This window comes from Rhinopithecus roxellana, chromosome 11 (assembly GCF_007565055.1).
Source record: "Rhinopithecus roxellana isolate Shanxi Qingling chromosome 11, ASM756505v1, whole genome shotgun sequence".
In the NCBI taxonomy this organism is placed as follows: domain Eukaryota; kingdom Metazoa; phylum Chordata; class Mammalia; order Primates; family Cercopithecidae; genus Rhinopithecus; species Rhinopithecus roxellana.
In genome coordinates this window covers 24,651,826-24,940,183 of record NC_044559.1, presented here as the reverse complement: position 1 = coordinate 24,940,183, position 288,358 = coordinate 24,651,826, and the positions used below count along the sequence as shown (strand labels likewise).

Sequence of the window (288,358 nt, the reverse complement as noted above, 5' to 3'; positions counted from 1 at the left end):
AAAAGGATACTTGCTTGGAAGAAAGCTACAGACTGATTTCCTGCTGGTTCAATCTTACCCATTGCTAAAACCAGAAATCTCTACACTATCCTCAAAAACATGCATCTTTTTATTCTTGACTGTCAATTTTACTTGCAAAATGCCTGTCATGTCTGTGCCCACATATCCTTTTTTGCTGCCACTATTTATTTCAAACCTTTGTCATCTCTTACATGGACTCTTGCAGAAAACATCTGATGTTAGCTATACCTTCCTTTAATTCATGTGCTGTGCTTAACCATAGCTTGTGTCAGATCACAGCCCCAAGGAACACCTTCAATGCTTTGCCCAGAGGATCAAGTGTTAAGTGTCTTAGCATGATTTTCAAGGCCTTGAGCAATCTGAGACCAGTGTACTTTGCTGACTTTTCCTCCTGGGAGGCCCTGATGACCTTATGTCCTGGTCACACTTGATATTGCACCAATTCCTTCCTATGTCATGTACATTCATGCTTCTGTGACTTTGTTCAACCTGTTTCCTCCACCCAGATTATTGTTCTCATTCTCCTTGCCTGGTGGAAGGCCATTCATCCTTTAAGACCCAGCCAGGTGGAATGGAACTTGCACAAGCTCCCTTATCTAACATGGTAGACACCAGCAATCAGCTGATTAATCAAAAGAGTCAGTCAGTCAGTTAAAGAAGGAAATAAAAAAATAAATAAAACCAACAGAGTAAAACGTTCTCACTTAAAACATAAGAACATTCATTTATTGACCCTTTGGTGGAAGACTTTTTGAGTGTGGTTTCTCTGATTGAAGTTCTTCAGACTTTCTTCATAGAGTTCTGTCAGAATGTTTATTTCCTTTTCTAGTTTGGGTTTCTTATAAAGGAGTGAGAATTTAAGGGTGCTTGAAAAACAATCTAATTGCAGAGTTTTAGGCTTTTATGATTTCACCCCCCATCTTTTACAATGGTGTCATTTACCTCTAGTTAAACAGCATTAAAAAATCAATTTTGCGCACCGATGGTAATGTACTTAATACCCTGAACTGCATACTTAAACATGGTTAAGATGGTGTCTTAGTCAGCTCTGACTGCCATAACAAAATAGCACAGACTGGGTGGCCTAAACAACAGACATTTATTTTCTCACAGTTCTGGAGGCTAGAAGTGACACATTGAGGTGCCGGTCAAGTCAATTTCAGGTGAGGCCTCTCTTTTCGGCTTGCAGATAGTGCCTTCTTTCTGTTCTCACATGGCAGGGTGGAGTTGGGGAGTGCTCTCAGATGTCACTTCTCATAAGGACACTAATCCTATTGGATCAGGGCCCCACCCTTAGGACCTCATTGAACCTTAATTACTTCCGCAGAGGTCCCAGCTTCAAATACAGCCGCCCTGGGGGTTAGGCTTCTATACAGGGATTTTGGAAAGACACAAACATTCAGCCCATAACAGATGGTAAATTTTATGTTATATGTATTTTACCATCATTCAAAAAAAAAAAAAGAAGCTGCCAATTGCCAATTGTTTTCTGAAATTATATATATATATGTGTCTGTGTGTGTGTGTGTGTGTATATATATTATAAATATATAATAATTATATATATATATTATATATATATATAATTATATATATATACACACACACACATATCACTTTGCCTAACTGGGTCATTTCAAAGCACTCAGCTTAGTTTTTATGGAAACAACTCTCTTTTGTGTTCATGTTTCATACATCATGGAATGTTTTGCTAAAATAGCCTCCATAGGTTTGAGAACCACTGTCATTGACTCTGGTAGAGATAGCACCCCAGTGTGTGCCTCTGAAGATAAACTTCCTGGCAGTGAACTGCCAGTATGCTCCAGGCACGACTGAGTCTATTTTACAGAGTCCATGGAGAGCTGTCATTACTCTGTGAGTCTGTGAAGTGGAGGCCACTTGACAGTTTCTGCTGGGATGCTTCTGATGCCCTCAGCATGTGCATGATCCACAAATAGCTTGCTGTCAGTGTTTTCCCAATGAGGGATGACTTTGCATTGCATCTCATGTGTGTGTGCTTGACATCCTTAAGATACAGTGAAGTTTTGGAAGAAAGTCTAATTTTAAAAGTTGGGTTAGATTTTGGCTATAATGATGTTATACAACAAATGACTGAAATCTCAGTGACTTTGTAACAGTAGTCATTTATTTCACACTCATCGGTCAGCTGGTCATTATTTGGCTGACCATGGCACCAGAACAAAGCCAAAAGGGTGTTCTCCAGGGGTGCTCTTTTTAGGCCACAGTGGGAGCCCAGCCAATGCCCTCCTTCAGTGATTGGTAAAAATTTCTCCCCGAGATCCCATGCTGTTCTATCCTGAACAGCTTTGGATGTTTATTTTCTGATTCTATCTCTATTTTCTCTCTTCTGTTGACACGTTCCTAACTTGAAGACATTACAGCCCTGGCAGGGGAGAACAAACATTTCCCGTTCCACTCTCCTAGGTTCAATGACTTGAGCCCAAGAATCAAACTGATAAAAGGCAGATTAACAAGAGGAAGAAAAAAACAATTTAAATTATGTATGTATGTACAAGAACTTACAAGGAAAAACATGGCTCAAGGAGGCAGCCAGTTGATTGAGGCTTATGTATTATCTTAGACTAAACACAGTAAAAAGGGGTCTTGGGCTTCTGAGTGGGGAGGCAAGTTATGAGAAGGGGAGGGGAGGAGACATAGGGGCAAATAAGTTTGTCTTTTTAGGCAGGTAAGTCTCTCAGGTGATGAGAGTGGAGAGTAACTCTCTTGCTGGTATGGGGACACCTTTACAAGTGGAAATTTCCATTATAAATGTAAATTTCCTTTACAGGAGGGGAAATTTATATACTCCAGTTTTAGGGAGTAAGGGAAGAAGTAAAGACCTTGTCCTGCAATCAACATGATTGTTTTAGCTCAAAACAATCCATATGCCTGTTAAAGCAAACTAAATATGGCCTGAGAAGGACTCCATATTTCTATATTTGAGTCCTCATGGATGAACTGCAACCTAGCTTAACATCCCTCAGAAAAAATGGAAAACCTAGCTTAATAGTATGCACCTGTAACAATGGCTGAGTGTTGGCCAATCCCAGTGGTCATGCTTCAACCACTCATAGACTGCTGAATGTTCAAACTGTGTTCAAACAAGGCAAACGCCGAGCCCTAACCACTCTCACTGATTCTGTGCCTCACTTCTGATTCCTGTATATCACTTTACTTCTTTCATCTATAAATTTGTTTTGACCATGAGGCACCCCTGGAGTCTCTATGAATCTGCTGTAATTCTGGGGGCTGCCCAATTCGTGAATCGTTTGTGAATCATTCATTCCTCAGTTGAACTCCTTTAAATTTAATTCTACTGAAGTTTTTCTTTTATCATGCCAATGAGGCCTAATTTCCCATGGCATTTCTGGTGCCCTTCTCCCTCTGCATAAGGTGCAATGTGGTGTGCACAAGGTTGATTTAATTCTTTCTTTCTTGAGTACTATCTCTGCCAGTGCATCATGAGCTTCTGATATGTATAGCACAGAGTGTGGGGTTGCTTATCAGTCTCTGCAGTGATGCACCAAAAAAGACCCATCTCATAGAAAAATGAAAGTTAAATGAGAGAGAAATAATTCTTTAATACCCTCCTACAACCTGTCTAAAATGAACACCTCCCTTTTCATACATGTGGCTAAATGGAAATGCCTTAGGAGAGGTTACACACTGATTTAAATTCACCCTAGAATATAAATGGTATCTTTTAGATTTTAGTTTTGATCAGTGTGTTAGTGCATTCTCACATTGCTATAAAGAAATAGCTGGGACCACATAATTCATAAGAAAAGGAATTTAATTGGCTCATGGTTCTGCAGGCTAGGCTTCCTGTATAATCTGCACCAGCACCAGCATCTGCTCAGCTTCTGGGGAGGCCTCAGGAAGCTACAATCATGGCAGAAGGCAAAGGGAAACAGGCACATTACATGGAGAAAGCAGGAGCAAGATGGAGGGGAAGGCACCATACACTTTTAACAACCAGATCTTTCGAGAACTCACTACCATGAGAACAGCACCAAGAGGATGGTACTAGATTATTCGTGAGAAATCCGTTCCCATGATCCAATCACCTCCCACCAGGCCCCACCTTCACATTGGGGATTACATTTTGACATGATATTTGGTGGGGGACAACATCTAAACTCTCTCAATCAGTAACTACAAATGGGAGAATGAGGTGTTAGGACACTCAAAGATGAATTAACTTGTTAGAAGTGGCACACTGGCCACTGAGCTTTTACTATGTGCAAGGATGGTACGGGGGTCCTGTAAGAGAAGGTGGGCCATAAGGGAGAAGAGAGGGGTGCAGGATTGAGCAGCTGTGGCTCCTAAATTGTCATCATCATTTTCATAGCTATGGTAATCACCAACCCTGTTGAATAAAAGCCATCTTGTCCAAGAGGTATATAGTCCAAGCAATTCAAAGACCCTGAGACAGTCCTGTCACTGAAACCCAGATTTTTTTCAGGTGGTCCTGAAAATGCTCATCGCTCTAGACCTTTGCTGTTTTCAAGTCTTGGGTACATAGCGACCCCGTATCCACAGTAGGTATAGCTGGTTTCTTTGTGTTTTGCCATTTTATTCTGTATTGTGTAGTATGTATGACCAGACATTAGTACTAGACGAAAGAAGCTTTAGAGATGTTGAACGCTTCCCTTTACAGTTGAAAAAGGTCAAGCTAGGGAGTTAAGCAATTTGTCCCAAATACCCCAACCAGTTAATGGCTGTGGAAGAATGAGAATTACTGCCTGTCTTACTAACACCTCTTTCTAAGGAAACTGGCTTATCTGCAGGTAGCCATCTTGGGAAACTCGTGACCCCAATTCCCTGTGACAGTCCATTGAACCAGCATGTCATCTGACCCATGTACAGTCGATCTTTTGATTTATTCACAACCTTTGACACAGGACCTTGGCCAATCAGATTCCCCCCCTTAGAAATGTGAACCAAGAAACGGAAGCTGAAATTGCTAATGTCATAATACGGAGGGCATTTGCATGGCTATGGTGAAGCATGCAGTTGAGACTGGGAGGGAGCCTGAATTGTAAAAGAGAGAGTAAAGGGAACAGGGCACACTCAGCAAGCAAAAGTCCTAGAAGGAGCAACCACATGGCCCACGTGAGAGAGGAATTAGCCTGGGCTTCTGTCAGAGGCGTTCGAAACAGAGCGACTTCATCTTGAGTGAGGGCTAGGAAAATGGGGCTGAGACTTGCTGGGCTGCACTCCCAGAAAGTTAGGTATTCTTGGCCTCTAGATGTTTATGGTTAAGGGAACAGATGGATAATATTTACTAAATAGACCTAGACTTAGGAGTTTCCTTATATCCCGATATCTTGAGAACAGAAGCATTCCTAATTTTGCCTTAAAGATGATAATATTGATTCTTGCAAAATACAATAATTAAGAAAATTAATCCTTTATCACAAATCCTTGTAGCAGAACACATCTCCCCGTAATCTATTTTTTATCCTATATATAAAAAATATTGTACCTAGGGTGAACACATTCTTCCTCTTGCTTCCAGGAACACCGTACTCTGCCTATGGATGAGCTATTCTTTCACCACTTCACTTTCTTAATAAACTTGCTTTAACTTTACAGATTTGCCCTGAATTCTTTCTTGTGCGAGATCAAGAACCCTCTCTTGGGGTCTGGATCAGGACCCCTTTTCCTGTAACCCTTCCATGGTTCCTGGGGCTGCTCTGATTCCAGCTCCAGTTCCAGCAAAAGCCCATTTGCACCCAGCCACCCCCCTTCTTAAATGAAAGATAATTTTGACATCTATTTCTTGCTACCAGCAGATGCTGACCGGGACATGACAGAGCCAGGACTAGCTGCTAGGTCTCCTGGCTCCCAGCTTATGTTCTTTTCCACTATACTTTACTGTGTCCTGCATGCCTCCTAGAGTTTTTTAAAGCCTGTTGAGGGCCAGGAATAGTTTATTTAACTTGGAATGCCTTTAACTTCCTGGACTTTACTCCATAAAAATTGATTGACCTGAATTTAATTATCGGTAATTCCAAAATCATGAGTACTGTCCTTTCTGAATTTATTTTTCTAGAATATAAGCTTTTTTCCTTGCTAGAAGTACCAACACTTTACAATATTTTCAAGTGAACAATTTATGCTGTAGAAGAAATTGTTGGCTGTAGGGTAGGTGCCCCTGGCCAAAGGAAGAGCACTTTTTTTCTGGCTGTGCTCAGCCATCCTGGGCTGTGAATGATGGGAGAGTTGCTCTGCTCTGAATCACAAATTCAGGGCTTTCCTTGATGCAGTTCTCAACTCACAGGCTTCTTCATCTTGCAGATAACTACAACTATCTACCTGTGAGAGTTTCGGGGAAAGTTCATGAAAGTTGTGATGCTTACAGTTTTATAATTCAGCAAATCATTTTGCTGAAAGAGACTTCTTCAGGAGATAAATTATCTCGTTATTGTACTGTCTCAGTTATTTATTGCTGTATAATAAATCGTCCCAAAGCTTAGTGGCTTAAAACAACTCTTTATTACCTAACACAAGTCTATGGCTGGCTGTGTTCAGCTGGGATGTTCTTCTGCTCCACATGGGCTCGCCTGCACTGGAACATCCAGCAAGGCTCACTCACATGGCTTCTTAGTGGCTGTCAGCCGAGAACCATACAGTTGTGCCAAATGTCTTAGTTCTCATCCACAGTGCATCTCTGGGGGCTTCTCACAGTGTATTCACTGGGTCCCTCCAGGGAGTGTTCTAAGAGACAGAAGCCTCAGATCTCTTAAAGCCCAACTTTGCGGGTGACACGGCATCAATGGCTGCCATAGTCTACTGATCAAAAGAAGTCACAGGCCAGCCCAGATTTAAGGGAATGGGAGACAGACCGTAACTCCGAGTGGAAGAAGTGGTAACACTGCCATTTTTAACCAGCCATAGTTCTTGATGACAATTTCCTAATGGAAAAGACCTTTCTTCCGCAGGACTCTAGAATAGCGTTTATCGGGTGTTCATGTGCAAAGAATCATCCCGCGATCTTGTTAAAATGTAGGTTCTGATTCAGTAGGTCTGGCGTGAGGCTTGAGAACCTGCGTTTCTAACAAGCTCCCAGGAATGTAGCAGGCACCTACAGAGCAGTTAAAAGAGATTTCTCCCACCCCTTCCTTCTGCTCTAGAAAAATGCTCCAAATACTGAAAACATCTGGAGAGAAGCAGAAGAAGATGGTAGAAGCTGAGGCCCCACAGTGGAGCAATTTTGATTTCTATTGATTTTACAAAGACACTACCCCATAGAAATGGCAAAATCAATGTTGGCAACTTACGTGGATAAAATGTAACTGTCAGGTGGAAAATAAAACCTGGGCAAACACTAAGTGTGTCCCCTGAACCGTCTTAAACGTGGTTTGTGTATACCTGACATTGGCAAACTTTTAACAGTGAGCCTTATGGTCTTCACCAATTTCAAGTGCTCCATTCCCCAACCCTACCCCACTTCTTCAAGTCAGTTCAGTAAATAGTTACTGATCCCTTATTCAGAAGAAAGCACTGTATTGGACACTGTAGGTGCAGAGAGAAGACAGCCCAGCATTCTTTCTCTACAGAACATTATACTTTGGCAGGGAGACCAGTGACATACATAAGTCCCCATCAGTTCATTAAGTGTTTATTATTGCAACAAAACCCGTATGACTTTTGAGGAATTCAATGACGGGTAGGATCAGGGAATGGGAGTTGTGAAAGTTCTTTCTTTCTTTATATATTTATTTATTTAGAGATAGGGTTTTGCCCTGTACCCCCCAGGCTGGAGTGCAGTGGTGTGATCATAGCTCACTGCAGCCTCGACTTCCCAGGCTCAAGCAATCTTTCCAATTCTGCCTCCTGAGTAGCTGGGCCTACAAGCCTGTGCCACCATACCCAGCTAATTTTTAAATGTTCTGTAGAGCTGGGGTCTTGCTATGTTGCCCAGCTGCCCTTCTGGGCTCAAGTGATCTTCCTGCCTTGGGCTCTCAAAGTACTGGCGTTAGAGGCATGAGTCACTGCACCTGGCCAAAATATTTTTTATTTTTTAATTGATGCGTAATAGAGGTATATAGTTTTGGGGTACATGTGACAATTTAATACATTCATATGATTTGTAAAGATCAAATCAGTGTACTCGAGATATCCATCACCTTAGATATTTGTCTTTTATGTTAGAAACATTTGAATTCTTCTCTTCTATTTGAAACACACAACAGATTGTTACAAACTGTAGTCATCCTACCGACCTAACACTAGGTCTTTTTTCTCTTAACAAGCTGTATATTTGTACCCATTAATCATCTTTTCTTCACCCCCTTTTCCCCCTACCCTTCCTTAGCTGGGTAACCACCAATCTACTTTGTATCTTCATGAGATCACCTTTATAGCTCCCACTTATGAATGAAAACATGCAGTATTAGAAGGGCTATTTTAGAAGAGGTTTAGAGGCTGTGTAGGAGTTTTCCAGGAGAAGGAGGAGGATGGAAGAAGGAAATTACAGTAGGCAGAGAAAACTTGAGTGAGAAAGTAAAAGCCTGGGTCAGGAGGACAATGAATGGCCCAGGAGGGTAGGCCACGTGCTGGGGCTGGTGGGAGATGCGTGTGGAAACTGCAGTGCTTTGCAGGCCAGGCTAAGGAGTTTTGCCTTCATCTGGAAGATGATGGGAGAACTATCAAAGGGGTCAGAGAAAGGATGCTGCCAGTCTCCGCTGCCCCACTGAGTTAAGCAGCCTAGTTCATGCTGTTCATGCTGATAGCCATGCTTGCTCCCCCTCTCACAGCTCCTCTCCCACTGCTGCCCCCATCTATCTACTGAAGACCTCAGGTATTAGTCCATTCTCACACTGCTATAAAGATACTACCTGAGACTTGGTAATTAATAAACAAAAGAGGTTAAATTGACTCACAGTTCTATATAGCTAGGGAGTCCTCAGGAAACTTACAATTATGGCAGAAGGTGAAGGGGAAGCAAGGCATGCCTTACATGGCAGCGGGAGAGAGATAGAGTGAAGGGGGAACTGCCAAACACTTTTAAACTATCAGCTCTTGTGAAAACTCACTCACTATCTAGAACAGCATGGGTGAAACAATCCCCAAGATACAATCACCTCCTACCATGTCTCTCCTTCAATACCAGGGGATTAAAATTCGAGATAAGATTTGGGTGGAACAAAGAGCCAAACCATATCACCTTGCTAGTCTTTAGATACCAATTTACCTTCCCCAGGCAGCACAGCAAATGTAGTGCTTTCCTCCTCTGAATCCATAGAGTTTTTTTTTTTTTTTAATTTGAAACTTCTATGGCTTTACTTATGTTATTCTTTCTAGATTTTTTGTTCCTCTTTTGCTACCTGGTAGAAGGCTACTTGACTTGAAATGTGCCACCAAGATACCATCTCTTATGTAAAGCCTCATCCCACCACCTAAAAGCAGAAAAATGTGCTCTCTGTTACAGCAGTTCACGCTAATGTTGCAGACAGATGTGTGCTGGTAAAAAACCACCATCTCAAAAAAGAAACAAAGAAAAAGCCAACCCAACCCAACCCAAACGAACACCACCAAAATCCTGATTTGTGGTGTTTGCCAATTTCTGTAGTATAAATACTCCCACCACGGCTGATTTCAAGCTACCAACTTGAGATTTCTGAACTTGAAGCTGGGAAGAAATATATAATGTCAGTTCTCAAGAGTTGATACAGGGCAGGCATGGTGGTACACACCTGTAGTTCCAGCTACTTGGGAGGCTGAGGTGGGAGAATCACTTGAGCTTGAGAGTAAGCCATTATTTCACCACTGCATTCCATCCTGGGGGAAAAAAAGAGTAGGTACAAGCTGGCTCTAGCACATCACTGGACTTTATAGACCTGGCCTCACTGTAGTTCAATGTTCACATAGACAACAAGCATTTAGGAGAGAGAGACAGTGGGCCTGTCTCATTCATCTTTGTTGACTAGTGCATGTTCCAGTGTCTGGCATATAGCAAACACTCAATGTATATTTCTTCCCCAGATATTTATTATTTGAATGACTGGGTGGTTACCATGTGTATTAGTCCATTTTCATGCTGCTTATAACGACATACCTGAGACTGGGAAGAAAAAGGTTCAATAGCTCCACATGGCTGGGGAGTCCTCACAATCATGGTGGAAAGCAAGGAGGAGCAAGTCACGTCTTACATGGATGGCAGCAGGCAAAGAGAGAGAACTTGTGCAGGGAAGCTCCTCCTTATAACTCTATCAGATCTCATGAGACTTACTCACTATCATGAGAACAGCATGAGAAAGACCTGCCCCCATGACTCAATAATCTCTCACCAGGCCCCTCTCACAACATGTGAGAATTCAAGATAAGATTTGGGTGGGGATACAGCCAAACCATATCATTCTGCCCCTAGCCCCTCCCAAATTTCATATCCTCACATTTCAAAACCAATCCTGCCTTCCCAACAGTCCCCCAAAGCCTTAACTCATGTCAGTATTAACTCAAAAGTCCACAGTTGAAAATTTCATCTGAGACAAGGCAAGTTCTTCTGCATATGAGCCTGTAAAATCAAAAGCAAGTTAGTAACTTCCTAGATAAAATGGGGGTATAGGCACTGGGTAAATACTGCCATTCCAAATGGGAGAAATTGGCCAGAATAAAGGGGCTACAGGCCCCATGCAAGTTCGAAACCCAGCGGGGCAGTCAATTCTTAAAACTCCAATGACTCCATGTCTCACATCCAGGTCATGTTGATGCAAAAAGTGGGCTCCCATGGTCTTGGGCAGCTCCACCTCTGTAGCTTTGCAGAGTACAGCCTCCCTCCTGGTTGCTCTCATGGGCTGGTGTTGAGTGTCTGTGACTTTTCAAGGCACATAGTGCAAGCTGTTGGTGGATCTACCATTCTGGGGTCTGGAGGACAGTTGCCTTCTTCTCACAGCTCCACTTGGGAGTGCCCCAATAGGGACTCTGTGTGGGGACTCTGACCCCACATTTCCCTTCTGCACTCCCGTAGCAGAGGTTTTCAATGAGGGTCCCACCCCTGCAGCAAACTTCTGCTTGGGCATCCAGGCATTTCCATACATCCTGTGAAATCTAGGTAGAGTCAAGCCCCAATTCTTGACTTCTGTGCACCTGCAGGCTCAACACCACATGGAAGCTGCCAAGGGTTGGGACTTCCACCCTCTGTCTGAAGCAACAGCCTGAGCTGTATCTCGGCCCCTCTTAGTTATGGGTGGAGTGTCTGGGACACAGGGCACCAAGTTCCTAGACTGGGCATAGCAGAGGGACCCTGGGCCTGGCCCACAAAACCATTTTTTCCTCTTAAACCTCTAGGTCTGTGATGGGAGGGGCTGCCACAAAGGTCTCTGATATGCCCTGGAGACATTTTCCCCATGGTCCTGGTGATTAACATTCAAATCTTCATTACTTATGCAAATTTCTGCAGGCAGCTTTAATATCTCCTCAGAGAATGGGATTTTCTTTTCTATCACATTGTCAGGCTGCAAATTTTACAAACTTTTATGCTCTGTTTCCCTTTTAAAACTGAATGCCTTTAACAGCACCCAAGGCACCTCTTCTATGCTTTGCTGCCTAGAAATAGAAATCTTCCACCAGATACCTTAAATCATCTCTCTCAAATTCGAAGCTCCACAAATATCTAGGGCTGGGGCAAAATGCTGCCAGGCTCTTTGCTAAAACATAACAAGTTACCTTTGTTCCAGTTCCCAACAAGTTCTTCATTTCCATCTGAGACCACATCAGCCTGGATTTCATTGTCCATATCATTTTCAGCATTTTGGTCAAAGCCATTCAACAAGTCTCTAGGAAGTTCCAAACTGTCCCACATTTTCTTGTCTTCCTCTGAGTCCTCCCAACTGTTCCAACCTCTGCCTGTTACTCAGTTCCACATTTTCATGTATCTTTTCAGCAGCGCCCTACCCTACTGGCACCAATTTACTGTATTAGTCTGTTTTCATGCTACTGATAAAACCATACCTGAGACGGGGGAAAAAAAGAGGTTTAATGGACTTATAGTTCCACATGGCTGGAGAGACCTCACAATCATGGCAAAAGGCAAGGAGGAGCAAGTTGTATCTTACATGGATGGTGGCAGGCAAAGAGAGAGAGCTTGTGCAGGAACATACCTCTTTATAAAACCATCAGATCTCATGAGACTTATTCACCATCACAGGAACAGCACAGGAAAGACCCGCCCCCATGACTCAGTTACCTCCCACCAGGTCCCTCCCACAATAGGTGGGAATTCATGATGAGATTTGGGTGGGGACACAGCCAAACCATGTCACCATGTCTCTCCATGTACTGACTTGATGGACAGCTCTTTGGAGGTGGATAACTGTGACTGTCCTATAAATCATAAAGCAGAGAGAGCACCCCAGAGAAAGCCACATTACCCCATTAGATGCTGGACAAGTGTTAAATACATGGCTGCCTTCATTGTGGAAACAGGGCAGGGATCTGAGGACTTCTATATCAAGACCCTTCCACTCCTCCACTAGTTTGCTTCTCTGAGTCTACTGTTGACATTCATCTAAAATGCAACTCCAACAGAAACTGTGGGACAGGGATGTCCTATTCACCTGGAGAAAGGCTATTCAAGGCAACACAATGGCCATGTGCAGCCAAAAAGTCAGGTGTCTAGAAACATATTAGGCCAGAATTAAACTGTAGCTCTCTGCATAGTTTATGAGACGCTTCTCTGAAGTGCAGCTGAAAACGATGGGCGTGTGTGTTTTAAATCTGAAGGCCCTTGGGAATGGCACGTGCACAAATGTCAGTGTTCGTGGGCATGAAAGGGAAGGAAACCAGACATGGGACTGGTGGAGAAGACTTAACAGCTGCAGCTGGTGTGCTCTTGCCTTGTCTTTGATTCCTTCGATTCCTGTTTGGCTTTGGTCCCATGTTGTGGGCTGTGACTAAGGTTTCATGTCTTTGGGGGCTAAGTAGACTTCGAAACAAGAAATGCCACTCACTGTGCAGATGGCTTTGTCCAAAGTGCCACCAAAGAAGACAGGTTGGCATCACGCTGGTACTTTTCTGCTTTTACTTAAATAGGAGAGGATTTGGTCAAACTTGGTCCTTGGGACAAGGAGCTGTTTTGGACAAATGGTTTACGGAAGGTGAGGCTGGCCATTTTAAGAAGGGAGGTGAGAAGTGAGAGACCTGGAATCTGGTTCTTGTAATTGATCATCTTGCAACATGGACTTGACTGTCGTGGAAATGGTCTATACCTCAGTTTCCTTTTTACCGCAAGCCTCTTCCCTCCATCTCTGTTGACACAGTTCCCTCCTCTTGCTCCAGCCTCTGCTTATTTCAGGAGCTCAGTTTTCTCAAGATGGCGCCGTGAAACTTGCTTGCCACAGAATGCTTCCCTGGATGCTGTATCAATAAACTACGTGTTAGTACTGACACTCAAAGTATCCCAGCAGAGGCACTCTCCCAGGTGCAACAAGATGAAACAGTCAGTTTCGGGGTCTCTTACCATATCCCTAAATAAACCCAGGTGTGGAAGGGAAATATTTTGAGATGACTGCCTGGAACTCTGTACTCCTTTTCCATATAATGAGTATATTATTCTGCAACGTCTCTCTATTGCTCAAAAACACTTATATTTCCTCTCTTGAAAACTTGACAGTGTCAGGACTGGGAAGCTGAAATTTTAGCTCAGAAGGCCACAAGTAGAACAAAGTTTCTAAAAATGTGCTGTGTTATATAATCCAGGAGGAGGCAATGGAAAAGTACCAGCTGGTGTGGGACTGGAGGCTTTCCTGCCTCTGACTCACTCAGGCAAAAGGTCTTGAATTAAGATGCATCTCAGAAAAGCCAAACAAAACCCATTCATTCTCCAAGGCTTCACATTCGTTGTGGGTGTCAAAATGTAACCATGGGACTGAGACTGCCTGGGCACAGTTGGGAAAGTTCACAAAGTTTGTTCTTGTGCCCCTCGAGGCCAGCTTCCAGGGCCTCCCCACTCCCTTCCAGATGCCCGATGCCATCCTGCTGTATCTATGGCACCACAGACAGCCCTATCAGGAAGATGGCCCAAATGGCTTTCCCTGTCAAAACTTGACTTCTTTGTCCTGTGGCCTTAGGCCTTGCTCTGAGTTGCAAAAGTGTTGTCCTTAATTAAACTGTTAGACGGATCCTTGCTGTGGTATTGGCTAACTGAATAGAGCACCTTTGAAAGAATAACGTAATAGGCCAACCACGGTGGCTCATGCCTATAGTCCTGGCACCTTGGGAGGCTGACGGGGGAGGCTTGCTTGAGCCCAAGAGTTTAAGACTAGCCTAGGTAACATAACAAGCCCTGGTCTCTACAAAAAATTTAAAAATTAGTCAGGCATGGTGGTGTCTGCCTATGGTCCTAGCTACTTGGGAGGCAGAGATGGGAGGTCTAAGGGGGTTAAGGCTACAGTGAGCTGTGTTTGCACCACTGCACTCCAGCCTGGGTGACAGAGTGAGACCCTGCCTCAGAAACAAAGCAAAACAAAAACAAAACATAATGTCTTCACTCAAAAGAGAGCATGGCTGCTTGTGCAGTGACAAAAGGGGCTGGTATATCAGGAATGATGACCTTGGCCTAGGAAGATGTTTGTGACCGGTGGAGCCTTTGGATTTGGAGTCCCTCAAATCACACTAGAATCTGGCTGCCTTCTCCACGAAGAGATTTCTCTGTGGAAGGTCCAGGCATCTGTATTTTGCAACTCCCCAGAAGGTTTCGAGGCCTGTGGGAAATGATGGGGAACTGTAGCATGTCTATGCCATGATATCAGAAGAATAACAGTCAGCGGCCAGGCAGCATTAAGGCTTTATGGACTTGCAGACTGTTACTCATTCCTAGACTTTTTCTCTTTCTTTCTTTCCTTCTTTCCTTCCTTCCCTCCTTCCCTCTTTCCCTCTTTCCCTCCTTCTTTCTCTCTTTCTCCCTTTCTCCCTTTCTTTCCTTTCTTTTGACACAGTTGATATCTGTACGCCCCACATCACATGAAGTTAGTATCTGAGCAGGGACTAGGAGAAGCCAACAATCCTGACTTCTGGTCTACCTCTTCCCCCAGTACCCACAGCCTCCCTAATATCCAAATCCTCATGTAACTTGATGCAATGAAACATATCTAACACGGCGAAACCCCGTCTCTACTAAAAAATACAAAAACTAGCCGGGCGAGGTGGCGGGCGCCTGTAGTCCCAGCTACTTGGGAGGCTGAGGCAGGAGAATGGCATAAACCCGGGAGGCGGAGCTTGCAGTGAGCTGAGATCTGGCCACTGCGCTCCAGCCTGGGCGACATAGCGAGACTCCGTCTCAAAAAAAAAAAAAAAAAAAAAGAAACATATCAAACTTTACACAGCATTGCCCAGGCTGTGCACGTTGGGGTATTTCAAAGCAAAAAGCATTACGAAGTCTTTGTGAACTTCCCCCAACAAGAATGTAAAGACTTTGGGAACAGGCCAGGAACCATCTGCCTTGGCATACCATGGTGCTGTGGCCATCGCAGTCATATTTTCCTGATCAAATCTTGGGGCATGCAGTCTGAGGACGCTTTGCCTCTGAATGGAGCACACAGTTTTTGGATAGGGAAATGTTGGCCTTCAGATGTTTGAAGGCTATGGTGTTGGGGGGCGGGTGCCGTAATAGGATAACTTAAGTCTGAATGTGTGAAGTGATATTTCAACTAGAGCTGATTTTGGAAGTGATCGTAGCTGGCACTGGGAGACGAGGAGGCATGATGAGGGTGAGAATAATTCAGTGTGAGGTTTCAAGAGTTAGGTTCTTGAACTGTAAGAATGTAAACCTCAGGTCACTTTACTAAGAGGGGTTATACTGGGCCAAGTGTCTGCCTACGCCTCCCACCTTCATTCACCCGGCCCCACCTGCATGTCCCCAGGTGCCCTGTAGCTGGCTCAGGGCTGAGAACCGCAGCAGCCCGGCACCCACTCCCTAGTCCTGGCCTTGTGGTCTCATGTGGTCTTGGCTGCTCCCACCACATCCTGACTCAGGTGAATTGTGGATCTGGGCTCGCAGCTGCAAAGCGCAGGGCCTGGGGCCTCGACCTGGAAGTGCAGGTGAGTTCACGCACCTGTACAGTGTGAAGGCAGCCTGAAGGAGGTGTGGGCAGGCTTCATGCCCCACGCAAGGTTTGACCATTGATACAGGAGGTGGGGGCAGTTGTGAATTCGTGTCCCTTCCCTGCCCACCTCCCTCCTGCTCCCACTCACACTCAGACTGCTCCAGGGATGGTGATGCCTTTGGCCTGCCCCTGAACGTCCCATATGCCTGGACAGCCAGCTGTGTCTTCTGAGGCCGTGAGCAGCCGGCAGCACATCCCTTGCATCTGTTTTCCCCACTCCCGCTTTGCTTCCTGCCCTCACTCTTGCTACCCTGGGATTGCACCCATCTCCTCACAAAGCAGGAGCCGAGAAAATCTGCCTCAGGCTTTGTTCTCAAGGGAGGACAGGTCATTTAGGCGCTGACTGTAAAGCTGCACATAGAAAGCTATGCACATGCTTCACCTGGTTTCTTCTGACGTGGTCATAGGAGATATAAACACCTTGGTTTTCCTTATCATGGAGGTATCTCTTTATACGTGTTTGCTTTGGCCTCCTTTTTTCTCAATTTGCCAATTTATTTCCATATTTTTAATGGCAAGCCTCATAAGGAGCCCAGTGAATTGTCATATCCAATGAAGATTGCAGTTACTGGGCAATATTTTGTGCTGCATCAGGTCGGTTCGTGGGTAGGCCGCCAGCTTACTGATAAGAAATCCTTGGATTCATGGCCCTTTCAGGAGCAAGAGCAGCTGGTCCTATGTCCTTCAGTTAGAGTCTGTTAGTGGGCAGGGCCAGCTGGGTATGGTGTGGTTAGTAGAAGTTCCAGCAGGATGAGGAAGGTGAGTTTTCAGCTCCTGTGGACCATTTATCTGGCTGGCAATGTTTGTCCTGGGCTACTTAGGACTCCCACATAGGTTCCCTCCTGGCTATCGTCCTGTATGTAACTCAGCCTCCATTCCCAGGCATCATTTAAGTCCTTGGACAGGGATCAGTGAAGTTGCTCACTGAGCGATGGCTAAGGTGTGCTGTTGTGCAGAAGACAGTAAAAGCACAGGTGAGAATTCCATCTGTTCTATTTCTCAGGGGCATGGTAGCAAGTCAAGGGACAGCTTGCACTCACTGAAGAACCAACCAAGATGTTGTAAGGAACATGTGACCTGGAGGTCATTTTGGGGAGTTTCGTGGCTGGTGAATGAGAAGTGACCCCAGAACTAGGAAACAAAACAGAAAAGACAAAGTGGAAAAAGTCAAGCGTCGGCAGGTTGAGCAGGGAAGGACGACACAAAGAGGAAGTGAAGGCCGAGGGAGCTGGTCAGCTCAGAGCCCCGCAGCTGCCTTGGCCCCAGGTTCTCCGTGCTCATCAGTGTCAGCCTGGTGCTGGCCTCACAGGGCTCAGTGCTAAGCCAGACAGCCAGGGACCTCCTGAGGGCTGAAGTGGGGTCCTAGCCCTGGGCCTTCCCCTTCCTTACCCAACTTCCTCTGCTGCGGCGGTGCCTAGGCCTGGGGTGGGTGGGGTGCATGGCGAGGAGGCTCAGGCTGCCTGAACTGAGTGCCTGCCGTGTACTGGCCACTGCTGGACATGGACGCTGCAGAGTCCACTGTGGGGCTCCCTCTCTGCTAAGGAAAACGTGGACAAGACCCAGCAGTGTGGCTTGGCCATGTGTGCATGCACACACAGATACACACGCATACACACAACATACACATACACATACAGACATATACACACAGACACATATATATACACCCACATACAGGCACATACACAGTTATACACACATACACATACAGACACATACACAGACACACATATACACACAGACACATATACACAAACACACACACATACAGACACATACACATAGTTACACACACATAAACATATAGACACACACATACACGGACACATACACATGCACACTATCCACAGACACACACACATACACATACAGACACACATACACATACAGACACGCATACACACACAGACACGTATACACATACACACACATTCCCCTGAGGTTTGCCCCGGGGAAGAGTCCATGTCCAAGCTCACACAGGTTGCTGGCAGAATGCAGCTCCCTCCCTGCGGCTGTGTGACTGAGCACTTTGGTTTCTTGCCAGCTCCCTGATGGAGGCCTCTCTTGGCTCTGGAGGGTACCCATAGCTCACTGTCATGGGGGGCTCTCCCAAGGTGGCTGCTTGCTTCTTCAAATCCAGCAGAGGAGAGAGAGCCTCCAGCAACCCTTATGTAATGGAATCACATGCATTCATCATCTTTGTCATATTCCATCGATTAGAAGCGTATCACAGGTTCCACCCGTTCTCAAGGGGAGGAGCAATGCAAGAGTGTGAATTTCAGGAGGTGGGGGTTATTGGAGACCATTTTAGAGACTGTCTACCACATATACTGTGATTGTTTTTTCTTTTGAAAAGGTTTTAGACACATGAAAAAGTGGCAACAAATAGCGCAGAGGGCCCACGTATGCCCTTCTCATACTGTTCCATTGTGTGTACTTTTCCTTTGTGACGCAGCTTTGTGTTTTCTTTGGAGTGAAACCAAGCTTGATATTTCATTTTCTTTGTTTTCTATATACTTTTTACTAATAGAACTCTCACTTCTTTCATCTAAATCTTTTCCTAAGACATGTAGGGACTTCAGGTATTCTAGCAATTTCATCTTCCTGAAGAGGTCTCCCCTGGAGCCTTCTGAGCTGTTGCATCTGGGCCAGTTGAACTCCAGACCCTCTGCACAGCTGTCATCTTGGGATTTCTCGTTTTTGCCATCTTGGGGCTCCTCACTCTCTCCTGTTTCTCACGCTTCCTGTTTTCCTCTTTCTCAATTATTCTCTCACTTTGGTGGTTTCCTCTGATTTCTTAAGAAATCAGTACATTTTGTTCTTTTCGTGTCCTTTCATGTTAAAAAATATCTTTATCCTGGTACTTTCTTGATGTTTTATCTGGATATACTTGTGTAGGGTGAGAGTGCTTTTCCACCAGGAATTTGAAGATACTGCTCCATTCCCTTTTAGCTTCCAGTGCTGTTATCAACAGATCTGGTGTCATTCTTATTCCTGATCTTTGAAAATAACATTTTTCCTATCCCACTTGGAAGCCTGTACGATCTTTTAATCTTTAAATTCATGCCCTTTAATTCTGATACATTTCTTGGGCTTATTTCACTGATGGTTCTCTCTTATCTATTTTCTCTGTTGTTGCTTTCTGTACTCTTATTACACAGGTATTCAACCCACTGGACAGATTCTGTAATTTTCCAGTCTTTTGTTTCCTATTATTTCCTCTCTTTTATTTATTCGACTTTATAGAATATTTCCTCAATTTTGTGTTCTAATCCTTCCTTTATTTTTTATGTCTGAAATCATATTTTTAATTTTTAAGAATTTTTTTCTTTGAGTTACATTTATATAGTACCTCTTCTTGTTTCTTCTTTTGTCTCTCTAAAGCTATTAGTGATAGCTTCTCTTTGGAAAGTCTTTTTTTCTCCCCTTCATACATAGGCTTGTTTTCTCTAAATTGCCTGCCCCTTTATTTATTTGCATTGGCTTTTATCTTTCTTATTAGAGATTTTCTTCAGTTATCTTATAATCCATGATTGTTTCCTAGTATTTCAGAGTGGGAACTGAAACTGCCATTGCAAATGATGACTGAGACAGTGAAAGAGAATCTGACCTAACTGACCCCATCTTGCTTCTAACCTCCAAACTGTCCTCATTCATTCTTGGGCATGGGCTGAACTAACTTTGGGAGGAACTTAGTTTATAGTTTATAGTTTAAGACAAAGATGATAACAGCCCTTTCCCAAAACAAACCTCCTTCTTGCCTAGGATCTAGACTGCCTTAGTAGAACTAAGAAATTAGCCACAAGATTAGAAGTTATGATTTAGGAGTCATGCCGCTGGAGATTATAAGATTCTGACCCTCCCTAAACTGCTCCTAAGATCAGTGCTTGAGATATTTTGCAGACTTTGCACTTAATGGATCAGCTGGCACCACCCAGATCGATAAACTCGCTCATCTGATCTTGTGGCTCCTACCCAGGAACTGACCCAGTGCAAGAGGACAGCTTCGACTCCCTATGATTTATTTCATCTCTGACCCAACAAATCAGCACTCTTGACTCACTGGCCTTCCCTCACCCACCAAATTATCCTTGAAAACTCTGACCCCCGAATGCTCAGGGAGGCTGGTTTGAGTAATAATAAAACTCCAGTCTCCCAAACAGCTGGCTCTGTGTGAACTATTCTTTCTCTACTGCAATTTCCCTGTCTTGGTAAATTAGTCCCGTCTAGGTAGCGGGCAAGGTGATCCCTAGGGGTTGGTTACAGGACTGTGAAGCAGATAGAGCTGTGTGCATGTGAGTGGAGTATGTTAACTGTGCACTTTAGAGAAGGGCCAATTGGTTACACCACTGAGCTTGGGAACTTCCTTGGCTGGGCTGCTCTCTTATCCTTTCAGCCTGATCATGTCCCACAGAAGACTCAACTGAGAGCTCCCCTGGGGTGAAAGCCTGATTCTGCATGAAGGCATCTCAGCATGTATATATTTAATCCCTTTCCTTCATCCCCCTAGTATCCCTCAGACCAGAGACGCTCTCTGTTTTACCCTCCTCTGACTATACACCTACTGTCTTTTGCAAAAGTAGGAAGAACTAGCAGCTTAGTTGCTGAAATGGGGAAGAGGACATGTGGCCCTGTTTCTTAAGCAAAATTTCAACAAACTTTCTTTATTTTAGCCCTTCTTTTATTCTAGATGTACAAAATTTCTGAGCTTCTGGGAAAGCCCGCCTCAGTTTGGTCCTAGGATTTTCTCTCTACTTCTGGCTTGGTCTTTTTTCTACTTCTTATCTGGTTTCTCTCCTTAAAACATTGTTACAGTTGTAGCTCCTTCCAGCTCCCCTATATTTGAGGGTTTACCCTAAAAAAAGTTATTTTGCTATTGTTTTAGTGCATTTTGTTTTTGAGGAAGAAGTGAAAATAGATGCACGTGTTAAATCCACCATCTTTACCCAAAGGTTTTCTAGTACTATTCAATAATCCATCCTTACCCCACGAAATTAAAATATCGCCTTTGGATTCTGTACCTTGTCAATATTACGTTAATTACCTCGTTAACATTATGTTAATTTTATTACAGTGCCTTAAAAAGTGTTTTTCATAACTTCTAAAGCAAGTTCTCCTTTTCTCTTTTTTCCAGAAAATTTTGGATTATATTTGGGCATTTATTTCACATAATATAAATGTTAAGGTAATATTATTTAATTTTAAGCATAAAGCAAGCAATCAAAACAAAAACAACAACAACAAAAACCCTTTAAACCTTTTTGAGATACTAGTGAAATGGCTACATTGTCTGAGGTATATACCCTGGGGTTCGTCATCGCGCCAGGAAAATTTAGGACGCAGACACACAAAAGGAGTTTAGGAGCGGAGATTTAATAGGCAGAAGAGAAGAGAAGAAAAAGAGAAACAGCTTTCTCTATAGAGAAAGGAGTCTCCAAGTGGAAAAGACTGGGTGGCAGCGAACGCAACGGATTTTATAGCCTGGTTTGAGGAGGTGCTGTCTGATTTTCGTAGGCCTCATAGATTGGTTAGATTCGGTACGACTTTTACATAGCCCACAGGGAAGGCTGGTAGCCCCACCAGTCTTATTATGCAAATGGACTTTCCAGTTGATCAGGGCCATCTTGCCTGCTCTTCACTGGACAGGTGGCTGACAAGAGAAGGGAAGATGGCGCCGCCATCTTGAACGTGTCTAGTCCCTAGTTCCTGCCCAGCATTCCCCCGAGCAAGTTCCCAGCTTGCTTGTCTATGTTTGCAGCTCGACTTGAAGGCTGCTATTTGTTAGAAAAATGATTTTAGGTTGCTTTTCCTTAAAGAGAAAAGCCTTACTGAGGATTCCCATACACTTACTATCTGCCTTGGTGATGTCTTTTAACTCTTATATCACTAGTTGGAAAGACATTAAATTTGTATGTTAATTTTTGGGAGAGTTTTGTGTGTGTGTGTGTGTATATATATGTTATTGTTACTGTCTTTTCATCATAGAATATGCTTCCATTTACTTCAAACCTGTTTTTGTTGCTTTGATTTGATTTTATAGTTTTCTGTATGTGAACCCTTTGCTGTTAAATCTATTGGATATGTTTTTCTTAGTAAAGTGTTTGGCTTTTTTTGTGGAGGGCCTGAGAGTAGATATTTTCACACATGATCTCTTTTAAACGACCCAACTCTACCACTGTGGTAAAAGCAGCCATAGACAATACCTAAGTGCATGACCGTGGCTGTGTTCCAATAAAACTTTATTTATGAAAACAGGCAGTAGGCCAGACTGGTGTACATGGGCTGAAGTTTGCAGACTCCTGACATAGGAGGTCCTTCATAGAATATCAATCCATTAATCTGAAAATGCAGGAGGAAGTGTGTGTTTTTAGTCAATTGTCTGAGAGACATTTCACAGAATCTGGGGCCTGAAAGTTATTTTGCGGAGGAGTGCCTTATTGTCCCACAGTTTGATCGCAGTTGTTTTTTTTTTTTTTTTTTTTTTTGAGACTGAGTCTCACTCTGTCACCCAGGCTGGAGTGGAGTGCAGTGGTTCCATCTCGGCTGACTGCAACCTCCGCCTCCTGGGTTTAAGCGAGTCTTCTGCATCAGCCTCCAATGTAGCTGGGATTACAGACGCCTGCCAGAACGCCTGGCTAATTTTTTTGTATTTTTTTCAGCAGAGATGGGATTTCACCATCTTGGCCAGACTGGTCTTGAACTCCTGACCTTGTGACCCACCCTCGGCCTCCCAAAGTGCTGGGATTACAGGTGTCAGCCACCTCGCCAGGCTGATCACAGTGTATTTTTAATTGTATCACACATTGCATCTTGCCATGTATACTTGTGTTCAGGTCTGTCCCGCTCTTGGATTGTGAAATCTTAGGTCTATGGTAGGGTCTGAGCTTTACTTTTGCTTGTAACTTTCTTAGCACACTGTCTGTCATGGGGTAGATAATCCATGCATGTTAAATTAATACATGAAGAGGCAGGAAGAAATGATTTTCTGCCTGAAATACATGTGAAAAGGAAGCTGCTACTGCCATTTATGTATGATGTTAAATTCTGATTAGTTTATCTGTGAAGATGTCTTTTTGTTCATTCTTTATCTTTGGTAATAAGCAGGGTGTAGCACTGGCCCTGTGATTATGACTTTGACTCACTCTGGGTCCTCCCCCATCTGCCTTTGTGGTAAGTGTAGTGGCCTGATCTCCAGAGACGGGATACCTGGTGCCTCTGCAGTCTGCTTGTGCATTCACAGGGCACACAGCACTCCACCCATGGTTGGGTTCTTGAACTAGGTCAGTCATCTTTCCCATCTGTCACTATTCTCCTGGAGTAGAAGGGGAAAGAATTAGAACACAAACATCTAAAAATGCAAGAGAGACCAAAAAACAAAACATAAACACAAACAAAAAACAGCTTTCTAACTGTCAGCTTCACTGAGCAGCACCATTCCTTTTTCTGACCTTAAGCACCATTTCAGAATGGGTAGTGTGAGGTGCCAGCGGCACCGGCTTTCTCAGATAAGTGTTGTAAATACATATGCCAAATCGTCAGACCTGCAGTCCATGCTGGGCAAGCTGTTGAATTGATGAATTCAGCCCAGCAACTGACTGAGATAAGAACAAGTTACAGTTGAAAACCCAGAAGGAGGAAGCAAGTGCGTGCTGCTCCCAAGAAGCAGGGCAATTTTATAATCTCTTTTCTCAAAAACAAATAGTGATTGTGTCAAATAAGAATGGTTGAGAGGAATAGCTTGATATTTTTTTCCAGACATACATCATTCACTCCTTCTCTTCATGACTCTTTCCTGAAGGTCTTCCTTGTGCCAGAGCAGTGCGACCTTTGCTGTTATTATAACCACCCAATGGGTTCACCTTGCCTGCTGCCTAGACAGAGCCGATTTATCGAGACAGGGGAACTGCAATAGAGAACAAATAATTTACACAGAGCCCAGCTGTGCGGGAGGCTGGAGTTTTGTTTTGTTTTTTTTGTTTGTTTGTTTGTTTTTTGCTTTGTTTTGTTTTTTTTTTTTTGAGATGGAGTCTTGCTCTGTCGCCCAGGCTGGAGTGCAGTGGCACGATCTCGGCTCACTGTAAGCTCCACCTCCTGGGTTCACGCCATTCTCCTGTCTCAGCCTCCCGAGTAGCTGGGACTACAGGCTCCTGCCACCAAGCCTGGCTAATTTTTTTGTATTTTTAGTAGAGAAGGGGTTTCACCGTATTAGCCAGGATGGTCTTGATCTGCTGACCTCGTGATCTGCCCGCCTCTGCCTCCCAAAGTGCTGGGATTACAGGTGTAAGCCACCGTGCCTGGACGACTAGAGTTTTATTATTACTCAAACCAGTTTCCCTGAGCATTCAGGGATCAGAGTTTTTAAGAATAATTTGGTAAATGGGGGAAGGCTCATGAGGAGGTACCAGCTGATCTATCAAGTGCAGGGTCTGTGAAATATCTCAAGCCCTGATCTTAGCAGCTTTGGGAGGGTCAGAATCCTGTAGCCCGACTGCATGACTCCTAAACCACAATTTCTAATCTTGTGGCTAATTTCTTAGTTCTACAAAGGCAGTCTAGTCCCCAGGTAAGAAGGAGGTTTGTTTTGGGAAAGGGCTAGTATCGCCTTTGTTTTAAACTATAAACTATAAAGTTCCTCCCAAAGTTAATTCAGCCCAAGAATGAACAGGGACAGCTTGGAGGTTAGAAGCAAGGCGGAGTCAGCTCGGTCAGATCTCTTTCACTGTCTCAGTCATAATTTTGCAATGGCAGTTTCATTACCAACATCGCCGAGGTCCTGACCGTCAGTGCCCTGTACTGAGTATATTTTTCAGAGGCCAACCTTTTCCTTCCCTGCTCCCACTTTATTCAGCTTTCATAATGGGTCTCAATACACCATTGTAGTGTTCCCTCAATTTTCCCCGTCAGTCAGATGCAGGCAGACTTAATGGAATCCTCAAGCAGTAAGACCTCCTAGCTCCAGGAACCAAAAAACACTAGACATTAAAACTTCCCAATAGCAAATGGCGATTGATAATGATATCATCCCTGTCCTGGGAACTTAGATGCTACTATTATCATAGTTAAATAGATAATAAAGGTAAACAGTCACCTCTAAGTACTAGACTCCAGCATTTAATTCCCCATTGTCATTTGCTGGATGTTAGAAACTTGGCTAAAACTGAGCCTTTTTTTTTTCCCTCAAGAGTTGATGTTTTTACTAAAACAAGTTTTATTAAGATGCAATTTGCATAGTATAACATTTACCCTTTTAAAGTATACAATTCAATGCTTCTCATGTATTTACAGAGTTGTGTACAACTACCATCACAATCATATTTCAGGACATTTTCATTATTCCCCAAGGAGCTTCCGTACCCATAGAGGTCACTCCCCGGTCTCCCCATGCCGAGCCATAGGCAACCACTAATTTACTTTCTGTCTCAATAGATTTGCTTCCACTAGATATTTCCCATGAGTGGAATCATATACTACATGGTCTTTTGTGACTTGCTTCTTCCAGTTAGGTTAATGTTCTTGAGGCTGACTTATGTTGTACCATGTAAGAGCACCCCGTTCCTTTTTATTGCTGAGTAGCATTCTGTTGTGTGAGTATGGCACCATATTTGTCTATCCATTCATCAGTTGATGCACATTTGGGTTGCTCATACTTTTTGGCTATTACGAATCATGTTGCAGCGAAGCTTGGTGCACATGTCTTTGACTAGGACATATGTTTTCGCTTCTCTTGGATACAGAACTAGGAGACGAACTGCTAGGTCATATGGTAACGATGTGTTGAAAATTTAACTGTCAAACTATTTTTCAAACTCATTGCAAAATTTTACATTCCCAGTAGCACTGTATGTTGGTTAATTTCCCCACATCCTTGTCAACACATGCGATTGCCTATCTTTTTTACTGTAGGCATCCTAGGGAACGAAGTGACAACTCATTGTGGTTTTATTTGCATTCCTCCAGTAACTAACAACGTTGACCATCTTTATGTGTGCTTAATGGCCATTTGCACATGTTCTTTAGAGAACTGCCTATTGAAATTCTTTGCCTATTTTTTTTTTTTTTTGAGTCTCACTTTGTTGCCCATGCTGGAGTGCAGTGGCACGATCTCAGCCCACTGCAGCCTCTGCCTCCCAGGTTCAAGTGATTCTCTTGCCTCAGCCTCTCGAGTAGCTGGGATTACAGGCATGTGCCAGCTCGCCCGTCTAATTTTGTATTTTTAGTAGAGATGGGGTTTCATCATGTTGGCTAGGCTGGTCTTGAACTCCTGGTGTCAGACAATCCACCCTCTTTGGCCTCTGAAAGTGCTGAGATTACAGGCATGAGCCACCATGTCCAGCCCCTTTGCCTATTTTTAAATTGAGTTTTTGTCATTATATTGTAGAGTTGTAATATTTATATATTTTGTATACTATCACCTTATCAGGTATATTATTTGCAAATATTTTCTCCTAGTCTCTTGGCTGTCTCTTCACTTCCTTGACAATGTTGTTTGAAGCACAAACATTGTTTATTTTGATGAAAGTCCAAGTTATCAACTTTTACTTTTAGCTTCCATATTTGTGAGATTGGATCTAAGATACCCTTGCTGCCTGGGTGCAGTGGCTCATGCCTGTAATCCCAGAACTTTGGGAGGCCAAGGTGGGTGGATCACCTGAGGTCAGGGTTTGAGACCAGCCTGGCCAACATGGTGAACCCCCATCTCTACTAAAAGTACAACAAATTAGCCGGATGTGGTGGCAGGCACCTGTCATCACAGCTACTTGGGAGGATGAGGCAGGAGAATCGCTTGAACCTGGGAGGCAGATGTTGCAGTGAGATGAGATCGTGCCACTGCACTCCAGCCTGGGCAACAAGTGCAAGACTCCATCTCAAAAAATAAAAATAAAAAAAAAAAAAGAAAAAAGAAAGAAATCCTTGCCTAAGCCCAAAGTCAAGAAGAAGATTTATCCCTATATTTTATTTTAAGAATCTCATAAGTGTTACCTCTTACATTTAAGTCTATGATCCATTTTGAGCTGCTTTTTGTGCATGGTGTGAGATTGGGGTTCAAGCTCATTCTTTTGAATGTAGATATTCAGTTGTTCTTAGCATCATTTGTTGAAAAGCCTATTTTTTCTCCTTTGCATTCCCTTGGCACCTTTGTTGAAAGTCAATGACCATAAATGTATAGGCATATTTATGTATGAACTCTATTATGTATTCTAATATGTATTCTATTCCAGTGATTTTCATGTCTAGTCTTATGCCAGTACCACAATGTCTTGATTGCTGTCACTGTGTAGTAAGTTTTGAAATTAAGACGTGTAAGTCTTCTAACTTAGTTCTTCAAAAGATGATGCTTATTTTTAAATAAAGGCCTGTTTGTCATATAATTTGACTGTGTGTTGGAAAATACTTTTAGATTTTGAGAGGTTTGCATAAGTTACTCAATATTCTTTCATGGAGGGTAAAAGCTTTCTGTACCCAGCTGTTCAACAACAGGAAAATTGTATAATATGTTTTCTCGTTCATTTGGAGTGGGCATGTGAGTCAGCCTTTGACTGTTTGTTGATTGTTGAAACCTTCTTGAAGAGCCTTATTTCAGAAGTTTGATTTGCTCAATGGACGTTTACCCATCATTTCCTCCATGTCATGACCTATGCTAGATGCTGGGAGAGAGAGATAAAGGAAACATAATTGCTTTCAGGATGCTTACAGTAGAGCAAGGAATGAGTCACAATTTTAGAGCTGAATTTTTCTTTTTTTTTCTCTCTCTCTTTTCTTTTTTGAGACAGGATCTGGCTCTGTCACCTAGGCTGGAGTGCAGTGGCGTGATTACAGCTCACTGCAACCTCTACCTCCTGGGCTCAAGCCATCCTCCCACCTCAGCCTCCCAAGTAGCTAGGACCACAGGTGCATGCTACCACACACAACTAATTTAAAAAAAATAATAAATTATAGAGTTTTCTGTAGGATTTCACCGTGTTGCCCAGGCTGGTCTCGAACTTCTGAACTCAGGCAATCTGCCTGCCTCAGCCTCCCGAAGTGCTGAGATTACAGGCGTATCAATACAATGATACAATGGCTGAGCCACTACACCCAGTCATTAAAGCTGAATTTCTGGAGACCGTCAGTGTAAACTCCCTTGCTTTGTAGATATGAAAAGGCAGCCTACAGAATGATAGTTTTGGGTGAATGCCATAGTGTCCACACAAGTAAATAATGGTGAGCAGATTGCCTTGCATGTAGTAGGCCCTCAATAAATATTCACCATGATTTACTTACTACATGGTGTGTAGGCTAGGGGCTGGAATATTTAAACATAAACACACAGACTCAGAATGTTGAGAATGTGCTCAATTCCTTTCTGCATTGAGTTTTAAATTTAAATATTCCTTTGTGCTCCCTGCCTGGCCTGGAGCTATTGCTGGGCTCTTGGCAACATCCACCTGGCTGAGCCCAGCAGTCCTTGCCCTGGAGACAGAAATTGCCCCCTTTTTTTCCCCTTCTTTTTATTTTTTTTTGGCACAGGGCATCTTGAGACAGGTTGAATAGCCACCCCGGAGTTTTGCCAGAGTCACAAGATGAGGAAGGTCAAGAGGCAGAAGAGAGCAGGGTGAGGAGATGGGGGTAGGAGAGAGGAAGTTTGACATCATGTGGTTTGAATGGCTCAAAATGCTGAAATGCCAGCATTAGTTCAAGCAATTTAGACTTTCAGGAAGCCTGGCCTTTCCCCCTGGAGTCATTTGTTTAGTCCTGTCTGGTGGGCTTGGCTGGCCGATTCCACAAACTCATGATCAAAAAGTTCTCCAGGCAGAACAGAGACGTGGCCTCCATGCCTACTGGTTTGACAATCAATTCCAGAGTCCAGCGTCTCCTGTGAACCCAGGGTCACCCAGATCAAGTCCCCAGGGTGGCAAATGTCTGGCGTCAATTGGGGGTGGGAGGGGGGGACACTGAGTTTAGTTCAAGGAAGTATTGCTAGGTTTTGTGCGTTCTTCTATGCCACTGACGGAGAACATGAATTTGAATATGCTGCATGGTTTGATGCACATCAGAGCTGAAAGAGAAGCGTCCAGGTGAAAAGCAGGAACGTGGCCAGATTACCCAAGTTAGAGTGGGGCTCTGTTACTAGCCAGCTGGAGATGTTGGCCGCTGACATGGTGTTCTCTACCTGAGTTTCCTCATTCAACACTGAATCCCCTGGCTTTGCCCTTCTTTCATCTGTAGCCCCAGTGCCTTTTCGCAAACTGTGTAATTTACTTGTTTGCTATGTTTGTGATTTACTGTCTGTCTTCCTCATCTCCTGCTCTGAAAGGACAGACATCTTGCTTGTTGTGTTTTGATGCATTCCAAGATTCCGGAAGACTTGGAAGACAGCAGGTGGTCGATACGCATTTGTAGAATATGAGTAGTCACAGTACCAGCCTCGCTGTGTTGTTATGCGGGTGAAATGACTTAATACTGTCATATGCTCAGGACAGTCCCAGCCCTGAGCAGCGTGCCCTGAACCATATTTCAGCACACAGCGAGAGCTGGATCTGTCAAGCAATCTCACATCCCGTGTCTCGGCAGGCCCAGGACAGCTCTGCTTTTAACCTGTTTCCTGGAGTAATTGCTAACAGTGCTTCCTTTCAGAAAAAAAAAAAAAGAAAAAAAGTCTCATTTTAGCTAGTAAATTATATGGTTTTGCTACATGTAAGTGTTTTTACTCATTCATTTTAGAAACTGAAAAAAAAGAAAAAAAATCTGCCAGGTGGCATGCACCTACAGTCCTGGCTGCTTGGCAGGCTGAGGTGGAACGATGCTTGAGCCCAGTTCAAATCCAGCCTGGGCAACGTAGAAAGACTCCGCTTCTACAAAAAAGCAGAAGAAAGAAAAAAAAAGATATTGAATAAGTACCATGTTAGATGCTAAGAGTAACGACCATAGTTCATTCCCTTTTAGAGCTTACTGTCTTCTAGAGAACTTGCAAAATTAAATAATTCAAATTTAAAACTGTTGGAACTTTAAATTATTCTGAACCTTGAGAGAAATGTGGCTAGATGGGCTGAGTCACAGAGCCTGCTGTTGCAACTTCTGTTTTTTCCCGTAAATGATTAGAAACGACCGAGTAGCACCAGAAATAAGACCCTCTGAGTGGTGAGCCCTCGGAACATTACTCTTGTCCTCACAGAATGTTAAAGCCGTCTTCCATGGAATGGAGCAAGCCGTCCTCATCCAATCGCGGTAACATGTCTGCTAGCCTTGCATGGAAAATGTTGCAGCCTTGCTAAAACCGCCTCTGCCTATGTAAGCACAGCCTTGGCTTCCCCACTTGAGAGCATGGACCTTGTCCTCTTGGGGTCTGTGTTTTCCGGGTGACCATTCTCAAGCTCTGTACTCAGATAAACCCCGTACTTCATCATATCTTCTGTATCACCTTATTTAAGGTCAACAAACTTTAAGAACCTAATTAAGTAGACAACCTCATGACTTGAACACCTGGTTAATAGTAATAGTTGGATTGACATTCATATGGTTCCCTGCTATTTTAGGAGACGTTTGTTTTTTTGTTTTTGTTTTTTAATATTGATCCATTTTCATGCTTTGTGTATAACCCAATGAGGTAGAAGTGACTACCATCACCCTTTTACTGTTTACAACAACTGGGATTCTGAGCATCAGCCACTTGGTGAGGATTGCCCAGCCAGGGCACTCTGGTCCCAAAGCTCTGATTCCCACCGGCTTTCCTGCTGAGTCACACTGTCTGCTGGGAGCTGTCGACCCGCCGTCTCTTTCTCTGACTTCCACCCGATAATTCTACATGGCTCTGCAATAAGCAGCTTTTTTCTTGTTATTTCCTACAAATACATAGGTTACACTCTGATTAAAGGCATCTTGAATTAAAGGAAAGGCTGAAGCCTGGAATTCTTCCGATCTCTAATCCTACCTGGTCAATGAAGTTCCTGAGTCCTCAGCTCAGGTCTGAGGCAGCCCTGCCCAGCAGGGATGGAAAGTGCAGCTTTTTCATGTTCCTCTGCCTCCCTCTAGTGACTCAAGTCCGAAATAGGGTGGCTGGGAACTATTGGAAGAACACAGACGCTGCAAAGAAGCTGCAAGCCTTCATTCTCAGCAAACTAACACAAGAACAGAAAACAAAACACCGCATGTTCTCACTCATTTAAGTGGGAGTTGAACAATGAGAACACCTGGACACAGGGAGGGGAACATCCCACACCGGGGCCTGTTGGGGGATTGGGGACTAGGGGAGGGAGAGCATTAGGAGAAATACCTAATGTTGATGGGTGCAGCAAACCACCATGGCATGTGTATACCTCTGTAACAAACCTGCATGTTCTGCACATGTATCCCAGAACTTGAAGTATAATTTTAAAAATCCCCAAAAGAGTGCAATTTCAATGCCAAAAAAAAAAAAAAAAAAAAATAGCTGAGCTTCGTCTGTTCCTTCCGCGCTTTCCTCCCTCATGCCTACCATGTGTGCAGCATTGTACCCAACCCGAAAGACACAGACAGAAAAGCCTGACTCCGCATCTCCCTGCTCGGGTTGCCTTGGTATCTTCTCCATGTACCCAAAGAAGCAAAGGGGACTCAACAATTTCAAAGAAGAGTGGCAGTAACTACTTTTTCTGTTCCAAGCTTTCTTGTATAAAGTGAAGCACTGTGTCGCCTTTAAGAGTTCCATTATGGACCGGGCACGGTGGCTCATGCCTGTAAATGCCAGCACTTTGGGAGGCTGAAGTTGGTGGATCACTTGAGGTCGGGAGTTCGAGACCAGCCTGGCCAACATGGCAAAAACCCATCTCTACTAAAAGTACAAAAATTAGCCAAGTGTGATGGTGGGCACTTGTAGTCCCAGCTACTTGGGAGGCTGAGGCAGGAGAATCACCTGAACCCAGGAGGCGAAGGTAGCAGTGAGCTGAGATTGTATCACTGCACTCCAGCCTGGGCAACAGAATGAGACTCTGTCTCAAAACCGGACCAAAACAAGAGTTCCATGAAGGGAATTAGGATCACTTTTTAATTCAGTTTCTGCACACTATCTCCTGACCACCTGGCTGCTGCTTTTCCTCCCTGCTTCCTGTCCTCCTTTCCTCTCTCCCTTGCTCTACTCTCCTATCCCTTCACTGGTGCTCTTTTTGTGTTTTATCTCCTCTGCCAATCAACATGCAGGGCAAGGAAGCCAGGCATAGCACTGGGCACTGGCCAGCCCTGCTGGTCGCTCTCGTGCCTGCTCTCATGCCTGAAGCTCTGTGCTGAAACACCTAGTTTGCAGCAATGTGCCGATGGTGAACAGTCAGAGGTGGGGTGGGGCAGGAGTCAGACTTCTCAAGGACACCACAGTGTGATAAACACTAAGGAGTTGCCTGCCAGGGTCTTAGAGCAAGGCAAGGCTATGGAGTAGGGTCCCTTCTGCTTGGAATGGAGAGAAGTGCTTCTGATGTTCTTTTTATATAAGGATCCACGCAGCTTGGTTTGACCATCCAACACCTACAGAGCCCAGCGCGGCATTCATGTCTTCATTCACCTCTGCTGTCCCTGAACCAGTGTCCCTGAACTGTGAGTTCCCGGCTCACTCTCAAGTTTCTGCTGACTTGGGTGGGTCTCAGATGAGACCTTTGGTAACCGCAGAAACAAAGCTTCTGCCCATGCTCATGGCCTGAGGAAACTGTGGAAAGGTGTTTTACGGATGTTTCATATGCTGTGTCAGACCATTTTGATCTATGCACCTCTTATTATCATGTCTGAGCACAACGTATTGCAATCCAGTGTTTATGTCTCCTATTGAAATGGAGACAGCTAAGGGGTCTGCATGATGCTAATTGATTTTTGTATTCCCAGTGCCTAAGACATGGTTGGTGCTCAATAGTTGTTTGTTTCAGGGAAAAACGAAAAAAAAAAAAAATGAATGAGTAATCATTAGTCTCAGCAATACTTTATTCCCAAAGTCACACACCCACTCATTTATTTCCTCCTAAGAACAGATGCTAGGCCAACCGGTCTTTATGATTTTACAATCTCTATGGTGACAGGTAAGACATTAGGGTGCATATGGGGAAAAGATAGGAGATAGCAGGATACGAAGGCCAAAAAAAGGGGGAAGGAAACAGAGAAAAAGTGCCTACACATTCTAATAACTGAGAGACAATTTTCAGGATTATGGTCACCATTTTAGTAGCAAGGATAAAAAAAAATTACAGACTTCTACCCTTTCCTTGCCAAAGTTAGATAAGGACAAAAATCCTTTAATGGCATTAAAGAGAAAGAGAGAGAAAAGAAGAGAGAGAGAGAGAGACTGCGTGGAAACTGTGGCCAGAGGACTAACTCAAATACTTGCAATGTTCAGATAAAAAACCCTCTTCCATGCCAGAATCTGACAATGGATTCTCTTTCTTTTCTTTCTCTTTCTTTCCTTCCTTCCTTCCTTCCTTCCTTTCTCTCTTTCTTTCTCTTTCTCTCTTTCTCTCCTTCCTTTCCTTTCCTTTCCTTTCCTTTCCTTTCCTTTCCTTTCCTTTCCTTTCCTCTCCTCTCCTCTCCTCTCCTCTCCTCTCCTCTCCTCTCCTCTCCTCTCCTCTCCTCTCCTTTCTTTTCCTTTCCTTTGTTTCCTTTCTTTCTGACATGGGGTCTCACTCTGTTGCCTAGGCTGGAGTGCAGTGGCGCAATCTTAGCTCACTGGAATCTCTGCCTCCCAAAAATGATCTTCCCACCTCAGCCTCCCAAATAGCTGGGTCCACAGGTGTGTGCCACTACACCCTGCTAATTTTTTGTATTTTTGGTAGGGATGGGGTTTCACCATGTTGGCCAGGCTGGTCTCAAACTCCTGAGCTAAAGCAATTTGCCCACCTCGGCCTCCCAAAGTGTTGGGATTACGAGCATGAGCCACCGCACCTGGTCAGATTCTGTTTTTCATAGTAAGAGCTTCACAACAAACAGATGTGTTTCCCTGGGAAGCAGTGTTCCTTCAGGCATATCTGTTCATTGGGCAGCTCTCCATTTGCCACCCTCTCATCTTGACTTTCGTGAGCTCTCTCCTTTTGCATCCTGGACTCCACCCAGGGAACTGCTCGCTGCCTTGTTCGCAGGTTTGCAAATCACACATGACAGTAACTCACATGTTTATCACCCAGTGCTATTGGCATTTTCATTGGGGAAATCTGGAGCCCCACAAGTCTTTCTGACCTCAAGAATAAGATTTTTAATAGCAAAGTGTTAAGTGTGTGGTGGAGAGGGGAAGGTGGATATTTTGGAAGAGGGAATTTGCCTTGCATCTTCCCAACTATGCCCAAGAGCCCACTAGATGGTTCAAGTTCTTTATCCTGCTCTTTCCAAATGGACTGTCACATGATTCTAGGTCTAGAGGAAACTAATTGCTGCTACTGGAAGGGTCAGGCTTTGAAGGACAAGTGCGGGAGTGCTGGCTACTTTATGGGACTGTATGACTGGTGCACCCATGTGCCCATGGGGAACAATGACAGCTCCAAAATCTCACAGGTTGGCGCCTGTTACCAATGTTGTCCCATTTCCATGCAGCTGGGAGACCCTTGGTGGGAATGATGATTTCTTCTTGGTATAACCTCAGGTCAGGCATGTTGCTACCAAGAGCTCGCACATTCAGAGGGCCCATCCTGGAGGACATTTGGGCCATTTGTTTTGGGCCTTTGTAGCAACTAACACTTTTCATATTTTACCAACATGGAGAAAAAGCATTATGATAATAATGCCCTTTGGAATTGAGATTAGTCTATGGGGTGAAATCTAAAGCATTGTGTGGATTTGAAATATACAACATTTTAGAAAAATCTTTGGGTTAGAATTAACTTATGTTAGAAACTGGAGATGCCTTAGCCTGCCTATATCATCCTAAAATTGTTCTTTTTAAAATTCAGAACTGTGTTCCAGACAGTTTCTAACACCAAATAACCAAGCTACCTTTTTTTTTTTTTTTTTCTCATGACTAAAAGGAAAAATTTGCACAATGGGGCCCGTGTTCTTTTGAGCTCTAACCTGTGGTTCCAGAATTCGGCTGTAAAATAATGTTCGCTGAAGTCGCTCCCCAGTGGCTAAAATTGTGATTGCAGGTTATACCAATGCAGAATTTGTCGTACAGTACTGAGTAATTTTTAATTATAATTTTAAAATTACTTTGTCAGTTTATTTTAATGTTTCAATAAAGTGTTTTTTTTTTGAAAAAGGAAAAAGAGAGTCACTTTCTAGTCAATGTATCATGTTTAACCAGAAGGATTTTATAATTTTTATAGTCACAAAACAGTTCTGAATAATGCCATGAAATGAATATGTCTTTGTGCAGATCTTATGATAATATGTTCATTCTGAAATAAGTGCCTGAGGCACTGAGGGAATGGCTCACCGTCATTACAATGGGTATTCACTCTCCACTGCCAAACTTCTGACAAGGAAGTAGAGTTTCAGCCACTTTTTTTTAAAAATTATTATTATACTTTAAGTTCTAGGGTACATGTGCATAACGTGCAGGTTTGTTACATATGTATACTTGTGCCATGTTGGTGTGCTGCACCCATCAACTCGTCAGCACCCATCAACTCATCATTTACATCAGGTACAACTCCCAATGCAATCCCTCCTCCCCCTCCCCATGATAGGCCCCGGTGTGTGATGTTCCCCTTCCCGAGTCCAAGTGATCTCATTGTTCAATTCCCACCTATGAGTGAGAACATGCGGTGTTTGGTTTTCTGTTCTTGCGATAGTTTGCTGAGAATGATGGTTTCCAGCTGCATCCATGTCCCTACAAAGGACACAAACTCATCCTTTTTTATGGTTGCATAGTGTTCCATGGTGTATATGTGCCACATTTTCTTAATCCAGTCTGTCACTGATGGACATTTGGGTTGATTCCAAGTCTTTGCTATTCTGAATAGTGCCGCAATAAACATATGTGTGCATGTGTCTTTATAGCAGCATGATTTATGATCCTTTGGGTATATACCCAGTAATGGCATGGCTGGGTCATATGGTATTTCTAGTTCTAGATCCTTGAGGAATCGCCATACTGTTTTCCATAATGGTTGAACTAGTTTACAATCCCACCAACAGTGTAAAAGTGTTCCTATTTCTCCACATCCTCTCCAGCATCTGTTGTTTCCTGACTTTTGAATGATTGCCATTCTAACTAGTGTGAGATGGTATCTCATTGTGGTTTTGATTTGCATTTCTCTGATGGCCAGTGATGATGAGCATTTTTTTCTTGTGTCTGTTGGCTGTATGAATGTCTTCTTTTGAGAAATGTCTGTTCATATCCTTTGCCCACTTTTTGATGGGGTTGTTTGTTTTTTTCTTATAAATTTGTTTGAGTTCTTTGTAGGTTCTGGATATTAGCCCTTTGTCAGATGAGTAGATTGCAAAAATTTTCTCCCATTCTGTAGGTTGCCTGTTCACTCTGACGGTAGTTTCTTTTGCTGTGCAGAAGCTCTTTACTTTAATTAGATCCCATTTGTCAATTTTGTCAGCCACTTTTAAATGATACTTTTCAGCTACAAGATGCAAATGTTTGGTTGATCTAGTGTAAGATTAATTAGAATGTCTCATATGAGTACAGAAACATGCATTTTCGGTGTGATGATTTAAGCGCAGCTAATAAAGTTGAAATGAACGAATGCACTTTGAATATGCAGAATATACGGTTCTTTGTATTTCCTCAGGGGTAAAAGCCCTTTGAAAAGATCAATGAGTGAAGTTTAAAAACCACAGGCATCATTTTTCTGATTTCACAAACCCAAAAAGAGCTGTGGGTTCTAATAGATCACCCTAAAGAATTTGGTAATTCATCTATCCAACTTTCACTCCACAAATGTTCAGCTCTGTTACGGGCTGGAGACATGAGGCAGAGAAGATGCAAGCCCACGCCGGCTGAGCTTGCAGGTAAGCGAGCACCTAGTCCTGAATGCAGTGAGCATGCATGGTGCTGGGGTGTGGGAGGTGTGAGGGGATGAGTGGGGGCATAAGAAGCATCTGGAGGGGCGATATTGGAGCAGAAATCAGGAGGAGGCGTTCAAGTGAGGGAGACTTCAAGTGACTTCCAGGCAGCAGCTTATGTGAGACCCAGAAGAAAGCATGTGGTATGCTTGGAAAGCTACATGAGTACATGCATGCATGTGTGGTGTACATGTTCGGCGTGTGGGTGTGTATGGTGTGTATGTATGGTGTTTGTGTCGCGTGTATGGTGTGTTCATGTGTGAGTATGTTGTTGGCGTGTATGGTGTGTGTATGGCATGTGTGTATGGTGTGTGAATGTGTGATTACATGTGTGTGGTATGTGCATGGGGCATGCACATGTGTGGTGTTTGTGTGTATGATGTGTGTATATGGGTTGTGTATGAATGCATGTGTGTGTGGTATGTATGGTGTGCGTGTGTTCATGTAACAGCCAGAACAGCGTAATGAATCTCCATGGACGCATTATCTAGATTCAATTCATGGCCAATTTTGTTTCATCCATATCCCCACCTAACTCATTCTGCCTAGTATTATGTTCAAGCAAACCCCATATATCGTATCATTTTATCTATAAAAACCTTGTATGTATTTGTAAATAAGTATAAAATGATATATCTATCTTGAAACTTCTCTAAAAATGTTCTTTTAAAAACATAGCCACAATACCATTATCACACCAAGAAAATTAACATTAATGTTTAATATCATCAAGTCTTGAGTCAGTTGTTCAAATTTCCAGTGGTCTTGTTCAGTGTTTTTTTTTTTTTACATTTTTTTGGAATCAGGATCCAGATAAAGTCCATACACTGTGACTCGTTGATGTCTTTTAAGTTGTCTATAGTTTTTTCTCCCCTACTTTTCCTTGCAATTTATTCATTGACACTTATCTTATGGAATTGCTCAGTTTAGATTTTGCTCCAGGGTATACTTTGACATATTATTCTGTGTTCTGTATTTCTTATAAATTAGTACTTGGACGTAGATATTTGACCAAACTCAGGTTTGATTGATGGATTTAGTTTTTTGGCAAGACCACTTTTTTTTTTGGAAATGGAGTCTTGCTCTTGTCGACTAGACTGGAATGGAGTGGCTAGATCTCGGCTCACTGCAACCTCCGCCTCCTGGCTTCAAGCAATTCTCCCAAGTAGCTGGGATTACAGGCGCCCACCACCACACCCCACCCAGCTAATTTTTGTATTTTTAGTAGAGATAGAATTTCACCATATTGGCCAGGTTGGTCTTGAACTCCTGACCTCAGGTGGTCTGTCTGCCTTGGCCTCCCAAAGTCCTGGGATTACAGGCGTGAGCCACCACACCCAGCCTTGGCAAGACTACTTTAGAGAGTATTCTGTTTTTCACGTGATAAACATTTCCTGAGATCCATTTGTCTTTCTTTTGGAGATGTTAGTAGCTGTTTATTAACTCATTTGGCGATGCTATTTATCCACTCAAACGTTTATGGGATTTAGGTTGTTGACAGGTTTTTACTGTTATGAACAATGCTGCTCTACACATTCTTACACTGCCTCCTGGTAATAGCTCCTGAACACAAATTTACCCAGAAGTGGAACGGTGGTCATCGAGTATGTTCAGGTTCAGTTTTACTAGTCAATACCAAATTGTTTTCCAAAGTGATTGTTGCAGTTTACACTTTCATCAGCAGGGGATTCATGAAGTGAATTTTGTGCAGTTTGCTTCCTGGTCTCACTTTTCAAGTTTTGCCAGTTTTATGGATATGTACTGGTTTTTCATTTTCACAGTGAGAGAGAGGGAAAAGGAAATTACTGTAAAAGTTTTAAGTGACTAAAGATGTTCGTCACCATCCACTACTAACTGGCTCAGAGAGGACAGTGGAAGAAAGAACAAAATCTGGATGTATGTTGCCTGTGACCTCATAGAACAGGAATTAATATGGGTGTTCCCCGCAGCCAGAGATGAAGTGTCTATTTCTTTTTCTTTCTCCTTTTTTTTTTTTGAGACGGAGTCTTGCGCTGTCACCCAGGTTGAAGTATAATGGCATGATCTCGGCTCACTGCAACCCCTGCTTCCCAGGTTCAAGTGATTCTCCTGCCTCAGCCTCCTGAGTGGCTGGGATTACAGACCTGTGCCACCATGCCTGGCTAACTTTTGTATTTTTTTTTTTTTTTTTTTTTTTTTGAGACGGAGTCTTGCTCTGTCACCCAGGCTGGAGTGCAGTGGCCGGATCTCCGCTCACTGCAAGCTCCGCCTCCCGGGTTTACGCCACTCTCCTGCCTCAGCCTCCCGAGTAGCTGGGACTACAGGCGCCCGCCACCTCGTCTGGCTAGTTTTTTGTATTTTTTAGTAGAGACGGGGTTTCACCGGGTTAGCCAGGATGGTCTCGATCTCCTGACCTTGTGATCCGCCTGTCTCGGCCTCCCAAAGTGCTGGGATTACAGGCTTGAGCCACCGCGCCCGGCCTAACTTTTGTATTTTTAGTCAAGACGGGCTTTCACCGTGTTGGCCAGGCTGGTCTCGAAGTCCTGACCTTAAGTGATCCTCCCGCTTCAGCCTCCCAAAGTGCTGGGATTATAGGCGTGAGCCACCGTGCCCAGCCTCTTTTTCATTTTACATACACTTTCTGGAATCTCCAATTGGAATTTCATTTCAGCTATTCCTGAAAGAACTTTCAAATGACACAGTTTCGATAATATATTTTCTTCCATTTAGATTAAATGTGGGTAACTCTACTGAAGGTTTTTTTTTTTTTATTGCTTGGAGGAGATAATGTAGCATAAATATTGATATATTGAAAAGCTATCATTTTCATGGAATGGGGAAAATAGCTAGAATTAAGATAGCAAACTAAGATAAAGTCTCTCTGTTCATGCAGTTACTCCAATGGCAAAATCACAAGTCTTATAATCTAGAAAGGTTAGTTCATTATGCCTTGGTGAAAGGTATTAAAAAGCTGTTCAATGCCATGACAAACAGAAAGTTTAAGAGCCCTGCTCAGCTCCTCCATTGGAAGAAGACTGGCAGAAGCTCATAAACTATGAGGGGGAAGGAGTGCAAGTCATAAACTATGAGGAGGAAGGAGTGCAAGTCATAAACTATGAGGAGGAAGGAGTGCAAGTCAGCCCTTTTACACTTTGGACTACTCACTGCTCCATCCCTGTCTCTACGCTCTTCCTGTTGCATTCAATAGCCATTTCTGACACTGACAAGAAATCTTAGGCTTCCTTGGATGAGCTGAAATGCTGTTACCCAGCTGCTTTCAGGCCTTTCTTATTTCCTGCTTTGGTCTGATGATCTGTTGTTTCCTTTTGAGATGATTTGTTCTTCTTAAGGGACATTTATGGGATCATTTCAAGTGTTACTTACTTGATATGATATGTGTTTTTAAAGTGATGTAAATCCTTCAGTGAAATGAACAAAGCTCCTTAATTGGAATTGGAAGTGCCAGAGTTCACAGCTGGTTTTCTGTTTGGAATACTCCATCATACCAGCTGAGTGAAGCTGCTGCCTTCTTGGGAGGAAATGTAGGGCAGAGGGTGGGGCTTTATTTCTAGGTCAGCAGCTGCTGAGGTTGACTTAAAACAGTGACATCACCCAGGGTTCTAAGTAGCAGTGGTGTTTGGAAATGCATAGGGGCATTTTGGTTTTCAAAATGGCCTGGGGGTGTTTGTTGGTGGTGGGCATGATTGGCATTTAGTGCTTGGGAGCCAGGTAGGCAATTCCAATGAGTTGAGCAATTCCACCCAGCAAAGAATAGTCTTGTCTGGCAGGGCACAGTGGCTCACGCCTGTATTCCCAGTAATTTGGGAGGTCAAGGTGGGTGGATCACCTGAGGTTAGGAGTTTGAGACCAGCCTGGCCAACATGGTGAAACCCTGTCTCTACTAAAAATACAAAAACTAGCTGGGCATGGTGGTAGGTGCCTGTAATCCCAGGTGAGGCTGAGGCATGAGAATTGCTTGAACCCGGGAGGTGAAGGTTTCAGTGAGCTGAGATCATGCCACTGCACCCCAGCCAGGGTGACAGACTGAGATTCTGTTTCAAAACAAAACAAAACAAAAAAGTCCTCTCCAAGATGCCAATCATCCCTGTTGAGAAACATGGCAGACTATTGGAGCTAGCACACTGATCTTTGAGTTTTATGGAAAAATCAATTGTTCTTAGGTCATCAGTATATTTTGTAGCCTCTAGCTTATAGTGAGAGGGGAGTCTACATAGTTCATCAAGCAACTCAATTATGTGATAGTACTTAGGCTTTCTGTTCTTTAAGCTCTTTATCAGTTAGGTGAGGGCAATCATAGCCCCTACCTTTTGTAGACATTGTGGAGATTAAAGGAGTTGATGTATTTAAAGCACTTAGAAAGTTCCCTGGCACATAGTAGGCACTCAGAAATTATTAGCTATGATTGTTTTTTATCTTCATGCCCCTTGGGAAAACTTGGCATTGCTTGACAGTTATTCCAGAAACATCACTCTAGCCTCAGAAATCTCCAAAACGTCCAGTAATATTTTCCCTAGGAGGAGACAAATTCCTATGGTGGTAAGTGATTGTAAAAAGGGATCATAATAACATAATAGAAGGACATTAAAAACAAATAAAACTGACTTCCTGATTTTGTCTAGAGATTGGCAAATTTAGCCTTTAGACTGAACCCTGTTCTGTAAGTAAAGTTTCATTGGGACACCCATTTGTTTGCGTATTGGCGATGACTGTTTTTGCGTAGCAGAGCTAAATATTTGCAACACAGACTGTATGGCCGTCAAAACCTAAAATGTTGGCTAAATTGTCCTTTACAGAAACATTTGCCGACCCTGGTACATAGTTTATATTATGAGTTGGCTACTCATCACTGTCACCTGAGGACCACATCTTATCAAAGCTCAGAAAGATAAACACAAAGGGGTTAGGAGGGAGTGTTTTACAGTGATAGTAATACGGTACGATGATAATGACAGGTAACACTTATTTGTTTACTATGGTTACACATGCTTCTAAGTACGTAATAGATACTAAGTCTTTTTAATAAACACAAAAATGCCCAGCATCTCAGTATTCCCTCAAGTTTATTTAGTCACTGGCAAAATTAGCCTATGAACCCAGACAATAGCTGGAAGTTGAGGAGAAACTTATGTTTTTAAGAGATGGTGTCTTGCTCTCTTGCCCAGGCCAGAGTGTAATGGCACCATCATAGCTCAAACTCCTCGACTCAAGAGGTTCTCCCACCTCAGCCTCTGAGTAGCTAGAACTACAGGCATATGCCATCATGCTTGGTAAAAGAGGAGTGACTTTTTTTTTTTTTTTTTTTTTTTTTGAGACGGAGTCTTGCTCTGTCGCCCAGGCTGGAGTGCTGTGGCCGGATCTCAGCTCACTGCAAGCTCCGCCTCCCGGGTTCACGCCATTCTCCTGCCTCAGCCTCCCGGGTAGCTGGGACTACAGGCGCCGCCACCTCGCCCGGCTAGTTTTTTGTAGTTTTTAGTAGAGACGGGGTTTCACCGTGTTAGCCAGGATGGTCTCGATCTCCTGTCCTCGTGATCCGCCCGTCTCGGCCTCCCAAAGTGCTGGGATTAAAAGCTTGAGCCACCGCGCCCGGCCAAGGAGTGACTTTTAAATGTGATGGATTTATGGTAAGAAGACTCTAAGGTCATATCTGGGCAAAGGAATGTTTAGTTATCTCGGAATTTGCTTTAAGATGTAAAAGAAATTTATTATCCTCAAATCAGTTTAGAGATTCAATGCAATTCCAATAAAAATATCAAAAGGGAGTTTTAAAAAGTGAAATTGAAGCTAACTTTAAAGTTCATTTGTAATAGCACATGTGTAAGAATATAGAAGAAAAACATTTAAAATAATTGCCTTGTTAAGATATCAATGCATGCTATAAAGTGGTAACAACCAAAACAGTTGGTTCTCGATGAAAGAACAAACAGTTCAATAGATCATAATAGGTGATATTCAAAGATACGCAAAGATATGTATGGTAAAATAATTCACAACAAAGATAATTTTAAATCAGTGGGGGAAGGACAGATCCATTCAGAAAACAGCATTGAGTCACTTGGTTATCCATTTGGAATATCAGTAAGGTTAGATCCCTATCTCACGTCATATATTAAATAAATTCATGATTGATTAGATCAGAACTTCCTGACCACACTGGTATAGTGTAAGTGGGTTACCAGTGACTTGAGTTACTGATCCCTCAATGGGCCACTAGGTACAGCCTGGTATTGTCAGTACTCCTGCACTGGTTGCTGTCTTCCACAATCACTTATGAGCACAATTGCTCGTGTACTCTAGTTTTCTGTATAAACATTACAATTTTCTTTTTTCTTTTTGTTTTTTGAGACAGAGTCTCACTCTGTCGCCCAGGCTGGAGTGCAGTGGCGCGATCTCGGCTCACTGCAAGCTCCGCCTCCCAGATACATGCCATTCTCCTGCCTCAGCCTCCCGAGTAGCTGGAACTACAGGTGCCTGCCACCACGCCCGGCTAATTTTTTGTATTTTTAGTAGAGACGGGGTTTCATCGTGTTAGCCAGAATGGTCTCGATCTCCTGACTTTGTGATCCGCCCGCCTTAGCCTCCCCAAGTGCTGGAATTTCAGGTGTGAGCCACCGCACCCAGCCTTAAATATCACAATTTTCTATGTGTTCAACCACTTTGAAAAGGTTAGGCTTACTTTAAATAGGAAAAACAAATGAAATGTAAATATCAAAACTTCTCATCAATGTCAGCAATAAAAACAGTACCTCCCTACATTCCTTGGGCTCTTCTGCAACAATCTATTCTTGAACATGAATATTTTTAATCCTTAGGTAGATGTAGACATGGGAAGATAAAAAATTATGCCACATACACACACACTAGGAAGCACTGGATTAAATGCCACTTGTGCACACACACACACACGGAAACACTGGATTAAATTCCACTTGTGTGCACACACACACCCACACACACACTAGGAAGCACTAGATTAAATAGCTAAAAGAAAAATATTTGAGCTTTCCACTGCTGGACAAGGTGAAGTAACAGGGACTGGATTTGCCTTCCCACCTGAAACAACCAAAATCTAACAAAATAAATGACATAACAGTGCTGACGACAATGGACATCAGGTCAGAAAGAATCTCAGTGGTCCCTGAAAGATGGGGAGCAAATAAGGTGATCCCCAAGATTGTAGCACTTTCCTACCTGGAGAAGGTTTCAAGGGCATGGCAAATGCGTGGGGAACTCAAGCTGACTCTGGAAGTTTCCCTGAGTCGTGTAGGTAGAGCAGGGAGTCCAGAGGGTCCCAGGTAGCTGGGGCTCACAGGGCAGTGACTGGAGAAAGAGAAATCCTGTGGTCTGCAGGGGGTCTTAAGCAGTGGGAAAAACTACCCTTAGATCAAACATTTTGTTGATCTTTTCCAATAAAATTTAAAGCAAGATCTGAAACGAACAAACAATTTCCAAGTAACTTTACCACATCACAAAACAAAGCTCAAAACTGTTTTTAAGAATACAGAAATGTCCAGTTCTCACCAAAGAAAAAGTAACAACATTCAACATTAATAACAAATTACCAGGCACACAAAGCAACAGAAAAATAAACGAGGAGGGGACAAATCAACAAATCAAACTGATCCCAAAATGACACAGATAATAAAATTCATAGACAAGGATATTCAATGTATTATTGTAACTGCATTCCATACATTCAAAAAGCTAGAAGTATTGAACACATTAAGTATAGACATAAAATACATTTTAAAAATTAAAGTTCTAGAGGTGAAAACTATAATGTCTGAGATAATCAATACATTGATTAGGATTAATGGGAGACTAGATATTACAGAAGAAAATATTTGTAAGGACATAAAGATTTGTACATCTGAAAACATAGCAGTAGAAATTATCCAAGACCCTGAGATAAAAGTGACAAAGGAAAAAAAAAGAAAGAAAACCCCACAACATCAATGAACTATGGGATAACGTCAAGTGGTCAAATATATATGCAATTGGAGACCCAAAGGAGGGGGAGACAGAAAATATACTTAAATAATGGCCTCCAACTTTCTTTCTTTCTTTTTTTTTTTTTTTTTTTTTGAGACAGAGTCTCGCTCTGTCACCCGGGCTGGAGTGCAGTGGCCGGATCTCAGCTCACTGCAAGCTCCGCCTCTCAGGTTTACGCCATTCTCCTGCCTCAGCCTCCCAAGTAGCTGGGACTACAGGTGCCAGCCACCTCGCCCGGCTAGCTTTTTTGTATTTTTTTTAGTAGAGATGGGGTTTCACCGTGTTAGCCAGGATGGTCTCGAACTCCTGACCTCGTGATCCACCCGTCTCGGCCTCCCAAAGTGCTGGGATTACAGGCTTGAGCCACCATGCCCGGCCGTCCTCCAACTTTCAAGTATGATGAAGACTTTATTTTTTAAATTTTAATTAATTCATTCTTTTTTTTGAGACAGAATCTCGCTCTGTCACCCAGGCTGGAGTGCGGTGGTGCAATCTCCAATCACTGCAACCTCTGTCTCCTGGGTTCAAGCAATTCTCAAATTTCAGCCTCCTGAGTAGCTGGTACTACAGTTATGAGCCACCATGCCCAGCTAATTTTTGTATTTTTAGTAGAGATGGCGTTTTGCCATGTTGGCCATGTTGGTCTTCAACTCCTGAGCTCAAGTGATCCATCTGTCTCGGCCTCCCAAAGTGCTGGAATTACAGGTGTGAGCCACCGTGCCCAGCCTGATGAAGACTTTAAATCCACAAACCCAATAAGTTCAATGAACCCCAAGCACAAGAAACATGAAGAAAACGACACCAACACATACTGTAATCAAATTTCTTAAACTTAGTGATAAACAGAAAATCTTAATCCCAAGAAAATACCTATATACACACCTACTCAAAATTTACAGGAAATTTCAGCTCATCTGTGAACTTCAGGTTAAGAACTTTCTAATTTAGTTTAAGGAGGTGAAGGTGTGAGAACAAGCTTGTGGCAAGAGGGAGGGAACAAGTCATACTGGACATGAGTGGCTAAAGTTTGATCACTGCCATTGTAGAATTCCCTCTGTGCTGCGAACCCCAGAACCATATGTTTCTGTGTGCTGTTCTGGGATTGTTGGGGTCAAGTCATAAATGAAGCCCCATTGTTGACAATTGCTGCTAACGTTTCTCTCTCTCTCTCTCTCTTTCTTTCTTTCTTTCTTTTTTTTTTGAGACAGAGTCTCTGGCTGTGTTGCCCAGGTTGGAGTGTAGTGGTGTGATCTCAGCTCACTGCAACCTCCGCCTCCTGGGTTCAAGAGATTCTCCTGCCTCAGTCTCCCAAGTAGTTGGGATTACAGGTGCTGCCACCATGCTTGGCTAATTTTTTGTATTTTTAGTAGAGATGGGGTTTCACCATATTGGTTAGGCTGGTCTCGAATTCCTGACCTCAGGTGATCTGCCCAACTCGACCTCTCAAAGTGATGGGATTACAGGCATAAGCCACCATGCCTATCCTGTTTTCTTCTTTTGAAAAAGGAATGGACCACTTTATAGAATACTTGGCAAATAAATCTGTGGGGATCAAATATTTATTAGGGTATAGACGTTTGGATTATTGATATGATTGACCAGACATACAATGAGTGCAAAATGCAAAGATTCTTTTTTTTCAAACACTTAATTGAATTTTTTATTTCAATAGTTTTTTTAGGGTACAGGTGGTTTTTGGTTACATGGATAAGTTCTTTAGTGGTAATTTCTGAGATTTTGGTGCACCCATTACCTGAGCAGTGTGCACTGTACCTGCTGTGTCCCTCAGGCCCCCCCCACCCTTCCCCTTGAGTCCCTAAAGTCCATCATTTCATTTTTATGCCTTTGCATCCTCATAGCTTAGCTCCCACTTATAAATGAAAACATACGATGTTTGGTTTTCCATTCCTGAGTTACTTCACTTATAATGATGGCCTCCAGCTCCATCCAAGTTGCTGCAAAAGACATTATGTCATTCCTTTTTATGACTGAGTAGTATGCCATGGTGTATATAGACCACATTTTCTTTATCCACTCGTTGGTTGATGGGCACTTAAGTTGGTTTCATATTTTTGCAATTGTGAATTGTGCTGCTATGAGCATGCATGTGCAAATGTCTTTTTCATAGAACGACTTTTTTCCCTTTGGGTACACACCCAGTAGTGGGATTGCTGGATTGAATGGTAGTCCTACCTTTGGTTCTTCAAGGAATCTCCACACTGTTTTCCATAGTGGTTGTACCAGTTTACCTTTCCACCAGCAGTATGAAAGGGTTGTCTTTTCACCACATCCATGCCAACATCTATTATTTTTTGACTTTCAAATTATGGTCATTCTTGCAGGAGTAAGGTGGCAAGATTCTTCTTCTTATTTCACTCTGGGATTTGGTCATTTTATAGCCTGACCCGGTCAGCAGGTTCAACTTTCCTCTTGATAAATTCGCCATCACGGACACCACTCCTGAAATGTATTCTTAAAGGAAATACAAGTTTGGGACACTAGAGGTCTCCACTTCACCATATACCAAGGTTATCTCAGGGACACCTGCCAAGCACAATTTCCATGGCAACATGAAATAGGTGGCTTGTCCTTAAGTGGGAGGAGGAGAGGGTTGAGGAGGAAGACAGGGTGACAGCAGGGGCAGTTAAAAATGGGTAGTTTCCAATTTCTGTTGGGTGGATGTCCTCCGTTGTTATTTTGAAATACAGACTGAAATTTGAGTAGGCTTTGCTGGAGTTAGATTTTCCACTTGTTTTTCAGATTTGTATCTTTGCTTGGACACCCAAAGCTTCTTAAAGCCTGCCTGCAGCACTGGAAAAAAACCAAACCCAAAACAAAAAACAATAACCGTGTGGTGATTACTACATGCACCTGCAGAGAAATTCTTTTCTTTTTAGATTTTACTTTGATAGTCCACATTTCAAGTTCAATTTCAGTCAGACCCCAAATTCGAATTGACATAACTATTCTGATGGTCAGAATGCATGCAATCTAAAATGATGCTAGTGTGATGCTCAGAATGTATTGATCCATCCATGCTTGTCCTGGCATCTTCCCCGATGGTGGCTGCCTTAGACCCTGAGCTTCCAGTGTTGCCTTAGTGGGACGATAGAGTGGCCACGTGAATATTCAGGTGAGAGTATCCAGCCAGGTGAGCAGCCAGGACATGTGCTGGGAGAAGGGAAGCAGTGAGTTCTGTTGGAGTCCTTCCTGTCACTCCGTGGCCCTTGGCTCTCCAGTGGCTGAAGTAACTTCAGATTTTTAATGTCCTTCCTACATAGGCTTCTCAACACTGCTTGCTTCCAGCGAAAGTCCCTTCACTTCCACCATCTCCCAGAGGCATGCCTTTTTTCATCATCTCCCAAAGGCGCGTCTCCTTCCACCATCTTCCAGACATGCATCTCCTTCCTCCATCTCCCGGAAGTGTGCCTTCTTCCACCCTCTCCCGGAGGTGCTCCTTCTTCCATCATCTCCCAGATGCCCGTCTTCTTGTCTTATGAGCCTCCTCAGGCTTCTCCAAAGTTCATTTCTTCTGAAAGCGTATTTGACAGCAAGAGTTCTAACCGACTTTTTCCAAATAGCAGCATCCTTGTTTTAAAATTCATTACGTGTTGCTGTTTGTATTTTAAAATATCATCTGTGAAGTCACAGAACCTTTGGATGTATTAAAAAGAAAGGAAAGGATGCATCTCTAAAACCTCTGAGGCTTGGGAAAAAATTCTTAGATCACTAAACTTTCTTGACATTCGTCTCCTGCCAGAGGATGCTGGTGAATGACAAAGAGCTGACAGGGAAGGCTTAGGACGCTGGTGAGAATCCGTGCTCCTTCATGACAGAGGTCAGTCTGGGCTGGCTCTGACGTCCCCGGGAGGCGGAAAGCAAAGCAAAGTCTGGTTCCTTCTTTGTTTCCATCCTTTCCTCCCCTGCTTTCTCCCCCTCTCATGTGTAACTACAGGAAAGAGGAAGGAAAACCTGCCCACCACTCCTTAAGAGACTTTCCCAATCCTCACCTGACCCCTGGCTTTGAGCTCAGGAGCCCTCAGTGCTCCTCTCCACCAAAACTCCTGTGGCTAATTACAGGACTGTAGAGTCAGAGGGAGGCCTGGGGCTGGTCCGTCATAACTGAAACCTCAGGCTCAAAAACCCTCTAAATGTGTCTGACAAAGTTATATTTCCTGTACTTTTTCAGTCCCAGCTCAAGGAACTGCCAACCTTCCAGGGAGAGAGCCTGTCTATCTGTCTATCAATCAATCATCTATCTACATACCTACCTGTCTATCAATCAATCTATCATCCATCTATCTACCTATATATCATCTATCTATTCTGTCAATCATCTGTCTCCATATTATTTGTTTATCCATCTGTCACTCATCCATCCATCCATCTGTCCATTCATTTATCTTATCTCTATATCTATCTTATCTAACATCTATCTATCTATCTACCAATCATTTATCTACTTATCAATCTATCATCCATCTATCTCTATGTATCATCTATCTATTCTATCAATCATCTACCTCTGTATTATTTTTCTACCCATCTATCATCCACCCATTCGTCCATTTATCTCCTTTCTATATCTATTTATCCATTATCTATCTATCTATCTATCTATCTATCTATCTATCTATCTATCTGTCTGTCTGTCTGTCTGTCTGTCTATCTATCTATCTATGTCTATTTCTATCTTTGTATTTATCATCAAATCTATTTATATGTGTGTGTACATATGTGTATACGTGTGTGTACATATACATTAAATGTTTGTGTATTCAAAGTAATAAATACACATCTTTTAAAAACCCTGTAGCTGTTTCTCCTTACTATATCTTAAGTAGATTTGTATTTCGCTCTTTCCTAATGTTTAAATTTTGAGATGATGTTAGGGCTTTCTGTTGAGGAAGATGATAGTTTATTTAATCAATTCCCCATAGACATACCCTCTGTGCTCTTCCATTCTCTCAGTCAGGTTATAACTCTCAGTTCGATTAATTTGGCATTTACCTCATCACTACTCACAATGGATCCATTTAATGTATTATAATTATCTTTGCATTTTTGAACAAAGTATTCTTTTATTTGGAATTAATAAAGTAGTTATTAATATGCTTGGGTTTCTGTGTATCACCCACTCTCAAATCTCTGACAGAACCGAGATCTCCTTTTTTTTTTTTTTGAGACAGACTCTTGTTCTGTCGCCCAGGTTGGAGTGCAGTGGCGCCATCTTGGCTCATTGCAACCTCCATCTCCTGGGTTCAAGTGAGTCTCCTCGGTCAGCCTCCTGAGTGGCTGGGATTACAGGTGCACGCCACCATGCCTGGCTAATTTTTGTATTTTTAGTAGAGATGGGGTTTCGCCATGTTGACCAGGCTGGTCTTTAACTCCTGACTTCAGGTGATCTGCCGTCCTTGGCCTCCCAAAGTTCTAGGATTACAGCTGTGAGCCACCGTGCCTGGCCAAAATCTCCTTTTTTTTTTTTTTTTTTTTTTTTTTTTTTAAGGTAGAGTCCCACTCTGTCACCCAGGCGGGAGTGTAGTGGTACAATCTTGGCTCGCTGCAATCTCTACCTCCCAGGTTCAAGCGATTCTCCTGCTTCAGCCTCCTGAGTAGCTGGGATTATAGGTGCGCACCAGCATGCCTGACTAATTTTTGTGTTTTTAGTAGAGACGGGGTTTCACCATGTTGGTCAAGCTGGTCTTGAACTCCTGACCTCGTGATCCACTCACCTAGGCCTCAAAATCTCCTTTTAATACACTTAGACACACCATGCCTTTGAATCTGTGTGTTGTGTTTCTTCCCTGAGGGAGATTTGTGTGGACACTCCACTCCCTTGCTGTCTGACTGGGTGTTCTCTAGACTTTACCACTATGGCACGGCTGCTGGTGTTAACTTCTTTTCATGATCACTGCATGAACTTCCTTTGTTTCAGTCGCTCTTCCATGGGATCCTTGGTTTCCAGGTTCCTGCGTCTTTGTCTCTCTTGCTTCAGTTCCCTCCCCTGAGATGACCTATTTCTTCACTCCCACTTTTTTGGTAAAATATATCATCTCAATAGCAGGTACGCAGAGGATAATTTTTTTGAGAAATTGTTTGTCTGAAAGTGTCTCTGTAATATTCTAACATTTGAATCATAGATTGGCTAGTTATAGAATTGTATGTTCAAATTTATTTTCTCTTGGAATTTTGAAGATATCGTTCCAGTGTCTTGTAACTTTCTTTGTTACTATGAGCAGTCCAATACCATTTTCCTGATCCATTGTGTGTGTCCTCTTTTGCTTTTTATGGGAGGCTTTCAGAACAACTTCTCTCTCTCTTCATCACTAGTGTTTTGACATTTTTAAAAATTATATTCTTTGGTGTAGATCTTTTTTTCATTTGTTTTATTGGACACCAAAATAGTCTGTTCACACTGAAAACCTATGTATTTCAGTTCTGAGAAATTTTCTTGTACAATGTCTTTCATGATTTTCTCCCCTCTGATCTCTTTTTTTCTCTCTAATTATTATTAATTAGACAGTGGATCTCGGAATTGAAACTTTAATTTGTTTATCTATTTTCCCAACATTTTTTAGCTCTAGTTTTTAATCTATTTTTTGGGAAGTTTCTTTAACGTTCTGAATTTTTATAGCCCCAGTCTAGTTCGTGGATGTAATGCAAATGTAATACGACCTTAGTGTTTCTGAAGATAATAATTGTTGTAGCCTGGGCATGGTAGCTCGTGCCTGTAATCCCAGCACTTTGGGAGGCTAAGGGGGAAGGATCCCTTGAGCCCAAGAATTTGAGACCAGCCTAGGTAACAAAATGAGACCCTGTCTCTACAAAAACTCAAAAAATTAATCAGGCATGGTGGTGCGCATCTGTGGTCCCAGCTACTTGGGAGGCTGAGATGGGAGAATTACCTGAGTCCAGGAGGTTAGGCTGCTGTGAGCTATTTTTGTGCCAATACACTCCATCCTGGGTGACAGTGAGGTCCTTTCTCAAAGAAAGAAAAATTCAGTTTTTTCATCTCAGCTACATTTCAAGTCCATGATAGCCCCACGTGGCTAGTGACTACCATACTGTGCAGTGCAAGTGTGGTACATTTCCATCAGAGCAGAAAGTTCTGTTAGGTGTGTCAGAATTCAGAGTTTGTGGTGCATTTTGTTCATGACTTCATTTCCACCAATGATATTAATTTGTCATATACTATAAGAAAGAGCCTAGGTGCAGTTAAGCATTTTTGACAAATGAAGGTTGAATGACATCAAGACACACTGCACAACTGGCTCTTCCTTGATAGTTCCAGTAGAGAACGTGGTGCATAGATCAAGTCACTGCACCACGTGTGCTCATCTAACCATGCTGAACTCAGAAGGAACCACACCATGGTAGTTAAGACACATTGACATGGAGGGTAGTAGTTTAGTTTTAGCCTTGTGATATCATCATCACCATAAAATCAGTCTTGTTGCTGTCAGTGTTATTACTTTTGTAGTTTTCTTTGTATTAACTTTTACAAATTGTATCTTGCTTTTTTAGCTGTATAAGAAAAATAAAGTAGAACTTTTTATTTGTTCATTCTTCATATTTAGGTTTGATACCTCCTCTCTTTGTGATCAATCAGATAGAATTATTTTTCCTATGAAAGTGGTCTCTAAATGATTTATGTTGGGATGCAGCAGTAAAATAACAATACTGTGTTAGTGGGTGCCTGTTCCACATTGGGCACTCTTGCAAGTGCTTTGCATAGATGATGTTATTCACTTCTCTTATGGCTTGTGAGGCCGGCACTATTACTGTCCTTATTTTATTTTATTTTATTTATTTTTTAATCTTCATTTTAGAAAGGAGGAGACTGAAGCTGAGTGTTTAAGTGACTTGTCCAAGGTTATGCACCACATCGGGGGTGAAGTTGGGTGTGACCCGGGCAGCCTGACTCCATAACCCACTTGCTCTCCCTCCCCTTATGGTGATAGAGGGACGAGCTTTGTCATCAAATGGGCTTGGGATCTAGTTCCAGCTCTTCTTCTATGATTCTGGGCAAGATATGTAACCTTTCCAAACCTCAGTCCCTATTGATAAAATGGAGACAATGATGCTGTCCTCAGAGACTGTTGTCAGGGGTTAAATGAGGTAATGTACACAAAGCACTTCACCCAGTATCTGGTAATTGCAAGAATTTTCCACAAGGAAAACTGAGCTCTCCTCCTGCCCTCTGGGAGTAGGGCAGTTGGTGCATTCCAACAGCATATTTTATAGTCAAAGCTTCATCCTCAGTAGAGTGAAGAAACGACATGGAAGGCAGAAGCTGGGGACAGAAAAAAGGTTCCCTGGCTGGGCATTTCCTTCCTGTCCTCATGGTGAGACATCATTGATCACTGTGGTCCCTGCGCCTCTCAGATGACACCCTGGTGGGAGTTGCTGCCAACCTCTGAGGATCTTCTCAGACAGTGAGTTGGGTGCTGTACAGAAACAACCTTGGGTGGCGCCTACTCCATTTCCAAATATCTCTTGACTCTGAGAGTTTGACTAAGCTCTTCACTATGCATATTTCAGAGAACAAATAGAGGCAGGAGGCATCCCTGGGCAGCAGCAGCTGGCGTGGTCAGCAAAGGCCTCGTGCAGGAGGCTGGTGCTGCAGCCAGGCCTGGGGTCGGTTGGCTTTGGGGTTGTTTATGAGATGTGCTGGCCCTTTCAGGCTGGTAGGAGAGAATGAGTAAAAGTCCTAGAGCAGGAGCAGACATCAGGCATGTAGGGAACAATGAATCAGCCAGCCTGGTGCTCACAGCAGTGTGGTGTCTTGCTCTGATATACACACACAGGCACACGCATGCCCCAGAGACACACTCAGTCTCTTTGGGTTTAGGACTTACTTAGGACACAGGGAGAAACAAGGAAGTCGGGGCTCGTCCCCTCATCACTGACCCTCCAGGAGACTGAGCAGATGGCACTGAGGGAAGGAGAGTGGCCAGTGGCTTCATTCCCCCACTGCATTCGGCTGGGGGCTGCTGCCCATGAGCATGGCTCCCTGAGTCAGAGAGAACAACACAGGACTGACTGGAGGGCTGCCTGCAAGACTCCCAGCACCTTGGGGACCCCTCAGTAACTCCGGGAAGTGAGAGCAACTTACTGGAAGTTGCTGGTCTTAGCCCTCCTTGAGCCACCCACACTGCGGTGGCAGGATGACCCTGTGTCTCTGCTGTAGTGACTGCCCCTACCTCCTGGCTTCTGCTGCGCATCCCTTTGGCTGCCTTGTGGCCTTTACCAAATGCCTTTTTTTCTTCGCCAACTGTTTCTGCCTCTGTCTAAAATTCTTCAGGAGAGAGGACCTGATACCCAAGTCTGGTTAATCCTGTAGTGCCTGTAGGACAAAGCAGTTTCCACCAGGCGCCACACAGACAGAGGATTGTAGAGAGGTGCTCACCCACATCCTATTCACCCCCTCACTCAACAAATGCGCATGATGGCGGAGTGTCTGCCAGGGTGGCAGGCTCGGTGGTAAAGAGTGTGGTCCCCCACGTGCAAGAAATCTCCTGTGGAGCTGTGGCACCAAGAGCAACATCACTGTCGCTCTAGGGCTTGTCTGTGTGTAAACAAGCAAATTCTTGGGACAAAGCCAAACCAAACCAACACCTTTATTATTTGCGCCCACCATCCATTCAGACCTGCTCTGTGAGCTCATTCTTCCAAACTTTGGCTGAAATCTCAAAGGTCTCGTGAGCTTTCCGGTGACATTAGACATGTCCTTCAGTTCCTCCCTCAAGACTCATTTCTGCAACTTACATGTGCAGTGCCATGAATAATTGAAAACTGATTTAAAGTTGACCCTGTTCTCTCATCTAGTTCAAGAGGGCAGTGCTGGTGGCTTGCAGTGGGGAAGGCACGTGGTCAGCGTCTTCGCATTTTCCATCCGCCCATGCTCAGTCCTCTCCTTCCGCAGGCCGATGACCATGGTTTCTGCTCCCTCCCCCAAGTTGGGAAAGGACAGAGAAAGAGGAGAGAGGTGGCAGGAGAAGGCTTCCTTGATTTGCATTGTTGTGAGTGGGTTCTGGGATGTTCCGGGTCTGTGGGTGTTTAAGGCTGACACTTCCTCTCGTGGCCATCCTTGATGGGTCCATCGGAGACAGAGGCTCTGAGAGCTCGGATCCCTGCCTGCATTTTTATAATGTAACGAAGGCATTTCTTCTTCTCTGGCTGGTTTGTGACTTCTTCCTCTCCCCTAAGCATGGTCTTGCTGGACAGGATCTGAGAAAACCCTGGTCAACGCTCTCTCTGTGGCCAGTCTCTCGTGCACCGGGCTCTCTCTCTCTCTGTGGCCAGCCCCTCTTGCACAGGGAGTCTGTCTCTCTCTCTGTGGCCAGCCTCCCCAGCCTCTTGTGCACAAGAAGCTCTCAGGCCTCATCTGTCAGCACGTGCAGAAGTGGTAAAGGGTCTATCTAAAGAGCCAAACTCTCAGTCTGTATCTTCCAAAAAGAAGCACTGGTCTCTCTTTTTCCAAAACCTTTAACTACACCCCAAGGTGAAGTTCTCATTTCTATTGGCAAGGTTGAGTCTAGGCTAAGGAACAATGTGGAAGGGAACTGGGAGTGGTGGTGAGAGGACCGGGATTGAAGAGGCCGGCCCCCCGAGCCATTTTCCCTAGAAGCAGGACGGGTAAGCCCGGTGTGACCCTGAACTAGGGAGTCCACTTAAAACTCTACTGAACAATAATCATTAGATGCTGATGAATGGATGTTGCTGAAACCCTGCACCCTGGAATGAAGCAAGATCTGATGCTAGGAGTTCTGGGTTCAAGTCTCCACTGCTCAACCTTCTAGTGTAACCTTTTATGATCTCCCTGGGCCTCAGGTCTCTCCACTTATTTTTTATTTTATTTTATTTTTTGAGATGGAGTCTTGCTCTGTTGCCCAGGCTGGAGTGCAGTGGCATAATCTCAACTCACTGCAAACTTCGCCTCCTGGGTTCAAGGGATTATCCTGCCTCACCCTCCTGAGTAGCTGGGGTTACAGGCACATGGCACCATGCCCTGCTAATTTTTGTATTTTTAGTAGAGATGGGTTTCACCGTGTTGGTCAGGCTGGTCTCAAACTCCTAACTTCGTGATCCACCCACCTTGGCCTCCCAAAGTGCTGGGATTACAGGCATGAGTCACCGCACCTGGCCAGGCCTCTCCTCTATTAAATAGGGATATTAATAAGCAATTTCAGAGGACCCCTGAAAGAATAGAAGGGAGTAATAAGTACTTCTCACACTCAGAAATACGAAGCAAATAGTAACCTTGTTAGTCATCTGATGGATTCACACAGGTGACATTTATTAAAAACAAATGATGAAGCCTGTAATCGCAGCACTTTGGGAGACTGAGGCAGGAGGATCACTTGAGTTCAGGAGTTCAAGATCAGCCTAGGAAACATAGGGAGACCCTGTCTCTAATTCAAAAAAATAAAAAAAAAGAAAACAAACAAAACCAGATGATGAATAGACATTATTTTGGTCTGGTGGAGGGGGTAAAAGTTGTGTTGGTTCCTGTTTCTAAAAGCCCACAGTCTTCACTTATTTGTCTCCTGGTGGAGGTCCTGTTGGGGTCTCTGAGTGTCAGGAGGATGCTGGGTGCTGGAGCAGGGGTATGTGGGAGCCCAGAGTGAGGAGAGGATGGTTGGAAGGAAAGTGGGGTAGAGCTGCCCCCAGGCCTGCAGCGAGTGGAATCCATGAGTGTCTGTTGTGGAAAGTGTTGCTCACTGACCTTTCAGCTTCACAGGATTTTGATTCAGATTAGAACCAGAAAGTGCTCTAGTGAGAAAGGACTTTAGATAGCATCTTCACCAACCCCATCACTTGGAGGCCCCGAAAGATGAAATGCCTTGTTGAGGGCTTCACAGCAAATGCAAAGCAGAGCAGAGATCAGAACAGAACAGGGGGCTCCCTACCCTCCACTGGCCCATCCAGGGCCTTGAAGGACCCTCTCCCTCCTTTAAGCAGGCGAATTTGGTAAACATGTGTGAGCATTTTCATTTGGAGCAAGGGGAGGACAAGTGTCGCCTTCTCACATAATTAGAGGTCTGTAGTCATGGTGCTACTTTCAGAACAAAGGGCCCAGACACCTGAATGGACACATCTGAAGACAGGTGCCCATCTCCATCTCCTTAAATGAGGTTACTCATGTTCATTTTAGGGGAGTGTCTATTTTAAAAAAAATCACAAGAGCTCCATGTAGTCGGGAAAATGTCCCAGCACACCTGCAGACTGTCAACAGTCTGCTTATATTATTCTATTTTAAATATAATATCTAAAGTTATTTCCAGCCGTGTGATGAAGTAGGCTAGTGACTCCGAATATTATGCAGACTTGCTTTTCTTACGATTGCCTTAAAATTACCTGACTTCCTTACCCTTTGGCTTACTCTACTCCTGCCTCAGCCTCCCAGGTAGCCTCCCAGGTAGCTGAGATTACAGGCACCTGCCACGACGCCTGGCTAATTTTTGTATTTTAGTAGAGACAGGGTTTCACCATGTTGGCCAGGCTGGTCTCGAACTCTTGACCTCAGGTGATTGGCCCCCATTGGCCTTCCAAAGTGCTGGGATTACAGGCATGAGCCATTGTGCCCAGCCAATCCCCCAATTATAAAACATCATCTCAATGCTAGCTACATTTTGAGGACTGACACAGCAGAAGCAAGTTCTTGTGGGGGACAAGCGGGGAAGTAAATGATTAAGAGGACTCTTGTTTTTTTTTTTTTTAATTCCATTTTTACACATCCACCTGTTTGTCATTAAGTCACAACATTTAATCAAAATATACACACAGCACAAATACTTTTAAAATGTATGGTTGGAATTCTAATTAAACTCGACTGACTGCTGCAAACAGCATGCACGGGTCATTGATCTTGAATGATGCCTATGGAGGGGCTTAAGAATCATGAAATCACCAGTCATGGCACGAGAAGGGGCTGAGGTTCTTTTCCCAGGAGACTTATGCATGTCATTTATTTTCTTGTTATAATGTGAGGATGGCAGTGAACGACTCCACCGACACTGGGGTCTGCTGAGAATGGGCGGATAGAAAGGTTTCCCTGGCAAGGGTGAAATGATACTATCTTTGGGGAGCTCTAAATATCATTTCTATCTTGACAAGATAACCAGCGAAGGTGTCTAGCAAACCTTCCCTCTCACTTTCCACTGTCCTCTTGACCATGGATTTCACGGTTAATCAGGATGAATGGATTTGTAGATCTCAAGTTACAAGCTACGTTTATTGTAAAGAATTCCCATAAAAACCTATCCAGGGTTGGTCCCCCAGCCGTGTACACATCCACAGATAGGAATAGAATAAAACGGGTTAGTGACTACTCGTCTACGGCTGAGTGAGATCCGCTACGAGACCAGGCAATGGGGCCGTTTCAGTCTTGCGATGTCTGTATTCCATTTGCCCCCGATTCAACAAGCATTTCATTGATCAGCAGTTGGAGCCCAGGTGAAGAGTCATAATTTATTTCAGTATCAAGTTTTGAAACCTTTCCGAGTGCGGAGACCCATCTTTCAAGTAAATAACTATGGTTAGTTATGACCTAACTTCAGGAGCGTCTGTGAGACATGTCAGGAGACGAGACACACGGCATCGTCATTAGTGAAGTGGACTTGGTTTCTGCTACAGATTAAAGTCCCATGGGGGGCGAACGGGTCTGAGCCTTTATTGTTGAGTGTTTCTTTCCTTTTCCAAGTTGAAAAAGGAACCCAAGCAGTGTCTCTTGAACCAGTCCCCAGGGAGAAGGCAAATTCCTTCCTGTCTCTGGAGGGGCAAGATTCAGGATATCAGCCGCTCCATCCCGGGGTTCATGAAGGAAAAGTTCCTGAACATATTCTGGTCCATGCTGTTGATCAGCGCTCTGTCAGCGAATGACAACCGAGGCTTCTCATTTAAGAATTCTTTGTCGAAATTGCTGCAGTCGTATGGTGATTTCTTGGTCAGAGTTTAAGGGAAGAAAGAAAGAGAAGCAAAATCAGTCAGTAAGTTCATGATTTTCACTTTTGTTATCTAGGCTGTGATCTGCGTATGGCAAAGTTGGTGTTTGCAGAGACACTAAATAGGGGCAGTGCCTATAGATGACCATGCACAGCTCTCATTGAACATGGCTACAATCCTGTGTCCTCGGCTTAATAATAATATAAATTCATAAATTCACAGAAAGACTACCACTGTAGACATTCAAATGGGATCTAATGTTTCTAATTAATGGTTTACATGAAGCAGGGTTGGCGACCTTTGAAAAGGTGATCCGCCTGAATTTGACCTCTGTCTTTTTAGTTTTCATGGAACACAAGGTAGGGATAAGGGATGGTGGTGGGGAGAGGGAGTGAGGGTGTATGAACGGAGGGATGGGAAGAGAGAAGGATTTTCACAATTACATATTCCTGTTCTTTTATCGACATTCTTGGCTGTTGTCAGTCCCCTGGCCTTGTATTTTATTAGTAAATGTCTTGGGCTGTCTTTTTTAGATAACACAGACTGGGACAGAGTCCTTTCAGACCACTTGGTGCATTGTTTTTCATGGCAAAAAAACCAAAACCAAACAAAACAACAGAGAAAGGGAAAGCAAACATCTGTTTCATACATGCTGTTCAGTATGGTGGTCAATTCAGTGTCCCAAAATTGAGAACAACCATGATCAACAGAAAGTCCTATGAGCACAGAGAAGTGAAACGAAGAGCCAGGTCCCTCCCACCCTCCAAGGGCCCTGGGGCTGTGAGGTCAGCAGCAGCTCAGACCACAGGTCAGGGAAAGTTTCCTACTGGCAGAACTGGGAATGTCCTTTAGGATAAGCTTAGATCAAAGTTTTGATTTTTATGTGCAAAATATTAAGTCAATTTTAATCTGCAGTAGAAGGTGAGACATGGTTTAATAGTCCCGATAGCTAAAAACAAGGTAAAATTTTTATTTTATCACAAATGACTAACCCACGTATTAGATGTCGTACTATCACAAATAGAGTGCTTGAGGCTGGCCTGTTGGGCCCTTGGAACGTCCCTGGAGGTTGGGAGAGATGTTGAGAACAACTATTCTTGCCCTGGGAACGAGATGCACCTGCTTCTTCTGGCCATTCACTATCACGACTAATAGCCTGTGCATTCTCGGGGGTGGACTCTGTTGGGAAGTCCATGAGCCTGGCCCCCTTTAGTGCACAGATGGCCCATGTCTACCCAGGCAGTCACTCCAGTATTCCCAGCAATCACGGGGAATGGTTAAGGCTGGCAGACCCACCACTTTGCTCTTTTAAAAATTAGTATTTTTAGAAATTGTGATATTCATAACTTCAAATGTGCTTTCTTAATGACTTTTTTGTTGTTTTTCTAAAAAGTTTTATTTTTGGAGACAGTGTCTCACTCTGTCACCAGGCTGGAGTGCAGCGGTGTGATCCCAGCTCACTGCATCCTCTTGGGCTCAAGTGATCCTCCTGTCTTGGCCTACTGAGTAGTTTGAACTACAGGCATGCACCACCAATCACACTTAATTTTGTATTTTTTGTAGAGATGGAGTTTCGCTATGTTGTCTAGGCTAGTCTCAAACTTCTGGGCTCAGGCAATCCTCCTGCCTCAGCCTCCTGAGTAGCTGGGATTACAAGTGCCCGCAACCATGCCAGCTAATTTTTTATTTTTATTTTTAGTAGAGACACAGTTTCGCCACGTTGGCCAGGCTGGTCTCGAACTCCTGACCTCAGGTGATCCACCCGCCTCGGCCTCCCACAGTGCTAGGGTTACAGGTGTGAGCCACCATGCCCAGCCCAACCTTGCTTTATTTTTGACTTCACTTTATGGTGGCCCATCTCGCAGGTAAACCAGGTCATTCTGCCTTTGCTGATGTAGCTTAATGACTTTTGCCAGTGAGGACAGATATAAGGTGAAATGTACAGACCTATCTTTTTTAAAGCACCAATTTAGTTAGTTTCTCCCTTAAACCAAAGAACACCTAATGATTGCCGTCAGGAAATGTAATTACGTGAGCACTTTACAGATACTTTAATAAACATCGTGGAAAAAGCAGCTCCAAAATTCCTGATGTAGGATGCAGGGTTTATGTCCGAGTTTGGGTTACCCAGGCTGGACCATTAAGTAGGTATGCGTCATGTGCAAAACTCCGTCTTGTTTAATAGTCATCCTCACAAATTCATAGTCAACCTAAGGCATGGGCACACAGCAATCCATTCTTCATGCAGGTGCATGTTGATGACAGAGGTTAAATTTTGCAAACAAGAGTGACCTCCCCTCCCTGCCCCACCAGCCCAGTGACATGTGTTAGAGAAGTGTATTCCTCCTGGAGACTGGGGCCGGTGGGGAGTCGGGGCTCCGGCAGGGGTGGGCAGCTGCGGTGACTTGGACAAGCAGATGGCCCTGAGTGGAGGGAGAGTGGCTGACACCAAGCGGCCCATGAGCGAGTCCTTACCACTTTCGGCCGGAACGGGGGGTCAATCTCCTTCCGTTCAAGTTCCTCCCAGTTGATCTCTCGAAACAAAGGGTGCTGGCGGATGTCTCCCCTCACGCCCAGCCTCTTCTCAGGTTCTCGCACAAAGAGCTGAAAGGGAGCAGAGGAGGAGCACTGAGGTCTCCAGGGATGAGCCTTTTGCGTCAGGAGGGTGTGGTGCTTCCCAGTGCACCAGCCCCTTCTATTCTAACCTCATTTTTCTACTTACCTTCATCAGGACTGACTAAAGTCAACCTGGTCCTGACACTCTCCCTTGAAGGAGCCTTTCTAAATTTGCTGGAGCCTGACACGTTATCTTCTGAGGTGCATAGACCTGATTGGAAACCAGCTTTGCCCCATGTTATTGATGGGACCTCAGGCAACTGACAGACCTGAGTCAGTTTCCTCACCTGTAAAGTGAGCCAAGTGCCCTCCTCACAGGGCTGATGTGATGATTAATGAGACAGCAACACACACACACACATACACAGACAGGCGTATGTGATAGCATACACACATGGACATCAACACATATACACACACTGGCACACACGCACACAAATGTGAGCATGCACACACAGACACACATATATACACATGAACACACACGTGCATACACATGCAGACAGGTGTATATAAATGCATACAGACATGAACACATACACACACACTGACACACAAATGTGAGCCCATGCACACGGACAGCCATACACACACATATACACACATGTACATGATCACATGCACACACACACATGCATTTATGCACTATAACTCCTGGTCTGTTAAACCCAACAGCATAGAGTCAGTGATAATTTATTTGTCATTTGATCGATTATCCATCAATCGAGTCTCATTTCTTACAAAGCTGCATTCTTAGAATGATTCCAGCATTGTGGGGACTCAGGTATAACAGAAACGAGTCCTAGCAGTCAGCTTTGGACTCTACAAGGCATCTGAGTGAAGAGAATTACCCTCAGCTCCTGCAAACCTGCTGGAGGAGTAATATTTAATTCAAGGTCCATCTAATAATTTCTGAGCTGGCACAAACGTACATTCCTCTTTGCGCTGTTCCCTCTCCTGTTCTTTCAAAGTGAACACTGGCAAGACAGGAAAGAAACTTGGGATATTTTTCCAACGTAAATAAAACCTGTCAAGGGCATTAAGAAACAGGAGAGTCTAAACATTAACTTAGAAAAGTAACAGGTCCCCTGGGTGTCTGGAGTAGTGACCAGTTATTCTTACATCAGCTAGATGTTTATTTATGAAGTAACCACGAGTTATAGGGCATTTTAAGGAGCCTAAGTTTCTTTAAAACAGAAATGTTGGTGGAATGCAGTGATTTTCCAGGAGGCTTTCACAAGGGCTTGACCTCCATTCACACCTCAGTTGCAAGGGTCTCTTGTCTTTACTGCTTATAAACATAGCCAGCCTGCATGTTCTGAAATAGTGCTTCACTTATGTTATCTTAGTACTTGAAAATCTTCAAAGGCTCTGTTCTTCCAAAAAAAATGTAAAGACCAAACAACATGCTATTGTAAAGTGAAGTTTTCTCCCTTTTTTAAGAGAGTAGGAGAATCTCTTTTGAAGTCCCGGGTGAAATGTTTGGGCAATCACCCGGTGTATCTGACTGGCAAATCCTTGGCACAGTCTCAACTTGCTCTCTCCCGCTTACTATGTGGAGGCCACTGAGGACTCTCTAGGGAAACTTGGGGTTCCGAAGTATCCAATTAGAAAGCCACTGCATGGTGGAAATAACATGACAGTCATCCGAGACACTGACTACTCACGTCGCCTCGGGTAAGTTTTCTGAGTCTCAGTTTCCTCGTGTGTAAATGAAGGGCTGGACAAGGTGATCTCTAAGGTCTGGTGAGTTCTGACATCCTCGGGCCCTCGGCTGGCATTCAAGGCTCTCTGGAGTCTGACGCTGACTCACAGGACCTTCCATTCCCTGGACCCTCTCCAGTCCAGACATTTCTGCTCACGGAAAACACCACCTGCCTTCCTGTCTCTGTCCCTCACTAATGACATTTCCATCTTGCCATGAGATGCCCTCCTCTAGTCGACTCCCATTTCCCTCCCCTTATCTTTAAATTCTGCACTATCTTTCAGGGCTCAGCTTTCACCCCCTTTTCCTTGTGAAAATTTCTTTGATTACCTCCACTGACAGGGAGCTCTCTCTCTTCTGTTCAAGTCATATTCAGAATTGATTACACCATCATACATCATTCACATCTTTCATGATTCTTAAGATTGATACATCATCCACTCCAACCAATGTTCTTTGAGAGGCAGACACTGTGCTAGATGCCTCCGTGATTTTAAAACAAATTCTAAGAAAAACAAATTTATCATCCCAGTTGTCAACTGAGGAAGCTGAGCCTCAAAGGAGCTATGCACTTTGATGACAAGCGGCCTCCTTCCCACTCATCCTGATGGATAATCTCTCATCTGCGCACCACACAACATCTTCCCTCCACTGGAGGATTAGCACATTGTATCTTTTTTTCAAGGTTGTCTTCTTTCCTACTAGACTGTAAGCTCTGGAGGCTGGGCACCACTGACATGTCTATTCCTTACAGAAGCTAGCATAGTGCCGTGCACAACATAGATGCTCAGTAGACGCCTGCTGAGGAAGTGGATAAGCTGTCTCTCCACTTGGTTTATCTGCAGATCATGCATCTTCTATCCTCATTTTATCTTGGTTGCCTCTTTTCAGCATAGAAAAGAAGCACCAAGTTCACAGTAAGATATATTTTTCTGTAGACTCAGAAAATGGAGTGGGTACTAAAAGCCTGGCTTCACCATGGTGCAATCCATGCATGTAACGAAATGACACCTGCACCCCATACATTTATACAAACTATAAAACAGCAGGAGTCATCACATGGAAAAGCTGATTGTGGTTTTAGAAGCAAAGAGAAGCTGGGCACAGTAGCTCACGCCTGTAATCCCAGCACTTCAGGAGGCTGAGGTAGGTGGATAACTTGAGGTCAGGAGTTTGAGACCAGCCTGGCCAACATAGTGAAACCCCATCTCTACTAAAAATACGAAAATTAGCTGGGTGTGGTGGCAGATGCCTGTAACCCCAGCCACGCGGGAGGCTGAGGCAGGAGAATAGTTTGAACCTGGGAGGTGGAGGGTGCAGTGAGCCAAGATTGCACCACTGTACTCCAGCCTGGTGACAGAGCAAGACTACAAAAAAAAAAAAAAAAAAAAAAAGAAGCAAAAGGAATATGTGACTTGCCCTATATCCCTTCTCCTGAAACAATGATACTAAATGATTGACCTCTGCTTCTTAAGGACATTTGGATGAAACGAGATTAGATAGATGGCGTAAGTGTCTCAGGAAGAGGCCAAAACCTCGCTCATGTTGTTCTAATGAGATGCGTCAGCAAAGTAGGCTGGAAGTAGCTGCCTGGGCCATGTGTGCTGCAGTCTATGTTTTCTATTCTATTTCTTCCAGTGAACATGTGGCATTTGTACCAAGAGGATCATGTCAATGGGCCTTCTGAGCTTGGATGTTTACCTGCAAAATTTAAAAATATATTAAAAAAAATAAAATGTGTAATGAGAAGAGCATACGGTCTCCAGCTCTGAGCTTCAATATTCTTTCCAGTTTTGCACAGAACAGCAAATTAGTATATGTTCTGCCCTGCAGCCACTCGACCCACTGAGGTCCTCAGGATGATAGTTGACCTCACAGGACGGGGGTCAGGCTGGAAGCTCCGCCCCTGGAAAGCTGCACTGAGGAAATAAAATTCTCGAAGACTTGATTTTGTTCATAAAAGCTGTCAGGATGTAGGTTTATATTGATGGGAAAAAATAGCCAGGATGTAGTTGAAATTTGTTTAAGTTTATTGGACAGTCTGTGCAAGAAAGCAGCTCCAGGCTGTGGAGGACAGCCAGCAGCAGCCCTGACAGATTATACCTGGAACCTGCCTTCCCTCTTCAGTCACTCCTCAGATATGTCTTTCTATGAAAGGAAGAGATATTTATGTTCCAGATCATTAGTTTCCCATCATTTTCAAACAAATGGACAGGACATCCTGGATGGATAAATGAGGAAGTAAAGGGTGTTTCTTTGGCAATCATCAACTGGACAGCAGTGTCCCCACTGGAATTCTTGCTGGAGCACAGCCTCTCCCAGTGTGCAATTGTTCAGTGCACGACCTGCATCCATGCCCCAGGAGGGCCAACGGCGACAGGTCTGGCACTGCTGCTGTCACAGATGCCACGAAATGCTGCTATCCTCAGCTTTTCCAGAGGACCTATGACTTCTGGGTTTCATGACATTTTTGTCGAATTCCCTAGAGGACATTTCTGGGAAATGGCATTACCTTTTATTTTTGTAACAAATGGGGCTCAAGAACGTGGGCGCTGTTGGATCAAAGCAAAGGAGGAATAGAGATAAAGCTGGAAGCCAGTTTATGGGCAGCAGATTGCATAATGGAAATTAATTTTATCAGCCCAACTGCAAGAATGTAAGGGAAGGTTCATGGAAGTTTTACTAACTCGCATGGGAAATAACAAGTCCAAACTCTTCTATGTCAACTTAGAAGAGGGGCGTCCAATCTCTTGGCTTCCCTGGGCCACATTGGAAGAAGAATTGTCTTGGGCCACACATAAAATACACTAACACTAACAATAGCTGATGAACTAAAACAAAAATCACAAAAAATGTCATAATGTCTTAAGAAAGTTTAGGAATTTGTGTTGGGCTGCATCCAAAGCCATCCTGGGCTGTACGCAGGGCATGGGTTGGACAAGCTTCATTTAGAACCTCTTTTGATTGAGAATGGTGGCTTATGCCTGTAATCCCAGCACTTTGGGAGGCTGAGGTGGGCAGATTGCTTTGAACTCCAGAGTTTGAGACTAGCCTGGGGAACATGGCAAAACCCGTCTTTACAAAAAATATAAAAATCATCTGGGTGTCAGTGGCACCCACCTGTAGTCCCAGCTTCATGGAAGGCTGGGGCTGGAGAATCGCTTGAGCCTGGGAAGCATAGGCTGCAGTGAGCTGAGATTGTGCCACTGCACTCCAGCCTGGGTGACAGAGCAACACTCTGTCTTAAAAAAGAAAAGGACTTCTTTCACCTACCAGTCCTCCCGTTTTCTTCTTTTTCCTTTATTATCTCAGTTTCTGCTCTATTCAACCAAATTTATTTTCTTCTCTTGTGGCAACTCTTTCTCTTGCCACTGAAACTCTGCAGATGACTTTTTATTTTGGTGTTTGCAAGGCATTTAGCTTTAGATTTAGTTTTGTTTTTAAATAATTATAGATTCACAGGATGTTGATAAGACAGTACAGAGACGTCCTGGGTGTCCTTCACCCTATTTCTCCCAATGATTGCAACTCACATAATGATAGCATAAGATTAGGAGCTGGCACTGGTACCATGTGTGTATATACTACTTACGCCATTTTATCCCATGTGCAGATATGGGCAACCTCCATGCCAGGCAAGATACGAACTGTTCCATCACTGCAAAGATCTGCCTGTGCTGCACCCTGAGAGTCACGCCCACCCTCCTGTCCCCAGCACCCCAACCCCAGGCAACCACTAATCCGACTTCCATTTCTATGGTGTTGCCATTTCAATGAAGTTATGTCGGTGGACTCAGAGGACTCAGAGAGTATGTGATCTTTTGAGACTGGCTTTGTGCACTCAGCACAATGCCTTGAGTTGTTTTATAGATCAATAGTGTGTTCCTTTTCATTGCTGAGTAGGATTCCAGCACACGGCTTTTTACCTTTTCTCCTCCAACTGGAAGGAATCCTTTCCTCCCACCCAATCTTTCTCTCCTTGGAAATCATCACTTCCAATTCTCTCCACGGAGTTTCTTCTGCTTACCTCTGCCCCTCTTTCACCCTCCGTCCTGGCCTGAAGCATTGCAGATCCTCAGGGTAGGCTGGATTTGGGAAGCACAGGGGGAGGCTTGCATTTATGGGCCATGAGGGATGTTGAGGGATCGTGACTCTCCCTCCAGGACTCCCACCTTGGGACTCACTTGGAGGCAGCCCCTGAGTCTGGAGGTGCCCTCACACCTTGGGTTGCACAGACCAAGCCTTGTGCTCACTTTTTTCCAGTAGGTTTTGCTGGCCCAGGCTTTGCAGTGCAGCCTCATGCTTTGGACTGAATGGCATCCCCTCAAAATGCACATGTGGGTGCCCCAGCCCACCATGTAACTGTAGGTAAGGCCTTTCTGGAGATAATTAGGGTTAAATGAGGTCATGGGGTAAGGTCCTGATCCAACAGGGCTAGAAGTCTCATATGAAAGAGAGACCAGAGTTTCTCTCTCTCTGCCATAAGGACACAACAAGAAGGTGGCTGTCTACCAGCCAGGAAGAGAGTCCTCATCAGGAACTGACGCTGCTGGACCTTAATTTTGGACTTTCAGCCTCTAAAACTGTGAGAAAGAAACATCTGTTGTTTAACCCACTCAGTCTGTGGTGTCTTGTTATGGAGCCCAAGCTGACACATTTCACACTGAGTTCATGATTACGATTGCTACATTGATTGCTACAAATGTAGCAATCGTAATAATGTTTGAACCTGCCTTTATATAAAATAACTTAATATCCAGATCCCACTAACTTATTATTATTATTTTAAAATTATTATTATTATTTTTTTGAGACGAAGTCTCTGTCGCCCAGGCTGGAGTGCAGTGGCGTGATCTCGGCTCACTGCAAGCTCTGCCTCCCGGGTTCACGCCATTCTCCTGCCTCAGCCTCCCGAGTAGCTGGGACCACAGGCGACCGCCACAACGCCTGGCTAATTTTTCAGTATTTTTTAGTAGAGGCAGGGTTTCACCATGTAAGCCAGGATGGTCTGGATCTCCTGACCTCGTGATCCGCCCATCTTGGCCTCCCAAAGTGCTGGGATTACAGGGGTGAGCCACCGTGCCCAGTCCCCACTAACTTATTTTTACTGTTGTCAGCCTTTTTAAAAAAATTGGTTAATTTTGAGATTAGCTTTCATTTTATCTGTGTTTGGTCATTAAAAGTGCCTTTAACTGGTTGTTGAGGGAGTTTTCTAAGCTATTGCTTGTTTGGATCACAGTCAGAAAGTGAAAGCTGAATGGAAGTCTCAAATTTTTAAACACCTTGTTCCTTTACCCATGGGCTGGGGATCTTGTGAGGGCTTTGTCAGCACTTCTCAGATTCAAGATCTTGATTTTCCAGGGAGAGCCCTGGAGTTGCCTCCAAGTTTCTAATGCCCAAGACAAGTTGTCACTTTTATTAGAGAGGTGGAAGTGTATTCCCTTTACATTTAATTCTAAGTCCTTCTTCAAAGGCAAAAAAGTAGATTGGTGAAAAAAGATAAGCCTGCTAATATTTTTCTAGTTTTTAATTTAGAACCCATGGATAGCTTCCAATGTCGAAGGATCTTCTCCTATTCCCATTTTCAATACAGCACGAACAAGGCTAAAAATTATTTCTCTAAATGATGATTATTTTTTAACCAGCTGACATATGAAATGCCAGAAATCAAAACAATGTTTCTTCTAAAACACCTGCATTCTTGGTCCACTTCCTTTAGATTTGCTAGAATCCTTTTTTTTTTTGGGGGGGGGAGGGGGGGACAGGGTCTTACTCTGTCACCTAGGCTGGAGTGCAGTGGTGTGATCATGGCTCATTGCAACCTCCACCTTGTGGGCTCAAGTGATCCTCCCATCTCAGCCTCCTGAGTAGCTGAGACCGTAGGCGCCAGCCACCACACCTGGCTAATTTCTATATTTTTTTGTAGAGATGGGGTCTCGCCATGTTGCCCAGGCTGGTCTTGAATTTTGGATTGCTCAAGCAATTCTCCCACCTTAGCCTTTCAAAGTGCTAGGATTCCAGGCATGAGCCACCACACCCGATTTAGATGTGCTAGGCTCTTGATTACAGTGATGGGTCTTTTTGACCCAAATATTTGCTGCGACAGCTCAGTATATGTAGGTCCTTATTATTCTTCTATGTATTTAGCATGTTGTATTGACATGATTAATTTGATTCTACAACTTGCTACACTCATACACTGTGGAGAGAATTTCGCATCCTCCAAAAAGGCCAACTCTGAGTCTATCTAGAGTCCAGAGCTTTCATGATGGCTCTCAGGTGTTCCTATGTCTCCACATGGGTTTGCCTTGGGAGCGCCTGGCTCACACCTTGTGATTCTCAGAATCCAGTTTCCATTGGTAATACCGTGCCTGTATTCTCGATGGATCCTGAGCTACCACGGATGGGATGCTGAATTCTGTTTTGATGGTGAATTCTGGAGATTGCTGCTAAGATGGTAATAGCCTGCACTCTCAGAGTTTGTTAGAGTGAAGAAGTCAACAATATTTTCAGTGGACAGTGGGTAGGGCAGGTTGGGGACAGCTGGTCTGTAGGAATTTTAAGTACAGTTGACCCTTGGTGAACCTGGATTTGAACTGCACTGGTCCACTAATATGTAGATTTTTTCAATCAAATTTATACTGAGTGTGCCTGCCTCTCCTGCCTCCCTTCCACCTCCTCCAACTCTTTTGCCTGTGCTACTCCTAAGACAGCAAGACCAACGCCCCCTCTTCCTCAGCCCTCTCAACATGAAGACAATGAGGATGAAGATATTTATGATGATCCACTTCCACTTAATGAATAGTAAACACATTTTTCTTTTAATTTTCTTAACAAAATTTTCTTTTCTCTAGCTTCCTAGATTGTAAGAATACAGTATATCATACATATAACAGGCAACACATGTGTTAATTGACTTCATGTTATTGGTAAGACTTCTGGTCAACAGTAGGCTATTGGTGGTTAAGTTTGGGGACTCAAAAGCTATATGCAGATTTGTCATTGCATAGGAGGTTGGCTCCTCTAACTGCCGAGCTGTTCAAAGGTCAATTGTACTGGCTGATACAGGTTTGGCTTTGTGTCCCCACCCAAAATCTCATCTGAATTATAACCCTATAATCCCCATGCATCATGGGAGGGACCTGATGGGAGGTGATTGAATCATGGGGGCGGTTCCCCCCCATGCTGTTCTCATGACAGTGAGAGTATAGTTTCATAAGGGGTTTCCCCCTTCCCGCTTGGCCCTCATTCTCTCTCCTGCTGCCCTGTGAAGAGGTGCCTTCTGCCATGATTGTAAGTTTCCTGAGGCCTCCCCAGTCATGCAGAACTGTGAGTCAGTTAAACCTCTTTCCTTTATAAATTACCCAGTATCAGGTATGTCCTTACAGCAGCACGACAACAGACTAGTACACTGCTCAAGACAATCTGCTGGGCAGGAAACCAACAGTGAGAGAGTCTTGCAGAATCAGCTTTGGTACAGTATGTAGGCTAGGGACTGGATTGAATGCCTGTATCTCAAGGGTTTCAGCCAAACACATCTGCAAGGATAAGTATTTCTGCAGGACCTAGCAGAGTGCCTCACTGAAGTCTCAGCATCAGCCATCCTCCAGTTCAGGGGTAGGAGGCCGCCAGCTGAATAAGAACTGTCCTTTCTGCTCATCCTCTTTCCTCTCTCGGCTTCTACCCAGTAAGGTCTGAAGCAGAAACTCAGGACTTAGAGAGGAAGAGAACAAGAACACAGTCAGCGAGGGTGGGACAGCACTGTCTCCTCCAGGAGTGAGCAGCTGCCAATCACAAGCTCCGAGCAGAGGGAAGGAAGCCGGAATCCCAGATTTAAAACGAAAATTTATGTGATGAGGCTGGGCATGGTGGCTCACATCTGTAGTCCCAGCACTTTGGGAGGCCGAGGCAGGCAAATCCCCTGAGGTCAGGAGTTCGAGACCAGCCTGGCCAACATGGTGAAACCCGGCCTCTACTAAAAATACAAAAATTTAGTCAAGTGTGATGGTGCACACCTGTAATCCCAGCTACTCAGGAAGCTGAGGCAGGAGAATCGCTTTAACCCGGGAGGTAGAAGTTGCAATGAGCCGAGATCATGCCACTGCACTCCAGCCTGGGTGAGGGAGTGAGACTCTGTCTTAAAAAAAAAAATTATGCGATGAATAATATCTTGGACTGGATGTTTTTAATTGTCCCACTGAGACAGTGTTTCATAACGTAAGAGTGGCAACATGTTGTCTTTTATCTAAGAGTGGGCCAATATCTAAGAGTCATACATCCTGTCCAAGTTTTCAACCAGAGGCAGGGGAAGATGAACCGGACTGAATATTTCTAATAAAGAACTAAGGGAAACAAAAAACTGAGTTTAAAAAAAAACAAAAAACAAAAACCTCTATATAACATAAATGCCCATTTTCTCCTGCCTCACCCTCCTGAGTAGCTGGATTACAGGCATGTGCCACTACTCCTGGCTAATTTTGCATTTTTAGTAGAGACAGGATTTCTCCATGTTGGTCAGGCTGGTCTTGAACGCCCGACCTCAGGTGATTCGCTCACGGCCTCTCAAAGTGCTGGGATTACAAGTGTGAGTTACCGCACCTGGCCTAAATGCCCATTTTCTTTCTTTTCTTTTTTTTTCTTCATTGTTTTGGAGACAGGGGTCTCAACACATTGCCCAGGCTGACCTCAAACTCCCAACTTCAAACAATCCTCCTGCCTCAACCTCCCAAGTAGCTAGAAGATTGAGTTTTAAGTCACAGACTGTGCTTGTTTAATGAACCAACTACATCTCCAGGTGAGGGTATTCAAGGTCACGGAACTGGTTCGTGGGCCCTTATTTTATAACTGACGCACATGAGGGTTTATCTTACCCTCTTTTTGACATTTAATGCTCATAATATTGGTGCCTCTATTAAAACACAGATGGCACATATCCCATTTAAACCCAGTTCCATATAATCATTGTTCGCCACGTGCAAGTTGGAATCTAAGAGGAACCAAAAACCGACCAGAAGACCTAATGCTTATCTTATGAAGACACTCTTGGCTTCACTTCTTACCTTCACCAGAAGGTCCTTTGCCTCCTTCTCCAGCCACCGTGGGTAAAAGGGATTGTCCATGCGGATGGAGTGGAAGAGCTCCTCCTCGTCCTGCCCGTGGAAAGGCGACTGGCCAATCAGCATCTCGTAAAGGAGAACCCCGAAGGACCACCAGTCCACAGAGTGGTTGTATCGCTGACCCAGTAAGATCTGCGCAGCCAAAAGGCAGACACGAAATTAATAGGAATGAGGCTGAGGAGTGACAACCCTTCCTGAGCGTTCCAAGGCCACTCAGTAAATGGTGGAGGATGGTGTGCGGTTGCAACAAGGATCACCCTGAAAACTATCTCGTCAGAAGCCAATGACTGGATAGCAATGTCTACACAATGCTCACGTTTTTGAGTTTGAGTCTGAGCAAACACTTCTTAGTTTCAATTTGTACTTTTCCTCTGGTTGTAAAGAAACAATGAAACGATGCCATTCGTTTTTATTTTCCCATCAGTGACATGAGAACTTAGGTAGCAGACACTGAACCTAGGAAAGCTGATATGTGTCTAAAGTTCTTCAGTGGCTCTGGTGTAAGCCTCGAAACCAAGCCTTCGTGCTTTGCTGACGTGTACTGTCCTGAGTCTTTGCATAAACTCTCTGTAGTAATCAAGCATCCAAAGAGGCCATCTGGACAGTTCCCTTCCTTAAAGCCTGGCTCTCTATGACCGTTCAGTTCAGGAGGCACAACTGTAATCACCGATAGGCAGAATCAAATTGTGTCCTGTGCCAGGAAAGAGAACCGAGGATAGCAAAGTGCTCAAATCTAGGCCAGGTGCAGTGGCTCACCCCTGTAATCCCAGCATTTTGGGAGGCCGAGGCGACTGGATCACCTGAGGTCGGGAGTTCGAGACCAGCCTGGCCAACACGGTGAAACCCCATCTCTACTAAAAATACAAAAATTAACCAGGTGTGGTGGTGGGAGCTTGTAATCCCAGCTACTCGAGAAGCTGAGGCAGAGGTTGCAGTGAGCCAAGATCATGCCACTGCACTACAGCCTCGGCAACAAGAGAGAAACTCCATCTCAAAAACAAAACAAAACAAAAAAACCCCAAAGCACTCAAATCGAGAAATGAGAGATCTCTCAGAGCTACCTACAGCTCAATAGCGGGGTCTGAGTCTATCTGTTAGGGAGGAGGATTTAAAGTCTGGAAACCTACCTAATATTTTGAAAGATTTCTATCCTTTCACCAACCCACTCTTCTGGCAAAAAAGGCTTTGTATGTTCATCTTTCAATGAATTCCTTTTTGGACGTTGGAAGGTAGAGGGCACATGCCATTCTGCTCAGCGCCTGACATCCCAACAAACTGTGCCTAAGCTTCTCTGAGATGCTGCATGGTAGGATCCATCCATGGATGCAGAAATAAGGAAAATGTGCTGGTGGGTAGATTACCAATGGAAATAAAACCAGTAGGTAGAGGAGACAGTTGCACTCGCTTGCTCACTGCAGCATCATTCACAATAGCCAAGATATGGAATCTAAGTGTCCATCAGTGGATAAATGGATAAAGAAACTGTGCTATATATATACAGTGGAGTATCAGCGCTGAAAAAGGAGAAAAATCTCCATTTGCAACAACATGGATGAACCTGGAAAACATTATGTTGAGTGAAGCAAGCCAGGCACAGAAAAACAAATACTGCAAGATATCATTTATACATGAAATGTAAACACATTGAATTTATAGAAGCTGAGAGGGGCAGTTGCCAGGGTCTGGGCGGAGGGTGGGGAGGAAGGATAGGGAAGGCATTGAAAAAAATGTGGTACAACCACACAGTGGAATATTATTCAGCCTTAAAGGAGAAGGGAAACCTGTCACACACTACCTGATAACATTATGCTAAGTGAAATAAGCCAGGCAGGGAAAGACAAATACTGAATGATTCCATTTACATACGGTACCTAAAGTATTAGTTGAGGTTTTTGCCCTGACTTTCAGTGAAAAAAAACATAATTACTTCTGCACCAACCTAATAGTTAAATTCTAGAGACAGGAAGTGGAATGGTGGCTGCCAGGAGCTGTGGGGAGGGGGAATGGGGGTCTAGTTTTTGATGGGGACAGAGTTTTGGTTTTTCAAGATGAAACCCTTCTTGAAAGGTTGATTGATTGCAAAGGAGATTGATTGCACAGCTATACAATACACTTAATTTTATTTATTTATTTATTTTTGAGATGGAGTCTTGCTCTGTCACCCAGGCTGGAGTGCAGTGGCACAATCTTGGCTCAGTACAACCTCTGCCTCCTGGGTTCAAGCGATTCTCCTGCCTCGGCCTCCTGAGTAGTTGGGATTACAGGTATATGCCACCATGCCTGGCTAATTTTTGTCTTTTTGGTAGAGACGGGGTTTCATCACGTTGATCAGGCTGGTCTCGAACTCCTGACCTCAAGTGATCCACCCGCCTTGGCCTCCAAAGTGCTGGGGTGAACCGCGCCTGGCACTATTTTTAACATTACTGAACTGTACACAAAAATAGTTCAGATGGTAAATTTCATGTTATGTGCATTTTCCCACAATTAAAAACAAAACACTGGGACATAGTAGTGGCACATAACATTTTTTTAATGGAAAAGAGGGAAAAAAAATCTTTGTCAATTCATGACTGCTGCTCCAAGGATGAGTTGCAGGCAAGTTGCTTTTGGCCAAAACAAAATGGAGAAGGAATAATAGGATTGAGGCACTAAACTTAAAAGCAAGACAGTCGGACTCTTTTGGGGTTGAACATCTGTTCTACCTTGTAATGTGTTCGGGCTTAGCTGGGTGCATTTGTGAATAGACACACGTAAATACACACACACACACACACACCCGCAGAAGGTATTTTGTTGTTGGCACTACTCATATCAAATGGAATTTTTCTCTTCCTTCTTTAATGGGGCCTTTGGAATGAGTGGCAGAATTGTAGCACTGATGGCCTCGGAAGGAAAATGACACTGCAATTCCAGCCATTCTCCCAGCACGTTGGGAGGCTGAGGCGGGTGGATCACCTGAGGTCAAGAGTTTGAGACCAGCCTGGCTAACATGGCGAAACCCCGTCTCTACTAAAAACACAGAAATTAGCTGGGTGTGGTGGCACATGCCTGTAATCCCAGCTACTCGGGAGGCTGAGGTGGGAGAATCACTTGAACCCAGGAGGTGGAGGCTGTAGTGAGCTGAGATCATGCCTCCGCACTCCAGCCTAGGTGATAGAGCAAGACTCTGTCTCAAAAAAAAACAAAAAAACAAAAAAACAAAAAAACAAAAAAACAAAAAACCTAGGCATTCCAATATTTTCTAGGAAAGCCGCATTATCTGATGTTGGTGAGCTTTTTTAGATGGAACAGATTGATGTGCTTGGCAAGCCCATCTCTGACCCTCCACCACCCCGGGCCCCCTCCTGGGAGACAGATCAGTGCTAAGTGAGGTCCAGGGGTGCTGTGCAGTGTCTCTAAGGCAGGCTTGCTAAACAAATAGAAGAACAATATCAACAGCAGCACAACAGTTTTGCTGACTATATAAAATGTCACGGGCTCTACTTCTGGCTTAATCCCTTCTAGCATAGTTTCGGGAGGCCCCTTTAACCCACTCACTTCACAAATGAGAAATTTGTGAGAAATAGGAATCATATCTGGCCCGCTTTTTACAAGCTTCTTGTGAGGATCCAATGAAAAGTTGCAAAGTCAAGATGATTCGTCTTATGGGACGACTATAAATGCTATGATAAATATCTGTTTTGATGGTGTGCTTGTCCCTATTTCTGAAAATAAAGATCGAGTTGCAAACAGAATTTTGCAACCTGTTACTAATTTCCAATATAAAAATGCTACTTGCTACTCTTACCTCAATACTAAAGTTTACTTTATAATTTAGAAAAAATAGACTTTGCCTTGAGGAATCATCTGGAAGTAGATCCAAGGAGAATTATAAAGAAATTTAAGATGCACCCAACACAATCTTTGCTCAATTTGCTGGGCCAGGGAAACATGCAATTTCTGAGACTTGCCACAAGGCGGCGTCAAAGCAAACAGAAACCATATATCTTTGTAAACAACTTCATTTTGGCAGGACAAACAAAAAGAAAATTTGGAAGGACAGGAGACAGCTGTGGTGGAAATTAAGCCTTCAAAGCTTGGCACTGTTAGTAAAAAAATTCCGTTTTACCTCAGGAGGAAGAAGCAAAATGCAAACTCACACACGCAACCGAGTGTTCACCTCAGGAATACTGACACGTTAGGAGTTTTGCAGACATTATGTCTTTTATCGATAAGAAGCCCCCGAGCTAGGCACAGTTATCCCTCTTCTATAGGGGGTGATGACTGGGCTTAGGCCAAAGGTCTTATTTAAAGTCTCCTAGTTAGTGAGCTGAGAGCGACGTTCTGAATCTGGTCTTTTAGGATTTTACTACGTGACTGGTCTCAAACTCCTGATCTCAGGTGATCCGCCTGCCTTGACCTCCCAAAGTGCTGGAATTATAGGCATGAGCCACTGTGCCCGGCCCATGCTCGATTTTTAAAGAGACTGTGGTGGAGAAACACTAGCAAGGGTGGCCCCTTTCTCTGTCAGCCCTGGGACCTCGCCTCATTGTGATCTCTTCTTCTGTTCTTTTTCCTCCCTCGCTTTGACCCAAAGAATCAGAGGCACAGCTCAAAATGCACAATGAAACCTGAGAAAGCACCGAGAGAGGAACAGTGGTTTTACCAGATGCCGGAGCAAGCCACATCTGTCCTCCTTCAGCCTCAGGAGCTGGGACGTCGGGTCTGGACAGGTGGGGCTCTGCCACCACCATGTGCAACTGGGTGAGTGCTGCCCCCGCACTCAGGGACCTCCCGGGGCCAATACCAGTGTGGTTTCCAGGCGAGTGCTGCCCCCACACTCAGCGACCTCCCTGGGCCAATACCAGTGTGGTTTCCAGGTGAGTGCTGCCCCAGCACTCAGCGACCTCCCGGGGCCAATACCAGTGTGGTTTCCAGGGAACTCTGACTTTCTCCATGCATTGCAATCCCAGCTGCATTTACTGAGTGTCTAGTGTGCCACAGAAAGTATGATGCTTCCGGCTGGGTGCAGTGGCTCACGCCTGCAATCCCAGCACTTTGGGAGGCCGAGGTGGGCGGATCATGATGTCTGGAGATCAAGACCATCCTGGCCAACATGGTGAAACCCCGTATCTACTACAAATACAAAAATTAGCCAGGCGTGTTGGCAGGCGCCTGTAGTCCCAGTTACTCCGGAGGCTGAGGCAGGAGAATCGCTTGAACCCGGGAGGTGGAGGTTGCAGTGAGCTGAGATTGTGCCACTGCTCTCCAGTCTGGCGACAGAGCAAGACTCCGCCAAAAACAAACAAACAAACAAAAAAATGCTATTTCCCTGTTTAACTGCGTTCCTATTCTTTGTCAAAATGAGTTTGGACCTCCAAAGAGACACCAGCCTCTCTTTGCTCCTATTATAGGAACACAGGGGGAACAGTGGGGCTTCTGGGAGGTACTTTAGCCCTCAGGAGGCGCAGTCTAGTGAGGCGGTCCCCAGTCGCAGGAGCGCAGGTCTGGCTTTCATGTGTGGCTCCTGACGTTGCTCTGAAATGCATGAGCTTCTGAGATTTGAGTTCTCCTGACAGGAATGATGGGTGCCTGTCAGACAGACTCCATGGCCTCTGTCCCAGCTGCTGCGTGTTCCTGTGTTTTCATTCTCTGCCTCTCTGGCCTCTGTCCCAGCTGCTGCGTGTTCCTGTGTTTTCATTCTCTGCCTCACCCGGTTGGCTTTCCCCAGGCCCAGACTCTGCTCCCTGAAGGTGCTCACAGACACGTTCATAGGAGAGACAGCAGCGGAACACTCGTCAAGACCCCGCAGGGCAGCCTCAACTTAGAACCACGCAAAAGAGGCGAACATTTCCCTGCGGCACCGAGGAGGGGGAAACTGCTCCAGTTTTGTTTCCTTTTTGAGGGAAAAGGGGGCAATGGGGAATTGAGAGAGACGAAGGAAAACTTCCCCGAGCGGATGGAGGGAGGGGAGCCTCAGACCAGGCGCGGATTCTTCCAGGTAAAGAAGGGGGAAGCTGGGGAGGGTTATTTAGCCAAAGATGCCCAGAGGTGGGGAATCCAGTACACATTTAGAGATGAACTTTTAGGCTGCTTGGCTTGGTGTGGTCGTTGATTCAGGAAGCAGCTGAGGGCTGCTGCTCCAGCCTGTGTGTGGGTGGATAAGCCGTGGTCCCTGATGGGGAGAAGCTCAATGGATTGGTCAGGTGGATGCAGAGGTGCTGTGGCCGCACAGGGAAGGGGACAGCCGGCGACTCCTAAAGCTGGCGGCAACTTTAGGGAGAAGGTGACTGTGTTCCGGGGGAGGATCACAGACCAAGGATGTGCAATGGCAGAGAGGCACAGTGTGGCCTGGCCAGGGCAGGTAGCATATATATATATATATATATATATTTTTTTTTTTTTTTTTTTTTGAGTCAGAGTCTCGCTCTGTCACCAGGCTAGAATGCAGTGGCGCGATCTCAGCTCACTGCAACCTCTGCCTCCCAGGTTCAGGCAATTCCCCTGCCTCAGCCTCCTGAGTAGCTGGGACTACAGGCAGCCGCCACCATGCCCGGCTAATTTTTTGTATTTTAGTAGACACAGGGTTTCACCACATTGGCCAGGATGGTCTCGATCTCGATCTCCCCGCCTCAGCCTCCCAAAATGCTGGGATTACAGGCATGAGCCACTGTGCCCGGCCGCACTTAAGTTTTTTAAAAGAATTCTTCTATTCGTAGGTAGCAATTTAACGTGGCAGCACATGTTCTTAGGGACCCACATTCAGGACTGTGACTGGCACCCAGCTGAGAATGGGGACTCCTTGAGAATATTGAAGCCAGACAGAGGTGGGTCTGCACAGCACAGAGGAGAATCTGGAGACCTGGCTGGTCTGTGGCCTCTGGGGGTGCGTGTACCCGGGGTGGCCCAGACCATCCCAGACATGACAAGAAAATTTGAACTTGCATTTGTAATACATCCATTAAAAAAAATCTAAAATGAGGAAGAATTGAGGCTTCATGACTATCTACCATTTAGAGTGACACAGGTACCCTCACTGAGAAACTGAAACAGGAAGTGACGAATCCTGGGGGGAGAGGGAGGCTGCATCTCAGAGGGAGCTCCGTGGTGACTCAGCTTATCCGTTTATTTTCCATGCATCATAAATTGTGCTATCGTTTTGGGTTCTGATTTTTTCTTTTTTTGAGAGAGAGTCTCGCTCTGTCACCCAGGCTGGAATGCAGTGGTGCAATCTTGGCTCACTGCAACCTCCGTCTCACAGGTTCAAGCGATTCTCATGCCTCAGCCTCCTGAATAGATGGGATTACAAGCGCCTGCCACCACGCCAGGCTAATTTTTGTGTTTTCAGTAGACACAGGGTTTCGCCATGTTGGTCAGGCTGGTCTTGAACTCCTGACCTCAGGTGATCCACCCACCTCGGCCTCCCAAAGTGCTGCGATTACAGGCGCCTACCACCATGCCTGGCTAATTTTTGTATTTTTAGTAGAGATGGGGTTTTGCCATCTTGCCCAGGCTGGTCTTGAACTCCTGGGCTCAAGTGATCTGCCCACCTCAGCCTCTCAAAGTGCTGGGATTACAGGTGTGAGCCATCATGCTTGGCCTGAGTGCTGTTTTAACTAAATAAATTTTTACAAAATGACAAGGCCTTATGAAGTTATCTGCAAAGAGGCTTGGGCTGAAGGTAACACTGCAATAGCAATGCAAACATAACGTTTGGATGAAGCTAATTTCGCACTAAAATAATGCTTTCTTAAGCAGAACATGAGAAAATGGCAACACTGATGTTTTGATTTCTCCCAGGGCAAGCTCTCTGTCAGCCACATATGATGAAGCTAAAAACAATGATGTTTTAGCCAACAGCAGATTGGTTAAGAAAATGGAATATATCAAAAACACTGCTTTTAATTATGGACTTATATCTACTATTGTCAGTGATTTCCTTGCCTTAGTGCATATGATAATGTCTGTTTATAATTATACCTTCAGGAAGTGTATTTTCCAGCTATTATAACCATTAAAACCCAGAATTGAAATAAACAGGGGGGGCGGAGCAAGATGGCCGAATAGGAACAGCTCCAGTCTCCAACTCCCAGCACGAGCGACACAGAAGACCAGTGATTTCTGCATTCTCAACTGAGGTACTGGGGTCATCTCACTAGGGAGTGCCGGACAATCGGTGCTGGTCAGCTGCTGCAGCCCGACCAGCGAGAGCGAAGCAGGGCGAGGCATCGCCTCACCTGGGAAGCGCAAGGGGGAAGGGAATCCCTTTTCCTAGCCAGGGGAACTGAGACACACAACACCTGGAAAATTGGGTGACTCCCACCCCAATACTGCGCTTTAAGCAAACGGGCACACCAGGAGATTATAACCCACACCTGGCCAGGAGGGTCCCACGCCCATGGAACCTCCCTCATTGCTAGCACAGCAGTCTGCGATTTAACTGCAAGGCAGCAGCGAGGCTGGGGGAGGGGCGCCCGCCATTGCTGAGGCTTAAGTAGGTAAACAAAGCCGCTGGGAAGCTCGAAGTGGGTGGAGCTCACAGCAGCTCAAGGAAACCTGCCTGTCTCTGTAGACTCCACCTCTGGGGACAGGGCACAGCTAAACAACAACAACAACAAAAGCAGCAGAAACCTCTGCAGACGCAAACGACTCTGTCTGATAGCTTTGAAGAGAGCAGTGGATCTCCCAACATGGAGGTTGAGATCTGAGAACGGACAGACTGCCTGCTCAAGTGGGTTCCTGACCCCTGAGTAGCCTAACTGGGAGACATCCCCCACTAGGGGCAGTCTGACACCCCACACCTCACAGGGTGGAGTACACCCCTGAGAGGAAGCTTCCAAAGTAAGAATCAGACAGGTACACTCACTGTTCAGCAATATTCTATCTTCTGCAACCTCTGCTGCTGATACCCAGGAAAACAGGGTCTGGAGTGGACCTCAAGCAATCTCCAACAGACCTACAGCTGAGGGTCCTGACTGTTAGAAGGAAAACTATCAAACAGGAAGGATACCTATACCAAAACCCCATCAGTACGTCACCATCATCAAAGACCAGAGACAGATAAAACCACAAAGATGGGGGAAAAGCAGGGCAGAAAAGCTGGAAATTCAAAAAATAAGAGCGCGTCTCCCCCTGCAAAGGAGTCCAGCTCATCGCCAGCAACGGATCAAAGCTGGTCAGAGAATGACTTTGACGAGATGAGAGAAGAAGGCTTCAGTCCATCAAACTTCTCAGAGCTAAAGGAGGAATTACGTACCCAGCGCAAAGAAACTAAAAATCTTGAAAAAAGAGTGGAAGAATTGATAGCTAGAATAATTAATGCAGAGAAGGTCATAAACGAAATGACAGAGATGAAAACCATGACACGAGAAATACGTGACAAAAGCACAAGCTTCAGTAACTGACTCGATCAACTGGAAGAAAGAGTATCAGCGATTGAGGATCGAATGAATGAAATGAAGTGAGAAGAGAAACCAAAAGAAAAAAGAAGAGAAAGAAATGAACAAAGCCTGCAAGAAGTATGGGATTATGTAAAAAGACCAAATCTACGTCTGATTGGGGTGCCTGAAAGTGAGGGGGAAAATGGAACCAAGTTGGAAAACACTCTTCAGGATATCATCCAGGAGAACTTCCCCAACCTAGTAGGGCAGGCCAACATTCAAATTCAGGAAATACAGAGAACGCCACAAAGATACGCCTCCAGAAGAGCAACTCCAAGACACATAATTGCCAGATTCACCAAAGTTGAAATGAAGGAAAAAATCTTAAGGGCAGCCAGAGAGAAAGGTCGGGTTACCCACAAAGGGAAGCCCATCAGACTAACAGCAGATCTCTCGACAGAAACTCTACAAGCCAGAAGAGAGTGGGGGCCAATATTCAACGTTCTTAAAGAAAAGAATTTTCAACCCAGAATTTCATATCCAGCCAAACTAAGTTTCATAAGTGAAGGAGAAATAAAATCCTTTACAGATAAGCAAATGCTTAGAGATTTTGTCACCACCAGGCCTGCCTTACAAGAGACCCTGAAGGAAGCCCTAAACATGGAAAGGGACAACCGATACCAGCCATTGCAAAAACATGCCAAAATGTAAACACCATCGAGGCTAGGAAGAAACTGCATCAACTAACGAGCAAAATAACCAGTTAATATCATAATGGCAGGATCAAGTTCACACATAACAATATTAACCTTAAATGTAAATGGACTAAATGCTCCAATTAAAAGACACAGGCTGGCAAACTGGATAAAGAGTCAAGACCCATCAGTCTGCTGTATTCAGGAGACCCATCTCACATGCAGAGACATACATAGGCTCAAAATAAAGGGATGGAGGAAGATCTACCAAGCAAATGGAGAACAAAAAAAAGCAGGGGTTGCAATACTAGTCTCTGATAAAACAGACTTTAAACCATCAAAGCTGAAAAGAGACAAGGCCATTACACAATGGTAAAGGGATCAATTCAACAGGAAGAGCTAACTATCCTAAATATATATGCACCCAATACAGGAGCACCCAGATTCATAAAGCAAGTCCTTAGAGACTTACAAAGAGACTTAGACTCCCATACAATAATAATGGGAGACTTCAACACTCCACTGTCAACATTAGACAGATCAACAAGACAGAAAGCTAACAAGGATATCCAGGAATTGAACTCATCTCTGCACCAAGCGGACCTAATAGACATCTATAGAACTCTCCACCCCAAATCAACAGAATATTCATTCTTCTCAGCACCACATCGCACTTATTCCAAAATTGACCACATAATTGGAAGTAAAGCACTCCTCAGCAAATGTACAAGAACAGAAATTATAACAAACTGTCTCTCAACCACAGTGCAATCAAACTAGAACTCAGGACTAAGAAACTCAATCAAAACCGCTCAACTACATGGAAACTGAACAACCTGCTCCTGAATGACTACTGGGTACATAACGAAATGAAGGCAGAAATAAAGATGTTCTTTGAAACCAATGAGAACAAAGAGACAACATACCAGAATCTCTGGGACACATTTAAAGCAGTGTGCAGAGAGAAATCTATAGCACTAAATGTCCACAAGAGAAAGCAGGAAAGATCTAAAACTGACACTCTAACATCACAATTAAAAGAACTAGAGAGGCAAGAGCAAACACATTCAAAAGCTAGCAGAAGGCAAGAAATTACTAAGATCAGAGCAGAACTGAAGGAGATAGAGACACAAAAAACCCTCCAAAAAAATCAATGAATCCAGGAGTTGGTTTTTTGAAAAGATCAACAAAATTGACAGACCGCTAGCAAGACTAATAAAGAAGAAAAGAGAGAGGAATCAAATAGACGCAATAAAAAATGATAAAGGGGATGTCACCACTGACCCCACAGAAATACAAACTACCATCAGAGAATACTATAAACACCTCTACGCAAATCAACTAGAAAATCTAGAAGAAATGGATAATTTCCTGGACACTTACACTCTCCCAAGACTAAACCAGGAAGAAGTTGAATCCCTGAATAGACCAATAGCAGGCTCTGAAATTGAGGAAATAATTAATAGCCTACCAACCAAAAAAAGTCCAGGACCAGATGGATTCACAGCTGAATTCTATCAGAGGTACAAAGGAGGAGCTGGTACCATTCCTTCTGAAACTTTTCCAATCAATAGAAAAAGAGGGAATCCTCCCTAACTCATTTTATGAGGCCAACATCATCCTGATACCAAAGCCTGGTAGAGACACAACAAAAAAAGAGAATTTTAGACCAATATCCCTGATGAACATCGATGCAAAAATCCTCAATAAAATACTGGCAAACCGGATTCAGCAGCACATCAAAAAGCTTATCCACCATGATCAAGTGGGCTTCAACCCTGGGATGCAAGGCTGGTTCAACATTCGCAAATCAATAAACATAATCCAGCATATAAACAGAACCAAAGACAAGAACCACATGATTATCTCAATAGATGCAGAAAAGGCTTTTGACAAAATTCAACAGCCCTTCATGCTAAAAACGCTCAATAAATTCGGTATTGATGGAACGTACCTCAAAATAATAAGAGCTATTGATGACAAACCCACAGCTAATATCATACTGAATGGGCAAAAACTGGAAAAATTCCCTTTGAAAACTGGCACAAGACAGGGATGCCCTCTCTCACCACTCCTATTCAACATAGTGTTGGAAGTTCTGGCTAGGGCAATCAGGCAAGAGAAAGAAATAAAGGGTATTCACTTAGGAAAAGAAGAAGTCAAACTGTCCCTGTTTGCAGATGACATGATTGTATATTTAGAAAACCCCATTGTCTCAGCCCAAAATCTCCTTAAGCTGATAAGCAACTTCAGCAAAGTCTCAGGATACAAAATTAATGTGCAAAAATCACAAGCATTCTTATACACCAGTAACAGACAAACAGAGAGCCAAATCATGAATGAACTTCCATTCACAATTGCTTCAAAGAGAATAAAATACCTAGGAATCCAACTTACAAGGGATGTAAAGGACCTCTTCAAGGAGAACTACAAACCACTGCTCAGTGAAATAAAAGAGGACACAAACAAATGGAAGAACATACCATGCTCATGGATAGGAAGAATCAATATCATGAAAATGGCCATACTGCGCAAGGTAACTTATAGATTCAATGCCATCCTCATCAAGCTACCAATGAGTTTCTTCACAGAATTGGAAAAAACTGCTTTAAAGTTCATATGGAACCAAAAAAGAACCCACATTGCCAAGACAATCCTAAGTCAAAAGAACAAAGCTGGAGGCGTCACGCTACCTGACTTCAAACTATACTACAAGGCTACAGTAACCAAAACAGCATGGTACTGGTACCAAAACAGAGATATAGACCAATGGAACAGAACAGAGTCCTCAGAACTAATACCACACATCTACAGCCATCTGATCTTTGACAAATCTGAGAGAAACAAGAAATGGGGAAAGGATTCCCTATTTAATAAATGGTGCTGGGAAAATTGGCTAGCCATAAGTAGAAAGCTGAAACTGGATCCTTTCCTTACTCCTTATACGAAAATTAATTCAAGATGGATTAGAGACTTAAATGTTAGACCTAATACCATAAAAACCCTAGAAGAAAACCTAGGTAGTACCATTCAGGACATAGGCATGGGCAAGGACTTCATGTCTAAAACACCAAAAGCAACGGCAGCAAAAGGCAAAATTGATAAATGGGATCTAATTAAACTAAAGAGCTTCTGCACAGCAAAAGAAACTACCATCAGAGTGAACAGGCAACCTACAGAATGGGAGAAAATTTTTGCAATCTACTCATCTGACAAAGGGCTAATATCCAGAATCTACAAAGAACTCAAACAAATTTACAAGAAAAAAACAAACAACCCCATCAAAAAGTGGGCAAAGGATATGAACAGACATTTCTCAAAAGAAGACATTCATACAGCCAACAGACACGTGAAAAAATGCTCATCATCACTCGCCATCAGAGAAATGCAAATCAAAACCACAATGAGATACCATCTCACACTAGTTAGAATGGCAATCATTCAAAAGTCAGGAAACAACAGGTGCTGGAGAGGATGTGGAGAAACAGGAACACTTTTACACTGTTGGTGGGATTGTAAACTAGTTCAACCATTATGGAAAACAGTATGGCAATTCCTCAATGATCTAGAACTACATGTACCATATGACCCAGCCATCCTACTACTGGGTATATACCCAAAGGATTATAAATCATGCTGCTATAAAGACACATGCACATGTATGTTTATTGCGGCACTATTCACAATAGCAAAGACTTGGAATCAACCCAAATGTCCATCTGTGACAGACTGGATTAAGAAAACGTGGCACATATACACCATGGAATACTATGCAGCCATAAAAAAGGATGAGTTTGCGTCCTTTGTAGGGACATGGATGCAGCTGGAAACCATCATTCTTAGCAAACTATCACAAGAACAGAAAACCAAACACCGCATGTTCTCACTCATAGGTGGGAACTGAACAATGGGATCACTTGGACTCGGGAAGGGGAACATCACACACCGGGGCCTATCATGGGGAGGGGGAGGGGGAAGGGATTGCATTGGGAGTTATACCTGATATAAATGACGAATTGATGGGTGCTGACGAGTTGATGGGTGCAGCACACCAACATGGCACAAGTATACATATGTAACAAACCTGCACGTTGTGCACATGTACCCTAGAACTTAAAGTATAATAATAATAATAATAATAATAATAATAAAAGAAAGAAATAAACAAATCAGACCTTTCCATCCTAGAGTCCTAAAGTGTGAAACCAAGATTTTTTTCTTTTTTTTTTTTTTTGAAACAGAGTCTTGCTCTGTCACCCAGGCTGCAGTGCAATGGCTCTATCTCAGCTCACTGCAACCTCCACCTCCCGGGTTCAAATGATTCTCCTGCCTCAGCCTCCTGAGTAGCTGGGATTACAGGCACCTGCCATCATGTCCAGCTATTTTTTTGTTTTTGTATTTTTAGTAGAGACGGAGTTTCACCATGTTGGCCAGGCTGGTCTCAAATTCCTGACCTCGTGATCCACTCGCCTTGGCCTCCCAAAGTGCTGGGATTACAGGTGTGAGCCACTGCACCTGGCTGAAACCAAGATTTTTAAAAAGTTATTTAATCTCATTATTTTAATGAGGCATAGATATTTTTGTAGTATCAATGAATATAATACAATTTAGTTATTTTATACTACATATTATTGTTAGTGTAATCTGAGCATATTCCTTTTTAGGCATTGATAACACACAGACTTAGTTGGTGACAATGTATATGATTCATATATAAACAGACAGATCTTGGGGATGCTTTTCTAACTGATCAAAAGGCATGAACACATGTAAAGAGCATGCCCTGGTGATGGATGATAAGGGAGGAAAGCAGATGGAAGGGTGTCACCAAGAGCCAGGCAAGAGATGCTCATGTTCTGCACTGGGGTAATAGCAGTAAGGGCGGGGAGGACCTGGAGATTTGCGGGGAGCTGGATCAAGGGGATTTCTTTGAACTTGGAGAAGGAATTAAGGGAGAGTCCGAATGCAGTCACAAGTTTAGGAGAATGAACGGACATGAGAGGGTCCAATTTTAGAAGGTCTTGGTGTTTGGGTGGATTTCAGGGTTAAGAAAGAGGGGGGAAATTTGGATATTTCCTAGTTTTCTCTCTAGAAGATTGGATGGATGACACATAATTCACCAAGAAAGAAAAAGAAGGAAAGAGGGAAGTAGGGAGCAAGTTCAACAGAGAGCATTGTGGACCTACTGTCTTTGAAGGACTCATGCATTTACTTTGAGGTCTCAAGCAGGAAAGTGGACATAGTGTCTGCGGCAGGAAGAAGTGCAGGTGGGCCATATTGACTCTAGAGCAAAGACCACAGTCATCAATGAAGTTGCTCATGGAGGATGTAGAGTAAGAAGGGAAGAGGACCAAGTACTGAATCACGTGGAGACAAGCATATGTGAAAGACAAGAAGGGAGTGAAGCTGCAGAGAGAAGCAAGCTGTGGAAGCCGAATTCTGCAAGGAGCAGATGGAAATCGGGAAGGGAGGTTTGCCATGGAAAAGACCCGGCACCCAACATCTGTTGACAGGAATGCATCAGAGTAAGGCAGCCACACCAAGGTGTTGTAAGGTGAAGAGGAAAGAAATTGAAGTGGCTCAGGTGAGACTGAGGGAGCAACAAAGGAGACTGTTGCTGGGGATGGCAGTGAGGGTGGTCCGAGCAAAGTGCATGCGGGCATATTTCAGAATTATTATGAAGGGCAATTCAGTAATTGAGTTGAGTCTCTCCTCTCAGGTCCCCTTCACTCATGCTTTGATGAGCTTTGGTTTCACTTCAAAATGAAAATGGTTTATAGCATCAATACCTGTATCTGTGCCAACCTGAATGAAACACAGATTTCTATGATCAGAAAGTTATTTAATCAATCAGCCTCACTCTGTGAGTTCAACAATGCCATGTAAGCTAAAAGCCATCATTCCTCATGGAACACAGGCCAAGGCTATATTCAAATTACATATCACCCAACCACAGGGCAAAGCTACATAGTTCTAGGACTCACATGGCCACAACTCCTTTGGCAATGACAGGAACTTGCTGCTGAATCATTTAACCCAGGAAATCAGAGGTCTGCCAGAGTCTTTATCAAACAACCATCCCCAATCACACGTTTATTAGTTAGTTCATCCACTTACTCTTCTAGAAGGTATCTATTAGCATCTTAATGTGCCGAGACCTGCACTACATCCTTACATGTAAAAGTGAACAAGATCATACAAATCTACCCATGAGAGAAGATGGCATAGAACCGTGTACACTTTGGATGGACATCAGTTTCCTGGCTTTGACATTGTACCACAGCTACGTGAGATGTGACCAGTGGGGGAAACTGGATGAAGGGCACAGTCAGGAGATGTTTCTGGACTATGTTTTAGCAAATTCCTGTGAATCTACAATTATTTCTAAATGAAAATGTTAAAAAAGTGAATATGAAACTGTCCATGACTGCAGAGCAAACATCCAGTCATGCAGGGAGATTTGAAGATGAAAAAGCAACCCGGACAAGTGCTGTGCCATGGGAAAGACCAAGTGGGAGGGGCGTCAGTAATCTCCCTGGGTGGGTAGCTGGGGAGGATTCTGTGAAAAGGGTAGAGCTGGGTTTAGTTGGATTGACAAATGCCCTCTGTGCAAATGTCATTTCTCTGTGTGCTCAGGATGTGACAGCAATGTCTTCTTATTTTTTTAATGGGGACGGGGTGAGTTTTAACTTTCACACTCTTTCTCATTTAATGCTTGCAATAACACCATGACATCAGCATCATACTCATTTCACAGAAGAGGAAATGGAGGTCAGTGAGACTTTGGCAATCACTCTGTGCTTACATCAGTGGTGGCTTAGAAACTCCGTCCAGGTCTTCTGACCCCACAGTTTCACCACTTGACTTGGGTGGATGCTTGCTTCCACCTGGGTCTTCACTAGCTCTCCTTCTGGTAGGTCTGAGCAGAGTGAATATGTTTTAAGGCTGGGGGAAAGGAAATGCCAAACTCTGCAAGCCTTGGAGAGATGTGATTTGTAAAAGTAGCACTCCCCACAAAATAATAATAGAAACCCACATGCATGGTGGCATTTATGAGATACTTAGGAAAACAGGTACAAATCTTGAACCAAGATACTTAAAACCTTCTGATTTTCAGGAATGAAAGAAGCAATGGCATGTGGCCAGGACATGCTGACGTGGGAGCAGCCTGTCACTGCATTCCTACCTCCGGGGCGATATAGTCGGGTGTCCCGCAGAAAGTATTCGTCTTGGCATCTCCTAACATGTTCTCCTTGCACATTCCAAAATCTGCAATCTTGATATGTCCATCTTTGTCTAACAGGATGTTATCTAGCTTCAGGTCCCTGAAAAACAAAAGCAAAGCAAATCTCACATTAATAAATATAATTTGGTTAACATAAAATTCCATAGGAGGCGAGGGAGTTTGTCTCATTGCAGCCTGAGAGGGGCTCATGAGAGGCGCTTATGTATCTATTCATTTGCACACCAAGTGGGGTGTAGACAAAGCAGATTCTGCAAGGGCCTGCTGGCTGCTGTGGATTCTTTCTTTGATTTACCAAGGGGTGCACTTCAGTATAAGAAGGACAGAGTACCCATACCCATTGGGGACCCTTGATCCCAGGACTTTCCTGAGGGTACTGATGAAGGAGGAAAGACCTAAAAAAACATACTTACTGTATGCTATTTTCTATGTATTTGTTTGTTTCTTTGTGAATGATTTATACTGCACCTAATTCCAAGTCCAGTTGATGAAGGCTGTTCCTAATACGGAATCCCTTGAGAACCAGAATCCATCCAATGCCAGAATGTCATACCAACACATTTCTGTATCCTTGGAGAACCAGTATCCTCTTGAAAGAGCCCATTCCATTCTTAGGGAAATGTAACTGATGACATTTTTTTTAAACAATTAACCGAACTTTGCTTCCCTGTGATGTCACCTATTGGTGCAAGGGGGCTTTCTATTGTTATTATGTGTGACACTCCAAATATTTGAACAAAATGACATCAAGTTTTCTCTTTTCTCACCAAGATCAGACTTCACTCCTCATGATGTGGTTTTCAGACCCTTTTGACCTTGTACCACAGCTGCGTGAGATGTGGCCACTGGGGGAAACTGGATGAAGGGCAAACATTCTGGCCTCTACCTTCCAAATATCTTGAATTTGTCAGTTTCTTCTTGAAACGTGGTGCTCAGAATGAAGCCAGAATCCTCCAGAGAGACAATCTGATTGGTGCAGGTTACAGTGGTGCCCAGAGCTCCGTTACCATCCTCTTGCCTTTTGCCACAGTGGACTAAGATACTGCACCATATTTTTTCATAGTTTCATCACAATAATACCCAATATTGAGTTTATTGTAAACTAAAACCTTCAGGTGTTTTTTTTTCTGTCCTATACGAAATGCCATTATCCCAGTTTCTTCTCATTCTGTACTTGTGAAGTTGATTTTTTAAAGATAATTCAGGTGCTTTCCTTGATTCAGTTTTTTTTTTTTTTTTTCCCCGAGACAAGATCTTTCCCTGTCATCCAGGCTGGAATGCAGTGGCATGATGTCAGTTCACTGCAACCTCAACCTCTTAAGCTCAAGCAATCCCTCCACCTCAGATGCTTGACCACATGTGTGCCATCACAATGCCTGGCTAATTTTTTAAATTTTTTGTAGAGACAAGGTCTCACTGCGTTGCCAAGGCTGGTCATGAACTCCTGACCTTAAGCAATCCTTCTGCCTCAGACTCTCAAAATGCTGGGATTACAGGCGTGAACCACTGCGCCTGGCCAGCTCTGAGGGATGTAGGTCAGTATGGGAAAGGTTCTGAAAGGCTGCCATGTGAAGCCAGCACTCCATGGGGGTGAGGAAGGAGTGCCAAGGAAGACCAGCGAGGACCCCTGGAGCCAGCTGGAGAGGGCAGAGAACCCAGAGGCCCAGGGTGTTCTGAGGCATGTCACGCTTACACCCTATGGGACACCAGGACCCAGGGGAGAACTTCAGAGTCCACAGCCTGGGCATGTCTCTGCAAGCTTTATACTCAAAGAGGCTGCTTAAGAATACTTACTTTCCAAAGCCCCCCGTAAGCCTTTAGTTCTGTGACTCCAAATAGGGCAACCCTCACTTGACTGCACCCTCAGAAAATGGAGAGGTCCTTCCCTGTAAGTGAATTCGGCACTCTGTAAGCACCAAAGCCTCAATACTAATTATCTGGTCTCCAGCAGCTCAGCTATCCTCCTCACCAGCTCCTTTCTTTTTTTTTCCTTTCTATTTTTCCTCTGAATCTGCAGTGAGTTGGAAATCTGACAGTAAGCTTGTAAAGGTTTGTATGTTAAATAAATGCTAACTACATTTTGAGAAAAGAAGTGAGGAGACTGAGGTACAATAGCGTCAATCTAAGAGCTTGGACAGAAGAACGTGAAATGATGTCATACAGCAGGGAAGGAGAAAATTCCATAAGCATTTCTAGGTGGCTCAAAGCTTAGACAAGCAAAAATAAAAGGTGTGAAGGGGACAAAAGAGAAAGAAACCATAAGATAAGAAAGAGAAAACAGGGGAGTGAAAACGGGAAAAGGAAGGTGAAAGTAGGAATTCAAGCGAGAACCAGCGTAAGGACAGAATGAGCTCAGCACTCTCCTGCTTTTGAGACTGGAAAGCAGGAGAGACTGGAATGTCTTCCTTGGTTGTGAGTAAGTCATTCTTGGTTGTAAGTCATCGTCTGTGTAATCACTGTGGGCAGGAGGCCTACGTGTGGAGCTTCCTCCCACGAAATCACACGGGCTCTCTCACAGCACTCGGTGCAATGATTAAATTAACTGAGCCAATATCTTAGCATTTGTTTCCACAAAGCAAAATTTACCTGTAGACGATTCCTTTGGAATGAAGGAACTGCAGACCAAGAATGATTTCAGCAGCATAAAACCTGGGGGAAAGAGAACCAAGGTTCAACGTGAATGTAGTCACGGAACACAATAAAATCCCCAAACCCAGACTGACCTTTCTATGACATGCTGTGTGTGGCTAAATGGCAATACACACATAACTCTGTTTAATCCTAACAAGGAAGATGTAGTCCATTCATTCTCCACACAAGAAAGTGGAGGCTCAGACACCTGCAGCCTCAGTCCTAACAGCATAAAACAGAGCTGGCATCTTAAGTGAGTCCTGCCTGTATCTAGTACTTGTTGTTATCTTTTAAACAACAATGCTCACATTGTCTTTTTTTTTTTTTTTTTTTTTGCTATTGCTAATAAAACACACACAGACATTAAAAGTAATAGTATAGACCAGGCACGGTGGCTCACGCCTGTAATCCCAGCACTTTGGGAGGCCCAAGCAGGTGGATCACTTGAGGTCAGGAGTTCAAGACCAGCCTGGGCAACATTGTGAAACACTATCTCTAGTAAAAATACAAAAATTAGCAGGGCATGGTGTTGGGTGCCTGTAGTCCCATCTACTCAGGAAGCTGAGGCTTGATAATCAATCACTTGAACCTGGGAGGTGGAGGTTGCAGTGAACTGAGATCACACCACTGCACTTCAGCCTGGGTGACAGAGCAAGACTCTGACTCAAACAAACAAACAAACAAACAAAAAACAAAAGAAAAAAGAAAAAGTAATACTATAGATAATTGGCAAATAATTTCTCCCTGTTAGAAACTCTGGTTGGCACCCATAGACCTGTGTGCGCTATTCTGAATAGAACTGGCTGGTTTATTTTCGTACTGAGAACCTTTAGCCTGGGCTACACCTACAGCCCATGAGGTGGAAAAGAGGATATTAGCAGAGGCAAGATGATAAGTTACTCTTTATCTTCAATGGTGACAAGCTTAAAGGAAATGAGTTTACCCCATCACTGGTGGGATTAAGGTCGGATATAACAGACAGTTTCCTGGAAGGGAAGTTTGCTGGATCTTGTGGAAGCATGCAAATTTCTCCTTCCTGGAAGACATTTAGGACAGGATGGACAGCGTGGGTCCAGGCTGGCTGGAGACGACAGTGGACTAAATGAATCCTTTCTAGCATGAAAAGTGCCCGATGATTTCTCTGCTGCGGAAATCCAGTAAAATTACCTCTGGGTGCATTGCTGACGTTTCCCAGAGGCAATGGTCTCAGCAGAGTGCTACCCACTAGATAAACAGCCATTCCAGCCAGGGTGTTTACAGGAGCTGGCGGACCAAATCCATTTCTCAACCCACTTCAACCTAAACCACTCAAAGTGTTCGTGCAGATGGGAGGGAGGGATTACTGAGCGCTGAGCAAAGGAAGCTAGCATGTACTCATCATCTTCCAACGAGTCCAGTGGCAGAGCTTTCTTTTACTTGCATGTCCCCGGGAGCAGGAAGTAGGACCCAAGGGCAACAGCATGGGCAGGAGGGGCAGTGAGTGCTGTGGACACAGGTGCAGTTCCACCAGGTACACACAGCGTGCCCCATCCCCATGTGTCTCAGGTTGCCTGGCACGAGGAAGGTGAAGCTTTGTTCTCAGATAGAGTAAGTGCTTCTTCCTGCTTCTTAAAGATTTATGCCTCCACATCAGGCTTTCCATGAGAGGCCTCAGCTACAAGCTCCATCCCTGGGGACTACCCTTGAGGTCTGCGGTCCATTTCACTGCTTCCTTTCCAAAGGGCACATATTTGCTTCTGTGCTCAGATTGGTTAGAAGCCTGATGAATCCGGAGGTTCCTTAAGAAACTAAGTAGTTAGTTTCAAATCACAGAGAAATGAAACCAAACTGACACGAATTTCAGTTTCACAACCTGGGAAAACTGTTGCCTTGCTTGATGTATTCCCGAGGGTTTCCCTGGCCCTGGGATTCAGGCACGCCAAGTGGGAAAAAAGAAAAAAACAATCATGTGGGAACTGACAAGAACAATGGAAAACCCCCAAACCCTGTAAAGGCTCTTACGTCGCTCTGGAAAGGTCGAACTTGTGGCAGCTTTGGATGTGGTACATTAAGTCCCCTCCATTGAGGTACTCCATCACAAAAAAGAGGTTTTCCTGTGGAAAAACAAGACAATCCCAACTTTTATTTCATTTTATTTTTATTTATTTGGTACGAGACAGGGTCTCACTCTGTCTCCCAGGCTGGAGTGCAGTGGCGCGATCTCGGTTCACTACAACCTCCGCCTCCCGGCTTCAAGCAATTTCCCCCCGTCAGCCTCCCTAGTAGCTGGGACTACAGGCATGTGCCACCACACCCAGCTAATTTTTGTATTTTTGGCAGAGACGGGGTTTCGCCATGTTAGCCAGGCTGGTCTCGAACACTTGACCTCAGGTGATCCGCCCACCTCGGCCTCCCAAAGTGCTGGGATTACAGGCATGAGTCACCATACCCAGTCACAGTTCCAATTTTTAGGTCCTTAGAGAAAATACAACAAGCAAGACTACTTTTTAAATGGATTAGATCATTTCAGGGGAACCAATTCTGTTGTGAAATCACTTATCAGAAGACTGTCAAAATCATTTAGCCAATCTATATTTTTGAGCACCAGGAAGCCTGGGGACTCTAGGTGGGATGCTGTGTGACATCTAGATGCTTGCGTGTTACAACCCGGCAGATGAGCTGGGGCACAAGGGAGAGTCCAGTTGACCTGCTGGCCAGACAATGGGATGGTGCCGGGCACTCAGGGCACTTAGCATGTGCCGATCATGTACTTACCGAAAGTGACAGGGTGCAGGGTGATAAGGAGAATGTGTTTTGGTCTCTGACTCCAAGGGTGGAGCTTGAAAACATTCATTCATTCAACACTCAGTAATTAGCTACTGAGCATACTCTACGTGCATGGCATGGTGGGGAGTGGGCAAGACATGCCAGTCATTCCTCCCTGGAGCTTGCAATCAAGTTTAACCTCATTTTTCTCCAGTCCTGACTTAACTCACGGCAGAGGCAAGCTACAGTTTATGATGGAGTTCTTCTGGCAGAGGACACGACGTATGTCAGCAGAGCCAGAGCCCTCGAGCGGCCACAGTCAGAAGGGCTGGGTGGCCTTCACGCTGTGGTGGGCATATCAGAGGCAGCCAGGATTGCAACCAGCCTCAGCTCCTCAATGATGTGAGACAATGATTTTTTAAAAATAAATGTATTTATAACACTTTAGAGCAACCTGATTTTTAAAGGGTTGTAATACATCACAGAATCAGTAATCCATAAAGTGTGGGGACTTTTGGTGCGTCTGGGCATGAATTTGCACCGGAAATTCTTACCTGGGTGGTTTCTTAACAGAATTAACCTTTACATTTTGATGTGAACCCAACCGATGCCGTGGGGCATAGGAGGTAATGGTAGAAACGTTGTTCTGGTCTGACAGTCAGACTTCTTGCCTGGTCGCCACAGAATGGGGAAACCAAGTATTGTGGCAATTATCTCAATAATCCAGGTCAAGGTAAGTGTCCATTTTTTTTCAATGTTAGTTTCTGATCTGATTTACTAATTCCATATATACTTAACTGGAGCCCACCCTTTTCTCTTCTGGATAGGCCCAAATTCTCAGCCGACATAAATCATCACTTAACACTGAGATTTCAAACCCAATTTGAGAGTCATCACTGGTCTTGCCTGCACACACCTGCTTTCTCACGCTACCTCTTGCTCTCATCAGCACCATAGAAAGAGCTTCTGTTCTAACCTCACTTTTTTACTCAAAACTATAATGGCCCTATACAAGCCACAAAGGTAGAATCTTCTTTCAAGTACTTGGGAGAGCAAAGCGTATGAAAGTGTAGAGCAAAACCATTTGTGACAGTGCTTGAGTGAATGGTTTCTTCTAAGTGTTCGGATGCTTACAAATTCCTAGAAAGGCTGACATTTCAGAATTTAACACTGTCAATTTAGACGTGGAGAAAGTGGTGGGAGGGGACTGGAGGCAACAGTTCAGCCCCATTCCCATGCATTACACACACCTTCCCACGTGTTCTCAGCTCTAAATCAGACGCCACACTAGTGGTGAACACTGGGAGGTTGAACAGGCCGTTAAAGTCTAAGAGATCACAGGGCACAGTCAGTGTTTACTACCATGAGGGTGAGAAGAAGACTATGTTGCTAGTGATTATTAATTAAACAGCAATGGGAGGCAGAGCAAGATGGCCGAATAGGAATAGCTCCAGTCTCCAACTCCCAGTGCGAGCGACACAGAAGACCGGTGATTTCTGAATTTTCAACTGAGGTACTGGGGTCATCTCACTAGGGAGTGCCGGACATACGGTGCTGGTCAGCTGCTGCAGCCCGACCAGCGAGAGCGAAGCAGGGCGAGGCATCGCCTCACCTGGGAAGCGCAAGGGGGAAGGGAATCCCTTTTCCTAGCCAGGGGAACTGAGACACACAACACCTGGAAAATCGGGTAACTCCCACCCCAATATTGCGCTTTAAGCAAACGGGCACACCAGAAGAATATATCCCACACCTGGCCGGGAGGGTCCCACGCCCACGGAGCCTCCCTCATTGCTAACACAGCAGTCTGCGATCTAACCGCAAGGCAGCAGCGAGGCTGGGGGAGGGGTGCCCGCCATTGCTGAGGCTTAAGTAGGTAAACAAAGCCGCTGGGAAGCTCGAAGTGGGTGGAGCTCACAGCAGCTCAAGGAAACCTGCCTGTCTCTGTAGACTCCACCTCTGGGGACAGGGCACAGCTAAAAAACAAAACAACAAAAAGGCAGCAGAACCTCTGCAGACGCAAACGACTCTGTCTGACAGCTTTGAAGAGAGCAGTGGATCTCCCAACATGGAGGTTGAGATCTGAGAACGGACAGACTGCCTGCTCAAGTGGGTCCCTGACCCCTGAGTAGCCTAACTGGGAGACATCCCCCACTAGGGGCAGTCTGACACCCCACACCTCACAGGGTGGAGTACACCCCTGAGAGGAAGCTTCCAAAGTAAGAATCAGACAGGTACACTCACTGTTCAGCAATATTCTATCTTCTGCAACCTCTGCTGCTGATACCCAGGAAAACAGGGTCTGGAGTGGACCTCAAGCAATCTCCAACAGACCTACAGCTGAGGGTCCTGACTGTTAGAAGGAAAACTATCAAACAGGAAGGACACCTATACCAAAACCCCATCAGTACGTCACCATCATCAAAGACCAGAGACAGATAAAACCACAAAGATGGGGAAGAAGCAGGGCAGAAAAGCTGGAAATTCAAAAAATAAGAGCGCATCTCCCCCTGCAAAGGAGCGCAGCCCATCGCCAGCAACGGATCAAAGCTGGTCAGAGAATGACTTTGACGAGATGAGAGAAGAAGGCTTCAGTCCATCAAACTTCTCAGAGCTAAAGGAGGAATTACGTACCCAGCGCAAAGAAACTAAAAATCTTGAAAAAAGAGTGGAAGAATTGACAGCTAGAATAATTAATGCAGAGAAGGTCATAAACAAAATGACAGAGATGAAAACCATGACACGAGAAATACGTGACAAATGCACAAGCTTCAGTAACCGACTCGATTAACTGGAAGAAAGAGTATCAACGACTGAGGATCAAATGAATGAAATGAAGCGAGAAGAGAAACCAAAAGAAAAAAGAAGAAAAAGAAATGAACAAAGCCTGCAAGAAGTATGGGATTATGTAAAAAGACCAAATCTACGTCTGATTGGGGTGCCTGAAAGTGAGGGGGAAAACGGAACCAAGTTGGAAAACACTCTTCAGGATATCATCCAGGAGAACTTCCCCAACCTAGTAGGGCAGGCCAACATTCAAATTCAGGAAATACAGAGAACGCCACAAAGATACGCCTCCAGAAGAGCAACTCCAAGACACATAATTGCCAGATTCACCAAAGTTGAAATGAAGGAAAAAATCTTAAGGGCAGCCAGAGAGAAAGGTCGGGTTACCCACAAAGGGAAGCCCATCAGACTAACAGCAGATCTCTCGGCAGAAACTCTACAAGCCAGAAGAGAGTGGGGGCCAATATTCAACGTTCTTAAAGAAAAGAATTTTCAACCCAGAATTTCATATCCAGCCAAACTAAGTTTCATAAGTGAAGGAGAAATAAAATCCTTTACAGATAAGCAAATGCTTAGAGATTTTGTCACCACCAGGCCTGCCTTACAAGAGACCCTGAAGGAAGCCCTAAACATGGAAAGGAACAACCAGTACCAGCCATTGCAAAAACATGCCAAAATGTAAAGACCATCGAGGCTAGGAAGAAACTGCATCAACTAACGAGCAAAATAACCAGTTAATATCATAATGGCAGGATCAAGTTCACACATAACAATATTAACCTTAAATGTAAATGGACTAAATGCTCCAATTAAAAGACACAGACTGGCAAACTGGATAAAGAGTCAAGACCCATCAGTCTGCTGTATTCAGGAGACCCATCTCACATGCAGAGACATACATAGGCTCAAAATAAAGGGATGGAGGAAGATCTACCAAGCAAATGGAGAACAAAAAAAAGCAGGGGTTGCAATCCTAGTCTCTGATAAAACAGACTTTAAACCATCAAAAATCAAAAGAGACAAAGAAGGCCATTATATAATGGTAAGGGGATCAATTCAACAGGAAGAGCTAACTATCCTAAATATATATGCACCCAATACAGGAGCACCCAGATTCATACAGCAAGTCCTTAGAAACTTACAAAGAGACTTAGACTCCCATACAATAATAATGGGAGACTTCAACACTCCACTGTCAACATTAGACAGATCAACAAGACAGAAAGTTAACAAGGATATCCAGGAATTGAACTCATCTCTGCAACAAGCGGACCTAATAGACATCTATAGAACTCTCCACCCCAAATCAACAGAATATACATTCTTCTCAGCACCACATCGCACTTATTCCAAAATTGACCACATAATTGGAAGTAAAGCACTCCTCAGCAAATGTACAAGAACAGAAATTATAACAAACTGTCTCTCAGACCACAGTGCAATCAAACTAGAACTCAGGACTAAGAAACTCAATCAAAACTGCTCAACTACATGGAAACTGAACAACCTGCTCCTGAATGACTACTGGGTACATAACGAAATGAAGGCAGAAATAAAGATGTTCTTTGAAATCAATGAGAACAAAGATACAACATACCAGAATCTCTGGGACACATTTAAAGCAGTGTGTAGAGGGAAATTTATAGCACTAAATGCCCACAAGAGAAAGCTGGAAAGATCTAAAATTGACACTCTAACATCACAATTAAAAGAACTAGAGAGGCAAGAGCAAACACATTCAAAAGCTAGCAGAAGGCAAGAAATTACTAAGATCAGAGCAGAACTGAAGGAGATAGAGACACAAAAAACCCTCCCAAAAATCCATGAATCCAGGGGTTGGTTTTTTGAAAAGATCAACAAAATTGACAGACCGCTAGCAAGACTAATAAAGAAGAAAAGAGAGAGGAATCAAATAGACGCAATAAAAAATGATAAAGGGGATATCACCACCGACCCCACAGAAATACAAACTACCATCAGAGAATACTATAAACACCTCTACGCAAATCAACTAGAAAATCTAGAAGAAATGGATAATTTCCTGGACACTTACACTCTCCCAAGACTAAACCAGGAAGAAGTTGAATCCCTGAATAGACCAATAGCAGGCTCTGAAATTGAGGCAATAATTAATAGCCTACCAACCAAAAAAAGTCCAGGACCAGATGGATTCACAGCTGAATTCTATCAGAGGTACAAGGAGGAGCTGGTACCATTCCTTCTGAAACTATTCTAATCAATAGAAAAAGAGGGAATCCTCCCTAACTCATTTTATGAGGCCAACATCATCCTGATACCAAAGCCTGGTAGAGACACAACAAAAAAAGAGAATTTTAGACCAATATCCCTGATGAACATCGATGCAAAAATCCTCAATAAAATACTGGCAAACCGGATTCAGCAGCACATCAAAAAGCTTATCCACCATGATCAAGTGGGCTTCAACCCTGGGATGCAAGGCTGGTTCAACATTCGCAAATCAATAAACGTAATCCAGCATATAAACAGAACCAAAGACAAGAACCACATGATTATCTCAATAGATGCAGAAAAGGCTTTTGACAAAATTCAACAGCCCTTCATGCTAAAAACGCTCAATAAATTCGGTATTGATGGAACGTACCTCAAAATAATAAGAGCTATTGATGACAAACCCACAGCTAATATCATACTGAATGGGCAAAAACTGGAAAAATTCCCTTTGAAAACTGGCACAAGACAGGGATGCCCTCTCTCACCACTCCTATTCAACATAGTGTTGGAAGTTCTGGCTAGGGCAATCAGGCAAGAGAAGGAAATAAAGGGTATTCAGTTAGGAAAAGAAGAAGTCAAACTGTCCCTGTTTGCAGATGACATGATTGTATATTTAGAAAACCCCATTGTCTCAGCCCAAAATCTCCTTAAGCTGATAAGCAACTTCAGCAAAGTCTCAGGATACAAAATTAATGTGCAAAAATCACAAGCATTCTTATACACCAGTAACAGACAAACAGAGAGCCAAATCATGAATGAACTTCCATTCACAATTGCTTCAAAGAGAATAAAATACCTAGGAATCCAACTTACAAGGGATGTAAAGGACCTCTTCAAGGAGAACTACAAACCACTGCTCAGTGAAATAAAAGAGGACACAAACAAATGGAAGAACATACCATGCTCATGGATAGGAAGAATCAATATCGTGAAAATGGCCATACTGCCCAAGGTTATTTATAGATTCAATGACATCCCCATCAAGCTACCAATGAGTTTCTTCACAGAATTGGAAAAAAACTGCTTTAAAGTTCATATGGAACCAAAAAAGAGCCCACATTGCCAAGACAATCCTAAGTCAAAAGGACAAAGCTGGAGGCGTCACGCTACCTGACTTCAAACTATACTACAAGGCTACCGTAACCAAAACAGCATGGTACTGGTACCAAAACAGAGATATAGACCAATGGAACAGAACAGAGTCCTCAGAAATAATACCACACATCTACAGCCATTTGATCTTTGACAAACCTGAAAGAAACAAGAAATGGGGAACGGATTCCCTGTTTAATAAATGGTGCTGGGAAAATTGGCTAGCCATAAGTAGAAAGCTGAAACTGGATCCTTTCCTTACTCCTTATACGAAGATTAATTCAAGGTGGATTAGAGACTTAAATGTTAGACCTAATACCATAAAAACCCTAGAAGAAAATCTAGGTAGTACCATTCAGGACATAGGCATGGGCAAGGACTTCATGTCTAAAACACCAAAAGCAATGGCAGCAAAAGCCAAAATTAACAAATGGGATCTAATTAAACTAAAGAGCTTCTGCACAGCAAAAGAAACTACCATCAGAGTGAACAGGCAACCTACAGAATGGGAAAAAATTTTTGCAATCTACTCATCTGACAAAGGGCTAATATCCAGAATCTACAAAGAACTCAAACAAATATACAAGAAAAAAACAAACAACCCCATCAAAAAGTGGGCAAAGGATATGAACAGACATTTCTCAAAAGAAGACATTCATACAGCCAACAGACACGTGAAAAAATGCTCATCATCACTCGCCATCAGAGAAATGCAAATCAAAACCACAATGAGATACCATCTCACACCAGTTAGAATGGCAATCATTCAAAAGTCAGGAAACAACAGGTGTTGGAGAGGATGTGGAGAAATAGGAACACTTTTACACTGTTGGTGGGATTGTAAAGTAGTTCAACCATTATGGAAAACAGTATGGCGATTCCTCAAGGATCTAGAACTAGATGTACCATATGACCCAGCCATCGCACTACTGGGTATATACCCAAAGGGTTATAAATTATTCTACTACAAAGACACATGCACACGTATGTTTATTGCGGCACTATTCACAATAGCAAAGACTTGGAATCAACCCAAATGTCCATCTGTGGCAGACTGGATTAAGAAAATGTGGCACATATACACCTTGGAATACTATGCAGCCATAAAAAAGGATGAGTTTGCGTCCTTTGTAGGGACATGGATGCAGCTGGAAACCATCATTCTTAGCAAACTATCACAGGAACAGAAAACCAAACACCGCATGTTCTCACTCATAGGTGGGAACTGAACAATGAGATCACTTGGACTCGGGAAGGGGAACATCACACACCGGGGCCTATCATGGGGAGGGGGAGGGGGAAGGGATTGCATTGGGAGTTATACATGATCTAAATGATGAATTGATGGGTGCTGACGAGTTGATGGGTGCAGCACACCAACATGGCACAAGTATACATATGTAACAAACCTGCACGTTATGCACATGTACCCTAGAACTTAAAGTATAATAAAAAAAATAAAGAAAAAATAAATAAATAAACAGCAATGGAGATGTATAGCATGTTGGATGCCCCAAATTTAATCCTCCCAAGAGAACTGCAGGCTCCACAATAAATCTGTCCAGTATCTGTTCTGGTTCTAATCTTTATATTAAGCCACAGCATGGGAAAATCACACTGACTGTTTTTTGTCCTTTGTGATGGTATTTTGCATCAGTTTAACCCTCTGGCTTGGATGAATGCCTGGTCAAACGTGGGTTTCTTGAAGGGGAGAAGGGATGGTCCATGCCTGGAAGTCCAGCTTAGGTGATCCGGCCTGGAGGACCTACTGTCTCTCTAGAGGATGCTCCTCTGTTTGGAAAGCCTGGGAATCGAGTCATCTGTGATATCTTGGGCCCACTCTGGGCCACAGAGATAGCTCTGTGATAAAATTAGCACAAATGTGTGCACATACAAACTACACAGTCCTGAGGTTTGGATTTTGAGGATCACATTTTGAGGGATGGATAAGCCTTTTAAAAGCTGAATCCAAAATGCCATCGTAAAAGGAAAATACAAATATAATAGGCTCAAACTTTCATAAACAGCTGGGGAAGGAGTGTTCAGAGTTGAAGGCAACCCACAGCTGACCAGAACCTCTGCAGAACTGCCAGCAAAAAGAAGTGTCTGCCTGCTGAAAACGCCCTGGGCTGGCGTAGATAGAACCAAACCAAGAAGAATGAGACTCAGGGTAACTGCAGAGAATGTGGGCTTCATCCTTGCTCAGCCCTGGGTTCAAAGCCCCTCTATTTGTAACTCTGGAGACGTGACTTAACCTCTCCCGAGCTTCATTTTATTTGTGAAATGGGGTAATAATACTCCTACCTCCTAGGGTTGCTGTGGGTATTAAACAAAATAGTGTGTGTGGAAATGAAGCTCTGCATTCGCCCTCAGTGGGCAATTGATAACTGATGGCAGCTGTCCTTCTAGGAAATGATTTAAAACAGGAAAGACAGAACCAAAACCAATCCAAAAACCAGCAAATACTTCCCAGAAGAAGCAAATGAACAGTTCTCTGGCCCATGGCTCTTGAAAGAAAGAGGAAAACAGAGTTAGATTCCCTCCTGCTGGGCTGCCCTTTAGGTTCTGGCCACGTGCTGAAAGAGAGGATACAAAGCAGGCCTGCGAGATAGAGATGAGAGAGAGAGAGAGAGAGAGAGAGAGAGAGAGAGAGAGAGAGAGAGAGAGAGAGAGAGAGAGAGAGATGGTGGGAAGGGAGAGAGAATGGGGCCTGTGTTGGGTTAATTGTAAATGGGACTTACTAGTCTAGACCTCACATCTTTATGGCAGGTAATACATTAACTGAAGCAAATGATTCTTTCTGGTGGGTGAGAATTGAAGCTGTGATGGCACTGGGAGATGGGACTTGCCAAAGGCATCCCAGTCTTGCCGACTGTCAACAACTCCTGGCAAAGCATCTGTCGAATGGAGATTCTAGTTGGTGACAAATAAGACTGTCGCTAATCAGCTGTGTGATCAGGTCAATCCCACCATCCCAGGGCCTCAGTTTCCTCCTCTGAAAAACGAATCCTGTCCATGAAAATGAGTCACCATTACCTACAGCTTTGTTGTGATTTCCAGACAACTGAAAGCAATAAACAATGTTGAGGTTCTGTAGACAGGCGGGTAATCAAAGCTGTATGACTCTTATATGTTCGTGTTATTGATGCTTTAAAGAAGTGGTATTTAAGTTGGGCGCAGAGGTGCAGGCCTGTAATCTCAGCTACTCATGAAGCTGAGGCAGGAGGATCACTTGAGCCTAGGAGCCCAAAGCCAGCCTGGGCAACAGAGTGAGACCCTGTCTTAAAAAAAAAAAAAAAAAAAAAAGATGACTAAATACAAGATCAAAGTGATAGATTTAACAAAATCAGTTGTATAATTCTCATAGGACTGCATTTACATACATGAATATCATTTGGAGGAGTTAAAGGTCCTAGAGCTGTCAAAATATATCACTACTTAAAACACAAGATAGTTCTTTAGAGGGAGGCATAGAACATTTTGTGAATATTCTAGAATTAGTAAAGGGTGAATTGTAAAAGTGGCCTCAAAAGTTATTTAACACAACCTGGCTTCTACACTGCTTTCTTCTTACAGTGATGCCATTTTTCAAATGAGAGAATGAAAATAAAGACAACGGAAAAGTGTTTAGTCGTGATGACTATTCAACACAGCTAGTCAAATACTGAGTAAACAAGGAAATGGCTGCCAAATGTGCGTATATTACAGGATGAATGATGGGTTTATAGCATCAAAGAAATTAACTAATGATTTTTATCAAACTAATAACAGTTAATTTTGTAAATGCACTGAGAACTTGGCAAATATCATGCAAATAAGGTCAGATGTATAGACTCCCTCTCCAGAAAAGTAAGATGGGAAAAGAAGGAAAAGAATAATGATAGTCATTTTGTTGAGGTATCTTTTTTTTCCGAAGGCTAGTAAACCAACGTACTAAATTTTACGCAAGAGAATATTTGCCATCTCTGCGAAATAAATAAAACTAAGATAAAAATATTTATGACAAAACATCTAAATTTACCATCACATCTTTCAAAGTATCATATGTTAAGCACATGTAACAAATGTTGTAACAGCGAAGACCATTGTATACCAAGATGGAAACCAGAGATAGAATTCAACTCTACTTTGGGACATCTCCTGTGACAGCCAATGGAAAGAGCTGGGAATTCTGATCTGAAGAAGAAAGAGAAGCTATCATTCATATTTAAAAATAAATAATCCATGTAAAGTATTTAGCCTTGTGCCTGGCATACGGCAAGTATTCCTTACACATTAACTTTATCACATACATTGTTATTATTTTATCACAGGGAAGAAAAGCATTAAGTTGCATTATAATCAGAACAAGGACAGCCCCAACCTTTGCAAGATTTGGAGTGAGTGTGCAAAGGGAGGCACCACACCATGGGTCCCCAGATTTAAGTGTTATTAATCAAGCTCACTAACAATTGAATTAAATATGCTCTACATTCCTATACGTTCTCTCTGTCTCTCAGGAAATATAACTTCATAATGACCAAGAAGGCCAGTGACAAATTCAGGATCCCTCAAAATTCTGTACCTGTTAATTGGCCATATGGGGAAAGTCCCCTCCTGCCCCTTTCAAGGACAGAAGCTGGGGAGATGTATACACAGGCTTGAGGCTGTTTAGGTATGGAATTCTGAGGTCATGGGGAGTAGTTTAGGAACAGAGATGACCTCTTGGCTTCATAGGAAGGACTACAGTTTGAGGAAGGCCAAAGGGAGGATTCTAAGTGAGCAGCTGGGCAGAACCTCTCTTGCTTGGGTATAAGGTTTGGGGCATGGAATGAATAATTTTCCAATTAAATAAGTTGTGAGTTGGATTTGTGTTTAGGTATCTTGAAGTCTCAACTTTACTAATGCTTTTGGATTGACCACAGAAAAGAGCACTCTACTGTGACCAGCTAGCTATCTTCTCTGGAGCTCCATTTCCTTTGCTGCAAAGTGAGGGGATCTGACCTGATAACCTCTGCCACCCCTCCCTACTCTAAAATTCTTGATCCATGGAGTCTGTCATTATAAGAAAAACAAAAGAACATAACAAATCATTAGTTGTTAGTTGTTCTGAGCAACCAAGATGCATCTCAACAGGTGAATGGATAAATGGTGGTAAGTCCATACAATGGAATATTACTCAGCAATGAAAAATAAGCTCTCAAGCCATAGAAAGAAAAGAAAAACCCTTAAACGCATATTCTTAAGTGAAAGAAGCCTATCCGAAAAGACTACAACCTGAATAGCCTCCCTCTCGTCTGGTTTCTCCATCTTTGGCTCAAGCATTTCCCTTGATTCTCTCTCAAAACAAACAAACAAAAACAACAATGACGACAACAACAACAACAACAACAAAAAGACAAAACAAAAGGAGGGATCGTAGATTCACAGAGGACAGGCACTTTCCTGTGGCACTTTGTTGAGGGAGATGTCAAATGCTCATGTCTTCTGGGAAGCTGGTGACAATACTTTTGGGACTTCATGAGAACAGCTGACAAAGGAATGGACAGATAATATGGGCCATGAGCCTGGAAGAATATTACAGAGTCACAGCAAGATGAGAACAGATCTGTGAACTTAGAAAGCAGGCATGTAGGAAAGATGCGGCATTTCAGAGGCACTGAGTGAGTGTCTTGTTCTTCCAGTCCAAGAATTCTTGAATATGTGTTCACTCATTGCCGATTATCTCTTGTGTATTTGGATGAGAAAACCTTAAGCAAACATTGTGAGTGCAACATTAATTTCCCATAAATTACTGTGTGAAAATAAATAGCATTTAAAAGCTGTTGGAATTCCTAAAATGCGTTTTACGCGTTGAGAGAGATGTGACTGTGATCTGAGTCACATATGGTTACAACTTCTGTTTCTCAGATTGTAGTTTAACTTGCTTTATTTTTTCTCCTGTTCTGTACAAGGACTAGAGAGAATTAAACAATGTCAGCGACAAACACTTCCTGGCTTCTTTTTTTTTGAGACGGAGTTTCACTCTTTCACCCATGCTGGAGTGCAGTGGCATGATCTCAGTTCACTGCAACTTCTGCCCTCTGGGTTCAAGTGATTCTCCTGCCTCAGCCTCCTGAGTAGCTGGGATTATACGTGCCAACCGCCACGCCCGGCTCATTTTTGTATTTTTAGTAGAGACGGGGTTTCGCCATGTTGGCCAGGCTGGTCTTGAACTCCTGATCCCAGGTGATCCACCCGCCGTGGCCTTCCGAAGTGCTGGGATTACAGTTGTGAGCCACCGTGTCCAGCCGCCTCCTGCCTTCTTAATTAATGAATCTTGTTAAAGATTACCTTCCCCTTTTTTTGTCCTATTTTCCTTAGACCAGATGACAGAAAACCCATGACTATAGCACACTCTGTAAAAGATGTTAAATGTCCCTTTCCCAAAAAGAAACACTGCCTGTAACCAAGTTCCTGGAACTATGCATCAGCCTTGCATGAAAAATGTAATCCTGCTAAAATGCCTCTGTCTCTCCCTATGGAAATAAAACTCGAAAGTTCCCTCCTTTGCAACTCTGACACCATTCTTTTGGGGTGTTTCCAGGTGGGGCCATCCTCAAACTTTGAGTCTGAATAAGTGCTCTTTAAATTAGATTCTGGCCTTTTTGATTATTTCAGGTTGACAGCTGTAAATCAACTCATTTTTGTAAATTTGATATAAATCTAACATTTGCCAAATCACAGTTTGGTTGCATAGCAGGGGAATCTGCAGAAAGTCTAAGTGACCCCCAGTTTCCAAAATAACATCTTGTAAGCGTTCTCAGGATCAGAACGCTGCCAGAGGAATTTAAAGAAAAGAGGTTTATCTGTCACTACAGATGGGGGCAGCATAAAAAGTTAATTCTTGTCTTACTGCAGAGACATGTCTTTTGGAGGATGTGGTTTCCGTGGGTTTTCTTTTCTTTGCTACAATTGTGATACTTTCCAGTGCTCCTAGCTCAACTGAAGGGTTCATGGATTGAAGCATTTTTGAGAGCTTCAGGTGAAGCAGTTTCTGAGTAAAATGTTTGAAATTAAAAACTTTCTTGGATGGATTTTGCCTTAAAATTATGGAAATACCAGGATGACATACTTTTTAAAAACTATCGAGTTGAAGGAGTTTTTCTTTTTAATTTTAAATGATAATAATACCTTATAGTTAGTATGGTATTTTCTCCAAAAAGGATCCGAACTTCTCTGCAAGTGCTATTATTACTATTATTATTATTATTATTACTTTTTTTTTTTTACATTATCCTTTGGGAAGCAAAAAAGGAGAACCAATGTCACAAAGAAATGTTAGGTGACTTGCTCAAAGTAACTCACACACTCACGCCCTGAAGCCATAACCGGAAGTAGAGCTTTGTGTGTTCTATGAATAGAAAGTGAAACTCAGTTTTCTTTTTCATAAAAGAAAAATTTCAAAGTGATACTGACCAAGAATGTTCAACTGGTGCATATTGGGAGTCTGGGAGTCAAGGGCAGTGATGTGGATCCAGGAACACTAGCGTTCGGCCTCCTGGCATCACTCTGGGAGGCTACTCTTCAGAGGCCTGCAAAACCACAGCTGCCTGCCCTCTAATCCAACCTGAGGGGACGACCCGGAGACAGAGATGTTCCTATAGGATCTAGAGCTACTTAGGTGTGAAACAGTAACACTTCTTTTTTTTTTTTTTTTTTCAAAGTATGTATGTTATTTTATTTTTATTATACTTTATGTTCTAGGGTACATGTGCACAACATGCAGGCTCGTTACATATGTATACATGTACCATGTTTGTGTGCTGCACCCATTAACTCGTCATTTACATTAGGTATATCTCCTAATGCTATCGCTCCCCCCTCCCCCATCCCATGACAGGCCCCAGTGTGTGACGCTCCCCTTCCTGTGTCCACGTGTTCTCACTGTTCAGTTCCCACCTATGAGTGAGAACATGCGGTGTTTGGTTTTCTGTTCTTGCGATAGTTTGCAGAGAATGATGGTTTCCAGCTGCATCCATGTCCCCACAAAAGACATGAACTCATCCTTTTCTATGGCTGCATAGTATTCCATGGTGTATATGTGCCACATTTTCTTAATCCAGTCTATGATTGATGGGCATTTGGGTTGGTTCCAAGTCTTTGCTATTGTGAATAGTGCCGCAATAAACATACGTGTGCATGTGTCTTTATGGCAGCATGATTTATAATCATTTGGATATATACCTAGCAATGGGATGGCTGGGTCAAATGGTATTTCTAGTTCTAGATCCTTGAGGAATCACCACACTGTCTTCGACAATGGTTGAACTAGTTTACAGAAATAGTAACACTTCTTAAATGTCAGAATACAGATCGGCCTTTCAGAATTCAAAGGAGACACAGAGGAAGGTAGACCTTAGTTCACTTTTAATTTTTAAGGGAAAATTATTTCCTTGAAATTAAAAAGAAATAGCATCCTTACAGTGTTAGATGCATCTTTAGTTTCCAGACAAATTTTGGAAGTAAATCTTATTTTTCAATAGTTTTATCAGAGATAGAGCACAGAAACTTTGGATACTTGAGTTATTAATTTTTCTTTTACTGCAGCATAATTAAAAAGAGGGAAATTGTTTTTTTTTCAGCATTTGTTTTTCCCTTTGAGTATTTCAAAGTTTTATGGGTTTTTTTTTCTAATTGTTTTAAATCTACTTGTAAGTGGATATAGTTAAAAAATTTATGACAACTGTTCTTGTAGACAAATTTTATTTTGGATTTTCCTATTTTTTTTACTTTTTAAAATGTAAGTCATGGAAACTATTACAAATCTAAGCTGGAAATCTAGTAGTGCAAAAGTTGGCTGACATCTGCACTGAAGTGGGTACTGAGAAGGGATTGTGCAATTTCAAGCCCTGCAGACTTTCATGTAAGACAGAAAATGTAAATATTATAACAAAGAAATGTTAGAAAAAAAGTAAAAGAAATAATAGCTAGCCCTTCTTTTCTCTTGCAAAGACAGCAGCCTCTCAGAATGCTCATCTACATTAGACCCTGAGCCAGTAATTTATGTCAGAGCCTGGATGATGCACAAAGTCATCTTGATCTAGCACACAGAAAATTCATTTTGAAGATTCTTTTGATTTGAGCCTCATTCAGATTCAGGCTCAGATTCCATGAATTATTCTGTACATCTCTGGCCCCAGACAGTACCATCCCATTAGGGACCCTGGTTTTACAGCTCCCAGCCCCTCTGCCTGTGACTCTTACTCTCTGTCCTTGGCAGGGGTAAAGTGGGTGCCTCAGAGCCCTGCTGATAAACAGCAGAGCGGGGCTTGAACTTCAGAATCCAAGTCCACAGGAATTTTCACATTTTGTAGCTTCCTAAATGGCTTTATCATATTTTCACCCTTCCATAGGTGATATATCCCTCATCTATGAAATTTAAAAACTTTTAACAGTTTAATCCAAATGCCCCTGATTAATAACAAGTGAATACCTGTCCTCAGAATCTCCTGAATAATCTGGTATTCAACAGGCGCTCTCTTTGGAGGAAGAGAACAGATGAATAACTTCCTTTAAAAAATAACAATGCCCTGGAGAAGTACATAGTTAATTTATCTTATCTGATGTCTTCACTAGTATACACAGATAACTGTCCTCTCAAGAAAGGTCATTCCCAACATGTTCCCAGAACAAAGCATTATCCATATCAAGTATCAATTGTTGCCTTTTGCATTCACTTGTGGTATTTAATCAGTTACTTTGACAAGCAAGGTTTGAATAATAAGACATCTCAGAAAAAACAACTTGGGTGTTGGGAAAGGTGATTCAAGCATCTTCCTTTCTTTCTTTCCTCTCTTTCTAAAAGGTCTTGGTTCCTTGAAATCTGAGTCTTGAACCAGTCAGATTTACATTTCATGTGCACATTCTCTGCTGAAGTTTTTTTTTCTCTCTCCCAGCATTGATGCTGTGGATGCACTTTTTGCTCAGGTCTTGGTAAAGCATCCCAGCTGCATGGAACTCATTTATGCCTAGCGTTCCATTATTGGAACGCTAAGCAAGTGGGAGTTATTTATATCCTACTGCTCAAGGTCATCGCCAAGGTCTGATTTCAAAAATCAACAAGTTGCAACCTCAGGCATAAATGGGTTAAGGAGATCTCTCATTAGAGGGACAGAAGCAAATGCTGCCTGAAGCTGTGATGGACAGGCAAGAGAAGGGAGCACACCGATCCTCTACAAAGTGGGATTCCCAACAGCCTTTCCCATAAGACATAAAAACCATCATACATGCAAATCAAAAAAAAATTGGGGGAAAGGCACCAAGAGAAGCACAACTGCCTAAGTGCCCAGAAGCCCAGTCTAAAGTGTGTTTATAGTAACATACAGAAAGACATAATAAAAATAAAATCACTTATCATCCTACCTCCCAATTAACAACTGTCAGTTTTTCATTATTTTTCATGCTTATGCATGCATATGTTCTTGCTTAAAAGGAAATCTTATATATTCCCACTTATGATTTCATAAACATCGTTCTATATTAATATTTAAACATTTATACCATCTTTTAAAATGGTTATATAGTATTATTTTCTCTGACCATATAATAATTTATTCAATAAATCTATCATTAGGCATTTGTGTTGTTTCCAATTTTTCACTATTATGAAGGCTTTATCATAAAAGTCTTTATTTATGGCAAAAAAAAAAAAGTGTGTTTAGCAGTTTGCTACAAGCCCCAAAATACCGCAAAGGGAAAAGATTACAGGGAGCCACCAGGTGTGCAGAAAATCTAGACAACAGCATGGAAAGGGTGGCAAAGTTTGTCCCTTTGCCTGCAGGTGACATACCTTCACCCTCCCAACAGCATGGAGATGGTGGCAGAGTTTGTTACTTTGCCTGCAGGTGACACACCTTCACCCTCCCAACAGCATGGAGATGGTGGCAGAGTTTGTTACTTTGCCTGCAGATGACATACCTTCACCTTCCCAGGCCAATGGGTATTTATCATCTCCAGGAGGAGTTTCTAGTGCAAAATCTCTCTAGCCTTCATCATGGGAAGTCCCAGCCTGCTCTTGCAGCAGGAAGTGGGCCTGCATTCTCCTAAATAGCTGATCAGGACACCTCACTGCTTTCTACTTCCTCTCCTGCAGCCACACATTTCATGCCCAAGACCCTTTCTGCCCATTGAAATTCCCGTTTCCAGTTTCTCTCAGCTCTGGTACTTTGTGTCTGCCTTCTGATCTAATACTACTCATCCTGTTAGAAATATAGCCTTGACTCTTATTAGAGTGTGAAGTTCTCAAGGTCGGGAGCTGTATTATATACTTCTGTATCCTCCACAGTGCTTTGAGCCCAGCATATGCTCAGTAAGTGCTTTGCCATGGTCTGGTTTCTCTTTATCTTAGGTAAGCGCATTTATTCATTGATTTGGTTATTGAACATTTGCTGAGAATCTACTGGGAACTGCAGAGGTGGTGATGGATGGCCCAGTTGCCATCCACTTTCCTCATTCATTCCCTGGTTCCCTCGTTAATTCTTCCCATGGCTCAAGTCACCTTGGAAGTTTTCTTTCAATCACTCTCCAGTCATCATGGCTTGAGATAGAAAGTAGGAAAAGGGCTGGACACGGTGGCTCATGCCTGTAATGCCAGCACTTTGGGAGGTGGAGGGGGGTGGATCACCTGAGATCAGGAGTTTGAGACCAGCCTGGCCAAGATGGTGAAACCCTGTCTCTACTAAAAATACAAAAATTAGCTGAGCATGGTGGTGCACACCTGTAATCCCAGCTACTTGGGAGGCTGAGGCAGGAGAATCACTTGAACCTGGGAGGCTGCAGTGAGCTGAGATGGCACCATTGCACTCCAGCCTGGGCAACAGAGTGAGATTCCAACTCAAAAAAAAAAAAAAAAAAGAAGAAAGAAAGAAAGAAAGAAAAAAGAAAACAGAAAAGCCTCCACCCCTCGTGTTCTTTGGACCTTAGTCATAATGGCCCCACTTGGGACTGCGAATTAGTGCAGGTGGTGGACAGCTGGGATGGGGTGGCAGAGAGGAGATAAACCAGGTGAGAAGAGTCATAATGCGTGTGCGTGAAAACTAATCTTTGAGGATGTCCATTTTAGTGTTATTTAAATCAGAACAAAAAATTAGAGATGTTCTAGTTAAATCACGTTGTAGAATATCCAAAGACGTAAGAAAATGTACAAAATAGAGTGTAACAAACGCAGAGTACCGAGCAGTAGATATTTACAGCGGGTTGCTGTTTTTGTTTTTAAAAGTCCACTGCAGAGAGAATCTATAGGAGAAACTTCAAAGTATTAATGGCGAGTATATCTAAGTGGTGGGATTGCAAGTGATTTTCTTCTTTGAGTTTATAATATTTTCTACAATGATCCTGAAAGAATTTTGAGTCCGAAAAGAAAAGGATTTTTTTTTTAAAGGAAAAAGGAGACCAGAATGCAAGTCCTCCTAGAACGGCACAGCCTTCTGGCAAATTCAGCCTAAGGAAAGTGTCCCAACGCGGAGTGGGAATGCAGACGCATCCAACCTCCACCTCCCGGCTCAAGAGCTTGCTCACTGATGAGCCCACTCTAAGGCTGCTTTTTCTGCCAGTCTTGAAGAGAAAAATAATAGTGTACGTGAATTTTGATCTATTTTCCAACTTTTATCTCTTCAAACACATGCAGGGCAGATGAACAAACAGTTGTCACGTTTTCCCCCAAAGTCACGGACTGCTGAGAAGCCCGGTTGTTATGCTAAATGAAACCAAATTCTAAAAAACAGAAAACAGACAAACAAATCTAGAAGTAAAGATCCTTCCCAATCAACGACATTGAAACATTCTAAGTAAAACTTCCATGGTGTGTAGAAGGGATGAAACTTGTTTGATGGATGGCAGGTACACCGAAATGTAAGGTAAATATGGAGGCAAGACTCGCCTCTCCTAACGAGGGCGCCATTGGAGGTACCACGCGGAGACAGGTTAGAGCGGAAGTAGGGTTGTCAGAGCAGAAGCCATACCTTGGTCTGGAACGTACAAAACATGTGCGTCAGAAACGGATGCTCCCAGGCCAAGGAAAGAACTCTCTTCTCTACCATCGTGCACTCAACATCATCGTCCATCAAGACCACATCTTTCTTTAAGGCTTTTATGGCGAAAAATTGATTGGTTTTCTTGAATTCTGCCAGGAAGACCTGGAAGGAAAGGGAAGAAGTAACTTTATTTTAGAATTTGGATTCCTACTTCTTAAAAAAGAGACAAAGTCCTGAGAGACACCTGTGTTGGGTGGGAAAAGAGGTTCCTTCTCCAACCCCCACCCATCCTGCACAGGTCATTCCTGAGACAAAATGGAGCACTTCACTGGTTTCGGACATGACATCACTGTTTCATACTATCTTTGTACTCTTCCCAAGGGTTTCACAAAATTATTAAGCAATTGAATGGGTTTTTAAAAGTGTGCCCTGCCTGCTCAGGGGCCTGAGTGAGGGTATAATAAAAATCCAGAGAGATAGAGTGCACAGTGAAGAAAGAAGAGTTGAATGTGGAGAGGAGAAATTGTACTTGAAACATCACTGCAAGTGCACATAAATCCTAGCTTTATATTTTACTCAGTTTTTCCAGGCCAAAAGAAGAATGGAGGGATATAGTTCTCCTTGTGTACTTAAAAACAAAAAACAAAAAACAAACAAACAAAAAAAAACAGCAGCCAGGCACGGTGACTCACGCCTGTAATCCCAGCATTTTGGGAGGCTGAGGCAGGTGGATCACCTGAAGTCAGGAGTTCAAGACCAGCCTGGCCAACATGGCAAAACCCCGTCTTTGACTAAAAAAAAAAAAAAATTTCAAAAATTAGCCGGGCATGGTGGTGGGCGCCTGTAGTCCCAGCTACTCGGGAGGCTGAGGTGAGGAAATCGCTTGAACCTGGGAGGTGGAAGTTGTGGTGAGCCGAGATCACACCACTGCACACCAGCCTGGGCGACAGAGTGAGACTCTGTCTCAAAAGAAAAAATAAATAAATAATCACCATTTTCTCTGACAACACAGCAATGAATTATTCATAGCAGAATGTATGGCACATAGTAGGTCCTACAATGTGACTGACACTGGGTTCAAAGAATAACTTGCTCAGATTCTTGGAACTACTAGGGAAAGATTTAACTCCGAAGTTTACTTGATTTCATGGCTGTTATATTAAAGGACACCAAAATGGGAATGAAACATTTTATGACCTTCTATGTGTCATACACTCTGCTACCTACTTTACACTTGTGACCTAATTGTACTATCTAATTTAATTCTTAGCTCATCACGCTCTGCCAGACAGAAGTTAACAACACCAACAACAAACACCGAGTTCAAAGAATAACTTTGTCAGATTCTTGGAGCTACTAGGGAAGATTTAACTCCAAAATTTACTTTTCCCACTTGATTTCGTGGCTTTTATATCAAAGGACACCAGATGGCATATGATGGAGGGTTTCAACAATTTTAGGTTTTGCAAATGATGCAGCAACACACTGTTGTCAATGGTAAGGGCATGGCATTTGGAGACAGAAATTTCTAGCTCTAGTTTTATTTCACAGACATTTACTAACTGTGGAAATATGGGCAGACGAATTAGCCCCTCTGAGCTTCAGTTTCCAATTACTGCATTCTCTAACTTACAGGACTGTTGTGAAAGTCAGGTAAGATGAGACCTGGGAAAGTAGACTCTAAAATGATCTCTGAATCACAGTTGTTAAAATCCAGTCATTTGTCATTTGTTTCTTTTCTTGACTTTTGGGAAAGACCGAAGTCGATGATGCTACAACAGCCCTGAACACGTGAGAGTCTAGGTTTAAAATGCGATGGTGCAGGTTCGTGGCTTGGTGGTAGCTGACTTGATAGAAGGGATGAAACGTAGATGGGAATTCAGGCAAATGAATGATGCTCACGTCCCCAGAGAACACACAATTTGTTTTCGTAGGCTTGAAAGTTGTGTGAGGAGAACAAGGGTATAGAGGTCTTGGTGAGGAAACATACTTTCCATGTAAAGGCAGAAGAGAGAGAAAAGACAAGTTTTGGAGTATTCCCAGCGTTGTGAAAAAGAGAAACATGGTCATCCTATCTTGCTTTGATAGCTCCCTCCTCTCCTCTCCATGTGTAGGGACTCGGGGTCCTGATGAAAAGAAGTAGATGACTTTGGACATGGAGTGGGGGAAACCTGGGGCTCCCCGCTGCGCCTTGGGATACTAAGGCTTGTAGGTTTAACTTAACATCTTTCTTATTAACCTTATTCAAATGTAGAAATCCACGTGGGAACAAAGAAAGATAAGCATTTCATTAACAATTAAAAGTACTCTTTTAGTAATTGCTTCTTTCAGTAAAACATCCTAAAACCAGCCATAAACTAAGAAGTCGAAAAGACAATTTCCATCCATGTAATGTACTTTCAATTTTTGGTAACAGGTTATAATTGCACATTAATTGCTGCTAAATTATAATGAAGACTGGCTGTAAAATTGTCTATTACACTCAGATTAGCACCAAATGAGCCTGCTGTGGTTCATATTATTGTGGAAATGAACAAAAAGAATTCATGAATATCAGCTACCATGTGCTGGACAGAATAGATTTTGCTGAAAGGCATCAGTGTTTAAATCTAAACCCCAAATGGAGCACAATATTCTTCAGCTATGGCGACTGCTCAGTTGCATTTTAGTTTGTTTAATATTAAATAAACTGGGTAAGACATCCTGCCAAAGTCTGGTGAGCAGGTGTAGTATATAATGCTGCCTTTGGCTGCACAGATTCATGGAATAGTCATCTCTGATTAAAATTTTCCTAGGAGTCCCATCCAAGAATGTAAAACAAATAGGAGCCCCATTAATACATGAGATATCTTTAATATCAAAATTACCTAAAAGCCTGTATTCCATATCATCCCTCCTTAAATCACTTGACTGCTTGAAAATTTTCTGCAGTCAGTCACCGATAGTTGGTTATAATTTCTTAAATTATCTCTTCTTCCTTCTTCTCACCTCCCCCTTCTTTTTTTTTTTTTTTTTTTTTTTTTTTTTTTTTTTTTTTGCTTGTCCTCCTTTCGCTCTTTCCTTCCTCTCCGTGTCATCTATGAGTGATGGAGACAACTCCCCACCTGCATGTACGGCAGGAAGAATTTAGAGGAGAGACTTTCTCTACAATTTTTTTTTTCCAGGACTCTCAAGCTACAGTTTTCTTATGGGCTGAATTGTGTCTATGCTGAAGTCCCAATCCCCAGTACCTCGGAATGTGACTGTGTTTGGAGACACGACCTTCAAAAAGATAATTAAGGTTAAATGAGGTTGTTGCAGCAGGTCCTAATCCAATATGACTGGTGTTTTCATAAGAAGAGAGCATTTAAGCAGAGTGTGGTGGCACAACTGTAATCCCAGCTACTAGGGAGGCTGAGACAGGAGGATCACTTGAGTTCAGGAGGTCAAGATCAGCCTGGGCAACATAGTAAGACCTCATCTCAAAAAAGGAGAACACTTAGATGCAGACATGCACAACAGGAAGATAATATTGAAGGCACAAAGAGAGGACTGCCATTACAAAGCAAGGAGAGGGGCCTGGGAAGAAACAACCCACGCAACACCTTGATGGTGAACCACCATCCTCCAGACCTGTGAGAACATGAATTTCTGTTGTTTAAGCCAGCCAGTATGTGATATTTTGTTATAGCAGCCTGTATTAGTCTGTTATCATGCTGCTAATAAAGACATGCCCAAGAATGGATAATTTATAAAGGAAAGAGGTTTAATGGACTCAGTTCCACATGGCTGGGGAGGCCTCACAATCATGGTGGAAGACAAAGAAGAGCAAAGGGACGTCTTACATGGTGGCAGGCAAGAGGCCATGTGCAGGGGAAGTCCCCTTTATAAAATCATCAGATCTCTGCCAGGTGTGGTGGCTAACACCTGTAATCCCAGCACTCAGAGAGGCCAAGGCAGGCAAATCACGAGGGTCAGGAGATCAAGAAGACCATCCTGGCTAACATGGTGAAACCCCGTCTCTACTGAAAATACAAAAAATTAGCCAGGCGTGGTGGTGGGTGCCTGTAGTCCCAGCTACTCAGGAGGCTAAGGCAGGAGAATGGTGTGAACCTGGAAGGCGGAGCTTGCAGTGAGCCGATATCATGCCACTGTACTCCAGCCTGAGTGACAGAGAAAGACTCTGAAAAAAAAATGATAATCAGATCTCATGAGACTTACTGACTATCATGGGAACAGCATGGGAAAACCCATCCCCATGATTCAGTCAGCTTCCGTGGGTCCCTCCCATGACACCTGGGGATTATTACAATTCAAGGTGAGATTTGGGTGGGGACACAGAGCCGAGCCCTATCACACCCCAAGGAAACTTATACAAGCCTGAAGACATTTAATAGAGGGAGAAAAAAAATCACATACAAACTAAAACAACACTCCAGGCTTGAGAATGAAGCAAAAGAAGAAAAAACAAAATGAAACAAACGCAAACACCGTGTGAAACAGGAAGTGGCTGGGGCACCGTCCTATGTCTTTGGTGCCCAAAGACATCAAACTCAGAGGCGTGTGAGATATACACTTTCCAAGCAAAGGAGCTTCGGAGACACAGGTTTCCAGAAAGCTGAGGCTACTGTGGGCCTAGAGTCCTCGGGGTCCCTATTTATTCAGAGCCCCCTCAGGAAAGCTCTCTCTGACACTCACATGCAGTCCTGGTGGCCCCACGAGTTTAGTTTCTTTGACCAGGAACTTGGCTCATCAGTTCCTGGAGCTGGGTCACAGCGTTGTCCTGTGCAGTAGCTTACCTTGCCAAAACTGCCTTTCCCCAACATTTTGTGCAAGATAAAATCCTCGATTTTTAGTTTCATCTGCAGAGATGGTCTTTCTATGTTCAGTTCAGGTTCTGGAAGATGGCACATTTTATTCACCTCATCCAACGGAGACTCCCAGGAGATGCCCTGAGGCTCTGAAAATGGCAAGCTGGTGGTTAAAAATGAACATGGAGTAATGGAGGCCATTCTAGTTACTTAGAGCACATGCTTTCTCTTCTACTTCCCATGCTGAGGCTCCATCATAGTAACTGGGAGTGTTTAGAGGGTTTCCTGCAGTTCAGGCAGCTTTAATACCTCTCCATCTGTCTGTGAGGGCAGCGCCCCCTTGTCTGTGAGCCTGGCATTTGGAATTTGGAGTGTGGCCTAAGTCTATTTCTTCAAGACTGGAAATAGTTCAACTTAAGAAACACATTCCAACATGCAAAATACACAAGCTCTGTTAATAATGTCAAATCAAGGGCATCTAGAGATTTTCACCAAATTTTAGGAAAAAATGATTTTCAATTTGCGTGGCTCACAAGCACGGTGGCATCAATTTCTACAATTTACAACGTGAGAGAGAGGAAATGAAATCTAGCAGATTTTTAAAGATCTGAACTGCATCATTCGTCACAGAATTTAAGTCAAGATGCTGCCTATGTTGGCCGGGTTCGGTGGCTCACACCTGTAATCTGACAACTTGGGGAGGCCGAGGTGGATGGATTGCTTGAGCTCAGGCGTTCGAGGCCAGCCTGGGTGACATGGTGAAACCCCATCTCTACATCTCTACTAAAATACAAAAAATTAGCTGGGTATGGTTGCATGAGCCTGTAGTCCCGTACTTGGGAAGCTGAGGCAGGAGAATCCCTTGAACCCGGGGGGGGGAGATTGCAGTAAGCTGAGATTGTGCCACTGCACTCCAGCCTGGGCCACAGAGCAAGACTCTGTCTTCAAAAAAGAAAAAAAAAAAAAAAAGAAAAAGATGCTGCCTATGTTGATCATTGCTAAGACATGGTCTCTTTGACTGCCCAGCAACCCCTCCTAAATGTAACCCAAACCTTTCTTTTACATTTTTAAGTTGATTTTAAGTCAGAGAAAACATGGGAACTTTTTAGGGATTTTCCCCTGCCTGCAATAGTCTTTATATTTTCAAATCCCTAGGTTTATCTTTCATACTCTTCCAAGGACAATAAGTATTTTAGAATGTATGCTGAAACGACTCAGGTCTCAGAAACATGGGGTCATATCCATTCATGAACTACTTTCAAACAGTAGGCTGGAAAAACTGCCATAAGGTCATCAAAGTGGCTTTGAGTCCTTGTCTTTCCTACCCTTAAACTTAAGTCTCAAAGGTGCAGGGTAAGAATGTCTTCTGCGACCTTCCCACCATCAAGTTTTAAGACAGATTTATTTCTGTAAAACCATTTGACACTGACAGAATGTAACATGCTGAAACTCTAAGAAAACATTTGCAGTTGTTCCCTCCAGACCCATCCCATTTTCTAACCCCCACCTCCTGCCTTTTGCAAAGGTAAACGGTTTTGGTTTCTTTTCTAAGGAGTGGGGAGCCTCTTAATTGGTAGCTGGAGGTGGATCACCTATCAGACCAGGTAAGCTGATAACTTAAATCCAAGGGCATCAGTTTAGGGTTGAGATTAATGACTGACATTGATTAGACTGCTGACCAGGACAGTTACCTCGTTTTCCTGGTGTCGGTAAACATGGCGGCCTTGCTTCATTTTTGGTAGAACATGGGAGACCAATTTCAACCGGACCTTCTCTGAAGATCTGTTCAGTATCTCTCAAGCAGCGAGCCTAGATGACACATGGAGAGTCAGACCACCCACCATTGAGGGAACAGCTCAGCCTGCTAACCATGGGGACAAAAGCCATTTAAAATTCCTAAATGCATAGGGTCACGGAAGCTCTTCTTTTCCTCAACATTCTTTTAGAACTCCATATTCTGGGAGAGTCTATCTGCTACATTTTACACATTAGCAGAACATGTTTTCCTCCTTCACACTTTTCTGAGGCTGACAGGATTGTCTCATGCTGTCTATGTCATTCCATCACAAATAAGGACAGGTGGTCAATGGATGGGAAAACAGCTGATACAGGCAATGCCAAGTCTTAAAGAGGGGTTTTCCTTGGATCTGGGAATTCAGCTAATGCCAAGGCAGTAAAACAGCAGGGCAAAAATTGCTCTGGACTCAGTGTTCTGTGAGGACTCTGGGGATGATGCTAGCACATAAGTGTTTTCCTCTAGGCTATTCTATAACCCGAATATATTCACATAAAGCTGTCAATGAATCTTCAATAAGTTTAATGAATTTATTTGTTTCTGCATTGCTCATGCCATGAAGAATTTAAGATTTTATAAAGCTCGGCATAATACAAATGCATCAAACCACTATCTCAAATGGGGGGGGGGGGCGGTGTGGGCACGGAGATGAAAGCCAGGGGCAAGGCTGGCGCTCAGAAATACATCCCAGCATTTCCCGTACGGCTGCCACAGGTGAAGGAGCAGGGCATGGACATCCTTGCTGAGTGGCCATGGCGGGAACGTGTCCACGGCACATGCTCCTCCTACCTGTTGAGTGCTCTCAATCATGGCCAGCGCTTCAGCCATTAGCTTCTGGTTTATGCCACAAAGGTTGGCCACCTTCGTCTGGCATCTGTGATGTACATTCATGCCACATGCTGGAAGGAAGAAGGCAGTAGGTGAGCAAGAGTGGAAGAAACCCCTGGTGCTAAGCAGCTCTCTCTGGTGGTAAGACAGAGCCTTGTGGATATGGAGGGAAGCCTACGGTGCCATGGCTGGGAGGAAGTTGACCCTGGCTCTCCCTGGTAGTGATCCACGTGCTGGAGGGGAAGTGAGGTAGGAGGTGGGACTCAACTCTGGAGGTGGGGTTCAGATGCCAGACCAAACTGAAGACTAGCTAAAACAGGGACAGGGCAGAAGCAGCTTTCTAGAAGATGCCCACCTGTGTGCCATGTCAGTTGACCATTGCCATGGCAATACCCAGACGTTACCACCCTTTTTCCAGGAACTTAATTTGCACGTAGTTAAAAGTGGGTATAAACAGGATTGCAGCACTGCCCTGAGCTGCTACTCTCTGCCTCTGGGGTAGCCCTGCTCTGCAGGAGCAGTCATGGAGCTGTAATACCAACAGAACTGTAACACCGTTGACCAGTGAAGCTGTTTTCTTCTACTAACAGCTGGTCCATGAATTCTTCCTGGGCGAAGTAAAGAACTTGCCTGGGCTAAGCCCCACTTTGGGGCTCACCTGCCCTGCATCAGAAGAATGTTCCTACTCACTCCAATCTAGGTCCAAAACATCCCCTTTCCTACCTGGGCTGTGAGGAGCTTCCCCCAGCCTTTAGGTTGAAGCCCAGGAGGCAGCCTCAGCCTGCAGATGTTTTATTTATTTAATTCACAAAATTCATTTGAGGCTACAAAAGGGAAATCTTTTCTTTGGAACAAAGAATAACAAAAGAGGGTGGGAATGGTTAAGTTTTGAGATTCTTTTACTCTTTGTCTTTCTCTCTTTGGATATGATAGGGCAGTTTTATAAGTAAGCTAAGGCCCGAGGCAGCTACTGCCTCCACTTCTGTCCACAGTGTGACTGCCCGGAGAATGGCAATAGGACTTGATGGAGCAAAAGCACCTATTTCCACCTCCCCCTCTTTCCCCCTGTGCCCACTTCGGCCACCCACTGCCCAGCATCCTCCTTCTGATAATCTCCTTAGGATATAATTTTCCTAAGGCCCATGATCACCTCTACTTTCATTAACAGATCCCCTTCTAAGAGCTGTTCAGAAAACAGCACACCACACTCCTCACAGCCAGGGCAACAGCCCAGGCGGAGGAAGGACAATGGTGATTGTTTTACAGAGACAGGCACTGTGGTTTAAGGATGTCAGAAGCTACCTAGACCTATTTGTTTGTTTGTTAGCCTTTGTTTTTGAAACAGAGTCTCGCTCTGTCTCCCAGGCTAGAGTACAGTGGTGCGATCTCAGGTCACTGCAACCTCCACCTCCCAGGTTCAAGCAATTCTGCCTCAGTCTCCCTAGTAGCTGGGATTATAGGCGCCTGCCACATGCTGGGCTAAATTTTGTATTTTTAGTAGAAATGGGGTTTTGCCATGTTGGCCAGGCTGGTCTCGGACTCCTGATTTTAGGTGGCCTGCCTGTCTCGGCTTCCCAAAGTGCTGGGATTACAGATGTGAGCCACCACGCCCGGCCAACTACCTAGACCTATTTAAAAGAAAACGAACAGGGCTGGGTGTGGTGGCTCACGCCTATAATCCCAGCACTTTAGGAGGCCAAGGTGGGCAGATCACGAGGTTAGGGGATCGAGACCATCCTGGCTAACACGGTGAAACCCCATCTCTACTAAAACTACAAAAAATTAGCCGGGCGTGGTGGCGGGCGCCTGTAGTCCCAGCTGCTCGGGAGGCTGAGGCAGGAGAATGGCGTGAGCTCAGGAGCCGAGATCGCGCTACACACTCCAGCAGTGAGACTCCGTCTCAAAAAACAAAGAAAGAAAACCAACTAAGGAGTTTCTCCAGAATAATTACTGCGTTTTTTAATTGTGGCAGCAAGTTTGTTGAAATATTATTTTGGGTTTTTTTCTTCTCTATATGGTTTTCCTTCCCTGGTCCCTCTTGTCCCCCAACCCCTTGCCAGGCCATCTCTTGCAGGAAGCCAGACAAGGTTATTTTTTAAGAATTTGAGTGAGTGGGAACCGAAGGCCACTTGTCCCTGAGGACAAGGGCACGTGTCTGAGAGCAGGGAGGGGAGACAGCACAGGAGGTCGTGCCCCTCACCTCTCCTGGACTTTGGAAGAGAGGAGCAAGATTTTGTGGATGCAGAAGTAAAGGGGCAATGCTGAACAGGTTGGTGGAGGTGCTGTGTGTAGCAACACCAGGAGAGGTCACGGCAGAACACACTTAGTGAGACTGGACCAGGCATGGGGGCCTCAGCTTTGAAAAAAAATCACAAAACTCTATACATAGTGTGAAAACAGAAAGCCACAGGCTTCACCAGTGTGGGCTTAGATGAGGATGCCAACAGCAACCGGATGTTAGAGCACATTCCCCAGTCTCCAGGCCCCTGTACCCATGGCTCCTCAAAACCTCACGTGATTATGGGAAGGGTAGCAGGCCCCAAGAATTACTAGATGAGAATCTTAACTAAGTGGATCTCAAAGTCATAAAGAAAGCAATATTTCTTGCACATATGAATCGATAACTTAAATTCACAACTACGACCTAGTTATAGAAGGCAACTTAAATAAAATGAACCAAAGTTTTCTTTCATTTTTATAAGTCACATGAGATGTTAAAGAAAAAGAAAGAGGAGGGGGAAATACTTGAGCACCTGTCAGGTGGGTGGAGAATGGTATGCTGGTGGCAGCTTGCACAGCATGGATACTGTGTGACCTTGGGCAAGTCATGCATGCTCTGGGGGCTCCCGATTAAGGATCCCCAGCACTGAACTCATGATCTATACAGGATTCTAGCTCAGGGATTCTATGATTCAGGGTTAGTATTCTGATTCATGAATCCTGAGAACACTAGCATTAAAAACTAAACTTCCACTGCCAGTGAACAACAGATCCCTCTTGGACTGAGAGCGTGTGCCCATGTGACTGTGTAAAGACAATTATTAGTTTTAGAAATTCAAATTTTGCTTATGAAACATCACCATTAAAGGCCAGACACAGTGACTCACACCTGTAATCCCAGCACTTTGGGAGGCCGAGGAGTGCAGATCACCTGAGGTCAGGAGTTTGAGACCAGCCTGGCCAACATGGTGAAACCTCATCTCTACTAAAAATAATAATAAAAAAAATTAGCCAAGTGTGGTGGTGCACACTTGTAATCCCAGCTACTCAGGAGGCTGAGGCAGAAGAATCACTTCAACTCGGGAGGCGGAGGTTGCAGTGAGCTGAGATCGCGCCTTTGTACTCCAGTGTGGGAGACAGAGCAAGACTCTGTCTCACAAAAAAAAAAAAAAAAAAAAAAAGAGAGAGAGAGAGAAAAAGAAACATCACCATTAAAATAAAGAAAAATCAGATATCAAGATTTCCAAACTCCAGCTGACAGAGTCTGTGAGTAGAGAGTATTGTAATAGAAGCAGGCACTGGGTGCTGTGAAATCATGTGGTCTTAATCTTATCTGCTGATTTGCACACGTGTGTGCAAAGAAGCTTAGCACAATGACTGGCGTCGAGTAGGTGCTCAACAAATACAACTTCCTTTTCATCTTCATCATTTATTGCACAGATGTAGATACTAAAATATTTAGGTGAAATTTGGGCAACCCTCACCTGTAGCTTTCACTGGCCCACTCTTCTTCAAATAGCTCAATAATAAAATAAAATAAAACAGAATTTTCTACGTAAATAACTATTACATTTTTTTTTGACATGGAGTCTCACTCTGTCGCCCAGGCTGGAGTGCAGTGCCACGATTTTGGCTCACTGCAACCTCCGCCTCCCAGGTTCAAGTGATTCTCCTGCCTCAGCCCCCCGAGTAGCTGGGATTACAGGTGCCCACCACCACGCCCCGCTAATTTTTGTATTTTTAGTAGAGACAGGGTTTCGCCATGTTGGCCAGGCTGGTCTCCAACTCCTGACCTCAAGTGATCTGCCCACCTTGGTCTCCCAAAATGCTGAGATTACAGGTGTGAGCCACCTCACCCAGTCTACTATTTTTTTTTTTTTTTTTTTTTTTTTTTTTTTTTTTAGGCGGAGTCTCGCTCTGTCGCCCGGACTGGAGTGCAGTGGCCAGATCTCAGCTCACTGCAAGCTCCGCCTCCCGGGTTCACGCCATTCTCCTGCCTCAGCCTCCCCAGTAGCTGGGACTACAGGCGCCCGCCACCTCGCCCGGCTAGTTTTTGTATTTTTAGTAGAGACGGGGTTTCACCGTGTTAGCCAGGATGGTCTCGATCTCCTGACCTCGTGATCCGCCCGTCTCGGCCTCCCAAAGTGCTGGGATTACAGGCTTGAGCCACCGCGCCCGGCCCCAGTCTACTATTAAACCATTACTAGACCTAGTCTATAGGCATAGATATAGCCATAAAAATTCACCTGAAGCAAAATCTTTTCTGCATATTTAAAATCTTTGTTGTGTTGTTGTTGTTGAGACAGGGTCTTGCTCTGTTGCCCAGGCTGTAGTGCAGTGGTGCGATCATAGCTCACTGCAGCCTCCACCTCCTGGATTCAAGCCATCCTCCTGCCTCAGCCTCTTGTGTAGCTGAGACCACAGGCGTGCACCACTACACCCAACTAATTTTTTGATTTTTCCTACAGATGGGGGTCTCACTTTGTTGCCTAGGCTGGTCTCAAACTCCTGGGCTCAAGCCATCCTTCCACACTGGCCTCCCAAAGTGCTGGGATTACAGGTATGTTATTGTGCCTGGCCTGAAATCTTTACTATAGAAAGGATTTTTTTTTTTTTTATGATTGATTGTGCTGCAAATTCCACATTGTCAGCATAACTTGCATAACTCACATTCACCTTATTTAGAAGGTGTTAGGTTTTAACTTGGGTAGCCCCAGCTCCATTTTGTTACGCATCATTGTAACACAAAGTGAGGTTGTCAGCTAGGACTGAACATAGGGGGATGGAGTTTTACTTTGCTCCTAACACTGTAGCCACATCTAGGCTTCACTGTGACTTGCATGGCCGTGAAGAAACGCCACCACCATCTCCATGACAAGGCCATAAGTCTTTGTTACCAACCTATCAGGCCGTAACTCAATTTCTTGGGGGGCAAAGAGTCCCTCTGGATGACTACTTTCATAGGAATTATCGTGGGGAGAGAGAGAAGGCAGGGTCAAAGGCTAAAGGAGGCCTTACTTAAGAAGACAGCTTGTAAGGAGGCAGGATGAAAAGGAGGCAGAGAGGGAGGGAAGAGAGTGGGAGGCAGAGAGGAGGAGGCGGGCGTGCGGGGTGAGCAGCACGTGTGGGGAGAGCACAGCGGAGGGTCAGGGACCTGGGGGGTGTCAGAAGCAAGAATGTAAAACAAACCAGGGCAGGGGAGGGGGAGGACAGGGGACAAAATAAAAGGCGGAGGGGAGCACTTGAAATGAAGTTGGTAGGAGAGAGCGGGGAACAGAATGGAACGGAAAGGAAAGAATATTCGAGGAAAGAAATGAAACGAAGCAGGCACGAGAGCCCTGCAATCACGCCCAGGAACCCCCGGGGAGTTCTAAGCTGTGCCGCGGCGCTGCTGGGACCAGCTCTTCTTGTAAGTGGATTCTCGGGCTCCCAGGACATAGAACCCGACCTGACACCATCACAGGAGAACCAAGAGGCGAGAATTTCTTTATTCCTGTTTCTGTGGATACGGTCAGGATGCCGGGACACTAGGTTTTGCCTCTGAACTCTTAATGAACTCTTAATACCCTGCCTATCCATGTCTTCTTGAACAGGGGTGTAGAGAAAGCATGTCAGTGTCCTTTGAGGTCAGGAAGGGATTCTTGAGGCTAAAGTTGGCTTCCTGTGATGTCTGCTTTAGGTAATGAGTTGAAAACCTAACCCCTCCTGCCTCCACTGAGAGGTCGCTCTGGGTGCCACCAGACATGTGAACACGATTGGGATGAAGAAGGGGAGAATGTGGAAGATGCTGTGCCTCCTTCCATCACGTACCTCATCACTCAAAAGAGAGGACGTACATTAGTCAGTAGCACTGATCAAAATACGGCTGCCAAGAAAAAATAAAGTGGCTTGTATATTTAATACTTCATCATAAGAAAAGGTCTGTGCTCACCAGGCATGGTGACTCACTCCTGTAATTCCAGCACTTTTGGAGGCTGAAGAGACAAGATTGCTTGAACCCAGGAGTTTGAGACCAGCCTGGGCGACATAGCAAGACCCTATCCCTCTTAAAAAAAAAAAAAAAAAAAAAAAAAAAAAAAAGGCATGGTAGCACATGCCTGTGGTCCCAGCTACTTGAGAGGCAGAAGTGGGAGGATTGCTTGAGCCCAGGAAGTCAAGGCTGCAGTGAGCTGTATTGAGCTACTGCACTCCAGTCTGGGCAACAAAGTGAGACCCTGTCTCAAAAAAAAAAAAAAAAAAAAGTAAAAGAAGAAGAAAACAATAAGAAACTGTGTGCAGCAGGTGGCTCTCCTTTTCCGGCTCCATCCTCTGGGCCCTGCCCCTGTCTCTTCCCAACCAGAAAGCAGAGTGTCTTGTCAGTTCTCGTGGTTTTTTTTTTCTTCCCTAGTCCTTCATCCTAGTGTAACAGCATCTCCGCTTCTAAACATTATCGCCTTAGCAACTTGGGAGTTGTACAGCAAGAAAGCCTTGCCTTGTTTCCTTTTTTGATGGTAGGTCTGAGAAACTCCCAACGGTAATGAATGGCCGGTTAGACTCTGCTGCGATCCCAGCCTTGGAAGAAAGACCAGAGAACAGGCAATGGCGGTTAGAGCTGGGCCGGCCTCTTACTGGGCACTTGGAGTTCAGAGCAATGGTTTAGCAATGGTTTAGCTCAAGCTAATGTTACAGAATTTCTGTGCAGGACCTTGCGTCAGCCAAATGGATGTGCTGGGCTTGCTTCTTGATGAGATGACAGAAAGAGTCTTACTAGCTGGTGCAAAGGAGAAGGGTTAGAGTACCACACAGCTAGACCTGTTGAGATTAGGAAGGGCAGCCCAGAACCCACTGAGGAAACTACTAGTAGAAAGACCAGTGAGAGGAGAAACACTGTCTTCATTTCCCCCAGGGCTATGGTACTACAGAAGGTGATGGAGCTAGGAGCTTTGATCTTGAACCTGAACTCTTGTGCTCTTTTCTGGGATGTGGGGGTGGGGGTGTGGCAGGGTGCAAGGAAAGGAACATAGTGGCTTATTGCCCCAGAAGACCATACTTACGATCATGAGTTGTCTGGGCTGGGTGTGGAAGTCGTCCCCGCTATATCCTCCCTCTAGTTCCCCAGAAAGCCTCGCTCCATCCCTTCCTAGGGTGTCTACGTCAGACCATGCTCACCCCCCGCTGGACTCACCATCACACTTGAGCCCTTGCCGTGCCAGTCCCCACAGCAGGGTCCCACAGTGCTCACAGAAGGTCGGGCTCTTGTAATTGTAGACTTTAAATCTGTGTGGCATGTCAATTTTGAATCTCTCCTTGTGGAACTGGAAGAAAGGCAGAAGGTGAAATCACGTGTGTGTCCCTGGGGCCCCGTCTTTGGATGTTCTTGCAGATACTTTAGCATAACTGACAGAGGTCATCATGAAGACACTGGCATTGTGTGCATTTTAAACCATCATTGTCACTTGTCAAGCCCTAGAGTCATGCCTGAAGATGGCAGGCAGCCCTCAGCAACTGTGGGTGAGGGGGCATGCTTGCCTTCTGCATGTAGCAAGCACCCTGTGGACAACTGAAATCTGAGGCATCCACACACACAGGCTAACAGCTCAGGAAAATGGCAGAAGGGTTATTTAAACAAGCGCTAAGGAAACACTGCTTCCATTTAAATAGATGAAGATTCCCTTCCTGTTTTAGTATAAATATTTTCTTTTCTCTTTCAGTCCAGAACTAGTGCTTTTAACCTTTGTAAGATGTAAAAAACAATGCCTTCTTTAAAGGAAACATTTCTATGGGTTTATCAGTATTACTGCCTAATGTGAGAAGCATTTCACACCTATTATTCATGAACTGAGGTGGCAAGAGGAGGGGGTAGTTCCTGCCAGGTGCGGTTAACAAATATGTCACATGCATCATCTACTACACAGGTGATATCTCACGTAATCCTCAAAATACCCCATTTGAAGTAGCTGCTATTACTGTTCTCCTTTGACAGATGAGGAGATGAAGCACAGAGAAGGTAAGAAACTTGCCCAGGACACACAGCTCTAGAGCTGGGATATCTATAAGCTTGGCAGTCAGAATCAGAGTCCAGCCATTCTCTTTTCTGTCTCAAAATAAATGTGAAGACTTAGTGGGATGGGGAGAGGGGAGTGGGAGAAGGATGCTAGTGATCGATATAGATTTTTTTTTTTTTGAGACGGAGTCTCACTCAGTCGCCCAGGCTGGAGGGCAGTGACGGGATCTTGGCTCACTGCAAGCTCCGCCTCCTGGGTTCACACAGTTTTCCTGCCTCAGCTTCCCGAGTAGCTGGGACTACAGGAGCCCACCACTATGCCCGGCTAATTTTTTTGTATTTTTAGTAGAGACGGGGTTTCACTGTGTTAGCCAGTATGGTCTCCATCTCCTGACCTTGTGATCCACCTGTGTCAGCCTCCAAAAGTGCTGGGATTACAGATGTGAGCCACCACGCCTGGCCCAGAATTTTTTAAAAAAATAGTTTTCCAGAGTTTAAATCAAACTTATTGCATGAACAACAACAAAACACTTGGGTTAGTTGGATTCCTGGTAAGAATGTCAATATTCTTGTGTAGGATAAAACGCTTTATTTTCTAAAGTTTTATAATCTCTGCAGAAGTTTCTAACTCCACAGTTCCTTTGGGAAGGTGCACAGCAAAGATGCCTTATTCATCAGCACAGCAGTAGATCTAACCTTCCCGCCAGGGGTACTGGTCAGCGTTGGTTCTTTACAATGACTGTTTAGAATTGATTAAAAATTGCTCAGTACTTACTATAGCCATTTTCAACCAAGAAAAAAATAATTTTCAGGACTCACTTATATTCCACAGTTTAAATATGAACAATTAATAGGTCAAGGTCCAGGCTGGAAGGGGACCATTTCGAATCTTGAACGCAGGCCCAAATGGCTCAAGACCCCATGGCTGATGAAGACTCTATGTACACACTTTCCAGTATGAAAACCAATGAGCTACATGGGGCTGGCAAACACTTGAAAGGTGGTGAGTTAGAATTGAGATGTGCTGGACATGTGAAGTAATACACCCTGGAGTTTGAAGTCTTTTGTATAAAAAAATTACTTAAGGTATCATGTCCATTATATGTTGAAATGATAATATTTGAACAGATTGGATGAAACAAAATATATTATTAAAATTAATTTCACCTATTGCTTTTTATTTAATGTGGGCTACTTGAAAATGTAAAATTGCACACGTAGCCCTTATTCTATTTATTTCTATTGGACAATACTCCTCCAGGGGTAGAGGAACAAAAGAATCCCAAAGATGATATCCCCTTGAGTGAACAAGAAATCAAAATATCCCCAAAGAAGATAATATCACAGAAATTAATTTATGTAGCAGACAGTTTCTCAAGACTTTGTACCAGGGACTTTGTTAGCCATTGAGGTTAACAGTGATTCAGACATTTGTGTTTTTTTCTAGAAAAGCTGAAGGCATCAAGTAAAGGAAGAAGTCTGGGAGGTGAAAATTTGATTTAAACAAGCAAAATCATGGTCTGAGAAATTGTGATCTTAATTTTAGTACCAGCTCTGCCACTTACAGGTGATCAAACATGAACGAACTACTCTAACCTCTTTGAGTCTTAGCAGAATCACCGGTTCGCACGAGTTTATCCCCTTCTGGTTCTAAATGTTAGAAGAAATTCTACTCTGAAAAAACCCACCCAATTCGCCTTCTCTGAACCTGCCCCTTTGTTGGAGAAAATCACACTCCTGAGAAGGCTGACTCCGTCTAGTTCAAATGGACTTTCAGCTCTGCTCCACAGTCTGGCTTTTCACAAGTCACCTAGCTTTCTCTAAGATAATTATCTCACAGATCTTCCTTTTTCCTCGAAGGCACTTGTTGCTTTCTCTTTTCCTTCCTCCAGCCGTCAGACTCCACGGGGGACACATGCAGTCTAAGGGGAGCGCCCTTGTGTGTCCACCACCAAAGTCCCACACCTATCCCCATCAGCAACTGTCTTGCCCTACTCCCCTTCCGGTTAAACTGTGGAAGGGCCAGGGACCCGTCTCCACCAGAGTTCGGGACCTCTTCGCTTCTTGCCAACAGACTTGACTGTCTTGTTTATCTGTCTCTCTAGCTTTATCCAACTCTCCCTGGCCAGGGGAGCACTTTCCATCCTTGGAGTCTCATTTCCCAGCCACTGTTCTCTGTCCATCATCTCCTTCACGGTCCACCTTCTTCATAATATTAACTCACAGGTTGTTTTCATGTCATCAAATCACCCTTCGTGCAGGTCAACCAGACTAACACCTCCAAGATGCCCCTGACATTTCTCTGATTCAAGCCTGTGAAGATCCGCATATGGAACTCAATTTCCTCAACACCTCAACTGCGCAGTACACAACCTACCTCTTCTCCTCCTGGTTTCTGTAACTCATACATTCTGGGTGTAGGAGGAGTGCTCTGTGAGCCCAGGTTCTCAATGTCTATCTCTATCCTTTATCTTCTACCTAACATCTCATTTTAGATTCCTTTGTAGTCAGTCCTGAACCTTCTGTATTTCCTCACTAGGCGATCTCTGCAGCAACTTTAAAATCTACCTATATGATGGTCACTGTCAGATTTATAGGGTTGGGCCCTTGTCCCAGAGGAATTCCAAGCTCATGTGAAATTGTCTATTTGATGCTTCCACTTGGATGTCCACATCTCAGACTCAACTGTCCAAAGTGGAAAAATTCATCTCTCGCAGTCTTCTTCACTCCGTCGTGGCTCTGTTATTTACCACACTGCTCAGCCTCAGGCAGAAGTCAGAACCTGGGGCATCATCCTTATATCCACCTCTTTCATCTAATCTTTTGGCAAATGCAGTCATTTATAACATCAAAATCACCAGAGAACCTGCCACTTTTGCTCCATCTCTGCTGACTTCTCACCGGTATAAACCACCAATCTCCCCGCCTGGGGGATTCCTTCTATCTTCTCTGGTTTTACTTTCACATCTCAACGCACTATTTCTACTACAGCATCCCGAAGTGGGCTTTCTACTACAAGTTGCACAAAATGCAATCACTTTTCCAGGCTCCAAAGAAACCCAGCATGACCCAGGCCTTTGTGCATTCCCCAGTGTGGGCTTCCAGTCTCAGCCCTTGCAGCTCTCACTACACTTCAGTTCCTGGAACACAACTGGACTCTCCCTCAGCAGGGTCTTCCAGCCTGTAAGGAGCTTCCTTCCTCCTGCTCTTCACGTAACCAGCTCTGTCACTCTTCAGCTCTCAGTTTCAATGTTCCCTCCGTTGGGGAGATTCCCTGACCATGGAGTCTCAGTAGGCCACCTGCTTACTCTCCATCCGTGCACCTTGTTTACTCTCTTTGTAGCACTTAATACAAATCGAAGCCATACATAGCTGTTTGTTTATTATCTCTTTCTCCAACTTTGCAGGACCACGTCTGTTTTGTGTTATGCTGTCCTTGGAAGAGCACAGTATCTTCCAAGAATCAGATACCCAATGAGGATTTGTGGAATGAAGAAGGAAAGGGTGGGAGAAGGAAGTCAAAAGATTTCATCATGACTTACAGAGTGGAGTAATAGACATTGGAGACTACAGGTGGCAGGATGGGAGGGAGGGAGGGTTGAAAATTACCTACTGGCGTAGTATTCACTCTTTGGATGGTGGGTTCGCTAGAAGCCCAGACTTCCCCACTAGATAACATATGCATAGAAGAAATCTGCACTTGTAGGCCAGGTGTGGTGGCTCATGCCTGTAATCCCAGAACTTTTGGAGGCCAAGACAGGTGAATCACCTGAGGTCAGGAGTTCAAGACCAGCTTGGCCAACATTGTGAAACCCCATCTCTACTAAAAATGCAAAAATTAGCCAGGCGTGGTGGTGTATGCCTGTAATCCCAGCTACTTGGGAGGCTGAGGCAGGAGAATCTCTTGATCCTGAAAGGCGGAGGTTGCAGTGAACCAAGATCATGCCACTGCACTCCAGCCTGGGTGACAGAGTAAGATTACATCTCAAAAAAAAAAAAAAAAAAAAAAAAGAAATCTGCACTTGTACCTCCTAAATATATACAAATTTAAAACAATTTAAAATTCATAATGATAGGCTGCCCATATGCTAGCCCAGTTTCCCTCCTCCATTAGGTAAAATATAATTTGTCTTCAGATTATACCTCAAAGTTTATTCTAAAAGAAATATTTGCTTCTCAACATAAAATTATGCCTTTGCTATTATCTCTGAACTTGTAAATGCCATGTTGCAGTATCTTATCATCATTTGCCTTTATTTACTCTTTTACTGTCATTTCCAGCTGGGGGGTGCCACAAGGATTGTTCTCATATAATTAATCTAAACTAGGCTTTCTGGCCACTTTGTATGCCATTTTTCTGGAAAAGCAGAGTCATGAAAATTCTTCTTGTATATAATTTGTGTATATTTAGGAGGTATAAGTGCAGATTTCCTTTTTTTTTCTTTGTTTTTGAGACAGAATCTCACTCTGTTGCTCAGGCTGGAGTGCAGTGGCATGGTCTTGGTTCACTGCAACCTCCACCTCCTGAGTTCAAGAGATTCTCCTGCCTCAGCCTCCTGAGTAGCTGGGATTACAGGCTTATGCCACCACGCCTGGCTAATTTCTAATTCATCCTCTGGTTTGGGTAACTTGATAAGAATCATTATTGAAGAGGAAAGAGTTTTAGGGAGATGGATGTTCACTGATAAATGGAAGGATTCAAGTTCTGGGCTGTAACATTTAACATTTTGATAAAAATCACCGCACGTCAAAGAGAAATGTAAATACGTACCATGGTTTCTCGGCTATTGATAGCTGATCCTGTGCACTTTGCTATAACTTTATCAATACACTTCTTGTGAATTGCTGCATTGCATTCTGAAAAGAAAAAAAAAATTGCAGCTTATGATCTTCATAGCCTAAGGAATAGCTAAATAAAAAGAATGATGGTACTACAACCGAAACCCTCTTACTTACGTCGGCACTGGTAGCCCTGTTTGTTCAGGCCCCTGTAATAAAGCACACACTGATTTATTTCAACGGTGGTATCAACATCAGCACCAAGAGCATTTAAGAGGTGAATGAGATCTCATAACCCCCTAAGATCACAGAGCAGTTTCTCATCAGTAGCCCCTCTTGTATCATTTGCTGAGAGTATTAACAGAGTGTTTTTCATTTTAAGCTGCTTTTTAAAAAGTTTGATAAATAAATAAATGAGAAGCGGCTGATTTCTTTTTTATTGTTGTATTTTCCAAACAAACGTATAGAGATTAAAAGGCATGAATGAAAATGCATGCATCACGGACTCTTTGTAGCACATTTCCCTGTGCTAGACTTAAAAATTCATGGTCTCGGTGAGCTCACTACAGAGGAACAAAGACATCTGTAACATTTTATTTCCTCTTTCTGAGCATCTGAGAATATTTGCAACCAACAAAGTCTCACATGTAGGGCCGATTCCTGTGTGACATCCATGATTAGAGAGAAAGGAGGTTCAGGTGATTAGACGAAAGCAGGTTGATGAAAACCCTCCAAGTCAATGTGGCATGTGGATACCCTGGTTACATGGGAGCTGTGCTTTAACAGTTTCTGCAGTAGCCTAAAAGGAAGAATATCCCTTAATAGGCTAGGATGCTGAGAGCCAGAAACAGGAGTCATTTCAAGTCTCTACTCTGTCATAGCCTTTGCTATGTGGTTACTGAGGCTTAAACTGATCTGTTTGATGACTGTTAAGATACCCAAGAGCCTCATAAACATTTAAACCATTAGCTACAATGGCAAAGTCTGCCTGTTGCAAAAAGTAGCACCAGCACGGTTGGGCCATTAGGTGGGGGAAGTTTTGACTATAAAACTGGAAAACTGCTTGTAATAAACATACGTTTCACTTCTGTTCCTTCCCACTTACCCCCAGTAGCCCCTGACTGAGGCAGAAACTAAAATCCCACGGGCATTTTTCCTGACTAGACCTGGCTTTCTCATGCACCTCTTCTATTGGATCACACCATTTGAACCTTCTCAGTTCAGGCGAGGTCCCTGGCAACGCTGAGGTAGCACTTACTCCAGCATAACCCCATGGTGGAGCACGCCAGCCTACAGGATTAAGAAGATGCAACAAAATGCATAACCCGAAGCTTGGAGGGAGATGCCAAGTGACTGTACCAGACAAACTCGTGGCAGACAGAGCAAAATGTGGGCTGTGGGAAGAAGGTGGCGGTGAACTCATGGCACTTGACGTGGTGGATCTTTGCCTGCTTGATGGCACCCCGGCGCTGATGCAAAGCAAAGAAGCCTTCCGTCTCACATTCACTCATGTCCTTTGTGTCTACAGGAAGAGAAAGGGGAAGAAAGTGAAGTTCTGCAACAGGACGACTCCTATTCCATCTGGGTCGGGAGGGGAGGGAGATGGGCAAGGGATAGAGGAGAACCAGCAATGAGTACCTGCTGAAACATTCCAGGTACTCACTATGGTGGGTACCACACTAAGCATCTTTCCTTAATTCTACAACATGGATTCATCATAGCGCATATTATCAGAGGGTGAAAACAATGTTGGATTACTGGCTCAATCCTTCGCTCCTCTTTGACTGGGCTGAGCTATCCTCTTCAAGTTTCAAAACCAGAGATTAGAACTTTGAAGGTATCTATCAACCTCTCTTTGTCACTGTCAATGATGACTCAATCAGAAAAGGCAGGAAGTGGCAAAGGCTTTCCTGTCTGTAATTCTAGAGAATCACATGGTTACTGCCAGCATCTTGGGAACAGTATTTCAGAGGTGCCAGGAAGCTTTACGGTCGGTTGTTGGAGACATGCTGGAGTAGACTGGGGGGAGCTGACCAGGATGTTGTGTGAGGGGAAAGGAACTTTGGGACATTGTGTCCTGGTTCCTGATGTCCACAGTGATCAGATACACCAGCTACCAACCATATTTACCATATGAAAAAGGCCAGAAAATTAATATCTCACTGCATTTTTTTTAGTGTCTAGGTAATCCTGTGCATTACCTAGTCATCAGCATCAAGCCATCAGATTCAATCTATTCATTTCACCCTGGGCTCATGAATATTGGTGAAAGTGCTTTAGATAGTCACTGTTTACAGTGCCCTATACCTGGATGACATCTTTCCAAAGGGTTGAGAAACTAAGATAGTCAAATTATAAGAATGCTCATGATGCCCTTGCTGAAGTCCAGGTCCTCATGAAACACCAAACTGTAAGGCAGTCATGGTTAAACAGCACAACAGATACTTCAGCAGGTGAGGGAGAATAACACAGGGAACAGTAAAGAAATAAAAATAACCATTGCTATAACAAAAATAATACACAAATAAATATGTGAATAAATAAATAAGGATAATGAATTTAAATCCTAGAGTTATAATTTTACAATAGCTTGAAGACTCTTGGATTACTTCTTCTATTTTGTTACAAATACAAAACATTGAGGTTTAGTTTAAATAGCAGGTTCATCATATTTCACAATGAGTTAATAATTCAATCTAAATTTCTTTTATTCTGGCTAAGCAGTTGGCTATAGCCTGACAATGCGTTTGAAGCAAATTATCTTCCAAGGTACCTTAATGTCCAATCCCTAACAGTGGTTAGACTAGAAACACTCTAGGTAGACAAAGGAGGAGCTGTGTGGGTAGAAACCTCCCCCAGGAATCCAGCCACATCCCAGGACACACTTTTGGACTCAAGCCTTTTCTATAGCACCCACAGATCTGTTTTATGGCAACTCCAACTCCCAGACAAAAAGCATTTCCAGTAACCCTCTTAACAGTTCCACAGATGGGACATAATACTTTGCCTGATACTTTAAGAGTAGGTAATTTAGGTCCTTTTACCTGGAACTAGGCTGGAAATAATAAATTCAGCTTGGTAAATGAGGCGTTAAATTAAGGGTCACTGAGTTAATCACCTTCTTCCACAAGTTCTGGTATAAATGTCCAAATCTATTTACAACTTGTGACTAGTAGAGTAGGTCATTTGTTTATAACATGTGACTTGTTTCTATTTTGGTCCAGATGCATTAAAATAAAATAAAAATAAGGACAAATAGACTTTTAAATGCAGGGAATGAAAGTGAATTATTCTGGGGACCCTATACAGTTTTTTACTGTAAAAATCACATATATGTTTAAATGTATAACAAATCTATTTTATACATGCCTATACATATGTTTATATACATGTATGTCTACATGTATATAAACACATGTTTTTATAACACATATGTATTTTATGTGTATATTACATATATGTTTACATATGTGTACATGTATATAAACATGTTTTTATAAACTATAAACATATAGTTTATATATATAATTTGTACATTAGACTATAATACTATACTTTTTTAAATATTAGGAATTTCTAGAAATGAATTTATACCCTGTTATTTTCTGTGATTTCCTTTATCCTCTTTTTCAATCATTATAAAAGAGTAAATGTAAAAACATAGAATTCTTTAATTCTTTTGGTATTGACTATTTCTCTATTTACTGGTTTGAATGAGCTCATTGGTTTTTGCAATTTTTTTTCTTTTCTACTAATGGATTCTAATCTATTTATGTGGTCTAACCTATCATTTATTTATAGTCAATCAAATCACAAGTTTCCTGACCAGCTGTGAGTAAACTGCTTTGCTGAATGTGCTGAAGAAACGTATTACTCCTCACCTTTGCATGGCTAACAGTTAAGTCAGGGAGATGTGGCACAGGCACAGAACAGCCAACCTTAAGAGGCAATATATGATGGTGTGGAATAGGCTCAGGGATATGGGTACCCATATTTTTTAGGAGGTAGGAAAAGAAATAGCAAAAGAGACCAAGAAGAGGCAGCTGGAAAATTAAGAGGAAAACTTGGACAATATTGCATCAGTCAAGTTGAAAAGAAATGAAGTTTTCAGCAGTGTATGATAGAGAGATATCAAGGAAATTGAAGGCTAAGAAGCAGGTGAGAACTCATAATCCTGGAGAAAGCCATTTCAGCAGATTGGTTGAATTATAAGCCAGAGTCTTAGGGTCTAAGAATAGAAGTAGAAGGGAAGAAACAGAAACTGATAAATATAAACTACTTTTTAAAGGAGTGTGTTAGGGAAAGCAAAAAAAAAACTCATGGAGATAAAAAGGTGAAAAAAAAAAAGAAGAGATGGTGTTCAAGATTAGGGAAGATAGATAATGCAGTATGTCTTGGAAATGAGGAAGAAACTGCAGAGAGAAGGAAGAGTCGAGGATGTCAGAGGTAAAGTGTATTGATAGAGCAGGACTGCTGGGATGAGAAGTGTGCAACCAAGAAAGGGAGCAGCTGTCTCTGAGGCAGAGGAGAAGGAGAAGAAGGTGGGAGGAAGCAGCTGCATCTTAAAGTGCAGAGACAGACAGAAGACAGGGTCTCTGCCGGGCATGGTGGCTCACACCTGTAATCCCAGCACTTTGGGAGGCCGAGGCAGGCAGATCACCTGAGGTCGGGAGTTTGAGACCAGCCTGACCAACATGATGAAACCCCATCTCTAGTAAAAAATACAAAATTAGCTGGGCATGGTGGCACATCCTTGTAGTCCCAGATACTCAGGAGGCTGAGGCAGGAGAATCGCTCGAACTCAGGAGGCAGAGGTTGCAATGAGCCAACATAGTGCCATTGCACTCCAGCCTGGGTGACAAGAATAAAACACCGTCTCAAGAGAAAAAAAGTAAATAAAATAAATAAAAAAATATAAAAAAGAAGAGAGAGTCTCTACCAATCATGTTGGAGGCAAGGTCAACCTCCCAGAATCAGAGGAGACTGAGGCACCCCCAGAAACCAAGGAGGATGGGAATGGTAGGAAGAGCCATTGTGTGGGAATCAAAAGGAAACGAAGGAGATTTCTAAGTGCCAAGGTAAGTCCAGCTGAACAGTTCAACATGCATTCATTGTGTACTTCCTGCATGCCTCACCTGAAACCTGGCGCCAAAGTTAAAGGAATGAATGAGGTGTGTTTTGACGGTGGCTGTCCTGCAAGGAGTTAAGAGTCCAAAAGGAAAGACAATCAATGTGTCAGAACAGAGGTATTCACAGGATGCTATGGGACCATGAAAATGAGGAAACTATACCAGCTAAGGCAGGTGGAGGTAGGTGAAGGAGAGAAAGAGGGAAGTTGGACAAGAAAGGTCCTGGCAGAGATGTTTCTGTGCTGAATTCTGAAGGACAGATAACTCCTACTAATGTGTGGGAGAAGGTATGGTGGGGAAAAGCCAAAGTTGTTCTCTCTGGGTGGAAGGGAATGAGCAAAGCTACAGAGCTAAGGTTCCTCAGGGTGTGGGTGGGGGTCCAGAACTAGCTGGGCATTGCCAGAGTGCAGAGGGTGAAGCAGAAACGATCAGCAGTCACTTCCAGAAGATGTGTAGGTGTTAGATCAGTTTGAACACTCTCCTGCAGACAACTTGCAGATGCTGGAATGCTGCAGCAGGGGCAGAGGCATTATGTGGTCAGATTGGAGCTTGGCATCATTACTTCCAGGACCACCGTAGGAGAATGGATGGGACATGGCAGGAGGTAGTAAGGAAGTAATTAGATAATGAAATGGACAAAATACTGACTAGACAACATGAACACAAATGATTGACTGATGCATTCACATGGAAGTTGAAGGAAAAGGAGGCTATAAAAATTATGTCCAGGTTTTGTGGAATGAGTTATTATATAATTAAGTACGATAGTAAGTTATAAAAGAAATAGGTTGCTCGTGAATGTGGTAAGTGTAATTTTGGATACTTAGTTTAATTTGGCCCCTTAAAATGTGTAAGTACAGGAAATCTAGTTGGAGAGGTCTGCTAAGAAGCCAAACATAGAGTGTGAACCATAGGGACGTCATCTAATACCATCTGTTTGTAACACCCTTAGCTGTAAGACTTTTTCTAGCAAAGCCGGGGAGAATGAGAGGGGAGAATGCAAGGTTTGGAGATCAGAATATCCATGGCAAAGAGGAAACTAATGAGAGCAGAGTGCTGACAAAGGCTTATCATGGGAGCCAGGCTAAGTAGAGAGTTAATGCCAGAAGTGGGCTAATAAATGGGGTAAAAGGGAAACTGCACTAAAGGCTAGTACTTATTGGCTGGGAAGAAGGGCAGAATTGACAGGGGAGGAGGATGAGTTCTGGAAAAACAAGTTCTGAGTGTGAGTCCCTGGAGGTGGAGAATTCTGAGTGATGATATGTGGGTTGAAGGTTGGTTACTGAATGAATAGAGAAACATAGGAAGGTGTGAAATAGAAGGGCGGGGGGCATGAGATGAACATGGGGAATTCTGAAGTTACAAGAAAGTAATAATAGGAGAACAGAGGAAGCAGAGAAAAAATGATTCCTGCTCAAAAACCCAACACAAGGGGATTTCAAAGAGAAAGAACAAAGTAGTCTGCTATGGAGAGCTGAGCCATTTACCTCCTGGTGAGTTAGAGGACTTGAGGCTTCCACGGAAAAGGAACACTGGAGACATGGTATTATCTCAAGTGTTATTCAAATTTGAATTCCTTATCCCCCAATCATTTTCCTCTTCTTTCCATATCTCCCACTTCTGCCACTCCTACCATTTTCCCAGTCTAGCTATTTTAAGAGATATTCTCAACATTTTTTCCCTTCATTGAACTTACATTTTTAAGGAGTAATTATTATTATTATTATTTGGAGACAGGGTCTCGTTCTGTTGCCCAGGCTGGAGTGCAGTGGCACTATCTTGGCTCACTGTATCTTTGATGTCATGGGCTCAAGCAATCCTCCTGCCTCAGCCTCCCAAGTAGGTAAGACTACAGGCACGTGCCACCATACCCAGGTAATTTTTAAATTTTCTTGTAAAGATGGGGTCACTCTACACTGCCCAGGCTAGTCTCAAACTCCTGGGCTCAAGTGATCCTCCCACCTTGGCCTCCTAAAGTGTTGGGATTATAGGCATTAGCCATTGCTCCCAGCCTAATTTTTAAAGAATTATAAAGCATCTCAACTATGTACTCTTAACAGGCATTCTGTAGATATTTCATCTACTCTACCATGAAATCTTTCTGCAACAGTATTGTCTTTTAGACTATTCCTTTTATTTTATTCCTGTAGCCACACTCCTAGAACAGATTTTTATCGCCTCTCCATAACATAAGTGAAATTTTGTAGACCAATACGGTGTAATTCCTTAAGTAAAAGAAAGTATATTCTTCCCATTAGTTCAAAGCACAACCCAAGACTATGCACTCCTCTTGCCCTCCAATATCTGTCTCTGACTCTTCATTATGGTTTCAGCAGGAGCCTGAGAGTCTACCTAGGCTGTTCTCCCCACAGCCCTCACCCATGACATATTCCTGCTCAAGCCTTCACTTTTTCCTCCTTGTAAGGCCATCCCTCTTCTTTAGAAAACTCAACTCTTCCTCCCCTTTAATGCCCACACTGTGGAACTTACTGAAATGAAGGCAACATACACTGATCTCTTGGTTAATCAGTATTTGTGTGGTTTAGGTTATAATTTTATCTAATTGTCTAATCTGTACCACCTCTTCAATCTGGGTTCATGTTCCCTGAGTAGAAGAACACGTTTTACTTTCCTGAATCCTTCAGAAGATGATTTGTTATACTAATAATGAGCATTCTTAAAAGAAAGTGGCATCCTCTACTCTCTTCCTTGTCATTAACAAGGAATTTTCTAGTTAGGTTATTCCATAACTTTGGTTTTTAAAATTAGATTTTTTTGACATATAAAAATTTAGAGATGGAGTGTCAATTTGGATCTAGCTATAAAAAGTTTTAAATATTACAAAGCTTTGTTCTTAAAACATTTCCTAGGCTTTTGTCATTATTGTTTGTGGAATATCAGTGTTTTTGCCCAACTGAATTTGCTCTCTCATTCTAATAAAGTATTTAAGTTCCACAGGAATAGGAGGACTGTCCATGGAATTGTTTTTCAAAGCAGGGCTCTTAAAATCAATTACCAAAAATACTTGCATTCTGATGAAGGGCCCTTTTTCCCTTCCCTTCCCTTCCCTTCCCTTCCCTTCCCTTCCCTTCTTTCTTTCAAAGGACGCTTTTTCTCCTTTCTTCCCTCCCTCCCCCTTGTCTCCCTCTTTCCTTCTTTCTTTCTTTCTTTCTTTCTTTCTTTCTTTCTTTCTTTCTTTCTTTCTTTCTTCTTTTCTCTTTCTTTCTTTCTTTTTCTTTCTTTCTTCTTCTTTCTTGTTTCTTTTTCTTTCTTTCTCTTTCTCTCTCTCTCTCTCTCTCTCTCTCTCTCTCTCCTTCCTTCCTTCCTCCTTCCTCTCTCCTCTCTCTCCTTCCTTCCTTCCTTCCTTCCTCCCGCCCGCCCCCCCCCCCCCATCCAGGCTGCAGTGCAGTGGCGAAATCACTGCTCGCCGCAACTTTGACAACCTGGGCTCAGACTGTCCTCCCACCTCAACCTCACAAGTAGCTGGGACTACAGGCATGCACCAACAACTCTGGCTAATTTGTGTATTTTTGGTAGAGAATGGGTTTTGCCATGTTGCCCAGGCTAGTCTGGAACTCCTGAGCTCAAGTGATCTGCCCGCCTCAGCCTCCCAAAGTACTGGGATTACAGGTATGAGCCACCATGCCCAGACAGGACCCTTTATCAATTTACATTGGGTCATGCTTTAAACTAATGGGAGGAATGTATTTCTCTTATTCAAGGAATTAAACATCATTGATACTATTATTTAGGTCAGCACTTTCACCTTTTATGCAAATCTGGATATTCAGATATCCTGCAATCACTCTATCTCAGCCAATTCAAAAGTTGTACTATGTGTACTATATATCTACACCTTCCAAGAGGAAAAAGAAATAAAATTTCAGGTACATTTTTCCCTTCTCAGTAATGCTTTCTTTCTTTTAAAAAATTTTTATTCTGGAAAATTTCAAATATACATAAAAGTTGAGCAAATACTATAATCAATTTCCATGTATCAATCATTCAGTTTTAGCAATTATTAATTAATGGCCACTGTCTTTCAGTATACGCTGTCCATCCTACACCCCATGCCACTGGATTATTTTGAGGCAAAGCCATGATATCATATTATTTTATCTAAAATATTTCAGTATATATCTGTAAAAGGTTAGCATGCCTTTTAGAAAACATAGCCACAGTATTATTATCACACCTAAAAGATGAATCACCAGGCCTCAATATCATCAAATATCTGGTGAGTTTTCTATGATTATTTCATAACAATGTTTTCTGTGATTATTTCATAATATTGTATTTCTCTGATGTATTTGTTTGAATTTAGACCCGGAGGAATTATATATGGTAAGCCAAAACTCAGAAAGCACCATAAATGCATGAGGTCAAACTCGCTTCTTCTTGGTAGTAAAACTAATTTAGGAAAAACTGAAGTGAGTTTACCATCAGTAAATTTACATGTCCATGCTGTGGCTTAGGATTTTATAAGTAGGGGGATCTGATTCACATACACAGCCCTGACAGCCTGTCTCAGCACATTGTACCGGGAAATTTAACTTCTGTGGCCAAAGTCCACATGTAACATGGAACCAAAACCCTTTAGCCATGCGTTTTCTCACCGTTTCTTGTTCCTAAAAGGACTTGAGGTGACTTACTTCAAGTATTGGCATTTTGTTACTAATTTTATGGAACATATTTATCTACTTCTTACTTAATTTGTATTCTACCGATAATATGGCAGGTTGTTAGAACACATCATTTAAATATAGACAGTGTGTACACACATAACCACACATCAACAGTCTTTTGTACTTAGACTGAATTCCTAAACTAAAATAAAGACAGAGTATAAGAGCATTGGGCATATGGATTCACATCACTTAAAAACAAGGGCTGTAAATGTTTTATATTTCTACGTTTTCCTGGCCCAGATAGTGTCTTTTAAAGTCATGCCCGAGTGTCTCTGAGAATTTTAAAACAATTTTGTCCTTATCTTTTCTCCTTTATTCTTTTCTACAATAATTGCAAAGGTAAAATAAGCTGCATTTGAGGAGAAGGCCATGCCCTCCTCACCCCCAAACAGGAAGAAGAAATGTCACTTGCCACTCATTTCCAGAAAGTATCTTGCATTCATTAGCATTCGGCCTTGAGGTTTCAGCTCTAACTGGTTGGGAGAAGGAGAGAAACATCAGTCAGAATGTGAAACAAGCCCTGAGCTCAATGACATCACTGGCTACTGACGATGGCAGGAGATTTCCAACACAGAATGCAATCATTGTTACTCTCCACTGTACTCACACTCATTGTCATCAGACGACTGTAGCAACTGTGACAGTCGCCTTTCTTTTCTTAAAACATCCCAGCAATTCATTAATTTTATTTGGATCTAAAAACTTACATGAGGAAGAAATAAAATCCTAAAACAGATTCTATTCGGTTTTCCGGCGCTGTGATGCTGCTTATCTGAAGAACTGTCACAGGGAAGACCCAGATCTTCATCATGACAAAAGAATCACAGGCACTGGGACAGGCTTCCTTGGGGAAAACACTCTTCTTTTGAAGGGAAAGATAAATCCTGCCTCTTTGAGGCTGCCCCCAGGCCCCCGTCTTCCTTTCTACCTGGGATGCATGCCTAAGTTAATCAGGGCATTCAGTGGGGGTGGTTTTCCTCTTTCGCAAAGAGAGATTGTATTTTTAGGAAAGTCTTGGATGCTCCACTAAAGAAAATTCTAATTACACTGGTCTGGGAAGGAATTTATAAGTGTATATAAATATATACTTCAGTACTGTGTTATTATGTATAAGAGGGCAGAACAAAGTGTCATTTTTAAGGGATGATGTAGGATCTCCCATAAAGTGACATAAGGAGAGGAAAGGACAAATCCAAGTCCAAGACAACCTGAGCACCGATGTTAATCTATTAAACCATCCCACTATGCCATGAACAGACCAAAAAGAATAAGAAAGAACATGGCTTGAAGGTCATTATTGCTCTTTATGTCTATGGGTTAGCCAGGTGAGCCAGAGTAACTAAGAAATAGCAAGTAATGTCCTGTGGAACTCAGGATTGAATTTGAATCGTGGCTAAATAATTTTCTGGTTATGCGACCTTGTGCGAGTCACCGTCTTGGGAAATCTCTGAAAAAACGGACATAATAGCAATGCCTATGTCACAGCATTACTGCTGTGAGAATTTTGTGATAAAATAAGCTTGCATTGCTGCGACAACTATAAATTTTCATGTGAGTTTCAATAGATTCATGAAAAAAAGTACTTTTGACATGGCAGGTATGCACCATTGTTCTCTGGCTTGTGGAATAAGGAGTAAAGATGGAGGCAAAAATGGAGATGGAAGAGCTATGGCAAGGGGCCCGTTTCCAAATGGAATAGTGAAAATTGGCACCAGGTGACCACAAAGTTGGCAATATTCAGTACTTAGTAGTGATGGAGAAATTAAAGCAATTAGCTACTGGAAAAACAGCACCCATAGAAAGCCACATTCCAGTACACTTTGGGGAGCAAATAGGAGACAGCCATGAAAACAGTCACAACCTTGGGAAAACAAAAAGGGTCTCTCAATATGGCATTGAGAGACATGAAAGGCAAATGTGAGAATATAATTTTCTTTAGAGAAATGAGTGTTAGAAATGCAGATTCCAAAAGAAGCAAGGGAAAATTTAAGTCCCAAACAACCTGTTGGCCCTTAAAATAAAAGTAAATTAAGAAATAACCTTGGCAAAAAAATTAAAAACGAAACAAAACAAAAAGCCCACCAAAGCTTAAAAGTGCAAAAAGTGTGCTAGTCGGTTAAATGAGCATCTGAATGCCACCATGTACTCATGTTTAAATAATCCTAGAATGCAAAGAAAAGTCTGTTAAGGATGAAATAAGCAAAATCCTAGGCAAGAAATCATATGCAACTTGAAGAGATATAAACAGAACGGCAACCTGCATATCAGTGAAGACTACTTAACAAAAAGATCTCACCCCCTGACTTATCCTTTTATTAATTGAGAAGGAAACATGAATAGAATTGTATTTTTAAAATTGGGGAATTGACGACTCTTTTAAAAAAAAGTTAGGTAGACCCAATAAACTGGTCTTCCTCAGTTTCCCCCATTCCTGCTTCTACCTAATAAAACAATTAGGTTCACTGCAACTTCCGCCTCCTGGGTTCAAGTGATTCTCCTGTCTCAGCCTCCCAAGTAGCTGGGATTACAGGCACCTACCACCATGCCCGGCTAATTTTTGTATTTTTAGTAGAGACAAGGTATCGCCATGTTGGCCAGGCTAGTCTTGAACTCCTGACCTCAGGTGAACTGCTCACCTTGGCCTCCCAAAGTGCTGGGATTACAGGCGTGAGCCACCGCGCCCAGGCCCAGGAACCCTTTTCCCAAGCCAATGCACAAGTGCTGAGTAGATACTGCCCAACTGAATTAACTGGACATAGCTAAGCATGGGCATGAGCACCTTTTTAAAAATCTTGGCATATATTTGTCTCTAAAGATTACTTTAGTGATGCAAGCAAAGATTTTTATACTTTCTTAAAAAGCATTAATTTTTTTTAGGTCAAAAATACAAAACTGACACAAAAACCTAGTTTTTAGGTTTATGTCATTCCCATTTGAAACCTGTGACTTGAAAATCTTTTGAGTGGATTTCTTAAAATCTGAGTTATAGAAAGTAAGAAGCAGAAAGTCAGGATTCTCTCCTTTGGCACAGATGATATAAACATTTGAAAACATTTTCTGGATTTCAGATCAGGTAAAAGCAGTTTCTTACTGATATATTTTCTTTTATTTTGTGCCCCAGAAATTTTCATTAGAATTTTTTTAACGCTTTCATTATTTTACCCTTCCTTTTAACACTTCTAAATATTTACTACGATAATCCAGGTTTTTAACAACTTGGTGTGCTAAGATGAATTGTGTATGATGCACTTCTTAGTCAAAGTAAGCTAAGTGAATTCATTACAGCTGAAAAAAATTGTAGGCACTGTCAAAATATGGAGAGAGAAGACCAAACATTAAATGGATCTTTGTTCTATCCTCTCACATTCTGATAGCTTTTCACTTACTTTAAAAATGTACTGATGGGCCAGGCGCGGTGGCTCACGCCTGTAATCCCAGCACTTTGGGAGGCCGAGGCAGGTGGATCACAAGGTCAGGAGATCGAGACCATTCTGGCTAACACAGTGAAACCCCGTCTCTACTAAAATACAAAAAATTAGCAGGGCATGGCGGCGTGCACCTATAGTCCCAGCTACTTGGGAGGCTGAGGCAGGAGGATGGCGTAAACCTGGGAGATGGAGTTTGCAGTGAGCCGAGATCGTGCCACTGCACATCAGCCTGGGTGACAGAGCAAGACTCTGTTTAAAAAAAAAAAAAAAAAAGAAAGGAAAAAGAAAATGTATTGATGAAGTTTAATAAAATTAAGATTTTGATATCTCAATGTGTTCTGAGTCTATTGGGTTAAACAAGTAATTTCTAAGTTAAAAAGTGTGAGTTGTTGTTTGATAAATCTTGATTAAGTTTTATATACAAATATTATTCCCAAAACTGAAAAAGTGAATGAAACTGACAACTGGATTGATAGATAAAAATTCATCCCCCAGAAACTGACAACTGGATTGATAGATAAAAATTCATCCCCCACTTAAGGGGAATTTGAGATGTTCCAAGCCTGCTTTAACAGTTTTAAATAAATAACAATTTATCATAGTCTAAGAGACTTTCTACATCTCTTTGATGTGGGCATCTGAAGATGTCAATGTGTTCTACAGCCCATCAAGAATAACCATTGTCATTGTCAAATCACCAGTAAGGAAGTAGTAGGGAGCCTGGTGACCCGAGGCCAGTGTAATCACACCTTCAGACTGACATGGAGTTCTGAGCCAGTCGTCTGCTACCATCGTGCTTATCCCTTAGGTGCATACACTTTACACAACGTTACCCATATTTCTGTCTTCCCGTTGTTCTTCCTGCACCTCTCAGCCAGTGAGTAGAGCTCCACGGTGGTTTCAGAGATGAGGTCCACGTTTTTGCCTTTCACAATGATCTGCATGACTCTTCCCTTGTTGATGTGGGCATCAAAAGTGCTGTCCCAGGGTGGGTACATGGTAGGCTTTTTCTGGATATACATCTGCCCATTCTCTAGGAACAGAAAGGTAAGTTCTCATTACTCCTTCAGCCAGGGCTGGAAAATAATTCAGTTCAACTCAACGGTAGCACCTGCTCCCTCTGTTCTCTGGGATATAGAATTCTGTTGGGAAGACAAAAGTAGCACATAAACAATCAGAGACAATATGGGACAGAATGAGACAGTCCCCAGGTCTAGATGCAAGGTGATGCATTGAACCTTATAAGTTCCAATGTAGATAATTCAGACAACAATCTGCTAATGCCTTGGACTGGAAATTGTTACTGAAACGCCAGGCGTTCCAGGTTCTGCTGCTCACCACACAGAAAGTCAATGACCGAAATGATGAGAATTGCCAAGGAAGAAGGCTTTAATTGGGTGCTGCAGCTGAGGAGACGAGAGCTCAGTCTGAAGTCCATCTCCAAGACCAGCTAAAACTAGGGATTTATACAGAAGGTAAGAAATGTAACTTTGTATGAGAAAACAGGAACTCGGGAGGGGTAAGGAACCAGTCACGATGAACCAGGGGCCTGGTGCTTCAGTCTCTGGATGCCATGATGTGGTGAGTTTCAGTTCTTTAATATTTTTTTAAGAGGTGTGGGGATCCTTTCCTGAGGAAGAAACTCAGATAAAACAGACGTAAGTTCCAAGCTTTAAGACCAAAAGGGTCCATTTCTATAATTAGCCAAAAACAACCGTCTATGGTACAATCGGGCTGGTTTCAAAATGTTCTTTTCCTAATCAACAGTTAGTTGCTTCACTCTGGGTGTAAACACCTGAGCAACAAACTTTTAAAAAAATCTTTTATGCCTTTGAGATTCTCCTTTATTAATCTGTAGTGTTAATCCTACGACTGATTAACCTCACTGGCCCCGGGTTAAACATAGTCAATTCAAAACTACTGTGTGTTCATCTGAAAGACATAGTGGCATAATTTAAGCATATAATGAATGCTCCTTTAATAAATATTTAAATTTTTTTCCATTTGACATAAATACAGTAAGAGGCAATGATCTTTAAAACATAATGAGCCATTATTTCCTTCTCTAATTCTTGGGTGAAGATACATTTTACATGTACCATGCACCCTCAGCAAAAGCTGATGGGCAACTCGGAGAGGTGGTGCTGGTCTTCACCCATGGAGCCAGCGAGGCTGAAGCAGACTGTAAGCCTGCAAGTGAGGAAAGGTAAGCAGGTAGGAGCCCTGGAAATAGTAATGAATCTGTAGACGGGAAGGTCAGTTTAGGGGAAACCTCCCTAAAGCCGCACTGTGATTGGCAAAGAGTTTGCTAATTAAGAAGTTTTTCCTTGTCTTTCATGCACATTGAATTTTCTCTGGTATTTATTCTTTAATCATTTCAGAAGCAGAAACCTGCATTTGAGGGTTTGTTTCTTGTGATATAAGCACATTAAGTGGCAGATTTAGCAATTCAGAGATGTTGATTAAGCAAAAGGGGAAAAATCCGCTTACAGCCAGGAAATAAAGCCCTTCTAACTTTCGAGGGCCCCTTCTGTCCAACACACAAAGCTAAGCAGAGCAGGCATTTAGCATTTGTTAAATTAGTATTTATTTTGGGGATATACAAGGAGTTGAATAAGCTTGAAACTCAAATGTTAGATAAACTTGGCTAGGAAAGATATAAACCATGAGATTACTAAAGGTGGAATAGAAAGGGGAAATTTTTTGTGGGTTGGTTAAAAAAAATTGGACTGGAGATTGGGCTTTTTAGAAACCAGTGGCAATACTAATGATCACAGTAACATTTTACTTCCACAGACCTGAAGCTTCCCTTTCGGGTCATTCCTTTTGATGGTAACCATTCTCTGTGCCTGGAGAAAAGGGCCAAAAATCCTCCGAGAAGGGGCAAAAATCCTCCGAGAAGGGGCAAAAATCCTCGAAGCAAGGCACTTTATACATTTGCATTCACCACGTGTGTAATTACCTAAACAGAGGATCCTATCTACCTAGAGTGTTACCGTTTTCAATGACTCACAGCCCCACAGTCCCATGGTCTGTTTGTCCTTGTTCTGTCGGCTTATTGTGGAAAACGCAGTCTTACACTCCAAGCACTGAAATGTGTTTAAATTCTGTAGACGTAAATATTGAATGATAATACTCAGAGTGATTTCTTTTCAGAACAAACCCAAAATAAAATCAAAAGCAAAAATCTCTAAACACCCTCCAACAACACAGGCTAATGTTTAGGAAAACCAGTTTCCTTCTTTTCTGACAAGGTCTCTCGATCCACATGGCTGATTAGACCAAGTTCAAAGGCAAGGCCAAAAGCAAAAAAAAAAAAAAAAAAAAAAAAAAAAAAAAGGCCCTCAGGAGGCAAATGTCAGGGAGAACCGAGAGGGTAAAGAGAACTGGATCCAGGAGACCCATTAAGTCAAAGACGGCTTTGAAAAACTCAGACATTTTACACTTCAAAGATGTCTGTGACATTTGAAAGGTTTTAGGTTGGGAGCAAGTGGCATTCACACTTTTAACTAAACAGGAGAGAACTCTGGGCAGAAAGGAAATCAAGATGATTCAGACAGTCTCCCTGGCTTTGATATGTTCAGAGTGGCTGGAAGGACAAAGTCAGCTGTGAAGCAAAAAGTCTTTTGGTGGGGATGCAAAATAGTAGGTTTGGGAACCCCAAAATCTGGCAGGAGGTTCTCAACATCTGAGTCAGTTTCTTCTTGCATCTGCAAATGTCCCTGCTCACAGGCCTTTGCAGGACAACCCTATATAAGATAACACACATCCCTGCCCCCAGTCCTCTCTTCTTTACACTGCTCTTTGTTCCTTCATTACCTGCTGTTTGTATTTTTGTTTATTGCCACTTTCTTCTGCAAGAATAGATGCTCTAAAGGGAAGGCAGTCTTCCTGAGTTCCTTCAGCTTATTTAGTTGACTTTTTTTGCCTCTATGCTGTGGCCCCAGCACTCTTGCAGTAGTCTCTCTGTAAACACTTTTGTGTAAGTGAACTGTGACAGCTTCCACAGTTACTGCAAGCCTGCATCCATTGTCATTATCATTCTCTACAAAGTGTCTGCTAAAAATCAAAATGCACGTAGGGAAACAAGAAAAGGTGTGCAGTCAGGAGAGTTGTGGGATCTAAACTCCCTCCTACTTTTCCTTTGGAAATCCATGGCAAACTTACAACGCAGAGGTGAGGATCTCAGAGAGTGGAAGCCAGTCGATGTGATCACAGAGAGATTCCCTACACATAAGATTGTTGGAACGGAACATTCTGAACCCACAAACGGGATGCTGGGTAGCTGTCCCACTTTCCCCCTCACCTTGAGCTGCCTGTAAATATTTAAACGTGATGAAACATCACTATTCTTCCATTCAGCCAAGACCTTAGTGAGTGCAAAAGTATGTTTTCTGAAATTTGGACTCTAATGGCTAATTATAGATACTTTGTAATATCCACTGAAGTTTGCCAAAGCAGCAGAAAGTAGTCTTTAGAGTTGGTTGGAAGATTATTCAGTCTTAATCTACCTAGACTTATTTAAAGTAACCAGGCTTAACCACGTAGGGCCATGTTCTACTTCACCTCATTAGAGCTCCTTCCCATTAACTCCTTACGTGATTTTCTCAACCCAACTTTCTCTTTCCCTTTGTATATGTGGGAAAAATGAGACGGTGTAATAGAGCCACCGGTGGGCCATCAGATCCTGGTTTAGAGTCCATCACGAAATGTGTGTCCCGAAGGAAGCCCTTGGCTTTGCTGAGCATCATCCGTGTCCTAAATGGTAGGATTTGGTTCCACCAGATGATGTCAAATGTCCTGGAAGACCTTGCTTTATACATAGTTCATAGCAGGATTCTCCTCCTCCTCCCCTGCTTTGAAAACCCACTCAAACTTACCTGATTCGACATACTCTTTGACGAGCACAGCACAGTAAGGGTTAACAGCCTCGCCCTGACAAGACTGGCAGGACCCGCAGTCAAAGTTGGACAAGCCAATCCGAAGAAATGGTGACATGGTTGCACCCTGGAAAACGACAAAAGACAAATGCTGTTTGGGGGCTATAAAGATAATTATTTTTGGTGTCCCATGTCTACTTAGCCAGTGCTTTATCATGGACAGCCAGAACCTCACAAAGGTCCACTATCCATCTGAACAAATGTTTTCACTTCCCCTTCTGCAGAGGACACTGCTGGACTCACCCAAAACCACACACTGACTTGCCGAGGGGAGAGGCTTTCTGGAAGTCTGAACTCAACTTCGCTAGTGACTCAAGAGTTAATTCCACTCAACCTAATGGAGTTAGGCCCAATGGTTGGAGAGTGAGGCAAAACTTTTCCAACATTTTATGTCTTCTGTTATTCAAGTAGGTGCCCCGGAAACAGCACACAGTAATCAGAAAATGAGTTTATAAAGAGCGAGTCTATTTTAGTCACACTAGTTAAATATGACACCGCAAAATTCTTACATGGTCTATTTATGTGTGTAATGGGATTGGCCCAAGGCATTCAGCAGCTGATCCTTATTTACTTCAGATATTTTCAAAAAGGTCTGCTTTCTTCACAGTTACACACACACACACACACACACACACACACACACTAAGCCTTTGAACATCACAAACCACGTAGAAAACTCTAAACTCATTGACTACTATAAAATAGGGCTTTATCATCTAAGGATGAACAAAATACTTCATAAAAGCCCAAAAATCAGTAATTATGCTTTCCAAGAGGTTTAGATGATAGTTATCAAAGTGTTGGCTACAAATCCAGGAATCTAGTCTAATTCTTCATCTATTGTTCCATTATTGAGCATTCTGGTCACTTATATAAACTAGATACCTCTTCTTGTTTACCTACTTTCCCGAGGTCCCATTAATCTGAAACTATCATCTGGTACTCAGTGAAAAAGTTACTTCCTTGCTCCGTCTCTCTTCTTGACCATTTTATACTTATATTTGTTTTTCTAAGTTTTCATAAGTAAGCCAAAGATAAGAAACAAAACATTGGTTGTCTTTTCTGCCTTTGTATAAAGAAAGAAAACGAGTTGAAATAATAAAGACCTGGAAGTGAGAATCTGTAACATACCTGGAAATCTTGGGCCTGTAATACCCCATATCTAGCTAAGCCAAAAGGTATCTCTAGTATGCTAAATGCAAGGGTTCTTTGATTCTACAAGAGAGACAAATTAGGATCTTTTGACAGGTGCTGTTAATTTCACAGATATTAATGAAGTCCTAATTTCCTGCAGAGTTTGGAAAGTTTATCTAATGGAGACAGTTGGGTAAACATCATGATTTGCTGGGTTCCGTATCTATCACGTTGCTGAATTAGCAGGTAGATGACTTACAAATTTATCTTTAGGGGGCCCCCTTTGCCCTCTGAGTTTAGAATTTCCAGGCAGGAGTGGGGCTAACAGCTGTGAGTTCTCTGGAGAGAGTTTCTTTGAGAATCCCCTTCTTTCCTGGGCCACTTGGGTCTTTTAGACAAAACTTCATTTCTCCACAAATCAGGAAATGGGAGTTATTGCCATGTCAGGACTTTTTAAAGATTTCCTTAATTCTGTTTGAGTCTAGAGGGATCACGGACTCATAAAGCCTGAGTTAAAGCACTCCGGCCTTTTCTGGTGTCACCCTGCTATTTCCAGGTTGGGTTTCTAATCAGGCAACAGCAGCCCAGCAGGCGTCTGGGAAATGCTGTCTCAGGAAGAGATGGAAACGTCCAGGGTGACCAGGGCTTCCATCACGGCAAGGAAGAGAGTTGGGGTAAAACCCTCTCTCCTCCTGAAGGTTTTGCCTAGACAATGATTTCTTACTCAATAAGCAATGCAGATTAAACGGCCATTTCACCAGATTCACTTGCGCTATTCTGTTACTTCTAAGCATTTTGATGATTTGACCAACACATGTATGTTCTGTTTGACAGTCAAGTCAGTATCCCTCTTTCTAAAGGTCTGGTCACAGACCTTTAGAAATGTATGTCAGACATGACCTGACATACACTTGACATCTAGAAGGCAGAATAGGTAGTTGTGTGGTAATCTTCACATATCATTCAATAGAACTGCAAGCTCAGGTGTGAGTTTTTCAGGCAGATGGCAGCATTTTACACCTGAACTACACAGAGTGCTCTTCTCTGTGTTGTTCAGAGTGCTTTTTAGATGATCATGATGAAAAATAAAGAAGACACACAAAGTTAGTAAAAAGTCTTTCCAGATTTCCACCAACAACAGAAATCAGTTACTATTTTGATCTATTTTCCTTAGTCTTTTTAAATTAGCAAGTTTTTTGTTTTTCTCTTACAAGCTATGATCATCCTGTGGGTATGGAATTATATTTGGCTTTTTAAGTTAACATTTTACTATAAATTTCTTTCAAGTTTCTCTGACATCTTTTCAGGCTTCCTTGTCATTCTTGCATGACATCCTATTGACAGTAGCTCTACGATCTGCCTTACTAAAGTCTGTAGCTACATATTTAGTCTGTTTCCAACATCTACACACAAGAAAAAATGCATCTTTAAGGTAGCATCTTTTTTTTTTTACAACATTTCCCAGATTTAGGGATACTGCATCAGACTGGATCACCAGAGTATTATAATATTATTTATCAAGTGGTTATTCCTATTGGTAAGATCTTATACATTTAAAGAAAATAACCTAACTTACAGGTAAAGACCTATCCAGGGAAATAGCTATGGTTTGTGTAACAGAAGTAAGTTAACATCATTCTTACATACTATGGGTATACACATTTGTAAGAAAAGCACTGTTTATGACCCAAAAAACTAAATTGCAAAGGCACAAGCTATACAGGATACAAAAATCATAGTTGCAACTAATTGTGGAAAAATGTTCAGCCATGTGAGCCATTTAAGACATGCAGAATAAGACACTATGTAATTGCATGTACATGGCATTCTTGAAAAGACAAAATATATGAAGAAAAACATCAGTGGTTGCCAGGAGTTGAAGCAGGGAGGAGCAGCATGAGCAAATTTTGGGGAAAGACAGAACAGTTCTCCGGCTTGATTGTTCTAGTGGTCACAGAAATCTAGACTTAAGTTCACAGAACTGTACACCAAAGCCAAAAGTCAATTTTACTATATAATTCAAAACCCAGAAATATATGCAATTGGTATTTTAAGGCATGTATTATAAATACAGAGATTATAGAGATAAAGTAAAAATAATATATATGGAAAAGCTACATATTAAATTAAAATCTTAAAGTAATCAAAAGTAGCCTCAAATTACTAAAGAGAAATGATCAGATCTTTAAAAAACTTAAAATAGCTTTGGTTCTGTGGTATTTAAGCTCTTTTGAATATTTGCAGTTAGGCAAACACAGCTGAGAATAAAATAACATTAGAAATTAATAATGCATTTTATCTGAGGATAAATTAACATTTTAAGTCCTAATTTAAGCTGCAAAAAGAATTATAACATTTAAAATATATAAAAAATAGGCTGGGTGTGGAGGCTCATGCCTGTAATCCCAGCACTTTGGGAAGCTGAGGCGAGCAGATCACTCGAAGTCGGTAGTTTGAGACCATCCTGGCCAACATGGCGAAACCCCCTCTCTACAAAAATACAGAAATTAGCTGGGCATGGTGGGGGGCACCTGTAATCCCAGCAACTCTGGAGGCTGAGGCAGGTGAATGGCTTGGCTCCCGGCAGAGGTTGCAGAGAGCCAAGATCATGCCACTGCATTCCAGCCTGGGCAACAGAGCAAGACTCTGTCTTAAATAAAAAGAAAAGAAAAATATATAATAAAAACAATAATATGTTTTTGCCTATGCAATTATCAAATATTTTTGAAATGCTATTACTTCACGTTGGTAGGTCAAAATGAATCATACACTTTCATACAATGCTGCTGGGTATGTAAATTACTACAATCCATTTAGCAGATATACACACGTGTGTGTATGTAAGTATATATGTGTGTGTGTATGTATGAATATGTGTACCTATCCAGCTATATTAAGAGCCAAGAAGATGTGTAATGAATACACAAGAAAGAAATTAACATAGAAGATTTTCGTGGGTTGCCTTTTGGTGTTCAGAGCCGATGGTAGGGAGAAGGGGATTTCCCTGGGTGTTAAAATAGAAAAGAGAGTTTCTGTGTACAAAAATATATGTGCTGGAATAGCATGCCTCAGGACTAAGCTTGTGTGATCTGTCCTCTGTGCGCTCTAAATTTCAGTTGGTCTCATCTTCACTGTCCATTCACATGTGATCTGAGAGACCAAGACAGTTGCCCCTTCATCAACTAAGATGGACTCTAAGGTTAAAGAAACAAAAGTTACCCAGCGGTGGAGGATCCAGGGCTTGCCTGGCATCACAACCTCCTAAATTCCTACAGCTACAGGAAAAGCCACACCCTTGCTAGTCTCCCTAATAATAAGAATAATCAGGTGAAGTGCGAGACCCTTCCTAACTCTGATTTACAACCCAGACCCCTGCAGCTGTGATTGGACAGGGGACCAGCCTTACAGGCATTCTTTCCTGATAAGCGACTGCAGACCTAAGCCAGTTTCAGCAGCTTACAGACACTGCACACAAAATGTCACTGTGTCCTATAATTTGCCTTTTGATGTAAAGAGCCAAATTTAACACCTCATTTTAATGCTAAAACCGTGCCCCAAAGCAAACATGGGATGTATGTTGGATATATGTTTACCCCTGGCACCTGCGCTTAACTCCCCTCACAAATATGTATAGATTTTCCCCCAAAACGTTCTGAATCTATCCGACTCTATTGTGTAATATGGACCCTGGGAGGCATAAAACCAGCCTGCACTTTCCCACTTTGAAGAGAGAGCACCTTCGTTACACACCAAAGACTGTCTCTTCCCGGTGTGCAGACTGATACTGCCAATAAAGTTCTTGTGTACTGTCAGCCATCCTGGTGGTCTGTTGTGTAACACATGGCAGTCTCATACTTCATGACAACAATCTGTGCACAAGAAGACTGACTGGCCAGGCTGTTCTGAACAAGGCAGGGGCTAGGCCCCCCATAGACCCCTTGTCTGAGCAATAAAGTCACGCATTCAACTCTCTCCTGGATATCTCCAAGGGGACCCTCAACTCACCAGGTCCCATATAGAACTCCCTGCCTTCCCTTTCAAACTTACCTCTTCCTTCATTTTGCCAGCTCAGTGCTGGTGCCGTGACGCCCAGCCCTCACCCGCTGCTTCAACTTCACTCTTCCCCTTGTGCCTCACGACCCACTTGCTTCATCTCCTCCTCCACCAGTTCTGCATCACTTCTCTTGTGACTCACAGCAGCATCTTACCCTGCCTCCTCTGTCCAGCCTTGGTCACCTCTTAATCTCCATCAAATCTCCATGCTCCAGCCTGAGTGATCTTAGGATCTTGCAAAACTGCTGCTGTTTCTCCAACATGCCATGTGTTTCACCGTTTCAGACTTCTAGGAAAGCTGCATCCTCTCCCTGGCATGCCTCCCTGTTTCACTCCATCCTCCCTGCTCGCTTCCTCATCTTTCAAGTTCCTGTTCAGTCTCTAGCTCCTCTTGGAAGCCTTCCTTCCCCTCCTCTAGGACCCTCCCATCAACACATCTCCATGAAAGTTCTCAGCCCCAGCTCCTGCAGTTCTCTGAGTGCACTGCTACACAGCACCTGTCATACTGATTTGCGTCACGCCTGCCATTTCTACAGTCCGAGTGGGGTTGATCCTGTGGCTCCCACGCTCTCAGCCCTCTAATGTGGGGACTTAGTAGAGCCCCACCAGGATGTCCCCTACTTAATTCTTGAGATGCTACATACACTCAGAAGAGGGGTTCGACTTCAACTACACAAGTCTGTCTGGTCTCATCTGCAATACATTTAGCAAGAACTCCTCAGAATGAGTGCATGTGGTTGCCTTACTTCCCTCATCCCCAGTGATGATAAACAAGTTCCCTCTGTGACCACATTCCTTTGGAAATGCGGTCAGCCTGTGGGACAGGGGAAGAGACAGAGTGCCGGCAGCCACACTGCCATATTTCCCTAGAATGTGCAGTTGGATTTATGGATTCACATCTGTCTTCCGCAACAATTCCGAGAGAAGGGGCCCTGACTTCATCATCTATGTGCCTCCAGAGCTGATCCCTCTGTCTGATATATGTTAGAGACTCAGTGCATTTTTCCTTAGGGAGTTCATTTTCAAAAACAAAGTTTTACCGAATCTCTTCATCTCATGCATTTGTTTTACTTGCAAGAGTATACAACGGTCAAATTAAGTGACAGATAATTACAGAGGAAGTCAAGAGCAAAGGATGCAGCCCGGCACTTGTTATAAGCAAAAGATCGATGCCCTCATACACTGAACTGTTGGAGTTATTTAAACTATGTAAACCTGCTTTCTCATTTGGAAATCACTGATAATACTATTACTCATCTCAAAGAGCCATGAGGATTAAATGGGCAAACACACACAAGGTGCTTAGAATGGGGTTGGCTCAAAGTAAATGCTCAATAAATGTTAGTTATTATTATTATTACAACTCTGATATATTTTCTAATGGGCCTTCTTGACTTCATTGGTGTGTACCAAAAAGAGCAGGAGGAAAGTAGAAATAGTCTTTTAGGAGCATATCTGGGCTAAATTATGTGACCTTCCTCTGCACTCTGCTACAGAGCTCCCATAAAACCCTCCATCTATCTCTTGCAGAGCACTTACTACCCCTGATGTCCTTATCTGGATGCGACCATTATCATGATGGATATCAGGTATGTCCATCCAATCTTCCACGCTTTTGCTATCCTAGCTGCAAAACACCATCATGATATGTACTATGTTACATTACATTATGTTATGTTATGTTATTTATTTATGTATTTTTTTGAGATGGAGTCTTGCCCTGTTGCCCAGGCTGGAGTGCAATGGCGTGATCTCAGCTCACTGCAACCTCTGCCTCCTGGGTTCAAGTGATTCTCCTGCCTCAGCTTCCTGAGTAGCTGGGATTAAAGTTGTGTGCCACCACGCCAGGCTAAGTTTTGTATTTTTAGTAGAGATGGGGTTTCACCATGCTGGCCAGGCTGGTCTTGAACTCCTGATCTCAGGTGATCCGCCCGCCTTGGCCTCCCACAGTGCTGGGATTACAGGTGTGAGCCATCGCCCCCGGCCCATATGTACTTTAGATCTACAAAGGATCTTTACTTTTACAGGCTCACTATTTTCAGCTTTAAGTGTGATTTCATTTGTCTTTTGTATGTAGCTTTGATGAAGGTACATGATCAAGTATAATTGCTGTGTGCTTTAGGTCGCATGCTATTGAGTACTGAACTGAGAATTCTGGTCTTTTGATTCTCTGGGCACTGACTCCCCTATTTAGCTAGGCTGATTCACCCTCCACAATTCAAACCCCCAGAATGCTTTCATAGAGATGCTGAGGATGTCCACATAACTGAACCTGATGGGGAGAAATTCCATATAAATAGAAAGCAATAGAAGTATAATATACTCTCATCAACTGAAAAAATATCAAGAATTCTCTTCCTCAGTAGCAAATGAAATAAGAAATAGCCAACTTCTTCATTTAATAAAATGTTTGGACAGCATTTGCATTACTGTAATTTAGTGGGAGGTGGCTGGGTGTTGGGGGAGAGTCTCACAGAAATAAAATAACAATAGTCATCACTTGTATCAAAACCTCTCACATGTGGGAGAGAGAACACAGATTAATCAACAGTAAATGGGGAATGAAAAACAGAGCATTCAATGGTTTCCAGTTACATCTGCTCAGCCAAATTCGGTAAACACCAATTCGGAAAAATTTTGGCAAATTAAGCTACACCAATAGCTTTGGATTTCTTTATGAGATAGAAAGGTTTCTTAGGTAAAAGTGACTGCTATTACAAGTAACATAAAAAAAGACTTTTTCACAATGTGCACAGAAGAAAGATGATAACTAGTAAAAAAATCACATAGTCGGGTAGCGTTTTGCTTTGTTGCTAAGACTTCTACTAAGTAGTATAATAAAGAGGTTAAATATTAGCTTTCACCAACAAAAATGGTCTCAAAAAATGAATTACAATAGTAAGTATGGGCCAGGCACAGTGGTTCACACCTGTAATCCCAGCACTTTGGGAGGTTGAGTTGGGAGGATCACTTGAGCCTAGGAGTTTGAGAGCAACCTCAGGAACAAAGCAAGACCCTGTCTCTAATTTTTTTTTAAAATTAGCTGGGCATGGTGGCACACACCTATAGTTCCAGCTACTCGGGAGGCCGCTGTGGAAGGAACACCTGAGCCCAGGAAGTCAAGGTTGCAGTGAGCTGTGATTGCATCACTGCACTCCAGCCTGGGCGACAAAGCAAGACCCTTTTCAAAATAATGATAATAATAATAAAGTATAAATTGAAGATAATATTTTAAAATAACCCCTGCAATGCACAGTGACAAAGGAAACCCAAGCCTAACAGTCAACCCTCAGTCAGAACTAGAGACGAAGGAGGCTTCGTGGACAGACCTAGTGCTGCCCTCCTGCCTGCCAATATTAATGATACTCCACACTTTCCCCCTAAAACCAATAATAGTGTTGAAGTTAAACCTTGAAATATAGAAAATAAAGCACCTGGGATGACATTATTAATCTTCTGATACCGATTTTAATAGGTTACATGAATAGATCATCCCACTAAGGCAGAGCCCTGGCCAAGTTACACTATTACTTGAGAAAGCCGTCCCAGTCTTTGTTGAGTTAAAGCCTAATTCTTAACCTGTTATTTAAAAGCCTTCATGTATTGGGGTCACGTTGCCCTCTTCACACATCCACGACTCTCAGTGGAGTCCCAGCCTGCCTGGACTTCTCTCGGTTTGCTGAAGACTCCCTGAATATCTGTCTTCATGGCTCTGTTCATGCCATTCCTTCTGTTTCTGAGCTCTGCCATCTCCACCCAAGCACAATTACCATCTTTCAAAATCTTTCTCATGTTTCATGAGATCCTTAAAAACTCCTATGAGATAGAGTGGGTATTACTAGTTACTCACCAAATAATATTAAAAATGATCATCACATTGATGATTGTAATGAAATCTCTTATCATCACATTGATGATTGTAATGAAATCTCTTGGATACTTTGACTTAAGTTATCTCCATAAACTCTTCCAGTAGCTGTCAGGTGGACAGGGCAACTATGGTAGTAATCTCCATCTTATTAATTTATAGATTTTATGGCTGGGGCTCAGCAAGTTTAGGTGACTTGTCTATGGTTACAAAGTGCTTGGAAGGCCTGAATTCAAACTCAGGGTTCAGATTTCAGTCCCTTTCCATAGTATCCTACCACCTGCCAGATCTAGCGTCTTCAGCCGTATTCCAAGCGCATGTCTGCCATGTTTTCTTACCCACTTCTCACTTTTGTTTTTCTCCTTCCAGAATCCATAGAATTAATTAGCTCAGATGGGGACAGGTACGGGTAGACTTTCTCCTAGAAGGGAAGGGTCCTCTCTTATAGGACAGAGTTCTCACCAAGGCGACATACAAATAAAATGCCCTCTGATGGTGAATATGAACGTTTCCCCTTCAGCTCAGGGTGCTGCCACCAGTACTGATGTGAAGAAGAAGAAGGGAGAAAAGTGGGTGAGGAGGGAGGAGGGCAGTGGGCCAAGGTCTGCGAGTCTCACCGAGTCTGGACCCTCGGGCCCCAGCTGGCCCACCTCCCTCTGTACTTGCAGTCCCTGTGAGGTGCCTCCTGGCTGCAGCAGGCAGGCTCTCAGTGATATGGGACACAGCCTTGCCGTCCACCTCGGAGTTCAGCCAGTCACAGAAATAGTGTTTAAAAGGGTGTTAGGCTTTCCATGAGCTTTTAGCCCATGTTACAGCTGAACTACCAAGCATGTGCTAGGTGACTGTTGTCCGCTGTGAAAATCTGTCATGCCTAACAGTATTCCTACATTTCAGAGTCCCAACAACTAATGACTTTAAAATTACTGAAGTCACTTTTGAAATGACTATGGATTTATTTTAAGTTTTTTTTTCTTTTTTTCTGAGGGTAAGAGTAGGGGAAGGTCAATTGTGGTAAAAACAATAACAATAATTATATTAAAACTCAACAAATATTCTATTAATTTGGTATGCAAGTAATTGCAGTTTTTGCCATTAAAAGTAATAGGGGAAAAAAAGGCTAGGCATTGTGGCTCATGCCTGTAATCCCAGAACTTTGGGAGGCCGATACGGGTGGATTACCTGAGGTGAGGAGTTCAAGACCAGCCTGACCAACATGGTGAAACCCTGCCTCTATTAAAAATACACAATTTTTAAAATTTGCCATTAAAAGCATTGGCAAAAACCACAATTACTTTTGCACCAACCTAATAATCCCATCTCGCCATACTCCCCTGCATACCTTAAGATGCCTTAGTGCTCTCTGTGGGGTCATTAGCTTTCAGTTGTTCAGGCAACTGCCTTAGAACTAATTCTGATTTCTGAACAAATCTTTAGCAAGTATCTTGAACATGGAAGATGTCAAAAGGAAAAATGGAAACAGTATATACCTGGATGTCCCAGACACTCTTACTCTAAGTCCACGAGCAGGAAAAAAGAAAGGCTCGCTCGCCTCTTTCCTCCTTGATCTCCACACAGACTGTCATTCCCAGGTTGGTTTCTTTGAGGCGGGATCTGCTGGAGGCCATGAAGTATCATTTTGGAGAAACTCTTCTCCCAGGGTTCCATAAATCAAAATGCTGGTGTGGGGGTGGGGTCAGGCTTGGTTCCTTTCCTGCTCCCAATTCCTTTCTAGATCTCAGCTCTCCCACAAGCAGTTGCCCTGGGGAAGAATCCTTGAAAATGTTGTAATCACCCACAATCTGCTGGTACTATTTTGGGAACTGGATGAGATAAGGTATGAGGAAACTCCATAAACTCCTACATGCATTGCACAGATTAAATGAGTTAATATGTATAAAACAGAACAATGCCCAGCACAGAGTAAGCCTTCTATATGTGTTTATTTTCATTATTTGAAATGCTAAAACAATGTCCCACAACTGGAAAAATGGCTGTCCAAATCATAGATACTCTTTCTCCTTCTTCCTCAGGCTCATTGGTATTTATTACCTAATGTTCTATGATTACAATGTCCACGATTTCTGATTATAGTGACTATGCATCCATTCACTCATTCATTCAACAAACAGTTACTAGAGCTACTAGGCACTAAGTGTCTCAGGACACTGCAGTCAGCCAAAGAGTCAAAACCCATCCTTTGTGCAGGGGTCCAGATGCACAAGACAGACAAGAAAGCAGAAGAATATAATATGAAATACACCAGGTGACTCCCATGAAACAAACTAAGCAGAGGAGAGAGGTGGGGAGTGCTGGGTGGGGCGGCAGGGAGGGTTTCACTGGTTCCGAAGGGTCTCCGTGAATGATGTTGAGTAAAGACCTGCAGGAGGAGAGGAGTGAGCTACGCAGACAACGGCAGGTGAGCTTGCCCGGCTGAAACATGGGTGTGAGGTTGGAGCTGCCAGGCATGTTCTGGGAAGGAGGGTGGGCTGCATGGAGTGAGCAAGGGGTAGAGAAGACAGACGAGGTAAGTGTGCCCGTGGGGCTGTCCACAGGCCACGGTGAGAATCTGGAGTTCAGGTAGGACACCGCCCGAGGGGTCTACATGCCATCTTCAGCTCTGAGTGCAGAGCCGACTTATTTACACCTAGAATGGGGGTATCCTGGTCCCTGTGTTGAGAGGACTATAAGGAGCAGGTGCAGAAGAAGAGAGACTACTGGGGGCAACTTCACTCTTCCAGTTGATGGTCAGGGGCACCAGAAGAGGGACCCTGGCAGCATGCAGGGATTCCAATGTCTCTTGACGGGATGTGCCAAGTGACTGAAGATGAGGGGAGGGAAAAGAAGGAGCAGGGTGACCCCAACCCATGGTAAGAAGCCGTCCCCATTCACAAGATGGGAGCCCTGTGGGAAGAGCTAGATGGTGCGAGAAGAGGAGATGTTTGATTTGAACACGTTAACTGTGAGATATGGAGAAAACTGTTGTTATCTTTTCTGAGTCAAGGATTGAGACACATGAAGTAAGGATGTAAAAGTTGTATTTTCAGCAGCCAGGTACAGAAACTTCTTGGGCATGTGGGTATTTATTGGGAGTCACGGGACTAGATATTTGAGGTCTAGGTCACATAATTTCCATACCTAGAAAACAACAGTTGGTAAAAGATATAAAAACTGAAATGATGATGATGTTGGTTAAGAGGACAACAGCACCCATCACTTACTGAGCAGTTGCTAATCACGGTCATTATTAGAAAACTCATATTTTCCCCCCTTGTGTTTTCAAACAAAGAAGCTTGCCTGGGTCTGGGCCTCTCCCTCTAACCTATCCTTACTCCCCATTCCTGCACCCCAGGAAGAAGAGTGATTGATCTGATGGATAAGTCTGTAAAAGAAAATAAAATCTCGGTTCCCCCAATACGTTATGCCATGGGGAGAGGTAAGCCTGGAAGCCGAGTCCTGCCACCCTGCCATTCTTTCTCCCCAGGAGACAGCAGTCACTTCACAACCCTGTGTCACAGCATTCTACGTAAGCCAGGCTCCCACAGTGACAAAAGGCCTCATGTTTCTCCAGATGGCCACCCTCACAAACTGCTCACAAGGAAATTCCTTTCTGGCCCCTAAATCCTTCAGGATCCACATTCCCTTACAAAACAAGCCTATGCCAATTGCAACCCTAGGACTGCAACCTAAGCTTAACTTCTAAAACTGAGTTCTGTTTTAGGAACTCAGCTGACAATGTTGATTTCAAGCTCATCTTCCCAGGTACAGGAGAAGGGCCAGCTGAGATCAGTCACTCTTTCCCTGACCCTGAGGCAGGTGCATAATGGATTTGTTCCTCTGCTCCCTGTTTTCACACATTTACCTTATCTTATGTAAGACATGGATTTGGTAAGCGCCAATTAGAGCCTCACTGCCTCCCTCCTCCCTCTTCCCTCCTGCTTGCCCCCTCTCCTTAAGCACTGAGTTCCTAAAACCCTCTTTGGAAAGCACAGGTCACAGGTTCTTCTGTGGCTGGTATTTTTCCCGGGCGTGTCCTCAAACTTTAGCTCAATAAACCTCAACTGATAGAGACACTCGCCTCAGTCACTCATTTTATGGTTAACAGGTTCTAGATGAATAAACCGTTCCCACCCATCTCCACCCTCCTCCTCTCATTTTGCAGGATCTGCTGTCCTGCAGAACCATTTCTGCACTATTCTTGGCCTAGCTGTAGGCTAGGGTGGGGGGTGCATCATCCTCAGTTGGCAGGGGTGAGGGGTCCCTGCCACAGTCCAGCATCACCTGCGATGCTGTGAACAGAGACGACCAATTTATTTGCCTGAACACTTTAGCTATCTCCATTGATCTAGCCTTTGTTGTAACTGGGTGGACATGCTTCTCCATCTCCCTGCCTCCTGATCTACTCCTTTTGTTCTAAGCACAAGCATAGCCAAGAGGGCTTACGTGTTGGATCCCCCACAACCCACAAAATTGTGCAAAGGACTCACAGCGAGTAAGCAACAGCACCTGAACTCAGCCTTGGTGGCTAAGTGTCTCCACCCATACTAATACATTACTTCTTGTTAGCAAATGTCTTTGAAAGTTAGGTCAGGGAAGACATGAATGCATGGGGGTTGCGCTGTAGACTGTTTCTGTCTGCTCCCACCCGTCCCTACTTGCAAAGGGCGTGTTATGACTGTAGGGCCAGGCTTTCCCAGCAACTTGCTTAATTATCCTAAGCACTAATAGGATGCTTCTCTTTGTCTGTACCTGGGGTTTAATGATCTTTCTTTCTACTCCATGGCTATGGTTTGAAGAGTGAAGAAGTGGGTGATATAAACAGAGATGGGCTCAGAACAACCAAGTTCTCTTCTGGATGTCAGGGCTCCTCCACCTATCTGGGTAATTTTCTCAGCATGCCATAAGCCTGTGCAATTCCCTCCAAGCTTCTGCCATTCATGTCTTTAGAGGTGGCTGATTGGGATCAATGAGGATTTCTAGGCCAAAGTCTAGAAAGAAACTTCATCAGATAAAGCTGGGAGGAACGAAGCCTCTCTGGCATCATTTTCTAACCGTGGTTAGGATAATCACTTACTGGACACAAAGATGCTGCCTTCTATAGGAGTAAGTGGAAATGTAGGACTCTGCTCTTTGTGGCAAAATTTGCTCTGAAAAGACAACCTTCTCTCTGACTCTACCATCGTGCGACCCAGTAGCTCTAACCGAGATGCTGGATCCCTTGCAATCCTCCTGACGTTTCTTTCTGCCATGTAGGTGCTCAGTGAGGAAGAGCACACCACCCAAAACAGGGGCGTCAAGTTGGGACCAGAGACTCGGGTGTTCTGGTCAAAGGGTGCCTAGACTGAGAAGGCGAGCTGAAGCCCCTGGGCATGGGGCTCTGCTGTTCTCGAACCTTTGCATGGCAGAGTTCAAAAAGGCACAGAGACCCAGAAGGAGTTAACACATGAAGGAGCTCACGGTTTGCAAATGTGGGTGTCATGGAGTGTAGGCCAGCTCTATCAGTGTCCAAGCTGTATGGTCTTGGACAAGTGACTTAATCTCTCTGTGACTGCATTATCATATCTGCAAAGCAAGGTGTATAATGGACCCACTTCATTGGGTCTATGTCTACGTTGTGATGATTGAATGAATTAATCCATGGAAAATGCGTATGACAGTGTTTGGTGGAAAAGATGGCTATGATGATCACACCACACTTGACTAAAACATCCTCAGAAATTCTCCCTCATGAAAATACCATGGGAACTTGTTTCATGGGTCATCAGACATGGCCCAGAACACCTCTGAGCCACTTGCGAAGGGATGAAGTGACACAAATGTTTGTTTTTTGCTGTTAGTCACTAAGCATTTGGAATACCTGCCTACCATATTGCAAAGCACTGCACTGGATATGCAGTTGGAACGGGGTCCCTATTCTCAATACATTATGGGGCAGTTATGGGGCAAACCTTTCCTTCCTAGAGTGCGGTCAGAGAAGGAGGCTTCAAGAGCCTTGACTCCACTTTCTTAACCTCTGATCCCAGGAATAGAGACATGGCTGGTTCTCGTGAACTTGGCGTCAGAGACAGAGCAAGAAATGGCAAAGTGAGCTGTCACTCCTGGGTACACCAGTAGCAAAAACACTCCTGTCCTCCTATGCTGCTGTGACACCCCACCCCACTTCCTCCTGCGGGCGTGTGACACTTTTCAAAGAAAATACAGTATTTGGTAGTATCAACACAGCAAGCGGAAGTAGCGGTGCTCGGTTCGCAGTGAGCTAACAGTTTTACAGAGAATACTCTACAGAATCCTCCATGTGCCGGCTGTGCCCGGTGACGGGGGACTGGGCTATCACAGTCACAAGGGGGTTGCTGCAGATAAAGGGACAGGGTGGACCAGGGAAGGGCACCAGAGGAAGGGAAAGAAAAAGCAGAAAGAAGGAGCTGGGTCTACCTGGGTGGATGTACGCGTTTAGGGCAACGTGAATTGATCACATCCAGTTGCAGCCAGAAATGCTGCCAGCCCACAAATGCAAGTGTCGCAAAACTTGGTTGCAGTTGTTTCGGGTTTAGAATTCATGGAAACTCTAAAATTAGGTAATACTTAGGTTCCCAGGCCAGCCCCTTCACTGACCATTCATCTGCTAATTCAGAAAGGAGCCAAAATTAATACATAAAACTGACCACTCGTTGGCATTGTTCTAGCTTACGGGAGTCTCTGTTTTTCTTCCTCGCTGTGACATTTCAGATTTACTGTAGGCTGAGTATCCACTGGGGGCCTAATTTCTGAATTTAAAAAAAACTCTTCAGTTGTTTTATGATGTGAGAAGGGGACATCTGTACTCTCACCTGTCAGCAGGGTGGAGCCCGCTTGGTTCTCAGAGACTGTCTTGGAGAAACAGCAATATCAGCATCCCTGAGACCTCTTTAAAAACATAAATCCTGTAGCCCCACCCAGAGCTGCTGGGTGAGAAACCCTGGGGTGGGGATGGAGCTTTAGCAAGGCTGCCAGGGAACGGATGCACACTAAAGTTGGCAAAGCTGCCCTGGAGTCAGCTCCGCCAGGCCAGGCCTGCAGCTTTCTCGTTTCTGTTTGCTCAGAATCCAGCACAGTGCCTGGTGGGTCTAAATCAGCAGTTCTCAGTGGGTCATGTTGCTGGTGGGGGACATTTGGCAATGTCTGGAGACAGATGTCTTTGGTTGTCACAAATGGCGGGAGGGCGTGCTCCTGGCATCTAGTAGGGTGAGGTCAAAAACACAGCTCAACAACCTACAATGACAGGCTAGTCCCCAAGAACCCTCTCAAAACCAATAGTGGTGAGGTTGAGAAACCCTGTTCTAAGTAAATGGCAATGCTAAGAATATCTCCCCAATCCATTCCTCACCACTTCTCATCACTTCCTCAAGTTCAGTGAATTCCGGCCCCACCCGGAGGACGGAAGAAGGTAGATTGGAAGAAAGTAGATTGAGGGACTCTGTCTCTCTCTCTTTCCCATATTCCCTTCTCATTTAGGGACCACATGTGACACAGGAATTGACCATGTAAGATGTCCATAATAAGCGTCTTTGGAATAAGTAAATGAATGAATCCATTATAATAAGGCAGGAAATAAATCAGTTAGTGGATCTGTTTTTTGTTTGTTTGTTTTTTCATTTTGAAAGCTGAAAGTGCCCTTATTGATCTAGTGGTCTGCCCTCTCATGTAACAGAAGAGAGAACTGAGGCTGAGAAAATTAAGGCGAATGATCAAAGCTATCTACCTAATTAGCTGCAGGAGGGGATTAGGGCCAGTTCTCCCAGTGCCTCCCTCAGTCCTCTTTCGGCTGGGCCAGTGTTTGACTCTTCTGGGCATCACTCAGTGAGGATCTGATTTGAATAGGTGACTGGATTTGCTCCTGCACAGAGTATTAATATTACACAGGCTGAAGGATTGTTTAAATGGCCAGATGTCGGACCCTGTCAGACTTAATGCTTGTAACTTGTACTGATTTCTGAGCAGTGTGCCAGCGTCCAGTGCAGTAGCTGGCATTCAATTAGCCAGTGGCCAGGTGAACCCCTCGCTCTTCATACTTTAAAAGGGGTTTTTCTATATTCATGATATGCATATAATATGAACAGATTAAAAGCTTAGTTTCTTTAAGAAAAACATGGTTTAAAAACAGTACTTGGTTATAGGATACACAGCTTGCAAATGTCAAGCTTCTACTTGGTGAATTTGTCGTGAGCCATTCAGATTATTTTGTGACGAGAGACATTGCTTGAAATGTGCTTCAGTCTACAGTCATCCCACCCCGAATGCACCCAATCTTGTCTGAAACGTACTTCAACCTGTTCTTATAAGACACCAGTCTCTTAAGAGAACACGACAGCATTTTATAACTGCAATTTCATTATTTATTCTCCAGAGTAGAAGGTAGATGGAGTGAATAACTACCTTCATTTTTAAAAGTAGTGCATTATAGATTAGTGGCAAATAACTAATATGCACAGAGCACTTTACAGTTTACAAATAGCTTTTCAAAGACGAGAATAATTAAGAGGCTGCTAAATCTAAGAGATATTGGTAATTTATTTCTTCACTGGCCCTTTACCACAGAATTAAAGAGCACTATTCTGTGGTATCCTGTTTTACTGCAATACTTGCTAAATTGCAATTTATTCTAATTTTCTAATTTTTTCATATTCCCCCTTGAATCTAAGCTCTATGACTTCAAAAGTAATGTTTAGATTTTGTTTTTTTAAAAAAACATTTTTTACTTTTTAGAGCAGTTTTAGATTCACAGTAAAATAAGAAGGTGCAGAGAGTTCCCACTTAACCCCTGTGCCTATAGACGCAGCCTATAGACTCCCATTATCAACATCCCCCATCGGAGCTGGGGATGAACCTACATTTGCATGTTATTATCACCCAAAGTTCATAATTTACCTTAGGTTCACTCTTTTTTTTTTTTTTTTTTTTTTGAAATGGAATCTCGCTTCGCCGCCCAGGCTGGAGTGCAGTGGCACAATCTCGGCTCACTGCAACCACCATCTCCCAAGTTCAAGCGATTCTCCTGTCTTAGCCTCCTGAGTCGCTGGGATTACAGGCACCTGCCATCATGCCCGGCTAATATTTGTATTTTAGTAGAGACGGGGTTTCACCATGTTGGCCAGGCTGATCTTGAACTCCTGACCTCAGGTGATCCACCCGCCTCGGCCTCCCAAAGTGAGAGGACTACAGACACGAGCCACCATGCCTGGCCTGGGTTCACTCTTGACGCTGTGCATTCTGTGGATGAGATGGATCCACCGTTACAGCGGATCATGCAGAAGTTTCACTGCCCTAAAAATGCCCTCTGTCTCTTCATCCTTCATTCCCTCAGCCCTAATAGGTGTTAAAATAAAGATATTATAATGGGAATAATGTGGTTCTGGCAGCAAAAGAGATGGACAGGTTACCAGAACAAAATAGAATGCCCAGAAACAGATTCAAGTATATATAAAAGTTCTGTGTTTAAAGAAGACGGTATTTAAGCTCAACGGGAAAGGGAAAGATTGCTTAATAAATGGGACTGTGTCTACCAGCTAAAACCTACATTAAAGCTAACATAATACTAAATTCAGATAGATTGAAGACATTCATGCAGAAAGAAAACTGCTAAACCACTAAAAGTACCAGATAATATAGATCAATAATTATACCCTTTTAGAATTTGGAATGACTTCTTAGATACGATCCCACAAACAAGCCCCACAAAGGTAAACATTTCCAAACTAGTTTACAAAAAACTTGTGTGTTATTAACATACTTAAAGCTGGGAGACATAATTGCAAAATATGTGGCAAAATATTTAATTATTTAAATATCATTAAAAAGGGCAAATCCCCTAATCAAAAAATGGACAAAGGCTAACAACAGGCAATTTACAAAAGAAAAGTTATAAAGGGCCAATAAAACAAGTTCAATTTTACTAGAAATAAAAGATATATAAATTATCCAGGTTTTTAATCCCTTCTCTGCAATTCCAAATGCCATAAAGCTCTAAAAATAGAAAAGAGCATTGCCAAGACAATTCTAAGCCAAAAGAACAAAGCTGGAGGCATCACACTACCTGACTTCAAACTATACTACAAGGCTACAGTAACCAAAACAGCATGGTACTGGTACCAAAACAGAGATATAGACCAATGGAACAGAACAGAGCCCTCAGAAATAATTCCACACATCTACAGCCATCTGATCTTTGACAAACAATGCTCATCATCACTCGCTATCAGAGAAATGCAAATCAAAACCACAATGAGATACCATCTCACACCAGTTAGAATGGTAATCATTAAAAAATCAGGAAACAACACGTGCTGGAGAGGATGTGGAGAAATAGGAACACGTTTACACTGTTGGTGGCACTATAAACTAGTTCAACCATTGTGGAAGACAGTGTGGCGATTCCTCAAGGATCTAGAACTAGAAATACCATTTGACCCAGCCATCCCATTACTGGGTATATACCCAAAAGACTATAAGTCATGCTGCTATAAAGACACATGTACACGTATGTTTATTGTGGCACTTTTCACAATAGCAAAGACTTGGAATCAGCCCAAATATCCATCAGTGACAGACTGGATTAAGAAAATGTGGCACATATACACCATGGAATACTATGCAGCCACAGAAAAGGATGAGTTCGTGTCCTTTGTAGAGACATGGATGCAGCTGGAAACCATCATTCTCAGCAAACTATCACAAGAACAGAAAACCAAATACCATATGTTCTCACTCATAGGTGGGAATTGAACAATGAGATCACTTGGACACAGGAAGGGGAACATCACACACCGGGTCCTATTGTGGGGAGGGTAGGGAGGGATAGCATTAGGAGATATACCTAATGTAAATGACGAGTTAATGGGTGCAGCACACCAACATGGCACATGTATACACATGTAACAAATCTGCACATTGTGCACATGTACCCTAGAACTTAAAGTAGAATAATAATAAAAAAATAAATAAAAATAGAAAAGAAATTATTCTGTAATATAAACTAACTTTGTAGCAAAATTCAAAATCTGACATGAAGCTCTTTATAGTCTACGTATTCTACTGAACATAACTCCTAATAACCTTCCCCAGTACACAGCTTTTTGGGAAAAATTTTGTAATATACAGGATATAACTTTATTACCTTTATAAAATATGAATTATGAAGCAGATCTGGCCATAGCAATTTGGATTAGAGACCTCTACAAGTTTTATAGAAGGAAATGTGTATTAAATGACTTTAAAGTGATAAAGAAAGTGTAAGAAAATACACTTACAAGACTGTTCATTGCAGCATAGCTCAATAATAATAAAACTAGGAACAGCCTGAAGATTCAGAAATAAGATATTGTTTAAATATATAACGGCATGTAACCATAATGGAATATTTTATAGCCAGTGGCTTATTATTTATTGAAAGAAAGATATTTACAGAATATACTTAAAAGTTAAACAGAAACATACTAAATATATATATATATATAAAATGTAAACTCATTACAAATATAAAAATCTATGTCAGCGGAAAAAAATTTGGAGCAGAATGTTATCTCTCAGTATATGGGATATTAGGCAATTTTAACTAGCTCTTTTTGGAATTTGCAGTTCAAATTTTAAAAAATAATTCTGTATAATAAAAAGGGAAAATGTTTTTCATATATTTCTTCGGTTTGAAGTCCTAACAATTTAGTGAAGTAGGATGAATTGTTCCCATTATAAAGAAGGGAAAAATGGATGTGTACAGAAATTAACACTTTCTCCAAGGCTGCCGAGCTTGTAAATAACCTGGCCCACTTCCACTGACTCTAACTCTAGTTTCTTTCCACTACAAGACCTCTGTTCAACTGGTCCCAGATATCACCTGGCACCATTCAGATGCCCAGTTTTGATAACATTTGGTAATTTAACACATCTCTTTTTCACCTAATACCAACCTATCAGGAGTTTTTCACCTAATACCAACCTATCAGAAAGTACCGTGGGCATCTAAGCCATAATTCCTGTTTCCAAGAATCCTCCAATCCTCATAATGGGATATTCCCAACTTAAGAAACAGCAAATATTTATAGCTTTACTAATAAGTCATTTGTTTAGGTCAGGGAATATACATTTTTTTCCCACAGAAATGTTACCCATGATTTTAAATCCACATATGTATTAATACATTTTTTTTTTCAGTACCAAATGGTGCTATGAAAATGTGAAAATTACCAGTATCAGAATGGAGTCCCTTATGTCAAACCCCAAGTAAAAAGACCTGGGAGGCTACCAAGGAAGTAGGCAAGGAATTCCCCAAAATCAAAGTATTCCAGACAAGCTGCTGGCCTGACACATCTGTCTCCAGTCATGCGCCAAGGTCACCTCCTGAACTGGGCCCATGTCCACCTCCCCTCTTGGTCTTTTGAAGTCTCCCCTCGCTGCGCCTCTTTAGACACACCTGCGATCCATCAAAGCAGACAGATCCCGATTGCAGTCCCCTGCTCTTCCCAAATAAGCTCTCTGCTTTGGAAAGTCAGTCTGTCTGTCACTCATTTTAAATTGACGAAACCAACTGCTGTGGATTTGCCATAGATCTATGAGGAAATGCCCCCAGCCTCCCACATGCAGTTCTAGGAGCACCGCCCTGTGGCAGCCATGGCAGTGGATCACAGGCCCTCTTCCTACTGAGCAGTGGAATTGCGCCCTGCTGCCAGCTCTAGGTCACCTTTGGGAACCCAAGGACAGTGGGAAGTAAGGGGGGCCCTGGGGAAATAAGTGAGAGTGGAGAAGTCTGCATGTGTGTGTGGAAATGAGGAGGACGAGGAGAAGAAAAGGAATGTGTGAAGCTGATGGCCACAAGTGAGGGCATTTGAAGACTCGGGCAGCCCATAGCTTTAACCCCCCCACCTGCACTGAACCTGGGTGGTCCCAGACACAGATTCCTTCAATGTCCCTTTGCTGAGGGGTATAACCCCCAGGGTGGGCCCAGACACTTGCCACTGGCTGGAACATGGATGTGATGGTGTCAAATCACCTTGGCAGTGACCTTGGCGATGACGTTAGCTATGCCCTTGACTGCCTGAGCCCGGGCTCTGAAGTGGGAGGTACGTGCACTGTCTTCTTTCAGTCACTGTTGCTTGGGACCCCTATGATGGCAGCAAACTTGTAGACTAATGAATAGCACACCTCATAAGACTTTAGTAAGAAGCAGACAAGGCTACAACTGAAAACATGTTCTGGAAGATACAAAATTATTCTAATAGTAAAATACAATTTTATTATTATACTCTAAAAATCTCAACTCCTTCTTCCCCTCCCCTTCTCCTCCTCTTCCTCCAGCCAGTTCTCCCTGTTCTTCTCCCAGGCAAAAATAAGATAAAGAGTGGTAACCAAATGGGGCACTGAGCTTCAGTGTCCTGACTCAGCTCCGCAGCTGACAGCACAAAACAACCCCAAACCATCTTCGGGGCACAACACTTTCCTGAGGTCTGAAAATTTGAAATTCCAATAGGTTTTCTGGGTAAGAACCCTGAGAGAGAAAGCAGAATAAAAAACAGTTAGAGCATCTCCTCCATCTGTGTTTGCTTGCGAGCTGCAAGAGGAAGGAGAGGTCTGGAGGCACCACTTTCCCTCCTAGAAACAAAACAATACCTACCGTACCTTTGGAAGAATACCCTTCCCCATCCCAGTTCTCACTCTCCCAAGCTAGGGGCTCAGAGTAGCATGAGCTCTGGTGGGGCTGGCGATGAAACAATTTGACAAGCATCAGGGACAGAAAGATGGGGCGCAGTGGGGGGTGTTGGGGTGTGGCTGGTGGGAGATGCAGAAGAGGGGGCTTGATTACTCGTTGGTTTCATACTATAGGCATTTGTTGAATGCTTGCAGAGAAGTTGGTGATTCTTTTTTTTTTTTAATTTCTCACTTTGTTTTCTAAAATAAAATTTCATCTTGTTTTAAAAGGACTGAAAACAATAAGCCATTTTGTTAATCTGTACCTCAGTTTACCTCTTAAGGAAACAAATGAGGAGGAGGACTAACAAAATCCGATGTTTATTCAAAGTGCTTTCACATTCCATCTCTCCATTTTAATGCCACCATCTTGTGACATATCCAAGTTGGTCTCTTGTCCTTACTTTACAGATGTGGAAACGGGCTCAGAGAGGTGAAGACATTTGCCCAAGGATGCACAGCTTGTCCCAGCCCTGTGAGAATGGGAACTCTGGTGCCATACAAGCTAACCTGAGGACATTGCACTGCCCAGGTAGTGCCCCTCCTTTCTCGCAGTCTATTCTGAAAGTATGCATAGGTCTTTGAGCTCCTGAAGCTAAGTGCTGTTCTGTGAGTATTTTTAATGGCACCTGGCTGAGTTGGTTATGGTGAGAACTTCGTCAGGAGACCTTTGGCTCCCACTGAGCTCTCTTCACTGGTCCTTGCTGCAGAGATATGATGATTGACACGTCTTATTCATCTGACACTTCTCTGGGACTCTCAAAGACACTTTCACCTCAGTTGCTCCAAGAAAGGAAGCCACACGTCTTGACTTTGATATCTGCAAACTCAGGGCTAGGGAGGGCACGCTAACTTTTCCCTTTTCTGGTTCCTCTTCCACAGCGCCCCCGCCCCTGCACTTCCTCCTCTGAGGCCTCTGCAGTTTAACGCTTCCTCGCTGGGGATGCTTTGGAAATAAAAGGCAAGTGGCATGAAAAGAACATCTGGCCTCCTGCAAAACAGGAAGGAAAAGAAGAAGGGAGGGGAATTGCTCTCTCGGGGACGAATTTGCTTACTGCCTCCAGGAGCAGGGAGAGTGGGACCAAGGCCCTTGCTGGCTTCCCCAAGGATGTGCCTTCTGTTCCTGCTGAAACGCCCATTATCATGCCTCAGGGTGTGGGCTCAGAAACAGGAGTAGCTGCTCTAGGGGGAGGCCCACTGTGCTAGGTTCCAGTGGTCCAACTCCCAGCGCTGCCAGGACTGGGGCCTGGAGGTGGTTGAGCTTGGAGGCGGCATTGTCAGGAGAGGGGTATACAAGCCTGGGCCAACCTGTTCATAACCAATTCCAGGTCTTTCCTCGCTGGACCTCGGGGAAGCTAAAGGAGCCAGGCTGGTTTTGGACTGGAGGCATCCCAGACAGGAATGACCTCTTAGCAGAGAGACAGGAAACATTTGACAGAGGCTGTTCCATTGGGAAATGTCATGACAAAAGCTGCATTTCACATCTGTCATAGACATGACTCGGTTTGAAGGACATGGGGAAAAGCTTTTTAAAACCAAGATAACCCCTCCCTGGTTCCTCCTGCCTTCAGAACATCCAGTTGGCACTAAGATAATGGGGGCCTTCCCTTGCTCGGCTGTGATGTCACACTGACGTCACCAAAGTGACACAGGTCTGCTGGAGTCGTCCTAGTGCCAGCTGGTCATGGACTCTGGAAAGTCGGAGTTGGAATAAGACTGATTCTCCTAGTTCAGATTTTAGGCTGTCAACTTTTATCTATTTCCATACTATCTAAAAATGAAGGACTTTGAATTTATTTACTCATTTATTTATTTCAAAGATGGAACCTCGCTCTGTCACCCAGGCTGGAGTGCAGTGGTGCAATCTCAGCTCACTTCAACCTCCACCTCCCAGGTTCAAGCAATTCTCCTGCCTCAGCCTCCCGAGTGGCTGGGACTACAGGTGTGCCCCACCATGCCAGCTAATTTTTTTTTTTTTTTTTGAGGCGGAGTCTCACTCTGTCGCCCAGGCTGGAGTGCAGTGGCGCGATCTCAGCTCACTGCAAGCTCCGCCTCCCGGGTTTACGCCATTCTCCTGCCTCAGCCTCCCGAGTAGCTGGGACTACAGGCGCCCGCCACCTCGCCCGGCTAGTTTTTGTATTTTTAGTAGAGATGGGGTTTCACCATGTTGCCCAGGCTGGTCTTGAACTCCTGAGCTCAGGTAATCTGTGTGTCTCAGCCTCCCAAAGTGCTGGGATTACAGGTGTGATGAATTTATTTTTAATAATTGAAAATGACATGACTAAATATTAAGTGATGGTTCTCTTGCACAAGGGTAGAAACCTTGGTGACTATAATCCCTAGAGCCCTATTTCCTTACTATTGGTCCTAACATTCTGCCTCATTATATTTTCAGGACTCATCAGTGAGTTGGAGAATTTATCTGAGAACTTGGAGGATGCTGACTTTTCTAAATTTACCTATGTTGACCCTTTAGAGCAGGGGTCCCCCAACTCCCAGGCCATGGACCAGTGGTGGTCCATGGCCTGTTAGGAACTGGGGTACACAGCAGGCGGTGAGTGGCAGGTGAGTGACCATTCCTGCCTGAGCCCTGCCTCCTGTCAGATCAGCCGCAGCATTAGAGTGTCACAGGACCAGAAACCCTGTCGTGAACTGTGCAAGCGAGAGATCCAGGTTGCACACTCCTTATGAGAATCTAATGCCTGAAGATCTGTCACTGTCTCCCATCACCCCCAGATAGGACCCTCTAGCTGCAGGAACACAAGCTCAGGGTTCTAATAATAATAGAAAGAGTGCACAATTAATGTAATGTGCTTGAATCATCCTGAAACAATTCCCCACTCCAGTCCGTGGAAAAATAGTCTTCTACAAAACTGGTCCCTGGTGCCCGAAAAGGTTGGGGACCGCTGCTTTAGAGAACTCATCAGCACAGCACTCTGCACCACAAATTGCATAAAATGTCTTTCTTGAGTATACTGTGAACACTGCGTTGTGCATTTAGCAATGCCCTTCCTTCTTTTCAAAATATAGTTCTAATTGGTTAAAAGTTCTTTCCTGCACTGAAATTTACCACCTTGGGTATAATTTCTTCCATTGGTTCTGATTCTACTCAATGGTTACTCTGAATAAGTGGAATTCATGTAATGCCTCTGCCACAGGAAATCCCTTCAGCTAGTTAAGGGTGGCCAGCACGTCTTCTGCCCATTCTTCTTGACAGTAAATAACTAAATTCCTTTAGTTATCTTTCCTTTGTCAGAGTTTCTAGACCTATGGTCTTGACCATCTTTGTCCAGACACACAAAGTTTGTCAGTTTGCTTTTTGTAGCAGTTCTTGTTACTTAGGTAACTTAGTCTAGGATACTTAGTCTACGTTTAATAACCTTTTTATTGTGGTAAAATACATACAATATAAAATGCATCATGGTAGCCATTTTTAAGTGTATAGTTCAGTGACATTCATACATTCACATTGTTGTGCAACCATCACCACCATCCAACTCCAGAATGATTTTATCTTCCCAAACTCAAACTCTGTCCCCATTCAACACTAACGCCCCATTCCTCCCACTCACCAGCCCCTGATAACTGCTCGTCTACTTTCTATGCCTATAAATTTGACTACTCTAGGAACCTCATATAAGTGGAGTCTTAGCGTATCTGTCCTTTGCGTCTGGATTATCTCACTTAGCATCACGTTTTTAAGATTCATCTGTGTTGCAGCAGGTGTCAGAAAGTTTCATTCCGTTTTAAAGATGAGTGATATTCCATTGTATGAATATGCCCCATTTTGTTTGCTTGTTCCTCTGCTGATGAAGATTTGGACTGTTTCTAGTTTTTGGCCATGGTGAATAATGCTGCCATGGACTTTAGTGTACAAGTATCTGAGTCCTCGTTTTCAATTTTTTTGAGAATACCCAGGAACAGAATTGCTAGATCATGTGGAAACTCTGTGTAACTTTCTGAGGAATCCCTGCACTGTTTGCCGCAGAGCCTGTACCACTTCACATGTCCACCAGCAGTTCCAGAAGGTCCTGCATCTCCACAGCCTCACCAACACCTCCTTCCATTGTTTTGGTAATAGCCTTCCTAATGGGTGTGAAGCAGAGCTCGTTGATTTGTGTTGCATTTCCCTAACAAGGAAGGATGTTGAGCATCTTTTCATGAGTCTCAATATCGTTACAATGCATAGCCAGAATAACCAGTATTTCCAGATACTATTTGATCAACAGAAGATAAAAATTCCAGATGCACTGAAGGTCCATCAATGCAGACCATGAGTGAATTGACTTTTGCAGATGCTACATTCTACTGCCAACTCAGGTAGAAATGTCAATGAACTAAAACTCCAGCGTCCTGTTCATCATAATGTTCTAAAGTCATATTTTCCCCACCGGGCCCTGGACCAGTTAAGCTGTTGAATCTGCATAAAGGCTTTTGCCGAAGTCAGATCTGAGTTTGGCCTTGGTCTAGCTATTCAGTCTATGTGATCATTTTGATTCTGCATTCTACTGACCCTTTGAGTTTTGTGTGGTCTGCTATAAATTTGTCCTGACTTCTAAATCTTAAGGATGTTTATTTCTAGAAATGCTGATGACTGGCAGAATCCAGTACCAAATTCTATGAACTGGCCCTAAAGTCCCCCTTTTCCTGGATCTGAAGGAATCGTCGCCCCCTAGGTGCCCACTAGGTAATTTTCATGTTTCTAATAGGAGTGTTATGAGCCATTTTGTTAAACATCTCATTGAAATCAAAATGTTCTCTCACTAGTCTAATAATTCATTAGTCTGGTGATTCTATAAAAATAGAAACTAGGTGAATTTGGCATGAATTTAGTAAGTCCATGTTGAGTCCTACTGATAACTACTTTTTATCTTTTTTAACAACTAAACAGAAATTCTCCTGCTATAATTCTAAGCCCATTTCTCTTTGAGTGAAGATTTAAAAATTGCTAGATAGCATTCTCTCTGCATTGATTCTTACTAATGCTGCATATTAAAACCAGCTCCAAGCCTCCTCGTTTCCATATGAAGTAATATCTACTCTTTACTCTTTCTCTAATAAATATTCATATGCACATCTCAAGTGATTTTTTTTTCTTCTCTGTGGATAGCATCTGATTTTTATGTGACGTGATTAAAATACTGAGCCCAAAGCAATTCTGCGCTATTTAAGTTTAAGGTCAAGGAAAGCAACCACACCTTCTCAACACGTTCCTCGACTCTGTGTCAGAGGCAGGAGCCTGGGATGCACACATGGATCCTGGCTCCAACTGTGGTCACTCCTTGTGTTTTCACTAAGAGCAACGAAGCCAATACAAAGCTCAATGAAGAACAGAGTCAACGTGTGGAAATCGCTTACCCTCTGTGGGTTTCAGCTTCTTTGCCTATAAAATGAGGGCATAGAGATTACTCTCTCTAGTCTATTTTCGGCCCAACACCCTGGAGTGGTGATGACTTGCCAGGCTCAGTGGCTGCTTCACCACTGTGCTCAGGCGAATGCATTTGCAGATAGGAGCCTGTTCTCTTAGAGAAATATCCTTGCATTCTGATGTCATGGGAAGAACATATAAGTCCTCTCTTCAGTAATAACCTGCATACAGTAAATAATCATTGAGCATGGATTTTAGACAAGCGCTGGTGGGAGAACATGAATTTCATCCTTGAAATACTTGCATTAGAAATACCATATGACCCAGTCATCCCATTACTGGGTATATACCCAAAGGATTATAAGTCATGTTGCTATAAAGACACATGCACATGTATGTTTATTGCAGCACTATTCACAATAGCAAAGACTTGGAACCAACCCAAATGTCCATCAGTGACAGACTGGATTAAGAAAATGTGGCACATATACACCATGGAATACTATGCAGCCATAAAAAACGATGAGTTCGTGTCCTTTGTAGGGACATGGATGCAGCTGGAAACCATCATTCTCAGCAAACTATCGCAAGAACAGAAAACCAAATGCCACATGTTCTCACTCATAGGTGGGAATTGAACAATGAGATCACTTGGACTTAGGAAGGGGAACATCACACACTGGGGCCTATTGTGGGGAGGGGGAGGGGAGAGGGATGGCATTGGGAGTTATACCTGATGTAAATGACAAGTTGATGGGTGCTGACGAGTTGATGGGTGCAGCACACCAACATGGCACAAGTATACATATGTAACAAACCTGCACGTTGTGCACATGTACCCTAGAACTTAAAGTATATTAAAAAAAAAAAAAAGAAATACTTGCATTTTAGCAGGAGCAACAAAACATGAATGCAACAGCATTGACAGAAACCGTAGAGACTTTAACACCCTATAACACAGCACCTACAGCTCCAGAGTGAACAGTTCTCCCTTGGGGACAACAGCAGAATTGTGTGCAGTTCAATGGCTGGATCACCGGGTGCCCGTGGCCATCCATTGTCTCCGTGTTACATTCTAGCACCCAGGGGTATGTGCTGGGCCATCAGAAGGTCAGTTTAATATTAAATTTGACGTCACAAGGTCTCTTGCCTGCTTTGTGCTTCTAACTCATTGCCTAAAAAGAACAAAGGTGATAAAAGCTACCTACATCATAGCTTTCTTAGGTGTTGTTAGGAATATGCCGGGAAAATAGAGTTGCAAAGTCAAGATTACATTCTTTTCATTGTTTCTCTCATTACATTCAATCAAAAAGTAATATAAAAGGGTTTCTTTTGGCCTCAAAGCAAGAGGGAATCCTCAAAGCAAGAGGGAATCCCCACTGCCGGTGTGTCCTTTCCCTACATTGAGTCCTTCCACAGGGCTCTAAGAAAGTCACAGGCTGGGAAGTCATTTCAATGGAGCTCTGCAGGCGGGCCCTGCCCTCCCCGGAGAGCTCAGCCCTTTAAAGGCTGGCAAGGAGGCAGGGGCTCCTCACCACTGTCCTTTGAAGTCATGTTCGTTAGCCTAGCAGTTCCTGTATTTCTGTGCGCTCAGTAATTGGTGAGCACACATCCTGCCATGTTTACTTTTAAAAAGAAAGGAAGAAAAAGTCACACAGGTGGAGTCCAGGGAGCTGAAAACAAAATGCCCAGCCCTGCAGGAGCAGCGCAGGCTTCCCATGGTTTTCAGCTGAGCCCAGTCTGGCCTCTTTCAGTCTCTAGACAGAGGAAAACAAAAACAAAAGCAAAATCACACCACCATGGGGAAAGGTGGCGTTGGGGAGAAAAGGAGGAAGGAAAAAGTCAGAAATGTGTCTGCCATGACTAAATTAACCACATTCATTGTCAGAAGAAGAGTTCAGGCATCATTCTAAAGCCAGCAGCAACTTCTGTCACCCTTATCAATTAGAGAGAAGCTAACCACTATTTTGTGGTTACCTAAGGAAGGCAAACATACACCTCCAGATGCTAAAACACTGTTCTCAATGATCAAACACACACCGCAACTCACACAGCGGTTGCTGACAAGGCCCATGAGTCTGTTTTCCAGAGAAATACGCTGAGCAGAGCTGAATTGCAGGTGTTGGAAGGAACCCCAGCCCGGGGACAAGGACTGGAGGAAAATGGGGAATTGGGTGTACTCCTTCCACAATGTCCTGCCACTCCCATGCACTGCTCATCCTTCCTGGCTGGGATGACAAGATCTTGTTTGGCTGATGCTCTGAGAAGGCAGTTGTCAGGACCAAAAGAGCAGAAGGTGCTGGCCCTTCCTGTTGTGAAAAGGAGAGACATGATCTCCAACCCCACGACACAGAGAGAGCTGTCTCTTTCTCAGATGGTTTACGTATTTCTTCCAAGCAGGCTACCATGGCCGTTTTCCCCTCAGCGAGGTCAAGTTCATTACATCATGTGTCCTACTAAGGTACCTTTACCATCTTTTGAAGAGCTCTCAGGAAAGATGTTTGGGAAAAACCATGTTGGAAGAATCAAAGGGTTATGTGGAATATTCATGGGAATTTTACCAATGGGGAAAATCAACCTGAAAGAAGTTCAACTGTTTGTGAGTCACAGGTTTGAGCTTAATTCCTGCCACCTGACATCCATCCTGGACAGGATCGTTTGTGGATGGCTTTATGCTTCCACCAAAATCAACATCACTCAAGGTTTCTCATCAAGGAGATTTGTCTGTTTAATGACCCGGTCACACTGTTCACTGAAGAACCAATTTGCCCATTCTAATAATGCAATGACCACAGAATATATTGTTAATGGCAAGGAGAGACACCATCATTAACTCTACAGTGATTAACTCTAATTGACTTAGGTCCAGGACATTGATAAATGGAGATAACTGGAAACTGGATCTTCACTTACTGGTTCTATTCATTCACCTGTCCTTAGAATCTGAATTTGTCTGATGACTGTTTAACCTCCTCTCCCGCCTAAGCAGTTGGAGATCCCACCCCACACCCTGTATGTTTTTTTGAGAAGGAATCTCTCTCTATCGACAGGCAGGAGTGCAGTGGCGTGATCTAGGCTCACTGCAATCTCCACCTCCTGGGTTCAAGAGATTCTCCTGCCTCAGTCTCCCGAGTAACTGGGACAACAGGCGCGTGCCACCGCGCCTGGCTAAATTTTTGTATTTTTAGTAGAGACAGTGTTTCACCATATTGGCCAGGCTGGTCTTGAACTCCTGATCTCGTGATCCGCCTGCCTCAGCCTCCCAAACTGCTGGGATTACAGGCGTGAGCCACCGTGCCCAGCCCCACACTGTCTTATGTCAACCTTTTCTTTTCCTGAGTGACAAAGTCTGCTATTATTTCCTTCCTGGCTTTTTTTTTTTTTTTTTTTTTTTAATCTATAGGGGAATAATAGCAGGAAAATGTGAATGAAACATTATTATTTTTACAATACTGGGACTCTGGGAGTTAATCTCTAATTTGCTAAATAAGATTATCCAATTCAGTTAAAAATAATATTAATTACTGAGCACTCACAAATGTGTGACTTCAGGAACCATGGACATGAGAAAGGCATTTTTCTTGTACTTGTTCCTCATGAAACTTATAAGTTAGAAAGGGAAGAGAAGGTGGCTAAATTAATTTCTATCATGGCTTGAAGCACTGCGCTGGGCACTGTCTGTTGCTTTACCTGATTTTAATAAATCCTCACAACAACCTTTGAAAAATGGCCTATCGATCTGATTTTACAGAAGAGGCAATGGAGGCTTTCAAAGGTTAAACTGAAATATTCTTGAGGCCGAAAAAGGAAGGACACGGTGACGCCTGCTACAACATGGAGGAAACTTGGGGACGTTATGCTTGGCTAAAGAAGCCAGACACCAAGGGACAAATGTTTAATGGTTCCACTGACACGAGGTCCCTAGAGGAGTGAGATTCACAGATACTGGGAGTGGAATGGTGGCTCCCGGGAACTTGGAAGAGGGGGAAATGGGGATTTCATGTTTGATGGGGACAGAGTCTCAGTTTGGGATGATGAAAAGGTTCTGGAGACGCATGGTGGCGATGGTTGCGTAATACTGTGAATGTTCTCACGTGCCTGAACTGTACCCTTCAAAATGGTTCAGACCAGGCGCGGTGGCTCACACCTGCAATCCCAGCACTTTGGGAGGCCAAGGTGGGTGGATCACAAGGTCAGGAATTCTAGACCAGCCTGGCAAACATGGTGAAACTACTAAAAATACAAAAATTAGCCAGGTGTGGTGGTATGTGCCTGTAGTCCCAGCTACTGCAACCTCAATGCAACCTCCACCTTCCAAGCTCAAGCAATTCTCCTGCTGCAGCCTCCCAAGTAGCTGGGATTACAGGTGTGTGCCACCACTCCCAGCTAATTTTTGTATTTTTAGTAGAGACAGGGTTCTCACCATGCTGGCCAGGCTAGTCTAGAACTCCTGACCTCTGGTAGTCTGCCCGCCGTGGCCTCCCAAAGTGCTGAGATTACAGGTGTGAGCCACTGTGCCCTGCCGAAATTCACTATCTTAATTATTTTCAGTGTATAGTTCAGCAGTATTCTGTGTATTCACACTGTCGGGCATTCATCTCCAGAACTTTTGCATCTTACAAGTCTGAAATTCTGCACCCATTAAACAATAACTCCCCATTCTCCTTTTCCACACTCACTGCAATCACCGTTCTACTTCCTGTTTCTGTGAATTTGACTACTTGAGATACTTCACATAGGTAGAACATGCAATATCTGTTCTTTTGTATCTGGCTTATTTCACCTAACACGATTTCCTCAAAGTTCATCCACATTACAGCACATGAAGGAATTTCTTTCCTTTTTAAGGCTAATTGTCTAATATCCCATTGCACTTTTTTTTTTGAGATGGAGTCTCACTCTGTCCCCCAGCCTGGAGTGCAGCGGTGTGATCTTGGCTCACTGCAGCCTCCACCTCGCAGGTTCAAACTATTCTCATGCCTCAGCCATCTGAGTAGCTGGGATTACAGGCACATGCCACCATGCCTGGCTAATTTTTATATTTTTAGTAGAGATGGGATTTTTGCCTTGTTGGCCAGGCTGGTCTCAAACTCCTGGCCTCAAGTGATCAGCCCGCCTCGGCCTCCCAAAGTGCTGGGATTACAGGCATGAACCACTGCACCCAGCCTCCATTGCATGTTTATAGCATATTTTGTTCATCCATTCATCTGTCGATGGATATGTGGGTCGTCTCCACATCTTGGCTGTTGAGAATCTTGGCTAATCAATGTGGGTGTGTAAATATCTCTTTAAGATCCTGCTTTCAATTCCTTTGGATATATACTTAGGGTAGAATTGCTGGATCATGCAGTCATTCTAAGTTTTTGAGGAACCACCGTACTGATTCCCATAGCAGCTATACCATTTTACATTCCAGCAACAGTGCAAAAAGGCTCCAGTTCTCCATATCTTCACCAATACTTGTTATTTTCTGGTTTTTGATACTAGCCATCCTAATGGGTTCGAGGCAATATCTCCTTTGATTTGCACTTCTCTAATGGGATTATACTTTGTATTTTCTAATGGTTAGTAATGTTGAGCATCTTCTGTTTTTTTTTTTTTAAACGTTTATTTTAGGTTCGGGGTACACGTGCAGGTTTGCTATCCAGGTAAACTTGTGTCACGGGGTTTGTTGTACAGATTATTTCATCACCCAGGTACTAAGCCTGGTACCTAATACTTTTTCTGATCCTCTCTCTCCTGTCACCCTCCACTCTCTGATAGGCCCCAGTGCGTGTTGTTCCCCTTTTTGTGTCCGTGTGTTCTCATCATTTAGCTCCCACTTATAAGTGAGAACATGCCACATTTGGGTTTCTGTTTCTGTGTTCGTTTGCTAAGGATAATGACCGCCAGCTCCATCCATGTTTCTGCAAAAGTCATGGTTTCATTCATTTTTATGTCTGCATAGTATTCCATGGTCCATATGTACCAGATTTTCTTTATCTGCCACTGATGGGCATTTAGGTTCATTCCATGTCTTTGCTATTGCAAATAGTGCTGCAGTAAACGCACACGTGCATGTGTCTTTATGATAGAATGATTTCTATTCCTTCGGGTATGTACCCAGTAATGAGACTGCTCAGTGAAATGGTTGCTCTGTTTTTAGCTCTTTGAGGAATCACCATACTGCTTTCCACAATAGTCAAACTAATTTACACTCCTACCAATAGTGTATAAGCATTCTGTTTTCTCCACAACCTTGCCAGCATCTGTTATTCTCTGACTTTTTAATAATCGCCATTCGGACTGGTGTGAGATGGTATCTCACTGTGGTTTTGATTTGCATTTCTCTCATGATCACTGATATTGAACTTTTTTTATATGCTTTTTGGCTATTTGTATATCTTCTTTGAAGAAATGTCTACTCAAGTCTTTTGCTCATTTTCTAATCTTTTTTTTTTTGTGGTTGTTGAGCTTATATAGCTATTTATAGTTTTTCAATTGTATTATAAAGTGTTTCAGACATGCACAAATATAAAAATAACTTTTTATACATGTTTTATATACCTCTATGTTCCTGAAAACATGTATTCTGCATACAGCATGTTTTAAAACTTTGAGAACCGCTGCTGCAGATTCCATCAGAATAGACATATGAGGCAGGCAGATTGCTTGAGCTCAGGACTTTGAGACTAGCCTGGGCAACATGGCAAAATGCTGCCTCTACGAAAAACATAAAAACTAGCTGGGCATGGTAGCATGTTCCTGTGGTCCCAGGTACTCAGGAAGCTGAGGTGGGAGGATCACCTGAGCCTCAGAGGTGGAGGTTGCAGTGAGCCGAGATAGTGCCACTGGACTCCAGCCTGGGTGACAGAGCAAGACCCTGTCTCAAAAAAAAAAAAAAGAAAAGAAAGAAAGAAAGAAAGAAAGAAAGAAAGAAAGAAAGAAAGAAAGAAAGAAAGAAAGAAAGAAAGAAAAAAGGAAGAAGAAGAAGAAGAAGAAGAAGAAGAAGAAGAAGAAGAAGAAAGAAATATGCTATCCATCTTTTCTTCTATTGATGTTTCACCTTTTCTTTTTTTCCTTCTTCTTCCTTCTTCCTCCTTCTCCTCCATTTTCTTATAACTCATGCTGCTGTGAACATCCTTGTACATACCTCCTTGGGAACATATTTGAGAGTTTCTATAGAATACATGCAAAGTAATAGAACTACAGAGTTGTGGCATGCACATTATCTTCAACTTTGGTAGTTATTGCCAAATTTCTTAGCAAAATTTAAAATCTGTAAATGTGTCACTAAATTATTTCCGAGCACCTAAAACTTTAGTCAAGTTTATCTCTGGGAAGCAGGACCTGAAATGTGACTATAATTGTATACATTAAAATACAATTGACGGTACAGAATTATACTTGGTATGGAGAAAGTCTCTGGAATAAAAAAGTGCCGTGGAAACAGTAAAAAAACAGAGTGCCGTGGAGATCAAGTCTTGGAGCGCTCATTCAAGTAGTAGTTCAAGTGGGGAAGAAAGACTAATTCAGCTGTTTGCTGAATTCAGCTGTGTGACCTTAGACAAGTTACTTTTCCTCTCTGGGTCTAATGTTCTCATCTGTAAAGTGGTACTATTTCATGATTCTAGGAATTGAAACCCACAACCGTCAGGAAGATTATAGTCTCCTTGGGATACAAGGCTCATATACAAAGCAATCAAGGCCAGTTGGTACCAAAGTCCATGCACGTGACAGAAGGAACTGCAACCCTGAAGAGAGGGGACTCTCCAGCAGTAGTTTCAGGAGGAAAATGGGGGTCCAAATTGGGAATTAAAGTGCTATTGGAATTGAATTACGGGAGATACATTTGGGGAAGTGAGACAATATGAGAATAGTTTTCCTTTCTAATACTTTAGTTCAGCAATATTTAGAGGGTGTCGGCTTAGCTTCAGGGCCTGGGGAAATGCTGTGGCCTCTGTAATTTTCTATCTACAGCTCGAAATGTAAAAGGCATCTGAAAGCCACATCCACCACATTCACTATAGGAAGAGGCACAGCTCACTCATCCCCACCACAGGAACTCTGTCAACTCTTGTGGGGGCTTTACAGAAAATGAAAATGGAAATTGTCTTAGGAAAATGATCCCAATATCAGATATTTCTTTCAATAAGTCTTTTATTAGAATGTGCTTTCATTGGGAAGATAATTCATTTCCATTAAAAATTACTAAGTCCACAAAGAATCTAAAACAGAACTACCATTTGAGCTCGCAATTCCATCATTGAGTATATATCCAAAAGAAAATAAATCATCCTACCAAAAAGACACAAGTACATGTATGTTCGTGTTAACAACATTAACAACAGCAAAGACATGGAGTCAACCTAGATGCTCATAAGGAAAATGAAGTACATAGACACCATGGAATACTATACAGCCACAAAAAAGAATGAAATCATGTCCTTTGCAGCAACACGGATGCAGCTAGAGGCCATGATCCTAAGTGGTGAATGCAGGAACAGAAAATCAAATAGTGCATGTTCTCACTTAGAAGTGGGAGCTAAACATTGGGTACCCGTGGACATAAAGACGGCAAGGATAGATACTGGGGACAAGTAAAGATGGGAGGGAGGCGGGATAGGGTTGAAAAACTAACTATTGGGTGTTATGCTCAGTTCCTGGGTGATGGGATCAATCGTACAGTACCCCAAACCTCAGTATCATGTAATATACCTGCGTATCTAAAAGTTCAAAAAAAAAAAAAAAAGATCTAATGCTATAGTGACTCATGTAAACCTCCTCAAGAAGGATCTGTCCATGTCACCCATAATAAACATTAACACAGACTGGTTATTTGTATACACATCTTAATAGGAAAAACCTCTTATCTTCCTAAATGACGCATACACAAACTATTGTGGGAACTTCTATTTCAGACAATAGACTTTCAGTGAATAATGCAATTCTCTGGAAGAGAACACTAAACAGAAACAGATTCACAATTCTGTGCTATCATTCGGATTGGGAAAAAAAGACATTCAATGTTGTGTATGTGTATGATAAAGAAATTATTTAATTCAAAGTAGAATTTAGAGGGGTTCAAAAACTTCAGCTGACTTGAATCACTTTAAGGGTCAAGCATTATATCAATTTCATAGCATTGTATCAATAGTAAGGTTTTATAAGTGGATACCACATGGTGGATTTAAAAAACAGGGTATGGGCCAGGCCGGCACAGTAGCTCACACCTGTAATCCCAGAACTTTGGGAGGCCAAGGTGGGCAGATCACTTGAGATCAGGAGTTCAAGACCAGCCTGACTAACATGGCAAAACCTCGTCTCTACTAAAACTACAAAAATTAGCTGGGGTGGTGGTGGATGCCTGTAATCCCAGCTACTGGGGAGGCTGATGCAGGAGAATGCTTGAACCTGAGAGGCAGAGGTTGCAGTGAGCTGAGATCGCGCCACTGCACTGAAGCCTGGGTAACACAGCGAGCCTCTGTCTCAAAAAACAAACAAACGGCAACAACAAAACCAGAGTGTGGTTTAGGAATGATGTCTTCATCTACAGAGTGCTATACAGTAGAAGAATAACTTATTCCTTTTTCTTATCCTATGACTAATGCTATAAAAGCAACAAATAGGCTGGCATGAGGGCTCATGCCTGTAATCCCAGCACTTGGAGAGGCTGAGGTAGGAGAATCACTTGTGGCCAGGGATTAGAGACTAGCCTGGGCAATGCAGAGAAACTCCCATCTCTACAAAAAAATATAAGAAACTAGCTGGGAGCAGTGGCATATGCTTGTAGTCCTAGCTACTGAAGAGGGTAAGTTGGGAGGAATGTTTGAGCCCAGGAGTTAGAGGCTATAGCGAGCTGTAATTGCTTCACTGCACTCCAGACTGGGCAACAAAGCAAGATCCTGTCTTGGAAAAAAAAAAAAAAGGAACATATAATATGAGCTACCTGGAAGAGGCAAATTCATAGAGACAAAGAGTAGAAGCGGGTGGCCTGGGACTGAAAGGAGAGGGAAATGGAGAATTACTGCTTACTGGATATAGAGCTTCTGCTTGGGTGATGAAAACATTCTGGAAACAGTCATGAATCTGATTAATGCCACTGCACTGCACACTTAAAGTGGTTAAAATGGTAAATTTTATGTTATGTTTATGTTTACCACAATAAAAAAAAGAATTATATAAGCATTTGATTTATTGCTGAATTTGCCAACAATCTTGGCTTTATTTTTGATCTTATTCCTGGCCTGTTTCTTTACCCATTTCCTAAACGGGCTGTCCCACACTTGTTCCCCTTATGTCTCCAAAACTGTGACTCTGCCTTCTCCACCTCGGCAGATGAGCTTGTTAATTTTAAGGAAAAACTGGAAGCCGCAAAATATAAATGGCTCAACTTCCTTCGCTCTGGTTCAACTTATCCCAGTCTCCATCTGTTCTTCCCTGAATGCCTCATGCATACATGATCCTAACCCTGTACACACCCTTGGAATGGTTCTTTTCTTTAACCCCTTGCCATCCTTGTGATTTCTGCCTGTCTCCCACTCCCACTTAAAAACACCCTCCTGTTTTCCATCCTCTAACAACTTCTGCCGTGGCTTCTCCCGCAGCTATGGCCTTATCTCCCTTCCTTCACCAACCAGCTTCCTGAACGATCTTTGCTTCCTACCCTTCCGTTAGCTCCTCTACCCTCTGCCATATGGATTCCTCCACTCAGCACTTTGTGGATCTATCTTGTTCCCTGCAAGAGTGCCAATGACTTGGTCATTTCCAGATCCCGCAGTTGGAAATGGTCTTCTTCCTCAACCAGAGACCTTCTTCCCTTTGTGCCAGAGACCTTTCTTCATACCAAATATAATTCTGTACTATAAATTGTGTTTTAATTCAATTTCTTGGTCTTCTTCCTCGACACTGCACAGAACACTGTCGACTTCCTTCTTCTCTCCTGCTCTCCTTCCCTCTCAGCTCACTCTTCAGCTTATTCTGTTGGTTTCACTTCTTTACCTAAATATTTTGGAATACATTTTGACTTTCCTCCTTTTTTCTTTAACCAACCTTTCTGGCCAATCTCATCCATTTTGATGGCTCCTATGATCCTCTACCTAGTAGTAATCTCAAAAAGAATATCTTTCTTGAACTATACATTCACTTTCTTCATTCCCCTGTATTCAACTCCATATTGGACTTTTCCAGGTGATGTTCCACCCGCCCCTCAAACACAACTGAAACAAACGTGAATTCTACCTTTCCCAGTGTCTGTGCCTCTCCTCTCTATCCTGTCTTGATCAATGGAATTACCACCTACTGAGTCTTCCAAGCTAGAAATATTGGAACCAGCTGTGAATTCTCCTTCATCTTCATCTCCTCCATCCATCTATGCAACAAGTCCCATGGATTTTTCTGGTTATTTCTGTTGCATTTCATCACTGCTCTTCAGTCTTTTAGTGCTGGAACTTCAGACATATTCTCTTAATAATTTCATGATCGCAATAGATGTTCAATTACTTATCCCCTTGCTCTTACACGCTGCCTTTTCCTCCCCTACATGAGCCACGTGGGCTGTCTTTTAAAAAAATTTCTTCCTTGCTTTGAAACATGAAGCAGAGTATTTTTGCTTAAACTATAAAGTCCAGACTCATGACCCACACAACCTCTTTATCACAGACAAACTTCAAACTTTTAAGGGGATTCAATTGTGGCCAAAGATATATATTCAACAAGGCATTTTAAAAAGATGTGTTGGTTTCTTAAAATGTATTCTTCTAAATAGCCTTGAAATTGTTTAAAAGAACCCTAAGGAAAGCAATCTTCCCTTACACACTAGAAAAGATGTAAACAGACATACAGCACTATTTTTTTTTTTTTTTAAAAAGGCTTAGTAAACACAAAGAGGAGTTACATACAGAAACCCACAGCTGATTTAATTTGCAAAACCACAGCGTTAGCTCAACTAAAGTAAAGATGACATAGATAAAATGCAACCAGAAAACTGAGATAAAAGATACAGGATAAATAACTTAAGCGGATGGTTTAGCAAGCAAACATCATGGGGGTAACATGAAGATCCGAGAAGTGGCTTTGGTCCAGGAAACTCACTCCACAGAGTCCCTAGGAGCAGCAGGTTTGGAGAGTCACGGCATGCTGGAATATCGTCATCTATTCTCACACTTGTGAGGACGTAGTCACCGCGATGCAGGAAGAGAATTGAGATTTTAAAGTTGAAGTGGAGGGATCTAATTTCTTATTTTACTATTTTTATCTCTATGTTAGAAAGATTTGGGGAAAATTCTCAGAGACAGTCTTTAGCCTTAGGGTATAAGAGAAGGAGGCGATGAGAAACTTCATTCAGAACTGAAATAGGGCTACTGATTCTCTGGTGAGACATTTAGAGAGTCCCAAGTGTATGGTCACGTGCAGCGAGGCATGTCCCTCCAGCGTTGACATGCACAGCAGTTAAAAGCAAGGCAGGAGGTAAGAGCTTGGCCCTGGACTGTATGAGTGGGAATTAATTAGGGAATTCTCGAAGTTCTTTCTACTCATTGGCCTATCTGCTAACATTTCAGCAATAGGCAATTAAAAAGGCTTAAAAAGAAGAGTTACATATCCTCATTATGAATATAAATGATCACAGTCAGATACCTTATACTAGGCTCACTAGGAAGAAATATTCATTAGTCACCAACTAAATGCCGAGAAAAGAACTGGCAAAGGAACTTCTGGGTAATAAAAGAGCCCTGGTCCCAGTCCTTGAGGACTGGGGCAGATAAGAGCTGTGCATTGTTTGGGCCAGGGAAGGAGGGACATGGCTTTTTCTAGATCATCTAGTGACTCCTTTGTATCTTTTTTTTTTTTTTTTTTTTTTTTGAGACAGAGTCTTGCTCTGCCACCCAGGCTGGAGTGCAGTGGCACAGTTTCAGCTCACTGCAATTTCCACCTCCTGGGTTCAAGCGATTCTCCTGCCTCAGCCTCCTGAGTAGCTGGGACTACTGGCATCCACCACCACACCTGGCTAATTTTTGTATTTTTAGTAGAGACGGGATTTGGCCAAGTTGGCCAGGATGATCTCGAACTCCTAACCTCAGGTGATCTGCCTGCCTTGGCCTCCCAAAGTGCTGAGATTACAGGTGTGAGCCACCGTGCCTGACCTGTATCTTTTTTTGTTAACCATGATTTTGTGGCAGCAAGTACAATATCAGATATTTTTCTTCACTCTTCATAAAAAAAGGAAACATTTAATAATCTAAAAACAGGCCAGATTCTAGAAATTCTCTTTACTTCTTCACTGTCTTTGTTTTATTGTTCTTTGAGTTTTGTGTGTGTTTGTTTGTTTTTATTGATACATCAAATTTTGCATATTTATGGGGCACATGTAGTATTTTGTTACATGCACAGAATGTGTAGTGGTCAAGTCATTGCATTGGAGGTGCCTGACTTTACCTTGTGTGTTATTTACTTATTGTCTTTCTACTCCAAAAAAAAGTAGGTGTAGGCTTGACAAGGGTCAGTACCTTTTCCCTCTCTTCTCCCCCTGTATTTTAAACACCCAGAAAAAGGCCTGACAAGTTAGGTGTTTGATCAATCAACATTTAGTGACCAAATAAAACCCGGCTTTCCCCTTCTCCTTGAAAATATCCATTTTCTGTTTGTTACTGCCTAAGCCACGCTAATGGGTGAAGGGAATCTCAGCAGTGTTTGCATTTTTAAGAGGATCTGTGTCCCTTAAGATCTGAGCTGGCAGCATTTCAGGTGCTGGATAGAGTAAGGTGTAGGGAGAACTTTCTGGACTATTTTGAGATTAGGTGGGGAGCGGCATTCTGAAGGCAGTCATCCTTGATTTGTTGGGAAGGCTACTCCAAGGAGAAAGACATCCCTCGGTGCTGTTTTTGGTTTTCACAGCTTCTTCTTCCCCTCCATGACTGAATCTAAAAACCTGCAAACACTGGCTGAGAGGCGGTGCATCACGGACCGATTAGGACAAAATGAACCCGTAGAAAGTGTGGAGACTTTGTCTCCGCCCCTGAGATAGTGTTTCACAGATATGCTGCACCTGGTGGCTACTCTCATTTTCCTTGTTATTCATTTTCAGGGCTAATGCTTACATACTCAATGAATTGTTCAGCCTCTGAGAATTGTTCAGCCTCTGAAAATGTGTCTATTTGGTCAAATATAAATAATCCATTTTATTTTCTATTTTAGAAACCAAGTCAAAACAAAGTATAGGTTTCTCGAAATTTTAAAAAGTGTTCTTTTGAGGTCGGGCACGGTGGCTCACGCTTGTAATCCCAGCACTTTGGGAGGCCGAGACGGGCGGATCACGAGGTCAGGAGATCAAGACCATCCTGGCAAGCATGGTGAAACCCTGTCTCTACTAAAAATACAAAAAATTAGTGGGCGTGGTGGCGGGTGCCTGTAGTCCCAGCTACTCGGGAGACTGAGGCAGGAGAATGGCGTGAACCCGGGAGGTGGAGCTTGCAGTGAGCCGAGATCGTACCACTGCACTCCAGCCTGGGTGACAGAGCAAGACTCCATCTCAAAAAAAAAAAAAAGAAAAGAAATTATTCTTTTCAAATTGTTTACTAAAAAATTCTTCCTCGAGGCTGGGTGTGGTGGCTCACACCTGTAATCCCAGCACTCTGGGAGGCCATGACAGGCAGACTGCTTGAGTCTAAGGGTTTGAGGCTAGTCTGGGCAACAAAGCAAAACCATGTCTCTACTAAAAATACAAAAAGTTAGCTGGGCATGGTGGTGTGCACCTGTAATCCTAGCTACTCAGGAGGCTGAGGTGGGAGGATCACCTGAGCCTGGGAGGTGCAGCCTGCAGTGAGCTGAGATTGTGCTGCACTCCAGCCTGGATAACCAGAGTAAGACCCTGTCTCAAAAAAAAAAAAAAAAAAAAAAAAAGGAAAAAAGAAATGTTTTCTTGAATAAGAGTATTTTTTTGAACTTTTTGGAATCATGTGCTTCAGGACCCTGTCAAATATTACTAAACAATATGCATCAAAACAATCAGAAATTTGACGTGAACCTACAATTGATTCACACACACAGAAATACACCAACTCAAAAGCCAATTAAAAAGTTACAAAGGCCTATGCTGAAAAGTAATTTATGTAGATCTCACAGTATGACAGAATAGATTACTTTTTTAAATTCTCAGAACAGCTCCATAAAGTTGAAGTTCAAACCTCCAAGTTATGACTCAAGAATGTTAATCTGGCCACCATTCTTGCTGGTTTTTAATTAAACAAACTTTCTTCTTAACAGCTGTTTGCAAGTGACGGTCGTCAGTACATATGTGTGTGGGTGTGTGCATGTATGTTGATATGATAGAACTTGCCATTTTTAATGTGTCTAGCATGTTATTAAATATGGCATGAAAGACATGAAAGAGTTGAGGAAAGCAGGAAGAAGGGAGGAATGTTCAAGGAAAAAGTAAAGGGAGTTGGAGAACTGAGGTGAATAAAAGTCTGAAAAAGCAGATTAGGATTCTAAAATAAGCTTTTAAGGTTTACTTAAAATACAGTTTTAAATTTACAACATTGTCAGTTTGAAATAATGCTGGTAGGAAGGAAATACATTGAGCCACGGACCTGGCATCTGGAGATACTGGAAAGGAAAGAGGGAGGGATTGAGGTGGGCGCTTGCGGGTAAGAGGAACGAAGGAGAAGCCCACTCAGGCTTGTCTGTGAACTCATCTGTGTGGCTCTCCTGCAGGAGAGCCTCATAAATGCCCCGGTCAGTGCTGGACCCCAAAGAAAACCACTGCAGCCATCTCCTGTCTCCCTCACAAGTGTTCCCTGAAAAGACAGCACCTTCCGGAGTTCCATGTGGTTTTTCAGCCTTTTCCAAATCTCTCTAACCACCAGGAGGAGTGTTCAGTGCTTGAGCAGAGAGACCCATACTCCAGGGCCCAGCAGAGAATGTCTGGAGAAGAACCCAGCAAAACTGACTAGGTCTAAGCAGAGCTCCCGGCTTGATGATGATGCTCAACCAGAGTGAGTGTTCTCTCCATTACTAAAATAAGTAATATATTGGACAGCAAAACAAGGAAATAGCCCCAAACAGTAATTGAGATATAAAGAGAGAAGGAAGGTCTCAAAACCCACTTCTCAGAATTAACATCAATGTCAGGTAGTACTCTTAAACATAAGTCAGTAGATAAGGTATATTCCCAAAATCAGGCTTTGCTACATGGAGTATTAAGAACACAGACCATGGCATCAAACCGCTTGAGTTCAAATTCCAGCTCTGCTGTATGGTAGCTCTGTGGCTTTAAACGAGCTATTTAACCTCAGTTTTCTTGTCTGAAAAATGAGGATCATAATAGGATTAAATGGGTTAATAGATGCAAAGTGATTAGAACAGTTACTAGCAGACAGAAAAAGTTCAATCTATGTTAGTTGCAATTATTACATACTCAGAGTCAAAAGAACACTCATCATGTTTTCTTCCAAGATTTAGCACTAAAATATTTTCTGTAATGATTACTTTTTAGTTATTTTGTTGAAAAAAGGCTATGGGTTCTTTCAAGGTGGACTTCCTTGGTTGGTTCTCAGCTGCCACCTCCCCTCCCCCAATAAAACAATAGCCCCTGTACCTTGTCAACTGGATCCCAGTACACACAGTTTCACTTTAAAGGCATGCAATCATTTTGGCTCAAGAGTGAAGATATTCAGTCAAAAGTGAAGGGACAGCTGGGATTTCAGAGCGACAGTCCCACAGTTCCAAGAGTCCCGGAAGCAGCAACCTCACTTTGCCCAGTGTCCCTCCTCCTCTTCTCGGTGACAGGGAGATCTACTGCATGTCTGGAGGTGCACGGGTGGGATTCTGGGTGCCCTGCCTTCTGAGTCCAGGTCAGGGATGTCCCCAGGGGGACAGGTCTCCATGGCCCATCCTGATGTTGGGTCATCTCTCCTACCTTGTCACTGCCTCTTCCCTATAAGCCCCTCATCATGACACATGCCTCGATTTATCTTACATCGAATCAGATTTTCTGCTTTACTTTTTATGCTTGTTCGCATCTCTCATCTACTTGGAGCGCTCTCAGCCTCCACTTGGCAGCCTAAGCCCACCGCTTTGTTCCTCCTCTTCCTGCCTCCCCAGGCTCCAACTCTCCAAGGGATCACACCACCTTCTTCTGTATGGGGTTTTCTGGTCTTTTCCCTCCGACACTCCTCCACTCTGTCATGTGCCTACACTGAGCTGACATTCCATCAAAATTTACTGAGTACTTGCTATGTGTGGGACTCTCTGCTCAAGGCGAGGGCTGGGGGCTAGACAGACAAAGAGATGCAGAGCCTGCCCTCGGGAACTCACAGTGCAGTTGGGGAGGGAGGAAGGGCGTGTTAGAGCTGCTGAGCTGTCCATGTGCACAGGATGCCAGGGCATGCAGAGGACAGACACCTTGACACAGCCTGTGTCCGTGTGCACAGGATGCCAGGGCATGCAGAGGACAGACACCTTGACACAGCCTGTGGGGGCCTTCGCAGAGGAGGTGATGTCTCAAGGGTTAGCCAAGTGACGATTCGAGCGTGAGAAGTGCACCCCAGGCCTGGGATCAGGTGCAGAGCTGTAAAATGCCAGGGGCTCCTGGGGAGCTAGAAGTGCTCAAGGACTCAAGGGAGGCCTGAGTCTAACAGGCAGGCGACAGGCCGGGAAGAACTCGCAGGCCCTACGAAGGTCCGGGATACTATTTTGCAGGTGATGTAGAGTAACCAAAGAGCTTTGCAGTGGAGTGAGCAATCATTTTTGTTGCAGCAAGATCCTCTATCAGCAGTGTGAAGAGCAAGACTAGAGGCTCAGTCTTGGAAAATAAGCAAGGTCCTCTGTAGGAAATATTATGGTATAAATGGCTGCAATACTATTGCTCGATGGTATTTTCAAAGGCAGCTGCTGCAGCCTACCCCTTCCCCTCCCACCTGTCCTTCTGTGGCGCCACTCTACTGCTCGCCCAGGAGTGCTCTCTGCTGCCCCTCCTTGATCTTGCCTGGCCTATGACTTGTTTTTCACCCAAAGACCGAGTCAGCAGGAACTTCCCAGTTTCGGACCCCATGTGGAGAAATAACAGGTGGGGGGATCTCAACCTCCTAGCTGCATCCACCCAGGGGCCATATAAGGGAGTGACCCCATCTCAGATCTGACTGCAACCTTGTGAGAGGGCCCTAGGGATGCTGTGAAGACCAAAACCGCCAAGCCAGAGCTGACCCAAATCCCTAGCCCACAGAATCAAGAGCAAATACAATGGTGCTGCTTTTTAAGCCGCTAAGTTTGGGAGCAGTTTGTTCCATAGCAATTGATATCTTCAAAGCAATGCTCTGGGTCAAATAAACACATGTCAAATCAAGAATAAACTCCCCGCTGACAATTTCAGGACAATAGCATGGGTCCACTGTCAATATATACCAACTTGCACTTCATCCTTAATTACTTACTACCAAATCCCATTTCAAGCCTTTGTCACACTTAACTGATTAGGGCTTAAGCTTTTGAAAAAGGAGTTTTCAGAAAATGTAATCCTCTGATTCTATCTTGCAAAAGACTGAGAAAATGTGGCGTGTGGATTAAAATTCCCTGGAATTTCGTTTGAATTGTCCTATGGGTAGTGTTTAGATGCACGTTCAAGCAAACGCACGTTTCACTTTTTGAAACTGCAGAATGATTGATGCTTCTTTATAATGCACCTTCTTAGCAGCATGGCTGGGTGTCTTGAGGTAGCACAGGACTTGAATAAATAGTGTGATCTCTCTTTATGTTTACATATGTAGATCCAGAGGTCCAGTCTATTTTTCCATGAGAAAATATCTATAACATGTTCCTAGAGAAAATTGATTTTATTTTATTTCAGTAGACACATATGCTCTCTGTTCTGAATACTTTAAGCTGTTCCTCTCAAGAGAAGGGGTTTGCTTGCTGGTTTTCTTCTCTATAAAAATATTACAATTCAAACATGATGTGATGTGTTAACATTTCCTTCTGCCAGCTCCAGCTATGGGAAATTGCTAATGGTTGAGTTTTACTTTATTAATTTCTAAAAGGAAGTGCTAATGGATGCTTAGCAATGTTCGCCTTTTTTGGCGAAAGAAATTGCATTTATTTTATTTTAAAAAGAAACAAAAATCCCTTCCCTCTTGTTGCAATACTTTGTTCTCCTAAAGAACTTTTAGTTGCAGATCTCAAGTGTACTATAAATATTAACAAATCTCCTTGTCCAGGAACTAGGAAAGAATCCCAGGAGGAAAGTCCTTCTTTTCATTACAATGGCAAATACTTCAGCTGCCTCTGCTTCAGAACTCGGAATTATGTAAGTTATTTCCCACTGAATTACGTTCATCAAAAGTAATTGAAAAACCACAATTACTTTTGCACCAAACTAATATTTACAAAGTAGAGTAATTCATGTTCTTCCTATACGAGAGTTATGTATGTCTACTGTTCATATCACCCCTCTAAATATGTCCCTAGTAAAATGTATGCCAATTTATGTTTATTGAATGACTAGTGCAGATGAATTAAAGAGTTTCCATTTTTAGAGGACAGATTTCCTCCATTATGCACCATTATCTTATATTCCAGAAACATAGCCCACTGAGGAAATCCATTTGACCTTTTTAGAGAAACTTGGTTATCATAACGTTCCTTTTGTTACCATCCCCACTAACACGGTAGAACAAATCATGTTTTGCTGTTGCTATGGCATTAAATTTTAATTCCTCCTGTCCACAGCAAAGCTAATTGTAGCTGAATGACTCCCGTGTTTGTGTGACTGCACTTCAGTTTATTGGTGTAGGGTTATATGTGCCACCAATGGTTTCATCCTCTGACCTACACTGGATGTTCTGCAGTGGTTATGACAGGACACATCAACTACAGCCCTAGGAGCTTGAAATGTATCCACTTCTTTCCCACCCCAGCTGTCCAGGTGAAATCCTGGTCTGGCTGGAATGGGTAGATGCCAAAAAGAGCTCCCAAAAATAGCTACAAAGTATTCGAATCAGGAGGAATCCCAGACCTCCCCCTAATCCATTCAACCTTGTCTCCCAATTCCCACTTCTGGGACTTTTCAGTCTGACTTCACTGTTGGGTAGGTCTGGAAGGTGAGCGTGACCCTGGCAGAGCGGGACTAGGTAGGGTGAATGATGCAACGAGATTCAGTGGCCTCTCTCCAGTCTCTTCTCCTACAAGGGACAACCCAATGGGTTCCCAATATCCTTGTGTGCCAGCCACCACCTGTCCTCGATTACTGCAAGGCAACTGAAGAGCAGAGAGACAGAGAGAGCTCAGGAGGGGAGGAATACAGCTGATGACCAAGCAGATGACACTGGCCAGGAAGAAGTCAGTGTGCCCAAGGGTTTCTATGGAGCTGGCCCGAAACCCTTCTCAGTCAGATCCCCTAAAACTCACCTTTAGATATAGACCCAAATTGGAGTGCTTAGGGCTCTCAATGTTAATGATTAAGGCCTAAAATATGGTATTAATGTTTGAAAACCTTCATATTGGTGACTGGAGGGAAATTAAATATATTCCCTGGCTATAGGAGGCCTCACGAACCTCCTCAATCCAAGGTTCCATCTGAGCTCTGTGCTGAGAGTTAAAGAGAGAAAGAGAAGACTTGGTACATGCTCTCAGGCTTACTCAGGAGACAATAATTGAATTAAAGTGTCATTAGGGAGCTCCAGTAATAAGAAGGATAGAAGCCTCAAGTCTCCAGAGACACAGGAAGCAGAGAGAAAGTCCATACATCACAGGTGACTTGGAAAAGGTCTAATACAATAGGACACTTAAAAACATGCCAATTATATAGTAGGGGCAAACAGTGTTTCATGAACAGGACACAGGGACTCTGTTTGAGAAGAGGCCTCCATGAACAAAGACAGGGATACGCTTCGCCCTAAAGAGCCCACCCGCTTCCCATTTCTAAAAGGATAGCAGAACACAATGGATGGAGATGCAGTTCAGGGCCAGAATGCACAAGGTACCAAGTCTTGCACAGGAAGACGTGTCATCCGAATTCTGCAGACAAAGTTGAGCGTAGCTCTCTTCTCTGCCCTTACCTGACCCTGTGCTTACATTCCCCAGGAGGGAAATGTCTCAGTGGAGTCCCAGTGTTTTCCCTCTGTGACATCCCTGAGGTCACCAAGGCCTTGTAGGGTACGAGCTGGAAATCTCAGCATTGGCTTTAACACTGTTTTAGCCGGGGTTTAGCTGTTGTAGAAACCCATAGATGTGAGTGCCCATTTTGTTTTATTGTTGCTGGGATTTATTTCTAATCTTCTTTAAAAGATTATGCTTTTCTTTGGTTTCATAATGTTGGTTTATTCTGCTTTTAAGTGAGTCCCCTAGTTTACTATTCTTTCCTTTGAAGATAAACATTCTTTTTTAGTGAATGCTTTCACTTACTTTGTTTTGGGCATACCTCTAGCATCCTACTTCTTGAATTGAGTCTTTTACCTTTCTTACTCGTATCTATTTTAGTACATTTAAAGGTGATTATAGGCCGTGCGTGGTGGCTCATGCCTGTAATCCCAGCACTTTGGTGGTGGCGTGGCGGGTGGGAGGATCATTGGAGGTCAGGAGTTGGAGACCAGCCTGGCCAACATGATGAAAACATGTCTCTACTAAAAATAGAAAACTTAGCCAGGCATGGTGGTGGGCGCCTGTACTCTCAGCTACTCAAGTGAGGCAGGAGAATCGCTTGAACCCGGGAGGCACAGGTTGCAGTGAGCTGTGATCACACCACTGCATTCCAGCCTGGGTGACAGAGCGAGACTCTGTCTCTAAAAAAGAGAAAACAAAACAAACAAAACCAAAACAACATAAAAAAAATCCCCAAAAACTAACAAAAAATTATGATTTTGTTCTGAAGAATCCTTAAAATATTTTTTCATTTAATGTAAACAAAATTTTATCTCTTTTATCCTTTACTATTTTTTCTTTATTAAAATCACTTATGAATTTTTGGTATGTCTACATTTTATGTTTACCTGTTGCCTCATTCTTTTGCTTATAGAATATTTTTGAATATTTTAATATTATCTTTTATTTCCTGATCACTCTTAGCTTAATCTTTTTTTAATTATTGACATTACAATGGTCCATAAAGCAGGATGCCAAGAGGATGATAAGGAGAAAAAAAATCACACCACATACAAGGGGAGATGGAGTCTTTTTCTTGCAGCAAGTCGCCTCTGGGAATTCTAAACATTTCCCACTCCCTTCAGCTCTGATTTCTGATAGAATTTATCTAGATAACTCCAGAGGCCCACAGGCAAAACCTTCCAAGACAATAGTAATTCTGTTGTGCAAACATTTAAGTTACTAGATTGGGATTCTTTTCCTCTAGCACTCAGCACACCATCCCTTGGGCATTACAGATTCTAAAAAGTATGACTCCTTTATTTATTCCACTAATATTTACTGAGCACCTACTTTGTGTCAGATACAATGCTGAATGCTAGAAGTGCAACAAAAAGAGTAAGAGAGAGTGTGGATCCTGTCCTCAGGGAGTGTACAATGTGGAAGAAAGCCAAGTGCTGACGTGCAGGATCAGGAAGAGCTTTCCAGAGGACAAGAGACATCTTGGGAGCTGATGAGGTACAGGAAGTAGCTCACAGATTGAGCAGACGCCCATGAGACGAGGGAATGCAGGGACCTCCGAGGAGCTTAAAGAGGTTCAGACTTGGAGGAAACCGATGTGAGGGCTGGAGAGGAAAGGAGTAGAACTTTCAAATCCACATCAGGGAGCCTGGGCTTTATCCCGGGAGCACTGGGTAGCCTTTGGAGACCTTAGAGCAGGGAGCGGCACGCCGGGTTCCAGAAGGCAGCACATGGTAACCATGGCTAGGGAAGAGGTTCCACATCAACCCAGAAGAGAAACGGTGGTGGCTGTAATTAGAGCAGAGGTGGCAGGAGTGTGACAGGCTGGAGGGAACACAGAGGAATCAGGGTGAGCGAATAAAATCGGTTTGGGGCAAGTTATGGAAATAGGGGAGATAGAGTCAAAGAATGACACACAGATTTCAGGTCGTGCAGCAGGTGATGTCTATGCCAGTTGCAGAAAAGAGCAGGAGGGGAAAACATGTTGAAAGAGGAAAGGGAAGGTGGTGCATCCAGTTTTGTGGCATGACGCATTAGATGTGCCCAGGAACTCTCTGGGGAAGAACGGCAAGAGCAGTCATGGCGGCGTCAGGGCCAGCGAGGAGATAGGTATGGAGGGCGATGAGGGATGAGGATGCTCACAGGGTGGGAAAATTGAGGAACATCAGTCATCCAGGTTGATAAAAGAAGAGGAGCTTGCAAAAGAGAAGAGAGGAAGGAAGGAAACATGGGCAGGGGGGTCATGGGAGACACAGAGGGGCAAGGACCCAGGATGCATGTGTGCTCACAGCGCATCTGGCTGCAGGAAGTCAGGTAAGAGGGGGTAGAACTCCACGGGAACCGGCCATGAGGAGCGTGCGGGTGATCTTTTCATGAGGAGGGTGCAGGTCATTTCATGTCATTTCATGGGGAGAGTGCTGGTGATCCTTTCATGAGGAGGATGCAGGTGATCGTTTCACAAGGGGAGGGCAGTTGATCATTTCATGAGGAGGGTGCAGGTGATCGTTTCATGAAGAGAGGGGGGTGATAATTCCATGAGGAGGGTGAGGGTGACCATTTCACGAGGAGAGGGCAGGTCGTTTCATGAGGAGGGTGTGGGTGACCGTTTCACCAGGAGAGGGAGGGTCATTTCACGAGGAGAGTGAGGGTGATCATTTCATGAGGAGAGGGTGGGGGATCATTTCCGAGGGGTGCAAGAGGCAAGGCCAGGCATCTATAGTGGAAGACACGTGGGGTGAGGAAACAGAGGCAGCAAATGTAGACAACAATTTGAGGAGTTTGATTGTGAAGAGGAGAGAGGTAAGGAAGTAGCCGGAGGAATGTATAAAAGGATATATAATTCTTTTTTTTCACAGAAGGAAGAGATTTAAGCTCACTTAATACAGGGAGAATGGGGCCAGAAATGAGGGAGAGAAGGAAAACACAGGTGACAGGGAAGATAAGGGATTGAGATTCCCAAGAACAAGAAAGAAATGGATTCCGGGGCCCCAGGGGAGGTGAGCCTCAGGCACGAACTGAGGGGCTTCTTTTTTTTTTTTTTTTTCTGAGATGAACTCTTGTTCTGTCACCCAGGTTGGAGTGCAGTGGGTCAATCTGGGCTCACTGCAACCTCTGCCTCCTGGGTTCAAGCGATTCTCCTGCCTCAGCCTCCCGAGTAGCTGGGATTACAGGTATGCGCCAGCATGCCTGGCTAATTTTTGTATTTTTGGTAGAGACAGGGTTTCACCATGTTGGCCAGGATGGTCTGAAACTCCTGGCCTCAAGTGATTCCGCCTGGGCCTCCCAAAGTGCTGGGATTACAGATGTGAGTCACTGTGCCTGGCTGGAACTGAGGGGTTTCTCTCATTGTGAAAGAAAAGAAGGATGAGAGAGTGGATTCAGATAAAGTGGGGCGTGCATCCCTATGATCCCAGGGTGGGGGCAGTTCTCATTCAGGAAACTTGCACCTTCTCAGGGAAGCAGGAGGCAAGGTGGCTGCTGAACACAAGGGGACGGCAGAGGCAGGAGCAGCTGTGGAGAAGCTGCCATGGGAAGCAAGATGATTGGCCAGGGAAATGTCTGGGAGCTGAGGAAGACAGAGATCCTAGACTAAGTGGGAAGTCAGAGAGCTACGGCATCCTGAATTTGCAGAGCGGCATGTTTTCCAGGAGAACTCATCGGCCTATGTGTAAATGCTGGAAAAACAGACATTGGATTTAGCTGTGATGATCCCAGTGACCACAGAGGCGGCAAAGAAAGTGCATCACCTCACACATCACCAGGCGGTCCTTCCTCAGCAGCAAGGGAAACGCTTTAGTGGATGGACGGTGGCCAAGTTTATATTTGTCAATGTCATGCTGAAAGATCTCTGGTCTGCATAATAGACACTATTTCTTCCTAACCTGTCTTGTTCTTTACGAAACTGACGGGTATATTTCAAAGTTTATATCCTTCCTAACAAACCAGGGACATGGTTATTACATACTCCCCCTAAGAAATTATCTTCCCCTGATGGGCAGGGTGGCTCACTCCTGTAATCCCAGCACCTTGGGAGGCCAAGGCAGGTGGATCACTTGAGGCCAGGATTTCAAGTCCAGCCTGGCCAACATGGTGAAATCCTGTCTCTACTAAAACTGCAAAAATTAACCAGGTGTGGTGGTGCATGCCTGTAGTCCTAGCTACCCTCGAGGCTGAGCCACAATAATTGCTTGAGCCTGGGAGGTGGAGGTTGCAGTGAGCCGAAATTGAGTCAAAGCACTCCAACCTGGGCAACAGAACAAGACCCTGTCTCAAAAACAAACAAACAAACAGGAACCACATGTGGTCCTTCCCTAAACAGCCACTTAACTGACAAACTTTGGGAACACAGTCCCTGGAGGCATGGAAAGAATGCCACATCAGAAGCCAAGAGATCAGGGGTCAGCGCTAGTAATCTGATGTGTGACGCTTGATCAAGTTTCTTTTTTTTTTTTTTGAGACACAGTCTCCCTGTGTCTCCCAGACTGGAGTGCAGTGGCACGATCGCGGTTCACTGCAAGCTTCACCTCCCGGGTTCATGCCGTTCTCCTGCCTCAGCTTCCCGAGTAGCTGGGACTACAGGCACCACCACCACACCCGGCTAGTTTTTTTGTATTTTTAGTAGAGACGGGGTTTCACCTTGTTAGCCAGGATGGTCTCGATCTCCTGACCTCGTGATCCGCCCGTCTCCGCCTCCCAAAGTGCTGGGATTACAGGCGTGAGCCACCACGCCCGGCCTGATCAAGTTTCTTAACCTGCACACCTCAGCTGGCTTCTCTGTAAGCTGTGAGATCCACCCAACATATGGGGCTTTCTGAATGACTGATTCCCAGGTTCCAGGCACAGGGCATGACTAATGACTGCCTTCCCATCGCTCCCTCTTCCTTCCAGCCCCTAAGCTCATCTGATTCTATAACTTAAAGGAATGGTGTAGAAAACTAAATGCCATAGGTATGTACTTTACTTTTTTAATTTTTATTTTTATTATAAGTTCTGGGGTACTTGTGCAGGACGTGCAGTTTTGTTACATAGGTAAACGTGTGCCATGGTGGTTTGCTGCACCTATCAACCCATCACCTAGGTATTATTTTTCCTAATGCTCTCCCTCCCTCCAATCCCACCTCCCAACAGGCCCCAGTGTGTGTTGTTCCCCTCCCTGTGTCCATGTGTTCTCATTATTCAGCTCCCACTTATAAGTGAGAACATAAGGTGTCCAGTTTTCTGTTCCTGTGTTAGTTTGCTGAGGATAATGGCTCCCAGCTCTATTCATGTCCCTGCAAAGGACAGGATCTCATTCCTTTTTATGGCAGCATAGTATTCTACAGTGTGTATGTAGCACATTTTCTTTATCCAGACTATCATTGGTGGGCATTTGGGTTGATGTCATGTCTTTGCTATTGTGAAGAGTGCTGTAATGAACATACATGTGCATGTATCTTTATAATAGAATGGTTTGTATTCCTTTGGGTATATGCCCAGTAATGGGATTGCTGGGTCAAATGGTATTTCTGGTTCTAGATCTTTGAGGAATTGCCACACCATCATCCACAATGGTTGGACTAATTTACATTCCCACCAACAGTGTAAAAGCGTTCCTATTTCTCTGCAACTTTGCCAGCACCTGTTGTTTCTTGATTTTTTAATAATCACCATTCTGACTTGCATGAGATGGTATCTGTGGTTTTGATTTGCATTTCTCTAATGATCAGTGATGTTGAGGGGTTTTTTTTCCATTTTTTTTGGCCACATGAATGTCTTTTTTTAGCTAAGAAACAGATTTAATGGGTCCCAAACCAAATGATACAAAGTGTCATGAAATAATTACTCTTCCTACATGAAATGCATCCTAGTATTTTCTGTTTTATTCTATTTCATGCTTGTTATCACTCCCAAAATTAATGTCATTGCCCACTAGTGGACTATGTCTTGGAGTTTGAAAAACTGTGTGGAAGGCCTGCTTTTGTATAGCTAAAACATATCAGTGAAAACAGAATGGAAAATGTTGAAGCTTATGCCTTAAAAATGCTGAACACAGCTGTGATGAACTTCTCTCAAAATGACAAGAACATTTCTGTTTACTTTCAGGACAGACTTGGCTCACCTCTGAACCCCTGTCCTTTTGGCTAATTCCCATACATCTTCCATCCCCACCCGTGATACCTTGTCCTCTGGAAGCCTTTCCTGAACCTCTGAATCAGGACTTGGTTCCCTTCTACATGTTCTCGAAGCACGCAAGAAATCATCTACATATAGTGCTTAGCATAGCAAATGGCTCATAGTGACCAGTCAATGTTAGAATATATTGCCATAGTTTGTTTACTTTTCGATTTTTCCAGTAGATTGTACACTCATGAGGAATTCTTGCCCACAGGGGAAAAAATTTCAGGATGACAATGGTTCTGCTTGTGCACATACTTATATCTGCACAAGCAGATTTTTTTCTTTTAACACTTAGCACCCAGTCCTTTAGGTGTTACAAGGTTAAAAAAAGAAAAACCCAAAAGGTGTGTTCTTGGCATTAGCTAACACTCCAGTTAAAGGCGAAAAGAGCTAAGCCAGGTGTGGTGGCTCGTGTCTTTAATCTCAGCATTCTGGGAGGCCAAGGCGGGCAGATCACTTGAGCCCAGGAGTTAGAGAATAGCCTGGACAACATGACAAAACACCGTCTCTACAAAGTGCACAAACTTACCAGGGCATGGAGGCATGCAACTGTGGTCCCAGCTACTCAGGAGGCTGAGGCCAGAGGATCCCTTGAGCCTCAGAGGTGGAGGCTGCCATGAGCTGAGATTGTGCCACTGCACTCCAGCCTGGGCGACAGAGCAATACCCCATAAAAAAAATGCAAAGAGCCAAAGAGCAGACCTCTGACTGTCTTGTCCTCTTTCCCTCCTACTTGTTCATGAATTAAGTACCCAGTGAGGAAATAGCTGTCAAGGTATAGGTGAGCTTCCAGTGCAAGCCAAGTGCTGTGAGTTCATGGGCAGGTAAAACTCTCTGAAATGCTGGAGAGAACCTGAATGGCACTTGTATCCATTGGTAGAGAAACCATTTAAAGTGTTCCTCCTGTTCTTAGAAAAGGATCAAACTCCTTCATATGACTTAAAGGTAGGGCAACTCTACAGGGCAGTTTGCCCAGGACAATCTGGGTTTGTACCTGTTATCCAAGCTTAGTGATTAATAACATGCTCTTTCACTCTATGAACAGTCCCCATCTGGAGGATAATGCATATGGTTCACCTGCTTACAGGCCCTGTGTGATCTGGCACAGCTGACCCCTCCAGCTCTACCCCGCAATAGCCCACACACCGGCACATGCTCCTTTCTCACAGCATCACTGCTATCAGAGATCACAATTTTCTTCACTCCAAGAAGTTCACTGGTTAAGGTCATATGGCAAATTAGGATGAGGAGAAGAGGTTTAAATGGAAGCTGCGATGCTTACCCTGCTCATTTCCACTCACCTGCAAGGCTTAGACTCGACTGCACTGGGATTCCAGGCTCACATGCTGCAGGGCCATTCTACAAACACTGTTTCTACCTCCCAGAACACCCTGTCTGGTTCACTGCCACGTCTCCTTCAGGTCTCAGCTGAGCCATCACTGATAGCTCTGGGACACCCCAAATCTAGCTGCACACATAACACCGTGTGTGTCCCCTAGTGAAACACTTACTCCATCTTTCTGCACATATTTATTCAGAACTTGGTATGTGCCAGGCCCTGTTAGAGTGGCTGGGGACACATCTGGGGACAAAATGCCAGCCCTCATGGAATTTCATGCTAGAGGAAAAAAGAGACATAAAGGAAACTAATAAAGTAGAGTTGCACGACATTATAAACTGATATATAAGAGTACAAATATCCCATGAATTCATCACAATTCATTATAATTTCCTATTTGTCTGACCACATCTCCCTGCGGGTTTTGTAGCACGGTGTGTGATCTGAGGCTCGCAACAAAGGCCTGGTGAATTCATCAATAGCAGTTTCCCTTTCCATTCTCTCCATTGTCCTGGGAGCTTGTCCTGCTCTGATGACATACAAAAGATAATTGTATCTGTAACTAACCTTCTAAAAAGTATCTGTCCCACACATTCAGGATTATTAACACGGATGCCATGTTCACTTTATTCTCAACAACTACTCATTTCTGAATCATAAGGTTCCTCATGGAGGTGGAGATAACCATATCTACAGAGGCATTTTGTTTATGTTTTAGGGACTGTCCTTTCCATGGCTTCCCTAGTCCCTTGGGTGCTGTGTAAGTTGTATTTCCTCCATTAATTCTTCACTAGAAAAATGTGTATATGCTCAAGCTGGGATAGGAAATAAACAATGAACTCAGGAGTAGCATCTGCCCAGAGATCCCTGCCATTGGACATTCGATGATTGGGTAAAAAGTTAACTCATCAGCACCTTACACCTATTAGAAAGGCTACTATAAAAAAAAGATTTTTTAAAAAGGCAGGTGCAATGGCTCATGCCTGTAATCCCAGCACTTTGGGAGGCCAAGGTGGGTGGATCATGAGGTCAAGAGATCGAGACCATCCTGGCCAACATGGTGAACCCCATCTCTACTAAAAATACAAAAATTAGCTGGGCGTGGTGGTGTGCACCTGTAGTCGCAGTTACTCAGGAGGCTGAGGCAGGAGAATTGCTTGAACCTGGGATGCGGAGGTTGCAGTGAGCTGAGATCGTGCCACTGCACTCCAGCCTGGTGACAGAGTGAGACTCCATCTCAAAAAACAAAAAAAAGACAGCATTGCTGAGAATGTGGAATATTTGAGACCCTTTCTACCATTGGTGGGAAGGTAAAATGGTCCAGCCACTGTGGAAAACAGTATGGCAGTTCCTCCAAAATTTAAACATAGAATTACCCTATGACCCCACAATTCTACTTCTGGGTATATACACCCCAAATAATTGAAAGCAGCATCTCAAACAGATATTTCCACGTTCCTCTTCATGGCAGCATTATTCACAATAGTCAAAAGTTAGAAGCAACCATCAACAGATGCAAGGATAAGCAAAATGTGGTATATCCATAAATGGAATACTATTCAGACTTAAAAAGGAAGTCCTGTCCAATGCTGTCACATGGATACAGCTTGAGAACACTAGGCTAAGTGAAAGAAGACAGTTACAAAAGGATGGATACGGTATTCTGCTTATGTGAGGTCCCTAGAACAGTCAAAATCTTAGAGACAGGAAGTAGAAGGGTGGCTGCCAGGGCCTGAGGGGAGAGAGGGATGAGGAACTAGTGTTCCATGGGGACAGAGTTTCAGTTTTAGGAGATGAGAAGAATTCTGTGGATGGATGATGGCAATGGTCACACAACAATGTAAATATACGTAATGTCCCTGAACTGTATGCTAGAAAATAGTTATGAAGTTAAATTTTAAGTTACGTGTATTTTAACAAAATAAAAAAGTTAATTGGTAGGTCACCTGGGACTGTGGTTTAAAGCAAATGCTTGATGGTTAGACGAATCTGGATGGTCCAGCTAACCTGACTCTACCCCTTACCGGTTATAAGGCCTGGACAAGGGGCTCTACCCCTTGAGCCTCGTTTCCTCATCTGAAAAATTAGAATAATAATAATATCTAATTTATATGAAGGCTTTTGGAGGTTAAATGAAGTAGTAATGCCTCTTACATATAAATAAAATTCTGAGTATAATCTATGGCACATAAATTCTAAATAATAATGACTCAAAACCATATATCATTGGTTTTGTTAATGCTGATTATTATTATAATTAATAGTATTAGCTTAATTCAAAGGCTAACATCAACCTACAGCAACCTGCAGAAAGATGTCCTGCCAAATATTTGCTAATTTAATCCAGGAGCAAAAATCTATGATTCTGGGCTTGAGTGAGCTTTCCCAATTTCTAAAACTCTGATGCTCATTTTGTCCCCAAGAATGTGTTTAGGTGACAGAGCAACCAGAATTTGACATGTATAAATGCTTGGCATGTTAAAATAATGAAAGATATTTTCACCATTGTAAGGAAATACCTTTTAATCCATCTCTCTGGTTTAACATCACATTTTTCTATAGCTTCTCATGATTTCTTCCTTAACAACTGGAATAGGTATGAAAAAGCTAAGATGAACACATAGCTACTTAGAAATGAGCTGCTTAAAGTGTTAAAATAAGAGAAACAGCAAGCATGAGTTTAATGCTATGTATGCCGTCACAATACTAATTTCCCTATTTTAAATTAAAGAGTACACACATATACACACACACACACGGAATCATATCTATATTGCTGAGATTTTTCATTGTATAACCATATATCATTTTAAATGCTTTGAGGCAAATTATTAAATAAAAATGAAAGACTGAACTCCATAAAAAGGAAATCACCTGAAATTCAAATATAACCTTGCTAACAAACCATCACATTAGCAACATTTTTAGGGGCAACAACATAATCAGCCACTCTAAGACATCAAATGCATTAAAAACAGGAAGTACTAACTCTAATTCCTAATTTCAAGACAGGCAAATATACCGTAATTACATCACACGTTCTAAGGAGATTTGTCTGCGTGGGTCTACTTCTGAATCCCAGAAGTTACATACTTGTACCACAAGCTCATACTCTTGAAAGAAAATTCTGGACCCAGTCCACATAGAATTTTGGTTAAAACATCTAATTCATTACAGAGAAGAATTTAGTCTTTTCCACAGAAGAGAGCATGTGTTAGAATGAGAATACTTTATAGAAATGACCAATGACAAGCCGGCTATGTAAGGGGGCCTCTGATGCTCGGTGTTAGCAAGAGACAGAGAGTATTATTGTTGAAAGGGATCTTTGAGATTATAGAAAGGGCTGAGGTATGAATAAAGGAACCCCATCCCCTTAAGGCCTGAAGGAGAAGTGAGACAGCAAAACAAATCAAAGTTCCAGGAGTTGCACCGTGTATGGTAAGCGCAGACGCAGAGAAGACATTTCTGCAGGAGAACAGAGGTAGAAGTTTGCTCAAGTAACAGTTGCCACCCTGAGGCACCACAGCACAAGACAACAGCGGAAGTGAACATGACAACGCCGATGGTGAATGACAAGAGTCTTGCCTGGATACTGACATTTTTAAAGTGTAGAAGAAAATCACGGGTCACTGAAATAGAGGCTGACGGTGCCCAGCAGGTTACTCTTGAAATCAGAAACAAAAGTTCATGAGAGACAAGAAGGCAGAAACAACAAAAAAAAAAACGTAGAGTGGATGGCTAACTTGCAGGAGCTGTGCAGCTGAGGCTTTGCAGGTTTTAGAAGCTCTCCCTACGCCACGTCTTTAAATATATGTATGTTCAGTCAGCAGAAGGAAGGGACTAACAAGAGCCTTCTGTGGTGGGCACCTGCACCAAACAATGGCACTGATCTCAGAGGGATTTTAAACAGCTGTGCATAAACTTCAAAAGTAATTTGCAACCATATTGGTAAATGTCACCCTTCTTCCCGCTAGACACAGCACTTTTAAGAGAGATTAAGCATTCGCAGTAAGCCTGCCATTTTACAAGCGTTACCAAAGATAAGTTAGGGGAAAAAATGAAGATGATGATTCACAAGGTCGGGGTGTGGGGTGGGGTGGGGGACCCAGGACTTAAGAATAGGGCTTGTCTGTCACACAGCCTCGGGCAGGAAGGGCCCAGTGGGGACCGTGGCTTCTAGGGAGCAAACTAAGGGAAAAGAACAACGGAGTGGACCCTCCAGGCTTCTTGCATCTCTCACGGAGCCTCCCGAATCCCAATGGTTTAGAATTTTCTTTGCCAAAAGAAAAGGACAAAGAGGCCGGAGTTGACAGAAAGCGTGGGCGGACTCCTCAGATCTTGTAGGTGGTTCTTAAAAGAATTCAACAGGCTTGAGGTGTGTTCTCAAAGGGCAACTGGAACGTCAAGGACTTGGACACCAGGCACAGATGGTTCATTTCCCCACGGGCAGGGAGAGGGCACGGGGTGCTCTCTCTTCGCTCCACCTTCTCCAGCCTAGTCCCTTTCAGCCTGTGCCACTCCTGAATCACCTTTTATTAGCACCACGTCCAGCCCGCAGACGGGCAGGACAGCCCAGGGGACAAGGCCCTTCTGTGGCGTTCTCCATGCAGGAATGACCGGAGTCTCCCAATCCAGCCAGCCCGTGGACCTCTCTTCATGCCCACTGGGGAGCGCCCACGCCTGTAGCATTCAACAGTCACTCTCCCATTGATAACGGTGGCTCTCGAAAATCCAATACCACAACATACTTTATTGCACAAATTTTGCTTGGTTAACCTGGCCCTCAAAGATGGGGAATAACCTCACTTGAGGCTACAGGAATGAGCACCCAGACTTTCTTTTTTTTTTTTTTTTTTTTTTTTTTGGTATCTTTCAAAGACCTGCCTTCCCCTCCCCCAGGCCCTTGACAAGAAACTTGGCTTGTTTAGAAGCCTGAGCAATGGCACCCCAGTCCGTCATCCAATACATTCCCAGAAAACGGGGTATGCTCCCCTGTGGACAGGATACCATCTGCAGAAAACGCCTTTCCTCACGCATTTTTTACCAAGAATATAAAAACTTTCCACCTTCTTCCCTCCCCGCAGGCCCCCTTTCGTTCAGGTGAGAAGGAAAAGGGAGAAGAAAGGAGGAAGCGCCCCCAGGCCGGCGGCCCCCACGCGGCTAAGATCGCCAGCCTCCCGCATCCCGCATCCCATGCGACCCGCACCCCAGAAACCCAGCGGGGAAATGACCTCCGGTGCGCTCCTGCGCCCGCTTGGTTCCATTTCCTACTCCGCCTGCTCCCCCGGTAGCCCTCACCCCTTCCCGGAGGCTCTCCGAGGGGCCCGGGTGGCCCTTCCCGCCACGGTTCTCGGCCCCTCCAGCCTGCTCCCTCCCGGCGGCGGCGCGGAGCGCGGGGCCCTACCTGGAGCGTGGGCGGCGCCGCTGCTGCCCGGTGGCGCGGGGACTGCGCGGGGACTGCGCGGGGGTTGGCGGGGCTGGCGGGGCTGGCGGGCCCGGCGCACTGCGGGTGCGCCCAGAAGGCGGTGCCGGCCAGGGGGCGCTCGCCAGCCTCTCCGCCAGCCCAGCCTCCCCGGACCCGGCGCCCCTGGCCAGGGATGCGCGCTCGGTCCCCCGTCGTGCGCCCCCGGTCCCGCGCCCCGGCTCCCGCCCCCCACCTCCTTACCAGCCACTTGTTGCCCAGCTGCGAACTGGAGTGGGAGGCGGCGGCCGGAGGGCCCAGGACAGCCCCGGGAGGGCGGCGAGGCCGAGCAGGAGCGCCCAGGCTCCGGCCACATTCTCAGCGTCAGGAAAAGGGGCGAGAGGCCACATGCCTCCCTCTCGCCAAACTGAAAACGAAACGGCGCTCCAGCAGATTGAGTGGAAAGAGCTGTGTCTGTTTTCTCTGTTTTTTACGCTAGAACGGTCTTGTAAACATTGCTCCTTTAAAAATGACCTACCCCGGGAAGTTTGGGCGCACTTCTGTCCTGGGATCATTGTTTCTAGGTGGCTTCTGACCTGGGACTTTGATTTTCTGTATCTGCACATTGTCGTTTTATACACAATTGCCAAGGTGGAACTGTTGTCAACTTTACTGTGCTTGAAGCTGCAAAGGTGATGTTGCCACCGTGCGTGTCATTTTAGGACTTTTTATGCCTTGTGGGTAATACTAATGATGGTCACAATGAGGATAACTGGGGTGGTTTCCTTTCTGTACTCCATGTAACTAATTTCTCATTCAGGCTAGAACATTGTATGTCTGGTTACTAATACACTTACTGAATGGTTTCCTTGCAATGATGACATCAAATAATTAAAATGTACTTGATTAAGATTTTTCTTGCTGTAGTGTACTAAGATCAGATGAATCTGAGAAGTAAAACAGTAATTTTTTGTCCTTTTTTCTTGTTTTGAGAGAGACATTAAAAACGATTAAAACAAACAAAACAGGCCAGGTGCGGTGACTCACACCTGTAATGTCAGCACTTTGGGAGGATGAGGCAGGTGGATCACTTGAGGCCAGGAGTTTGAGATCAGCCTGGCCAACATGGCAAAATCCTCTCTCTCCTAAAAATACAAAAATTAACTGGGTGTTGTGGCAGGTGCCTGTAATCCCAGCTACTCAGAAGGCTGAAGCTGGAGAATCATTTGAACCTGGGAGGAGGAGGTTGCAGTGAGCCAAGATTGCACCACTGCACCCCAGTCTGAGGGACAGCAAAACTCTGCATCAAAAAAAAAAAAAAAAAAAAAAGAACAAAGAAAAAAAAAAAAAAGAAAGGTGTAGCAAAAGCCCAAAGTTGAATTAGCAGCCTTCTGATCATGGGAATATAGAATGTCAGCTAAAAAGGACCTCTGCGGATGGCAAGACAGATGAAAACTGAGGCCCAGAAGTGTTTCATGACTTGATTAAATCACTCAGGTGTGCACTGGGAAATGAGTTATCATGATGCCCCTAATCTATATGAACCCAATAAAGCCAACACACACCTTTTAAGGATAAAACTATATTCCATTAAAATTAGTCCCACATTTGTCAATATCCAACAGCACTGGACTGACCCTCAGGCCGGAGGCTGTAGCTCTTGGAAGATCCTAGCCAGGAGGCTCAAGAGTGGCCAGTACCTCAGAAGTGCTGGCTCACTCTGACATCAGCAGAACCTGGCGTATAGTAGGTGCTCACTGGGTATTTGCTATGGAAATTTGGCAGGAAAGTGCATCTATGTCTAGAAATAAGGAGGCAGAGCCGAAGCAGTGATTCCCAAGCAGATTCTTTCTGCAAACTACAAAACAGAAGCTGCCCTAGCTCAGAGTGCCATCCACCTGGCTCTTTCTCCAATTGGTTTTCAGTGGATCCTGTTACACTGCGAAGAAGAAATGGCAAACTGATAACAGCTGCTGTGCCTAAAAGATGGTAAGTTCCTCACACCCCATATCTGGGTTTCTCATTGACAATTAGGCACTGAAAGGAAGCTCATATGTCCTGTTAATTTAATCAGTAGTTAGTGGCTTCAGAAAAAGTTTTATACACCAGGTATGAGAAGGACTTTTTTTTTTTTCTTTTTGAGACAGAGTCTTGCTGTGTTGCCTAGGCTGGAGTGCAGTGGCATGATCATAGGTCACTGCAGCCTTGATCCTCCAGGACCCAAGTAATCCTCTCACCTCAGCCTCCCAAATAGCTGGGACTACAGGCACACACCACCATGCCCAAGCTAATATTTAAAAAGATTTTTTTTTTTTTTTTGTAGAGATGGAGTCTCACTATGTTGCCCCGGCTGGTTTTAAACTCCTGGGCTCAAGTGATGCTCATACCTCAGCTTCCCAAAGTGCTGGGATTATAGGGGTGAACCACCATGCCCAGCCTGTGATGACTTTAGATGGACCACTCATATAATATTCATAATCTTATGTGATATGTATCATCATCATCATCATCTCTCTTTAACAGAAGAGAGTAATGAGGCTTAGAAAGGTTATGCACCTCCCTCAAGATCCCACGATTAATAAAGTACCAGAACCAAGATTCAAACCCAGGTCAGGCTAGAGCCACCATCTCAAGAGCTTCTGAATAATTAATTCTCTTTTTTTTTTTTTTTTTTTTTTTTTTTTTTGAGATGGAGTCTTGTTCTGTCACCCAGGCTGGAGTACAGTGGCACAATCTCGGCTCACTGCAACCTCTACCTTCTGAGTTCAAGTGATTCTCTTGCCTCAGCCTCCTGAGTAGCTGGGATTACAGGCATGTGCCACCATGCTCAGTTAATTTTTGTATTTTTAGTAGAGATGGTGTTTCGCCATGTTGGCCAGGCTGGTCTCGAACTCCTCGCCTCAGGTGATCTGCTCGTCTCGGCCTCCCAAAGGAGGATTACAGGCATAAGCCCCTGCGCCCAGACAAGTCTCCATTCTTACATCGTGCACTCAACTTCTCTTTCTTTCTCTTTTGGACAACTGATCTTTGAGGACTCTTGGCTACTCAGTCGTCCTATAATCGTATAGTCCTACAATAGGAAACCTGTTAACCTGAAGACTGGATCTTTTAAAACAACATCCATCGTATATCTAAAAAATTGGGATTTTTTAATTTTAAAATTTCATCTAAAACAAAAAATTCACGTCTGTTCTGGGTATCCATTAGGTGTAGTGGACACCTCTAGATAGTCTTGATGCCAGCATCCTGTAGACCCACCACCTCCTTTCCCAGGCCACAGGGTGTTTCTGTTTTCTATCAGACACTGTCTCTTCATTTTATAAACGCGGCTGCTCTCAGAAGTTCTCCACACCTTTGTTCCTGGAAGAGGAAATGGCATTTCCTGGAGGGGATGACACGTGGGTGGTGAGGTTCCAGTCATTACGTTAAACACACACCAACTTTCAGCTGTGCACTTCTTTTCCTCTTTCAGGTTCTACCCTGACGTTTCCTGGAGTAATGCTGAGGACTGCCTGTCGGGTAGCCGTTTCATTCAGTTCACTGCATCTCGGAAACACCTGACCACTGCCTTGGATCCAGCGGCCCTCCTGAGAGCTGAGGAAGCAGGAACTCCAATGTGTCTGCTCCCGGAGCTGCCACAACCCATTTTCCTGCAACTCAAAACTTGGAAAAAGGAACCCAGGACATCGCTTTACTTTTGTTTTGGACCTAGTTGGTGATTATACTCTCTCTTCCATGGAGACTACCTCTTGCATCCTTCCTTCTATATGAGTTTTAGGATAGAAATTAAAAAGAAAACATCTTATTTTGAGTCTTGATTTGGAGAAAGGTAGTATTCGGGGAGAAGCAGGCTATGATACACACAGAAAATTTGAAATTTGAGGACAGAGTTACTTAACAAGGACATTTCTGTCTCTGCAGCAGGCACAGCTTGGAGGAAACCAGTTCGTACTATTTGATGAGGAATTTGGCCACCAAACCACTGATACTTTCTCAAAGGTTTGGCAGAAATTGTTTTTCGAGTGACTCACCAGAGTCCGTAGAAGAATCAGCATGGAATTAGAGGACAGTGACCTACCCTCGCCAAAGACATGAGTGACGTGTGAAGTCTATTGTCAATTTATTCAAAAAATATCAAAATTATTTTGGGAGCTATGGGTCAGAGTTGATAGGCACAAACAAATAAACAAACAAACAAAAACATAGGTATTTTAAATTCACAGCTTGGATAAGAAAAAGGGAGATGTTGTCATTTCTCTTCTTCAATCCAACTTTAGATTTTCAAGCCGGAAAAAGATAATTAGAAGTCAGAAATCGTTATTGCCAGAAAAGAGCTCTAAACCCTGAAACAAACAACAAACAAACAAACAAAAAACCTGGCCCTCCTCTTGGGGAGTGATAAACCTCGATTACTGTTGATAGTAAAACTGGTATCAACTATTCCAGTGAAAACCCGTGAAAGGCGAACGTAAACCTTACCCTGGGTTAAGGTTTGAAAACTGTTTATAATATATATTTGAAAGTTTCATTATTTAAAATATGTATTGGACATGCTTTGTAATGTTAAGTTACTTTAAAAAATCTTACACAAGGGAGGGGAAGTATGTATTATTCCTTCATTTAAAAAGAGATACAGTGTGAATATTAGTTAATATTTATCGTACATTTACTACCTGTGTCAAGGCATAGTGTGACACACTTTATTTCAATTATTTAATTTGATTCTAACAACGAATCCCCTGAGCTGCATAATATCCTCTTCATTTTACAGATGAGACAATTGAGTCTTAGAGGTTAAACAAATGATTTCCTAAGCTCATTCAGCCAATAAGTGGTAGGGGACTACTTGACACCGGTCCGATTGATCCTCAAATCCATGATTTCTGCCATCATATTCACAGAAAGAAGACAAGAGCTGAAATTCTAGTCTGACTCTTGAAACAGTCAAAGAATCGTGTATGTTTATGAAAGTTCTGATTAATAAGATATTCTGAGGACAAAAGACATGAATAGATGGGCAATGTGTAGATTAGAATGTATCACAATGCCCACTAAATAATAAAACTATGGAAAATGAAATTTAATCCTTACTGTGTAGAATATTTAGAGTAGATTGTTTTTTCCTGGGTATCAGTTACTATTACACTATACAAGAATAAAATTAAACAAGAAACGGTTCCTCTGGTATTTTAGTTTTTTAAAGGTGGGAGTTATAAAAACAGTATTTGCCATCTGGTTTTAGTTATGGCTTTGGAAATTCTATGGGTACAATTTGTTGTCATTATTGTTGTTACCACTACTGATACAGAGACTCTAATTGTGACATTAGTTTCCAAATCAGATAGTGAATAACTACGTTTTCAATGTTGTCTTAACACAGATACAAGTTAACAGGATATGCTTCTGGTGTGTTTCTGGATTCTAAGGGTAGAACCAGCATAAAACTAGTCAGTCCAAGTATTTCTAAAGATCACCAGACACAGTTCTCCTGGATTTGGGAAGCCTAGAGATGTTAGCAGAATAACTATGGCCCAAGTGGGTATGAAATTTTGTCTGAAATTAAAGAGATATTGATTAGATAATCCACAGAGACTGCTTTTTAGTGATTATCTTCCACCAGAGTAAAACAACAGCAACCTGAAAACCCAAAAGACCATACGTTTTAATGGCAAGTCCTCCCCAGGAAGGATTAATCAATCTGAGAATTCATCTGTAAATCCAGGAGGAAGAAATCAAGATGAAAACTGTCATATTGATCAATTTGACTGTGGCAATTTCATAGTTTGACGTAGTGCAATTGCTTTAGATTTGAAAGGGAACTTACTTTTGAGTAAGTCACTGTATCTGTTTAGATTTGAAAGGCACCTTACTTTAGAGTCAGTCACTCAGTCTCTTTTTTGAAAAGGAAAATGCCACACCTCACCCTCATCATTGCCTTCTCCTTTGTCCATAGCCTGGCTTTATTCTGCCATTCATACACACACACACACACACACACACACACACACACACACACACACACAGGGAAGAGATTTCTCATTTTACAGAAAGTATGCCGGGCTACACAGGATATTCTATCAGGTTTCTTCCAGCTATAAAATTCTGAGACTACCAAATTAAAGTACTAATTGTCAGTGACGGGGGATGTTCTACAATTTGCTTCTAGTGGTACTCATTGCTAATTTCCTATATTCACTGGCATAAAAAATTTCAAACACCCTCATAAAAGGCTATACTGGTGGTACCAGGAAAACACTGAAAATCATTACTTTCTGTGTTGTGTCCAGCTTTTTTGGCTACATCATCACCTCGACCATTCACTTTTAAAGAAAAACTTCTGTGGAACAAAAATGTAAAGATTTTTTTTTTCTTGGCGGCTTAGCACAGTGGCCTAGTGTGGCTGACTATGTGTGCCTGTTGTGTGAGTCACTTAGACGTGCTTTGTTTCTTGGTCACAGTTTATCCCTCAGCGCAAGCATCTCACCCTCAGAATGTTTGTATGGGACCCAACCAGCAAACCTGGAGACGGGTTATTTCTTTCACCTTGGATTGGCTCATCTGCTGTGAGTGGAGCCAAGCTGACATTTCCTTTCCTTTATCTTCTTTCCTTCCTTTTTGTCTGCCTATCACTAGGTAGAGGCAGCACATAAGAGAGGGAAAGTCATGCACGTGGAGTCCAGCAGATCACCCAGAAGGCAGATGTTCTATCTCCAGTTTACTCATTAAAACAAACAAAACCACACCTGGATTGCCTGGTACTTAAATAAAATGCACTATGATGACTGAAGAAAAATCTCTTATACTTAAGAAATAGTCTTAATAGCTCACATTTGTATTTCTATTAGCTTACAATTCTATTTCTAATATTTGTATAATATTAAAAATAATTTTAAAAGTGAACTAATCTTTTCATATCTCTTATGAGAACTTGATGGAGATATGATGTTTGAAGATCAAAGATACGTGGTATTTGAAATCAGAAAATGTGTTTATTTTTCTACAGATTACAAATGTCATGCATTATTTCACAAACTCTTCTCAAAGTGGTGATTTTAAAATTACTAAAAGGAGGGTATATTCATATCACCTCCCAGCATTTTTATAGGTAAGATTGATTAGCTATACCCTCTAACATGCTTTGATCCCTACAAGCCTCAAGAAGAGAATGGTGCAATTTGAATTAATAACTACCCATCATAGAGCATTTGCATCACAGTATTTTCCATATATGATTTTATTTAACCCTACGGCAATCCTATGATATGGGGACTGTGCACACATTACAGATGACAACTTGAGGCTCAGAGAAAGTAAATAACTTACACAAGACCACAAAGCAAGTGAGAGGGAGAGTCAGGATCAGAACCCAGGCAGGCTTCATTAGGAGCCATGCTGAACTCTGTCTAGAGAATTCGGACCACCAACTGCAAAAGCTAAAAGAAAGGGTCGTATTCCACATATAGATTTTGAGAAATGTTTGTTATTTTTCTTATGATAAAGATTATGCATACACACATACACGTGCGTGCGCGCGCACACACACACACAACTAGAAATTAGAGAAAAGAAAAAAGATTAGCCAGAATGTCACCACCCACAGACAGATAACATTTTGGTATTTTTAAATATTCATTTATCTATACTTTTTTGAATTATTTTATTTTAAAAATAACTTTTACTGGTTGCCTGATTATGAAGTGATAAATATTCACCATAAATATTTTGAAAAATATAAAACTGTCTATAAAAGAAATTTGAAATCATTGCTAATCTCAAAATATAAAGATACCTGTCAATACTTTGGCATTTTATCCTCCTTGTGGCTGAGGTCACATATCTTGAGACTGAAGCCCACATTTTCTATACCATACAGTTTATAGTTTAGGCCACATCATTTTTACAATTGTTTCTTTGGTTTTGACTTGATTTGCTGATGTTCTATGTTTTAGAAAATTGCAGATGTGATTTTTTTGTTCTGGTTGCTCTGAATAGGACAAGCTACTTTGCTTTTTACTGAAGGACAAATATTGTTCCTATACATATAAAAAAACTCAAAGAATGAGTAATGATACTGTTTAAATCTGCCCTTATAACTCCAAAGAATGACTTCAAATTTTCTTTCTTCCAAAGCAACTTTTCAAAGCATTTCCACTGCACAGTGAAAGAAAACCACAAATTCCTTGTTTAATATCTGGAATCATGTGCTTTTAACAAGAGGAAAAGGTCAAGTCTGAAGCAACTGATACAGAACTGCCAGATTAGGTACGTAAATGGAGGAGTTACATCAATTTGGGAGGGCTGCAGAAATGTGGATTGGATTTTAATCACACTGAGAAAGTTTCTCTTGAGCAAAAGACATGATGGTTGTTCCCCAGAACCTTTCTGTCCTGTCCCTTGCTCTGCCAAGGGAAATAGAAAAAACATAAACATTTAAGAACTTAAAAGGCTTCTGGATAAAACTCAGCTTGGTGCAGCACATTTTAGCTACCATAGCTTTACTCCCAAGCTTCCACCTTTCCTAGGAACGTAGTAAAAACCTGAGCTAAAGAAACCGAACAATAGAAGAACTGAAATTCTTTAAACCTGAGTTCTTGAGGTTATAGTCTTTGTACACTCCATAAAGTCAAAGCCCTAAAAAGATTTTTAAAAAACAAAACCCTTATACCTGTGTCTGTATCCCAGAACCTCTTGACATTTACTTACTTTTTGCAGACTTACACATTCTCGTTTTCTTGTGATTAAGTTTGGATAGAATGAAGACCTCTCCCACAGTTCTCAACTTAAAGTCTTTCTTCTACTTCTTAGCTATGAAAGAAAATTCAAAAAATTCAATGCTCTACTTTGTAACTCCCTGGACATAGTGAGTCCATTATGTACATCATGAGGAGGGAGTGGAGAAAGTGGAATTCTTATGTAAATTCATACAACTTTGGAAAATGGTTTAGCAGTACCTACTAAAGCTGAGCATATGCAAAACCAGTGACCCAGGCATGTCATGGGTACATAACCTACAAAAATGTAGACATAGGCACTAAAAGACATCTACAACATGTTCACTGCAGCCCAGTTCATAATCAACCCAGAGTGGAAAAACCCAAGCATCCACCAACTGGAGACTGCACAATAAAACTCTAGTATTTTCATCAGTAGAAACATGCCACAGCTTGAACACATGCTGAAAACAAAATGTCAAGTAAAAGAAGCCAGGTCCAAAAAAAAAAAGACACACTGTATGATTTTATTTACAATAAATCCAAAAACAGGTAAAATTAATTCATGCAATGGAAAGTCATGAGAGTAGCTACTGCATCTGGGGAGGCGGGTGGTGGAGTGTCAGGGAAGGAGCACCAGGATGGCTTATGGTGCTATTTTTATGACTTGATGTAGAGGGTAGGTAATAGGTAGGTCCACTTTGTAAAAGTTCATCTAGCTGTGCATTTGTGACTTGCATTCTTTTCTGCATGTGTCAACTCCGGTAAAAAGATTACTTGAAAATCAAGTAAATTATTATATTTACAAAGCCCTTTCTATGTAGCCAGAAGCAGGGTTGGTTTTCCAGGTGACTGAGAATTCGTCAGGAGCTTAGTGAGTGGAGGGCAGGGGACAAGTGTTCTCTCTCTCTCTCTCTCTCTCTCTCTCTCTCTCTCTCTCTCTCTCTCTGCTATTCTGTAAGCTAACAAGTTAGGCTTGGTGACAGTGTGACCTTAAGTAAGCCATGCATACTTTCTGAATCCTTTTTTCTTATTTGATGAGTGAAGTGTTAGTTAAAATGGTGTCTCCAGTCCTTTCCCATCCTCACTGCTATGATTCAAGCCCCCTGCTTCTCTGTGAGGCTTCCTCTGACCTCTTGATTTCACAGTCACCTTTCTCTCTTCCTCTCTCCTGGTTCCTCCCTCTCCACCCCCATCTCTGTCCCCCCAGACTTGAGTTTGTTTTTTTTTTTTTTTTTTTTTTTTTTTTTTTTTTTTTTTGAGACGGAGTCTCGCTCTGTCGCCCGGGCTGGAGTGCAGTGGCCCGATCTCAGCTCACTGCAAGCTCCGCCTCCCGGGTTTACGCCATTCTCCTGCCTCAGCCTCCCGAGTAGCTGGGACTACAGGCGCCCGCCACCTTGCCCGGCTAGTTTTTTGTATTTTTTAGTAGAGACGGGGTTTCACCGTGTTAGCCAGGATGGTCTCGATCTCCTGACCTCGTGATCCGCCCGTCTCGGCCTCCCAAAGTGCTGGGATTACAGGCTTGAGCCACCGCGTCCGGCCTTGAGTTTGTTTTATATCTCTTCTGGTATCTCCTCTGGTTTCCCGGCACCATGTCTTGTGTAGAGCAAATAATAGTGCTTTAAAAACTTATCTGTGAAGGAAAAAGTTCAGTAAAGTGTGAATTTTACATTATAGTTAGTGGTTAAATGCCTTAAACGCTTAAAAAGTAGAATTTATCTCAACCTGGGCAAAAGACAGACCATGCCAATTTCTAAATGAAATCCAATAGCAAGAATGCATGAAGAACAAGCAGGAGTGGTGAGGATTTCCTCACTCTGTCCCTCAGAGGTGGCGCGTCTCATCTGTGAGATGAAAGTGTCATCACATCACTGATATAAGGTATAAGTACAGGGAACATAATCATCTGGGAGATTTTAATTTGAGCTAATAAAAGATAAGATGTTAACGCTAAGAGTCTTGGGACTTGACAAAGAATATTTAAAAGGAGGGTTGGTGGATAAAGAAACTGTGGTACATTTATATGTTGAAAGACTACTCAGCCATAAAAAGGAATGAATCAACAGCATTTGCAGTGACCTGGATGAGACTGGAGACTGTTATTCTAAGTGAAGTAATTCAGGAATGGAAAACCAAACGTCGTATGTTCTCTCTGATATGTGGGAGCTATGCTGTGAGGATGCAAAGGCCTAAGGATGATACAATGGACTTTGGGGACTTAGGGAGAAGGTGGGAGGGGGGCGAGGGATAAAAGATTAGAAATATGGTGCAATGTATACTGCTTGGGTGATGGGTGCACCAAAATCTCACAAATCACCACTAAAGAACTTACTCCTGTAACCAAATACCATCTGTACCCCAAAAACTTATGGAAAAATAAATAAAAGAGGGTGGGACGATAAGAATTTGTCATCTTGTTTTCTGAATTGTTCCATTGTACTTAATTGTACTTCTTCCCTTAAAGAGTTGAAAATATTCCTAAACTGCTGGAGGATACACCTCTGATAGCTTCAGACAAATATCCTCTTAATTATTGTTTCGCCACATTTGTCTTTGCTCACGGAGAACCATTCTGATCTGTGGTTTAGCCTCCCAAGCGATTGAACAATATCGGTGATCTGAGGCAGACCCTCCGTGACGGATGACACATGAGTCTCTTGCATGCTTTTGCATCATGTACTGATTACCCAGACAAAACTGAGTTTGTACAGCTGCTAAATCCAGGATCGAGTGCTGGGATAGGAGACATTCAAGGAGGAAGCGTCCCGAGGGGCTCATCCTTCAGTAGGCAGCTGTGCCCAGAGCAGAGGGGAGCACAGGGTGACAGAGTGAGGCAGGCAGAGGAAGCCGCACGTGGCCAGGCGGGAATGGACATCAGCCTCCTGACTCCTCTCCTCATCCGGCTGCACCTTCAGCTTTCCACTGGCAGACACCTGTGGCTGCTGAGTTACCTTCCCCTCCAGCGAGTCGACTGGCAATTATCTTATGGTCCTAAGGATATTTCTGGTGTTGCTGAGAAAGTCAGAGAAATAGAGGAAAATGTCAAGCTATGCTTTTGGGAAAGCATAGATGTTAACTTGTTTGGCTTCTCACTCTCAGCCTTAAAGAACCATGATCACCTCCTTCCTCACCTGTAATGGCAACAAATCCTCATAACAAACGTCTTCCACTGATACTTGAAGAACATGCTCACATAGTAAGTGCTGGTTAGTTTGTACGACACGCCTCCGCTTCGTTTTATCTACCTCACAGGTGAGAATGAGTTGAAATAAAACGTGGAAGTTCCTAAGAAGCACTCAATATTGTCCCTCCCCGCCCCTTTTCTGCTGTTACCTGCTCTGTGAGCAGGGGAACAGGACAGTGTGCTGTGGTGGCAGATGGTGGACTTCAGAGTCCTAGAACTCCAGATTCATGATCATGACATGTATGGGCTCCACCACTGACAAGCCATGAGGACTTGGGGAGTTCCATCATCTCTCTGGGCCTCAGTTTCCTCTGCTGTATAACAAAGCAATGGACGAAATAACATTTCTTTCCATTTAACAAATCCATAAAGTGCAAAAGAACCTAACTCTGACAAATATTTGTATAATATTTTTACTCTAGATCAGGATACGTGATTTTTATTGAACTGAGATGGATTGACTAAAAATTACCTCTTCAGCTCACTCTAATTTATTGCCTTAGAAGAAGGATTAAGTGAGATATTTCCATTTCTAGTGACAGGTGGCTGGCACTTCGAAATCTTCCACTTCATTACTCACCTTAATGTTTTCACTAAAACACATGTGGTTTTCAAACACAGGAAGGAAAACATGGCAACCTGTGGTTACAATTTCCACTAGAAAATAGAAAAGGTGTAGGTCAGAAAGAATGTTTGTGGGGTGTTCCTTTTTTACTTTAAACATGAAAACCCATGTCAGAAGAGTGTTCTCTTGAGAAGAACACTGTTAATTGTTGCAATTTTCAAAAGCTGATGAGAATGGGGCCCAATGGCATCTGTTGTTGCAATCGGAGCAGTTGTGGTTGAAGAACTGCAAAGGCTTTAGTGCCAGGGATATTTTCAATCTTCTACCGTGTCTTCAAGCAGCCTTTCTCTTCTCTTTTCATTCAAATTCTGGGAAGCCTGAAGAAAATGTCATTTCAGGCAGGTCCTTCTCATACCCAAGTAACTCCAAGAATCCCTTTTAAGATCCCATCTTGAAGCAAAGTAGCTTGTTCAAATAGCTCTTCCTCTGTAGCATTTACTTCACAGTTATTTTCAGCCACTGGTTCTGTAGTTTGCTGTCATCAATTGAATTTACCTGATACTTAAAATTAATTAATTATTCAATAAATATTTGGAGAGCGCCAACTAAGTTTACGACATGAGCACTTATCTGAGTTAATCGGTTAATCAGAAAGAAATGCAAAACACAAAAGAAAAACGCCTTTGAATTTTCTACATTGTAAACATCTACAACTATTAGAGATATGGAGTAAGTTTTAAGTAAATTCTATTTTCACAACAGACTGCTGTTTGAACTTTGGAAGTCCTCTTTCCAGGTGGCCAGGGTACCTAGCAGGAGCGGGTGGGAAATCACTCCAATGAATGTTATATATTGGTTTAAGAAACCAGCTGTTCAACCTGCAAGAGAAAAATGTGTTAACAGAGTAATACACACATAGTAGTTTAGATTTGTTTCCTTCTAATTGCTTTACTGATGACGATCAAATAAGAATGTGAGTAGAGCACTTCAGTGTATCAATAAAAACAGATGCGAGTCATTTTCACGTGCAAGTTCAGTTTTAGAGGGAAGAACTGCAGCATACATAGAACAGGAAAGCTGGAGTGAGCTGTTCTGTATCAAACTCTTATCTGCCAGACAGCAAGATCTTATTGTATGTATTTATACACAAGCACAGACGTGCATGGCGAAACATGCATTTGTACCAATACAGGATGGCACTGGGGAGGACTCCTGATGGGAGGGAGGACTCCTCCAGTACTTGTTCCACTGCAGCCTGCCCTCAGCACAAGCAACCAGAAAGAAAGATTCCCTAACAGCAGAGTCATACCTGCCACTCTGCCCCAGGCCCCAGGGCTTCCTTTTCCCAACAGGACCTGCCCAGCCCCCATGTCCCAGATACATCTCTGATTCATCTTCCCCACCCAACTCCAGCTGCATCAGCCCCTGTTTGCTTCTTAGCATGCCGGCAGGCTGGAGCCCAGGGCACAAGGCCTCCTTCAGGTTTGGCCTGAACATCAGTCTAGGATGAGTTCCCTGATCACTCTGTTTTAAATTTCAGTCCCTCTGTAACCCCTGTCCACGTATACACTCTAGACCCTATGCTCTCCTTCTCTGTCTCCCTCCCCATCCCTCTTCCCAGTTGGCTTCACCTTTCTGGAATAGAAACTCTATGCAAGCAGGGATTTTCCTCCTATATCACTTATTACTGTATCCCAACAACTAGAGAGTACTTGGCACATAGTAGGCATTCAAACAACGTTTGTTAAATGAATTGCATGAATTAAATGTAACTAATCACAATACATGTACAGATATATGAAATCATTCACTTAGTTATGCAGAAGAATCGGGTTGCTATGGATTTAATTAGTCCTTTCACATCTTAAGAAGTATTTAATTAATTTACAAATAAAAACAAAGAGCAAATTCTTTACCTCAAGTGGAATATCCTCTTTCCGACAGCTGGAATCAAATTGCCTCCATGAACATAAGTCACAACACAGTGAGCATCTTTCTTTATTCATTGGTCATGATTCTAGCAGTGTGGAGTCCAAGTTGAGGAGTCTCTATTTTCCAGATAGGGTGCCACATTGGTTTTCTACAGGTGCTATAACAAACCACTACAAACTAAGTAGCTTAGAACCAAAACGTACTGATGCACAGTTCTGTAGGTCAGAAATCCAGGCTCACTCAATTGGCTTCTTCAAGTTTCACAAGGCAGAACATGAAGTTGCTGGCTGGCCTGGGCTCCTACTGGGAGGCTCCAGCAAGGTGAGAGGAAGAGTCCCTTCAGTGTCCTGAGCAGCACTGTGGCTGCCTCCCTCCCTTGGTCAGAGAAGAAACGTTTTAAGAAGTGACACAGATGGCACTCATGCCATACGGATAACTCCTGCTAGTCTGGAGTGGGACTTCGGTGCTGCCGCTGCAGACACCTCGTATAAATGAATGGCTGAGGAGTTCAGAACCCCTTCCACACGATGCTGAGTGAGGGGAGCTGGTCACAGAAGAAGAGCACAGACCCTGTGATTCCATTGCCTCAAATACTAGAGCAGGCAGGACCTGTCTGTGGTGGTCAAAATTAGATTCGTGGATTCCAGGGTCAGAGGGTGGGGGACAGAGGTTGACTACACAGAGACATAAGACACCTTTCTGGCAAGATGAAAGTATTTGGTATCTTTTTGAAAAAGTTATTTACTTACTTAAATTAATTAACTTTTAATTTTAATATAATTATATATATTTATGGTATACAACATATTATGACATTTGTGCACCTTGTGGCATGGCTAAATCAAGCTAACTCATGTATGCATTACCTCACATATTTATGGTTGATTTGCAGTGAGAATACTTGAAATCTACTCTCTTAGCAATTTCAAGTAACAACAATACATTGTTATTAACTAGAGTCACAATGCTGTACAATGGATCCCTTGAAGGAGTCCTCCCCTCTGTGTGAAATTTTGAATCCTTTGACCAACATCTCCCTGTCTTCCCCCGCCCCCCGCCCCCCTGCCCACTGCCACCAGTTTTCTATGTCTTGAGTAGGGTAGCGGTTACATGATGCATGTTTGGAAAAAAATCATTGACTTGTACAATTACAATGTGTGAATTATATTGTAGGCAAATTACTCCTTAACATAATTGACAAAAATGGTAAAATTAATAAAACAATGTAAATAATACACCTAATTTTAAACAGAAAAAAAGATGAGCGACATCATTCCAGCATATTTTAGGAGGTCATTTAATAAGAGATCTATCCTCATAACAAATTTCTAAGTGCACAGTTCCGTGTTGTTAACTACAGGCACAATGTTATGTAGTGGGTCTCCAGAATGCAATCTGATTTCCTCAACCCCCATAGTCCTTTGAAGGAGACACTGTAAGGTCAAAATTCTTTTGCTGGCTGCCTCCAGCTACTGAGTGAAATCATATTTCAGTGTATGCTTTTGTCCTTTCTAACTGATAGAGACATGCCAACTGTGGGGAGATGGTAAATACGTTCGATTTTCTTCCATTTTCAGACAAAAACAACTCCTTAACTGAGGCTGTTATGTTTCTGATATGCTTTTGTAGTTGCTATTTTGATGTAGGTTAAAAAAAGACATTTGATAATGTCACTTCAGTACTTTTTCTAACTTGTACAAAGCTTCCTGTGTAATAGAAACATCATCATAATGCTATCAAAGACAATGGGCTTATGAATGAGTGTCAGGGATTTTGCTACCTTTTGGAGTTTTTATCAGTTGTATGCTCTCTGCCTTAACCTAATTTAGTATTAAAATTCTTTTTTTCAATAATTAGTTGTAGAAAATCTAAACTTGTGAGTTTATATATATTTTTTCTCTCGGTAGTATAATTCTGGAGTTGGTGATGTAATAGAATCATAATGGTAATTTACTAAAAGCTTAAATCACTGAATCTCAAAGAATTAAACTCCAAGCTGAATGGAAAAATCGAAATAAAAGTTACTATATATTTCAAGATTATTTGAGGGATTTTTAAAATGAGAAGCTAGAAAGCAGATATCTCAAGCAATTCAAGTAGAATTATGTGAAACAAATAAATAATTTTCAGTATACCATTTCTTTTTAAGTCAGAGAAGCAGAGAAACTAAATCCATGAACATTGGATAGGCCATCTTTAAATGATAAGTCAGAATTTATGTTTCCTACAGAAATTTAAAGATTTAATAAAGATATTTAAATTCCAACTAAAATTATTTCTGTAGGCAGAGCCTATCACAATTGCTGAAATTATAGCTAGGAAATTAGTAAATGCCCTATCACACAGTTATTTATCTTTCCATTTTTTTGATGATATGGAAAATGAAACTTTTTAAACTTTAAGTTTCCATTAATTGATTGCATATTATAGAACTTTTATAAGCATGATTCTTACATTAGACTATGAGGTAGATATTATATCCTTGTTTTACAGAAAAGAAAATTGAGGATCAGAAAGTACACACGATTTGCAAAAATCATGGGTGAGTAGATGGCAGAGTGTAGATTTGAAAGCAGTGTTGACTTTAAGCCTGTGCCTCTGGTAAACTTCCCATGATACACAGTCACCATTCAAAGAATATTTGTTGAGTGAGTGATTTTTTAAACAGGATTAAAAATATAAAACAAGAAGGAAGAGGTATGAGGCAGCTATCAGAATCCATCCTTCCGCTGCAGATTTTAAAGGCTTTTTCCTTTTCCATCTTGCCTGCCTAATTATTTCATCATTTTAACACATTGATATATTCAGTGGCTAATCCTTTACTATCTTGTAAACATGTTAGAAGCATTTTCTAGGTCCTAGAATTGAAAAGTAATGATTACTTAAAAAAAACCAGTGACTTCTTTCAGAAAAAACCACTGGTATCCAGGCTGGTGGATTCAGGCTCAGGAGTAACTCATTCAAGCTAACTCATGTATGCATTACCTCACATATTTATGGTTGATTTGCGGTGAGAATACTTGAAATCTACTCTCTTAGCAATTTGCCTTTTGTCTTGCCTTTTGTCTTCTTTGTTTTCTTCTCTAAAACATTTTTTCAAATTGAGAAATTTTAAAACCGGTATCTATTTATGGTGCACAATATGATGTTTTGAAATATGTGTACAGTGTGGCATGGCTACATCAAGCTAATTAACATATACATTATCTCAAATGATTTTCATTTGTTTGTAGTGAATATTTAAAATCTACTCTCTGAGCAATTTTCAAGTATACAACACATAGAATCACCATGTTGTAGAATGGATGTATTGAACTTGTTCCTCTTGTCGAACTGAAATTTTGTATGCTTTGACCATCAATTCCCTATTCTCCCCTCACCTCCAGTCCCTGGTAACCACCATTCTACTCTGTGTCTATAAGTTTGACGTCTTTATGTTCCACATCATGAGATGGTTTGCGATAATGTGGTATAGCTCTTCCTCTGCCTGGCTTATTTCACTTAGCATAATGTCCTCCAGGTTTATTCATGTTGTCAAGAATGATAGATTTTTCTTTTCTTTAAGGCTTTATTATACCACATTTTCTTTATCATTTATCCCTCGATGGACACAGGTTATTCCATATCTCGGCTATTGTGAATATTGCTATAGTGAACATGGGAGTGCATATTGCTCTCTGACATCCCAATTTTATTTTATTTGCTCTTCTTTTAAGCATTAAAGCTCTCACCTTCACTTTTTATTATTCAAAAGAATTGTGAGTAGCAGTTGTGTGGTTCAAGAGTGCACTGCAGTCTTCCTTGTGTTTATCTACATTATCTGAGATGCTTTATTAGTTCTGGTCTGCAAGCTTCAAGGCTTATTGATAATATGTGTCACCAAGTAGCCAATAAGACCTTATGGCTTGTAGAATAAACATTCAGACTTCTTATTTTGGTCTTCATCATCCTTCAGAGTATAGTCCCAGTCTATTTCTCTAAATTTATCTCCCTCTATTTCCATAAATATTCTCTATCCTAAACTTTTTGATAATTAATTCTTGAACATGCCACGTGCATTCCCATGCTACACGTTTGCTAAAACCAGTCCTCAGCCTGGAATTCCCTTTCTACTCCTCTACCAATACAATCCTTTTCTTGCACATCCGATTCAAGTTCCACCTCTTCCCTAAAGATAGCATTTTTTTCTCTGTGCCATTTATTTAGTTTTCAGAATATGCAATTTATATTATTATTATAGCTTTTGCTCTTGGATCTTTTTTTCTATAAAAATATTTATTTATTTTTATGGATACACCATAGCTGTACATATTTTTAGGGTACATGTGATAATTTGATACATTCATATAATCAAATCAGGGTAATTGGGATATCCAACATCTTAAATATTTATCTTTATGCTAGGAATGTTCAAATTATTATCTTCTAGCTATTTTGAAATATGCAATCACTTTGTGTTAATTATAGTTAACCTACTGATGTATCAAACACCAGGTCTTATTTCTTCTAAGTGTATATTTGTATCTGATATGGTTTGGCTCTATGTCTCTAGCCAAATCTCATGTAAAACTGTAATCCCCACATGTTGAAGGAAGGGCCTGATGAGAGGCAATTGAGTCATGGGGGCAGACTGCTCCCTTGCTGTTCTCATGATGAAATTCTCATGAGATCTGGTTGTTTCAAGGTGTGCAGCCCTTCCCCCTTTGATCTCTTTCCCTTCTGCCACCATGTGAAGACGTGCCTGTTTCCCCTTCACCTTTCTGCCATGATTGTAAGTTTCCTGAGGCCTCCCAGCCATGCCTCCTGTACAGCCTATAGAACTGTGAGTCAATTAAACCTCCTTCCTTTATAAATTACCCAGTCTCAGGTAGTTCTTTATAGCAGTGTGAGAATGGACTAGCATAGTATCCATTAATCAACCTCTCTTCATCCCCTCAGCTCCCTACCCTCTTTTATCGTTTGTACTTTAGTCTTGCAAGCAGTTCTCTATTTTTTTTCTCCTTAGTCATTCTCAACAGTACTTTTTAGACAGTATTCTGAAAAAAACATCACCCAGAAAAGATTGTTGATGTTGTTGATAAGGAGGATGAAACATTTGTCTTAATTTTTAAAGATGATGAACAAAAGATTGAACTTGGAGTTAAAACAAACACATTGTTTATTCTAAACTATACATAATGATAACAACTGTCAACTAACTGAACTGCCTCCTCAGTGATATTGTATCAGTTGCTCCATTGCTGACTGGAGTTGAAATCATTGTAAGGGATGGAAGACACCAGGAGTGGCAGCTCTGTGGCTTAAGAGGTAGAACTCCCCATGAAACCTTCATTCATGGCTAACCCCAATAATTTAGCAGGGCCTTTTCTTAGCCTGGATTACCCCCAAGAAAGCAGAACTTGAGATAAGAACTCTTATAGAAATAATTTACTTTGAGAAGTGATCTCAGAGAACAGGAATGGGGAGCTAAGGAAAGTGAGGAGGGAAAGTGGGAATTCCAGCCAGTTTAGAGATGCATTATTAGCTGGTTACGGCTGTGGGATTAACCCCAGGGAGGGCTGTATTAGGTTGTTTCCACACTGCTGATAAAGATATACCTGAGACTGGGTAATTTATAAAGAAGAAGGGGTTTAATGGACTCACAGTTCCACGTGGCTGGGAAGGCCTCACAACCATGGTGGAAAGCAAAAGCCATGTCTTACATAGTGGCAGACAAGAGAGAATGGGAGTCAAGCGAAAAGGGAAACTCCTTATAAAATCATCAGATCCTGTGAAACTTGTTCACTACCATGATTCAGTTATCTCCCACTGGATCCCTCCCACAACACGTGGGAATTATGGGAGCTACAGTTCAAGATGAGATTTGGGTGGGGACACCGAGCCAAACCACGTCAAGGGCCTTCTACAATGGTGTAGAACGTTCCTCAGCACTGTCCACCCAAGACACAGAAATGGAGTATTTCCCCGTTGGCTCTCAGCCCACTGGTCAAGGGCTACCCCAACAATTAGCCTGCTGGCAGCGTGGCTGGGCTGGTTCCTACAGAGATTCCTCACCACAGGGGCAGGACTGCCCTTGGATAGAAGGCAAAAGAGACACCAGGAAGCTGCAGTGAGGTGTTGTGAGGGTCACTTGTGCAGAGCAGGTTCCTGCAGCAGTGGCTGGAGCAAGACTGATGGGACATAAATGCTGCCTGACACAATGTGCTTTCCCATTAAGCTCAGATACGACCTCAGAATCCTTCTCAGTGCAGTGCTCCTAGGAGCTATGATGAGTGCGTTGGAGTTGGTGTATGCAAAATCAAGCAGGCAATTTGCCAGTTCCAGAAGAGATGATTAAAAATAGTACTGGAGCAAGTTCTTGCATAAGCCGTTGTGAAAGTTACCAAGCATGGTGGATTAAACGGATACGTTAAAACTTAAGGGTTTCCTATTTGGGTACTCAGGGGAGTCAGCACTAACTCTGGGAAGGCAGCGAAACACTGCTGTCTTTATAGGACCAGGTCATGAAGCCAGGCTGGGGAGGTGGTCTTGCTAGGGGGACAGGTGCCATTCACAAGGAGGCTGCTGGTGCCTCAGGAGTCTCCTGCTGGATTCGCAGGCTCTGCATAGCAGCTGCCTGAGAACACAGAGCATCTCAAGGGGCTTGCAGAGCTGTGAGAAATGATTAAACATTTAAATTGGTGTTCCATCCATTGATTAGATCAATTTACTCTCTTTATCCTTGGGATCTTTATTTCCCCGGTTAACACATACTACAAGCATAGGCTACTAATTTCTTGATTACTCAGAGAAATTATCCAGTTGATAAATAGTATCTGTGAGAGATATAAAAAAAGAAACAGATGAATAACAACATTGATTATTCAGGATAACTAACATCTGTCCTCAAAACAAGTAGTTAAGGTGCATGATGGCGTGTCCTTTAAATCAGTACACCCCAACCATTTTGGCACCAGGGACTGGTTTCATGAAGACAATTTTTCCATGGATGGAGTGGAGAGAGGGGATGGTTTCAGGATGATCTGTGTGCATTACATTTATTATGCACTTTATTTCTATTGTTATTACATTGTAATATATAATAAAATAATTCCACAACTCACCATAAAGTAGAATCAGTGAGAGCCCTGAGCTTGTTTTCCTGCAACTAGACCATCCCATCTGGGGGTGATGGGAGACAGTGACAGATCATCAGGCATTAGATTCTCATAAGGACCCTGCAACCCAGATCCTTTGCATGTGCAGTTCACAATAGGGTTCACGCTCCTGTGAGAATCTAATGCTGTTGCTGATCTGACAGGAGGCGAAGCTCAGATGGTAATGTGAGCCACAGAGAGCAGCTGTGAATACAGATGAAGTTTGGCTTGCTGGCCCGCCACTTACCTTCCGCTCTGAGGCCTGGTTTCTACCAGGCCATGGAATGCTACATGTCTGTAGGCCAGAGGTTAGGGATCCCTGCTTTAAATAATCATCAATGAGGTGTTTCAAAGAGAATTTGTCTTTGGAACTGTGTATTTGGTAACTAGCATAAGAAGACCTGCTAGTGGATTACAAATTAATCAATAGCTCAGCATAGAGGAAGGAAGCCTTTAATTAGAGACAGAAATACATTCAGCCACCTGTTTGATCTTATCGATCTAGGGAAAGCTCGTGGCAGTCACAGAATGTTGAAGACCCGGAGGCTGATGTGATGTGTGGTCAGATCTGCAAAACTGAGAGAAAGCTGGAAACATTTTTTTTTTTTTCCTGAATTATCCACATCGGTTTTTAAAAATGCCCAGGTTTACTTTAAAAGCATTATTTGGCTTCCAGGCCAAATAATTAGGAAAAAGGGGGTGTTTTTTAACCTTGGTTTGGGTTTGGGGGCTTAGAGACGGCTTCTCTTTTATGATATACAGACCTCCAATATACCTCCAAATAAGTGAGATGAAAACACTGTTTCTTCCTGTGAGTTGAAAAAGAAATCTGGTGGGTTTACAGAGGGAGGAAATGATTTCTGGCTGCATGGCGTGTAGGAAATGTGAAGACTGCTTCTGCACCCCATAACTGCTATGATCAAATAATGGCCTTTCTCTGCTTGGTTTTGAGATTTAGAGGTGATTTGAGTATTTCAGTGTAGAAAAATAGTATGTAGTTTAAAAATGCTTATGGGAAAGTGGAAAAAGACAAAAAGGTGTAGAGAAAACAAGATCAGTCTTAGTCACTAGAGAATCTGTGCAAACACGAGCACTTGGGGCTTCTTGGAGATGGTTACTTTTGTATCAAGCACAAGGCTCCATATGCTCAATTTGTCCGAAACTCACCCATTCCCAGATTCATTCACATATACGCATCAGCGTTTCAATGTTTTATTACTTTATTTCATGTTAAGTGATTATTCTGCACAAGTTTTCTCAGGAAGTAATTGTATACAATTCTAGGAGTTAAAGGTAGACAAAAATAAGAGTAAAATCCCTTGATCTGCAAGTGTTAATTAATTTTGCGTAACTAAGCATTATCATGTGAAGATGGATTGAAGTTTCATAACCAGACATTTTTCACGCAGCTGTGATCAGTGAGTTTCTCGAATAGCAAAGACAAACAATTTGCGTATGCAAACCAGTACAGCTAACAATGTCTTAATTGTTGTTATTTAAATGAGGAGCAATTAATTTGCATTCATATAGCATACTAGCTTTCACTTAGTTAATTGTATAGATCCAAATTCCAAAATAAAAAATAATGCGTATACGGCTCTCATTTGCCAAATTCAACATAAGCTAAGAATTTGTAAATTAAGAAACTTGTCAGATGAATTCCCCTCTGGTGGGAACCATTCCTCTCTCACTAGTGAGTTCTCCCATTAAAGACCTTGACTATGGTGTAGAAGTCTTTTTTCCCCATTTCTGAAATAAAATTGGAGAACTTTAAACAATAAGATAAAAGTAACTATGAAGAAAAATCCAACACACAAAAAGGTAACAATGGAGCACAATTTGGAGTTCAAATTCCTGATCCGCATAACATCTGAGCTGAGTTTGAATTGCCTCCCTCACTTGCCAAACAACTGGTCCTGCATTCTTCTCAGGGCTCTGACTCCCAGCTCATCTGCCAAGAAGCCTCTGGCATGTCCCGAGCTCACGAATGCAGCTGTTGGGCTTGGATTACCCTCGCTGCATGATTTTCCAGATAGACCCTTGGTGGTACCTCTTGGAGGAGTCCCCAAGGGAGTGGGCAGACACTGCAGACTGGTTTCAACTGCCTTCTTGGCGTAGAGGCTGGAATATTAAAAATGACATCTCCTAGATTCCCTTGCAGTGAGAGTTTGGGATGTGATTTAGGCTCTGCGAGCAGAAACATTTGCTCAGGACTTAAATTTGAGGTGGACAACAAACCTCCTTTCCATTGAAATGGATCCCAGTGAGCCAGCTTGGCACGGGGACCCTTGTGTGCAGAGGCAGTTTCCATCCCTCAAGGTACATATTCCCTGTGCCCGATTGCGGCAAAAGCAACCACTCTCTTGCCTGCCAGAGACTGCAGTGTCGTTTGAATGTTATTCCTAAAAGCACAGCGCAGAGTTTTATTTTGCAGCTTTCCCAATGATTCTGGAAGGTGTTTACTAGCCTGTGATAAGAATCTCTTCTTACGTAAACTAGCCAGAATGGAGTCTGTTCTTTGCCAGTAAATTTTTACTCTAATTGGTATGACTATTTTCAGGAAAATGGGCTATCTGGATTGTTGATCTTATCAGATTAAGTGTGAAAGCAACAAGGATATTCTACCTTCACAATATGGGTTACCTGTTTTTAACTGTGCCAGAAAGCTTAATTTAAAATAATTTGATGAGCTCACGGTTGAGATTTTCTTTGAAAGAAACAGGCAGAGGACCACAGCACTTTCCTGAGTGTACTCATGTCTTGTAGGCATGGGGCTGACACAGCTGTCAATCAGGCATGGTCTGTCCTCGTGGGCCGCTGAATTACAGCCCAGGTTCTGCCTTTCCAGCTTTCCCATTCGTTGTGTGTGTGTGTGTGTGTGTGTGTGTGTGTGTGTGTGAAAACAGGACAATTCTGGGAAAGAGAGGATTAGAAAGAGAATGTTTGGGCAGATTCAAACCCCAAAGAGGCTTTGTCACCTGCAGAAGCAAGCCCTGCTCCCATGAGGCTTAGTGCAAACATCTCAGCTGGGTGATTTCTAACAGGGACCACACTTCTCACACACGACCATTCTCTCGTTGCCTCCAGACTCTTGATTTCTCTCTCCCTTTTAACTCCAGAGCCATATCCCAGCAAGGCTCAGGGGGTAAATACAGTCTTACCTGGGAGGAGAACGCTTACAGACTCAATGAATTTCGAGATGTTGCCAATGAATACCAGCAGAAGCCAGAGAAGCATGGGTGAGAATGAATTTTTAAGGTCTAAACTAGGAAGAAGGGAACGCAATTTTAGACGAGGCTGAATTTCTCAAATTAAGGGCACTTACCAGAGATTCTGGATTCAGTGTACCAGCTCAAATAACAGAGAGTGATTCTAAACATTTGCTGGGAGGGCTGGCTGAAGCTTGCCCTCAGGAAGTCGCTGTTCAGACTCAAGGACTCTGAGACTTCAGAGTGCCTCATGTTAAGGCAAAAGAGGGGTCTAAATGACTTCAGGAGCTGGGAGGACTGGGGTGGATCCTTCATAAGGAAATTGTTCACTCACCTGTATTAGGTCCCAATTGCTGCTGTAACAAAGTCACAAACATATTGTCTTAAGGCAACACACATTTACTATGCGCCAGTTCTGGAGGTCAGAAGTCCTAAAATCAAGGTGTGGTCTGGGCTGTGTTCCTCCTGGGTACCTTGGGTTGTGGGTATCTATTTTTGCCTCTTCCTGCTTTCTTTGATTCATGTTGCCCTCCCCACCTTCAAAGCCAGCAGCGTAGCATCTTCAAGTCTCTTTCTTTCTCTCTCTCCCATCTCTGCTCATCCCACCACATCTTCTTCTCTAACTCCGATGCCCATTTCCTTCTTGTACATTGGACCTAACCCAGTCGTCCAGGATAATCACCCCATCTCCAGTGCCTTAACTTAATCACACCTGCAAAGACCCTTTTGAAATACAAAATACATATGCACAGGTTCTGGAATTATAATAACATCTTTGGGGGACAATTATTTTTTTCTATGACACCCTCTAATGATGTCCCCTGAGAGAGGCCCGATGGTTACTCTTTCATTAAGAGGTTGAGAAATCTGCCAACAAGAGGAAGGGGAGGGTCTTCATAGAGTGCTGAGGGGTGGGCCTCTGCACTGAGGGGCTGAGGTGGGAATACTGTAGCTCAGAAGGGCTCCTGGAGTCCTGGAGTGGCAGAGCTAGAGATGGAACCAAAGCAAGCATGGCGACCAGGAATTTTTGAGGGATCAAAAAGTTTCCTGGGCAACAGCCTATCTGCAGAGATGAGCATAAGGTACATAGATATGACCTAGATCTCAGAAATATGCTCAAGAGACAAAACTACCCTTGGCTGTTGGGAGAGAGAGGCAAAGTTCTGTGAGACTTGTTTCCCAGCCTATATTCCGTGAGTGCTAAGAAGAAAAGGGATTGAAAATAAACAACAATGATCAAAATCAGCAACCAAAATAAGGCAATAATGACTTTGAGAGGTTTTCTGCTTTGCTTTGATTTTTTTACTTTTGGGAAATGCAAAAAAGTCTGGGATTTTGGGAAAAATATAAAAGGAGCATTGGTGCTCCAGACTTGGAGGCTGGCTACGGTGGTCAAAGGCAGCATAGCACCAGTGCTGTGGCCTCTGTGTCCTTGTGGTGACATGGTTGGGTTTAGAGGCATAATCAGTGGCAGTTACAGGAGATGACAAAATACCCTCCAAAGACTTAATAGGAATAGGTACGGGGGATGCATATTTTTAGGAGGACAGAGATTATGCAAAAAATGGGAAAATATTATCTTCAGAAAAATGCTAATACTATTAACTAACATTTATCACTTTTTATGTGCCAGCCTTGTACTCAGCACTTTACATGCATTTTACTTATTTATTTACTTTTTTTTTGAGATGGAGTCTTGCTCTGTTGCCCAGACTGGAGTACAGTGGTGCGATCTAGGCTCACTGCAAGCTCCGCCTCCCGGGGTTCACGCTATTCTCCTGCCTCAGCCTCCCGAGTAGTTGGGACTACAGGTGCCTGCCACCCCCGGCTAACTTTTTGTACTTTTGGTAGAGACAGAGTTTCACCATGTTAGCCAGGATGGTCTCGATCTCCTGACCTCGTGATCCGCCCGCTTTGGCATTCCAAAGTGCTGGGATTACAGGCGTGAGCCACCACGCCCTGCCTACATGCATTTTATAACTTCATCACTATTTTCTCAATTTGTGAGGAGGAGGTAAGGGAGGCTTAGCAAAGTTAGATAATCTGCGTATTTATCTTTAGGTGGGAAGTGGGGGTGCAGAGACCATCGCAGGGTCCTTCTGTACAAAATTTGACAACTTCACTGCAGGCCACCCTAGAATTGTACCTCATGGGTCCTCTGTGACTTGTAAGGCTTCTGAAAACCGAGTTATACTCCACATGGAAACTGAGGCTTGCTAAGGTGAAATAACTTACCCGAGGTCACATGGGTTCTTATTTCAGAACTGGGACAAGAATCTAGGTTTCTGACTTCCAGACCAACGTTGTTTTGGTTACAATATACTGTCTGATTGTAGAATCACTCAAGAGGGGAACAAAGCTCAGGAAATGAGATCAGCCCAGTCTCCATGTGTTGAAGCAGACCACAGATCCTCCCCAGATACACGTTTACCCCCAGATGAGAGCAGGCTAAGAGCTGAGAGTGATGTGCCCCTTCACGCCCTCCTACCAGCCTCACATACCACACGGAGCACATCTCCAACTAGCTTCTGTCACATTTGACACCCTCCCTGGCAACCTGATAGTTACCCAAGGGAATGAATGAAGCAGAGCTACAAATATTCATGTGGGTAAATTTCACAATGTAATATTGAGAAGACATTCGTAAGTTAAGGTGAATGTGTACAACATGATAAAACATATATAAAGTTTAAGAAGTGTTAAACAAGGTTCTACAGTTTTAAGGATATATGCATATATAGTTTAAGTATAAAACATGTGTAGCAATGCTAACCTTCAAATTCAGGGAGTGGCTTCTTGGGTGGAAGTTGGGGGTGGCGAGTGGAAGCACAGAAGGACGAGGGGTATACAATGACACCACCTTGAACTCATGATGAAGAGCTTGGCTCTTTCCCAGCAGTTTTATGCTCCAAAGGCCATTTTCAGTGTTGGGAGCAGTAGGGGTAGGAAGAGGGGTGGAAAATCTTGGCCTTGGCCCAGCTGTGTCTAGATAAACTGGAAATTTGCCCTGACAGCTTTTTTCCTCTATTGTGCAAGGCAGGGCCAAGTGATGTCATTGGGACATGCAGATGTCTCTGTCCTCTTCTTTGACTAGTGCCAAGAAAAATGATCTTTGCAATCAAGTGATGCTCTTCCCCCAACTCAGATTCAGCTGTCTACCATTTCTAAATCTGTGGCCAGAGGCTAGATCCTTGGAAGCTCAAGGAATGCTTTCCTTGAGGGAAATCATGCCCTGTTGCTTTCAGCTTTAAAACAGAGTGCTGGCTTATCTCCAGGATAGTGGAAAAGCTGCTGGCATCTCAGTTCTGTTATAAGGGGCACATACAAAAAGCAAATTAATTGATTCCTTCTTACCTTCTTTTATTCATTTATGTATTCATTCATTTAAGGAAAGAATATTGATTGAACATCTACTCAAGAACTGCAAAACAGAGATTACCTGACCTAAAGGTAAGTATTGGCAACAGAGAAGACAAACTTGGGAGCAGGCAGCTACAGCACAACATGGTGCAGCCATAGCAAGGAGAGGGAGATGGGAGCCCCAGGAAGGATCACTTAACACAGCCTGGAGAAGAGCTGATAGGGGAAAGCCTTAGAAAAAGGGCCACACGAGATAAGTCTTTAAGAATAAGTGGGAGTTAACCAGGTGGAAAATGGACAGCAGCAATTTTGGACAGAGCAGCAGGTGGAAAGTCAAGAGGCCATGAGAAAGCAGGATGCTTGTGGGAACTGCTGGAGACAGATGGTGGTGAGTGGATAGGATTCTAATCAGGACCACGTTTGTCCTCAATTTCTCCAGGGTAGCATGCACACAACAGCAAAAATTCGTATGTATTCCACACTGGGCACTGTACTAGGAGTTTTACACATATGATCACATTTCATCTTCATTTTATGACCAAGGAAGTGGTCTAGGCTAGACTTGACCCTAAGTTGCCATCTCCTTGTATTTGCCCTTGCCGCTGTTGCTACACGGAATTTATAAGACCTCACAGTTGTTGTGATGGTCAAATGATGCTAAGTATGTGAAAGCACTCACAGAACTACAAAATGCTTCATATATAAAGTCTTGCTTTAACAATACAGATCTTTTAGTGGAAAACTATATTCAATAATGCTGTACTGATAATTTCCACTGTATTTCTAGTTGGTGTGAGGTCAGGGATCTGAGGTAGCAGAGAAAGAAGGGAGGCAGTTTACACTCAGGAAATATATTTTTAAATCTCCCCTTGCACAAAAGTCGTTCAGTTATGTGCAAGATCATCTTTAGCAGATTTATTAGTTTGTGATCTTTATTTTGGAAAATCAAATTATAGTGAATTCCCACCCATGCTTATTACATAGCAGAAATGGTGCATGTCATCAAGGGCAGGACAGGGAATCTCAGGGACTGGGAAGGGTGATGGGACATAGTACCTTCTAAACTCATATTAATAAAATAAGATTATCAAATGAAGCCCAGGGTTGGGAAGGGCTTATATGTGGAAATTCTTTCAGCATAATATGGCTCAGAACTTAGACTATGAGTAAGACTAGCTACACCATTTGCAGAGTCTAGTCCAAAATAAACATGCAGGATCGCTTAATCAGAAATCTATGAATTTCACGATGGCAACAGCAGAACTTCATATCAAGTGTGTTGCCCTTCTGGACACAGGGCTCTTTGTGACTACATGGGTCACATGCCCATGATGCTGGCCCCTACTATAAATTAGGAATCTTCCATGTAATCTGGTGAAAGGTATTGACAGAGACTTATCCTTGCAGTGAAAAATGACTTATTTGAGGACACTTGGGAACAACTAGTGAAAAACATGAACACAGAAAAGAGGAAATTCTAAGTCAATTTGAAAGACGTTGTTTCCTTATTCCTCTCCTCCACTTTCAAGTCTCAAACATCTCCTTTCTTCTACTGAATACATGTGTTACCTGCCTGTTGTTGATCTATTCAAATGACGCATAACTTTTACTGGGATTTCTTCCTGCTGGTAAAACTAGACCACTGCTACTGCAACAGAAGCTCATCCTTTTTGCTGAGTTTTCAGGGGAAATAAAATAGCTGTGATCCTGTGCTTAGCCTTCAAAGTGTTCATAATCTGAATTACTTTTACCTATTTTCCAGTTCTTCCAAATACCCATTTTCTGTTTTTATTTTCCAGATGACTATGATCCTGTTTCCTGAAATGTTTTTTATTTTTTATTTTTTTAACTAAAATTTTTTTTAATGCATCTCTGGTCTGGGCGCACCATGGTTACCATTAGGGCAAGAAAAATATTCTCTCCACTAGGTTTTTTAAATGTTCACCCCCACTTCTTGACTTAACACTTGCCCAACACTAAAAGGATCTCTTTTGCAGATGAATATGGTACCCCTGACAACACAGTGGGTTGGTTCAGTAGCATCCATTCAACATGTATTTATTCAACATTACGAAATATCAGGGGCCATGATGGATGTTTTATATATATATATATGAAATGATAAACAAAGTAAGCGAAGTAAGTATGGGGCTCATATTCTATTGATGGAGATAGACATAAAAATTTTCACATGAATAAACATACAATAAATATATAAATGATGGAAAAGAAAAATTGTTGTATGCAAGAGTCAGTTGCTTCTTTAATTGCATGGTTAAGGATGCCTGCTCTGTGAAAGAGATAGTTTAACTGAGACTTGAAGATGAGAAGGAGCCAGTCAGGCAAATAACTGGTATGGGTGTAGGGTAGAGAGTGGTCCAGGTGAAATGTGATACTTCTAAGGCCAGAAATCATTTTGGGGATTTGGGGACCTGAAAGAATATTAACATGGTCAACACACTGTGAGTCAGGGATTGAGGCTAGAGAGGCAGGTAGGGTCCAGAGAATATAGGCAGAAACAACAGGAAGTATGGGTGCTGAGTAATCAAAAGGATGGACTGAGTTGGTTACTAAGCTCTTGTTTCTCAGCTTCAAAGCTGTCCTTCCACATTCATTTCTTCCGGATGCTGAGATGGAGACTCTACAAAACAAAATTTCTGCGTTATCAACTCCCAACATGCTAAGCTCTGCTGAAGGAAGACACTAAAGGGATACTGAAAGGCTGGAGGCATCATGGGAAGAGACCTGCTCCTTCCTTTTTGCTTCCAGTTCCTGTTGGCAATGTTCTAGCAAAGATGCTACTAATACATCTCGGCTGTGACAGTAGATTTCTGTTTGCACTTTTCCTAATACTCCCAGGTTCAGCTTCATTCCCATCCCAAACCCATCCTGAGACAGGAGCAACAGCTAGCTGGAGAGCCCTCCTTAGAGGTCTAAGTCCTACTTTATGGAATATTTCCTCCAGGCGTCTCATAATCCCAAGCTCTTAATAATTCCAACCTTATCTCTGTGTTCCCCCAGACTTAAGGCAGATAGTTTTTCACTGCATTTAATACTTTTGTGATATCTTTATGTTTTCTTTTTGTTTTTTTGCATTCTCTAACATCTGGTTGAAATTATTTATATTAAATTTGTTTTGTTAAAATAACTAGTGTGGTTTCTGTCTTTTGACTTGATCCCAATTGATACAGATGATGTTAGGAAATGGAGACAATAGTGATTTTCAAGTTTCTAGCTAAGTTGGTTGGATGAAAATGCCATTTTCATGACTTGAATAAGAATATTTTGCTATATTAGATACGCAAAAATTTAGTTTTGGACATGTAAGGTATGAAATGCCTTAAATGAGACATTTAAATGGAGATGCAGCAGAAGGAGTCAGATAGACAAATTTAGAGCTCAGGGATACGGCTGGAACAAGTGGGTGAAACTACACAGGAGATGGAAAGATTGGAAAAAACCCAGAAAAGTTTTGTGGTCTGAAAGCCAAGAGAAAACTGTTTCAAGAAGAGGATGTGCAGTGCTGCATAAAAATAGACATATAAATCAATAGAATAGAATTGAGAACACAGAAATAGTCCCTCACATTTATGGTCAATTGATTTTTAGCAAGGTTGCCAAAACAGTCAACAGAAAAGAATTTTTTTAACAAATGGTGCAGGAACAACTGGATAGCTACATGCCAAAGAAAATAGTTAGACCCCTCCTCACATCGTATGTAATTATTAACTCAAAATGGACTAAACACCTAAATGTAAGAGTTAAAACTGTAAAAATCTTAGAAGAAAACATATGGGTAAATCTTTGGGACTCTGGATTAGGCAATGGTTTATTAAATACAATGCCAAATGCACAAACAACAAAAGGGAAAAAAAATTGAACTTCAAAAATGAAAAACATGTGCTTCAAAAGATATCATCAAGAAAGTGGAAAAACAACACAAAGACTTGAAGAATATATTTGCAAATCATATATCTGATAAGGGACTTGTGTCTAGAATATATAAATAACATAACTCACTAATTTAAAAAAAAACACCAAGTCAACCATTTAAAAAAATGGGCAAAGGATCTAAATACACAGTTTCCAACGTAGATATAAAAATAACCTATACATACATGAAAGGATGTTCAACCTTATTAGTCATCAGAAAAATGCCAGTGAAAACCACAACCACTTCACACCCACTAGGATGGCTGTAATTTTTTTAAAAAACAGATATAACAAGTGTTGATGAGAATGCGGAGAAATTATAACTTTTATTCATTGCTGATGGGAATGTAAGAATGGTTTAGTCACTTTGAAAAACAGTCTGGCAGTTCCTCAAAAGGTTAAACATAGAGTTAACATATGATCCAGCACTTCTACTCATAGGCATATACCCAAAAGAAATGAAATATATGTCCACAGGACAACTCGTACATGAATGACCACAGCAGCATTATTCATAACAGCTAAAAACTGGAAATAATCCAAATGCCCACCGTGTGATTAATAGATAAGCAAAGTGTGGTAGATCTATGCAGTGAAATATTATTTGGCAACAAAAAGGAATGGAATACTGATATATGCTACAACATGGATGAACTTTGCAAACATACTATGGGAAAGAAGCCAGTCACAAAAGATCACATGATAAATAATTAAATTTATATGAAATACCCAGAATAGATAAATCTTTAGAGAGAGAAAGTAGATTACTGGTTGCCTAGGGCTGGAAGGAGGGCTGGGGGGATTAGAGAGTGATGAGTAGTGGGTACAGATTTCTTTCTGGGGTGATGAAGTATTCTAAGACAGATTGTGTTAAAAATCATCACATTGTATACTTTAAATGAATTATTTGCATGGTATGTAAATATAACTCAATAAAGTTGTTACAATAAATACATATTCTTGTAGCAAAAAATAAAAGATGAGATAGTGAAATGCACAAAATGCTACTAAAAGGTGGTGTGAAATCAGGATACAAATATACAACATATTTGGTAACATGCAAGAGAGTGGTCACTTTGATAAGAGCTGGTAGAGCAGACTTACCTGAAAAGCCTCGCAGAGTTTCCAGGCCATGAGGAGTGTTTATTGGAGATTATCAACATGAATTCAAAATGAGACTAATCCGTGAACTAGAGCAGACCCCAAATATTGGTCTGGGTGAAAAAACTGACAAAAAAAAATACTTGGGCTTGTCTAACATTACTTTCACTAGGTTTTACCATATCCTCAGCAAAAAAGTAAAGGAGACATTTAAAATATAAACATTTCACAACAGGGTAAGGGATCATTGTTCTCTAGTCCCTTACCTGTTCCTCCTGTAGATGAATCCAGGATTCGGTGGTGCCTGTTCCAGGATCCTTTAGTGTGAGAAGCCTTTATCTATTCTGAAATGGTTTTGCTGTGTCCCCACCCAAATCTCATATTGTACTGAAGCTCCCATAATTCCCACATGCTGTGGGAGGGACCCAGCAGGAGATAATTGAATCATGGGGCAGTTCCCCCATGTTGTTCTTGTGGTAGTGAATAAATCTCAGCGGAGCTGATGATTTTATAAGAGGTTTCCCCTTTCACATGGTTCTCTCATTCTCTCTTGCCTGTCGCCATGTAAGATGTGCCTTTTGCCTTCCACAATGATTGTGAGGCATCCCCAGCCGCATGGAACTGTGAGTCCATTAAACCAGTTCATTTACAAATTTTCTTTATAAATTATCCAGCCTTGGGTTTGTCTTTATCAGCAGCAGGAAAACAGACTAATACACCTTCTTTGGGCTTGGTGGGTGGGGATAGGGAGAGGTAAAGATAACCTGCCTCACTGAGACCTAGCATCTGGGTTCTAAGTGCGTAATTGCTTGCTGGCCCCAGATACTGAACCAAGTTCTCCTGTGTTTAATTTCTTGCCTTTCCTTTGTGTCTACTCAAAGTTTCATGGCATCAGACGAGTCTTTGCCCCAGTGTGGTCATATGAATTTCTTCTGAAACACTCAAATGCACAGGGCAATGAGAGAGTGGAGCATCAGCAGGCTGACATCTGTTCTTTAAGAACTCTTTAGCGTGAATAGTCACACATAAATGTGCACGCTCATTTAAGCTACACTCTAGGACAGAGTTTCTCTAATGGGATCTTGTGAGATGTCGCTGGTGATTCTGCAAGGGAGTGTGAATGAAAAAGTAAACCCTAATTAAAAAAAATTTTTTTTGCCATAGGTTACTGGGGGTACAGGTGGTGTTTGGTTACCGTTCTTTAGCAGTGATTTGTGAGATTTTGGTGCACCCATCACTCGAACATTATACACTACACCCTATTTGCAGTCTTTTATCCCTCAACCCCTCCCACCCTTTCCCCCAAGTCTCCAAAGTCCATTATATCATCCTTATGCCTTTGTGTCCTCATAGTTCAGCTACCACATATGAGTGAGAACATACAATGTTTGTTTTTCCATTCCTGAGTTACTTCACTTAGAATAATAGTCTCCAATCTCATCTGGGTCACTGCAGATACTGTTAATTCATTCCTTTTTATGACTGAGAAGTATTCCATTGTATATTTATATCACAGTTTCTTTATCCACTTGTTGATTAATAGGCATTTGGGTTGGTTCCACAATTTTGTGATTGTGAATTGTGCTGCTATAAATCTGCAAGTATCTTTCTTATGCATCTGCAAACATCTTTTTCATATAACGACTTCTTTTCCTCTGGGTTGATGCCCAGTAATGTTGATTGCTGGATCAAATGGTAGTTCTCCTTTTAGTTTCTTAAGTAATCTCCACAGTGTTTTCTGTAGTGGCTGTAGTAGTTTACATTCCCACTAGCAATTAGAAGTGTTCCCTGATCACTGCATCCACGACAATGTCTACAGTTTTTTGATTTTTTGATTATGGGCATTCTTGCAGGAGTAAAGTGGTATCACATTGTGGGTAAACCCCAGTTTTTGAACTTCATGTACCGCACAACATTAGTGATGTAGCAGCCCTGTTGGGATCTTGTTAGGGATCCTTGAGCCTTGTTGTGTTGCCGTGAACAGGACTGTGTTTATTTGTAGGAGTCCATTCTCAGTTTTCTGTGCAAATTGGGGAAGGCTGTTGATAATCGGTGAATGCTATAGGGCCCATGGAAAGACTCTAGGCTGAAGGTACCAGCCTCTCCCTCCCAAGGTCACCTCCCCTGACCAACCTTCTCACACTCCCGACAGATACAAGGGAGCAAGCAAGTTGCACCCAGCCTAATAGTAAATTGCAGGGACATTTCCATTCTAAGGAAGGAATTTTTGTGTGTGTTGCAACTCAGCTTCTGCTCTGGCGTTTTGCTGTTGTAAGCATTGCAAGGCAAGGTTTATATAGGTTAGAAGAGAATTTCATTGTGACATTTTCATTTTTTTTTGTAATTTCTGTTAAGTACTTATTACGCCCTCTGTGTTATCATTTATTAGCATTTATATTGCCAATCATGTTGGAGAGTCCATGTGGTGATTTCTGAAAATGAGATGTGAGAAAGAGGAGGATAATTTAAGTCTAGACCTACAGATTGTGCTGATAAAGTGATGAAGAGCTACAATCTTCTGAGTCATTTCATTGCATAAGTGCAATAAAGGACACATAATACATTTGTATGTTCATATTTACAATGGAAACTGCTTATCGGTGAATTTCACGGGGCAATTGTGTTTTGCCAGATTTTGTGTCTTTCCTGGCAAACGACTTGTGACCACAGCGATGGCTCCAGCAGAATGGAAAAGACCCTTTACCTCACATCTGAGAAGTAAAGATGCTGATTATTTGAGATCGCCATTGGAATCTCGAAACAGTGTAAAGTATTTGCTAAAAAGAGTCGCTTTCTGAGAAATGACTCAGAATTCAACTTACTTACTAGCAGAACTTATTGCCCAAAAAAGGAAAGGCCACACTTTTGGTGAAAACTTAATAATCTCTAGTATGAAAAATTATACTGAGTTAAATCCTAGGCCCATTTTTAGTGTAAGAAATTGAAAAAAGAAATCCACTCTCAAATGGTAAGACAAATTGAGATATTGCTGAAAAGCCTCTTGATCCTGAAAAGGTTCTGAATAATAAACTGATAAAAGCAGCAGGAGCATCTAACTTGACACCAGTCATGTCATTTGTAAGTAAGGTTGGTAAATAATAATGAAATTGAAGCAATATTTTCAGCTATGAAGAGCTGCTCAAACCAAGCAAAGGCCAAGATCTACTGTAAATTTTGTCTATGTATCTTTAAACAGGGCATCTGTGTTGGGGGCATTGCGTTAGCATCTGTACCGGTAACACTTCATCCAGGGTTGGCTCAATAAGAGGCTTCACATTTTCTGTAGAATAAGAAAAACCTGGAATTGTCACAACACACTGATTTGTTCATGCAGTAGTGCTGGGGTCAAAAGCTCTGGGAGTGACTAGGCGCAGTGGATCACACCTGTAATCCCTGCACTTCGGGAGGTCAAGGTGGGAGGATCACTGAGGTAAGGAGTTCAAGACCAGACTGGCCAATATGGTGAAACCCCAGCTCTTTTTTTTTTTTTTTTAATTATACTTTAAGTTCTAGGGTACATGTGCACAATATGCAGGTTTGTTACATATGTATACATGTGCCATGTTGGTGTGCTGCACCCAGTAACTCGTCATTTACATTAGGTATATCTCCTAATGCTATCCCTCCTGCCTACCCCTTCCCCACAATAGGACCCGGTGTGTGATGTTCCCCTTCCTGTGTCCAAGTGTTCTCTTTGTTCAGTTCCCACTTATGAATGAGAACGTGCAGTGTTTGGTTTTCTGTCCTTGTGATAGTTTGCTCAGAATTTTTTTTAACCCCATCTTTACTAAAAATACAAAAATTAGACAGGCGTGGTGGCGGCCACCTGTAGTCCCAGGTACTTGGGAGGCTGAGGCACAAGCATCGCTTGAACCCAGGAGGCAGAGGTTGGGGTGAGTTGAGATTTCACTGCTGCACTCCAGCCTGGACAACAGAGCAAGACTCTGCCTCTAAATAAATAATAAATAAATAAATAAATAAATAAATAAAGGAAAGTAACAAAAGGTTTGAATGCTGCTGTAAATACAGTTAAACAGGGATAAATTCAACTGAGATTTTAAAAATTTTGTGAAAAGTCAGATAAAGAGACATCATCTCCTCCTCCAAACAGAAATGTTATGATTGCGCTTGAGGGATACTTTCAAGACAACACAAGACCAGGTTTTGGGGAGTGCTTTGAAGATGGAGAATGACTTGTTAACACTAGTCACATTGGCAGATGTTTTTCATAACAACAAGCAGTCGAATAAGCGTCTGCAAAGCCCTGGAGAAAATGTTTTCACCACAAATGTCAAGATTTTTTGGATTTAAAAGAAAACTAAATTTTTGCAAAAAAAAAAAAAACCATGCTGAGAAAGAAATCCTTGAGATGTTTCCGTTGTTGCTTGGGCCTGCTTATTGAGCAGAACCTGGCAGAACTGCAGAATGAAATTGAACCATGCTTTCCCTCTCTTTAAACACAAGTGCACGACCAGGCGAGGAAGCGTTTCTCTGAATCTTTGACTCAGTCTGAGACAGAGTCTGGAGAGAAGAGGAAGAGTCCTGCACCCCATGCAACCCCAGACACTCTCGATGGGACACACACATCACTCCGGAGGCCAGTCCTGGGTTTCTGGGTAAGAGAGTGCTCTGCCAGCCTTAGGGAAATGATGAACACCTCACTGCAGTTGCAACTTCTCACATATAGGAGCAAATTTTCTTTTATTTAATAAAACTAAGAGCAAGGGAAAAAGTGGTAGCCCTTCAGTTGAAAATGACATCTGTGTGTGCCTCAAGTTTGACTCAGAATTGAATTTTTAGGCAGCACGTGTTTCACATTAAAGAAGGTCAAGTTAATCACCAATGGCCAATGGTTGAATCAGTCATGCCTGTGTAATGAAGCCTTTATAAACACTAAAAAGGACAGAGTTCAGAGAGCTTGCAGTGAGTGGAACACGTGGAGGGTCCTGGAGGGTGTCATCCTAGGACATGAAAGCTCTCCACCCCTTTCCACGTATCTCACCATATGCATCTCTTCGTCTGTGTCCTTTGCAACATTCTTTAGAATAAACCAGTAAACGTGTTTCCCTGAGTCCTGTGCGCTGCTCTTGCAAATTAACCAAATCCAGGGACAGTCGTGGAAACCCCGACTTGGTGCCAGTTGGTCAGAGTTCAGGAGGCTTGGACTTGCAACTGGGAGGAAGGAGGGGACTGGGGACTGAGCTTTCAACCTATGGGATCGGTAACTATCTCCAGGTCGATAGAATTGGAATTCAACTGGAGGACACCCAGCTGGTGTCCACTGCTTGGTGGTGAGAAGAAACTCCATCTTTGGTCATAGAAGTCCTCTGTGTTTATTATTCTAGTGTGAGAACAGAGAAGCCCGGTTTGAGTGAGTTTTTCCTGAGGCAAAAGGGAAGAGCTTAATTTCGAAAGGTAAGTTAGTTATATTTTTTTCTAGGAAACAATTTTTTGCTTAAAAAGATATCATTAGGCCGGGCGCAGTGGCTCATATCTGTAATCCCAGCACTTTGGGCGGCCAAGGCGGGTGGATCACCTGAGGTCAGGAGTTTGAGGCCAGCCTGGTTAACATGGTGAAACCCTGCCTCTACTAAAAATACAAAAATTAGCTGGGCGTGGTGGTGGGCACCTGTAATCCCAGTTACTCAGGAGGCTGAGGCAGGAGAATTACTTGAACCCAGGAGGCGGAGGTTGCAGTGAGTCGAGATCATGCCACCGCACTCCAGCTTGGGCGACAGAGTGAGACTCCATCTCAAAAAAAAAAAAAAAAAAAAAAAAGACACGATTAGTTTTAAACAAGGGAAACAAATTTCCACTTGCATGTACCATATGTCACACATCTTTAACCTTTTGTATCCTGAACATCATTTAAAACTTCCGTCCAGATTAAAAAGATTGAGAAGTCTGCACACAGGAGCCTTCAGTTGCTGTTTTAGAAATCTACTCTCAGGGTGTCAGAAAGTCCATCCTCCATAGGCATTTACCACAAGGAATTTGATTCCTTCTATCCCTGGTCAACTCCAAGCTTTTTTAAAAAGTAGCTTAATAAATATTAAGAGTGCATTTTTCTTTGTGAGGTTTGAGACTCATTAATTAACACAATTGTTGGAAACGGGATTTTTTTTTTTTTTTTTTTTAATGGAGTCTCACTCTGGCACCCAGGCTGGAGTGCAGTGGCATGAACTCGGCTCACTGCAACCTCCACTTCCTGGGTTCAAGCGATTCTCCTGCCTCAGCCTCCTGAGTAGCTGGGACTACAGGTGCGCACCACTACACCCAGCTAATTTTTATATTTTTAGTAGAGGCGGGGTTTCACCACGTTAGTCAGGCTGATCTCGAACTGCTGCCCTCGTGATCCGCTCACCTCAGCCTCCCAAAGTGCTGAGATTACAAAAAGTCAGTGGTAGTGAAACGGTATGGGTGGCCTAAAATAGTTTAGAGACATTACTTACACTTAGAATAGCAAATTACATATCTATCTGAGCCTGTGTTTAGAATGAGTCAGATGGTTTTTTGTTGCCTGATGACAGGCGTGGGGGTCACAGAGTCCTCTTTCTGCAATGTTGTGTATGTCCCAGAGAGTCTCTGGCAAGATGTGGACAGATCTCTGAAAGGTCAGGGAGCTCAGACTCCACAAAGCTTGCAGAACCCTTCCCATCTGCCTGCTTATAAATGATTACATATAAAATATCTAAATACATGGTGGTGTTGAATCTGTGACTTGATTTTATGATAACCAGGTGGCAGATTTGTGAGATAGTAGCCAACCCTCACTCGCATAGAACTTTCCATACTACTGTTTTCTGTTCCAAAATAACCAAGAATTTTTCATGATCAAGTACAAGTGGACATGGCTGTCGGTTTGCAACAGCCGGGTTTATCAATGGATGGTGTTTTGCCAGGGGTGGGACCTAGAATGAAAGCGGCAAGAGATCTGAAGGATGGGCAATGGGAGTGGTTGCACTATTGATCTGTAGAATATTGATCCTCCTAAATTGAGTTAGGCGGCATGTAGTCATGGGAGTGGTTAAATGATGACAAAATATGATGGCGTCTAATGATTGACATGAAGGAAGAATTTTTACCATGTTCTTTTTAATGTTTTTCTTTTTCCCATCTAAAAATAAGATTTCAGTAGTGTGGCCACAAATTAAACCTTAATGACAACCTAAATAAAGAGACTGGCCCCTCAGGGAATCCTTTATTATTGAGTGTGGTGACTTGCTTCTTGATTTTACAAATATGAATTGTCTTGAAGAGAAATTTTGATCTAAGGCCAACTTTTCCCTTAATGGTTCCTTTTTGTCCATGAAGAGATGGTAAATGCGTACAAAGACATTAGCAGCACTTTTCATAAAATAAAATTTAACACAGAAATTTGCTGCAAAATTAACTGCAGAAAGTTTTATATAGAAACGAATTTTGGGTTAACCACTGTTTTATTTTACATTGAACATGGAAATTCACAGAGCTTATTGACTTTATTATTCCACTGTGTTCTTTCAATATAATTTGCTAGTCTAGTAAACTCTTGCCCAGGAAAATAAACCTGAAAATAACCTTATTGCTCATTTCAGGAATATCTTGAAAGACCTATCAACTCACCATTAGAAAACATGAAGCGACAGATAATATCCTAAGATTGTGCGAACCTCTTACCTGGAAACTTGTACAATTGCTTTATCCATCAAACCTAAACTATTATATCTTGATCTTTACTCAATCCTAATTACACACCTATCTTAATTCAGACTTCAAAATATTACAAACGTACAAGTCCCTCCTTTGAAATGCTACTGAGACAGCAGTAAGAATACATGTAAGTATAAACATGTTTATATTAGCTTTTTTTAAAAAAACAACAGTGTCATTACCCTCTTTGTGAAACCACATGCTAACATTTACTGAGCGTTAATAAGCACTGGGGCTGAGCACCTTGTCACACTGAGTTCTCAAGAAAACAGTGTATGAAAGGTACCATTATATTCCCATTTTACAGAATAGGAAAATGAGGCTTACAAACATCAAATGCAGTAATTTCCCTATGGTTGCACAAGTAGGAAGGAGAGAGGCCAGGAGCCCTGGTGGTTTATCCTCAGAGCCCACCTTTTGAACCAATGTTAATCTTCCTTCCAATTCTTTTAGATAAGAATCGTTCTTAATCATATGCTGCATGTTTCACTGAGTTTTCTTCTCATCCCCTCTTCTAATCGAAACCAGAAGACCCAATGTAATATCTAGTGTTCTCACCCAGCCCAAATGCTCAATGCTGTAGAGCTGAAAATGGATCCAATGCTGTCACAGAGAGGCAGAGAGTGAATTCCTGAGAGTTATGAGTCATCCATTCCCCTTTCAGAGCATGCAATGACTGACAGGAAGAGAGACACTAACATTTGAAGTAATCCAGTCTATCAACAGGAGACGAACTGCTTTGATTTAAAGCAATTTACAAAAGGATTTGTACATCTTATCTCTCCTGTTTCACCAACGTCTTGACTCATTGCTGCGGGTTGTATAATTAGTCTCATTAATCTAGCAAATGATGGCCAAATGCTTGGTAATGGTGTCTAACTGGGGTCTTTCCAAGGAATCTTGGTTATTTAATTAGGAGACAATGGATGAGCTTGTAGAGAGACCAGGGTTATAAAAGGCAGTAGCATGTCAATGTGTTCATGCCTAGTTCAATACAATAGCTTTTTAAGCCAACTGTTCAAATAAATTGACATCACGATAGCACATGAATTTAAAAGGGGTCATTATTCACTAACTAACTTTATTTTAACATATGCTTAGGAGCAACCCATTACTGCTGGGGATAATAAATGTTGCCCAGATGAACAACCAAGTAGAGTACAAAGGATGGTGTCTGAGATCGCTCCTGGGCCCTACTTAGCTGCCATCTTTCCATATGGAGTCATAGGTTTGGAAATTTATTCCTTCTATGGATGAAACACCAAACTATTAAACTGCAAAAACATTCTGTATTTATTCTTTCTAGTTGCAGTTCCCTTGACAATAAATGAAGAGTTTATCCTCTGGTTATGTTTGATTTGTTCTCTTACTTACCCCAAAAGATTATATTAAAATTTATATTTCAGTTTGGATGGTTTCAGTCGTAAGTAACAGAAAAGCAAACTCAGACTGCCTTAAACAGAAAGGGAGATCTAGTGGCTAGAGGCAGAGCAGTCTTAGCTCTTGAATCAGAGTCCTGGTTTTAGTCTTCGATGTTTCTCTCTACTCTGCCCTTCTCTGACACTCAAATTTCATGGATGCTACACATAGAGGGAGGGTAGCATGGAAGTTGTGGAGATAACTACTGTGTCTACTTACGTGTACACCAGTAACCTCATCACCACTTTGGGAGAAGCTACATACGATAGTTTTTGGGAGAAACTGAGCTACAGAGCTGCTTGGTCAAACTCCCTGTAACCGAATCACAGGTTCACTTGATCACCACCTGCAGAGTCCAATCAACAGGAGCGAGGTCTGGTATAAAGAAAGTGACATTTTATTCTAGAGCTAGCTTATGGGAAGAAGTCCAGCTTCCTGTCTTAAGGGTACCGCTTCGCTTTTGGAGTAGAAAGTGGGCACTTTTAAAAGGAGGCCTGGCGTGAGTGGCATGCAGGGGAGGGAGTGAGCAACTGGGAGTCCATGGGACTTGCTTCGGTGCTTTATCTACTAGATGGCCAAGCTGGCACCATCACAGGCAGAACCAGGCTGCAAAGCACACTTGTCTCAAGTTACGCTCCAGATGGGAGAGAGTTTCATGGTGGGAATACTTTGGGTTGTAAATTGACCTGTTGTCTCTTGAGGCATCTCCCAGGGAAGAGGTTTCTGCTCTGGAGCCTCTAAGTAAGTACACAGTTAGATACGCTTGCCTTGAAAAGAACATCTGGAGAAGGTAGAATGTTATAATTGCATTTCTAAAGAGCTAAGTAGGAAGTGGGGAAACAGGAAAAGGAGAAAAGAGAAAAGAAGAAAATATTAATTAAAAAATAACTCATTCTCTTTCTCTTAAAAAAAATGGGGATACTTGGTTACATTCCCATTGACAAAGACTCTCTTCTTGATTAAGGTCAAGCTCCTCTGAGCCATCTTCTCAACTAGGCCCTAACCTTGGCCCGTGAGGATGGCTGACTCTCAGCACAAACGATTTTTTCTACTCATTCCCACACTAAAAGAAACAAACAAACACCATCATTGTAACTGAACTCGGATCTGGGCTACTCATTGCTTGAAAGCCAAAAACTCAAGAGTGCTTTGGTGAAAAGAAAGTTTGCTTCATTTAAGAAGGCAGCAACTCGGAGGAGGGAGTGAACTAGCACTCAGAGACCACCTCTCTGAGCTTTGCCTCTGGAACTTGATCCGGGGTGGGGGGGTTAAGGGAAATTAGGGGAAATGATGACCACAACATTTCTATGAAATGTGCATAATCACAAGCAGTCAATCATTGCTTTCTTCATCAGTGTTTTGTGACCTTCTGCAGATGCCGTCACCCTATTCTTATCAGGCACGTTAGCCCATTCCTAGATCTGCTGGTTGGCAAGTTTTCTTTTATCTCTGTTGAAGATCTTGTTTTCCTGAAGGTGTTTTTAGTAAATAACAAATTGCAAACTCAAGTGAGGCAATAACTGTATTCAAGCAAGTTTTTCTCTAACAAGGAGTCAGCACTGTCACAGCACAGTTCTTAACAGCTCAAGGATGCACTCCTGGGATGAGGACTCCAGGCTCCTTAAGTTCCTGCCTGGGAAAACTCAAGGCTGCCAGAATGATTTACTTTTCATTCCTGCCAACCCCTGAAGATAGGGCACCTGCCTTCTAGTCTCCATGGGAGGACAGAAGCCTAACTGGATAATCGCCAGTTAACAAACACGGATGGACTAATCACATAAACCAACCACCCTCTTCCCGCTGTTTTAAGTTTCTACTTCTCTGACTCTACTGAACCTCTGTTCCATCCCTACCCCTACTTTCTCATTCTTTCCTTGAAACACCCAGTCACCCGTGCGCAGAAAAAGATGAGCTCAGTTTATGCTGGACATTTCCCTTTGCAATAGAGTGAATAAAATCTGTTCTCATCAACTTTAACTAGCATCTAGCATTGGCACCATGTTCTTTAAGAATGACTTCCAAGTCCCTACTCCTTCCCAGCGCTCTTCATTGCAATTTGTGTTTGTAGAACACAAAGTTAAAGTAAGACCTGTTATTGTTATGGACCACATGTTCTTAGGCTCCCACGCAATAGAAATTGACAGGAAACCAAGCAAGTTTCCCAGACAAGGCTTTATTGAGGGCTTATGCTTGAGCACAAGGGAGACAGCACAGGAGGAAGGATTCCCTGGCTGGCTCCCTGGGAAGAGCTGCTTGGAATCTTTTATTTGGGAAAGAAAAGGGGTCGATGTTAAATAAAAGGTATGTAAATATGATTTGGAAGGAATTTCAGCCATGCAAGGGCAGTGTAGAGACATACTTTTTCGTATATCACATGGCAGATAAGCCCTTCACTGGGCAGGGATTTTAGTATTACAATGAGGCAAGGGTCAAGATTGGTCATTCTCGTGGTCTTGTGCACATGCAGATGACAGGGTTAGCTCTCTTGAGTAAGATTTATAGTGGAGTGCTCCTGATGTTAGTTTCTTCACTCAGTCTGCAAGGTCTGATCAGGGGGTGCTGCAAGGTCTGGCGGTCAGCAGACATGTATAGAAAAATACATTAGTCGAGAGGGCTGAGTAACAGGTGGGCTACTCTGTCTCATTACTTTGTACTTAGAAGAACTGCTGAAATCTTCCATGTACCAATACTTTGAAAAAGTAGCTGGCTATGGATTAGAGATGTAATTTGAAATTGTTTTTATAAGTGATAACTTTGTGGTTGTGAATAAATACCTACACCAACGTATAATGTAGCTCATTTTATAATTTAAAAATTACTCAAAAGTCTTTCCCACCCCTTATGCCTGGCTTATGGGTTTACTTTCAGATGACTAAATCCCATTGAGATGAATCTCCTGAGGTTTTCCTGGAGTTGGAAGAATCCATCTATTTTGCTAGAGAAGCAAAGAGGTAAAACTCTTTTCCTTCAAAAGGCTTTGGGGAGTTGTAATGTCTAAGATACCTAAGGAATCCCAAGGCAGATGTGTTTTGAAATGCTAGCATCAATTAAGAAATTCATTTACTCCATCAATGACCTTCAGTCAAAGGTCACCGAAACACCCCTGTAGTTAAACAAGTTGGTTTTATTACTTATTGCAGCGGGAGAGAACACACACCATGGAGGAAAATGGGGTGGCCCTGTAAGAGGTGTTGACAAAAACCAATGATAGGATTCAGGCTTTGATTGGGTGAGCTGGGAGGGGGCTCTAAGGAGGTAGAGGTTTCTCTAGAATGGATTATGCCTATGATCTCAGTCAGTCTTCTGTATGGGGAGGGGAGGCTAAAATGAGGATAAAGCTGCAATTGGCAAAGAAGTAGCAGTCACTCACGTTAGGCAAGAGAGGGGATGTTTGACATTTGTGGGTGGCACAGTGGCCTTGCTTTTCTTTGTGTTTAGATGAAATTATGAAGTTATGAAAATTATAATTTACAAATAAAATTATAAAACTATGAAGTTATGAAATTATAAATGGTGTCCAGATGAACAGCCACATTGAGTACAAAAAGGATGGTGCCTGAGATCACTGAAGGGGGCCTGCTTCATCTCACTTGACAGTGGCCTCAGAGTAAGCTTCGCTGAGGTTGGTGTTCTGTGTGATTGTTGATGTCTGGCGGGACAATAACATGGCCTGGCTGTGGGATCCAGGCTGGCTTCTGAATGCCAAAGGCTGCTGCTTTCTCTTTCCTCATGCATTCCGCATCGCTGAAGTGCTCACTGAGTGCTGGGATCGCACAGCAGAAATGGTTTCTGTCTTTAAGGAACCTACAATGAATGGTAAAAACAGACGAAAAATAGACAACGGGCAATTAATTAGTCAACAAATATGAACCAAGTGCTCCATGGGGCAGGCTCTGTTGTGGACATGGGAAGTATGAATGAAAGCACAGACAGAGACCCTCTGCCCTCACAGAGTCCTCATTCTAGCAGAAAGAGACAAGCGATAAACAGAGCAAAGAAGAATGTTATCCATTGCGTTTGAGGGTAATTATGGGGAAAAGAAAAAGCAGAGTTAGAGGAATGACACCCGTGAGAGGGAATGGCAAGGGTTGCAATATTGAACTGGGTGGCAGAGAGGGTGTGCTATGATGAATGTATACGGAACCCTTATAAGGAGAAAATAAACGACCACTCAGGCATAATTTTTTATCCATTTTTTTGATAACTTATAAACCAGGGAAAAATAAGATATATACTGTTTTATTTACTATATACAAGAAATCAGCTATAGGTATGTTGAATCAATACAACTTTACAGAAATATTACGTACATTCTTTATGGAAACAAAATAATTTTAAGTTCTTTATGGAAACAAAATAATTTTAAGTATGTTTTCTCACTTATCAACATCCTGCAAAATTTTGAAATGGTGATTTCTATACTGCAGAAAAGGAGGAAGAGATGTAATTGGTCTGTATTTGTTTATTTACTGTAACTTCAATTGATTGTTACGTGTTTCTGCCACAGATGCTGGACTGTGACATGAATGTGACCATTTCCACTGTCATCAAGCTCCCCTAGGTCTCCATCAGCTTTAGCATCCTGGGCTCTTTCATTTCTCAGAGATTCTCATTTCTGCATCTCCTGTCAGTTCTCTCCTTTTTTTTTTTTTTTTGAGATGGAATCTCACTCTGTCACCCAGGCTGGAGTGCAGTGCCATGATCTTGGCTCACTGCAACCTCCGCCTCCCAGGTTCAAGTGATTCTCCTGCCTCAGGCTCCCAAGCAGCTGGGATTACAGGCGCCCGCCACCATGCCCAGCTAATTTTTATATTTTTAGTAGAGATGGGGTTTCACCATGTTGGCCAGGCTGGTCTTGATCTCCTGACCTCAAGTGATCTGCTCGCCTTGGCTTCCTAAAGTGCTGGGATTACAGGCGTGAGCCACTGCGCCCGGCCTTCTGTCAGTTCTCTTAAAATAGCGGAGTGCCCTTTCCTTCCCGTTCATCTGCTGTCTGCTGGCTCTTTGTTGCCAGTAAAGGCTCATTTTCTCCTATTTAGGCTTCTCTGGCATGAGGAATGAGCCAGTTTAATGTTTATCTTAGGTGGGAGTGTGGTGGGTTGTGGAAGGGAGGTTTGGGGAGCTGGATTCTCTGTGAAAACGTGTAGCAAGGAAAAAGGTCACTGGGGAGATTATCATCTGCAAGGCAGGAGGAGAGGCTGTTTTATTGTCATTCATATGTCATCAGCCCAGTTATTAATACTTTTCTTCCTCTACCCCCTTGTCATTCTTAAGGAGTTCCTTGGAAAAAACAAGTACTTTCCTTCCCCTGGTTGGTGTCTCTGTGTCTTCAAGATACTGCCTATTTTTTTGAGGTTTCAACACAAACAGATCTAGTCATGGCAAAATGGTGACATTAATTCTGACTTCCTAGCTTCAACACTCTTCCCCTAAGAGGCAGAGAATTCTAGCACAGCAAGGGGCCTTAATGTTCTGGTCAACCCTTCTTGCCCACACTAGTCACGGAAGTCTTTGTTGAAATGCCCCCAGTGAAAGGAGGTTCATTTCCACACAAGGTAGCTCATTCAATTTTGCCACAACTCTATGTGTGTGTGTAAATGTACGGGTGCATGTGTGTATGTGTGTGTGTGTGGGTCCATGTGTGTGTGGCTTCCTCCACCCATTAATTGTAATTCTAGCAGTTGGGGCCATGAAGAAACATGCAACAACTTTTCTGGGCGGTAGGCTTTTAGATGACTGAGTACTCATTTGACATGTTTCTTTATTTCTTTACCATCAATCTCTTTCCTCCAGGATTAGCATAATCAGTTTTTTCTTTTTTCTCCTCTGAGATGGACTCTTGGTCTATCAACCAGGCTGGAGTGCAATGGCGTGATCTCGGCTCACTGCAACCTCCGCCTCCCAGGTTCAAGCGATTCTCCTGCCTCAGCCTCCCAAGTAGGTGGGATTACAGGCATGAGCCACCACGCCTGGCTAATTTTGTATTTTTAGTAGAGATGGGGTTTCACCATGTTGGCCAGGCTAATCTCGAACTCCTGACTTCAAGTGATCTGCCCACCTCAGCCTCCCAAAGTGCTGGGATTACAGGCATGAGCCACCACACCCAGTCATTGCTTTTGTCTTCCTGCAGCTATCAATGTGTACTCCAATGCTTCACAAATTTGAGTAAAATGCAGATTCCTTAAAATAAATCACAATACTATACTCTCTCTCTCTCCTCTCTCTTTCTATCTATCTATCTATCTATCTATCTATCTATCTATCTATCTTATTACTGACTAAATTAGTTTTTATTATTTAAAACTAAGATTTAAAACCCTTCTGTTCGTAGTCCTTAAACATGAAACTTAAAAAAATTAAAATTAAGAATAAGTGTAGAATTAGCAATTTAATATAAAAGGACAGATTAAAATGTGTTTTACTGAAGCCAAATTATTTTCAATATGAAGATAATACTACTATCATATAGCATGCATTTACATTGTTTATTGATTCCTTGTTACAATCCAATTCTCCTACCATTTGTTCTGTATATAAAATGAGGATGCAAAATGTATTGTCTTCTCCAAGGGTTAGTGTGAGACTTGCATGAAATCATGCATATTAAGCACAATCCTTATTGCAGGATAATGGTCAAAAATGGCAGATATTATTACTATAATTGTTATTGCCGGTGCTATGTTGTCATTGGTGCTTTGGCTGCTTGCAGATTCGAATGGAATACGATAAAACCTTACTGACAAACATCTTTCAAGTTTATGGCTAGTTTCCAGTCCCTACCATGACTTTTAAAATTTGCTCTGAAAATTCCTGGTCGTGCCTCTTTCTAAATTAAACAGACTTTCCAGTTGCGTATTAAAATGTGGGTCACTTCAGGGCAAGCGAGAAAGTCAAGGGGGAGTTATAATGAGGTTTAAAGGATATTCCATGTTGCATCTTCCTCTACATCTCTGAAAGAGCTGAAATTTTATGTTCAGAATCAAGAAAATACTATGGACCTGTCTTCAATATCGTGACTGTGCCAAGACAGACAACGTTTTGATTTTCTTTTTTTTTTTTTTCTTTTTCTTTTTTTTTTTTTTTTTTTTTTTTTGAGACGGAGTCTTGCTCTGCTGCCCAGGCTGGAGTGCAGTGGCCGGTTCTCAGCTCACTGCAAGCTCCGCCTCCCGGGTTCACGCCATTCTCCTGTCTCAGCCTCCCGAGTAGCTGGGACTACAGGCGCCCGCCTCGTCGCCCGGCTAGTTTTTTGTATTTTTACGTTTTGATTTTCTTTGTCTTTGAATGGAATACATGCTAGTTCCTTGAAGGTTAATGAACTGCTCGCAGAGTTTTGGTGTAATAAATCTATATACAAACTTCTTTCCATCTATATTACCACAAAGAGTAGATCTACAATGTTACTCTGAGTCCTGAAAATATATTACCTTCCTGTTGTCATTCACCAAAACTAGAATTGGCAAAAAACGTTCATCGTTATTTTTTAAAATCTCATCAAAAAAGAAGTCATCTCCTTGAATTTACTGGTCTTTTGGATGATCATATTTTGAGTCATAAAGCAATATTAACTCTTATGCTCCGGTTTTTACTATAGGGCAATAGGGCAGTTAGACTGGACGCCATCTGTGAGTTGGGTCTTGTGTCCATATTCACGGGGGAGCCACTGTGTTAGAGAAGATTTAACGAATGCATAAATACTCAAAACTGTATTATCAGCTCAGCTCAAGTAGCAGTTTCCTTTTTTATTCAGAATACTTATACAGAGACACACTGAAGAACAGACAGACATACACACCCCCATGCACACCCCACAAAACTTTCTGATAGCTAGCTAAAATGAAACTAAAGACTTTGGTTTTTCGAATCAAGGTCTCTGGTAGTAATTTCCAGTAATTGTTTTAAAATATCTCTTTTAAGTCAGGAGAACTGGGGAAGACCTGTTTTACCCTGGCTCATGCTTTTAGCAGTTACATTTCTAGGCCTTTTATTCAGAAATCTCTTGATTTTCAATTTCCAAAGTGGGGATGTGGGCTTCATGAAGTCCTTTCTGGTGGTCCAAGAGCCTGGTAGTATTAAAAGAGGTAATGTCCAGATTATTGACTCGATTGTCATGTGTCCTTTTCCCCAAAAATGATGTCTGAGAATGCATTTGGGCAAACTTCTCACACTTTTCTTTTTTTTTTTTGCCATCTCTCTTCACAATTACCCTTCTCTTACTTTCTCAAAGAGAGGTAGAACTCTCACCCACCTGGGATCCTAACAGGATGCATTGTTCCAGGCTGCAAAAACCTCTGAATTCTCACCCATCTGGTATCTTAACAGGATGCATTGCCCCAGGATGCAAAAACCTCTGTGCCTTCAATCAAATGGTCCACTGAAAACAGTAGTGTCTGGAGTCGTCCCTTAATCAAAGTGCCATTAATACATGGGAGTGGTCCAGTCCAGGCAGGTGAAGCAAGGTATTAGAATGAAGGTAGGCTCGTAGGATATTCTTAACCCAGATACATCATAGACAATGGGTTTGCCACAGGGATGACATTAGAAAAAAAAATACTTTACCTTTGTTATCTCCCCGTCATGGTCAAATGACCTCACTTTGGAGAGAAAATCTGATGAGAATGAAATAGAGACTGCTAAGTCTGAAGTAGAGAACGATTGTGAAAAACCTCTGCAGGCATAGCACCTTCATCAACTCAGGCAGCAAACTTCTGGCAAAGCCTGCACCTCCATCGTCTGTCCGTCTATCCATCCACTCAGCCTCTTCAAATATGAGAGTTTTAGCATTTGCTAAAAGGCTACATGCATCCCCTCTGCATGTTCGCCATTCTTAGGAATGAGGAGCTGCTGGCTGAAGGACATCATTCATCCCTGTCTCAGTCTTGGTTGCACATTTTGTATGATTTTGAGGAAGATGAAGGAAACAGATCCATAATTATTTTCCAAAGATCACCTCTTTAAGTAAAACATCAGTTTTCTACACTGCATACAAATGCAGTAGCTTAAAACGGTGTCCGTGAGTCAGGAGTCAATAGGGCTCAGCTGGGTTCTATGCTTGGCGTCTCACCAGGCTGAAAGGGAGCTGGGGGCGAGGGCTGCTACCTCATCTCAGGCGCAGGGTTCTCTTCCAAGCTCACTGGTGGCTAGAGTCATTTCATTGCAGTTGTATGGCTGAAGTCCCATTTTCCTGATCACTGTTAACAGGCACTGCTCTTAGCTCCTGGAGGCTGCCGGTAGCTCCCTATGATGTGGTTCCCTCAGGAAGTTCACAAGATGACCATCTGTTTCCTTCTTTCCAGCCAGCAGGAGCATGGCTACTGTTGCTTCTTTTCTCTATAAGGACCTGCCTGGGTAGATCAGATCCACCCAGGATATTCTCCCTTATGGTGAACTCAAAGTCAACTGATTTGCTACCCAATCATGGCTGTATCTTCTCATATTTACAGTTCCCACCCACATTCTAGGGAAGGGGGATGACATATGGGGTGGGAATCAGACGCTGTTAGAATTCTACCTACCACAATCCACCCTCTGGCCCTTAATGATTTATTTATCCCAAATGCGAACTACATCAACCTCTCCAAAAGTCACAAGTCTCATTCTGCTACAGCATTAGTTCAAAGCCTAAAATCTCATCTACATTTTATCAGCTCAAATCTAAAATCTAAATCAGTACCAATGAGGCTGTTAGGTGTGATCCATTGAGTACAGCTACTAGGGCACCACTTCTCTTCATTTGCTGATGTGTGAAACTAAAACTACAAATTATTTGCTCCCAACATACAGTGGTGGGATAGGCAGAGAATAAAAGCTGCAGACTTTGTGTTCAAAAAATGGGGAAATGAGAGGTAAAAGCCACCTGTTAAAGGCAATTCCAAAATGCATCTGAGCAAATAGAAGTCTCTTGATTAGATTTCAAGACGAGAATAATTTTCCCGGGCTCTTGGATCTAGGAGTCATCTTTCCTTTTTCATGAAAGGTAGCTCCTGTTTGCGGTTGAGTAGTTTTGTCAGCTTGCTCCCTGTCAGAGAATTTTGCGGGTTCAATAGCATCTTTTCATTTCTTACTGTGTCTCTTTCAGCCCAAGCTGGCAGTTTTTCCGCTGGAACAATTTTCTTAAGAAGTCGGTGGGTCTTTGGTGAATTTCACTGGATGTCATTCTATTCGACAAAAGCCACATCCACAGATCTTTTCAAGGTAATCAGTTCACTCTCTTTGGTTTCTGTGGAAATGGCTGAAGGATACCCGAATGCTCCCTAGAGGCTCTTTGGCTTGATTGAAGGGCACCTTTTCTCTCTTAAAAGAGCCCTTTGTTTAACTGAATACACTGGCTTTTTAATCTTTCTGAAGTTGATCTGTTCAACAGTTGGTAGATGTTTCGGTTATTTCCAGTTTGGGGCTATTATAAAGAAAGCTGCTGTAAATACTTGTTTACAAGTCTTTGTGTGGGCACATATTTTCGTTTCTCTTAGGTAAATACTTAGCAGTGCAATTGCTGGGTAGTAGGGGAAAAACATTATGAGAAACTGTTCCATTTTTTCCAAAACTGTTATACCACTTTACATTCCTACCAGCAATGTATGCCACTTCTGATTGCTCAATATTTTAACTTTTAGCAATTCTAGTGGCTCTATAGTGATATTGCTTCATGATTTTCACTTGCATTTCCCTGATGATGACAACACATTGGGTATTTGCCCTGTGCTTATTGACAATTAATACAAATTTATTTGTGAAGTGCCTATTCAAGTTGTTTTGCCCATGTTTTTAATGGGTTGTCTTTTTATTATTAAATTGAAGGGATTCTTTCTGTATTCTGGACATAGGTTCTGTTTTAGATTTAGGTATTGCGAATAGTTCTGCTCAGTCTGTGGTTTACCCTTTCGTTTTCTCAACAGTGTTTTTTGCTGAGAAATTTTTTATTTTGATGAAGTGTAGCTAATCAATGTTTTCTTTTATAGTTAGTGATTTCTGGATCCTGTCTAATAAATATTTGTCTGCTAGTTCATGAAGATATTCTATGCTTTTTCTGGAAGTTTTATAGTGTTAATTTTTACATTTAGACCTATAATCCACTATGAATTTACTTTTACATGCAGTGCGAGATATGCCTCAAGGTACGTTTTATTCTGTATGTATATCTAACTGTTCCATCTCCATTTATTAAATGTCTTACACTTTCCCATTCCTTTGCTTTGGTGTCTCAGTTGAAAATAAATTGACCATATGAATTTAGGTATATTTCTGGACTCTTTATTCTGTTCCATTGATTTTGTTTTCTGTATTTATGCCAATACCATGCTAACTTTTCAGTTGTAGCTGTATAGAAAGTATTAAAGTAAGGTAGATAGGCTCTTTAGCTTTACTATTCTTTTTCTAGATTGTTTTAGCAACTGTAAAACCTTTCAATTTCCATATACATCTTAGAATCTGTCAATGCCTACCAAAAATGCTACAATTTTGATAAGGATTGGATGAAATTTATAAATTAATTTGGGGGAAATAGACATTTTCACAGGAGAGAATCTTCCAATCCATGAACGTGGTATATTTTGTCTTTTATTTAGGCTTTCTTTAATTTTTCTGAGCAATATTATGTAGTAGTTTTTACTGTATTGCACACTTTTCAGTATATTACTCTACAGTTGATGCACATTTTTGTTAAATTTATTCCTAAATATTTTATATTTTTTAACACTAATGGAAGAATTGTTTTTAAACATTCATTTCTGATGGCATAAATATAAATAATTTTCGTTTGCTGACCTGTGTCCCATAACCTTGCTAAACTCATTTATTTGTTCTAGTAGTTGCTTTGAAGAGTCCTTAGATTTTTCCACCAAATAATTTTGTCAACAAATGAGAACAACAGTTTTACCCCATCCAATATTTATAAGTTTTATTTCTATTGCTTTCCTTATTGCATTGTCTAGGAATGCCCATATCTTGTTAAATAGAAGTGGTGGGAGTTGATATCCTTGCTTTTTGTTTCATTTTAGGCAGGAGGTTTTCAATACTTCACTATCAAATATCATATCTGCAGAATTTTCACAGGAGTATTTTATCCTGGGAAAGTTACCTTTACTTCCTAGTTTCTTTAGGATTTTTATCATTAGTGAGTGTTGAGTTTTGTTAAATGCTTTCTTTCTTTCTTTTTTTTTTTTTGAGACAGAGTCTCTCTCTGTCGCCAGGGCTGGAGTGCAGTGGCCGGATCTCAGCTCACTGCAAGCTCCGCCTCCCGGGTTTACGCCATTCTCCTGCCTCAGCCCCCCGAGTTTCTTCTTAAGTAAAGTCCTCTTATATTTAGTGTAATCATTAGTGTGATTAGATTTAGATCTATCATTTTGCTATTGTGTTCTATTTTTCCCCATATTTAAAAAAATCGCTTGTTCCTCTTCTCTGTTTTGAAGGGTTAAATGAGTAACTTTAGACATTTCACTTTAATTTTCTATTCTTTTTCAGCTAAACTTTTTGCATCATATTTTATAGTTGCTCTAGGGATTATAATATGTATCCTTCACTTTTTACAGTGTACTTAGAAGTTATGTTCTATCATCTCATGTAAAATGTAGGAAACTTTCATCAATACAGTTTCATTTACCTTTTGTGCTATACATTACATTCACATGTGTTATAAATTCCACAATACAGTGTAATCATTTTCCTTTAAACAGTCACATGCCTTCTTTAAAGTTATTTATATTTACCCATGTATTTAACATTACTTGTGTCCTCACTTCCTTCTTATAGAGTTGTGATTGTATCTGCTGTCAGCTTCCTTCATCCTGAATAATTTTGTTTAGTATTTCAATTAGTGAAGTCTTCTGTAGGCTAATTTTTCCAGATCTTTTTTTTTTGTTTGTTTTGTTTTGATCTGAAATGTCTATTGTAACTTCATTTTGAAAAACTTTATTTCTGGATATAATGTCCTGGTTTGAAAGCTATTTTTTTCTTCTAGTATGTTAATTATGACATCCTATTGTCTTTTGGTCTCTCTTGCTTCTTATGAAAAGTCAGAAATAATTCTTGTTCCCTTATGTAACGTGTCATTTCTTTCTGTCTGCTTTCAAGATTTTCTCTTTGCCTCTGGTTTTTAGAAGTTTACCTATGATATGCTTAAAGTCAACTGTGTTTTGTTTTTATTCTGCTAGAGATCACTGAGCTTGTTGGGTCTATAAGATCATGTTTTTCACGATCACAGCAAGACAGAAACCAAGATTTAAATAATTTTTATTTTAAGATATTTGTGGCAAGGAAGTTTAGAATTAAATCTGTGAGTAGAATGACATAGTACAAAGATATTATTGCACATAGGGAGATTAGAAAAACACAAATATAGTCTACCTATCTGATACAAAGTGTATTTTATACGGTAAAAAATAAATCGATATAAACAAGGTAAGCCAATGACTTTTTAAAGTAAAAGTATTTTCTTTGAATAGGTTATAGTTTTTTTTTTTTTCCCTTAGTGTAGCTATTATTTACCTGCATTTCACTTAATAGACTTTGAAGGGATTCAAATCCTTGCTTGAATGCCTTTTCTCTTCTCCCTTCCCTTCCCTTCCCTTCCCTTCCCTTCCCTTCCCTTCCCTTCCCTTCCCTTCCCTTCCCTTCCCTTCCCTTACCCTCCCCTCCCCTCCCCTCCCCTCCCCTCCCCTCCCCTCCCTTCCCTTCCCTTCCCTTCCCTTCCCTTCTCTTCCCTTCCCTTCCCCTCCCTCCCCTCCCCTCCCCTTCTTTTCTTCTCTTCTCTTCTGTTCTTTTCTCTTCTCTTCTCTCTTTCATTCTTTTCCTTATCTATAGACCATTCAGAAACTAGCATTTCTAATATAGATGTAAATTTCCAAACTAGAATAAAAATGCAAATTCTAAGACTAAACATTCGAATGAAGCTTAGGAATAAAGTTAATGTATCTTATCTCCAAATTGAGTTTCATAAAATATAGAATTATTTGAAGTAGCCTTTTGGACATTAAAAAAAACTCAAAGAATAAGAACATAAAACTGATTATAAATCAGAAGCGTTGTCCATTTAAATTCACTGTGGCAGACAAAAGAAAAGAAGGATTTTAAGGTCGGGAGCAGTGGCTCATGCTTGTAATCCCAGTATTTTGGGAGGCCAAGGGGGGTGGATTACCTGAGGTCAGGAGGTCAGGAGTTCGAGAGCAGCCTGACCAACATAGAGAAACCCCATGTCTACTAAAAATACAAAAAAAAAAAAAAAAAAAAAAATTGAGCCGGGCATGGCAGCAGGCACCTGTAATCCCAGCTACTCCTGTGGCTGATGCAGAAGAATTGCTTGAACCCGGGATTAGGGGCTGCAGTGAGCTGAGACCATGCCATCGCACTCCAGCCTGGGCAACAAGGGTGAAACTCCATCTCAAAAGAAAAAAAAAGAGAGACGAATATTAATATTAATACAATTTCATTATACTTAAGAAAAATTATTCACTCTCAACTGAGTTACTTATAAGTGATTCTAAGAAAATCAGATATCCTTTTCCATCTTCCTTTTCTCTAGTATGTATACTATACCTTAGACTAATTTATATTTCTGAAACCTGAGAGTCATGAGATGTTTTAAATAAAGAACAGTTCTTAATAATGACCACATCAGTATGACTTTTGATATTGTGAAAGGAAAATGAACCTTAGGGTCCCCAAACCACTAGGGTAAAGAGAAAAGCAAAGCTGGGAACTGCTTAGGGCCAACCTGCCTCCCATTCTATTCAAAGTCACCCCTGTGCTCACTGAGACAAATGCATATCTGATTCCTCCTTTGGAGAGGCTCATCTGAAACTCAAAAGAATGCAACCATTTATCCGTTACCTGCCTATGACCTGGAAGCCCCTCCCCGCTTGAGTCTTCCTCTTTTGGTTCTAGTTGTCCTGCCTTTCCAGACTGAATCAGTGTTCATCTTGCCTATGTTGATTGATGTCTCATGTCTTCCTCGAATGTATAAAACAAAACTGTGCTCTGCCCACCTTGGGCGCATGTCGTCAGGATCTCCTGAGGCTGTGCCGGGCGTGGACATCCTCAACTTCGGCAACATAAACTTTCTAAATTAACTGAGACCTGTCTCAGGTCTTTGGGGTTCACAATATACATTTTACCCGTACACAATATATTGTATTGTTTTCAGTATTCTTTAATGCTTGAGGGTCTAATTCATAGCAGAAGCAGAAAGCCTGATCTCTGCCTGTTGTTCCAGTTTGAAGTTCATAGTCAATAATTCTTTCTTGGCCTGTAATTAAACTTTGTCAACCTTCTTTGTTTTTGTTTTTTTTGTTTGTTTGTTTGTTTGTTTGTTTGTTTGTTTTTTGAGACGGAGTCTCGCTGTGTCGCCCAGGCTGGAGTGCAGTGGCCGGATCTCAGCTCACTGCAAGCTCCGCCTCCCGGGTTTACGCCATTCTCCTGCCTCAGCCTCCCCAGTAGCTGGGACTACAGGCGCCCGCCACCTCGCCCAGCTAATTTTTTGTATTTTTTAGTAGAGACGGGGTTTCACCAGGTTAGCCAGGATGGTCTCGATCTCCTGACCTCGTGATCCGCCCGTCTCGGCCTCCCAAAGTGCTGGGATTACAGGCTTGAGCCACCACGCCCGGCCCCTTCTTTGTTTTTAACCATCTTTCCCCTCCCTTCACACTTTTAATCACCCAGGTACTTACTTTCACAGCATCTCTGACTCTCTGTGCTGGACCTCTCTCTGTCTGTTGCCCACAGATCCATTCCTCATCCTGCCCCTGCCCTGCTCTGTATCCAGGAGCGTTGACACCAGAGATGTGCTTCCCAGGCTCCCAGGTCAGTTGGCTTTCCATGGGGTTCAGCTAATTGATGAGAGACTGGAGGGCTGGGAGGGAGAGGGTGGGCCATTGCTTTCCTCCCCCATAGCCTTATGTGGTGTGTCTGTTAGCAGCTGCACCCCATTGTGAATCCTGCTCTGCCCAGACAGACATACCTGAGATGGTTCCAGCTTCCATTAGATGGAGCTGCTCCCAGGTCCCAGGTGGCATTACCTCCTTCTCTTGCCCCCAGCCTAAGGGCAGCAGTAGTTTCCTGCTGTTGCAAATCCCCAGGTTATCTGCTGCCTCAATGTGGCTTCTCAGTTCCTTCCGCACCCATATTACCCTCTCCCTGCAATGAGTTTCCTTTGTGTAAATGCTTGAAGAGCTTTTTGTTTTCCTGGTTAAATGCTAACAGACAGTATCTCTTACAAACTGCCCTATTTTCAGATTGCCTATAATAGCATCAATGATTATCATTATGGTTCTTAATGGTGGGTCAGTAACCAATAAAATATGCAAGATTTTCATTTAGTTCTTACATAAAATGAGATGCAATTCCATATATTTTTACATATAAAAAGAGCTACTTACCAGGAGTTTAATAAGTAGATTATTATTATGATGATGAGACAGGGTCTTACTCTGTCGCCCAGGCTGGAGTGCAGTGACGTGATCATGTTTCACTGCAACCTTGACCTCCCAGGCTCAAGCAGTCCTCCCATGTCAGTCTCCTGAGTAGCTAGGACTACAGGGTGTGTGCTACCACGCCAAGCTAACAATAGTGGGTTATTAAGGGTTATTAACTTTTATTATACATATAGCAAAATTCTTTTCACAGCATTGCTGAAAAACATTTCTAAATATTATAGTTGTTAATTCATAGCATTCTGCCTCTGTATGTTAATTTATCAATATAATTATTTACAACATACGATAATGTTTCCCTGACAAGCTTGCGAACTTCAAGTCTTAAACATACTAAAATCATGTCTAAAGCTTTTGGAAAATACGGGTTCCTGGAATCTAACCCAGACTGACAGTCTCTGACTTAGGAGAAAGGAGGCCAGGGTGACGCCTTAGCATTTAGCTTCTCAACCTGATGAGGGGTGTTTGGGAAAACAACATAACAAGTAGAAGGCTAAGCACAAATACCATTTCCAAGTCCCCATTTGGCTGACTATTGGATTATTGCCTTTTCATCTCTGAGAAACTTACAGGGACTGTAATAAACTCTGGACCTGATATAATATTTAAAGCATTCACATCCACGTAAGGCATTTGTGGTGCAAGAGGTGCCCCTGCCCCAGTCACTTCCTTGAAGCCTTCATGTGAGGTTTACTATAAAAACACTTAGTCATTTTCTGAGGTGTGACTATTTCTGTCTGATGGACAGGAAAGGGGGAAAGTTTTACTCATATCAATTAATAAAGAAGTTCTGGAAAGATCTTGTATTTCCAGAAAATAAGCCAACCTAGTAACACCACGAGCCCTGTTTATACTTGTTTTGAACTGCCTGTAACTCAGATTTGGTCTGGGTGAGAAACAAGGGTCACAAAACAAGATTTTCTGAATGTGAATCCACCTTCAAAGTTCCCGAAAGTTCTTCCTGAGAGCCCGTGGAGCTTTTTCTATCTGTTCACTGGGGGAGAGATTTCCAGTTGCCCTTCAATGGCCTTTTTTTCTCATCTTCCTTGGCGTTAAGACTTTTAGATAAACACACAGCTCCCAGAATAATCTATCAGCATATGAAGGTGTGTCCAAACTGTGCATGTCAACTACTGCATGTGCTTCCAAGGAAAAATAGTGGAAAGCCTTAATCTGGGACACAAAAAAAATAGATGAAATTTAATCTCTGAGATGTCTTGAGGAGCCAGAGAAATGTCTAAAAGTAAACATTTTTAGAAAAAAAAATTAACTATCTTTATCAATTAATCTTCCTCCCCACCTAATTCCTAAAGCACCAAAGGTGACTGGGTAGATGCTATCATTTAATAGATATACTGACAAGGTAACTGACTCTTTAAAACGAGGAATACATGGCTAGTCTCAGATGAGCATGTGAGGTAAGGTTCAAGATCAGCTTCTAATCATAGGTGCTTGATATAGTGGTTATTTTTCCAAACACTCACCTACATGCACAATTAAAAGTGACCTACATCATCAGTTTGATCTTGCTTTTGGGTCAGTTAAAATTATATTGTGAGCATTTTGTAATTCTTTTGAAATTCTTCAAACAGATTCCATTGAAAAACAAAGACATTGTGTATTCAACTTCCCCTTTATTGTTGCATATGTCTGTTATTCTCACTCTTTATTATTACAAATCATGCTACAATGGATAGAGACTGGAGAGTATCAGTCACCATCATCCTGGCTGGCTCGTGCAGGCTGAGAAGGCAGCAGCCATGGGGAGGGCAGGAAAGGATGTCAAGAAATGTCATAAAGGATCAAGGCCTGAGTCACAGATCTGAGGGCAGCCTCAATGGCTGCCACAGAGAGCAAACACAAGCACTTCCTACCTCAAGTCCTATCAGTTTGTCTTGTTTTTACTTGCGACCAAATTGCAATTCATCATCATTTCATTCCAAATTATTGGAATCCCAGAAGCACCTCCTGACTCTTACCTGTTGAGCTCTTGGTAAGAACCTCTATTACCCACAGCAGTAATTTATTTTGCTAGCTATGGCAGTGAATGTTACACATACTACATTAATATTACAGACAACCCCATGGTATTTTGATAATTCTTCCTATTTTACAGAGATGAAAATGAAGGGTTACTGCCCAATGCCTCGGCTTGTAAGTCAGGTGAGCATGTATATGACCCTGAACCTCTGCTCTTGGCACCATGCCACCACGCTGCTGGTGGTGTTGCCGATGCTGGATGGGGGCTGAAATGTCAAATGACTGCTAAGGTGAGCCCAAAAGGACATCGGGTCCCCCAGAGAGCCAAACTGAGAGTCAAGCTGAGAAATAAGCCTATGCTAGCCAATTTACTATGGGCTCCATTGAATAATGACTGTGACATTAGTTCACGGACAAATAGCGGTGTTGGCCCACTTCTGGTTCTTCAGGACGGGATTTCTCCCCTCTGCATGTCCGGGTCACTACGGGAGCTTGAAGAAGTTTCCTCTGCATGGTCTACACAGGGGCTTCTGAGTTAATCATATTTGATGGGGCTGGAGCATCAGTAGCTTTGACAAACTCTTCTGGTGATTTCAATGTGCCCCCAGGGTTGAGAACCACTTTTTAGGGACTTCTGAGGCTCTGAACTAGTGGTTGATCAAAGTACTAATGTGTCCTGTAGAAAAACACTTTTCGTCAGGGCGCGGTGGCCCATGCCTGTAATCCCAGCTCTTTAAGAGGCAGAGGTGGGTGGATTGCTTGAGGTCAGGAGTTCGAGACCAGCCTGGCCAACATGGTGAAACCCCGTCTCTACTAAAAATACAAAAATTAGCCAGATCTGGTGGGACAGGCCTGTAATCCCAGCTACTCAGGAGGCTGAGGCAGGAGAATCACTTGAACCCCGGAGACAGAGGTTGCAGTGAGCCAAGATCATACCACTGCACTCCAGCCTGGGCAACAGAGCAAGACTCCATCTCAAAAAAAAAAAAAAAAAAGAAAAGAAAAGAAAAACACTTTTCGTTATGTAAATTAATCTTACTACTTTAACAAGAGCCCCAGAAAGATATAGCAGTGGTTAAAAAGCTGATATATACAAGAATTCCAGTATCTATTTCTCTGTTGTGAAGTCAGAGGGACAGGAACCTAGTGGTTATATGCACAGCAATGTGGGAGACAAATGTGGGAAAAAGTCTGGGATTCATAGTTTTCATTTCAGCTTAGAAGCTCCTTAGCAGTGAAGCTGTCAGTCTGCCCAATTTCAAATCTTATAAGTCATGAAATCACTCATTGCCACCTGGTGTTATTTTTTTCTCCCTACTTTCTTCTCTCCCTCCTTCTCTCTCCCCTCTCTCCTTCCTTCCTTCCCTCCTCCCGTTCCTTCCTTCATTCCTTCCTTCCTTCCTTCCTTCCCTCCCTCCCTCCGTCTCCCTTTCCCTCTCCCTCTCTCTCTCTTTCTTTCCTCTTTCTCCCTTCCTTTTCCTTTTCTTTCTTTCTTTCTTTCTTTCTTTCTTTCTTTCTTTCTTTCTTTCTTTCTTTCTTTCTTTCTTTCTTTCTTTCTTTCCTTCTTTCTTTCTTTCTTTCTTTCTTCTCTCTCTCTCCTCTCTCTCTTTCTTTTCCTTCCTTCTTTCCTTCCTTCCCGTCTTCCTTTCCATAATACTAATTTAATTTAAATGTTAATTGTCATCTACAAATGTGCAGTTATCTTTTAACATTTAAATTATAACTTAAATGTTATTGCATCTACAATACCTGTACGAAACTCAGTACTGTTGTTGGTAGGCCAATAGCGGGGCACTCTACCTCCCTAGTTCCTCAGGGAGGTGTAAGTAATATTCAGGGGTCACTGCCTCTGGCCCAGTGATGGTGGTCCATTTGAGAAGGGCCCTGCAGTGCTCCACCAATGAGGCAGACTTCCTGGGTGTGCACATACGGGCTTTTAAGTCACGTTTTTAATGGTGTGACCAGACCCATGGCAGGTCTAGCCCTGGAATTATAAGGAATGCTGAAGGATAGAGGGACATGAAAATGATAATGGAGGATTAGGGAACAATATTTCAACTAAATATAAACAAAATCGGCTTCTTCCTTGGACTCTTTTTTTTTCTTTTTAAAGACAAAACCTTTTTTTCAAATAGGGAGACTCAACTCTAGTAGACCATAGTGGCTGGCAACCTATTTTAAGAGAGATGGTTTGGAAGAAGAGCAGCTTCCTTAGGCCAGAAGGAGAACCTCGCTGAAGCTAACGGGAGAGGTCTGAGAGCCACAGCGCGGGGCCCTGCGGGCTGGGCGGCATGCTCCTCTCCAGCCTCAGGGGTGTGCAAGCTGGCTTGGCCATAACCACCAGAGGAGGACCCGGTGGGATACTGGGTCAGCTCCTACCTCCTGGGTCTATAAGCAGAAAACGTGGCTCACAGAAAACCGAAGTGAAGCGGAGTCCCTTCTTGGGAGCTTTCCTTGCCCAGTGATTGAGCTCTGGGGACTGGGACAGATGCTGTGGGTCCATGACTGAGACATGCGCAAGGTCCCTGGAGACGGGAGTGGTCCCTAGTGGTAGAAGTAGGAACTACACCCAGATTTCTACCCAGGTGAATTGGAAGAGAAGCCCCCAGGAAAGCAAATATGCCTTTTTTCTTTGTACCCTCACAAAGGGTTACTGGGTTTATTAGGATGAGGATACAATGAATTTTTAAATATCAGACCAAAATATTTTTATGATCTGTAATTCATACTCATTGTGGTTCCCATATTAAGAGCCAGGAACAGAGACACCACTTTCAGTGGTAGAGTGTGGGTTTAGGGAAGAGGGAAAGGAAAGCAACCCTCCTGAGGTTGGGCTGGTAAAAAAGAAGCGAAAATTACTTTTCCTTCTTTTCCTGAATAGTCCACACTAGCACAAAAAAGGATACATTTATTTTTCAGTAACTTAGTTTAATAAAGATAGAACTGGACTGAAGCAGTCTATTGGCATTTCTGCTATAATGTTATATATAAGATCATAAAAAACTTTACATATCACAAAATCATGTGCTAAAATGTAACAAGCCTTGTGGGAAAAAGAATGTTGCAAATTTTTAGCCGCAGTACTGACAAAAACATTAGCAATCCTAGGAGGAAGAATCAGAGTTAAAATGACAGTTTCAATCCCTTAAAACCAAAACAAAATTGTAGATAGCTGTATTAGTCCGTTGTAATGCAGCTATGAAGAAGCACCCGAGACTGGGTAATTTAAAAGAAAAGAGGTTTAACTGACTCACAATTCCGCAGTGCTGGGGAGGCCTCAGGAAACGTACAGTCGTGGCGGAAGGAAAAGCAAACACATCCTTCTTCACATGGCAGCAGCAAGGAAAAGTGCAGAGTGAAGATGGGAAAAGCCCCTTATAAAACCATCAGATCTCATGAGAACTCACTCACTATCAGGAGAACAGCATGAGGGTAATCGCCCCCATGATTCAATTACCTCCCACGACACTTGGGGATTATGGGAACTACAATTCAAGATGAGATTTGGGTGGGGACACAGCCAAACCTTATCAGTAGCTTAACAGAAGTGGGAGAGCCACTTAATAAACAGGTCCAAGAAAGAAAGTACGAGTAAAACTGAGTTGAGTAGCAAGAGTAGTAGAAAGTGTCATGAATGAATGTTGAAGGTACCAAGGTTTTTCAATCTCTAATCATGCATATGAATAACCTAAGGATATTGTTCAAATGCAGATTGTGATTCAGTCAGCCTGGAGTAAGGCCTGGGATTCTGCATTTCCAGCTAGCTCGTCTGAGATGCTCTGTGAGCTTTTGGAGCATACTTGAGTCACCTGAGTGTGCAGTGCTGTGCTGAATCCTTCATGACTGGCTGTGTTCAGCTGAGCTGGTGGACTTTGCATGAAGCTATTGTTACTTGGAGGCACAAAATCTAAACTGCTGGTAAAAACTGTGAATCAGCACGCCTTTTCTCCCATTCAGATATTCCCCAAATCGTCAGTCATGGATGAGTTAATTTAAATTGCAGAAACATGCATTGTAGCAAAACAGACTCTATTTGGGGCTAAGAACTTCTTAAATTTCCTTAGAGAGAGATCTCTACTCTGCTACTCCTTCGAATTAAGAAACATTAGGGCTGAAAAGAGACATGAAAAACAGCCTGTTGAACATTTTCATTTTACAGGTGATAAAAATGAAGGTCTTGGGTCACCCAGCTGGGTGAAGGCCCAGGTGAGACTGACCCACTTCCCCAGTTGCCTTTCCACTCCATCTGGTGTGCATGGCTACTTCTTAGGAAGGACATAGGTTTATTTTAGAGGTAATTTTTATATATTCTCCAGTTTTATAATTATTCCCACTGATTCCATTTCTGTGTAGAAGAAGAGGCAATGTCACAGTGACCATTCGACTTCCTGCATCCTCAGATGAAGCTTCTGAGTCAATCAGGGATGTGTGTCTCTTTAGAAAATTCCTCTGTCGTGGCCGGGCGCGGTGGCTCACGCCTGTGATCCCAGCACTTTGGGAGGCCGAGGCGGGTGGATCACGAGGTCAGGAGATCGAGACCATGGTGAAACCCCATCTCTACTAAAAATACAAAAAGTTAGCCGGGTGTGGAGGCGGCGCCTGTGGTCCCAGCTACTCGGGAGGCTGAGGCAGGAGAATGGCGGGAACCCGGGAGGCGGAGCTTGCAGTGAGCCAAGATGGCGCCACTCACTCCAGCCCGGGCGGCAGAGCGAGACTCCGCCTCCAAAAAGAAAAAAAATATAAAAAGAAAGAAAGAAAATTCTCCTGTCGTATGTCGACATGTGCCATAGTTCTCTTGACTGCTCAGGCTTGCAGGTGTAAAAGGATTCCCGTGGGAAGAATCGCAGAAGAATGACGGAAGGGATGGAACGGTGATTTGGAGAGGAGAAATCTCTTCCTGGTTCTCGGTTTATTGACCACGTCACTCCAAGGCATCTTGATAGCACAAAATCTCAGTGAATTTGGTTCAAACCAAATGAACCTGGCTTCATATGCATGCAGCGTACAAGCAGAATGAGGGAAAAGATTGTCATAATCCATGGGCTGCTGGGAGAAAGGCTGCTGGGTTCTGGCGATGATTGATTTTGCTGGTAGACGGAATCAACTGCACCATTCTCATCATCCTTCTGAACCTTAGATCCTTTCCTTGCTTTCTTTCACCAGGCAGATGATCACGCTGTTCCCTCATAGGATATGACTTTGATTCTTTCATTCTGCCTTTCGCTATTGATCGTTTTTCACAGATTTTTCCTTCACACTAGATTATGAACGGTTTTGTGTTGGTAAATGTGTAACGACCAACTATAAAAGAAACTATATGTGAGCACGTGCACACGCACTCATATGTTTATTACCACTTTCACCAATATAAAGAGTATATAGCATGCCATTTAAATATAATAATACAACATTATATCGTATGATACCTTTTATTGTCAATTCCGATTAGTCAACTGATTCTCACAAGATGTTTTCATTGGTATTAACTGTACTCCAGTAACTGCCGCCAATGTACGGTTGCAATTGAGGAACGAATGTAGTTCTGCAATGACAGTTGGCAGTTGGTTGGTATTTCCATTTGCATTAGCAAGGCAAAACTGAAACAATGAAGACATAGTTGTAACTTCATTCATTTGTCAGTAACATGAGTGATTACTGAATTGAGGGACAGTTTCCAAATACTGGAAGAGTATTTCTTTCCTTAAATTTGTGATATTCACGTCATAGCTACAAGCGTGGCACACATTGAAGTACAATCTACATCATTCCCATTTTTTCTCTTGGCTTCTTTAAAATAGTGAAGCTCAAATGTGTAGCAGTTAATGCTTTCCATGGTGAAAATCCTCCCGCAAAAGCCAAATTTAGCCTCTCAATGCGATGTCCTTGAAGGAGAGTTGAGAAGAGGTGTGCAGTAGCCCCCACGGCACCCCATGGCACAGGTTTCCACCAGACAGAGGCAACATGCGAAACGGCTCCCAAGAGCTCAGGTAACAGCGCATGGAATAAAATCACTTGGAACTGTCTGGGTACTTATTATTTTTAATGGCAAAATACTTTTAATTGCTTTTAAAAATTACCAATACTTTTAATGGCAAAAACCACAATTACATTTGCATCATACTTTTCTTTTTAATATAATTTAATTATAAGTTTGTGTAATTTTTGAGACACAATGTAAGAATTTTAATGTAATTTATTTAATTATAACTTTGTATCATTTGTTTTTTTGAGACAAAATTTAGTAATTTTTTCTTGCTTTCTCACGTGAGCTGGAATGCAGGTGATGCCATCATGGCTCACACCAGCCTCCGCCTCCGAGGCTCAAGTGATCTTCCTGCCTTAGCCTCTCAAGTAGCTGGAACTACAGGTATGAGACACTACATCTGGGTATAATTTTTTAAGAAAGGCACTGTTGGTAGCCCATTTTTATTTATAATGTGGCATATCAAAATAAGATTAAAGATATTCACCAGCATGAAAAATACTACAGTGAAGTATATAATGTAATTTTAAATAATAGCTGTATGTAACAACTAGCACCCTAAATTCCTGAAAACTTGAAAATAAACCCTCATGAGCTATCACAAGCCAACCCCAGCGCAGCACTGGTTTAAGGGCAAAGCCTACATCCTATTCATCTTTGAATTGATCTGCACACAGTAGGCACTTAATAAATGTGTGTTACATTTATTTAAATTTATTAAACAAAAGGTCTGGACTAGATGATTTTTAAAATCTCTCCCAATTTTAATGTTTTTCCTTTTGTTTAAAAATTTCCATTTCAAAATAATTGAGAAAACATCAAAATATAAGGAAGAAAATAATTGCTTCTGGTCCTACAAGCTAGTTTTAACCATGGATAATATCTTGACATATTTGTCTCCATTTTTTTCCAATGAATGATGCTTATAAATTGTAAAGAAATCAATGAATGTAAAAGCATAAAGATAAAAATAAAAATAAGCATCCAAGCCAGTTACCCAGAAATTGCTATCACAATTGTTAGGCTGTTATTTCAGCACTTTTTCTATATATTTATTCAGAAAGAAGGGGAAGAACAAATGGATAATTGTATCGTTAATACATTCGTAAAAATGGAATGCTATGCTAGATGTTATTTTTAAATTCAACTTTTTAGATTTAACTAAATAGAAGAAAAATACTGAACGAATTCTTAATTTTAAATAAATACCATGCCAAGAATAGTTGTGACTGTTACCTCAAGATGATTTTAAAGTTAAGAGAGAGAGAGAAGTTTTGAGAAACATTACAAGATTTCACTCCTTATGACATAAGGAGGTTCTTGTTTGTTTGTTTGTTTTGTTTTTGGTAAACTCATATTGAGGTTTCAGGAAAGTAGCTGTTGAGACTGCTTTGAAAAATGAAGGAATGAGTCCTTTCACCATCACTGAGTGTTTCATAGCTCCCCTCCCTTAGTGTCAATTTTTGGTGCTTATAGTGTTATTATTATTTTTTATTGTCTAGGTTTATAACACGCATATTCTGTTCTATGACCATAACTTGTATATTTTAAGTGTTAGCTTTATATTTAAATGGATTAGGTGCTGATTACCTACCGTTTCATCATAGCTTCTACCTTCATGAGTTCTACACTTAAATTCATTCTGTAATTGATTTTTTTTTTTTTTTTTTTTTGAGATGGAGTCTCGCTCTGTCGCCAGGCTGGAGTGCAGTAGCGCCATCTTGGCTCACTGCAACCTCCGCCTCCCAGGTTCAAGCAATTCTCCTGCCTCACCCCTCCCGAGTAACTGGGATTACAGGCACGCACCGACTCATTTTTGTATTTTTAGTAGAGATGGGGTTTCACCATGTTGGTGAGGATGGTTTTGATCTCCTGACCTTGTGATCTGCCTACCTTGGTCTCCCAAAGTGCTGGGATTACAGGTGTGAGCCACCATCTCTGGCCGATGAATTTTAATGCCAAGCAATTTTTTTAATTTTAAATGAAAGAAAGGCTCCTAGGCATTACATTTCTTTAGTTCTTCCCTGTTTGAGAATATATATGTGTCGCTTTTATGTCTTCATGACATCTTAACGAGGTATGATATTCTTGGACCGTGCCTTCTCTTCTCAGAACTTTGTAGGTATTTTCTGATGCCTCCTCTTATTGAATGGTATTTGTAGAAAACTGTAAAACCAGCCATGATCACATCTTTCTTTAGAGCGACTTGCTCTCTCTGCTTGGTGCCTGAAGAACTATTTTCTTTATCATTGATTTTCAAAATCTTTACTAGGACAAATCTTGGTGGTAAGCTTTCTATACCAAATTTCCCCAGGCACGTTGTGCTTTTGCGATTTGCAACTTCAATACTTTCTCTATTTCAGAGACGTTACTTTTACCTTTTAATACACCTTTTGTCAATCTGTGGATTTTCTGCTGTAGGTGCAATAATATTCTCATGTGTTTTCTATTTATTCGTTTTTTTCTCATTTTTTTTCTATTTAATCTATATTGGAGTATTTCTTTATATCATTAATTTGATTTTCGGAGATGACTATTCTGTTCTTTGCTTTTTCTAATTAATGACTTCCAAAGGGATGTGGTTGTGATTGACAATTTAATCTCCTTTCATTTCCAATCTCCCTCTTGTTCCATCATCTTATCTTAGGATGCTGTTTTATTGAATCAATACTGGTTTAAGGTTATTTTGTAGCAGAAACCAACTATGAAGAGTCAATTTATACCTTCTCCTAGGTTAGGACCCGAATTTTCCCTTGCTGTGGGTTGCGTGTGTGTTTTCTAACTGTGTGATGCCAACATTATAACATGCCTTTTCTTTCTCTCTTATTTATGATTAGATGGGTCTTTCCAGACATGCTATTTGCTCACAAATATAATGGGTAAATAACTATTTGACTCTCTTCCCACTTTACTACTTTACCTGACACCAAGCTTGCCTCTTCTTTTTTTTTTTTTTTTTTTTTTTTTTTTTTCTCCCAGAAGTACATGTAAAGGAAATGTTGGGTTCTATTGACCTTTATTTAGTCAGGAAGGATGGGTTTGGGAGAAGGAATGGATTCAGGTGAGTAAGCACAGAGAATTGGTAAGGATACCTGGGCTCTACACTCTTTTCTGAGACTTTTTTGTTTTGTTTTGTTTTGTTTTGTTTTGTTTGAGACGGAGTCTCGCTCTGCCGCCCAGGCTGGAGTGCAGTGGCCGGATCTCAGCTCACTGCAAGCTCCGCCTCCCGGGTTCCCGCCATTCTCCTGCCTCAGCCTCCCAAGTAGCTGGGACTTTTTAAATGGTAGCCAGCCTCCAAGGTGGCTGCAAATAACTGGTCCTCAACTCCCAGTATTCACACCCTTGTGTTAGTCCACTCCTACATTGTGTGACGGTTCTGTGTGACCAATAGCACATGGAAGACCCAATGATATGTCCCTCCTGCAGGTGGGTTATACAAGAAACTGCAAGTGGGTTATACAAGAAACTGCAGGTGGGTTATACAGATCCTGTGGCTGCCATCTTGGTTGTTCTTCCTCTCAGTCTCAGATTGCTTGCTCTGGAGGAAGTCAGCTGCCACATTGTGATCAGCCCTAGAGAGAGGTCTGTGAGGTGAGGAAATAAGCCATATGAGTGAGCTTAGAACTGACGCCTACAGCTTCAGGAACTTCATGACTCTGCAACTCCAGCTAACATGTTGCTTGAAGCTTCATGAGTGACCCTGCACCAGTACCCACCGAGATCAGCTAGTCTTGTGTTCTTGACCCATTGAAACTGCGAGACAACACTTGTTGCTTTAGTTGCTCAGTTTGTGGCACTGTGTGAAGCAGTAACAGATAACTGATATAATGGCCTGTTGTAACCATTCCTGTGCAGAAAGGCTCTCCTGAGCTTTGAATAATTTCTTCAGATCAGTGTGTTTCTCTGAGTCTTAACTCCCATCAGGAAGAGTCAGCCTCCATTATTTACTTTAAGGAATAGGGAAGGAGAAAGTGCATAAATCTCGGCAATATGGGTTTTCTTTCTCCGTTTTGTCCATTTCCCTCAATAGAGGTTGCCATTATCATTTGGTTATATATTAGTTCCACCAGGGCTGTTGCTACGGTTTGAATGTTTGTCCCCTCCAACTCTCATGTTGAAATGGAATCTCCAATGTTGGAGGTGGGGCCTGGTGAGAGGTGTTTCGGTCATGGAGGTAGACTTCTCATGAATGGCTTGGGCCATCCGCATTGCAGTGAGTGAGTTCTTGCTCTGTTAGTTTCATGTGCAATCTGGTTGTTGAGAAGAGCCTGGCATCTCCACCACCCCTTGCTCCTGCTGTTGCCATGTGATACACCAGCTCTCCCTTTGCCTTCTCTCATGACCAGAAACCTTTGGAGCCTCAGCAGGAAGAGATGCTGGTGCCATGGTTTCCTGGATAGCCTGCAGAACTGTGAGCCAACAAAACCTTTTTTTCTTTACAAATTACCCAGTCTCAGGTATTTCTTTATAGCTATGCAAACACAGACAAATGCAGGCCTGCCATAACAAAATATTGCAGACTGGATGGCTTACATAACAGAAATGTATTTTCTCACTGTTTCAGAGTCTGGAAGTTCAAGATCAAGGTGCTGGCAGGGTTGGTTTCTCCTGAAGCCTCCCTTCTTGGCTTGCAGATGGCCACCTTCTCCAAGGGCCTTTGTATGGTCTTTTCTCTCTATGCATTTCTGGCATTCCTCTGTGTGTCCATGTTCTCCTTTCCTTATAAAGACATAAGTCATATTGGATCAGGACACATCGTAACTGGCCTCATTTGGACTTAATGACGTCTATAAAGGTGCTGTCTCCAAATACTGAAGTACTGGGGGTCAGGACTTCAACATATGAATTTTGCAGAGACACAATTCAGCCCTTATCAGTTAAAATAGTAGATAACACAAACACTCATTGATCTGATGCTTTTCAGATGTGAGAGTTACAGTAAAATACCCCAATAATACAATAAAATTAGTGATTGGATCTGTTCTTTGCGAAACCCCCATTCTTAAATGGGGAGAATGATTCCTAAAGTTCTTATCTTCTGGCCTAGGAGGGGAATGTGGAGGGAAGGATGAAACAGACAAGCCCATCTTGAAAGAGGGCAGGAGGATGACACATCCCCCCAGCCACAATAGTCTCCTGGCCCCATCTTCTCAACGTGCACATGAACAGAAGATCCTTAGAGCTGCTAAGCCACAGAGCCCAGGATCATCTCCATCAATATTTAAGCAGGAGAAGGTAACTCTCACCATGTGTGCCAAACCACAGATGTGATTTTGGTTAGGACAGATCAGAACCCTCAGTGGAATACTCTGAAGGCTACTGAGTTCATTTGTTAGCTCATATAATGTGAACTTGCATTTTATATGAGTAAACTTTGTGGCTTCTATTTATCACAGTGGGTTTTACTGGTAAGGCTTTACAATATTTATAAGTTTGAGGGGGATTTTGTAGACTTCTGGACAGAGAAGGGAAGGGATTAGGAGATGACCTTTGTTGTGCCTTTCTGCCAAACTCCAGGGATAACTTCAGGGACAAAACTCAAGGGATAAAGATAACTCTGTGTTTTTGTAGATTGCACCCAAAGAGAAATTTGTGGGCAGAAACTAGGTGCAGGATGTATTAACTAATTTACGATTATGTATCATTTGAAGGATCCTGTGTGAATCCTCAGGAATCTAGTACAAATATTGTTCACACTTTACATATGAGGAAATAAGGCTCAGAAACATGGGTGGCTTACCCTCAGTTACATAAATTAGTGAATGACTTCAACCAGGTTTTAGGACTCAAATCCCTTGCCCTTTGCTCAACATCATACCGCCTCCCCACCTTACATTTCTCACTGGTGACTCGCCCACCTTGTCCATCTTTTAATCCTCCTGCTGAGTCCGTCTACTCAAACATGAAAACTCTGCTCCCAGATCTCTTTTGTCCTTTTATTGATTGCTGTGTTGTCACTTGTCTTCAACCCTTTCAGAAAGCAGTGTGTTTATTCCTTCAGTCACTTCTCTTCTTCTCTCATTCTTTTCCTTTCATGGTGGTTCTTCTGAAGAATCTGAGATGCCTGCTCTTAACTTGACTGACATTTAATTGTAGAACATTAGACCTCTGAGAAAGGAACACAGAGATCAACTGATCAAGCCCCTCCTGTTGGAAATGAGGCATCTGGTCTCCATAGAAGCAAAGATATGAAGCCTAGGTCTTTATAAAGTCAGAGAAAAACCCCAGGACAAGATCATAGCTCTTCTCAATCCATTCTGTTTTCTTCGTCAACTTGTGCTTATCAGTCCAAAATACTTGACATCCTTCTTATAGTCAGTGACTTCCCCTCATCAAACCAAGATACTTCATTTCCTTCTTTTGAAACCCAGGGACCTTCTGCTAAGTGGAATTGGTGTTGTATCTGAGAATAAACACTGACTTCTTTATAATCTTGTGCCTGTGTGAGAAAATTTCCCTAGGAATCAAAAATTAAGCTAGTAACCAGTGACCCAGTCCAAGCACCATTTGAGAATTAAAAAATAAATAAATAAATTGAACTAATTAACATATTGATTCTATTTAAACATACAGTCATCCTCCATATCTGTGGATTTCACATTTATGGATTCAACCAAATATGGATTAAAAATGTTTGAAAAATGTTACTCGGTCTCACAATCCTACTCTGAAAATTCAATGGGTTATAGTTTCCATCCATTTCCAAAATTTTCACTTAGGGAAAATACTGGTAATTCAGCAGAATACTTCTCTCCTTGTGTCCTCACCTCATTTTGTGTAGTTCACTCTCCATCCACCCAGTCCATGAG

General features: G+C 42.6%; 1 protein-coding gene, 1 long non-coding RNA gene and 1 pseudogene across 5 annotated transcripts; 1 reads left to right on the top strand and 2 right to left on the bottom strand.

The window, feature by feature from the left end:
* Positions 1–57,771: 57,771 nt before the first annotated feature.
* Positions 57,772–215,336, bottom strand: PRKCQ (protein kinase C theta). Of its 4 annotated transcripts, none has more exons than XM_030940712.1 (18): positions 215,191–215,336; positions 152,770–152,896; positions 148,723–148,922; positions 144,874–144,934; positions 136,004–136,166; positions 134,822–134,853; positions 134,637–134,722; positions 129,047–129,176; positions 121,624–121,733; positions 120,731–120,848; positions 119,028–119,188; positions 114,238–114,411; positions 94,385–94,476; positions 92,339–92,401; positions 89,696–89,834; positions 72,399–72,587; positions 61,494–61,622; positions 57,782–59,015 (listed from the first exon to the last, which is right to left on the bottom strand). In XM_030940712.1, the coding sequence occupies exons 2-18, from the start codon at positions 152,885–152,887 to the stop codon at positions 58,860–58,862; spliced, it is 2,121 nt and encodes a 706-aa protein (XP_030796572.1). In that variant the 5' UTR covers positions 152,888–152,896; positions 215,191–215,336; the 3' UTR covers positions 57,782–58,859. The 4 variants fall into 4 exon arrangements, with proteins under 4 accessions (XP_030796573.1, XP_030796572.1, XP_030796571.1 ...); XM_030940711.1 differs by lacking the exon at positions 215,191–215,336 and adding an exon at positions 214,930–215,004 and having other exon boundaries at positions 57,795–59,015; XM_030940714.1 differs by lacking the exons at positions 144,874–144,934; positions 215,191–215,336 and adding an exon at positions 214,930–214,992 and having other exon boundaries at positions 57,795–59,015; positions 148,723–148,920.
* Positions 215,337–218,366: 3,030 nt separating this feature from the next.
* On the top strand, positions 218,367–221,720 carry LOC115900377. Its single transcript, XR_004060038.1, has 2 exons — positions 218,367–218,641; positions 218,848–221,720. It is a non-coding gene; the product is annotated as an uncharacterized LOC115900377 (long non-coding RNA).
* Positions 221,721–238,349: 16,629 nt separating this feature from the next.
* LOC115900298 overlaps positions 238,350–288,358 on the bottom strand; it is a 54,614-nt pseudogene continuing 4,605 nt past the window's right edge.

Bases quoted from the DNA above. Each gene is read 5' to 3' on its own strand.
- PRKCQ (XM_030940712.1), bottom strand. From the start codon at position 152,887: ATGTCACCATTTCTTCGGATTGGCTTGTCCAACTTTGACTGCGGGTCC. The intron at 148,923-152,769 runs GTAAGTTTGAGT...TTCTGTTCCTAG, and splicing joins CAAAGAGTATGTCGAATCAG to AGAATGGGCAGATGTATATC. The intron at 136,167-144,873 runs GCAAGTGACATT...CTCTTCCTGTAG, and splicing joins ATACTTTCTGGAAATGAGTG to ACACAAAGGACATGAGTGAA.